The sequence below is a fragment of the Pinus tabuliformis genome, chromosome 7 (genome assembly GCF_031772625.1).
Source record: "Pinus tabuliformis cultivar Carrire ecotype Pingquan chromosome 7, CPIR1, whole genome shotgun sequence".
Taxonomy (NCBI): domain Eukaryota; kingdom Viridiplantae; phylum Streptophyta; class Pinopsida; order Pinales; family Pinaceae; genus Pinus; species Pinus tabuliformis.
The window spans coordinates 1,133,525,430-1,133,813,787 of NC_142293.1; positions in this window are offsets into that span (position 1 = coordinate 1,133,525,430).

Genomic DNA, 288,358 nt, shown 5'->3' on the forward strand with positions numbered 1-288,358 from the left:
CAACCTCATTAAAAAATGAATCAGGTTTGAGGATAGTTCCTGTTACTGAGTCAACCTCGTTAAAAAATGAATCAGGTATGAGGATAGTTCTTTTCTTGTGTCAACCTCTTTAAAAATGAAACAACTCCCTTTTCAAGTTAAATATTGAAAGTAAACCTTCATTTCATCCAGCCGGTTGAATGCAATGAAGCCTGGGGGGCATGTACCTCATTTTGCATCATTAAACTGGGGACATGCGAAATTTTTGAGCATAGTTCCTTGTCTTGTGTCAAGCTCGTTAACAAATGAAACAAGGGTAGGTTAAGTAGGCAGATTGTAGAGTAGTTATGAGCATAGTTCCTTGTCTTGTGTCAAGCTCGTTAAAAAATGAATCAAGGTTTTTAGAGCATAGTTCCTTGTCTTGTGTCAAGCTCATTAAAAAATGAATCAAGGATTTTAGAGCATAGTTCCTTGTCTTGTGTCAAGCTCGTTAAAAAATGAATCAAGGTTTTTAGAGCATAGTTCCTTGTCTTGTGTCAAGCTCGTTAAAAAATGAATCAAGGTTTTTAGAGTAAAGTTTTTGTTAGGTAGATTGTAGAGAATAGTTATGAGCATAGTTCCTTATCTTGTGTCAAGCTCGTTTAAAAAATGAAACAAGGGTTTTGAGGACAGTTCTTTTCCTGTGTCAACCTCACTAAAAAATGAAACAGCTCCCACAAGTCTTTCCAAGATCTTGAAAGTAAAGCTTCATTCCATCCACTTCATTGAATGCAATAAAGCTTGGGGGGCATGTACCTCGTTTTGCGTCATTATGCTGGGGGCATGCGAACTTATAACAAGCATAGTTTTTCGTTTCAAGCTTGCGTAAACATGAAACCGAATCCGAGCATAGTTCTTTTCCTGTGTCAAGCTCGTTTAAAAAAAAAAATGAAACAAATCCTCCTCTACTTGAGTCGAGAGATTGACTAGATCTCATAAATGTTAAGTTGTATATTTAGGTTAGTTATTTCAGTATTTTGCATAATTTTCTTACAGTTTTAGGTCGAGTCTTTCAAACGATCTTGTTCATGAACCTTCATTCCATCCAGCTTGGACTTAGTTGAATGAAATGAATCTAGGGGGGCATGCGCTCTAGCAGTTATGCTTAGGGGGCATCAAGCACAGTTTTCCCTCTGTTTCAAGCTTGTGTAAAAATGAAACTACTCTGAAGCATAGTTTTTCTCTGTTTCAAGCTTCTGTAAAAACGAAACCTATCTTGAGTCAATTTCAGTTATTTTCAAGACTCGTTAAACTCATGAAAATCTCGAGATTATTTTTCTATTTTTCATTCTCGTAAAACAAATGAAAATACCGAGTTCTTTCCGTCTTTTCCTGCTCGTAAATTAAATTGAAAGTCGGCCATATGAGTACATTTTTATCCCTTTTTCTAACTCATTAAAACTTACGAAAAAGTGAAAACCTTGAGTACATTTTTATCCCTTTTTCGAACTCGTTAAAACTTACGAAAAAGTGAAACCTCAGAGTCATCTTTTAAGCCCTTTTCTGACTCCTAAAATATGAAAAGATTGCCGAGCGTTTCTTTTACACTCGTTAAAACAGAATTAAAAGACGGTCCCCTTATAGCTCTTTTCTGACCATAAAATCAGGAAAAGATTGCCGGGTTTTTGTCGTTTCAAAATCGATACGGAAATAAAGCGACGTGTCCTTGATCGTTTTTTACTTTTCAGGTCAGTGGCACTAATTATGAAAGTACTCCTTGGTCGCAAGATCAAGCGGTTCCCCCAGGTATTATTTTATACTTTTTCGGGCTTGAGGGACACAAATCTACGAAAAAGTTCAACTTGGAGTCTTCTTAAGTTTTTCAGACTCTCTAAAATTGAAAAACACCGAGTTTCTCCTATACTGGGCTCGTTAAACTTTTACAGTAGAGGACCTGTTCAATTACAAACAGGAACGAACCACTCCTTCCTAGGGTTCGAATTTAAACTAGGTTGGACTCGTCCGAAGGATGAGCTTATAATCAAGCATATGTTATCCTCCTCAAGCTTGTTAAAAATAAAGAGGTACTTGCCAGAAATGGTGGGGGAAAAGAGAGAAGAATGAACCTGTTTGTTACCTTTTGTCTCAAAAGAAACTTTATTACCACTCTTGAACACGACACTTTTCATTCACCTGGGTTGGGAAATCTTTTACCTCACAGTTGATCAAACCACTTTGAAAGTCTTTAACCGGGTTCCAGGGATTAACTTCGAGTTATTCGTCACCAAGCCATCTGTCGTGTCGTTATGTGTTCAAGAGGTCTGCGAGCAAAACTTTCATCTGCAAAATACTTGTCATCCATTTGACCATCCCTGAGTCAGTCCTTACAGCAACATTTCTTCAACTTGAACAATGATTTCGTGTTGCGGGCTTGCCTGCAACGGGTCGCTTTCTATCGACATCGACACATTATCTAGAAAGATGACTTAGGAATCGACAGTACCTTGAAGTCTGCATGCATCAATGGCAGGTTTCTCGCCTTTGACGTCAGTTTACATCATTGACTTTCGATCAAAGGATTCCGTGAAGTGTTCGACATCAAAACATCTATTCACATTTCACGGGTTGTGCTTGGTACTTTGAGAACCATTGACATTACTGGTGGTCTCTCTCATGCTTGTTAACAGTTTACATCATCGACTGGTAATCAAGTGGTTTCTAACATGTTCGACATCAAATCATTTAAATCACATGGCTAGAATCGTACCAATTCGGGAAGTAGAAGTGAAGACCCTGGATCTAGTTTCTACCATCCAGGCTGCGAGGAGTTTTGTATTCATTATCTATGTAGACTAATCATAAACAGATGGCTGCGTCCATACTGTGTCTACAAAAGTCTATAAAAAATGATGTACTGCAAGATCATTCATGTATCAGAATAGTTAGTCCATTAGTTAAAGTTTTGAATCTGAGTATGGGAATGCCTACCTCAGTGATGATATAATCTTATACATGTATTTTGTGTTGAAAATTGCAGGTTCCAACCAGGTCATCCACAAGACAATCCTTGAAATGATAAAGCGCTTCACCCTTCCTAGAATTACCAAACCCTAATCTATTCCAGGCTTCGCACTTTAGGGGGCAATCTGTTACACTAAAAAATGTCACCATGACTACTTACAGTTAGTATGGCTCAAATCAACAGTCATGCTACCCTCTTAGGCAAGTCTTATGCCTCTGCTATCCATCTCAAACTCAAAGAAGAGAGAAAGTCTTGTAAAAAATGTGTTTATCTCTGGGGTCGCAGGTTCTCTCTAGCCTTACCTGCGGGGACGCTCACAATGTTCACAAAAGCTGCGTCCTTGGACGCTCTGTATGTTAAGGGACAGGTGCGTCCTTCTGTAAAAGGAAAAATGCGCAAGTTTCATCTTAAAAAAGTTACTTGTGGTTACTTCTAGAACTTTCTAGAGGTCGGTTTGATGAAATGGATGCGCCTCCAGTTGGTTCATGTATCCCTATTAAGGAGGAACTTATCCCATCAATAAGGGAGCTATCCCACCCAAAGAGGGGGATTATCCCATTGATGGTGGACCTGAATAACCTCTTTACAACACTATAAATAAAGACATTGAGCCAGAGGGAGAAGAGGTTGAAGCTATACATTTTCTTTGGGTAAATGCTGCAGGAATTAGGACTCCCATTTAGAACCTTGTGAGGAGAGATTGTCTTTGCTTGATTCTACTTGGAAGTGGGTGAGCTTTGTTAAAGTAGAGGAAAACCCTTGATGGACCCTGGGAGGAACTTGCACAACACCAAGGCCAGGTTGTAAGAGTTTCTTTGTTTCGTTATTAATACAAACTGGTTTATTTTTCTCAATAGCTTGTGTTAATGAGTTATTTCATGTGTTCCTTGGTCTGCATGTTGAATATATGTTTTATTATATGAAATGCAAGTGCTTGGTAATTGTTTGATTGTTTGTGGTTGCAGGAATTGATGTGAAGGAGGAGCTCATCCGGATCGGCAAGGACGGACTACAACAACAGCGTTTTGGAATAAGGTAAGCCTAAACACTTGTAGTTTTCATGTTTTAAAAGGTATATTTAGAGAAAGATCACTCCATTTTGTCTTGTTTGTCGCTAGAGAGTTTAGACTCCTAGGGAGGTCAGTTGTGTCCGCACAAACGACTTTTTCCGCCACGACAAATTGCGCTCTAGCAGTTATGCTTAGGGGGCATCAAGCACAGTTTTCCCTCTGTTTCAAGCTTGTGTAAAAATGAAACTACTCTGAAGCATAGTTTTTCTCTGTTTCAAGCTTATGTAAAAATGAAACCTATCTTGAGTCAATTTTAGTTATTTTCAAGACTCGTTAAACTCATGAAAATCTCGAGATTATTTTGCTATTTTTCAAAATGAAAATACCGAGTTCTTTCCGTCTTTTCCTGCTCGTAAATTAAATTGAAAGTCGGCCATATGAGTACATTTTTATCCCTTTTTCTAACTCATTAAAACTTACGAAAAAGTGAAAACCTTGAGTACATTTTTATCCCTTTTTCGAACTCGTTAAAACTTACGAAAAAGTGAAACCTCAGAGTCATCTTTTAAGCCCTTTTCTGACTCCTAAAATATGAAAAGATTGCCGAGCGTTTCTTTTACACTCGTTAAAACGGAATTAAAAGACGGTCCCCTTATAGCTCTTTTCTGACCATAAAATCAGGAAAAGATTGCCGGGTTTTTGTCGTTTCAAACTCGATACGGAAATAAAGCGACGTGTCCTTGATTGCTTTTTACTTTTCAGGTCAGTGGCACTAATTATGAAAGTACTCCTTGGTCGCAAGATCAAGCGGTTCCCCCAGGTATTATTTTATACTTTTTCGGGCTTGAGGGACACAAATCTACGAAAAAGTTCAACTTGGAGTCTTCTTAAGTTTTTCAGACTCTCTAAAATTGAAAAACACCGAGTTTCTCCTATACTGGGCTCGTTAAACTTTTACAGTAGAGGACCTGTTCAATTACAAACAGGAACGAAACACTCCTTCCTAGGGTTCGAATTTAAACTAGGTTGGACTCGTCCGAAGGATGAGCTTATAATCAAGCATATGTTATCCTCCTCAAGCTTGTTAAAAATAAAGAGGTACTTGCCAGAAATGGTGGGGGAAAAGAGAGAAGAATGAACCTGTTTGTTACCTTTTGTCTCAAAAGAAACTTTATTACCACTCTTGAACACGACACTTTTCATTCACCTGGGTTGGGAAATCTTTTACCTCACAGTTGATCAAACCACTTTGAAAGTCTTTAACCGGGTTCCAGGGATTAACTTCGAGTTATTCGTCACCAAGCCATCTGTCGTGTCGTTATGTGTTCAAGAGGTCTGCGAGCAAAACTTTCATCTGCAAAATACTTGTCATCCATTTGACCATCCCTGAGTCAGTCCTTACAACAACATTTCTTCAACTTGAACAATGATTTCGTGTTGCGGGCTTGCCTGCAACGGGTCGCTTTCTATCGACATCGACACATTATCTAGAAAGATGACTTAGGAATCGACAGTACCTTGAAGTCTGCATGTATCAATGGCAGGTTTCTCGCCTTTGACGTCAGTTTACATCATTGACTTTCGATCAAAGGATTCCGTGAAGTGTTCGACATCAAAACATCTATTCACATTTCACGGGTTGTGCTTGGTACTTTGAGAACCATTGACATTACTGGTGGTCTCTCTCACGCTTGTTAACAGTTTACATCATCGACTGGTAATCAAGTGGTTTCTAACATGTTCGACATCAAATCATTTAAATCACATGGCTAGAATCGTACCAATTCGGGAAGTAGAAGTGAAGACCCTGGATCTAGTTTCTACCATCCAGGCTGCGAGGAGTTTTGTATTCATTATCTATGTAGACTAATCATAAACAGATGGCTGCGTCCATACTATGTCTACAAAAGTCTATAAAAAATGATGTACTGCAAGATCATTCCTGTATCAGAATAGTTAGTCCATTAGTTAAAGTTTTGAATCTGAGTATGGGAATGCCTACCTCAGTGATGATATAATCTTATACATGTATTTTGTGTTGAAAATTGCAGGTTCCAACCAGGTCATCCACAAGACAATCCTTGAAATGATAAAGCGCTTCACCCTTCCTAGAATTACAAAACCCTAATCTATTCCAGGCTTCGCACTTTAGGGGGCAATCTGTTACACTAAAAAATGTCACCATGACTACTTACAGTTAGTATGGCTCAAATCAACAGTCATGCTACCCTCTTAGGCAAGTCTTATGCCTCTGCTATCCATCTCAAACTCAAAGAAGAGAGAAAGTCTTGTAAAAAATGTGTTTATCTCTGGGGTCGCAGGTTCTCTCTAGCCTTACCTGCGGGGACGCTCACAATGTTCACAAAAGCTGCGTCCTTGGACGCTCTGTATGTTAAGGGACAGGTGCGTCCTTCTGTAAAAGGCAAAATGCGCAAGTTTCATCTTAAAAAAGTTACTTGTGGTTAATTCTAGAACTTTCTAGAGGTCGGTTTGATGAAATGGATGCGCCTCCAGTTGGTTCATGTATCCCTATTAAGGAGGAACTTATCCCATCAATAAGGGAGCTATCCCACCCAAAGAGGGGGATTATCCCATTGATGGTGGACCTGAATAACCTCTTTACAGCACTATAAATAAAGACATTGAGCCAGAGGGAGGAGAGGTTGAAGCTATACATTTTCTTTGGGTAAATGCTGCAGGAATTAGGACTCCCATTTAGAACCTTGTGAGGAGAGATTGTCTTTGCTTGATTCTACTTGGAAGTGGGTGAGCTTTGTCAAAGTAGAGGAAAACCCTTGATGGACCCTGGGAGGAACTTGCACAACACCAAGGCCAGGTTGTAAGAGTTTCTTTGTTTCGTTATTAATACAAACTGGTTTATTTTTCTCAATAGCTTGTGTTAATGAGTTATTTCATGTGTTCCTTGGTCTGCATGTTGAATATATGTTTTATTATATGAAATGCAAGTGCTTGGTAATTGTTTGATTGTTTGTGGTTGCAGGAATTGATGTGAAGGAGGAGCTCATCTGGATCGGCAAGGACGGACTACAACAACAGCGTTTTGGAATAAGGTAAGCCTAAACACTTGTAGTTTTCATGTTTTAAAAGGTATATTTAGAGAAAGATCACTCCATTTTGTCTTGTTTGTCGCTAGAGAGTTTAGACTCCTAGGGAGGTTAGTTGTGTCCGCACAAACGACTTTTTCCGCCACGACACGGAGGTTCGAGGTAAAGCCAATCCCACTTTGACTGTTTCAACCAATTCCTCCCAAGTGTCTTGCTGTTGGGCAAGACTGTGGCTTATTATTAGCCGAATCAGTCCGTGGTGGCTAACAACCGTCTCTGTGTGCTGAGCTTTCTTCAAACTTCGGGCCGCATCATGTAATAATGAATTTAAAAAGGCAGGGAGATTTACAGAGCATTTCCCTTCAAAACAGCTAGAAGTTTTAAGTGACGAGCCCTTACCACATCTTTTCTCCCTTCGCAGGTGATATAGCTCTGCACTATTTTTGCCAGCTCGGTCCAGGGTTCCCCCAGTGTCGTCGGCAGAACTCCTTTCCCTTTGACTGTCAGACTTTGGCCCTCGCTCTGGAAAGTTTCCATTGCTTTTTGCAGTCTTTCCTTCTTCAGCTCCCATCTGGGTCCAACAGCTGGTAATCCTGAGGTTTCTGCAATAATGTCCTCCGTGACTTCTATCTGCTTTCCTCCGACTATAGAGTGGTTTTCCTGCAGATTTTGCAGGAATTCCAATGCTACAGCCTCGTTCGATTCTTGCAGGCGGTTGAAGTAATTCAACCATCCTACATTTTCCAGAATTTCGCGGGCAGCATCAGACGCGATCAGCTTGTGCGGTTCACTTCGGATTGTTTTCCCGCCCATAGCTTACTCTCAAGAATGAACTCGGGAATGACACAGCAACTGTCCGCGGTATTTACCGAACAGAGAGGGTACTCGATGCTATTTTTAGGAAGGATTTTCGCAGAGCATGCAGCAAAGAGAAAGACCGTGGGTGGCAGTCCGTAAAATGAAATCATCATACCGTTAAATCGTGTTATTATTTTGCCCGAATGGTGTGCAGCCACGTAACCATTGGAGTAATGAGGTCACCTCCCCCCCCGCGATCTGATAGGCTGCCCCCAGCCGTCAAAGAGAGGAGCAGCAGCCAGTTGGGAGTCAAATCATAAAGTTCAGCAAGTGGAAATTATGCCATGTTGTAAAAAGACAATGAAGTACCGAAACCGAGGCAGAAAAATGGATCGCTTTTAAGATAAGCCAGTGTGATATAATGAGGAACCGAGGGTTGGACGTCTGTCAACTGTACCAAGTCTCCAGTAGTCATTGTCAATTCCGTTGCCATGATTGGTGATAATGCTCATGTGATAATTATATCAGGGTGTGACATATGATACATGCGAAGGAAATAAAAGACAAACAGACTTAATATCATACCTGTTGGTGTAAATATTACGACTCCAATGCCATTGACAGAGCTCTGCTGCCAACAGGTGTTCATAACCTTGGCAAAGTTGTTTATCTCACCCTCCGGAACCATTATCCTTTGTGTATCTACTGGAGAGTTCTTTGTCAAAATGTAGGCCATTATGCTGGCTTGGTGACCAGATAACCATAATGCCATTCACAAGGTAGTCACGAAACGTGGTCAGGCCGGCTCGTGATGAGACCTCCTGTTCCAAGGTTTGCTTGTTATTTTACCTTTGGACCATATCCCTGGTGTGGTGGCCGTAATGGGTATGCCACTTCGTTTCCATCCTTATGATCATGGTAGGCTGGCTCTGAATGAGACCCCCTATCCTGCATTTGACAATTTCATATCTTGTTTTTATATATATATATTTTTTTTTTGTTTTTTGTTTTTTTTTTATTGTTCTTTTGCAGCACACTTCCTTTTTCTTTGTTCGATTACACATAAGGGTGGTTCCGCACTCCTTAAGAGCGGGGAATGGTGGAAGAAGTCTTACAATCCCAACAGACAGATATAAATTGTTTGCTCATATTCCTCAGTAATGATCAAGAAAATTTTTAGGGAAATCGACATGATAAAAATTACCAAACCATGGTTCAGGAACAAGATAATGACAGTAAAGACGAAAGTTAATGTCCTTCCTCTTACTTCTTATATATACTGACTGTTAAAATAATAGCGATTTATGATATGCAGGTTTCGGTATATCATGCTTTTATGTTCATTGCATAATGTCATTGCTACATCTGAAGGATTTAGGAGAGTATAATCGCAAAACATCCAAATAGAAGCAGAAAGGTTCTGATGGTGTCTTCTCTGAGCGAAATATGCGAATGACTCCTCTTGCGGAAAAGAAAAACCAAATTCTGCATCTTGAAAAAAAAGAAATATGCGAGTGCTGTTCCTTTTCGCAAAGGAACAGCAAAGCACAAAGAGTGCTGTTCCTTTTCGCAAAGGAACAGCAAAAATCCACACGGGCTGTTCCTTTTCGCAAAGGAACAGCAAAGCCAAAAAGTGCTGTTCCTTTTCGCAAAGGAACAGCAAAACAAAAAGTGTTGTTCCTTTTCGCAAAGGAACAGCAAAACGAAAAGTGATGTTCCTTTTTCCAAAGGAACAGCAAAAAATGCAAAACGTCAAAGTGCTGTTCCTTTTCGCAAGGGAACAACAAAAATTCCAAAACACAAACGTGCTGTTCCTTTTCGCAAAGGAACAGCAAAAATTCCAAAACGCAAAAGTGCTGTTCCTTTTCGCAAAGGAACAGCAAAATAAAAAGTGTTGTTCCTTTTCGAAAAAGAACAGCAAAACAACAAGTGCTGTTCCTTTTTGCAAAGGAACAGCAAAGTACCAAAAGTGCTGTTCCTTTTGAAAAGGAACAGCAGAATCACACGAGTGCTGTTCCTTTTAAAAAAGAACAGCAAAATCAAACGAGTGCTGTGCAAAATAAAGTAACCAGAATACTACAAAACAAAAATGAAAAGAACATATATACAGGATGTTATGTACAAATTATGAAAAACAAATTGCTTAGGTTATGGGTGAGGAAGATTTCACTTCTTCTGCTAGGATCTCCAAATCAGTATCTTGCTGAAGCTGTTGACAAAAGGATTCCCGAGTAAGGGGTCTTCGATAGAGACGAACCCGGTGGCCATTTACTTTGAACGTATGTCCAGAATCGTCAATCGTGATCAGAGTGAGGGTCCCATTGTCGTGCACCTTTTGGATCTCATATGGTCCTAGCCAGCGAGTCTGGAGTTTCCCCGGGAAGTCCTGGAATCGAAAATCGTATAACAGAGCCCAGTCTCCTTCATGGAAGACTTTATTCTTTATAAGTGCATCGTGCCACTTAGCTCGCTGCTGTTGGATTAATGCTGTGTTTTGTAATGCAGAGAGCCTAATCTCATCCAATTCGTTGATTTGTCGTAGTCGATTGATCTGTGCCTCATTCAGATCTAGGCCAACCTCTTGTGCAGTTCGTAGTGTTTGGATCTCGAATTCGATAGGAAAGATTGGTTGTTTCCCAAACACCAATTGATAAGGTGAATAGCCTGTCGTACTTCTCCATGTGGTTCTATAAGCCCACAGTGCTTCAGGTAGCCGAGCAGCCCAATCACGCCTGTGTGATGCGATGGTCTTTGTTAAGATTGACTCAATTATCTTGTTACTGTTTTCTACTTGTCCATTTGCCTGCGGATGGTAGGGGGTAGTAATCTTATGTTGGATATGATAATTGTTAAGTGTTGCGGCTAGTTTGTTTCCAAAAAATTGTGGTCCACCATCTGTAATCACTTCTCTCGGAAGTCCATAACGTACAAACAAATGGAACAAAAATTGTATTACCGAATCTTCTGTAGCCCTAGCTAATGATTCAGCCTCGACCCATTTAGTAACATAGTCTGTTGCTACCAGGATGTATGTCCTTTGGTTTGATGGTGGATTAATGGGTCCGACGAAATCGAGAGCCCATCGTTCAAATGGCTCAATAACCACTTGTGGTCTTAGAGGCATTTCATCAGCTTGACCAGGCTTTCCTGCTCGCTGGCAGCTATCACAGGCCTGCACAAACTTTTTTGCGTCCTTAAAGATTGTAGGCCAATAGTACCCTGCCTGTAGTATTTTATGTGCTGTTCTCTTGTCGGCAAAGTGCCCCCCGCATGGTCCACTATGACAAGCCTTTAAGATGTCTAGGATCTCATCCTCTCGAATACACCTTCTGATTTGCATGTCTGCCCCTGTATGGAATAAATGGTCTCCAATCCACGAAAATCGTGTGCTTTTTTGAACAATTTGTTTTCGTTCTTGAGGGGTTAGGTGCTTTGGTAACTTACCCACTGCAAGGTAATTGGCGACGTCAGCATACCAGGGTGTGCGAACGGCAATGGCAAACAGATGTTCGTCAGGGAATTGATCTTCCACAGCTGCTGCTTCGCTTGATTTGGGTATTCTTGAGAGGAAGTCGGCTACAGGGTTCTCCTTGCCGGGTCGATCCTTAATTGTGATGTCAAACTCCTGCAACAGGATCAACCATCGAGTTACTCTAGCGTTCGTAACAGGTTTGTTTGCTACATATTTAATAGCAGAATGATCTGTATATAACACAACAGGGTAACCTGTAATATAATGCCTAAATTTATTAACAGCATGGATTACAGCGAGAAATTCCTTTTCAGTAACAGTATAATTGAGCTCGGCAGAGGATAAATTTTTGCTAATATAGTAAATAGCGTATGGCTTCTTATCCTCTTCTTGTCCTAGGACTGCACCGATTGCTGTATCCGAGGCATCCGATGAGATCTGGAATGGCAGATTCCAGTTTGGTCCTCGAAGGACTGGAGCTATTGACAGGAGCTTTTTCAATTCTTTAAAAGCTTGGTCGCATTTATCTGTCCACAAAAAATCGACATTACCTGTCAGAGCATATAGAGGTGCTGCAATTCGTGAATAATGTTCTATAAAGCGTCTGTAATATCCAGAAAATCCAAGGAAACTACGTACCTCTGTTTGAGTAGTGGGGGTAGGGATGAGCAAAAGAATCTGAATTTTAGCAGGGTCTACCTGGATACCAGCTGCTGAAATGTAGTGCCCTAGGATGATTCCTTCCGTCATCATCATGTAGCACTTCTCGTGGCTCAGGCAGAGTCTGGTAGCAATGCAGCGTTGTAAAACTTTTTCCAGGGTATCCAGAGCTGGATCAAATTCATCCCCATACGGTGTGAAGTCGTCCATATACACCTCAAGTCCATCGTTCATTAGGTCTGCAAAAATACTGAGAATAGCTCTTTGAAATGTAGCGGGGGCGTTACATAGGCCGAAGGGTAATACACGATAGGCAAATGTTCCCCAAGGGCACGTAAAGGTAGTTTTATCCTGGTCCTCAGGGGCAATTTGGATTTGGTTATATCCACTGAAGGCATCCAAAAAGGAGAAAAATTTCTTCCCTGCTAACGTGTCCAATACTTGATCTATAAATGGAAGGGGAAAGTGATCCTTTTGTGTAGCCTTGTTTAACTCCCTGTAATCGACGCAGATCCTCCATTTTCCGTTTTTCTTTGGTACCACCACAAGGGGAGAGACCCATTTACTGTCAGAGATAGGGTAAATAAAGTTAACATCTAAGAGCTTCTGAAGTTCATCTTTCACTATCTCTTTTAGGTGCAGGTTGAGTCTCCTTTGTGGCTGACGGACAGGTCTTGCGTCTTTCTCTATATAGATGTGATGGGTGCATAATTGAGGATCAATCCCCTTCATGTCGGGGTAATCCCACACAAATGCATCTTTGTACTTTTGTAACAGATTAACAAGTTTTATCTCTTGATCTGGTGTAAGATTGGCGTTAATATTCAGAGTCTTACCAGGTTCAATTTCCACTACTTTAGTATTAGCAACAGCAGTTACTGGTATTGTCTGATCATGCGGATCTTTTAAGGGATCTTCTTCTAGCTCATTGTCAAATGCTGCCTCTATCATAAGACACTGCATATGTTTTCTAGCTTCAGTTTGACTGATAAAATTGTTAATGGCATCGTCTTCTGTTTGATCTTTGAAATCTAACGCCTTCTGTATAGTTAATGGAGATCTAATATTGTTAGCGAGATATGATACAGGATAAGGGTTAGTTTTAATCATTGGCAGGCTTGGCTGAGCTGGAGGGTACAGAATTAAATTTTTAACATCGGGTCCTTTAGCTATAGTCATGTTTCCCTGCCGGCAGCCAATGTAGGCATCGGCAGTAGCAAGCCAGGGTCTGCCTAGGATTAACGGATGTCCATCTAGTCGGGTTTTAGGATTAATTACCAGGAAATCTGTCGGATACTCCCATGAATCTACGGAAACCATGACATCATTCAGAGTACCTTCTGGTCGAACTACAGATCGATCTGCCAATTCTAACAGAGTAGAAGTAGGTTCTACTGACGTAATGCCAAGGTTTTGGCAGGTGGAGGTTGTCAAAATGTTGATTGCAGCTCCCAGGTCGACTAGAGCGTTAGTCAGGGTTTGGCCATAGATTTGAACGGTCGCAATTGGGTTCCCGGGATCTTCATATTTGATAGGTGTCTCCTTTCCTGATAATAGGTCGGATAAAGTACCAACTACTTGGACTCTAGGGTTAGTGTTTGTATTCCTCCTTGATTTTTTGATGCATAATTCTTTTATGGTTTTCGCATATATAGGAATACATTGTATAGCTTTGAGGAATGGAATCATTATATGCAGATTTTGTAATTCTCCCAGAATGTCAAAGTCTGGAGGTTGTATAGGTCGAGATATGACTAATCGTTCTGGGAAAGGAGGAGAGGATGTGCTTGCTTGCTTATTGTTTTGCTCTTTGTTTTCATCCTCCCGTTGTGGAGGTTATTCTACAGGTAACTGATTTTCAATATGAACCATTTTGTCTCCCTCCGTTTCTACTATTCGTCCCGATCTTAACTGAAGATCGTTGCACTCCCTTAGGTCAGACTCAATCTCTGATGTGTCTATGATTTGAATAGATTGGACTGGCCTATTATTAGGGTTGGGATTGGGTTGGGCTGGGAGTTGCGATCTCAGATTAGGCTGGGGATTTTGTGGTAAAGCTGGCAGAGTTGGTTGAGGGAGTGGTATTGATCCTGCTGGCTGATATGTCGGTCTTGGCCAGCTTGTCTGCCAGGATGAGCTTTGCGAAGTGGAAGGGGTCCACTGTGGAGGATAGGAACTATTCGGCCAATATGATGGAGGATAAGGGTAGTTTGGCCAACCAAATTGGGACATCCAAGGATTTGGAGTAGGAAACATTTGAGGTGACCAATTTGAAAATGGGGGTTGGGACTGATTTTGCCACATGTTCTGTTGTTGAGTACTGAACTGCGGGGGTTGAAAAGAAGAGGAGGGGTCTGAAAACATACCTGGTTGCCTAGGCTGCCATTGGCGACGCTGGTTAACAAAATATGCCGGTTCTGACTCCTCTTCTGCTTCTTTGTATACTGCCTTCAAACCAGGCAGTGAAGGGCAGCTTTCGGTCAGGATGTCCTTGGTACAGATAACACATATTTGGACTGTATCCAGCGGGCATTCTTTGTGGTTGTGTTTCTTCCTGCATCGTGGGCAAAAAATGGCTAGATTCTGCTCTGCCTCAGCTTGCTTTTGTTTAGCCTGCACAATGTCAAGTTGTGTAGTTAGTGTTCCCAGGATATCAGTTTTAAAATTTTCTAGCAAATTTCCAAGTTCTACCCGTGTTACTCCCTCTATTAATGTTCTGTTATCTCTGGGGAAGCGATCGTATTCTGCTGGTTTTATCCTCGTGCTGCCTCTTGAGCTCCTGATACACAGATCAATGATATCAGCAAAATTTTCCTGATAAATGTCTCCTTTCCCCATGATGTTTAACGTTTCGATCCATTGCTCTCTCATACCTCTAATTAATGCAGTTTTCAACACATTATCAGGCAGAGGTAGTGATGCATAAGGGGATCTCTGCAAGTTATATTGGAAACGTTCCACATATTCTTCTAAGGTTTCGTTTGGTCTGGCTGACATTTGAAAGATTTCATCTTTTAATTCCCTCGATCTATAGTAATCTTGGTATTTCTTTAAAAAGGCTTCTTTCATTTGATCCCAGTTGTTAATAACCCCACCACCTAAGCCCATAAACCATCTCAACGCAGCCCCTTTTAATGTAGAGGGGAACAATTTCAGTTTCTGGGGGTCGGTGGTGTAATCGTATCCTCTACATAATACATCAAATTCGAACAAAAAGGCGTCCGGATCTTCTGATGTGAGGCCATGAAATGTGGGAATATGCTGGAGAGGGATGGCTTTCATGGGCGCATTTGCTGCAGAATCTACTATCGGATATTGCAATGTGGAGGTCTGGGTGTTTGGCTGGTTCTGCGCCATGGGATCGAATATATGCCAGTAATCTTCAGGAATTTCCAAGAGAGTGTTCCTTGGTTGAGGAGGGATAGTCTTAACAGGGATTGTCTTGACACCACTCCCTTGGTCAGGGATGATAATGGCCCCAACTGTTTGCGGTGAATGAATTCCTTCAACAAGGATTTTTACAGCGCTTCCCTTGTCTGGGCTATTCAAAGGCTGGTTCAATTCAATAGGAGATCTAGGTTCCTCAACCTCCCCTGTTTCTCCTTCTCCTTCACAAAGGTTACTTTGGGTCCCTTCGTGCAATGGTCCAGGAGTCAAATTTTCAATTTCTTGAAAATCCTGCTCCTCTGTTCGATTGTGCACCTCAGCAAAGGCTTCGGATGGTGATCCCGAGGCCTGAAGGGAACTAGTAGGCTGTTTAGAATTGACTTTCTTATAACCTACTGATGGCTGAGAGTCGGCTTTCTTATAGATTTCGTCTATGAAGGTTTTTCGTCCAAGGGTCACCGGCCCCTTAGCTTTGGATGGAGGCTTTTGATCTTTTTCTAACTTTTTCTGCTTAGTCATGCACTCCAAGTAAACTGCTAAATCCTATTTAACTAGCAATTCTACTAAGAGAGCGGACGGTGGAGCAGGGCTTTTACATGCTCCGTACGCAGGTTCTTACCTTCCGTTTTTAAAATCCAACTCCCTCCTAGCAGATTTGCGCACTACTCTATAAAGGACAAATGGCTATTACCCCTTCCCCGGCAACGGCGCCAAAATATAGAGCTATAACTAGGGTCTCTCACACCACCAATTATTCCACATTATTAAGTCAATCCGGGATCGTTTTGTTCTTTCAAGGAGTAACTCAATCCGAGGATATTCTGTCCAAGTAGTGCTCGGTAGTATAGCGTTCTAATGACTTGAAAGGAAACAATCACTAAGCTGTAACTAAACCAATTCAGAAAATTAAATCACACAAGGCAAATGATCAGTCAAGGGTACGGAACCAATAACCCTTCCCTTTAGAAACTGATAAAGAAAGAAAACCAAAGCATATAGGTCAGGGAGCTAGGCAGCGTCTTGCTGGGCTCACGACAGCCTTAGGCCTGCTATCACGTGAAAGCAATAAGGGCAGATTAATGAAAGTAAAATGGAACAGCAATTCTTAAAATGGAACAGCAGTAATGAAATGGAACAGCAATAATGAAATGGAACAGCAGTAATAAAATGGAACAGCAGACTATCATAAACAGGAAACGTCAATCATATAAAATGGAACAGCAAACCCAAATGGAACAGCAAACTCAAATGGAACAGCAAACTCAAAATGGAACAGCAACTCCAAATGGAACAACAAACCCAAATGGAACAGCGAACCCAAATGGAACAGCAACTCCAAATGGAACAGCAAATCCCGAAGTATGTACACGATCTGTACTACTGTAGCGATCCGAGAGCAATGTATGATGCGACTATGGTTCTGAACAAAGTGATACTATCTTCAAGTCTCACAAGTAATTATTTCATATGAATCCAATAATGATAACATTCATACCAACAACTTGCTGTAGAAATGGATGCAATTCGAATAGATTCAGTTTGTGTAATACAGAGACGTGAATTACAGAACTTATTCAGATTCAGATATTAATTAAGAAGCATAGTCTATCATATAAGAAATGTATCGGATTACTGCAATGAAAGAAATAAGCAAACCACACAAATCACCGTATGATACAACAGCAAGTGACCGTCGGAGCTGGGCCCTTGGCTACGATGGTACACTGCTTAGAGTTACTTCAAATACAGAAACGAAGTGAACACCAAATCCTTTATATTGATTGCATAACAAAAGTGTACAAAATCAGATCTTACAAAAGCTCAGTGATCAAAATCGTTCTGAGTTTATAATATAATAACAGTCATCCCCCCACGCTCGATGGCGTGGTACCTTTATATAACATAACTGACGGAGATGTCTAGATACAAAAGATAAGCTTTAAAGCAGCGATCCCTCAGGATCGAAGATCCTGAGGGATTCGCTTAATCGTTCAGGTCTCTTGCGTTCTCCGTCACGGTATCCTGCGCTCTTTTCCTGGATTATTCGGCTCCAATTTTACTTGATCTTGTCCGCATCCGGTTCCCTGTCGACGGGGCAGCAGTTACTTTCCTTGCGCTTCTTGTTTTTACTCGATAATCCCCTATTTCCGCATCCTTCTTAGCATAGAAAACATCGATTATTAGTGATTGAGCTTCGTTTGTCCATTTTCACATAATTTACCAAAACCCTTATGTTTTTAGGCTCAATATGCAGAAAAGATTAGAAATAGTATTTGAAAAACCACTAGATTACTTATCAAAAAGCATACCTTCCAGGTGCTCCACAACAGGAGCAACTGACAAGTGAACCAAAACATGCTGATGCAACCCAAGGTCTTCACCGACTGCCGTGGTACATTTCTACACAATGGGAATAAATGATTTGAGGTCGACCATGTGAGAAATCGTTTGATTACCGGTCATTGATGTATAACGTTAACAAACGCGAGCTACTCATCGATAATGATAATGAGAGTCAAGGTACCCAGTACAATCTAACAAGTGTGAATAAATGAGCTGAAGTCGAACAACAGGAAGAATCTATCAATCAAGGGACAATGATGGTTTCCCACTATCGATAGCAAAGGAATCTACCACTGATGACTGCAAACCCCAAGGTACTGCCAAATGGACTCTAGATCTTTGTCCCAGAGCAAATGAGTTGTAGTTGATAGGAAAAGATCCACTAGAAGGATGGCATTAAGGCATCCTTCATCAATCTAGCGCGAGTGTAACCTGTAGGCCAATAATGTGGAAGGAATCAGACGAAAAAGATGTAGTAACCCAATCGAAGCATGTTTCCTGCATACACAAGATGTTGCTAGCACACAATAGAAACCCTCTGAACCAACCAATAGTGAAAGCTGACATAGAGGTGAGGAATCCACCAATAGGGTCAAATGGAAACCAAGGCACTCCACGAATCCCAATGCATGATAATGAAAGTTGATGTCGAACACAAGGGAAACCACTCAGTCAAAGACCGATGATACTGATCGATGCTGAGCACAAGGTGACCTATCAATAATGAAAATAGGGCTAGGGTGCGGCTCTAGGCCCGCCCTTAGAGAAATATGTTGTCGTCAATAAGAACAAGACCTGCTAGCAAGAAGTTAATGGGGACCTTCTCAAACCGACATGAGTAAAGGACCAATATAACTGATGTGATGAAAAACATGACACTGACAACTAGGGATGGCCGACTGAAAAATAGGTCAAGAGACACCGCAGAGAGGCCGACTCAGGCTTACTTCCCTTGAACAAAAGCACGACTCAATGATGACTATATGGCAGCATATGATAACTTTGTATAAGTTCTTCATGCAGGAGGCATGAGAAAAATTTTCATATGATTGGAAGAGGTAACCAATCAGAGGAGTACTGACTCAATAACAAGGTTAAGGCGTACCTAAGTCAAACTAAATCCTGTGCAAAATTGAGGAGATACTTTCTTTTGAGTGCTTTGTTCAAGGGCGACACGACTGACTCTAGCTACCAACAAAATATGTAAATGTTGTCCCATTCTCGCTCTTTTTGGAATATATAATTTTTTTGTCTTTTTCTTTAAGCTGGAAAAAGAATAAAATAATGCTATAGTACTGTGGAAAGAACAAGTGTTAGAGAAACAGATGATCTAGTTCCTGAGAGGGGAACATTCCTATGCTCAATATAGGGAGGCGAAACTGGTCAAGGACACTCAAAGGGATGCTCTTTCCACGGGTAAAAGGATGTGTCAAGTTGCAGAAGCTAAGTGATTGCATGGTTGATTTTGCAGAAGACATGGTCAAATAAGTGGCTCAAACACGAGTCCAAGTGAAGCTGGCTCAAGGACAAAAAGGTGAAAATAGTCAAAATGCAATGCAGCAGTACAAATCAACACAAAGGAGCCTCTAGGGTATAAGGCCATAAATCAGCGCAGAAGAAAGGAGAATGTGTCTTCAACACATAATTCATGGTGGGACTAAAGAGGACTCCCGAGCCTACTCAGTATAATAGCACGGGAAACCAATGTCGACGAGTGAAAATGGTTTGCTAACCAAGATACAATGGGGTCGACCCTATGACTAATGTATCGCTGAATGGAGGCTAGTATGCAAGATGCAGTGGAAAAATGGTTTTCCCTAACCTAAATGCCAGTGAGTGAATGATACCTGCCATGATGGGTCAGCGATCATGGGACCAAAATAACATCTCGAAGAAGTCTCCAAAATATCCTGAAAAAATAACCCACTCTCGACAATCCAAGCCCACAGGTCAAAAAATCCATGAGACAAAAACCAATTTTTGAAAAAATATTTTGCAATTTCAAAGTTATATAATGACTTTTGGACTCACAGTTTTTCCATTTCTGTTTGGAGCAAAGAGTTGTGGAGCAAAAAGGAGCAAGCTTTCCTTGAACAATTGGACCGTTCAAATCACACCAAAGTTATTAGGTAACCCTAAAATCATGCTTGTACTGTTTTGTTATAGTTTTTAGAAGTTTTCTTAAAGTTTTGACTATGGGAATTTATGCCCAAAAATCCAACTCTCCATACACACGGGTTGGATGTGATCAACCTGCATATACGATGGCCCTACACGCGACTGTTTGTAAAGGGAACCTATGTGTACATGAGTTAAAGTTTAAACAAAAAAAGTAACAGTTGAAACTCAATTTTTTTGTAGGATGACCATCACATGGAGGGAAAGAGAGCATACACATTGATAATGAGGTAATGAATGACAAAATGCACTAGATGCTCTGAGAGGCTGTGGCTTATTGAAATTCTTCAAAATTCCAAACATGAAAGCCAATACATGCTTGCTCGAACTATTGATCCACTACTGGAGTGCAGAGGATGATGCCTTCATGATAGACCAGATACCTCTATGGATTGAGGTTGAAGACATCTACTTTATTATAGACCTCTCTCGAAGAGGGGAGGTCGTGCATTCAACTGGTAGGACAAGAAGTAGTCTTTTAGTAGAAGACTATGTACATATATACTCTCCTGGACACCTAGAGAAGATTGGAAGTCAAATTCCAATCAAACATGTGGAAAGGTTGACCTCTGAGGATTATGCTATTTACCATTACAAGGATAAATGGATCAGCTTCACTGCATTAGGCATCACGAGTGTCCATGAGCCTGGCAGTGGAATTCCTTACCACAGTGTTTGACTGGTGCATGCCTCTTCTGACCAACATGAAGAGCCAATTGACCTCTATTCAGAAGGATCAGACGAAGAACTTTGGATATGGGACTATATTATGCTCATTCTTCTTCAAGAAGGTACCTGGGCTATGTCCCAAAGTATCTGTCTCCATCAGCAGCCCTAGAGATCCACGGATGGGCAGATGGGCAGACTTGATGAAATGCCTTGGAGGCGGGGATGTGCCTAGAACGAATTTTGATGATGAGTTTTTCACCTGGTGGGACCAACAAATCATCGCAGTTGATGACTACCCGTATGTTGGCATGGATTTCCAAGGAGATCGAGACTTAGTGTTGCCACCAAACGCAACATGGGGAGACACAGGTAACAACTTTTTAAGTTTTCGTAAAATTTTAAGATTTTTTGGATTTTTTAATATGAAATGAACTTAGAAATATTTTTGATGAGACAAAATACTGACAAAATTACCATGTTCCAGCTGTGGGTCGAGTGAGACCAGATGGATTTCTGAGGCACAGGTGTCATGGAAGAGGCAGTAGCTGAGACAGAGAGAGTCCTATATGCAGTTCATAGAAAATTGGTGAGACTAACTCACCAGGTACCTATGATAGCCATAGAGGATCTACTTGAGGAGATGCAGCGCCGTGTGGTAGGAGTACCACGGGACTAGGTCTGCATACTTCGGTGTGTAGCCAATGTAGTAGTTAACTTTTTAGCCGCTCATCCTGAGCCGGGTCGATAGACAGACCTATGTATGACTGGGCATGATTATGGGCATGAACCCAAATTTTGAGGGCATCTTGTCCCAATTTTGTATATTATTTTTTGAACACTTTATCTATACACAAGCGATTTTATGATATATATACAGATTTGAATTTTGATATTATTTAATTTGATGAATGATTAATGTGCCAATCTAATGCTTGATTAGCAATAGAGTCTGCTAATGAATTCTCAGATTGTGGAATGTGAACATATGTAATATAAAAAAATGATTGTTGCAACATTCTCACTCTAAAAAATTGGCAATATAAATAAGGATCACGAACCCGGTAACTGTTATTTAACTGCGACACTACCAGCTGTGAGTCTAGATAAACTACCAACGAATCAATCCAATAAGAAATTGCTTCAAAGCAGGGCCAATACATACTCCCCTTGACACCATCAACTGGCCAGATAGATAATAAATCACCCAAGCCGCGGAAGCAAGATTCCGAGTGTTCCAACTAGCACCATTGGTGAATCTGAAATATATCGAATCATCCATCAACACTTGCCAAAGCAGATAAAAAAATGTCGATATCACAAAATTCCAGACAAATATGTATAAAGATACAATATATACAAACAAGCAATTGCTCGACCGAAGCCTAAGCAAAATACTTCTTAAGGTAGAGCCCATTTCGGGGCTCCGCCAGCTTGTTCCCTTCAAAATCAATTAATTCATAGGTCCCTTTTCCCAAAACTTGCTTGAGTACAAAGGGACCATACCACATAGACTTGAATTTGCCTGCCCCCAGGGCGTCTTTGTCTTGGTCATAGACTAAGACAAGGTTGCCTTCAGAAAAAGCCCGAGGAAAGACAACTTTATCATACTGAGTTTTAACCCTCTTCTTATGGGCTTCGTTTATTATGGCTGCATCTCGACGCTGCTCATCGAGATGTTCCAAATGAACGAGGCATTCTTCGAGACTAGACGTCTTTAGAAGAAGTTATACAACTAGCTTAAGGGACGAAATTTCACATTCGATAGGAAAAATAGATTCCAGCCCATAAACTAATTGAAAAGGAGTAAAACCGGTGGCAGTATTCACTGAGGTTCGGTATGCCCAGAGTGCCAAGTACAACATGATGTGCCAATTGGATCGATTTTTGTCAGTTGTCCTTTGCAGGATAGTCTTAAGGGACTTATTTACAACTTCAACTTGCCCATTGGCCTGAGGATAATACGAAGACGAATGCTCCTGCCGGAAGCCCAACTTGAGAGCCAATTTAGTCATCAGTTGATTCTAGAAGTGACTGTCATGGTCAGTGATAAAATCTCTTGGCATACCAAATCGTGAAATAAATTGATTGAAGAGAAACAATGCTGTTGTTTCACTATCGTTTTTGTAAGTAGGCATGGCCTCAGCCCACTTCGTAAAGTAGTCTACGGCCACAATGATGTACTTGTGATTCACCGTCGAAGGTAGATTACAAGTAGTAAAATCAATGCCCCACTTCGTAAATGGATCGACAGTGATAGCAAGAAAAAGTGGAGTTGGATGCGCATGCATTTTCCGAGTATAGATTTGACAAGGGTGGCAACATTTGACCGCTTCAATACAGTCTTTGAAAATTGAAGGCCAAAAGTAGCCTGCACGCAAAATTTTCTGGGCTGTTGCAAGCCCTGATAGATGACTGCCACAAGCTCCATTGTGGAAATCATTAAGTAAAGACTTAGCTTCTTCCAAAGTTAAGCAATGCCTAAGGATTGAGTCAACCCCTCTGCGATATAATGTATCACCAATGATAACATAGTTTTTGGCAAGGTGGCGTAACTTTCGACGCTCATCTTTGGAGAAAGAATGTGGGAACTTCGAAGTCTAGAGATATATAATGATATATCTGTACCAGGGATCTTGTGAAGAAATGAGGAATAAATGTTCGTCGGGAAAATTTTCCTCATAAACAATGGCTTCCTAACAAGGAAACTCTGAAATTAATTTCGCAAAAACCCATAACTTCTTAGATTTGGTTGACAAGAAATCGAGATCGAATCCTTGTAAAATAACAATCCATTGATTATACTTTCCCCCAATCACTCGCCTACTGAGGACAAACTGAAAAGGATTGATAACTGCTAAGACGAACGTTTTGCGCAACAAAATGTAATGGCGAAGCCGCTGGATAACATGGACAGCTGCCAAGGCCAATTTCTCGATGGGAGAATAGCATAGTTCAGGTCCTACTAAGCCTTGACTCAAGTAGTAGATTACATGCTCACTGATAGCATCATCCTATTAAACCAGAACCATACCAATGGTTGATTCTGTCGCAACAGGATACAAAAGGAAATCTCTACCATAATCTGGTGGACTCAATAATGGAGTAGAGGTTAATGTCTTTTTCAAAGCATCAAAAGATCATTGCGCAAAGTTGTCCCATAAAAATAGAACTCCTTTCTTAAGCAAACACATAAATCATTTGGTAATCTCGACGTAATTTGCTATAAATCTCCTCAAGAAATTTGCATTTCCTTGGAGACTTTGAAGTTGACAAATGGAATACAGGGGATGCAATTGAATTATTGCCTCAACCTTGAAAGGATCAACTTGAATCCCTTCAGTTGATACGATGAATCCTAACAGCCGATCAGATGTGACCGTGAAAACACATTTATTCGGATTCAACCGGATTTTATAAAAACAACATCTCTAAAAAACTAACTGAAGGTGGCTAGGATGATCAATTCTCTTTCGAGAACGAGCAGCTAAGTCATCCAAGTGTGCTTTGATAACATGTTTGATGTCATGGAAAGCATAAGACATGGCCCGCTGAAAAGTAGCTCCAACATTTTTAAGACCAAAAGGCATCTGCTTGTATGCAAACGTGCCCCAAGGACAAATAAAAGTTGTCTTGTGATGGTCCTCTGGATAGATAGTAATTTGATTGTAACTAGAGAATCCATCCATGAACAAAAAAATTTCATTACCTGCACATTCATCAACAATTTGATCAATAAAAGGTGTAGGGTAATTGTCTTTTGGAAAAGCTTTATTTAAATCCCTAAAGTCAATACACACTCAGATCGTTCCTTGCTTCTTATCTATCAGGATTGGATTGGAAACCTACTCAGTTAGAGGAACAGGGTTTACGAAACCCGCCTTAAGCAGCTTTTCAACTTTAGCTTTAATAGCCCTCACTTTCTGAGGATTGACCGGTCGAAGTTTCTGACGAATAGGTTTGGTGTTTTCGTACGTCTTGATCTCATGCTAGACTATAGATGGATCAATTCCAAGCATTTCCTCATAAGACCAAGCGAAGACATCTCGAAACTCTTTAAAGAGGTTGGTGTAGATTTGAATTTCTTCAAGGGAACAATCGGCTCCGATGAAGACATTTTCTATGACGTTAGGATCCCTAGAGATGTTTATAGGTACAGTTCGTGAGATAACCGACATGTTACCTTTGGCAAAAAATTGTGCTAGAGCCAAAGGGTTTGAAACTGTACAAACATCACTAGTAAGCAGATTGGAGAACCTAGATTCAACTTCATGCAATGGAGGAAGAAAATATGAACGATGATGTAAATCTTCCCATGGTCGATCCACACCCATCATTGCCTCCAAAATTTCTTCTTCAGATGGTAAGATTGTATCCAAGCAATCCAGAGCTGAAGTAGAATCGAGGGTCCAAGCCGGAGCCACATCGCCATCTAACTCCTCTTGTGAAAAAGGAGTGGGATGGTTGTCTGTAGAGTTAACGATAGATTGATAGCTAAGTTCTGTTGTAGACATGGGAAATTCCATTCCACCAACCTGCCCTCCATCTAATGTGGTGGTAGATGAAGGTAAGGTCCAAGGGTCTGAAAAATGATGATTTCGAAAGAACTCTTTCCGTAAAGGTACCCTAGAAGATGAAATTGCAATAATTCTAGCTGTAGGAGCAGGAAGGTCAAATATACCCATTAAGGAAGAGTACATCCCAACTCCTAAATTCTCAATAGGTTGACGGGGATTATCCACCAATGGAACGGTAGAATCCGAAGTTGCGTGGGAGTCACCTGGAGAATAATCCAACTGATGAATTTTAACAATCCTCCCCTCATGAGGAAAACAGAGGATGTGGACTAAAGATGAAACTATGGCATCCATCTCATAAATCCAGTTCCTACCAAAGAGGAGGTTATAATCCAGGATGGAATCAACGATTTCTACCTCAATATTTACGACCTTTCCCCCAACACATATAGGAAAGGCCAGGATAATCCCATGTGGCCTATGAGAATGTCCATCAAATGCTGTCAAGAGGGTCGGTGAAGGAACAACTGAAGGTGAACAAATGGCCTTCCAACATGACATAGACATTACGGATGTGGAAGCTCCCTCATTGATAACTATCCAAAAAATATTGGTCTTTCGGTAAGTGGACTTTATTTGGAAAGCCATATGGTGATGAAGTCTCTTTTTTACATTCAGAATATCGAAAGTGAGCACTAAAGAATTCTTTGGATCTACTGCATTGATTTCCGAAAGCAAAGCACTTCTTTGATCAGGACATGACTAGAGTACCTCCAATGCAGACATAGCACAAGGACTTTGAACCAGATCTTCTATAATCAAGTAGTCCTGGGCTGCCCTAGCATTAGGTTTAATGGTCAAGCACTTTGCAGAACCTTTTGGTATTCGAGGTATAGACTCAATAGAGGGTCGCTCAATATGAAGTGGGTCTGTGGCTTTGGGAATAGAATTAGCCTTAGATGTTTCCTTTTCACCATAATCGCATGCTCGCACAACAACGTCGACATGAGAGTTCATCATATAAACATTTGAGGAATTTAACCCTCCTCGTTGCCCCCGTGGAGGTACCAACATTTGAATTCATGCCAGCAAGTAATTGTTGCCCTTGGGGAAAAGGGTTAGTCAAAACAACGTGGGAGCTAGAGGACCCTTGCTGCACTAATAAGGACTTAGCATCTTGTATCTTAGGGCAGAGGTGAGTTAGATGATCTCCATTGCATAACTTGCATGGAAACTTTACCTTTTTATTGGACTCTTTTCTACCCTCACTGGCACCATTGCTGGGTTTGTTTTCATTGCCTTTCCCTTCTTGGTTCTTCTTCTTACCTCGTCCCTTCCTCTTCCCATCGGATTGTTGATTTCCTTTGCGGTTAGAGGCCTGGACAACATTTATAGAGGTAGGTTGGGAAGGTGTAGGTGTAGACGGTGTTGCATGGTTAGAAGAAGTAGTTTGTAGAGACAACTACTGCAATTTATTCAAAAGGTTCACCGTATTAACGTCAATTGATCCAACTATACCATCGGCATGGGGGCCTAGTTTCGGTTTGACTAAATCTACCTTAGACCTCAGAGCATCAGGTAAAATTTTCTGAAGATTCCCAGACTGAGAGTATATCAATTCTAATTGCTGGGCTCGAAAAATAGCCTGCTCTTCCGAATAAGCATCGAAAAGAGAAACATCCTTTGAGATCTCAGGTTGTAAATATTTGAAAAACCATTCAAGAAGGAACTCTGGTGGAATTTCAGCTTTGATAAGCCTTTTTCTCCTTCTCCATTCCTGGATGTGATTTGAAATGTGAGTTGCGGTGTCTTGCTAAAAGTTAGCCAGAAGTTCAGTTTCGGCTTCATAGCGGACAAGCAACTGAAAATGGTTCAAGAAGATATTAGCCAAATCAGAGAAAGAAGTATAAGTGCCCCCTGGCAACTCTATATACCATTTGGTCACATTTCTGGTTAGGGTGTGTTGAAATAACCTCAACTTGATGGAATCATCTATGAGGGAGTTCGATGAGCACCATAAGTGAAATGTGGTCACATGGTCTCCTAGGTCTTCACCACTCTTCCCTTTGAACTTTGGAATATTCGAGGGAAGTTTAGTTGGGACCGGAGCCAAGCTGGATTATACCAAATTGGATCATTCGTCACTTTAGTTAAGTCTGGCAAGTTAAGCGTGGCCAGAAAAGGAAGTCGTGGGGGACCTTGGGAATTCCATCCAAAGTGGGTGGGGTTCCCAAAGGTCTGAAAAGAATGACTTGGATTTTGAAAGGCACCATGTTGCCCAAAGTAACTTGTAGAGCCTGCTGAACCAAAAGGTGGTCCTTGTGGTCCAGCATAATTCGAAGTTTGACCAACTCCTACTGAAAATCCTCCGTAACCAGTGAAGTTACCCCCTAATGAAGTATTGAAAGGAGCTGACAGCCCCTGATAAGGATTCCATGCATTAGCAAAGGGTGGAAAACTTTGAAACGAATTAACCAAAGAATATGAAAAATTCCCTTGTTGGCCAAAAAATTGATTCCCAACTCCTATCCCACTAACCGCAGGGTTTGTCCAACTCTGGAAGGGGTTACTATCTTGACTTGTAAAAGGAAAAGGCATTGACCCTACTATCGGATTGGAATGTGGTATATGACCACTTCCAAATGGGAAACCCTAAAAAGAAGCCGATCCACTCATCATGGATGTAGAGGTGGTCGATGGTATGTTCAAAGGAACTGAAGGAATCCCTTGAAATGGCATTCCAAAAGGGAAAAATCCAAAATTGGATGCAGTAGCTTGAGAACTTCCACTCGTTGATGGAATGGAAGTAGACTCAAATATAGTTGTGCTAGGAGTAATAGAAGGTATGGAAGTAGTTCCTCCCCCTTGTATAGATATGGGAGTCTGCGTGCTCACAACACTCATTGTAGATGCCATGCTTCCAACAGTGGTCATCGAAGGAATAGATGTATGTAAACCTGGGCTCGAAGGCCTATGATTTGGAGTTTCAACGTATAACAAAATGTAAAGATGATCAAGAGGAAGAAGAGAATTCAGAGCTGCAACTGACTCTGAAAGCTCTTCAACTTCGATATTATCTTCCGACTGGAAGAGTACTCGAGAAAGAATTGGTGTGTTCCTCTCTAGCTCTGTACTAGTGCCAGGTCTATCTTGTGAACTAATGCCCCCAAGTGGAGGATCAATCTCCAATGCGCTTGCTGCCACTGGTTGAAAACCACTTGCATAATCGCTCCTACGCCTTCTAGGACAAGGTTCCAGACTTGTAGGTGACAACCACGAAGTCTCCTAGACCGTCGAGATGGTTGGTCAACCACTTTGAATTATTTAAAATATCTAATTAAAGATTCAAAAAAATTATAAAGCTAGGCTGACTAGGAGCAAAGAACACTCACTAAAATGTCCTTAAAGATATCAGCAATCAAACAACTCTCAAGTATTTCCACTCCGGGTGATTAGGACCGGACACCAAAATACAAGAAAATTAATAAGAAGGGGCCTTCTGAAAATAGACTGGGGTAATTACTCCCTGGGCCTACTAGCGAAGGTACTAGAGGTAGTTACCTCGATCTCCAAACAACGGCCTTTGCCGGTGCAAGCCCCCAAGCTTCGCAAGGGTGCCCTCCAGAAGTACTGCTGAACGTGATACAATGTCAAACTCAGGTGCCACGGGATTCCCCTCTGCAGCCACCTGTGTGGTCCCTAGGATAGGAAACTATGGTCACCAACTCGTATCAGAAGCCAGAAGGAACAATCATGAGGTAAGATCCGACAAGTAAGAGAGGGGGTATCTCTCATCCTTATCTTCACTAACCCTTGTGCTTTACTCCCAGTTACGGAGCTTTCTCGGTCTCCCTAATGCTATTAGATTTCGCTCATTAATCAAACTTCTATGTTTTGTAATTTAGAGCGGCCTTGGAGAGTTAACTCTCCTCTCGCCTAATCCAAGGCCCTAATAAACCTAAACTTGTTGGTGTATTCTGATGACAATACAAAAGTTCTAGTTTATTTTAATTAAGCACTTGATTTTAATGGCTGTTCTTTTAAGTCAAGGGTATAGATGGAAGTGAAACCAATGGTGTTTGTATGACACAAAAGAAATCAATGAAAAACTAACTACATGAATGCAATCATTTGTTCTTCGATGAAAAGAGATCTCTACGTGGGTTCTACGAAACTTCTATAAAGCAAAATACTTTTTCTTTTCTTTTCTTGAAACACACTTCACACACTCAAAAACTAAAATACTACGAATGCTTTAACAATGCAAACTACCCTAATGCAAGATACAATGGAGATGTAAGATCCTAAATTACTCTAAAAAGCGAAAGCAATTATTTATAACTATTAATTAGCCAACTTAAGTATTGAAGAGGATATAAATTTTGAACACAAAATTCTCTCCAAACAAGAAGGACAAATCGTAAAAGATCGCAATTCACTTTCAAAAACCAAAAGAAACCAAAATCAAACTTGGTAAAAGAAAACAAAAACAAAGTTTTTTGAGATATTTTGTTTTTCAAGAAACAACCAAAACAAATTTTTGAAATCACTCAAAATGCTACTAAAAATCAAAGATCTAAAAGAGAGCACAAGGAGTCTTTACAAGTTACAAACTCGAAAATGAATGAAAACTTGAGAAAAAAGGCTTCAACTTGTACTAAATGACCCAAAAAGAAACAAAGAGCTTGACAAATTGACCAAGAAGTTAGGAAAGAAATAATTTCGAATTCTTCAAAATACTTTACAAAAGTAAGCAAAGCTATAAGGCCACAAAAAACGAAGGAAAGCAAAGCAAGTAGATTAAAATTGAGCTTGACACTAAAACTCAAAACAATCTCATGTTCTGGAGGACCAGAACAATCAAGAACTTCTGAACGAAATCTTGTGTGCCAAAACACAAATTAAAAACTCACTCAAAAAGCAAACCTAGGCCAAATCTTTTCAATGAGGAAGAGACTTCGAAATAGTAAGCTTGTAGAATAATGAAATTCTTCAGACAGAAATTGACCACACAGAGACTAAAAAGACCAGGCAACAAATCTATCTGGGTAGAGAGATTTGAAAAAACAATGCAAAAATTGGTATACGTGACTGTGTTCAAGCACAGAGGCATGTACACGCGCTTTTGATATAGGAAACTCACGTATACGTGGGTTCACTTCACAGAAACAAGTGTGTGTATGCTACTGTAAACATAGTAAACAACGTATACAAAGCTTTGCAAGAAAAGTAAAAAACAAAGTCAGATAAAAAAGATTAGACTTAAGGTCTGAGACCCTAGTAGACCAAATAAGACTGTAACAACAAGCAAACCAAAGACTGAGCCCTTATTGACACTGAACAACCCAAACTAGGAATAACAATATTGTTATCCCCAGTGGAGTCGCCAACTCTATTTCGGGAATAAGTACCTTAGGGCTTTGGGTTAGAACCCCAACAGAGTAGAAGCAAACTACAACAAGAAACACTCATTCAACTCAGGCAAAATGCTTATATAATCAAACTATGTAAGAGCAATCTTACCCATATTTCCTTCGTTTGAGTAGGTCCCGCAAGGTTCAAACCCTCTGCAACTCCTGATGTTCGTCAAACCTCAAAATCATTCAATTCGAACATACGTAGCAGTATAGAAGTAAATCATATTCATGAAATCCGACTTTATATCATATAAACAAATGATTGATCATACATCAAAACAACATTCATATATGAATTACAACATAATTTGATGCATAAACAAAGTTAATTTCGGAAACAAGACATCATTTCTTTTATTGTAGTAAGCTATAAATAACATGGAGATAATTCACCTGAGTCTTCTTCTTCCGGCTCCAAGCGAACCGTCCTCCGGATTCGTCCTTTCCCAGCCTTCAACAATCTTCTTCCATAACCAAAACCATGATATCTCAAGCAAGAGGGAGAATATCTATGATCAAGGAAACAAGGGTTTCCTGAAGCTTGGGGAAGTGCATGAGGCACAAGGATTCATCAGAATCAGTCAGGGATAATCTTAGTATAATAACTTTATCTCTTCTCCTCCTTTAGGCCTTCCCATAGAAGTCTATTTATACTTCCCCCAATTATTTTTTTTGTTGTGAAACAGTTGGGCCACAAGAAATAGTAGGTAATCAACAGGTAAAACCCTTGAACTCTGCCCATAATTAAGGAAATTTATTTTTTTAAGTGTTTTAACACATATACGTGGGTTGGGTATTGACTAACCCGCGTGTACATGCTTTTATCTTAGGGAAAAGTAGCGTACAGGGAATAAAACACTGTTTTTAATATATTTGGACCAAGTCTGGAAGGAGGGGTTGCCCTAGGCCATAAACCAAGCATAAAAAATACCAAGGGTGGTAAATGGTGCTATAACAATAGAGAAGTGCAGGAGGTGTGACAAAATACTGTGTAACAATGGGGTCTAATTTTTTTACCCTTTTTCAACTTTATTAAAACTTAAAATAGATGACACTATTGTGTTCATCTCATCAAGATGATTTCGTCGATATTAAATTTGTCTAAATATGGATCGCATATCATCAGATATGGTCGATTGAAGTCATGGCCAGTTGAATAGTGCCACACCATGTGGTTCCCACATGGCCCCCATTTGGTGCCCTTTTGGTTGCCCATGCTATAATCCACCTATCAGATGCCAACACACATGTGTCTTGAGTCACAGACTGACACATTCCCTTTGGCTCATAATCATTGAACATGTTCGGCTGTGGACCACCCTTGCCACCTCACCCCAAGACTTCAATCATGGGAATTCCCTTATAACCTTGATTTAAAATTTTTTGTATCACGAGGGATGAAGTGGCTGCTAGCGGACGTGGACCTGCAGAGCGATGTGTCATGCTTGAACCAACGTCGAGTTATGTGTTTTAAACAATTCCACAGGTCGTTAAAAGATAAATATAGGAACTTTCATGTCCCTTGGGTTTGTCTCTCGGGAGGTTCAAAAATGAGTGACAAAGAAAAGCACCAGGGTGACTCAACACCGAGGGGATGTGGCATATGGGAAGAATTGAGTATGAAAGAGTGGCAAACCAGATGCCAAGTGGGGGTGATCCCGCACACTTAATTGTAGGACTAATGTCAACCTAGAAGGGAGATTCCTGGAGGAAATGAAGAGTGAGTTTGTGAGACAGGTCAGGATGACGGGGCTCCATGATTACGTGGCAGTGGAGAACAATTGCCGTATCAAAACTATAGAGAGAGGGAAATGTGATTGTTTAATTGTCCCAAGTACTTGAGGGATTAGCCAGGTTGGGGTGACGTGTCCTAGTGGACTACAGTCACAAGCCTTGGCCGCAGGCAGGTGGTGTTAAGGTATCGCAAACAATGAATTTAAACCCTAGGATTATATGCCACAGTCGAAAAATGCCATCTAAAGGAAACTTTGTGAAGGGAAAGGGTGAAGTTATAATGTATAATCTAGCGCAATGGCTAACAGGTATGAGGGAATTCCTTTCCCGTGCTCTTATATGAGTGTAATCCCCATCCCACAATCATGGTTTGTTGAATATATGAACGAGATTCAATCCCTTGATTGGGTGAAGGAAGTGCCTACATATAAAACTTATATATGTGTATAAATATGTGTGTATAACCCACATACACAAAAACACTATCCTTCCGTTGTCGCTGCAAAAAAAATCCTCCACAATTTTTCCGATACTTGAATTTTGGAGTCTATTATGGATCTTGCAATTGGTCATTCCATAGTCACTTCATGGTGACCATTATCATCTTATACCATTTGAGCTCCCACTTGAGTTCTATTTTGTTTTGGGGTTTTTTTCCTATTGAGAGAAAGAAACATATCATTGAAGCGTAAGGACATCAAAGGACCCATCCCACGGAGGGGTATTTTGTAACACCCTCCTCCCACATCTACCCAAGTAACTGACCAATTGGGGTAAACATGTGACTAGAAGTTACTATGATATGATTCGACCTCCTAAGTGTTATAGCTCCAAATCTCACTCTTATGGTTTTTTATGCTGCACTTATGGCCTAGGGCAACCCCTCCTTCCAGACCTGGTCCAAAAATTTAAAAAACAGTGTTTTATTCCCTGTACGCGACTTTGCCCTGTGTTAAACGCGTGTACACGCGGGTCTGTCATACCCAACCCGCGTGTATCTATTAAAACACTTAAAAAAATATAATTTCCTCTTTTTCGGGCGGTGATCGCGGGTTTACCTGCTGGATCACCTGTTAGTGCCCGTGGCCCAACTGTTCCCAACCAACTCCTAACTAAAAAACTACTTTGGAGAGGGTATAAAAAGACATCAAAGGGAAGGCCAAGGGGAGAGAGAAAGGAGAGCAAGATTATTATGCTGAGATTTTTCCCTTAGACCAGGTCTGAAGTCCTTGGTGCATCCTGCACTTCCCCCATTTTGCATAGGAAACCCTTGTTTCCATGTGTATTGGTGATCATTCATCCTTGACATCATCATTGAGTAAGACTTGGAAGGAGCTCTTGTTGAAGGCTGGAGGCTGGAACGAATCCGGGAGGAAGCTTGCTTGGAGCCTGCTGAAGGTGTTCAGGTGATATCTTTCCGATATATGTACTTTATTTGCCTTTATATATAAAGAAACACGTCTTTGTTCCTGAATAATCTTTCTTTATGCTTATGAGATTCTTGTGTTGAATTTTTATGAAAGTGGTTACTTAAAGATTTTTTTTATAACTAACTTTATAGCATGAAGATGATTTATACATAAACTTCTATACATGTACTGTTGTGTTCTTTGATTTGTTTGTCTTGCAGGTCAGAGAAAGAAGAAGGGAACTCCAAGAAGGGTTTGCACCCTAACGGTCTTCTCGGACGTAGGACCTTAGGTATGTACCCTAAACATTAGAATTTGCTTAAAAGTAAAAAAGATGGCTGTGTGTGTGTGTTTCTTTGTATAAGCAATTTTCAGTCTGGTAGAGTCTCAGCCCAAAGGACTCTAGGGGTACTTTCCCTTCAACCAGAATTGGCGACTCCGCTGGGGACAACACTCTTGTTGTTCCTAGTTTGGGTAGTCCTCAAGCCAATCAAGGCTCAGTCCCTCTGTTTGTTGGTTCTGACTGTCTGATATTTTCTTGAACTCCAAGCTTTTCCAGTTTTTCAGTTTGTGTTTTTTATTTTTCTTGAAACACTTCATATACGCACTTTTTCTGGATTACAGAAGCGTATATACGCAAGTTTCACTAAGTAAACCCGCGTATACGCAGGTTTCCTTAGTTACAGTCGCGTGTACACGCATTCTGCAAATAATTGCAGGCGCGTATATCACATAATTTTCAAGATTTATAATTTTTCTTTTGCTGAATGTCTGTCTGGTGGTTTGGGTCAGTTTAAAGCAGTCAAGTCCCAGTGACAGTTCTCTGTTTAACAGGGGGCATCTTGTTTCGAACTCTCTCTAGGAGTGCTAGTCTTGTTTTTCGTTGATTGCAAGCGTCATTGATTTTTGACACACAAGGTTTCTGTTTAAGAATCTTGATTGCTCTGTTTCGGCAGAGTGGGAAGATTGTCTTAAAATCTTTGTGTCCATTTTGTTTTCATGACATTTGTGTTTGCTTAACGAAATCATTTTTATGACCATTTGCTCCTTCGTTTCGGGAAAGTTGTTTGTTACCATTTCCTTGAAACTTGTCTTTTGATTTCTTGGACTTTCATTGCTGCTTTTGATTGTCAAAAGCGATTTCGAACACATTTTATTTTTGTTGAGTTCTCATCATTTGGAAGGTGTCAATTCACAAAAGTGTTTGGTGGCTTGTTTATCAATCATTAGTGTCAGTTTTTTTTGAGAGTTTTCCTTTGAAAAAGACTTTTTGGTTTGATTGAAAGAAAATCTTTTGAAAGTTTTTGAGTTTCGCTTTCTTAAACTTGCTTCTCATCTGATTTCCTTTTTTGCGAAGTGAAAGTGCTTTGTTTTTTATCTTAAAACTTGTTTTTATTGTTTGGACGAAATGATTAGTAACAAATCATCTTCTATCTAAGCATTTCAGTGGCAAGACAAAATTTGGTAAAGCAGCAACTTTCCTTCTTTGTTTTTAGAGTAGTCTTTGAATCGTGCATCCACATTTAGTTCTTGCATTAGGGAAAAATTTGCATCTCTTTTTAGGCATATTTAGTTCTGTTAGTTTTTGTGAGTGTGGAGTCTGAAAAGAAAAAGGAAAAAATTTTTGTTACAAGTGCCTTCTGAACCTCATAGAAATTGCTATTCATCGAAAACAAAAGTGCATGTGCATGTAGCTAGGTTTTATTAATTTCTTTTGCGTCCATAAAACACCACAAGTTTCACCTCCATTACCTTTGACTTAAAGAACAGCCTAATAAAATCAAGCGCTTAATTAAAATCCACTAGAACTTTTTGTTTTAGTTATTACACCAACAAGTTTAGGATTTTAGGGCCTTGGATTAGGCGAGTGGAGAGTTAACTCTCCAAGGCCACACAAAACGTCAAACATAAGAGTCTGATTAAAGAGAGTAAATCCAATAGCGTTAGGGAGACCAGGAAAACTCCGGATCTGGGAGTTAAGCACGAGGGTCTGTGAAGACAGGGAAGAGAGATACCCCCTCTCCTACTTGTCCGAACTTACCTCACGACTGTTCCGCCTGGCTTCTGCGACGAGTTGGTACCCATAGTTGCCTCTCCTAGGGATCTGCATAGGTGGCTACGGAGGGGAATCCCGTGGCACCTGAGGTCGACGTTGTATCACTCTCGACAGTACTTCCGGAGGGCACCCTTGCGAAGCTTGGGGGCTTGCACCGGCGCAGACTGTTGTTAGGAGGTCAGCGTAACTTCCTCTGATACCTTCGCTGATAGGACTGGGCCCTCATCATCCCAGACTATCCTCGGAAGGCCCTTTGATTCACTTTCTCGTATTTTGGTGTCCGGTCTCAATCACCCGGAGCGGAAATACTTGAAAGTTGTTTGACTGGCTGTATCTTTAGGAACTTTTTAGTGTGTGCTCTGTGCTCCTAGTTGGCCTAGCTTTTAATTTTTTGAGTCTTTAGATAAGATCATAACAAAAAATTCAAAGTGGCTGACCGGTCTCCAAGACGGTCTCGAAGACTTCGTGGTCTCTCGCCACCTAGTTTAGAGCCTTCTCCTAGAAGGCGCAGAGGGAATACTACCGGTGGGGTCCGTCCCACGCCGGCTGACGCATCGGGGATTGATCCTCCTCTCGGGGATATTAGCGGCCAAGCAAGGCCTGGTACTTTTGAACAAGAGAGGGACGCTCCAGTCTTTTCTCAAGTTCGCTTTCAAGCGGAGGATAACGTAGAGGTAGAAGAACTTTCAGAATCATTAGTGATTCCAAATTCTCCACTACCATCTAGTTACCCAGGCGTATTGCAATACGTTGGGCCTCCATTATATAGACCAGCGAGTCCAGGTTACGCTACGCGCTTACCATTTATGATCACTACTGGAAGCATGGCTTCCACGAGTGCTGCGACTATGCAAACCCCAACATCGGTGCAAGGGGGAGGAACCATTTCCATCCCCTCCGCTTCCTTGTTCGGATCGTTTGCTAGCACATCTTTGGTTGGGTCTACCTCCATTCCGTCGACGAGTGGAAATGCCCAAACCAATGCTTTTAGTACTGGTTCCTTCCTTTTTGGCACCCAATCACAGGGTATTCCGTCAGTTCCGTTCAATGCCGCTACGTCCATGATGGGCGGATCGGCTTCATTTCAGGGTTTTCCTTTTGGAAGTGGTCATATTCCACATTCCAACCCAACGGTAGGATCCATGCCTTTTTCTTCAATAGGACAAAGCAGCAATCCTTTCCAAGGTTGGAATAACCCTGGGGCTAGTAACGCAGGAACTGCGAATCCATTCATTGGCCAACAAGGAAGTAGGCCGTATTCCACGGTTAGCATGTTTCAAAGTATTCCTCCCCTCGCTTCGGCTTGGAACCCATATCAGGGGTTATCGACTCCTTACAATTCTTTAGGAGGAAACTTTGCAAGCTATGGAGCTTATACGGCAGGAGTTGGTCAAACTCCGAATTTTGCTGGACCACAAGGCTTGCCCTTTGGTTCAGCTGGTTCTACTGGTCACTTGGGGCAGCCTGGTGCCTCTCAAATCCCAGGACAATCTTTTCAGAACTTGGGGAGTTCTGCCCAGTCTGGGTGGAATCCCCTAGGTCCTCCTAGGCTTCCATTTCTGGCAACGTTAAACTTGCCAGATCTCACTAAGCTAACGAACGACCCTATCAGATACAATCCAGCCTGGCCTCCGGTCCCAACCAAACTCCCTTCGGACATCCCAAAATTCGAAGGGAAGAGTGGTGAAGATCCGGGCGATCATGTAACCACATTCCATTTGTGGTGCTCATCTAACTCCCTCATCGAAGATTCGGTTAGGTTGAGACTTTTTCAGCGCACCTTGACTGGTAATGCGGCTAAATGGTACATAGAGTTGCCAGGGGGCAGCTTTACATCGTTCGCAGACTTAGCTAATATCTTCTTGAATCACTTTCAGTTGCCTGTCCGCTATGATGCCGGAACTGAACTTCTGGCTACCTTTCGTCAGGATAAGGCAACCCACATTTCTGATCACATACAGGAATGGAGACGGAGAAAAAGGCTCATTAAAGCCGAAATCCCTCCGGAGTACCGTCTAGAGTGGTTTTTGAAGTCTTTGCAACCTGAGATCTCCAAGGATGTCTCCATGTCTGGGGTCTATTCTGAGGAGCAAGCCATTTTCAGGGCCCAGCAGTTAGAACTGATCTACTCTCAGTCTGGGATCCTCCAAAAGTACTTGCCAGATGCTCCTGGATCTAAGGTTGATTTAGCTAAGCCAAAGCCAGGTCCGCATGCGGATGGTATCGTGGGGTCTGTAGACTCGACTACAGTGAACTTGTTGAATCAATTGCAGCAGTTGTCATTACAAACTGCTCCTAACAACCAAGTCACAATGTCTAATCCTCCTGCTTCCCAAAATTCTTCCATTAACGCCGTCCAATCCGATAACCCCAAAGGAAATCAAAATTCCGATGGAAAAAAGAAAGGACGTGGTAAGAAGAAGAACCAGGATGGGAAGCCCGATGCAAATAAATCCGGCAACAACGCTGGTGGTGGTGGAAATGAGTCGAGAAAGAAAGTTAAGTTTCCTTGCAAGTTATGCAAAGGAGACCATCTAACTCATCTCTGCCCTAGAATTGAAGACGCTCAGCGCTTGTTAGGACAGCAAGGGACTTCTAGTTCGCAAGCTGTGTTAACTAACCCGTTTCCCCAAGGGCAGCAACTTCTTGCTGGCGCAAGTTCGAACCTTGGTACCTCCGCAGGGGGCAACCAGGAAGGGGATAAGTCATCAAATGTTTTCATGATGGGTGCTCACGCTAATGTGGCCACACGGTCACGCGATTATGGTGAAGGTGAAAATTCTAAGGGTAAATCAGTTCCCGAAACTAACAACCCACTTCATATTGAGCGACCTTCTGTTGAGACTATACCTCGGGTGCCGAAAGGTTCAGCTAAACGCGCGACTATCAACCCTAATATTAGGGCAGCCCAGAATTACTCCATTGTCGAGGATCTGGCTCAGAGTCCATGTGCTATGTCCGCGTTAGAGGTTCTCCAGACATGTCCTACTCAACGAAGTGCCTTGCTATTGGCAATGGGGGCAGTAGATCCAAGTAATTCCTTAGCTCTCTCTTTTGATATGAGTAATGTCAAAAAGAGACTTCCTCATCACATGGCTTTCCAGATAAAGTCTACCTACCAGAAAACGAATATTTTCCGGACGGTTGTAGATGAGGGAGCTTCCACGTGTGTCATGTCTATGTCATGCTGGAAGGCCATTGGATCACCGACGGTTGTTCCTTCACCCACCCTATTGACAGCATTTGATGGTCACTCTCATAGACCGTACGGGATTATCCCGGCTTTTCCTATATGTGTTGGAGGAAAGGTCGTTAATATTGAAGTGGAAGTCATAGACGCTAACCTAGATTATAATCTCCTATTAGGAAGGAACTGGGTATACGAGATGGAAGCCGTTGTTTCGACTCTATTTCGTGTCATTTGCTTTCCTTATGAGGGGAAAATCGTTAAGGTTGACCAATTGGACTATTGTCCAGCTGATCCTCAAGCAAACTCTGACTCTACCATTCCTTTAGTGGGTAACCCCCGTCCGCCTATTGAGAGTCTAGGAGTCGGGATGTATTCTTCATTGATGGGTACGTTTAACCTTCCCCCTCCTACAGCTGGTATAGATACAATTTCATCCTCCAGGGATCCTTTACGGAGAGAGTTTGTCCAAACTCTTTATTCTTCGAATCCTGGAACCTTAGCTTCATCTGTGACCACATCAGGTGACGACAAGGTGGGTGAAATAGAATCTCTTATGTCTACAGTAGAACCTAGATGTGAATCTATCGATAACTCTGTAGATAACCATTCTACTATTTCCTCTGGGAAAGAAATAGATGGTGATGTGGCTCATTTTCGGACCCCTGATTCCACCTCTGCATCGGATTGCTCGGATATTGTTTTTCCATCGGATGAAGCGATATTCGAAGCAATGACGGCCGTAGATCGACCTTTGGAAGATTTACATCGTCGGTTATACTTTCATTCCCCTGTGCATGAAGTAGAATCTCGGTCCTCCAGTTCGACTAGTGATGTTTGTACGGTCCCTTTGGCTCCGACACATTTATTTGCCGAAGAGAGTATATTGATTGGTTCGATCGTCGTACCTATAAACATCCCTAGGTGTCAGTTGGCGGAGCCCCCTGACGGGCTCTACCTCAGGAAGTGTTTTGCTTAGTTTTACCAGGCAATGGCTTCTTTGTATTTTATGTATATTTGTACATATCTTATCGAGCGTTTTTCTGATATCAGCACTTTTGGTCTGCTTTGGCAGGTGTTGATGGATGATTTGGTTTATTTTAGATTCGCCGATGGTGCTAGTCGGCACACTCGGAATCTTGCTTCCGCAGCTTGGGTACTTTATTACCCAACTGGTCAGTTGATGACATCGAGAGGCGTGTGTATCGGTCCTGCTTCAAACAATATGGCCGAGTATACAGCTGTTATCAATTTATTATCCGAGGCAATCTCTCATGGGATCGACTCGTTGGTAGTGTATCTTGATTCTCAATTGATAGTGTCTCAGTTAAATAACATTTATCGGGTTAGAGATCCATCATTATATCGCCAATATTTAAGGGTGAGGTTGTTGCAAAGATCATTTATTTACATTAATTATTTGCACATTCCAAGATCTCAAAATTGGTTAGCTGATTCTATCGCTAATCAAGCATTAGACTGGCATATCAATCATTCATCATCATAAAATCATGCATCAAAAAGTCAAACTGTATATATATATATATCGCAAAGCGTATCGAGTGTACATATGTGTGTCCAAAAATATACAAAATTGGGACTCAAATGCCCATAATCATGTCAGGCATATCTAATGCCTCGGCTCTGGATGAGCAGCTAAATAACTAACTATAGCATTGGCCACGCGCCGAAAAACGCGAACCCAGTCACGTGGCATCCCAACCACATGACGCTGCATATCTGGAGGAAGGTCCTCTATCTCGGCCATCGGTACTTGATAGCTCAATCTCGCCAAGTGTCGCTGGACGTTGGCGAGGGTCCTTTCCGCATCCGCAGCCGCCTCTTCGGCTCCTCGGCCGCGCCGTCCGTGCCGTGGGAATCCATCTGGTCGCACAGGCCCAATGTCTGGAACATGATCATCATATCAGTCATTTGAATCTCATCAAAAAAAAATATATTTTTCAAAGTTCATCATTATGCTTGAAAAATCCTAAAAATCATAAAATCATAAAAATCAAAAAAATCTTACCGATCTCGCCCCATGCTGCATCTGGTGGCAGCACTAGGTCAGGATCTCCTCGGAAATCCAGTCCAGCATAGGGGTAGTCGTCTATGGCGATGATCTGTTGCTCCCACCAAGCAAAAAAGTCATCGTCGAATGCATTCCTGGGCACTTCCCCACCCCCCAGACGTTTCATCAAGTCAGCCCACCGGCCCATACGTGGATCACGTGGACTACTGATGGGAACAGCTACCCTGGGGCGGAGTGCAGGAACCTTCTCGAAGAAAAACGTGCATAAAATGGTTCCGTACCCAAAGTTCTTGGTCTGTCCCTTCCTGATAGAAGCAAGCTGCTCCTTCATGTTGGCAAGTAGAGGAGTACACCAGTCAAACACCGTGGTGAGACAGTCCACTGCTACGCTCATGTTTACCCGTGATGCCTGATGTAGCGAAGATGACCCGTTCACTCGAGCTATGGTGAACAGGATTATCCGCAGTGACAAACTCGCCACTTGTGGGATCGAGATCTGACTCCCGACCTTCCGATGACCTGGGCAGTAAAGTTGTACATAGTCGTCTACGCTGAGACTATTCCGGGTCCTGCCCCGAGAGTGGACTACCTCTCCCCTTCGGGAAAGGCCCGTGATGAAATATATATCTTCCACTTCTATCCTGAGTGGCATTTGATCAATCATAAAAGCTTCTTCCTCGACATCCCAATAATCAATAAGTCTCTCGAGCAGACGCACATTTGCTTTCATATTCGGCAACTTGAAGAATTTTAACAATCCGCACCCCCGTAAGGCATCTAATGCCTCATCATTCTCTATAACTTCATTATCTACAGCTGAGTGCTCTCTTTCACGCCATGTGAGAGTCATCCTGGAAGAAAAAATCAATTTCATCCATTAGTTTTTTGTATAAAAATTTTTCGCTGCGCACACGCGGTTTACCCTATACACAGTCGCGTGTAGGGCCGTCGTATACGCGATTTATATACATCCAACCCGCGTGTACGCCGCAGAGCAATTTTTTGCAAAAATCTAACGGTGAAACATTAATTAAACTTCCTAAAAACTATCACAATTGATTGCAAGACAAGTTTAGTGCTTACCTGGAAGTTTTCGGCAAGTTTGAACGGTTGAATAAGTCACGGGGAAAGTTTGCTCCTTTTGCTCCACAATTTGCTCTCCAAGTCAAACGGTGAAAATGGTAAGTCCAAAATTTCTTTTTATAAGTTTTGAAAATGCAAAATTTTTTCAAAATTTTATTTTGTTTGGTTTCATGTCACTTTTAACTTGGGAGCTTGGAATGTCGAGATTGAGTTGTTTTTCAGGACATTTTGGACATTTTTCGACGGTTCGAGACGGTTCCATGACTGCTGACCCGTCATGGCAGGTATCGTGTTCTCACTGGCATATAGGTTAGGGACACCATTTTTCCGTTGCATTATGCATACTAGCCTCCATTTGACCGATACATCTGCCGTAGGGTCGACCCCATCATGTTATGGTTCGCAAGCCATTTTCACTCGCCGATTCTTTAAATCATGACATGATGGTAGAGCCATCCTTTTACATGGGCATCCTAGTTAGCACCTCACTGACATTTGTTGCCCATGCTGCTTCGTTTTGAGTAGGCTCGGGAGTCCTCTGTAGTCCCGCCATGACTTATGCGTTGAAGACTCATTCTTCTTTGCTTCTTCGTTTCGTTCTGGCCTTATACCCTAGAGGCTCCTATGTGTGTTGAGTTGTACTTCTGCATTGCATGTTGACCATTTGCACCTTTTGGCCTATAGCCGGCTTCACTTGGACTCGTGTTTAAGCCCACTTTTGACCATGACGTCTGCAAAAATCAACCTTGCATACCCTTGACCTCTGCAGCTTGACATACCCAGATCCGTGGAAGGGACATACCTCTGAGTGTCACTGACCAGTTTTTTCACCTCCCTGCATTGAGCATAGGAACGTTCCTTTCCCAGGAACTAGAGCATCTGTTTCACCGACACTCGTTCTTTCCACTGTACCATAGCATTCTTTTATTCTTTTTCCGGCTTATCAGAAAAAGACAAAAAAATTAAATATTCCAAAAAGAGCGGGAACAGGGACATTACTTCCATTTATTGTTGGCAGCTAGAGTCAGTCATGTCGCCCTTGAACAAAGCACTCAAAACAAAGTCTCCTCCGCATGGGTGGGATTTAGTTTGACTTAGGTAAGCCATAACCTTGTCATCGAGTCAGTTCTCCCCCGATTGGTTATCTCTTCCAATCATATGGAGGGTTCGTTCGTGCCTCCTGCATGACGAACTTATACAGATTCATTATATGCTGCCACATAGTCACATTGAGTCGTGCTTTTGTTCAAGGGAAGTTAGCCTTAGTCGGCCTTTCTGCGGTGTCTCTTGACTCATTTTTCAGTCGGCCATCCCTGGTTGTCAGTGTCATGTCTATCATCACATCAGTTATATTGGTCCTTCACTCGTGCCGGTTTGAGAAGGTCCCCATTGACTTCTTGCTGGCGGGTCTTGTCCTTATCGACGACGACACATTGCTCTGAGGGCAGACCTAGAGACCGCACCCTGGCCCTATTTTCATTATTGATAGGTCACCTTGTGCTCAGCATCGATCAGTATCATGGGTCTTTGACTGAGTGGTTTCCCTTGTGTTCGACATCAGCATACATTATCACACATTGGGATTCGTGCAGTACCTTGGTTTCCATTTGATCCTATTGGTGGATACCTCGCCTCTGTGTCAGCTTTCATTATTGGTTGGTTCAGAGGGTTTCTGCCGTGCGCTAGCCACATCTTGTGTACGCCGGAAACGTACTTCGGTTGGGTTACTACATCTTTTTCGTCCGATTCCTTCCACATTATTGGCCTACGGGTTACACTCGCGCTAGATTGATGGAGGATGCCTTAATGCCTTCCTTCTAGCGGATCTTTCCCTATCGACTCCGACTCATTGCTCTGGGGCAAAGATCTAGAGTCCATTTGGCAGTACCTTGGGGTTTGCAGTCATTAGTGGCAGATTCCTCGCTATCGACAGTGGGAAACCATCATTGTCTCCTGATTGATAGATTCTTACAGGTGTTCGACTTCAGCTCATCTATTCACACTTGTTAGATTGTACTAGGTACCTTGACGCTCATTATCATTATCGGTGGGTAGTCTCGCGTTTGTTAACGGTATACATCAATGACCGGTAATCAAACGATTTCTCACATGGTCGACTTCAGATCATTTATTCCCATGGTGTAGAAATGTACCACGGCGGTCGGTGAAGACCTCAGGTTGTATCAGCATTCATTGGTTCACTTGACAGTTGCTCCTGTTGCTGCTAGTTGATACCATTCCACCTTATATGTGGCAGTCAGTCATGGCAACATTCTATATGCTGGCACCTGAGTTTGCAGTGTAGTGCCATCCTATTCCATCATGTTCAGTTGGTACCTTATGGGATCAGTCTTTGATTTCAGTGATCCGTTGCATCTTTCAGCATCATTGACAGTTTTATATGTGATATTCAGACATGTACTTACTCATTATGATCAGATGATCCATTATGTATTTTTACAGTCATTTATACTTGTATACTTAGTGGATCCGCTTGTACTTGATATGCGGACATGCTTTACTTTTCCTGAGCATGGGTATGCCCGCCTCAGACAGTGTTTCTTTCTGATCTCCTTTCGGTGGCTTGGCAGGCTGAATTCTGGTGAAGTCCTCCTCGGTTTTTCGGCAGAGTTCCTTTCCTTGTACTTACTTAATGTATTTCGGCCATCATGTTCCCCTTCTGACCTCATACATTAGGGGGCATCTGTTATAGCTCCAAATCTCACTCTTATGGTTTGTGATGCTGCACTTATGGCCTAGGGCAACCCCTCCTTCCAGACCTGGTCCAAAAATTTAAAAAACAGTGTTTTATTCCCTGTACGCGACTTTGCCCTGTGTTAAACGCGTGTACACGCGGGTCTGTCATACCCAACCCGCGTGTATCTATTAAAACACTTAAAAAAATATAATTTCCTCTTTTTCGGGCGGTGATCGCGGGTTTACCTGCTGGATCACCTGTTAGTGCCCGTGGCCCAACTGTTCCCAACCAACTCCTAACTAAAAAACTACTTTGGAGAGGGTATAAAAAGACATCAAAGGGAAGGCCAAGGGGAGAGAGAAAGGAGAGAAAGATTATTATGCTGAGATTTTTCCCTTAGACCAGGTCTGAAGTCCTTGGTGCATCCTGCACTTCCCCCATTTTGCATAGGAAACCCTTGTTTCCATGTGTATTGGTGATCATTCATCCTTGACATCATCATTGAGTAAGACTTGGAAGGAGCTCTTGTTGAAGGCTGGAGGCTGGAACGAATCCGGGAGGAAGCTTGCTTGGAGCCTGCTGAAGGTGTTCAGGTGATATCTTTCCGATATATGTACTTTATTTGCCTTTATATATAAAGAAACACGTCTTTGTTCCTGAATAATCTTTCTTTATGCTTATGAGATTCTTGTGTTGAATTTTTATGAAAGTGGTTACTTAAAGATTTTTTTTATAACTAACTTTATAGCATGAAGATGATTTATACATAAACTTCTATACATGTACTGTTGTGTTCTTTGATTTGTTTGTCTTGCAGGTCAGAGAAAGAAGAAGGGAACTCCAAGAAGGGTTTGCACCCTAACGGTCTTCTCGGACGTAGGACCTTAGGTATGTACCCTAAACATTAGAATTTGCTTAAAAGTAAAAAAGATGGCTGTGTGTGTGTGTTTCTTTGTATAAGCAATTTTCAGTCTGGTAGAGTCTCAGCCCAAAGGACTCTAGGGGTACTTTCCCTTCAACCACTAAGTCACCTTAAGGAAGTGGAACCAATAGAAACACACCATACAAACCTTCCACATCAGCAACAAGACTCTCATGAACCATCCCAACCTCTTAGGTAACCAACCCTTGGGTCCCATTGAGATTTTAGACCAATTAACCTTTGGAAGCTACCATAATGTGGGCATGCCAACATCTAGAAGGATTTGGACGCTCCCACAGCGTGGCATGCCAGCGTCTAGGGATTATTTTTCTCAGTCCTGTTCCAGCATCCCCTGGATTTGAGCAACTTTTTCAGGCCCAGAGCCTAGGTCGCTACGTAGAATTCAATGACACTTTCAAAATACATGATTTACATAATAAAAAGTCTTACGAATCAAAAAATTACACCAGGACAATCCCTGACCATCCCCAACCGGGAAAAACATTTTGTAAAACACTTGGCATCAATGCAACCTACAGGAAATGAATACAAGACAGAGCATAATGACTGATAAATCATATGAGACTTGATAAGAAGGATCAACACCCTCTTGCCTTAACTGTTTTGACATCAATTATGTCTTGCATCCATTATCCTTTCAGTTACAAGTACATATATGAAATAACCATGACAATAACTAATCATATAACCATGCTTATAACTAGCATTAAACCATGAAAATAACAATGAGTTAAAAACCATGAAATCCACATATTAACAAGTAAAAAAGCAAGAGAACTTAAATTTTATTAAAAATAGGCAAATCTGACCAGGTTTGGGATTTCCACGTACCACCCAACAGTCGACATGGCTAAACCAAATCATTTTTTCAGCTAGTCACCCCCGTGCCATATTCCAAGCATGAATGCGTGATCTCATGGATAAACCAATCCAAAAACAATCAAGGGAATCTAGAGGTTAAACCACCTCCACCCTCACCAAACCATGATCTCACCAAAACCGACGGCGAGATCACAAAACCAAACTGAGCTAGGAATGCCTTCAGACTCCATCACTATTCTTGAGGAATTTTCCACTCCATATCTCATAGGCTTTACCACAATCCACATCATATCACTAGGACCTAAACTGAGACACCAGTATCTCATGCTTTATCGCAATCTACACTGGATCACTGGGCCCTAAACCAAGACTCCACCCTCAGCCTTTACCATGTATCCCACCAAAATCGGTCAAGGGATTCCTAGGCCTTTGGGATTTTTATGAGACCACCTCCACCCTGGATCTTGAAACCATTCGAAAATTCCAAATCTCAAAATCGAGAAGACAATATCATCACACCATGACTATCCAGAAAAAAGGAAAGGCTAAGCTGAAAACCACTGCCATAACCCGACAAAACAATGCCACTGAAAAAAGAGAACCATACACCAGCATGCATAGCCATGCATGTCAAAACTGGCTAGGAAATCACACATGAAATATGTTACTTGCAAGTATTCCTATTCAAGTTGCTTGATCTTTCTCCTCCTTGCTTGATCCTTTCTTTCCTTCCTTTCCTTTTGCTTGCTTTTCCTTCCTTGCTCCAAGGCTAGAGTGCTCCAATAAAATCTAAGTGTCCAAGAGTGAGAGTGAAAGAGAGAGAATAATGAGAGAGCTCCAAAACTGAACTAAAAAAGGGTTACAAATTGATCCTTAGAATCCTTTTTTATAAATGAGGCCTATATTTTCTTCATTTTCCATAATTTTCCTTCATTTTCCTCCTCACATGCAACTTGTTACCTTCACCTCCCTTTTCTCCTATTTTCCTTTATTTTCATAAATAAATGTGCTAAAAATGCATTTTTTCCTTTTTAATTCCTTTTCCAATTTCCTTTAGCCATAAACACATCCATTGATGCCCACTATGATATCTTTGCCCAACAGTCAGCTTGGAATAAGTGTCCCTTAACTGTGGTCTTATTTTTCCTTTATTAACTTTTATTACATGGAATTTTCACCATGGTTGTTACATAACCCTCCCCATTGAGGAACACCATCCTCAGCATTAAATCACACCAAGACCTCAACAAAATTACTAAAAAACAAACATACTTCCCATGGAGTTTATAGCTTTTCTCATTACAATATTTATAATGAATTACCTGCTCAAAAGAAAAACATCTTGACAACATGATAAGATAACAACCATACCACCTATTGGAGCTTTATAACTTATCTCATGGTGGTATTTACATCCATATACATATATACCAAAACATCAGCAAAACATATGCCAAACATATACCAAACATCAAACCAAAATGGCTTTACCTCCACTGGCAAGCAGAGAAGGATACATGGTCCGCATTTGATCCACCATCTCCCATGTAGCTTCTTTGGGCCCAAATTACTCCCACTGCACTTTAACTTGCTCTATGGCTCTATTCTTGAGCATGAGATGCTTCCACTGCAATATGCACCGAGGCTCTAAATCAAATTCTCCTTCTTGCTCCACTTGCAATATAGACCAATCAATAACATGATCAACATCCTTTATATACCTCTTAAGCAATGAAACATGGAAAACATCATGGAATTTCATTGTTGGGGGCAGTGCAAGTCGATAGGCCACCGGTCCAATCCTCTCAAGGATCTCAAAAGGTCCTCAATACGTGGTGCCAACTTGGCACATGATCCAATCTTAAAAGAACTCTTCTTGGGCTTGATGCACAAATAGACATGACCTCCAACCCAAAAATCCCTGAATACCTTGTGCTAATTTGCATAACTATTTTGCCTATCTTGTGTTGCCTTTAGATTCTTCTTTATAACTTGCATTTCATGTTCCATGTCTGCTAACATATCCGGTCCAATAAGTACCCTGTTCACTGGATCACTCCAGCTGATGGGAGTATTGAGACTCCGCCCATATAAAACCTCGAAGGGACCCATCCTCAATAACTCCTAATAACCATTGTTTTATGCAAACTCAAGCAATGGAAGATACTCCTCCCATCTCCTCTGCTGGTGCATCATGTACATCCTCAACATATCCTCCAACATCCTATTGACCCTCTCTGTCTGTCCATCTGTCTACGGATGATGAGATGTACTGAAGGCTAAATATGTGCCCAAACCTACAAATAGCTCCTTCTAAAACTTGGAAGTGAACTTCGTATCCCGGTCTGACACAATATTCTTCAGAACACCATATAATCTCACTATCTCCCTAATGAAAACCTGTGCCACATCACTAGCTGAATAAGTAGTCTCCACTGGAATGAAGTGAGCTACCTTGCTCAACATGTCAACCATGATCATAATAGAATCATGATGTCTCGCTGTCCTTAGAAGACATGTAATGAAATCCAAGGAAATGACCTTCCATTTCCATTCCGGAATCACAATAGGATGTAGCAGTCCACTTGGATTCTTACACTCCGCCTTCACCTGCTGACAATCCCAACACATAGCCACAAACTCTGCCACTTCCATTTTAAATTCGGCCAATAGTAGAATTTCTTCACCGTCATCAGCACCTTCTGATATCCTGAGTGACCTGAGTATGGATTCACGTGAAACTCCATCACTATAAGCTTCTTGAGTTCACTGCAATTTGACACAGATAATGTCCCTGAATCTCACCAAACCATATGCCGTGAGATGGTAAGATGCATCCCGATCACCTATACCTATATATGTACCTAAACCTATACATGTACTTGTACTCTACTATAACCTATGCATATACCTATCATCCCGCTGTCCTGCTTGGAAAATCCTATCCTGTAACTCTGTCCCATAAGAGCTCATAGCTACTATATGATTTACCTATACCTTCCTCCTAAGAGCATTCGTAACCAGTTCTCCTTTCCCTTAGTGTATCTAATCTCGAAGTCTAACTCAATAAGGGTGGCTAACCATCTACCTTTCCTAGAATTTAAATTCGGCTGGTCAAACAAGTATCTCAACCTACTGTGATCACTCATCAATAGGAACCTCCTGCCAATAAGATAGTGCCTCCAAATTTTTGAAGCATGTATGATCACTTCTAGCTCAAGATCATGCATTGGATAGTTTTGCTCGTGTTCATTCAGTTTCCATTACTCATAGAAAAATACATGTCTTTCCTCCATAAAGACTTCCCAAGTCCTCTCTTGCAAGCATTTGTACACGCTACAAATTCCTTGTCCGGATCTACAATTTTTAATACTGGTGCATGTGCCAACAATTGCTTGAGCTGCTCAAAAATAGTTGCACATTCTTCTGTCCATTCGAACTTGTTACCTTTCCTCTGCAATGATGTGATATGATATGCAATACGTGAGAAGTTCCTAATGAACCTCCTGTAGTAACCTATGAATCCCATGAATGATCTCACCTCATCCACATTATTAGGAGCTGCCCACTCCATGATGGCCCTTATCTTTTATGGATCTATTTCTATTCCTTCCTCGGAAACAACATGTCCCAAGTAATGCACCTTTGTCTTAAAGAAACTACACTTGCTAAGATTATCATACAACATATGCTCTCTTAGCAATCTCAACAGCATTGCTAAGTGCTCGACATGCTCTTATTCATTCTTAAAGTATATCAAGATGTCACCAATGAATACAATAACAAACTTGTACAAATAAGGATGCAAACACTATTCGTCAAACACATAAATGTAGTTTGGGCATTAGTCAAACTAAATGGAACTACAACAAACTCATAATGGCCATACCTGGTCCTGAATGCAATCTTGTATATATCCTCTTCCTTGACGTGTCCTGATGGTATCCTGATATCAAGTCAATCTTAGAGAAAACTGTTGCTCCCTTTAGTTGATCAAACAAATCATCAATCCTTGGCAATGGGTACCTGTCTTGATCATTATCTTGTTCAACTGCATGTAGTCAATGCACAAATTGAGAGTACCATCTTTATTCTTTATGAACAAAATTGGTGTACCCCAAGGTGATACACTTGGCCCAATGTACCCCTTGTCAAGCATCTCCTTTAACTGCAATTTCAACTCTACTTGGTCTGGAGTACTCATCGTGTAAGGTGCCTTCAATGCCAGTGTTGCCCATGGCACCAACTCAATAGAGAAATCTACTTCCTTGTGAGGAGGCAACTTTGGAATCTCTATTGGAAACACATCTTGATATTGTTGCAATACAAGGCACCTCATGAAGATTTATGCATCCTTAACATCTTTACCCTTGTCAGTAGATATATGTGCTGAAACCATCACACAACCTTTTCTGCAGCTATGCTTAGCCTGCGTAGTGATAACTATCCTCATTGATGTAGGCTTTTTCTTTCCCTGCAAAATTCTGTTTTCCCCACTATCATCCACACACTCAATGGATTTGCTGAAGAAATCCACTTTGGTCCTGTGAAGGTACATCCAATCCATACCCAAAAGAATATTATATGATCCCAATGGTAGTAGATTCAAATGTGCTTCTGTAGGCATACCATTTAACTCAAATACAGAAGCCCGTACCCAATGGTGAACTCTCTTCTTTGTACCTGTAGCCAACTGTACCAACAAAGATTCTACATGCACTTCTTTTCTCAAACCACACATGCCCACCAGCTCATGGTTAATATAACTATAATTAGATCCAAGATCACTCAAAATAGAAACAACTTGATCACAAAGATTGCAGTTCATCTCAATGATAGATGTATGATGGTCTGCCTGCCCATTGTCCACAATTGCATAGATCCGAGGAATGCTATGACCAACATCACCAACTCTATGTGCCTCATGAGCACTATAGATCTGGGGTCTACCACCATGATATTGCAGACAATCTCCTCTCACAATGATCCTTGCCACATATCCAACATTGCAACGGTGCTCTACCATTGCCTCTAGTCTGCTGCTCTCCATGTCCCTTCTTAGCAGTATTGAACTTATTATAAGGGACTATATTTTCTTTCTCACATGCATCTTGAGGTATTCCTTGCTTTGGTTGCCATTTTACTTTAAATTTCTCCTTTCCTTTCAAGTCACGCTTATGCTCAACTTTGCGCTTCAACTGCTCATAACAATGTTTCATCTTTCAGATGGCCCCTCCAACGATCTCGGCTCATCGAACTCGGTCTGATCTATGTATGCTACTAGTAGTCCACTAATGAATCTCTGAACCTTGTCCTTCTCCTCCTTGAGTTAAGGGACATACCTCAACAACTCCAAGGACCTGCTAGTATACTCATCATCTGTCATGGAACCCATCTGCAACTCCTAAAACTCCTTAGCTCTGTCATCATAGTACCTTTCCAACAAATACCTCTTCTTGAAGAGCCTCTCAAACTCATTCCAAGTAAATTCATATTCCTGGATTCCTTTAACATTCTTCACATCTTCCCACCAGATATACACTTTCCCTTTGAGACTAAAAGTGGCTATGTTTGCTTTCATGTTTTCATAATAGTCATGCAATTTGAAGAACTTCCCCATACCAAGAAACCATGCCTCTACATCCTAAGATTTCTTCATCTCTCCATTGAATGCAGGTGGATTTTGTTTCTTAAACTCATCTAATAAATATCCCATGTCACTCCTTATGTAAGGATAATGACGATGACGATCATAATGCCTGTCAGAACTAGAACTAGAATAATACCTGTGTCTATCACATCTCCTATCTGGATTATCCAAGGACCTACCATCTTTGATCGTGTTCTCTCCATCCAACCTATATTCACCATGAGACCTGTTGTCGTATGCCCCATTAGTTCTGTCCTCCTGCTCATGGCTGATCCGAAGTGGTTCTTGTCACTGCAATTCTGATAAACTCTGAAGTATCACTACATTTACCTCTACTTGTTTCTCCTCTGCTTGTATGATTTTGTCATTGTCTTCTTTACAACTCCCTATTTCTACCTTTAAGCTTCTTAGTGTCTCTGCCAAATCATAAGAGTTCCAAACACCACACCGCTCATCTGATCCATAGGGAGAGTCTCAGGAACTGTAGTCTACCATCTTGCTAGTCATCTTTTTTATTCTTCCTGCAAGGTATATCATGTCAGCTGACCCAAATTACAATAAACCAACGTACCTTAATATACTTCAGGGAGGATACCTTGTCTACAAGATCAACAAATCAACATGATATATGTGCAACATAATCATGACATCATGTAGAAGTATGACACATAACCATAGTCCAGCTATCAATGCATGACCATACCAGCTACACATACAATTACCTCATGCATGACAACAACAACCATATCATTGTACATTGACAATACACAAGCATAAACAACATGTAAACAATCATACACCCATGATGACACACTTCACACAACAACATCTTCCTTCACATGCCGACATCACTACAACCATGAACAACACCATGCATATGCAACAAATATTCAAGGATGATTGAAACATGTGCAACCAACATGAATGCATGACCAACACACAACCCATCCTATCAGAGAGGTGAACCATGCTCTAATACCACTCTATAACACCCTCCTCCCACATCTACCCAAGTAACCATCCAACCGAGGTAAACATGTGATGAGAAGTTACTGTGATATGATTCAACCTCCTAAGTCACCTTAAGGAAGTGTAACTGATGAAAATAGACCATAGATACCTTCCACATCAGCAACAAGACTCCAAGGAACCATCCCAACCTCTCAGGGAACCATCCCCTGGGTCCCACTAATATTTTAGACTAATTAACCTCTGGACACTCCCATGATATGGGCATGCCAACCTCTAGAAGGCTTTGGACACTCCCATAGCATGGCATGCCAGTGTCTAGGGATTATTTTTCTAAGTGTTGTGCCAGTGTCTCTGGGATTTGAGCCACTGTTTTAGGCCAAGAGGGCTAGGTCATTGCCCAAAATTCAATGACACTTTCAGAATCCATGATTTACATAATAACAAGTCTTACAAATCAAAAACTAACTCTAGGACTAGGCCTGCCCATTCCCAACAGGGATTGACATTTTGTCAAACACTTGGAATCAATGCAGCCTACAGGAAATGAATACAATACAAAACATAATGGCTAGTAAATCATATGAGACTTGACAAGAAGGAACACCACCATCTTCCCTTAATTGTTTTGACATCAATTAGGTCCTGCATCCATTATCCTTTCAGTTACAAGTACATACATGAAATAACCATGACAATAGCCAATCATATAACCATTCTTATAACAACATTAAATAATGAAAATAAAAAACTATGAAATAACAACCATTAAAGCCACATATTAACAAGTACAAAAACAAGAGAACTTAGCTTTTACTAAACATAGGCAAATTTGACCAGGTTCGAGACTTTCACGTACTACCTGACTGTAGACATGGCTGAACCAAATCTTTCTTTAAGCCAGACACCCTCGTGCCATATTCTAAGCATGAGTGTGGGTTCTCATGGATAAACCAATACAAAAACAATAAAGGGAATCCAGAGGTTAAACCACCTCCACCCTCACCAAACCGTGATATCACCAAATCCGACACCAAGATCATAAAATCGAACTGAGCTAGAAATTCCTTCAGGCTCCATCACTATTCTTGAGGAATTTTCTGTCTCCTTGCCTCTCAGGATTTTCCATAATCCACACTGGATCACTAGGCCCTATAAAAAGACACCAGTCTCTCAGGCTTTACCGCAATCCACACAGGATCACTAGGCCCTAAACTGAGACTTCACCCTCAAGATTTACGGTGTATCCCACCAAAACCAGTCAAGGGATTCCTAAGCCTTTGGGATTTTCCGGAGACCACCTCCACCCTGGATTTTGAAACCATCCAGTAATTCCAAATCTCAAAACCGAGAAAACAATCCTATCACACCATGGCTATCCGAAAAAAGGAAAGGCTAGGCTGAAAACCACTATCATAACTCGACACAACCATGCCACCTACAACAAGAGAACCATACACCATCATGCAAATCTGTTGGGTTGTGTTATATTCTTTCCACATAGTTAACAGGGGGTTTGAGGGGCACCCGTAACCCCACTTTATGGGGTCCAGGGTAGCGCCCCAGAAAATTTTGGTTTTGGACCCTATGTTAGGTTGGGCGGACCCACCTATGGTTTTGTGCATGATTTTCACACATGTTTTTTGGACGTGATGGTTTTTGGTCCATGGTATTGGACGTGATGGTTTTCGGTTCATGGTATTGGATGCTTCGGCATGTATAAATATGTATTATAACATTGAAAGGAACATAATGAAAAATCAAGCTGGTAGTCCCGGTTTTGGGATCCAGGGGAAAATCTCTGTGTATATGTGTTTTATGTGTTCTGCTCTCGCATTATTTATTTTCTGTGTTTTAGAATTCGTATGCAGGTAATTTCTGTATGGGATTAAAACCTACATTTGGTATCAGAGCTGTTTTGGCTTCAAGGGGACACCTTTGTTGCTGAGGGGTTTTGCTCGGGCCTGTGGTAGACCCTGTTCAGTGGGAGATCTGCGAGATCGATTATGGTGGTGAAAGAAGATGGCGAGCGGTGGAAAGATAGAGATCAAGAAATTTAATGGTCAGAGTTTTGAGTTATGGAAACTCAATATGGAGGATCTGTTGGTGGATAAAGATCAGTGGATTACGGTAGATCTGGGTACTAAACCAACGGGAGTGTCCAATGAAGAATGGAAGAAGTTGGACTAGAAGGCAAAGATCACAATACGATTGTGTGTCTCAGATTCAGTATTGCTGAATGTATCAGGGGAAGCTACAACAAAGGCTTTGTGGGACAAGTTAAGGACTTTGTACCAATCTAAGTCTCTGGTGAATAAACTGTTCCTGCGGAAAAAGCTATATAACCTGAGGATGAAAGATGGAGACTCGGTGACAGAGCATCTAAATGCATTTAATACTGTGGTAAGTTAGTTAGCATCTGTTGATATTAAAATTTCAGATGAAGATAGGTGCATTAGTTTGTTGTGTTCTCTACCAAAATCATGGGATAGTCTGGTTATTGCAATAGGTAGCAATGCAACTACCTTGCAGCTTGATGAAATAGTCTCAGCCTTGCTGACAGAGGAGATGAGATGGAAAAATATGGAGAGCCAAAATGGTGATCCCTTGTTTGTATGAGGATGGTACCAGAATAGAAACAAAAATAAGTCATCGAATGGGAGATCTAAATCTCCAGGAAAACCTGTAAAGGTGGTGTGCTGGAAATGTGAAAAGGAAGGTCACTTCAAAAGGGACTGTAAATATAAAGCTCCTGAAAAAGGAAAGGGATCTGATGAGGCTCCTTCTGCAAAAGCAAAAACCACCTCAGATGAAGGTGGGGATGTGTACTTGCCTTCTTCAAGTACACATGTAGATCATGAGGCATGGTTGATTGACTCAGGTGCATCCTTTCACTTCAATCCCCATAGAGAGTCGTTCTGCGAGTATGAGAAATATGATGGTGGTGATGTCTTATTGGGGGATGACAGGAAGGCTAGAATCATTAGCCGTGGAAAAGTAAAGTTGAAGTTGCAAGGTGGAAGGGTTAGAAAACTTCCAGGTGTTCTGCATATTCTTGCATTAGCCAGATATCTGATTTCTGTTAGTAAGTTGGATGATGCAGGTGTAAAAAATAGTGTTCGAGAAGAATACCTGCAAGATGGTTCAGGGAGCACTAGGATTGATGCGAGGAGTTCGGATTGGAATTCTGTACAAGTTGCAAGGTGGCACTGTTGTTGATGGGAGCAATAGTTCCGTGGTTCCTGAAAGTGGAGCAGAAAATCTAGTGGTCTCTAGAGAGAAGACCATGTTGTGGCATCAAATGCTTGGAAATATTGGAGAAAAGGGCCTTCAGATACTTCATGGTAAAGGTATGGTAGAAGGTATGAGTAATAGCTCTCTGGATTTTGATTTATGGGAAAATTGTGTATATGGAAAGTAGAATCGGGTGAGTTTCCCCTTTGGTAGTAAGAGGGCGAAACAGATATTAGAACTTGTGCACAGTGATGTGTTTGGACCTGTGAAGGTTCCATCGCTGGGTAAGCCTGTGTAATATGTATCATTTATAGATTACTTCTCAAGGAATACATGGATATATTTCCTTAAGAAGAAATTTGAAGTCTTTGACAGGTTTAAAGAATTTAAGGCTCTGGTGGAAAACCAGACAGAGAAGAAGATAAAGGTGCTGAGGACAAATAACGGTGGAGAGTTTTCCAGTAAGGAATTTGAAGAATTCTGTAAGAAGTGTGGTATAGCACGGCATAAGACTACTGCATATACATCTCAACAAAATGGAGTTGCAGAAAGAATGAATAAGACGTTGATGGAAAGGGCAAGAAGCATGATCAGTGGTGCCAAATTAGGACAAGAATTCTGGGCAGAGGCAGCGGATACTGCATGTTACCTGGTCAATAGGTCACATTTATCAGCGTTGGAAGATAAGACTCCACAAGAGGTATGGACTGGTAAGAAACCCTCTCTTTCACATCTGAGGGTATTTGGATGTGATGCATATGTACATGTTCCAAAGGAGAAACGAACCAAGTTGGATAGTAAATCTGAAAAGTGCATCTTTATTGGGTATAAGGATGGTTTAAAGGGTTATAAGCTTTGGAACCCAGTCACATGGAAGGTTGTGTACAGCCGAGATGTGGTGTTTAGAGAGGTGAAAGATGTTATTAAACATGAAGTCCAATGAAAGGAACCTGAGAAGATAGAGTTTGAGCTAAAGGAGGAAGAATCAGACTCTACAACAAAGGAGGAATCAGAAGATGAAGAGCCACAAACTCCGGCTGTGAGAAGATCAGTTCGAGAAAGAAGGCATCCAGAAAGGTATAGTCCATCTGATTTCTGTTTAAATTTTGCTTTGTCTGTTACTGACGATGATCCTAGAACTGTGAAGGAAGCAGTGGATTCAGAGGATGGAACACTCTGGAAAGAGGCCATGGTTGATGAAATGGCATCTTTGCACAAAAATGAGGCTTGGGATCTGGTGGAGTTGTTAGCTGGAGGGAAACCCATTGGCGGCAAATGGGTGTTAAAAAAGAAGACAAATGCAGAAGGAAAAGTGGAGAAAGACAAAGCTCGATTGGTAGCAAAAGGTTATTCCCAGGTGCTGGGAATTGATTTTGGTGATATTTTTTCTCCTGTTGCCAAGGTAACTTCTATTAGATTACTTTTATCTGTTGCTGCTGCTTTTGATTTTGAGGTAGAATAGATGGATGTGAAGACAACATTTCTTCATGGGGATCTAGAAGAGGAGATCTACATGAAGCAACCTGAAGGCTTTGCGGTGAAGGGTAAGAAAGAACTGGTATGTAAGTTAAAGAAGTCTCTATATGAGTTAAAACAGTCACCAAGGATGTGGTATCAGAAATTTGATATATTTATACAGGGACTTGGGTTCACCAGAAGCAAAGCAGATCATTGTGTGTATTTTAAATTAATTGGTGACCGTGTTATTTATTTGGTCTTGTATGTGGATGATATGTTGCTGGTTGGAAATGACAAAGAAATTATCCAGGATTTGAAGACCCAATTATACTCTAAATTCGACATGACAGATCTTGGTGTTGCAAACTATATTTTGGGCATGAAAATTAAAAGAGATCAGGAAAAGAGGAAGCTTTGGTTAAACCAGAGGAATTATGTCGAGACAATACTGTAGAGGTTTAATATGCAGGATAGTAAACCGGTGAAGGTTCCTATTCCTGTAGGTGTGAGGTTATCTGCTGAACAGTGTCCCAAGACACAAGAAGAGGAAGAGGGCATGTCCTGTGTTCCATATGCAAGTGCAGTCGGTAGCCTGATGTATGCAATGGTCTGTATTAGACTAGACATTGCACACGCAGTGGGAGTATTGAGCAGGTTTATGTCAAAACCAGGAAAGGAGCATTGGACAACAGTGAAGGGGGTTTTCAGGTATTTGCGTGGAACTAGTGATTATGGTCTGTGCTACCAAGGAAGACTAGGATTGGACAGAGTGTTGGATATTCGTGGCTTTGTTGATGCAGACTGGGCTGGAGATCTGGATCAGAGAAGATCTACAAGTGGGTATGTGTTTAACCTATTTTGAGGTGCATTCAGTTGGATGAGTAAGAAACAATATGTAGTGGCACTATCAACTACAGAGGCAGAATACATGGCAGCCACTCATGCAAGCAAGGAAGCAGTTTGGTTGCAGAGATTGTGTTCAAGTATGGGGTTATTACAGGAAGCTATAAGGATAGACTGTGACAGCCAAAGTGCAATTTTCTTGGCAAAGAACCCTGCATATCATTCAAAGATAAAGCACATTGATGTTCAGTATCACTTTGTGAGGGATATGATAGAAGACAAAAAGGTGTTGTTGGTAAAGGTGGACACTTTGAAGAATACTGCGGATGCATTGACAAAATCTGTGAGCTCTGAGAAGTTCTCTTGGTGTAGAGAGAAAATGGGCATTTCAGGGTTGGGAAAATGACTAATCTCTCTTGTAGCCCCTTGTGGAAAGAAAACAACAAGTGGGAGAATGTTGGTTTGTGTTATATTCTTTCCACATAGTTAACAGGGGGTTTGAGGGGCACCCATAACCCCACTTTATGGGGTCCACGGCAGCGCCCCGGAAAATTTTGGTTTTGGACCCTATGTTACGTTGGGCGGACCCACCTATGGTTTTGTGCATGATTTTCACACATGTTTTTTGGACGCAATGGTTTTCAGTCCATGGTATTGGACGTGATGGTTTTCGGTCCATGGTATTGGATGATTCGACATGTATAAATATGTATTATAACATTGAAAGGAAGCTCTTAGAAGAAGCTTTTTAACTGATGGATGGAAGCTAACTCAGAGGAAGCTAATCTACTTGCAGAAAGAAACTAAAAGCCAAAAAGTAACATAAACCCTAGCAAACCCTAATTCTACTAGCTAGTCCTACTAATGCAGAGGAGAGAATGAAAACTATTAGAAGAGATGCCATTACTTCTATGAAGGTAAAATGCACATGCCTAGGCTATCTCTATCTGAAGGAAACATCTTTTTGTGTTTTCAAATAAGTTATCAGAATTATCATGCATGTGTTTTAACTGGCTTTTTACTGTGCAGGGGTGGATCAAGGAAGGGGAATGCTTGGAAAAGGTTGGGAAGGCTCAGAGAAGGTCTAAGGAGTCCCTAACACCCTTCCAGAGAGTTTCACAAAGTTTGGCTATCCAGCAACCTCACTTGTGAGCTTCTACAGGAAGTCTGCAGGGGTTCTACAGGATGTTTCAGGGATTTCTACAGGATGTTCAGGAATTTCTACAGGATGTTCTAAAATTGGATTTTGGAGGATGGGTGAGTGAAAGAGGATGCATGAATGGATAGACAGGTAGGGTAGGGGTCTGAAATGACCCAGTGACTGATGGATGAAGTGATGAGAGGATGTGGAAAGCTAACTTGACTTAAGGAAGGCTAAGGCAATGGAAGAGCAGAGGTAGGGTTACATGGGCAGAAGAGTAGTTGTGAGACGAGGAAGCTAACTAGGAGATGGAGCAGCTGGCTTGGACGAAGCTTAGGTGGATGAGAGAGAGATGGATATGCCCTGCGCAATGTGTACTTAACTGAATCAACCAAATCCTGCACACAATTAAAATCTTAGCTATACCATCCTAACTATCAACGAAACAAATGAACAACAGCTTTATTTCCAAAGAGAACCATGTACAACACTTAATCAAAGAAACATCCACAAAGGTCTGAACGCATGACTAACTTCTACAAATGAAGACATTACACCAAAGATTGCATGGTCAAGCAAACTAGTGTTTTTGTTGGGCAGCACTGTTTCTGCAATTCCAGCCCCTGATCCAATAAGGGAGAGGTGAAACTGAGAGTGTAGGCAACCCTTTTTCTGGAGCTTTATCAATTATTATCCTATCAATCTATTCTACACATCTGAAGCAATTCTATTCCTCAACAATGACCTATTTAACCAACACAACTAAATCTTGCTCAACAAAACCACGTTTCAAATGCATAAAAGGAAAATCACAGTGCTTAAAGGAAAGATAACAATACAAAGAAGGAGGCCCTAGGCTCTCAGGTTGGGCCCAACCCCGAGAGCTATGGCTCCTATAGAAAACTCAGAGCTGATATCAAATCTGACTGCTTCCCATTATCAAAAAATAATCATAAGTCAAGAGTTATGCCAACAATGGCTACAAAAGAACAAAACAGAGCTAGCAGCACTGTAGTACAGAATATGCAAGATTTTTTCAAAAAGTCCTTTTCGAAGGCTGAGGCCTTAACATTTATACACCACGAGGCCCTAGCTGGCCTCCTAAATCTATGGGACTTGGCTGCCCAAACTGTGAGTGAACAACTCCTTCCAAGAAATCTGTTTGGCTGCCTTCTAGATCCGGTTTTGGTGGCCTTTGGAGCTCGGAGTTGGGGGTGAAGATCCCGAGGGAGGCTATTTAATGCCATAGACAACCCCCCTACGAATCCTCAACCCAAGCTTGGCTATCTCCTAGCCCATGTCTTCTCGGTTTTGCTCCAACATGTGTCAAAAAAATCCTGAAATGAGCACGTGTTAGCCACCTAGGAATAATGACTACCCTTATTCGTACAAATGACATAAACATACTAAAAAATAATGCATAAGTTATGAAAAATGAAGGATTGAACAAGGGTAATTAGGCCAAATGAGCCCAAAATGTTACCAAATTTGGGGCTCATCATCACCCCCCTGCTAAAATGATTGCTCATCCCTGAGCAACTAGTCCAGCTCCTCGTCTTTCATTGCTTTAATTGCCACTCTCACATCCCAGGCTTCTGAAGTAGTATCCTCCTCACTGTCATGGAACCCGACCTTCTTTTCCACCTCCTCCCACTGCTTATGCTCTTCTTTTTCTGTGCTTCCTTCAACCAATCCCAAAAGCAAAGGTGGGCTTAGCTTGAGGCCGATCCAACTGGCCTGGAGGTTCTGCATGGACTTCTTGTAGAGAGGTACCCGTACTAGGCCCTCCCTCATTCTAGTTGGAGTGTGATACTCCCTGATTTTGAGGTTGTGGGACAATGTGTTCCACCTTCGGGTGCAAGCATGAACACAATTGTCCCCTAATAATCGCTCCATATCCTCGAAATGTGCTATAGCCTGAGCCTGCTGATCCATGTATTTTAATAAAGCCTGAGGGTTGGTTGCTAGGTGTTGGTGGGCGGATATCAATGCAGTGGGGTCCCCTGGCTCTGCTCTAATTAACAGTGGTTCATGTAACTCTCGGTTCATAACATCTTTGACCTCTGTCGCTCTCTTTTCTTCGTGGTTTAACCATGAGGTAAATGCCATCAGCTGCATATCTCCCACGACTGTGTTGGGGTCCCATGAAGTTACGTTAGGAAGGGCCAAATTATGGAGGTAGAACTCTGATAGCTTGGCCTTGTCCTCTGTGGAGCTGCTGTTGCATAAATCTGTGAACTGTTGGGGGTTTTGGATCTGGGAGATACCCCTCTATGCTAATGCATTAATTTGGAATTGCAGCCACTGGTCCCGTAGGTATAGGCCATAAGATTTGGCTGGTTGCCTACATTGTAGAGCATCCATAGCCCAACTGGCCATGAAGGCCAGTTGTGCCTCTTTTTCTTGCAACTGTTGTTTGAGAGCTTGTATCTCTATATTTGCTTGCAATTCCCTTTCCTGTAGTTGCTGGATTAGTTCCTCAAGATCAGCTTGCATTCCTTCTTTGCCTTGAGGTTCTGCTGTAGTGTCCTCTAATGCTGTGCCCCTTTCTTTCCTCTGTTCCTGTAGCTGCAGTTTGAGCTTCTCATTCTCTTCCTGTAGAAATACTCGCTGGTAGTTTCCCACGTGTTTTGCCATAGCTAATTCCCTTCTTGCCTCCTTGAGTTGTTCCTCCAAGGGGCCTATATCTACTACTCCTTTAGATTTAGCTATCCTCATCCATGTGTGGGTCCTCACTCTTTCTTCCTCCAGCGCAAAGAAAAGCGGCACTGTGAATTTTTGTGGAATAATTTTCCCAGCCTCCAAAAAGTTATAATAAGAGCTCAAGCTGGGCTAGGGTCTAGGCTCCATAATGTGTTCTACCTCTTCTTCCCTTTGTGGTGATGTGGCCGCCTCCCCCTCCATTCTTTCGGTCTCCTTGAGCTTGGCTAATGTTTCCTGTAGAACTGCTTCAGCATCCTGTAGAGGGGTTTATGAAGCTGACCTCTCCATTCTCTCCCTCCAGGTAGTTGTCTTCAGGCTCCCCCACTCATAAGTGACTGATACTTTGGAGGGGGACTTCTCCTTTGGCGAGGTAGGGGTGTCTTCAATGGTAATGGGGTCTTTGGATGGAGGTTGGGGCCTGCCGATTTTAATTCTTACACTTCTCCTCACTTTGAAATACAGAGGAGTCTCCCTCTTTCATTTCTACTTTGGCTTGGGAGAGGTACTTAGGGTGGCTAGCACAGCTGCTGCCTCCCTAGCAAGAATTTTGGCCGTTTTCTCCTTCTGTTTTCCTTTCTCAGGACTTCTTGTAGAAAGCCCTATAGTGGCTGATTTCTGGCTTCCTGTAGAAGCCGTTTTTAATTTTCCTGTAGAAACAGACAGCACTGTTTTAGCCTGCTTGGCTGAGGGTGCTTTTTCTTTCAATTTTGCTGAGGCTGCCTTAGAGGTGCCCTCACTGACATGAAATTTTTCAGTCCTTTCCACCCTGCTCTGTAGTCGTTTCTCCCTGGGTGTTAGTGTGGTTTTGTCACCCTCTGTTTTGGCAACTTGGTCTTTCTCTTGTTTTCCCTTGTGTTCTTTCTTTGGTGTTTTGGCCATGGTTTCTTGGCCTTTACCTTTCTTCTCTGCTTGAATGGGTTCCTTCTCCTCGCTGCTGGAGGAGGTGAGCTCCTCAGCCAACACTCGGATGTCATCATCCTTAGTCAAATTTTGAAAGGTTTCCTAGGAGAGAGGGACGGTGTACGTGTGGAGTGCATCTTCCACGAGGAGCTTAATGAGCCCATGATGGGCTATCTAGTCTGGCGTTCCCTCTCTCAATTTGGTGGCACACTCAGTCATGGACTGCAGGAGGAAGTAAGGAATGCTCAACTTTTTCTCTGAGGGTAGGTCCATTTGGTGCCTAAGTTCTATGAGCAGCTGGAAATGATATCCATACACGATGCTGAATCGCCCCTCGCACGTGATATACTTCATAATTTGGAGGCTGACCTCACTCCAGAACGGCTGTAGGCTTGTTTTTCGAACTCCATTCTTGTCTTCTGAGAATTGTTCCTCTGGCAAAAAGAACTCCTTCTTAGCTTTCTGACCCAGTTTTCTCTCCTCCTTATCCCAAGGTACCCCCATCGGTAGATCAGTGACTCTGCTAATGAACTGTGGGGTGAGTTTGAGGGTCAAACCTCTAAAGTTGACAACGGCCAACGTCTTTGACTTTGGTTGCAAGGATCGCAGGAATTCTTCTGCAACCTCGTCATCGTGACCTTGAAGCTTGTCACAGAATGACATCCATCGTGCACAAGAAAACAGGTCCACCACCTCAGGGGTTTCCCGTAACTTCTTTGAATCTGTAGGCTCTTTTCTAATGAACCCTCCCAGCATGGTAAACACTTGTTGTGTTGGCCTGAGCCTGCCTGCTCGTATACGAAAGTGGGTCTTTGGGATTTCCTTAGACAGAGCGCAGAGCTATGCCTCTGTTATGCACACAGTTTATAAAATTCACGACTGTCTACGAGTGAGCCTTGACAGTGTCTCAATTATGAATGAAACCTTGGAGAAAATCCTACATAGACACTACGACGACAATTCTCATGCAGCAATAAGAAGACGCTTGCAAATTCATGCACAGACTGTAATTCACGGTTTCCTACCCCTTTAACACGTCGACTTCACCACCTTTCGAACCAATTGCATGGGAGGACTATGTTCAGGCTTACCTCGTTCCAGAATTGCTACCTTCGATGTGAAAAGTTCAATTTCCTCTGTAACGTTGAGCTTCATGTAGCACAGCTTCCTGTAGAAGTCGTGCACGGGTGCTGGGGAGCGCTTCAGTGGTTATGGGCCTTCTGTGCAGCAGCAGGATGTTGGAATAGGCCGAGAACTCGAAGTAACAACCTTCAGAAAATTTAGGATGCGTACTCAGCTGTAAAGCGGTTGATAATAACTGAGTGCAATGCGCCATACGTGATCTAGCCGGCGGATTTGAATTTCTGCGGAATTCGTGGCGCGGGGGTGAGCTGTCCCTGTCGGCCCGTTGGCCGACGTCACCTGCTATCATTCCGCTGCATGTCTGCCTAACCGCCGAATCATTCCCTGTATATCTACCGCCGCCACTCCTATTAGATCGCTGCTTCTCTCCGACTGGACGCTTCCCACGTGTCCATTTCCTGTCTCGTCGACACAACCAAAGCTTTTCGGATTGGACGAGGCTGTCGGGCTGGTTGTGGTGGCCAGTTGAATGGCTACCCGACTTGTTCAATCCATTCATTTTCATATTTACACACATTTTAGAGCATCGTTCATGTAATTTGACGAAACAGGGTGAGGCACTTACCTGTGCAGCCGTGGACGTGATTTTTCTCATGCTTCAGGACGAAGGGTGACGGATCCGCTTGCTGCCGCTTCGTGCACAGGTAGGGGAGCTCCTTTTCGTTGACTATTGTTGGTTACGAGACTGGTTTCTTGGCTGTGGATGGTGCATGCGCCGGCTTCATGAGTTGCAGGTATCTTCATGGTGTGTGCTCTAGCCGGATCAACTGCTACAGGATTCCTGTAGGACATCCTGTAGCCGTTTCTCCTCCTAGGGTGCATGCCGAAATGGTGGAGTCACGTTCACAGGTGCAGGGTCCTCGGATCACCTTGACAGGTAGCGCATTGGGCCTCTGCATGCTTTATTTTCCATTTGAAAATTATTTCTTCTGAGAGTCCAACGTTCTGGTATGACTGTGCAGGTATTTCAATCGTATGGCAGCAATGGTGGTGGAAGGAGGCGACAGCAGTGGGTGATGGAGAAAAACATTGGTTGCATGCCTACTTATTGGGCTTTGAGCTTCAAATTCTTCTACATAGTTGGTCCTGGCCCGTCCAAAGATTCAACAGGAAGTTTCCTGTAGAAATATAGAACTTCCCATAGAAAGTCCTGTAGCTTCCTGTAGAAGGCTAAACTATGACCAGATTGTGCCCAAACCTTGGAAGAGATGAGTGTTTATGGAGGGAATGCTGGTGAGGTCACCTGGTAGCATGGTAGGGACCCTTGTTCTTGAGTTGAGAGGCCTCCTTTTTGCATGGAATACCTGCAACCTGCATTAATTTCCAAAGATTGAGCCTGTTTTTCTGTTTCTGCCTCCTTCTTTTTTCCTTTTTTTTTTTTTTTTTTTTTTTTTTAGGAGACAGCAGGGGCACCTCAAGGAGGTTTTCACCCCTACTATCTGCCTTGGGTGCCTCAGAGAGGTTTTCACCCAAGGGTCTTTTTTATTCCAATTTTTTCAGAGAGACAGCAGGGGCGCCTCAATGAGGTTTTCACCCCTACCATCTACCTTGGGAGCCTTAGAAAGGTTTTCACCCAAGGATCTTTTTATTATGATTTTTTATTTTTATTTTTATTTATTTATTTTTATTTTTTTATTTTTTATGATGCTCAGGGTATTCCCAAAACAGAGGCAGAACCCTTCTCTATGACCAGCATTGATTTTTCCATAGTTTTGATGAACTCTTGCCTCAAAAGAGGTTTCATATAGATCTTTAGTCGATGGCCATTGACGAGCATGGGGATGGCTTCCTCATCAATGGTCTGAATAAGAACATACCCATTATCATTACACTTCTCCACTGCATATGGTCCTAGCCATCTTGTCCTCAGCTTCCCCTTGAAATCTTTATGTCTGGAATCATACAGCAGCGCCCAATCTCCCGGTTGGAATTGCTTGTCATTGAGGTGCCGGTCATGCCATATCTTCCTCTGGAGTTGAACCACTTCTGAGTGGAGAAGGGCCTGCATTTGGTGTTCATCTAGCCCATTCAGCTGCAATAACCTTTCTTGTTGGGCATGGCTGAGATCTAGGTCCAGCTGAGCTGCCATCCTCAATGTGTTGTACTTGAACTCAATTGATAGCAAAGCTCTCTTCCCATAGACCAGTTCATAAGGTGTGAAGCTGGTTGTGGTCTTCCAAGTGGTGTTGTAAGCCCAAGTTGCCTCAACCAGGCGAGCTGCCCAATCCTTTCTGCTGCTGCTCACCACCTTAGTCAAAATCCCTTCTAATGCTCTATTGGTGACTTCCACCTACCCATTTGCTTGAGGATGATAGGGGGTGGAAGTCCTATGCTTGATCTTGTGATGAGCAAGCAAGTCTTCAATTAAGTTGGAGGTGAACTGGATTCCTTGATCGGTGACTAGCTCTCTTGGGTAGCCAAATTTGTAGAAGATGTTTTCTCTTAAAAACTCAGCCACCTTCTCTTCTGTCGCTGCTTTGATTGCCTTGGTTTCTGCCCACTTTGTCAGATAGTCTGTGCACACAATGATGTAATAAATTTGCCTTGAAGGAGGATTGATAGGACCCACAAAATCCATACCCCACTTCTCAAATGGTTCAAGAGTCACTTGAGGTTGGAGAGGCATTTCGTCCCTTGGGGTCGGCTTCCCCATCCTTTGGCATCGGTCACATTGGCTGATATATCTCTTGACATCTTGATGAAGCATGGGCCAATAGTAGCCTGTCTGTAGAACTTTGAAGGTAGTCCTCTTAGCTGCAAAATTTCCTCCACAAGGCCCATCATGACAGGTTAGGAGGATGTCAAAGACTTCCTCCTCCCTGACGCAACGCCTTAAGATCTGATCGGGGCCAAGTTTGAACAAGTTTCCCCCGATCCAAGTGAATGAGGCACTCTTCCTTACAATTCTGCTTTTCTCTTTTGAAGATAGATGCAGAGGGCACTGTGCTGAGACCAGGTAGTTTGCTATATCAGCAAACCATGGAGAGAGTACTGAGATAGCAAACAGATGTTCATCTGGCATCTGGTCGTCCACTGTTCCATCTTCACTTGCAGGTAAATCCAGTCTAGACAAGAAGTCAGCAACAACATTTTCTTTACCTGGTTTGTCAACGATAGTCAAATCAAACTGCTGCAACAGAAGTAACCATCTAATAATACGAGCATTCACATCTGGTTTATTCATTAAATATCTAATTGCAACATGATCAATATATAAAAATGTTTGATAGCCAGTGATGTAGTGGCGGAACTTGTTCAGGGCATGGACCACAGCCAAGAACTCTTTCTCAGTTACAGTATAATTCAGTTCTGCCTTGGATAAGTTTTTGCTGAAAAAGTATATGGCATATGGGAGTTTTTGTTCAACCTGTCCTAAGACTTCCCCTATGGCTTTGTTCGAGGCATCAGCATGGATGTGGAAAGGTAGGGCCCAGTTTGGACCTCTCAATATCGGGGCGGACACCAACTTATCCTTTAATTCATTCAGAGCCCTTTGACAGTCGTCCGTCCATTTGAACTCAACATCCTTTGCTAAGAGGCCAAACAGTGGCGAGGCTAGCTTACTGAAGTCTTTAATAAATCTTCTATAATATCTTGCTAAGCCTAAGAAACTCCGAACATCTCTTACCTTCTGAGGAGGTGGAACCTTTTTGATGAGAGCAATTTTATTAGGATCCACCTGCAATCCTTGGCGAGAAATGGTATGTCCTAGCACGGTCCCTTCAGTCATCAAGAATTCACATTTTTCAGGACTAAGGGACAGGTTCATCTCAATGCACTTGGTTAGAACTTTTCCCAGATTGGACAATGCTTCCTGGAAGTTGGACCCATAAGGGGTGAAGTCATCCATATAGATTTCCACCAAATCATGGACCGGCTCAGAAAAGATGCTCAATACTACTCTTTGGAAAGTGGCAGGAGCGTTGCATAGCCCAAAGGGAAGGACTCGGTAAGCAAAGGTACCCCAAGGACAAGTGAAGGTGGTCTTATCTTGGTATTCCGGGCTGATTTGGATCTGGTTATACCCACTGAACCCATCTAGGAAAGAGAAAAACTTCTTCCCCTCTAGTCCATCCAACACTTGATTTATGAAAGGGAGAGGAAAGTGGTCTTTCTTGGTGGCTTTGTTCAGTTCTTGGTAGTCCACACTGATTCTCCACTTTCCATTTTTCTTGGGTACCAACACCAGAGGGGACACCCACTCGCTATCGGAGATGGGGTAGATGAATCCTGCATCCAACAGTTTTTGCAACTCTTCTTTGACAATGTCCTTAAGGGCTGGATTCATTCTCCTCTGAGGTTGCCTGGCCGGTTTACAATCTTCTTTGATGTAGATGTGATGGGTACAAACCGAAGGATGGACTCCTTTCATCTCCTTATAGTTCCAAGCGAAAGCATCTAGATGACTGGCCAATAGACTATACAGCTCCTTTTCCTGGGAAGGAGATAGGGAGGAGCTGATCTTTAACGTTCTCTCGGGGCCAAAATCCACATTTTTTACTCTAGGAGAGAGTGGATTGGTCACAAAAAGGTCCACTAAGGTGCTGGCTTGAGTATCTTCTACCAATTTCTCTGAGGACAATGCACTGGGAGGCGGATTCTGAATCAAGGTCTTAATCAAATCATCCTCGGTTTGAGGACCTCCCCTGGTGGTTTCTAAGGTGCACAAGGGTGCAGAGTACACCTCATCCTCTTCTCCTTCTTCCAACCAAAGTGGTAAGTCATGCTCTAATAGAGGTTGGGCAGGAGGGTATAGGACCATTTTTGATGGTCATGTTTCCTGCTCGGCAGCTTATGTAAGCATCCATAGTGGCTAACCAAGGTCTTCCCAAAATAAGGGGGTATCCAGTAAGCTTTGTCTTTGGTTGAAGAACCAAGAAGTCCGCAGGATACTCCCAAGAGTCAACAGAGACCAAGACATCCTCCACAATCCCTTCGGGAGTCACGGTGGAGCGATCTGCCAACTGCAGGACCGTCGAGGTATTCCTTAAGGAACCTTGAAGGTTGAGTTTGAGCATGGTATCCCTGGTCATCACATTAATGGCAGCCCCTAAATCAATCAAAGTGTGGGGTATGATGGTGCCATTGATGTGGACATCAACTACAGGACTCCCAGGATCCAAATACTTTGGACAGATTACTTGCCCCAACATAAGATCAAACAGTTGTCCTATGAAATTGATGGTTGAGGCATCTCTTTTTCGCTTGCCTGGGTGCCTGAAACACTTTTCCTTAACCAATTTGTTGTATATCGGTACATATTTTATGGCATGGAGAAGTGGTATTCTCACACACAACTGTTTGAGTTCTCCCAGAAGCTCATTCTCCTCTGGGTCGGGTTGTGTGGTGACTGTTAGTCTTTCAGGAAAGGGTGGAGTGGCCTTGGGTTCACTTTCCTGTTTATCTTCCTCGTCCTCTGGGGGAGGAGGTTGGCGATCCAGAAGAGTCTTCCCAGATCGCAGGTTGATCTCCTGGATCTCCACAACATAAGTAGGGCATGTTGTTTCCCCGGTATATACCTGCTGGGTCTGTCGGTTGTTAGGGTTTGGGTTCAGTTGAGCAGGCATTTGGGGTTATCTTGGAGGAGCAGGAGGTAATGGTTGTGGTTGAACTGGTGGTGGAGGCAAAATGGCGAGAGGAGTGTTGTACTGGGGCCTCCACCCCGGTTGAGGTGCATTCCACTGAGGCTGTGGCTAGACATGGGAGTGAAATGAATGAGTAGTGGGCTAAGTATGGTATTGAAGTGGGTAAGACCATGGAGGAGGCACAGACCAGGAAGGATGAGCAAGGGGACCCCAAGATGACATAGGAGCAGATTGGTTGGGGCTATAATAAGCTTGGGATGTCCCTTGCATCCCCTGCTGGTAAGGTCTAGGTCCATGCAGCCTCCTTTGGTTGAGGAAGTAGAGAGGTTCAGTGGGTGCCTCGGTTACTTAGTACATGGCCTTGAACCCAGGTAAGGTTGGGCATTGCTTTGTGGGGTGATCCTCCTCACAAACGAAACATACCTCTACTGAGTGTAATGGACACTCGTTCTTAGGGTGCTTCCTTGTACACCTAGGATAGAAGATGGCCAAAGACCTCTCAGATTCCTCTTTCTTTTGCTGGATTCGAAATGTATCAAGTTGCATGGCAATGGTCTCTCTCACCTCACTTTTGAGGTCCTCCAGCTGATTAACAAACTCATGCTTGGAGAAAGTAGCACTAGCTGAAAGGGGGTTTCCCCTACCTCTTTTCCGGGCTGCCCTAGAGTGGTTTCTAAACACTGTCTTTATATCCTCATAAGGTAGTTGGTAAATATCTGCTCCAGCTAACATGTGAAGGGTATCTAGAAGGTCTTTAGGGACTCCTCGGAGCAAGACCAACTTGAGAGATTCAGGGTCAAGTGTGCACCTAGACCTTTTATAGCTAAGTTGGAACCTTTCCTCATAATCTTCTAAGGACTCATCATTTCCCATGGTCATCTGAAAGATCTCTCCCTTGGCTTCCTTGGACCTACAGTAGTCCCGGTATTTGGTATTGAAATCTTTCTGCATCTGAGCCCAAGTGGTGATACTGTTTCCAGGTAAGCCCATGAACCAGCGTAATGCTGCATCCTTGAGGGTAGAGGGAAAGAGTTTCAGTTTTTTCTCATCTTCTGTATAGTCATAGGTTCGACAAAGGACAACAAACTCAAATAGGAAGTTATCAGGGTCTTCAGTAGTCAATCCATGGAAGTGAGGTAAAGCGGAGGGGCTTATGTTTTTCATTTTCATGTCTCCATTGGTCTCTCGGATGGGAAAGGAACCTTCTATTCTCTCATCTTCTCTTCCATTCTCAGCCATGGCTTCAGGTGGAGTGGTTTCTAACTCTTCTTCTGGTACAGGATCTTCGTATATCTCAGGAGGCTCGCCTATAGGTTCTTCTGTATCACTGTCACCAAAGAAGAGAGAAGGGTGACTCAGTGAAGTGGTGGGGGTGTTGGGTAAGAATTTTCCGGTTTTATCTTTGTTCCTACGAGGCATGAAATGGAAAGGCTTTTGATTGCTTTTTGCTTTTTCTGCTTGTACCTGCAAAACTGAAATAGATTGAACTGCAACTAGCTATCTTGCTGAAATGAAAATGCAGAATTGAAATGAAAGTAGGAAATGGCTAATCTATTTTGCTCAAATGAAATTGCAGGAATGAAATGCCAGTCTACGCTTGCAGAATTGAAATTGCTAATCTACGCTTGCAGAATTGAAATGCTAATCTATGAAAGCAGGAAATGCTAATCTACTTTTGCATAAACGAAATTGCATAATGGAAATGAAATAAACTACTTAGCAGAAGATTGTAGTGGAAAATAGAAGAAAAGCAGCAATCACCAATACTCTGACGCTTCCCCGGTAACGACGCCAAAAAGATGGTGGGCCCCAGTATTGCAGCAATAATGCTGCAACTCCTAGAACTCCCTTCTTTAATTTTATCAACCCGGTAGTTCATAACAAACTTGGAAGCGACGGTGCTGTATGCACAAGTACTAGCTCTTGCCGCAGCTGTCACTTGGTCAGCTGGCACAAGTCCGCTAGGGCTCAAGCCAACTTCTATGAGCTCTTAGAAGAAGCTTTTTAACTGATGGATGGAAGCTAACTCAGAGGAAGCTGATCTACTTGCAGAAAGAAACTGAAAGCCAAAAAGTAACATAAACCCTAGCAAACCCTAATTCTACCAGCTAGTCCTACTAATGCAGAGGAGAGAATGCAAACTATTAGAAGAGATGCCATTACTTCTATGAAGGTAAAATGCACATGCCTAGGCTATCTCTATCTGAAGGAAACATCTTTTTGTGTTTTCAAATAAGTTATCAGAATTATCATGCATGTGTTTTAACTGGCTTTTTACTGTGCAGGGGTGGATCAAGGAAGGGGAATGCTTGGAAAAGGTTGGGAAGGCTCAGAGAAGGTCTAAGGAGTCCCTAACACCCTTCCAGAGAGTTTCACAAAGTTTGGCTATCCAGCAACCTCACTTGTGAGCTTCTACAGGAAGTCTGCAGGGGTTCTACAGGATGTTTCAGGGATTTCTACAGGATGTTCAGGAATTTCTACAGGATGTTCTAAAATTGGATTTTGGAGGATGGGTGAGTGAAAGAGGATGCATGAATGGATAGAGAGGTAGGGTAGGGGTCTGAAATGACCCAGTGACTGATGGATGAAGTGATGAGAGGATGTGGAAAGCTAACTTGACTTAAGGAAGGCTAAGGCAATGGAAGAGCAAGAAGGTAGGGTTACGTGGGCAGAAGAGTAGTTGTGAGACGAGGAAGCTAACTAGGAGATGGAGCAGCTGGCCTGGACGAAGCTTAGGTGGATGAGAGAGAGATGGATATGCCCTGCACGGTGTGTACTTAACCGAATCAACCAAATCCTGCACACAATCAAAATCTTAGCTAATCTATCCTAACTATCAACGAAACAAATGAACAACAGCTTTATTTCCAAAGAGAACCATGTACAACACTTAATCAAAGAAACATCCACAAAGGTCTGAACGCATGACTAACTTCTACAAATGAAGACATTACACCAAAGATTGCATGGTCAAGCAAACTAGTGTTTTTGTTGGGCAGCACTATTTCTGCAATTCCAGCCCCTGATCCAATAAGGGAGAGGTGAAACTGAGAGTGCAGGCAACCCTTTTTCTGGAGCTTTATCAATTATTATCCTATCAATCTATTCTACACATCTGAAGCAATTCTATTCCTCAACAATGACCTATTTAACCAACACAACTAAATCTTGCTCAACAAAACCACGTTTCAAATGCATAAAAGGAAAATCACAGTGCTTAAAGGAAAGATAACAATACAAAGAAGGAGGCCCTAGGCTCTCAGGTTGGGCCCAACCCCGAGAGCTATGGCTCCTATAGAAAACTCAGAGCTGATATCAAATCTGACTGCTTCCCATTATCAAAAAATAATCATAAGTCAAGAGTTATGCCAACAATGGCTACAAAAGAACAAAACAGAGCTAGCAGCACTGTAGTACAGAATATGCAAGAGTTTTTCAAAAGTCCTTTTCGAAGGCTGAGGCCTTAACATTTATACACCACGAGGCCCTAGCTGGCCTCCTAAATCTATGGGACTTGGCTGCCCAAACTGTGAGTGAACAACTCCTTCCAAAAAATCTATTTGGCTGCTTTCTAGATCCAGTTTTGGTGGCCTTTGGAGCTCGGAGTTGGGGGTGAAGATCCCGAGGGAGGCTATTTAATGCCATAGACAACCCCCCTATGAATCCTCAACCCAAGCTTGGCTGTCTCCTAGCCCATGTCTGCTCGTTTTTGCTCCAACATGTGTCAAAAAATCCTGAAATGAGCACGTGTTAGCCACCTAGGAATAGTGACTACCCTTATTCGTACAAATGACATAAACATACTAAAAAATAATGCATAAGTTATGAAAAATGAAGGATTGAACAAGGGTAATTAGGCCAAATGAGCCCAAAATGTTACCAAATTTGGGGCTCATCACTTATGCTACAATATGCACTGAGGCTCCGGCTGGAACTCCCCTTCTTACTCCACCAGCAATACATACCAATCAATATCATGATCAACATCCTTTATATACCTCTTAAGTAATGAAACATGGAAAACATTATGGACTTTCATTGTTGGGGGCAGTGCAAGTCAATAGGCCATCGATCCAATCCTCTCAAGGAACTCAAAAGGCCTGCAATACAGTGGTGTTAACTTGGCACATGATCCAATCCTCAAAGATCTCTTCATGGGTATTGATGCGAAAATAGAAATTCTCTCCAACCTGAAACTCCTTGAATACCCTCTGTTGATCCGCATAACTCTTTTACCTATCCTGTGATGCATTTAGATTATTCTTTATAGCCTACATTTCCTATTCCATGTCTACAACATATCTGGTCCAATAAGCACCCTGTTCATTGGATCACACTAGCTAATGGGAATATTACAACTCCGCCCATACAATGCCTCGAAAGGACTCATCCTCAATGACTTTTGCTAACCATTGTTGTATGTGAGCTCAACCAATGGAACATACTCCTCCCATCTCCTATGTTGGTGCATCACATACATCCTCAACATATCCTCTAAGATCTTGTTGACCCTGTAACACATGTTTCATTAAATTTGGAATTAAATAGTGGATCTAGAATTTCAAAATAACAAAAATTGTCAATCCTAGTGATGTCCTCATAATAAAATTTTTCCAATTTTAATGAAATATGTGTTCTCTGTGTCTATCCATCTGTCTATAGATGCTAAGTTGTACTGAAGGCCAACTCTATACCCAAACCTGCAAATAAATCCTTCCAAAACTTGGAAGTGAACTTCACATCCCTGTCCAACACAATCTTCTTTAGAACACCATGTAATCTCACTATCTCCCTGATGAGAACCTGTGCCACCTCACTAGATGAATATGTAGTCTTCACTAGAATGAAGTGAGCTACCTTGATCAACCTGTATACCATGACCATAATAGAATCATGTTGTCTCGATGTCCTCAGAAGACCTGTAATGAAATCCATGGAAATGATATCCCATTTCCATTTTGGAATTGTAATAGTTGTAGCAGTCCACCTGGATGCTTACACTCTGCTTTCACCTGTTGAGAATCCTAGCAACTAGCCACAAAATCTGCCACTTCTGTTTTAAATTCGGCCAATAGTAGAATTTATTCACCACCATCAACATATTTTGATATCTTGGGTGATCTGAGTATGGCTTCACGTGAAACTCCCTCAAGATAAGCTTCTTGAGTTCACTACAATTTGGCACATAGACTGTGTCCCTGAATCTCACCAAAATTTCTGCCATGAGACATTAATCTACATCCCGATTGCCTCAACTTGTATCTGTACCTGTACCTACACTTGTACCTATACCTGTACTCTGTTGTAACCTGTGCATAATCTCCATGTACCTGTCATCTCGTTGTCCTGCCTAGAAAATCCTATCTTGTAATTTTGTCCCATAAGAACTCATGGCTGCTATATGATTTACATGTACATTCCTACTAAGAGCATCTACAACCTGGTTCTCCTTTTCCTTAATGTGTCTAATATCGAAGTAGAACTCACTAAGGGTTTCCAACCATCTAGCTTGCCTGTAATTTAGATTCAACTAGTCAAACAAGTATCTCAACCCACTGTGATCACTCATCAATACAAACCTTATGCTAAGAAGATAGTGCCTCCACATCTTCAAATCATGTATGACTGTTGCTAGCTCAAGACCATGCGTCAAATAGTTGTGCTGATGCTCATTCAGTTTCCGTGACTCATAGCTCACTACCTTTCCTTCCTGCATAAGGACTCTACCAATTTCTCTCTTATAAGAATTTGTACACACTACAAATTCATTGTCTAGATATGCAATCTTTAACACTGGTGCATGTGTCAACAACGACTTGAGCTGCTCAAAACTAGCTGCACATTCTTTTGTCCATTTGAACTTCTTACCATTCCTCTGCAACGATGTGATAGGATATGCAATGTGTGAGAAGTTCCTAATGAACCTCCTGTAGTAACCTCTGAATCCCATGAATGATCTAACCTCATCCAAATTCTTAGGAGTTGCCAACTCCATGATGGCCCTTATCTTTTCTGGATCTATTGCTATGATTTCCTCGGAAAAAAACATGTAACAAGTAATGAACCTCTGTCTGAAAGAAACTACACTTGCTAAGCTCAACATACAATGAATGTTGTCTTAGCAATATCAAAACTGTTGCTGAATTCTCATGATGCTCTTCTTCGTTCTTGGAGAATATCAAGATATCATCAATGAATACAATAAAAAATTTGTCCAAATCAGGATGCAACCCACTATTCATCAAACACATAAATGTAGTTGGGGCATCAATAAGACCGAATGGAACTACAAAAAACTCCTAATGCCCATACTTGGTTCTGAACATGGTCTTGTAGATATCCTCTTCCTTAATGCATACATGATGGTATCCTGATCTCAAGTCGATCTTAGAGAACATTGTTGCTCCCTTCAGTTGATAAAAAAAATCATCAATCCTCGGCAATGGGTACATGTTCTTGATCATTACCTTGTTCAACTGCTTGTAGTTAATGCACAAACTGAGAGCACCATCTTTCTTCTTTACGAACAACACTGGTGTACCCCAAGGCGATACACTTGGCCTAATTTACGCCTTTTCAAGCATCTCCTTTAACTACAATTTCAACTCTACTTGCTCTAGGGCACTCATCCTGTAAGGTGCCTTCGATGTTGGTGCTGCCCCTAGCACCAACTCAATAGAGAAATCTACTTCCCTGTGAGGAGGTAACTCTCGAATCTCTGCTCGGAACACATCTTGATATTATTTCAATACATGGTACCTATGGAATATTTCTACATCCTCAGCATCTTTACCCTTGTCATTAGATATATGTACTACAAAAATCACAAAACCTTTTCTGTAGCTATGCTTAGCCTGCATAGCAGTAACTATCCTCACTGATGTAGGCTTCTTCTTTCCTTGCAAAATTCCCTTTTCCCCACTATCATCCAACACTAAATGGCCTTGTCGAAGAAATCCACTTTGGTCCTGTGAAGGTAAATCCAATCCATACCTAAAAAAATACTATACGATCCCAATGGCAGTACATTAAAATGTGTTGCTGTAGGCATACCATTTAACTTGAATGCACAAGCTCTTACCCAATGGTGATCTCTCTTCTTTGTACATGTAGCCAACTATACCAACTAAGAGTCTGCATGCACTTCTTTTTCTCAAACCGCACTTGTCCACTAGGTCATCATTAATATAACTATAATTATATCCAGGATCAATCAAAATAGAAACAACTTGATCACAAAGCTTACCATATATCTCAATGATAGATGCCTGATGGTCTGCCTGCTTTTTGTTGATAGTTTCATAAATACGAGGAATACTATGACCAAAATCACCAACTGTATGTGCCTCTTGAGCATTATATATCTGGGGTCTACCACCCTGATATTACGGAAATCCCTCTTACGATGATCGCCACATATCCAATACTGCAACAATGTTCTACCATCACCTCTAGTATAGTACTTTCGATGTCCCTTCTCAACAGTATTGAACTTCTTGTAAGGGACTACATTTTCTTTCACACTTTCTTCTTGAGGTATTCCTCGCTTTGGTGGCCATTTTCCTTTAACTTTCTCATTTCCTTTCAAGTCACACTTATGCTCAACTTTTCACTTCAACTGCTCATAACAATGTTTAAGCTTTCAGATGGTCTCCTCCAACGATATAGGCTCATCCAACTTAATCTAGTCTCTATATGCTACTGGAAGTCCATTAATGAATTTATGAACCTTGGTCTTCTCCTCCTTGAGGTAAGGCACATATATCAACAACTCCAAGAACCTACTAGTATACTCATCATCTATCATGGAACCCATCTACAACTCATAAAGCTCCTTAGCTCTATCATCATAGTATCTTTTCTACAAATAATTATTCTTGAAGATCCTCTCAACCTTGTTCTAAGTCAAGTCATCTTCTTGAGTTCCTTTAACATTCTTCACATCTTCCCACCAGATATCTGCTTTCCCTTTGAGACTGAAAGTGGCAATCTTTTCTTTCATGTTTTCTAAATAGTCATGTAATCTAAAGAACTTCCTCATACCAAGCAACCATGCCTTTGCATCTTGTGATTTATTCATCTCTCCATCGAATGTAGGTGGATTTTCTTTCTTAAAATGATCCGGTAAACATCCCTTGTCACTCCTCTTATAAGGATGATGATGACGACGATCATAATTCCTATCAGAACTAGAACTAGAATAATACTTGTGTCTATCACCCCTCCTATTTAGAGTATCCAAGGACCTGTCATCTCTAATAGTGTCCTCTCCATCCAACATATACTCACCATGAAACCTGTTTTCATATGCCCCATTAATTTTGTCCTCCTGATCATGGCTGATCCGAAGTGGTCCCTGGCGTTGCAATTCTGACAAACTCTGAAACATCACTGCATTTACCTCTGCTTGTTTCTCCTGTGCTTGTACAATTATGTCATCGTGTGCCTTACAACTCCTTATTTATGCCTTTAAGATTCTTCGAGTTTCTACCAAATCAAAAGAGTGCCCAACACAACACTTCTCATTTGATCCATAGGGAGAGTCTAAGGAAATGCAGTCTACTATCTTGCTATTCATCTTTGTTATTCTTGCTGCAAGGTATATCATGTGAGCTAAACCAATTCAAAATAAACCAACGTACCTTAATATACTTTAGGGAGTATACCTTGTCTGCAATATCAACAAATCAACGTGATATATGTACAACGTAATCATGACATCGTATAGAAGTATGACACTTAAGCATGTAATTGAGTCCAGTCATCAATGCATGAACATACCAACTACACATACCATTTCCTCATGCATGAAAACAAAAACAATATCATTTTACACTGACAATACGCAAGCATAAACAACATATACCCAATCATACACCCATGACAACAAACTTCACACAACAACATCTTCCTTCACATGGCGACATCACTACAACCATGACCAACACAAAGCATATGCAACAAGCATTCAATGATGATTGACCCACATGCAATTGATATGAATGCATGACCAACACACAACCCATCTAGGCTGAGGGGTGAACCATGCTCTAATATCACTTTGTAAAACCCTCCTCCCACATCCACCCAATAATTTCCCATCCAGGGTAAACATGTGACGAGAAGTTACTATGATATGATTCGACCATCTAAGTCACCTTAAGGAAGTGGAAATGACGGAAACACACCATAAAAACCTTTCACATCAACAAAAAGACTCCCAGGAACCATCCCAACCTCTCAGGTAACCAACCCCATTGTCCCATTGAGATTTTAAACCAATTAACCTTTGGATGCTCCCAAAATATGGGCATGTCAGTGTTCAGAAGGCTCTAGACACTCCCACAACATGACATGTCAGCGTCCAGGGACTATTTTTCTCAATGTTGTGCCAACATCCCTTGGATTTGAACCACTTTTTTGGGCACAGAGCCTAGGTAACTCCTAAAAATTCAATGACACTTTTAGAATCCATGATTTACATAATAACAAGTCTTAAAAATCAAAAACTAAATCCAGGACTAGGCCTGACCATCCCTAACTGGGAAAACATTTTGTCAAACACTTGGCATCAATGTATCCTACATGAAATCAATACAAGACATAGCATAATTACTGATAAATCATATGAGACTTTGCAAGAAGGATCACCACCTTCTTCCCTTAACTATTTTGACATCAATTAGGTCTTGCATCCATTATCCTTTTAGTTACAAGTACATACATGAAATAATGATAACAATAACCAATAATATAACCATGCTTATAACCAACACTAAACCATGAAAATAAAAATGAGATAATAGCCATTAAAGCCACATATTATCAAGTACAAAATAAAGAGAACTTAGCTTTTATTAAACATAGGAAAATTTGACCACATTCGGGACTTCCACGTACCACCTGACTGTAGACATGGTTGAACCAAATCTTTCTTTCTGTTAGTCACCATTTGCCATATTCCAAGCATGAATGTGGGATCTCATGGATAAACCAATCCAAAAATAACTAAGGGAATCCAGAGGTTAAACCACCTCCACCCTCACCAAACCATGATCTCACCAAAACCGGCACCGAGATGACAAAACCAAACCAAGCTAGCAATACCTTCAGACTCCATCACTATTCTTGAGGAATTTTCTATCTCCTTGTCTTTCAATATTTACTGCAATCTACACTGGATCACTAGGCCCTAAATCGAGATACTAGTCTCTTAGGCTTTGCTGCAATCCACACCGGATCACTAGGCCCTAAACGGAGACTCCACCCTCAGGCTGTATCATGTATCCCACCAAAACTAGTCAAGGGATTCCTATGCCTTTGGGATTTTCCTGAGACCACCTCCACCTCGTATTTTGAAACCATCCAACAATTCCAAATCTCAAAACCGAGAACAAAATCCCATCAAACCACGACTATCCCTAAAAAGGAAAGGTTAGGTTGGAAACCATTGTCATAACCCGGAAAAACCATGCCACCAACAACATGAGAACCATACATCAACATGCAAATCCATGCATGTCAAAACCGGATAGGAAATAACACATTCAATATGTTACCTACAAGTATTCCTGCTGAAGCTGCTTGATCCTGCTCCTCCTTGCTTTCCTTCCTTTCCTTTTGCTTGCTTTTCCTTCCTTGCTCCAAGGCTAGTGTGCTCCAAGAAGTTCTAAGTGTCCAAGAGAGAGAGAGATAGTGTGTGTTAGGTGTGGAGCCTGATTATCTTTTGTATTCAAAGGTATCGCCGCATTGGACCCCAGTTTGTAATGAGACGGAAATGCTTCCCGTAAAATATTTGTTGCAGGGGGGTCCAGCTGGGGCAGCTGTGACCTTCTAAGATATTCGCTGGACCTTCAGGAGCTCCCCTGCTGGTGGGGGGATCAGAGGGAGCGCCCCCGAAGCTAAAAATAGATGTAAAATTGCCTTGTAAAATGTTGTAATTTCGTAGTCAATCTGGGTCGTTCATTAGGCGGAGATCTGACGGTAGAAGTTATGTTTAATTTAGGTTTTTTTTCCCTAGAAGGCAACCCCTCACTATATATGAAGAAATTGTATTGTGTTAGGCCCCTACAATACTAGTGATTCCCCCATTACTATTGTCATTATATCCCTTATTGTTATTATTATGCCACTATTGTCCCCATATTGTTATTAGTATTCCCCATAGAAACCCACTATTGTTATTTGTATGACCTTATGTTATTACTGTTATGTCGGTTTGATTATATTGTGACCCCTTAGACTCCTATATATAGAAGGGAGGTTTAGTCATTTGTATGATCCAAGAATTGTTCATTTGTGTAATGTAAAGGAGGTTCGAGGCTGAATTCTAAGGCATTGATCTATCTTTTCTATCTTTTTATGAGCTGGTTTCCTAACATTTGGTATCAGATCTTTGGATTCTAGGGTTTCACTGCTCCAAATAGGTCATTGTGGAATTTTTGCTATAAATTTTTTCCTGCGACGTTTCAGAATCTACAAAAAAACACATTTGAGCCGAAATCGTTCTGAATTCGGGTCCGAATTTTAGAGCTTGTCTCTCTATATTTGCAAAGATATGATCTGAGGAAGTTAGGGTTTTTGCAGAATCCCGAATTACATTCCAAACAGGCGACTTGGGGAAAATCGTCACAACGTTTGTTTTGAGCATTAGATTGAAATTTCATAAGAATTTTTAGAAAGAGGATGACCTATAGTTTTTTGTGTATCACTGTCAGGTACTAAGGTTGAAACAGTGACACATGGCACATCGTACAAGTTCGCTCTACTGAACTAGTATATGATCAGGTCACCGTGGGATATTTGGCATATCTCTTCCTTTGAGAATCCAATATTGATCAGACTTGTGATGTTAGAGAGAGGACTCAAAGGGCTACCGCAAGATGAGATTTAAGATATTTGAGATCCGTAGTTACAGAGATACAATAGATTCAATATCGAGCTATTACAAAGTGAAAAAAAAAGCTGTGTAGTTTTTTTTTAAATTTTGCATAAGATTGGTTTGAAAAATTAGTTTGAAGGAATTCAAAGGGAATAGTGAAGAATTATTAGCATTAATTAATGCCCTGAAGAAAGAAAATGGAAACACCTAGTAAGAAACCTGAAAGCTCTAGCATGACTCGTGAAGAAGAGGAAGAAATGCAACATGATATATCAAAATTACAAGACCAAGTACAACAAATTTCACTCTCACTAAAGGTAAATGAAGCCAAGATGAATGGCATGGAAGCTAATATGAATGGCATGCAAGTTAAGATGGATGGCGTGGAAGCTAAGATGAATGGAATGGATGCTAAGATGAATGGCATGGATGATAAGATGGAAGAATTGAAGATAAATTTGAATAAGTTGCTATAAGAAATGGCCACTAATGGTGAAACGGTAGTAAAGGAAACTCATGGTGAGAACAAAAGAAATGTTAATCATGATTTCATAGACTCTAATGTTGGATTGAAGACCCACCATGTTCCAAAAATCGATATGAGGAAGTTTGATGGCAAGGATCCTGGAACATGGATATGACAGATGGAGAAATTTTTCAATCTCCATAATGTGCAAAACACACAAAAGGTACACATTGCAACTTTATATTTGGAACCAAATCAGTTTGTATGGTATCAATAGCTTTGCTCTTGTAAACAAATTTTCACTTGGGCATTTTTTCCAGAAGAAATGATAGCACATTATGAGGATACAAAAAGCAACACCTTTTTTAGCCAATTGATAAATCTCAAGCAAAAAGGTTCAATGATGGAGCACATTGAGGACTTCCAAAAATTGAACATAAAGGTAAAAGATATTCCAGAGGAGCATAGGATTGATGTGTTCATAGGGACTTTAAAGGATAATATCCAACATGAGGTTCACCTTTGGGAATCTGATTCATTGGATAAGGCATTTAGGTTAACAAGAAAAGTGGAAAGCAAAATTATGGCAACCAGGAAGCCTACCACTCACAACTATAAAGATGGAAGTGTTGTTGCCCCGAGCCTTCCACAACCTACAAGGTTGACACCACAACAATTGGAAGTAAAAAGAGCAAAAGGGCTTCGTTACAGTTGTGATAGCAAATACACTAAAGGTCATAAGTGTGCTGAGAAGAAATTATTCTACATAGATTGTGAAGAGGAGGAAGAAAAGGAACAAGAAATGTTAAAAGAAGAGGATATACTCCAGGAACAAACCCTAGGTAAAGAAGAAATGAATCCGACCATATCTTGTAATTCATTGGTTGGAATTACCACTCCTCAAACTATCAAGATAGAAGAACATATCAAGAAGAAAAAGGTAATAGTGTTGATTGATTCGGGAAGTACCCATAATTTTATTCATTGTAAGATTGCAAAGGAATTGAATTGCTTCCTATATCCAGCACTAGAGTGTCAAGTGATGGTTGCAAGTGGAGGAACCATAAATTGCTATGGAAACTGCCATAATATCAAGCTATCCATGGGAGAATATGTATTGAATAGCCTAATGCTTTCCATTCCAATGGGTGGTGTTGATGTTGTACTAGGAGTCCAATGGCTACAATCCTTGGGTACAATAGCTTTTAATTTTCAAGAACTTTTCATGAAATTTTGTGTGGAAGGAAAGGAAGTTGAATTAAGGGGTATTGCAGGGAGATCGAGAAATATAATCAGCTCTAATGGTATGAAAAAGCTTCTAAAGAAAGAACAACGAGGTGTAACTGCACAATTATGTTTGCTAGAGGTTCCCACATCGAAATCATCTATTTCTCCAGATCTCAAAAAAGTCTTGGACAATCATGGTTTCCTAACATATTGCGTCTAGGTATATCTGTATTCTGAGTGAGGAAGAGAGAGGAGATTGAGAGCGAAGAGGGAATTACAATGGATCTGCTGTAGGTTGTAACTCTTCAGTTTGTTGGATAATATAAAAGGAAGGATTGACTATTTTTCCATGGACGTAACCCAAACTGGATGAACCACGTATATTTGTGTCTCTCTTGTTTTATGTGTTTTATGTGTTTATATTTCTGCAAGATTTTATGTGTTCCATTGCTCTGTAATATATAATTTTCTAACACACAGAGAGAGAGAGAGAGAGAGAGAGAGAGAGAGAGAGAGCTCCAAAACTAAACTGACAAAAGATTACAAACTGATCCTCAGAAGCCTTTTTATCAATGAGGACTCTATTTTCTTCATTTTCCATTGTTTTCCTTAAATTTCCTCCTGACATGCAGCCTCTGACCTTTCACCTCCCTTTTCTCCTATTTTCCTTTATTTTCATAAATAACTGTGCCAAAAATGTAATTTTTTTCTTTTTAATGCCTTTTCCTTTTCCTTTTCCAATTTCCTTTAGCCATAAACACATCCAGTGATTCCCACTAGGATATCTTTTCCCAACATTCAACTTGGAATAAGTGTCCCTTAACCGTGGTCTTATTTTGCCTTTATTAACTTTTATTACATGGAATTTTCACTAGGGATGTTACATATTTACAAACCCATGTTGTAAATCTTCTTCACCAGGCGCTATTAATAAAAATATTGTTCATTTAAAGTCTTCTTCTATTGGTTTATTAGTTATTTCTTGATAGTTTTGCTACAGGGTTTTCTTATTTTGTTATTGCATATCTGAAGTGTAAACAACCACATCTTGTTGTTAGAGTCACTTGTCACTAGTGACTTAATTGAAGTATTTTTTGTACACTTGCTAAAAAATTTCATACTAACATCCTTATTTTTGTAAGTTTGAAAGGCTTTGAAGAATCATTACATTGGCTTCAACTTGATTTTTTTAAGCCCTTGTAAGGCTTTCCTATGCCTCAATCAACCCATTATTATATGTCTTGCAACTTCAAATCTTTGCCCTCAGACTCCTTAGTGTATTTGCTAGATATGGAGAATATTCTTCTCCTTACTGCTCAACTAACTTCTCCCATTCCATTGAATTCACATCAATCCTGTACGAGGAATCATGTGAACTGTAATCCACCATTCTGCTCTTCATATTTGGCCTCATATTTCCCGCAACATGCCACTATTAGCTAAATAAAAAACTAATTAAAATCATACCTCAATGTATCTCAAGGGAGGTTATTGCATCTGCACATGCCAATCCAGATTAGCATGATATAGATATATTAATAGTAACAAATATCAACATCATGATTCATGCATGAAAATAATACAAGGAACAAAATTGCTTTGATACCAACCTGTAACCAAGGAACAAAACTGCTCTGATACCACCCTGTAACCACCACATCCCAAATTTACCTGCTTTTACAAGATCTCCAAGATAAACATGAGCTGAGAGTTACTATGACATGACCCGACCTCTAAGTTCCAGTTGTGGAAGTGGATTCTACTAACTGGAAACATATTGAAACCTCTCAGGGACACCAGATCACCTAGGTCTCATAAAACAACCATTAATGAAAAAACCCTGAGCTGTAACTTTCTTTTTCCCAAACCTTACATCCCAACCGCACGCATGAAACACTGTGCATGTGGTAGAACTGCATGCACATGCCTTCCTCTATGTGGTTGCAATAGAAATTTCCCATTTTTGTGCCCACTGTTGCAAAATCAATGCCACTTTTTTAGACCAACCTATATGCCACTACCTAGAACTGCCCATAAATCTCTAGAACCAGGTCTAGGATGATCATAAGTCTATACAAACTATTCTAGGCTTAGATATTATCCAAACATGCTAGCCACATGAAAATATTTTGTCAAACATATAGTAAACATAGTAGCTATAGGTAATGAATTCATATCTGATCACGATCATATTAACTTCAATAGAGAATCATTAAGAAGACTCAATGTCCTCTCAAGCTAGCCCCAACAACACTTCTTAGCCCATGCATTCATTATCCACTCAATAAATTATCAAATCATGAACAAGATCCATAACAAGAGAACATCATTTAACCATGCCTATAACTAACATATAACCAGAATAAATCCATAACAAACCAGTCATAAATTAACACAATAACCAGTACATGTGCTCATTGATCACAATAAGAAAATAGATCATATTAACATATGCAAATGCCGACCAATTCAGGGACTTCCATGTACCACTCGACCTTAAATTGGGTTGAACCAAATCTCTCTTTCAACCAGTCACCCCCATGCCATATTCCAAGCATGAATGTGGGATCTCATGGGATAAACCAAAACAAAACCAACCAAGCCATCTAGAGGCTAAACCACCTAAACCCTCAACTAAAATGATTTCACCTAAACTAGTCCAAAAATCACCAAACCCACAAAAGCTTGGACACCTCAAAATTTCTTCACCATACCAGAGGAATTTCCCTGTCTCCACCCACTTGTTAAGGAATTCCCCGAGAAAACCATCTCCACCCTAGACCCATGGGATTTCTTGAGACCACCTCACTTGGATCCAAAATATTTTGGCAATCCAAAGCTCAGCCAAGGATGAATCCCATCACACCATGGTTATCCAGGAAAGAAAAAGGCAAGGCTAAAACCACTTTCATTCTAAGAAATTCCCATTCCAATGATAACAAAATAACCAACTGCATGTGCCATGCATTCAAATCTCAGCAAGGAAATCACACATGCAACCAGTTACTGCAATTTACTCCTGTTGTAGTTGCTTTCCCAACCTTTCTTGTGCTCCCTTGCTTCCCTTTGTTTGTCCTTTTCTTGCTTTCTTGCTTGTGTCCAAGTGCTTGTTCTCTCTTCTCTTAGAGCTCTATTTTTGAAAAATGATCAAAAGTTGAGCCAAAAGATGAAAATCAATCAAAATCTATCAAATGTTTCTCATATGCCTTTTTATCATTAATGTTTCATGTATCTTCCTTTCCTTTTCCCTTTTCTTTCATTTTCCTTATTTGTGTCTCTTCATCTTCCTTTTCTCCTATTTTCCTTTATTTCTTTAATGAATGCCATTTATTACTTTTTTCCTTTTCCAATGCCAATGTTAATTTCCATATCCAACTATAAACCACACGTGATGCCCACTATAATGTTTTGCCCCTCTATTCAGCTTGGAATATGCGTACCATGACCTTGGCCTTATTTTATTTACATGGAAAATCAACTCGAGGTTGTTACCATTATTTGTGCAAAATCACATGTCACCAAATATTTCCCATCATTACTAGGGTTGAAGGTAGCTTATTAGGAGAACACTGGAGCAAATCAAACACTGGGGCAACTTTATTATGTAGCTCCAAGGAAACCATGCCTCGTCAACATTGTATGATGCAAGATCTTAATTCATAATTTCAAGGTTATGGAAAACAATCTCAAAGTAATTGGAACACACCCTTGCCTTGGAAACCTTGGCCATCTCAATCCCAACCTCAAAACCAATCTTGGCAACAAAGTTAGCAAGGGACTTACATAAAAAATCCACCATATCCATAATCTTTTCCTCCCTATCCAAAATACCAATCTCAATGTTATCCATACCATTCACCTCCACCACAACCACATTTTCACCCTTTGTTGACCTCAATTCAACCTTTCCCATTACCACCTACACAAGAACTCCAAAGACCCATTCCCACTCAACTACCTGCACAACCATTTCTAATTTCCAATAATAAAATACCTCAATTCACTTACAATGCTGAGGTACAAAATCTTCAAACAAATCCTCTGGATCTAAATCATATTCATCTTAGATCAGGAAGAGTATTGCAAACCAGTTGTCATTGAGGAACAACATCAAGAAGAAGAAGATCCAGAGAAGAATAAATAATCATGGGCCACATCTGATGGATAGCAGTAATTGGAACTTGAGATCGAGGAATTTTTATTATGCCTATCATTAGATCCTTTAGGCATCCAAGAGATCAACTATCCCATATTAGAAGATATGAAAAACATGGTAGAAGAAGGGATACAAAATTATCCAAATGAGCAAGCGAACCAAGGAGATCACAATTATATTGAACTTTGGTTCTAGACAATCATACTAAAATGGATCACCACTCTCTTCTTCAACAGTGCTTGAAATCATCTCAATCAAAGTAGTTGGTTTCTCTTATTTTGGTATATATCAAAGCATATCTTTCAAACTTGCATATGTGTTTATTTGTCATCCTGTTACATACATGGCTCCATTGGAAGTATTCCTATACTTGAAAGAGATTTTATTTTTCAAGTAGAGTAGGATAGAAAAAAACTTAATAAAGAGAAAAAACAAGTCCTATTGTGAAAACCAATTTACTGGCGCGATTGGACATAAGCTTTGCTTGAAAACCAAGCAACTGGCGAGAAAAGTTCACAATAAGTTAAGTAATTTTATGTTGGTTTCAATCTTCCATTATGGTTCTTGAAATCAATTTTGGTTCTATGCTCAAGTTAGTTGATGTGGGATTCCTTAGAGCCCACCTTCCAGTGGATCTTGTCCCATTGAATTCAACACATTATCTAGGGCCAATATTAGATATTCTTTTGAGGGCCTTGGAACTTGCATACATTAATGGAAAGCCTCCTCGCTAACAAAAATGGGAATACAACAATATCTATTGATTGTTAGATCTTGCAGGTGACTTGTCAACACAATCATTCGTACTTTTCAAGATGCACTCGGTTACCTTGATACTCATTTATATTATTAGTGAGTTGTCTTACACCGATTAACGATTGCCATTAGTTATTGGTAATCCAACTATTTCTTTCCATACTCAACTTCGGCACATTCATTCACATGGTAAGAATTATACTATGGATTTTAGTTTTGATGAAGCCTATATGGTTTAATGGAATCAACAACAATTTGCAACAATTCATTTTCTTGTTGCAACATGTTTGTCTTTTGTTCCAATAAATATTGTCATTCAACATAAGCATCATGAGCAGTACGACAACTCTTCTCCATTCATTTCCTTTTCTATCAAATAAAAAATCTAGATCAATTTCAGTCAACATAGATAATATTTCATGGTCTCTACTTCAATACTCAACACACAATCAAAATCAACAAATCAAACTCAAAGAAGCCAATTTTTAGAAGAAAAGAGAATTGAAATAGCTATGAAAGGTAACATTTCCTGCAACTATTGTTGTAGCAACCTGTTTTATGGATCTTACAACCTATTCTAGGGTAGTGTTTGCACATATATTACAAGAAAATGGATCATAAATAAAAAAATAAGACGTAGGTTTTTTCAGAGTATGGTAAATTGAGTAACACATGGGCATAATTCCAAGAAATGCAATTTTGAAGGATATTTCATTAGGTTTTTAAGGCATATTTTCACTTTTCATCACTGTGCACAAATTAGGATATATTTTGGTATTTTTGCACAACAACCTCGTCTTTGTCAAAAATGGATTATGAAGGTGTTTTATGGTAAGAGAATTAAAATTACATTGTTTCCCTTTTGAAGCACTCAACTTGGCATTAAAATGAGTTCGTGGCATAAGTTTTTGTGCAACATTGGATATTGTGAAAATCATCAACAACTCAAGATTTGAGAATTGGTTCATTAGTAAAATGGTTCTATTATGATGCTTACAATTGCTACTTCAACATTATGATCTTCTACAAAGATAAACTTGAGGTAAAACCAACTTTTAAACTTTTTGATTTATTGAAAATTTTGGAAATTGTAATAAGAAAACTATTTGTAAACATGTTATCTTTGTGTTTCACCCTTTCATATCCACATTCCTCAACCTTATAAACCTTAATTCATGTTCTATCTTCCCCACATAATTGTTTTCATCCCTCATACCTTATTGGATACTCTACAAATCTTGTTATGGTTAAGCCCCATACTATGATTGCATAATCTTTTCCTCCATGAGATCTTATGTTTTCCTTGGTATTAATGTTGTCTTTCACCACTCTCTTGTTCAACTTTCCCTTCTTGATGCCATATAAATTGATTCATAATTCCTTGATGAACAATTTGACCCCTTGGCCTTCATATGAGATTAATTCATAATATGGAAGTGCTTTCCTTAATGAACCATCAACATGATGATCTTGAGAAAAAGAAACTCTTTTACACATAGAACAACTTGACTTCATGTTTGTAGCACATTATCAAAAGGTACATGTGGAAATTCTTGGATTATGTGTCATAAACAATTGCTCATCTTCAAATCACTCATGGAAGCCAACAAATAATGGGTACAAGGATACAAGAAGAAAAAGGCTGCAACAAGCATTTGTCGACACATTCTTGGAATTGTTTGGAAGAGTATTTGTTCTCTTTGGTAAATTATGTGCAACCCTCACCTATAACTTTTATTTTTTGTTATGTGAAATTCATCTTATTAGTGGGAAGTATGCTTGAATTAACTAGAAATAATTCATGTTGCACATGAATATCATTCATTATTTGGTGAGTTCTTGAAAATTTTATTTGACAACATCGTTGAAGTAAGGTTGGATGTTGTAGAATATCTTTTTACATGGTTCTTTACATTTCACTCAATATGCATGAATGCTATGGAGACAAGTTTTATGGGTTATAACTTATCATCATTTCCAATCATGCTTATGGGATATTTCATAAATATACATTTGTTCAACTTGGCTTAAAAACTCATTTCACAGGGTTGGAAAGCACATGGATGTAGTAAGAGTCTTATTGATGCATTCTTCACAATATGGCATGTTGGATATTCTACCAAGGATTGAATACTTTGAGTACAATTAAGTAGTGGCAAGAACCTCATAAGTTGTTTCCAACTTATTGAAAGATATATATTTTAAAAAGCATGAATTTGTAAAGGATTTAACAACAGTGAAAAGACTCAGATGTGCTACTTTGTGTACACTCTTTCCTTTTGTACAAGTTGTATATGATAATCTTTAAGGGACTAATAAGTAATGTAAGGTTTTTCTTTTTAGAAAAAACAAGCATCAATTCTACCTCCATATCATTCATGAGTAGCATAGTATGGCATGAAGCTTTTAACAAGAGGATGGATAACTCTTCTTTCTCATTCTGCAACTATTAATTGTATATGACACAACAAGCAAGAATGGAAATAAAGAGTTGTGCTACTAGATATGTAATTTTTGAGAACAAATTCATTGGTTCATTGACCAAGGGAGAAAAGCGCATCTTACCAAGATAGATGACCTACACTAATCCCTTGGAGTTGTGGTGAAGAAATCAGTTGAAATGTTAGAATAAAGGAAGGTCAGGAATCGATTGTTTTATGAAAAATTTGCAAAAAATTATTTGCATGAGGACATGCAAAGACTTATGTGAGGGGGAGATGTTGGGCCTCTGAATTGTCATGATCTTACTATTTAAACCATTCATTTTCATATCACTCCACTTACCCATTAGTACCATTTTTACCATCTTTCTCCATAAATACACCAAAAATCCATCGTGCATGTTTACATAGTTTGTTATTATTGTTTTCTCTATTTTTAATTAATTAAGAAGAATTATGCTTAGTTTTACTAATGACAATTTTCTAGTTCAATTTTTGTAGCTTCATTCAAGTTTTTATAGCCATTTCCGTGATCGAGATATTAACACTATTATAGAAGGAAATTGGGCACATGGATTTTGTTTCTAAAAGCTCCAATATGGATTTGTGTTGGTAAAAGTTGACCTAGCTTGCATGTGTGAACCTCTAGCATGAGATCAAAGGAGAAACGCAATAGTTTTTACCAGTCAACTTCAGATGCAGTTTATGAGCAAATGAAAAAGAATTTCAAAAAATCAAAACATGATTTTTTTGCATAATGAGCCAATTTAGGCTCCATGTGGGCAATTTCCTCAAAATCATTATGGTTTGGGATATTTTCGTGGTTCTTTGAACCCCTATTTTCTAAATTGCATGGAAAATGGTTTGTTAATGTGTCATTCAACACAATAAAGAAAAAAAAAATGTAATGAGCTACGCTTTAGCAAATTCATGGAAAGGAAATAAATTTGATAAGATCTTATCTCATCCTTGATCCTAAAATTCATCAAAATATTTTATTCTCAAGATCTCATGGCCAGATTCAAGCAATTAAATTCTAAATTTGTTGTTTCTTTAAATCTCTATAAAATTATTGTAATCTCTTTGATGGACGAGGACAAAGGTAGATGGAGATAGATATTTGAGACCATTAAGTTCATTACTATTGTTTATATTTCTTTGATGTTGGCATCCTTGTGATCAGGTATGTACTATTTTGATTATATTAGTGTTTTGCTATTGTTACTGATGCACTTCCATGAGAAGAGTATGCATATGATCATCGAAGCTCTATGAATAATCATATCTCATGCACTACAGGAGGGCCCCCATTCGAGTACGAGTGCAATTTAATTTCATTTTAATTCATTTTGTGCATGATTTCAATACTATGTTTTTTGCTTTGTTCTTGTCATTTTGTTTTGAAGGATTTATGCTCACTTGTTTCTTGTTTCCTATGGACATCAAGTGCTTGAATAAACCTTTGAAAACCACAATAACATTTACTAATTGTCTTTTCTATCAGTTCTTTAGTTCTTACAATCATTTGTAGTCTCAGGCTCATAAATAGACTAAGCATTTTTGCATAGCATCACCACATGGATGGATTATAAAGTTAGCATGCACACACTAGATTGGTTTTATTGATTTTTTTCCAATTTCTTGTAATTAGTTACAACATGCCTTTACATTCCATATATTAAGAATTGAAACATTCTCATAGTGTATGTTTTTTTTTCATTGCTTTCTATTTCATAGTATAGATTGTTTTCTATTTCCTAGTGTAGATTGTCTTCCTCTCCATAGCATAGAATTGCATTTTCATTTTTATAGAATATAAAATATTTCTTTTATAGTTTATATTGCTTTCATAGTTATTAGATTAAAATTTAGAGCTTTCATAGAAATCATGATTTCAAGCTTTGACAAGTTAAGCCTCTTTCTTTCTATAAATTAGTTAAGCTAGAATTATTGCTTTCATAGAATAAGAATTTCAATTGATTTCAAGTTAGTTGCTCTCATGTGTGTGTGCCTCACTTTAGAATTCATTTCATAAGCACTTCATTTCCATTTCTTTAAAATTTATCTCCATTGCTTTAGAATCTCATTGCATCTTCTGAGATAAAATTTGCATCATTTGATTGTGTAAAAGCACTTTTAGAATTGAAATTGAAGTTTGAATTCCTAGCATATATTGTGAAAGTGTACTTCGCAAGTATACGAACCTAGATTGATGATTAAATGCAAGTAATTTAATTAACAATTAAATTACCCAACAAAAAGTGCCCTAAAATAATTCCCCCATTCATGAAAAACAAGCACTTCTCATGGCTTAGGGGAAGATTCATCTCTTTACACCTATGAAAAAATTTGCATAGGTTGGTGTTGGCCGGATAAATCGATCTTGAGGACAAGGCTGATCTTCCTAGTATCAGAAGATAGTCTAGCAACAAACGGACAAACAAATCTATCTTTCTCTAGACATATGCGATTTATAAGTAAATACTACAAAGGTGTTAAGATCCTACCTTAGATGCAATGCTTGTTCGTAGTAGTCATCCTTCAATCGTTCGAAAGAGTTACCTTTAAAGACCTACAATCACAAACAAGCAAACATTAAATAGCACCTGCATAGCAAATATCATAAATCATGTCTATTATGGTGATCAAGGAATCCATAAAATAAACCATCAATCAACAACTTATTGAGAAAAACAAACTTATTTGTATTAACTTTGAAGTAGAAGAACCTTACAACCTTTTCAGCCTTGATGTTAAACAAGCTCTTCCTGGGGCCCGAAATAGGAATTTCCTTTAATTTGACAAGCCTTGCACTCTTCCAAATGAGATCTTAGAGGTATGTAATCACTCCTCATAAAAAACTCAACTAAAGAAGACTAAGTTCTAGTAGCATTTCACCTCAAAATATTCAGCTTCTAACCTCTAAGGTAACCAGCCCAATGCTTCTTTTTATAGTGCAGATGAGGAGGTTACATGTCCACCTATGAAGGGATAGAATCCTCCTTCAAAGGGATAAGCTCCTCACATCAAGGGGTTAGCTCCTTAAGGTATGGGATACATGAACCTTAAAAAAGTGAACTTGCCACCTCAAGATTCCTTCAAGAAGCTTCTAGAAATGACTAAAAGTGAATTTTTCAGAATATACTTGCGCCTTTTTAACATTTACAGGGGTCTGCACCTTTAACACAGAGACAAAGTGGTTAGGTGCGCAGGAGACTTGACCATTAGGTGCGGGACTGCAGGTAAGACAAAGATAAAGTGCGAAACCAGAGTTTTAAAGACTTTTGAGGGCTTTTCTCTTGTTTTCCAGGCTTAATATGAGGAACTGATGCTTTAGACTTGCAGAGGGGGAAAGTATGAGTGGTAATGAACTCACACAGATAGCAAAATGTCAAGGTGACAATTTTTAGTGCAACAGATTGCCCCCTAAAGTGCGAAGCCTGTAATAGATGAAGATAGAGTCTGTCATTTATGAAGAGTGAAGTACTTTATCATTTCAAGGATCATCCTATGGACACCCCAGTTGGAACCTGTAAAAACATTCAATGCAAAATATATATGTAGACATATCATCACTGAGGTAGGAATTCCCATACTCAGATCAAAACTGACTAAACTGTTCTGATACAGAAATGATTTTGTAATACATCAAGAGTATAGACATGTGTAGACACAGTATGGATGTAGCCATCTGTTTATGAATAGTCCATTATATAATGAATAACAAAATTCCTCGCAGCTTGGATGGTAGAAACTAGATCCAGGGTCTTGATTTATGCTTCTTGAACTAGTACGATTCTATCCATGTGAATGAATGTGTGGAAGTCGAACATGGTAGAAACCAATTGATTACCAGTCAATGATGTGAACTGTTAAAAAGTGTGAGAGAAACCACCAGTAATGTCAATGGCTCTCAAAGTACCCAGTACAATCCATGAAATGTGAATAAATGAGCTGAAGTAGAACATGTTATAGAATCATTCGATCGAAGGTCAATGATGCAACCTATCGTCTAAGGCAAGAAAATTGCCATTAGGGCATGCAGTTTTCAAGGTACTGACGATTTCTAGATCAACTTCCTAGATAATGAGCTGAAGTCGATAGTAAGTGATTCGTCGTAGGCAAGCCCACAACACGAAATCATAGATCAAGTTTTGAAGAAATACATTGGCAAGGACTGACTCAGGGATGGTCAAAATGGATGACAGATATTTTGCAGATGAATGGTTTGTTTAAACTGATCTCTTGAACACATAATGACACTGCAGATGGCTTGGTGACAATTGACCCAAAGCTAATACCCAGAAACTGGCTGAAGAATTTCAATCATGTGGTTTGATTAACTGTTAGACAAAGGATTTTCCCAACCCAGGTGAACAAAAAGTGTCGTGTTTAAGAGTGGTTGACGACTTTTTTACAAAAAAAAGTGTAACAAACAGGTTCATTTTTCTCTCTTTTCCCCCACCATTTCTGGAAAGTACCTCTTTATTTTTGACAAGCTTGAGGAGGATAACATTTGCTTGTTTATAAGCTCAAACTTAGTTTAAAATTGCGAACCCTAAGAAGGAGTGGTTCGTTCCTGTTTAAAATTGAACAGGTCCTTTACTGTTAAATTTTAACGAGTCCAGTATAGGAAAAACTCGGTGTTTTTCAATTTTAGGGAGTCAGAAGAAAAGCTTAAGAAAACTCCATGGGGGTACTTTCTCATAAAATAATCCCTCAGGTCCGAAAAATGATAAAATAATATAGGAGGGATGACATTTCCAATACTGCAACGAGTTGGAAAAGACAAGCGCTCGACAATCTTTTCATATTTAATGAGTCTAAAAAGGGTTTAAAGAGGACTCTATTGACCGTAATTAGTCAATGTGTACCTTTTTCGTAAATAGTCCATTTCAGTCCGTAAAAGGGGTAAACTTATATTGAAGGGACGATTATTCATTTATTTTAACGAGTTCGAACAATCAAGTGCTCGGCAATCTTTTCAATTTTCGAGAGTCTGAAAAGAGCTTAAAGAGGACTCCAATGTTTCGCTTTTTCGTAAATTTTTGAAAGAGTCCGAAAAAGTGATAAAAGTATGCTCTTTGTTGAAAAATGATCAATTTTCCTGAAAAATCCAATATTCTGCACAAAAACTCAAAACATTACACATACCTATTTAAGATAAATAAAAATGTTTTAAAAAATTACCTTTTTAAAGTGAAAAATAAATAAATTAAAAATTCATTTATTCGAAAAAACTTATAAAAAGGGATTTTCTAACTTCATTTTTACCATTTGAGTTTAGAGTGAAAAGTGAGAGCTTTTGGGTAAGAAAGTTCCTGTGAAGATTCTGAAAAATCCGTCTGTCGGAATCGAAAACCGTCATCTCCAGGTAATCCACGTCCTCCTTAACTTGCATTTCATCCATTTAGATTTCGTTTTTAGTCTTTAAATTTGATTTTTTGAAGGAAAAATAGGTTTAGAAAGTTGCTCGCAGGGGTTCGCAGGTGCAACACGCGGCCCCTGCAGACCCCGACTTTTTTCTATAAAGAAAAAAGTCATGGGTCCGCACCTATTGCTCACAACTCGTGCGGACCTACGCACTGTTTGTAAGCAGCGGGTGTGGACCCTGTGAAATGAATTTTAAAAACTTAAATTTCTCCATTTTTGCCCAAAATTTTTCGAACTAACTTGTTCTAATATGTCTTTTTATGCATTGTAGGACATTCAAAATGCTTATTTGGCGAGAACGCGAGCACGAGGATGTAGATTTTTCCGCACTAAATCATATGCCCACATTGCAGGCATTGAGAGCATGCAGATTGTTAAAGTTCTGGGGCATACAGGGTATGTGTTATGAAACCAGCTCAAGAAAAGATAGAAAAGATAGATCAACGCCTTAGAATTCAGCCTCTTCGAGGGGGCAACCTCCTTTACATTACATAAATGAAGAATTCTTCGATGATACAAATGACAAAACCTCCTTTCTATATATAGGAGTCTAAGGAGTCACAATATAATCCAGCCGACCTAACAATAATAATATAAAGCCACAAAAATAACAATAGAGGGATTCTATGGGGCACAGAAATAACAATATGGGGGTAATAGGGGCACAACAATGTAAATAAGGGGTATAACTACAATAGTAATGGGGTAATCACTAGTATTATAGGGACCCAACATGCCCCTCTCCTTCAAAAAAAGTGTTGTCCTCAACGCTTGAGTAGTTCTGGATACTTCTGCATAAAATTCTCATCCTCCCATGTGGAATCTTCAGCGGATAAGTTCTTCCACTTGATAAGATACTCTGAAATTGATCGATTTCGTAGCTTTCGAGTTCTTGTTTCTGTGACTGCTTCCGGTTCCAATATAATTTTTCCTTCCTCGTCAAGTTCTGGCAATATTGTTTGAATTGGGATCTTGTCACCTATAACCTTCTTTAAACATGAAACATGGAAAACTGGGTGCAATCGAGAAGCTGCAGGAAGCTCCAATTTGTATGCCATAGTACCAATTTTTTGCAACACCTTGTACGGACCATAATACTTTGGTGATAATTTATTATCCTTCTTAGCTTGCTTTAAGGACATTTGCTTATATGGTTGTAGCCGTAGGAATACCCAATCACCTACATCAAAACTTCTTTCACTGCGATGTTGATCTGCCTGTTGTTTCATTCTATTTTGTGCCAACACGAGGTTATCCTTTAAGAGTTGGAGGACTTGTTGTTGATGTTCGATGTGATGTTCCACTGCCTAAACCTTAGAATTTTCTCTTAAATATGATGTGATGGATGGTGGTTGATACCCATAAAGTGCCATAAATGGGGTCATTTTTGTTGTTGTATGGAAGGAAGTGTTATACCACCATTCAGCCAGAGGCAACCATTTGACCCATTGTGTCTGTTTATCAGATACAAAGCAACGAAGATATCCTTCCAAACATTTGTTTACTATCTCAGTTTGCCCATCAGATTGAGGATGATAAGATGAGCTATGAGCTAACTGAGTACCAAGACAAGAAAATAATTCTGTCCAAAAATTTCCAGTGAAAATGGGATCTCTGTCACTTACAATAATCTTTGGGTTTCCATGTAGCTTTTGAACTGTTTCCATAAATGCAGTAGAAACTGTACTGGATTTAAATGGATGTGATAATGCACAAAAGTGTGCATACTTGGTAAGTCTGTCAACTACCACCATGATGACACTCTTTCCCTCAGACTTGGGTAAACCTGTGATAAAATCCATTGAAACCTCCTCCCAACGTTGGCTTGGAATGGATAAAGGTTGTAATAGACCCGGTGTCTTAATTGTTTCAACTTTATTTTGTTGGCAAACCAAACATTCCGCCACAAACTTTTGAATATCTGATTTAAGGCCATCCCAAAAAAATTCCTTCTTAACCCTGTGGTAAGTTTTTAAAAATCCTGAGTGCCCTCCTAAGGGAGAAGTGTGCAATTCCATAAGAATCTTTTGTTTTAGCTGGGAATTCTTACAGAGGTATAAGCGATCTTTGTACCATAACGAATCATTTTTCCAGCTAAATGTATCAGAAGTACTGGAATCTTGTTGTAGCTTTCGAATAAGTGCCCACACTTCTTCGTCATTCTTCCATTCCTCCCTTGCTTCATTTATCCAATCTAGTTGGATAATAGAAATGGCACACAACAATGCTTCCACATCCTCATCCTTTCTTGAGAGTGCATCTGCCACCACATTTTGCTTCCCTTTTTTGTAGATGATTTCAAAGTCATAACCCAACATCTTTGTGACCCACTTTTGTTGCTCTTCAGAGGATAATCTTTGTTCTAAAAAGTATTTAAGGCTATCATGATCCGTTTTTACCTTGAAGTGTCTTCCCATTAGGTAGGGTCGCCATTTCTTAAGTGCATGGAGTATTGCCAACATTTCCTTCTCATAAATAGCTTTTTTTAAAAACTTTCCCTCGATTGGACGACTTTCAAAAGCAATGGGTCTTTCATCTTGCATTAGAACAGCACCAATTCCATTTCCTGAAGCATCACATTCCACAATAAAGGTTTTTGTGAAGTCCGGTGTAGCTAAGACCGGTGCTTGGCACATTGCCTCTTTAAGATGTTCAAAGGCCTTTGTTGCTTCCGGAGTCCATGAATATGAATGAATCTTCAATAATGTTGTTAGAGGTGCTGCTATTCTCCCATAATTCTTAACAAACTTGCGATAATACCCTGTCAACCAAGAAATCCTCGCAGATGCTTTATGGATGTGGGGATTTTCCATTCCTTAATGGCTTTAATTTTGCTAGGGTCTACCTTAACTCCTTCATGAGATACAATATGACCCAAATATTCCACCTCCTGGACTCCAAAGAAACATTTGGATCTTTTTGCATATAATTGTTTCTCCTCCAATAGTTGTAGCACCCTGTCAACATGTTCAACATGATCCTTCCAAGACTTGTTGTAGATTAGTATATCATCAAAAAATACTAACACAAATTTTCTAAGGAATGGTTTGAAAATTGAATTCATCAAACCTTGAAATGTTGAAGGTGCATTGGTAAGGCCAAAAGGCATGACCAAAAATTCATAATGACCCTCATGAGTTCTAAATGCCATTTTCGGAATGTCTTCAATCTTCATTCTGATTTGATGATATCCCGAACGAAGATCCAACTTGGTGAAGTAAATTGATCCATGCAATTCATCCAGTAATTCATCAATGACAGGAATGGGGAACTTATCTTTAATAGTGAGCTTGTTGAGCTCCCTATAATTCAGACACATGCGCCATGATCCATCCTTCTTGTGCACCAATACTACTGGAGCTGAGAAAGAACTTTGACTCGGTTGAATTATACCAGCCTCTAGCATTTCTGCAACCATACGTTCAATTTCACTTTTTTGGACATAGGGATATCTGTACGGCCTGATGTTTGGAGGAACACTTCCTGGAATCAGATGAATAGCATGATCATGATCACGCATAGGTGGGAGACCTTTTGGAGTCTCAAATACCTTGGAATGATTGTCCAGGACTTTTTGGAGATCTGGAGAAATAGATGATTCCAATGTGGAAACATCTAGCGAACATAATTGTGCAATTACACCTCTTTGCTCCTTTTTTAGAAGCTTTGTCATGCCATTAGAGCTGATTATCTTTCCTGGTTTCCCTGCAATACCCCTTAATTCAACTTCCTTTCCTTCCGTAGAAAATTTGATGAAAAGTTCTTGAAAATTAAAAGCTATTGTACCCAAGGATTGTAGCCATTGGACTCCTAGTACAACATCATCACCTCCCATTGGAATGGAAAGCATTGGGCTAGTCAATACATATTCTCCCATGGATAGCTTGATATTATGGCACTTTCCAGAGCAATTTATTGTTCCTCCATTTGCAATCATCACTTGACACTCTGGTGCTGGATATAGGAAGCAATTCAATTCTTTTGCTACCCTACAATGAATAAAATTGTGGTTGCTTCCTGAATCAATCAACACTATTACCTTTTTCTTCTTGATTTGTCCTTCTATCTTGATGGTTTGAGGAGTGGTAATTCCCGCCAATGCATTACAAGATATGGTCGGATTTATTTGTTCTTCATCTAGGCTTTGTTCTTGGAGTATATCCTCTTCTTTTGACCTTTCTTGCTCCTTTTCTTCTTCCTCTTCACAATCTATGTAGAATAATTTCTTCTCAGCACACTTATGACCTTTTGTGTATTTGCTATCACAATTGTAACAAAGCCCTTTTGCTCTTTTTTCTTCCAATTGTTGTGGTGCCAACCTTGTAGGTTGATGAAGACTAGGGGCAACAACACTTCTGTTTTATAGTTGTGAATGGTATGCTTCCTAGTTGCCATAATTTTGCTTTCCATTTTTCTTGCTAACCTGAATGCCTTCTCTAATGAATCAGGTTCCCAAAGGCGAACATCATGTTGGATATTATCCTTTAAAGACCCTATGAACACATCAATCCTATGCTCCTCTGGAATATCTTTTACCCTTATGTTCAATTTTTGGAACTCCTCAATGTGCTCCATTATTGAACCCTTTTGTTTGAGACTTATCAATTGGCTAAAAAAAGTGTTGCTTTTTGTATCCTCATAATGTGCTATCAATTCTTCTGTAAAAATTTCCCAAGTGATAAATTGTTTACGAGAACAAAGCCATTGATACCATACAAACTGATTTGGTTCCAAATATACAGTTGTCATACGTACCTTTTGTGCGTTTTGCACATTATTGAGATCGAAGAATTGCTCCATCTGTAATATCCATGTGGCGGGATCCTTGCCATCAAACTTCCTCATATCGATTTTTGGAATATGGTGATTCTTTGATCCAACATTAGCATCTATGATATCATGATTAACATTTCTTTTGTTCGCATCATGAGTTTCCTTTACTACCTTTTCACCATTAGTAAGTATTTCTTGTAGAAAATTTGTCAAATTTGTCTTCATATCTGTCATGCATGTCTTCAGGTTTGTGTTCAAACCTATCTTCAATTCTTCCATGTCTGTCTTCAAATCTGTCTTCCAATCATCCATCTTAGCTTCCACGCCCTTTATCTTAGATTCCATGCCATTTATCTTAGCTTCTGTTAGCTTTTGTGAGCGTGACATTTGTTGCACTTGTTCTTGTAATTTTGATATATCATGTAGCATTTCTTCTTCTTATTCATGAGTCATGCTAGAGCTTTCAAGTTCCTTACTAGTTGTTTGCATTTTCTTTCCTCGAGGCATCAGTTACCGATAATAATTCTTTACTATGCCCTTTGAATTCCTTCAAACCCAGCTTACACAAAAATTTAAAAAAACTACACACCTTTTTTCACTTTGTAGAATCCTGATATTGAATTTGATGTATCTCTATAATTCCAGATCCTCAAATTCTGAAATTGAAACCTGTAGTAGCCTTCTGCGTTCTCTTTCCAATGCCACAAGTCTGACCCAAATTGGATTCTCCAAGGAAGAGTTATGTGAAATCTCCCACAGTGACTTGATTATAGACTAGTTCAGTAGAGCGAACTTGTACAACGTGCCACGAGTCACTGTTTCAACCTATGGATCTGAAAAATGCATACAAGAAACTACAGTCTGTCCTCTTTCTGTACCTTCTTACGAAATTTCAATCCGATCCCCAGAGAGAACGTTATGACGATTTTCCCCAGGTCACCTGTTTTGAATGTAATTCAGCAGTCTGCAAAAAGACCAACTTCCTCAGATCATATCTCCGCAAATATCACGCAAAAAGCTCTGAAATTCGGACCCAAGGTTTAGCGCGATTTCTTCTCAAATGGGTTTTTTTTTCGACTTCTGAAATGTCACAAAAAAAAAATTATAGCAAAAATTCCACGATGACCTGTTTGGAGCAGAGAAACCCTAGAATCAAAGCTCTGATACCAAATGTTATGAAACCAGCTCAAGAAAAGATAGAAAAGATAGATCAACGCCTTAGAATTCAGCCTTTTCGAGGGGGCAACCTCCTTTACATTACATAAATGAAGAATTCTTCGATGATACAAATGACAAAACCTCCTTTCTATATATAGGAGTCTAAGGAGTCACAATATAATCCAGCCGACCTAACAATAATAATATAAAGCCACAAAAATAACAATAGAGGGATCCTATGGGGCACAGAAATAACAATATGGGGGTAATAGGGGCACAACAATATAAATAAGGGGTATAAATAGAATAGTAATGGGGTAATCACTAGTATTATAGGGACCCAACAGTATGAGGGCCCAAGTAGACCTCTTGCAATGGCTGGTAGACAGATGGAACACACAGGACCAGTGCTTCGTGATTGGTGGCCACTGGCTCGAAATCGAGCTGGAGGACATATACTTCTTGACTGGTTTTTCCAAGAGGGGTGAACAATTATCTCTTTTCAGGACTAGGCTAGGTGGCCAGTCTGTCGCTAGTCTCCGATTGTAGTTTTGCGATGATCAATCAAAGGACAAACAGATTGATATTAGAACTATCAGCCGTCCTAAACTTAAGTTTATTTCATTCACTGTTACCAGACTATGCGGGAGTGTAGCATTGCATGTGGCTATTGGATCCCAGATGCAGATGGTTGTAGACTGTTTTCGAGGCACCATATTCAATTGGTGCGAGGCTGTGTTGGCAAATGTGAAAGGCCAACTAACCAGAGCAAAGAATGGACAGCCGAAAAACTTTGGATATGGATTTATCTCAGTCAGGATTTGCTCTAGAGAGGATCCCCATGTTAGTCCCACAGCATATTCTTGTTGATGTTGGTCTTCCTCGAGAGGCTAGGATAGTTCGCTGGGTTGCTTTGATGGCCCGACACCCTGAGGAGGGTATAGAGGTTGTTCGATTTCTGCCTGAGTATTTTCGTTGGTTGAACAACCAACTTTTTGTGATTCAGGATTTTCCATATGCCAGGATGGATTATCACGGTGACCCAGACATGATTCTTCCACTAGGAGAGCAATGGGATGATTCAGGTAAAATCATTTTCAACACTTTCTAAGTTTTAATTTTTTTGTTTTTTGTTTTTTATTTATTTAATTTTTATTTTTTTAAATCGTCCAAAACTGATAATAAAAAGTTTAAATGCAGATGTGGGTCCATGATGACCAGCCAATTTCTAGCCTTATGAGAGGAGACAACCAGCTGCAGCAGCACCAGCCCCACAGGACCAATCAACAGAGATCCTAACTGACTTGGAGCATCATCTAGAGCACTTGACACTATATATTCCAGAGACTGATATAGATGATATTCCACTTAGGTTATAGAGATATGTGATTGGGGTCCTAGGACGTTTTAGGAGGTTCCTATGTACGGTGGCCCAAGAAGTGGTTTCTTATCGTGATCATCGACAGGGATAGGATGATCAATTTGTAGACTCACGACATTTTTGTCTTTTTGTATTATCATTTTTGCTGATCATAAGGTGTTTTTCAACCTATGATCGAAGACGATGTATATTTTGAAACACACTTCTATGCTATGATATATCATTATTACCAGCTATCTCGTGTAACATGTTATCAAATGTTTTTAAATTTACTGTTTTGATTATTGCAAATGTCTATTTATCATAATAGAAGCAACTGCATCTGCTAATGTATTTAAATGTCTTGGAATATGATGATATTCAATGTAATCAAATTCACATTCCAAGAGACGAACTCTTAAAAATAACCTTAATAACACTGGATTTCTAATGGCATAAACCCTGTTAGGTTGTAATACAACAAGTTTAGAATCCAACCTAACAATGAAACTCTGAATCCCAAATGAGATGGATTCAGATAATAACTCAATCACTGCACTATACTCTGCAATCTTATTCGTTGTTTGACCGAGGCTTACCCCATGCATAGACACTAACTCATCAGAGAGTGAATAGATAACCCAAGCTGTGGAAGAAATGTTCTGTGTACTACGACAAGCACCATCAGCAAAACCAATGTATGTTTGAAGAGACGTCGACATATGCAATATCAAGAGTAAAATCGAGATAAGCAAGAATAATGATAAGAGCACTCTCTAAACTAGGCACACTTTTCTAATCTAAAACACACCAACTATAAAGAAACTAATCTAACAAAAAATCTCCACACAAAATTTAAGCATAATATCTCTTCAGATAAAGTCCATTTCTAGGTTTACCCAAAGAGACACCGTCAAAATCTATCAATTCATAAGCCCCTTTTGCCAGCTTTCGCTTAACAATGTAAGGACCATGCCACATAGGTACAAATTTTCTAGCCCCTAGCTTATCGTTCGCTTGATCATATAGTAAAACTAGGTCTCCTTCTGAAAAATTACGAGGTGTAACATTTCTGTCGTACTGAGCTTTCACTTGTTTCGCATGAGTCTCGTTTGCTATTGCAGCAGTGCGTCAATTCTCATCTAGTTGAGCTAAGTACAAAAAATGTTTCTCTTCTTCAGAAGTAGCTGGGAGTAATTCTATGGCTAATTGTAATGACAGAATTTCACATTCAATAGGTAACACTACTTCTAAACCATAGACCAATTGAAAAGGAGTGAAACCAGTCGATGTTTTCACTGAGGTCCGATATGCCCAAAGTGCTGAAAATAGCATGGTATGCCAATTCGACTTATGAATACCAATGATTCGTTTGATCATAGTGACTAAAACTTTATTGATAGCTTCAACCAGACCATTAGCCTGCGGGTAATATGGAGTAGAACTATCGTGGCGCAGGCCAAGTTGATCTGTCAGTTCAGTCATCATGATATTTTGAAAGTGACTTCCATGATTAGTAATAATAGCTTGAGGAACACCGAATCTAGCAATTATATGATTGAATACGAAAGTTGCAGCAGTCTTGTCGTCTGTCGAAAATGTAGGCATCGCCTTCGCTCACTTAGTAAAATAATCTGCTACTAGGATAATATACGCATGCCCCCTGGCCAAGTGAGGGTTACATGAATACCCCACTTTGCGAAAGGACCGACAACAATTATAGGGTGAAGAGGAGCGGGTGGAGCGCACATTTTACGATCAAAGATTTGACAATTGTGGCATTTCTGGACTGCATAGATACAATCTTTGAATAAGGATGGCCAGAAATAACCAGCGCGCAATATCTTTTGGGTTGTGGCATACCCAGACATATGACTGCCACATGCTCCAGAGTGACAGTCATTCAGAACCTTTTTAACTTCTTCATGAGTTAAACAACATCGGAAAACAAAATCCGCTCCACGACAATAAAGTGTATCACCAATAATATTGTATTGCTAGGATTGGAAACGTATTTTCCGTCGCTGAGATCATGAGATTTCAGGCCAAAAAGATTGGGTTTGGAGATAAACAATAATATCTCCATACCAAGGATCAAGAGCATTGATAAGAAACAAGGATTCATCCGCAATGGTCTCTTCTGCCACATTTTCAGTATCAGTACACGGGAAATCACACATCAGTTCAACAAAAACCAAAGATTTCTTTGCCTTGTATTTTTCAAACTCCAAGTCAAATTCCTGTAGGATAAATATCCATTTGGAATACATGGCCCCTAGCAATTGTTTGGTCAAGATATACATCATAGGGTTGTAGTCAGAAATTACTATGGTTTTGTGTAATAAGATTTAGTGACGAAATCTTTGGACAGCTTGAACAGCTGCCAAGGCCAATTTCTCCACATGCGAATATTTATTCTCAGTCGGATGCAGAGTTCGACTAAGATAGTAAATCACATGTTCATTGCTGAATTCATCTTCCTAAACTAAAACCATCCCAATGGTGGAATGAGAAGCGACGAGGTACAAAAAGTAATCCTAATTGTAATTGGGATGATGCAGTAACAGTGCATGGGTCAATGCGTGTTTGAGTGCATCAAAAGATCAATCAGCGATTTCATCCCAAAAGAATGGAACGTTTTGTTTTAACAACCTGGTAAAACCATTCTTTATCTCGGCGTAGTTAGGAATGAAACGACGTAAAAAGTTTTCTTTCCTTTGCAAACTTTGGAGTTGGCAAAGAGTCGGAGGAGGAGGTAGATTGACGATAGCTTCAACTTTTGACGAGTCGACACGAATGCCTGCCTTTGATACGACAAATCCCAGTAAGAGACCCATTTCTAGAATACACATTTGTGTGGATTCAGCCGAATTCGATAATGTTTACATCTCATAAAGATAACTTGTAAATGAGTGACATGATCAGCTCCACACAATGAATGGTAGGTAAATCATTAAGATAAGGTTGCACAATGTGCTTGATGTCATGAAATGCGTAAGACATAGCCCTTTGAAAAGTTGCTCCAACGTTCTTCAATCCAAAGGGTAATTTGTAATAAGAAAATGTCCCCCATGGGCAAATGAAAGTTGTTTTAGCTTGATCAGTAGGGAGTATGTTGATTTGATTGTAACCGGAAAAACCATCCATAAAGGAGAACATTTCACTGCCGACACAATCATCAATAATTTGATCGATATAGGGGGTTGGATAATTGTCTTTAGGACAAGCTCGATTAATATCTCTATATTTGATACATACTCTTATCGTTCCCTTTTTTTTGTTGATAGGAACAATATTTGATACCCAATCGGTTAAAGGAATTGGATAAATGAAACCTGCGTGAAGTAGTTTCTCAACTTCAGCTTTGATAGCAGCAGCTTTTCACGGATGTATCTGACATAAGCGTTGTCGGACAGGTTTAGCATCCGGGTATGTTTTAATTTCATGGACAACAATTGATAGATCGATTCCTGGCATTTCTTCATATGACCAGGAAAAAACTTCAAGGGATTCTTGAAATAGGGTTTTATAAGCTTGGATTTCATTGTCCGTACAGGAAGCACCTATATGAATGTTTTCAATAATTCCAGGCTTAACTGAAATGTCAATAGGAACCGTTCAAGAAATATTTTCCAAATTTAACTCAGAATTAGAATTTTGCAATGGATTATGCGGGTCTTTGACATAATCAGTAGTAAAAATAGAGGAAAAATCATTTTCAAAATGATCAAGCTCAGGTAAAAACGAAGATCGGTGATGAAGATCTTCCCATGGTAAATTATCAACAGACAAAAGTTCACGAATTTTCTCATCAGTATGAACAGGATCAGAAAGTATTGATGTAGCTGAGGTTGATATTGAAAGTGATTCCCCATAAACCACATTCATTGGATCAGTTTCAGTTGAATAGGAATCAAAAAACGATTGTACAACCTGATATGCAATTTCAAAGGGACTCAAAGGCATTGCGTCACCAAATGAATCCACCTCAAAATTGGAAGGTACGATCCAAGGATCTTAAAAAATAACAGTATTCGATGAAATCATATGAATAGTTGCAATAGAAGGTGATACGTTAGTAGGAGGGAAAGAAAAATTTCCCAGTAAACCAGAATCTTTAATCAAACCTACACCAACATCCTTGTAAGGGATAGTCGTTTTACCGATGTGATGAATACTATCTATGGAGGCTGGGTCAGATGAGAAATAAGTCAGCTGGTCTATCGTAACGATCTTTCTGTTATGAGGAAACTTAATACGCCGAAAAACTGATGAAACAATAGTAGTCATAGCATAAGACCAATTGCAACCCAGGAGAAGGTTGTAATCTAGAGGGGCATAAACCACTTCCACATCGAGATTTACAGTTTTTCCTTCGACCCCTATAGGTAAATCCTGCAAAATACTAAAAGGATGGAACCCTCAGCCATCAAAAGCCTTTAGAATTGTCGGAGACTGATTGAGTGTGGGAGAACCAAGCGATTTCCAACACTGGATCGACATAATACATATAGAAGCCCCTTCATCAATCACAGTCCGAAAGCAAGGTCTGTTTTTGACTAAAACTAGAATCTGGAAAGCCATTTGATGAGGTAGGCGGGGTGTACTATTCTCTAAATCGAAGATTATTAGGTTCGAATCCTCAATATTGACAGCTTCTATAGCAGACAATAGTAATTTACGCTATGCTGGGCATGATTGCGGCACTTCCAAAGCTGATATTGCTGAAGGGGAAATAGCTAAGTCTTCAACAATGTTGTAATTCTTAGTAGCTCTCGCATGTGGATTGAAAGCTGATTTCCGAATTACACCTTTAGCAGGTGGTTTGATTACTAAGTCAGGGTTGGGTTTCTCAATTTGTAGTGGACCGGAACCAGGAGGAGGTGTAGTTGATGTGTTTGAATTAGAAGATTCTGCTTCTTTACCACCAACAGGATTTTTACTACCATAGTCTTGCGATCGCGTCACAATCCTGACATGAGACGTCATCATAATGGGTTCTTCTAAGGCATTCGAGGAAGAACCAATCATCTTACTATCTTGAGTAGGAAAAGGATCCTTCAAGAGAGCAGGCATTTGAGAACCTTTAACGAATTTTGAAACCTCTGTTCGATGTGGGTAGTCTTTTGTAAAATAATCCTCATCACAAATGAAACAAGGATAGCAAGGTTTCTGTTTTTCGTTAGTAGATTCATTTTTATCTATTTTATCTTTTGAATTTTGTTTGTTTTTCTTCTTCCCCTTCTTTTTACTACCGTATTTTGATTTGGTCGTAGATGATTCTAGGACATGGATGTCGGCAGAAATTTCAGTGGAAGAATCTCCTGTTGGGTAATCAGGTAAAGTTATTATAGGAGAAGAATTCTTTGAAGATTTCTTCTTACTTTTAGTACTAACTGAACCAATCATACCATCAGTAGCATGAGACCTTGAAGGAGATGCAGTTATTTGATCGTGTTTTGGAAGATCAGGGATTTTTTCATGTAAAGTACCTGACTGCGTATAGAGGAGGTCAAGCACTGAGCCTGAGCAATGACTTGCTCTTTAGTAACAACTCCCCCCTTAGCTACATCTTCTTTGATTTTGGGTAACAATGATTTAATGAACCATTCTGATAAAATTTGATCTGGAATGAAAACTTTCACTAAACACCTTCTACATCGCCATTCATGAATATGATTAGAAATATATATGGATGTGGATTGTTTCAGTGAAGTTAACAGTTCCGTGCCATTGTCATATTTGACAGACAATTGAAAATGAGTTAAGAAAGCAGTGGCTAACTGATTGAAATTAAAAAAATAGGCTCGTGGTAACTCAATGTACCATTTGGTGGAAAGACCAATAAGAGTTCATTGAAAAAGATGCAATCGAATTGAATCATCAATGATGGAATTAGATGCACACCAGAGGTTATAAGTCATAATATGATTTGACAGATCCTCTCCTGACTTACTCTCGAATTTCGGGATATCACTAGGCAATTTACTAGGCATTGGCGACCAATACGGAGGATAGTAAATCAGATCGTTCGTAAGGCGCGAAAAATCAGGTAAATCCAAAGTTGCAATAAATGGTAACTAACGGTTAGGGTCGCGAAAACCTTGAGTAATGAGACCAGTTCTAGGAGGAGGATATCCAGGATAACCTGGAATCGGATTTGCATTAGGAATGTTATAACCTCCTGGAAAACCAGGATTAACTGGACCAAACTGGGGTTGTTGAGGCTATTGATAAGTATAGCCAGGATACGGTTGATACTGATAAACTGGGTTTTGTACAGTAGGCCTGAATTGATACTGTCCCTGGTATGGTTGATATGTGAATTGTGGTTGACTTGTGGCAATTGTAGCAATCGTACTTGTACCATCTTGTCCTGCAGGCATCTGGACCGAAGTCTGAACTGTAGGTCCTGACTGTGGCACAGAGACTTGAGGAATTTGCACTGATGCAGGGGTAGTAGAAACTAGAGCTGTAGATACTCCAGAAACAGGTGTTGTAGGTTGAACAAAAGTTGTAGTAGTTGCAGCAGTTTGAGGCAGAGTACGAGGTGAGCTAGGCCCAGGCTGCTGAACTGTACCAAATGCAGGGGTTTGAACAGTAGGTTGGACAGGTTGCTGGGTTGGACCAGAAACCAAAGGCTGTCCAGGTTGATTAAGTAACTGCACATTAGGTTGCAAAGTTTGTTGAGTTTGAGACGGATCCCACACCATGTTCATTCCGGAGTATGGACCCATAAAAGGTTGTGCATATGGAGGACCATAACCTAGTTGGATGTAGGGCTGATAATTAAGTCATACATTTCCAAATCCTTGAAAAAATGATTGACCAGAAGGTGGTTGGAAACCTTGATTCGGGTACTGAACTTGAGGTTGATAACCCTGAGGCACATACTAAAACTAGGGTTGACCTTGAGGTATGTACTGAAACTGGGGTTGACCTTGAGGTATGTACTGAGTCTGAGGTTGACCTTGTGGTATGTACTATCCTGAAGGTTGAAAAACTTGAGGTAGCCCTTCAGGTAGTAACTGACTATGTTGGGGTTTCCCCCCAGGAGGTAACTGACTACCATGGGTTTGCCCCCCAGGCGGTAATTGACTACCTTGAGGTTGCCCCCCAGGCAGTAACTGACTACATTCAAGTTGAGGATTTGGAATACTACCAGACCTCATAAGGGTTTGTTTTGCATTCAACGTTTGAGTTGCATTACTACCAAATGATAACACTTGTTCAATCAGTCGAGGAGTTGCTCCTGAAAAAGTACCAGAGAGTGACTGGTACCCCGAAGGAACAAAAGGACCACCAGATAAAAATGTTTCCGGTGATTGGGAAAACATAGATGACTGTCTTGACATGATCGATGAAGGATAATAATCTCTTGGTGTAGGATGAAAAGGAATTCGAGGTGGTGAAAAAATAAGACCCGGGTTTTCTAAAAAATTTGTCAATGATACATACCAAGCGTCACTCCTAAAAGGACTATAGAATATTGATTCATGCTCCCTAAGATTTAAAATCTGTTGGTTTTCAAGAAGAGTTACGACTTCGTCTGGACTAACAAGTTCTTTAATAGAAATGAGGCCAGAAGGAAGATTTTGAGTAATAATATTTCTTACCCTAGGTGAACCAGGGCCACTAGAAGTTGGAGTAATAGCAGGTTCAGTGTCAGGCTCATAAATTTCAGGTTCTTCAGCTAATTCACTAGAATGAGAAATACTACCGGTAACTTCCGAAAATGAAATTGGCTCTTGAATAGACTCTGTTGTTTGTATTTGATAATCAGGATGAACAATTAAAGATGGTTCTCTGGCTTCTGGTGATCCAACTCTACTGTCACTAGGTGATACAAGAGCTCGTAGCCCTTCAAGCTGGCTTGGTGTATACTCAAGAGGTTTCCCTTGAAGTCTACGAGATTGTCTCGGTAATTCGGCCACGATTAAATATTAATTAATCACACGTAAATAAAGAAAATTTCAATAAAAACACCTAAAGTCTCTATAGAAACAAACAGTTGAGTCACACGCTTAAAAAATCTAAGAGTTCAAACCACACACAAACAGTAACTTCCCGTTCTAAAAACACTAGTTGGTGATGAAATCCAACTTAGTAGAAGTTTAATACAGAAAGGGCGGTTGGAACAGTTACCCCGACAACTTGCTTAATGAAACAGACTGACACAAGTTTCTTGACAAAAGCATCTCGAGTGAAGAGAACCCCCAAGAGAGTCCAAGTGCGTCTAGTCAACGTCTGCTCCAGGTACAGTGAGATCCTTCCTCACCATCACCTTAGGAAATAATCTTAAGTTTATGGACACTAAGGTTACCAACAACAACAAATACAGTTGGGGGAACAGTCTATGATCCGATATACACGCAAGGGCAGAGTAACAAAGCTCAATCCCCTTGAAGGCTCCTCAACATGGTCAATCCAAGGTTTACCAACAAGTGACCCCAGGCTCCTCGAAAATGGCTAATCTGCGGTTTACCATTTATAATACACGCAAATCTTCTATCTTTCCCAATGAAATAGAATTGATTGTCTCAAAGGTTCGGACATGATCTCGTGATTGAATCCTTTAAGAGAAGCTTCCCAGAATGTATCAATTACAATTGAATTTATTTCCTACCTCAAGATGTATCTACTTCTTTGTTTTAACTATCTTGGAGAGTTAATTACTCCCTACTCCAAGATACTAGCCTAAGCTATATTGGTGATTAAAGCCTTAGAAATAGAAAAGATTACTAGATCAATTTTAATTAAGCGTTTCTTTTGTGAGTTGTTCTTTAAGTCAATAGGTATGGAAATGAAACTTTGATGGTGTGAAGACTCGACTCCGAACACTAAAAAAAATGCACCTAAAATGATAAGTAATTCGTTTTTCTTTCAATGAAATTCTAGCTAAAAGAAAGAGTTCGAGAATGCAATTTTTTAAGAAACAATTCTTTCTTTCAACATGGAAATGAAAAGAAAATCTTTTTTTCTTTTTCAATAAGAACTCATAACGAGACTAATAATTAATTCTCACAATAAATCCCTTTCCCTTTTCAAAACTTGAAACTACAAGAAAAAAAATTTGATTCAAAAGAGATCTACAAGTTCTAGAAAAACACTCAAAACTACAAAAACTAATTTTGAGATCTAAAAACTTTAAAAATCTATTTGAATAAAAGCTTCAATTCTTTTTGAGGACGTTTTACTTAGTTGTTCAGTAAACTAAGGATTCATTTGTTCAGAATAACAAATCAATCAAAAAAAATCCAGATATGTTTTCTTTTGTAAAAATGAAATTCAGAACTTATAACAAAGTTTGTTCAAAGATTTGCAAGGAGAAAACTAAATCTATTTCTCACAAAGGATAGATTTCACAACCAAGTCAGACTCATCAAGAAGACAAAAAGACACTAGGGTGATCTAAGGTTTCTCAAGCTTCTGATCTTTGAGTCACTACAGAGACAAAGTGAAAACCACTCCAAGCATGCAAAACTTCTAGAAAATCATCCAAAACAAAAATACTATCGGAACTCACTCACAAGAGATTTTTGACAGGAAAAATATAGATTTGGGTAGACACTAAAAATCCTAAATCAAACCTAAACCTAACTGGAAGAAGATATTTTAGGTTTTTCAAAAAAATTTAACAGGGTTCGCAGGCTCCAGAAGTAACAGGTGCGGTTCCGCTCTGTTTACTAAAGGAAAAGTGTGGAGATGCCCACACTGTCTATAAAGAGAAAGTGTGGTCCCCTAAAAACTTCAAAAAAAACAAAAAATATTTCCAGATTTTAAAAACTACCCAAGCCAGTATACATCAATCAAAAACTAGAAAACAAAACAATTTTCTCAAGTCAAAACAAAGGAAAACCAAAAACCATCCCCAGTATGGTCTCCAATTTGTTGGTCGGATAAATCGACCTTGCGAACAAGGCCGATCTCCCTAGTATCAGAAGATAGTCTAGTAAAAAACGGACAAACAAATCTATCTTTCTCTAGACATATGCGATTTATAAGTAAATACTACAAAGGTGTTAAGATCCTACCTTAGATCCAATGCTTGTTCGTAGTAGTCATCCTTCAATCGTTCGAAAGAGTTACCTTTAAAGACCTGCAATCACAAACAAGAAAACATTAAATAGCACCTGCATAGAAAATATCATAAATCATGTCTATTATGGTGATCAAGGAATCCATAAAATAAACCATCAATCAACAACTTATTGAGAAAAACAAACTTATTTGTATTAACTTTGAAGTAGAAGAACCTTACAACCTTTTCAACCTTGACGTTGAACAAGCTCTTCCTGGGGTCCGAAATAGGAATTTCCTTTACTTTGACAAGCCTTGCACCCTTCCAAATGAGATCTTAGAGGTATGTAATCTCTCCTCATAAAAAATCAACTAAAGAAGACTAAGTTCTAGCAGCATTTCGCCTCAAAAATATTCAGCTTCTACCTCTAAGGTAACTAGCCCAATGCTTCTTTTTATAGTGCAGAGGAGGAGGTTGCAAGTCCACCTATGAAGGGATAGAATCCTCCGTCAAAGGGATAAGCTCTCACATCAAGTGGTTAGCTCCTTAAGGTATGGGATACATGAACCTTAAAAGAGCGAAAATGCGACCTCAAGATTCCTTCTAGAAGCTTCTAGAAATGACTGAAAGTGAATTTTTTAGAATATACTTGAACCTTTTTAACTTTTATAGGGGTCCACACCTTTAACATAGAGACAAAGTGGTAAGGTGTGTAGGAGACTTGACCATTAGGTGCGGGACCGCAGGTAAGACAAAGATAAAGTGCGAAACTAGAGTTTTAAAGACTTTTGAGGGCTTTTCTCTTGTTTTCCAGGCTTGATATGAGGAACTAATGCTTTTGACTTATAGAGGGGGAAGTATGAGTGGTAATGAACTCACACGGATAGGAGAATGTCAAGGTGACAATTTTTAGTGCAACAGTTGGAAAAAGTCTCTTAGAAATCATCCTCATAGGGTGTAAAATCATGCATGTAGATTTCCCCTAAATCATGCACAAGGTCAAAGAAAATACTCAACACAACCCTTTGGAAGGTAGCAGGGGCATTGCATAGACCAAAGGGGAAATTTTTTTAAGCAAAGGTTCCCCATAGAAATTCGAAATTAGGATTATCCTGATCCTTAGGGATGGTCTAGATTTGATTATATCCATTGAATCCATCAAAAAATGAGAAGAACTCCTGCAAGGACAACCAAAAATTGTCCAATAAAGGGTAAGGGAAAATAGTCATTTCTAGTGGCTTTGTTTAGTTATCTATAATCAACATAGATTCTCCATTTTCCATTCTTTTTAGGAACAATGAATAAGGGAGACACTCCTTCACTATCTACGATTGGATAGATGAATCTTGCATCCAAGAGTTTTTGCAATTCGTCCTTAACAATGTGTTTTAATGGAGGGTTCATTTGCCTCTTTGGCTAGAGAATAGGTTTATGGACTTCCTTGATGTATATATGATGAGTGCATATAGAAGGATGGACTCCCTTCATTTCCTTATAGCCCCATGCAAATGCATTGACAAGTTGTCTAAAAAAAGTGAGCAGTTTATCTTCTTGTTCAATTGAAAGAAAGGGGTTGATTTTCAAGGTTTTGAAGGGTTGATTTCTATAGTTTTTACATTATTTTGTTTAGAACTAGTAGTTAACATATATTCCCATGGGATATCTTGAGAAAAACCAAGTTGTCCTGTAGATTCATCTTTCAAGTCATCAACATTAATGGAAACATGGTATTTATTTTGCGTGAATTTGTCAATTAGATTATCTTCATCTAATTGCTTGCTCCGAATGGTGGTTTATAATGTACAAATAAGGTAGGGTGATGATAGATAAAGTTCTTCTTCTTATTCTTCTAAAAAAACAGGAAAAATATGCTCAATGAAGGGTTGAGCAAGTGGATATAATACAAGTTGTTTTTTAGATTTCACATTAGTGATAGTCATATTTCCATCCCTAGACCTAATGTAGGCATCAGCAGTGGTCAAACAAGGTATTCCTAAGATAAAAGGGTATCCATTAAACTTGGTATTAGGCTGAAGGATGAGGAAATATGTGGGATATTCCCAAGAATCAATGGAGACCATAACATCTTCAATAATGCCTTCAAGTGCCACTATGGATCTATCAACAAGTGTTAGAACTGCAGTGATATTCCTTAGAGACCCTTGGAGATTAATTTTAATCCTATTCTCCTTAGTCGTGACATTTATTGCAACTCCCAAGTCAATGAGAGTGTTAGGAACTACAATATCATTGATGCCGACATTTATTAATGAGCTCCCAAGATCTAAGTACTTGGGGATGATGACTCTCCTAAGCATAATATTAGCTAGCTACCATATTACATGATAGTAGGGGCATCTCTTTTCACCCCCGTGGACTTCTAAGGCATTCCTCTTTGATGAAATTATGGTATATGGGAACATCCTTGATGTCCCGAAGGAGAGGAATCTTAACTCACATATTTTTCAATTCTCTTGAAATTTCAACTTCTTTGAGGGTGTGTGCTTTATGAGTGGTGAAACTTTTAGAATATGCATGCTTAGTGAATTGAGGTGTAGGATATTCCTTCCCTTCTTAAATTTTTTTTATCATAGAAGGTGACTGAGCATCCAGAAGGACCTTCCCAAACCTAAGGTTGATCACTTGAATTTATACAACATAAGTTGGATAAGTGGTTTCTCCATTGTAGACTGGTTGAGCCTTCTTGTTCTTACGATTTTGGTTTGATTGGGTAGGCATCTGAGGTTTTTTTGGATGAGTATTTTGGGGTAATTGTGGTTAAGGAAGAGGAGGAATCAAGGTAGGTCATTGGGATGCCTGAGGCCTCCATCCAGAAGATGAATTATCCCATTGAGGAGGTTGGTGTGGATATGGCTAAAAAGGAGGAATGGAGAGGATAAGACCATGGAGTGGGCATAGACCAGGATGAAGTGTTAGGAGTAAACCAAGGTTGAAATTTGCATTGTAGCTTGTATTTAAAGAAGAGGGGTGATACATACCTTGTTGGTACCACCTAAGGCCTTGTGGCCTATTTTGATTAACTAAGAAGAGTTTCTACATGCTCCCTTCTGCTCCTTGGTATACAACTTTCAAACCTAGCAAAAATTAACATTTGTCAATGGAGTGATTTTATTCACATACAAAACACATCTCTATGACATCTAAAGGACACTCATTCCTAGGATGTCTAGTGCATCTAGGGAAAAATATATATAATGCCCTTTTTGCTTCTTCTTGTTCTCTCTTGATCTATAGTGTACCTATTTGCATAGAAAAGATGTGTAATATCTTAGTTTGTAGGTCCTCTAGCATACCTCCTATCTCATTCTTAGTAATTGTAGAGGAGGAAGACGAAATTAGCTTTGTTTGTTCTACCTCTTTTTCTAGCAAATGTATAATGTCTTTTTAATACCATTTTGATGTCATCATGGTTGAGATGATAAATGTATCCATTAGCTATAAGGTTGAGTGACTCCCAGTAGTAAGACTAATGTCAATGAATTTGGCTCTAGAGTGCATTTGTATGCTCTTCTATAACTAATCTGAAATATTTCCTCGAAATATTCTAGAGATTCAATTATTCCTTGAAACATTCTAAATATCTTCATCTCTAGTATCTCTTGCTTTGCAATAATCCCAGTACTTGGTATTGAAAGCTTGTTAGATTTTCTCCAATGAAGTGATGTTGTCCCCTTCTAGGCTCATAAAATAGAAAAGGGTTGCATCCTTAAGAGTGGAAGGGAACAATTTGATATTTGGCTCATTTGTTGTGTAATCATATGTTGTACAAATTATAACAAAATCAAACATTAAAGTATCAGGATCTTAAATTGTTAGTCCATAGAAGTGTGGAAGGACATATAGATTGATGTTCTTCATTTTGGCTTCTCCGTCAATTTCTCTAATGGGCAATGCAAACACTTAAGGTTTCCTATTTTCAACCATGTTATCAATGGGGTGTGAACGTTTTTCTCCTTCTACAAGCTCCTTAGTGATCCTCACTTGTTCACCTAAGAAGGCCTCAATATCCCCTGTGGATAGGGTGGGAGGCTCACAATCAACAAAAGAACACTAGTTTCTTGTGGAAGTAGGGGTTTTTGATAAAAAATTTCCTTTTTTATGCCTAACCCTTTGAGGCGTAAATAATGCACATTTTTATTTTTTTCAAAATTTTTGAATGAGCAATGCTATTGCAATGTAATTTTGTTTTTTGGAATGAAGAAACCCTAATGCATATTTTGTTGTTTTTACAGAAAATTAAATGAGTGAAAGATTAAATCAACTACGGAAGAAGAAAGTGCATATTTTGATGCCTTCCCAACAACAGTTCCAAAAAGTGATGGCCCTCAGTATTGCAGCAAGAATACTGCAACTCCCAAGGGTCTCAACTATAATTATCAACTGGGGGTTCATAAAAACTTAAGAGGGGTCGGCACTATGTGTGCATCATGTACTTTTATTTTTCCTTTTCTAACCTTTATGAAAACACTTAAGATGGTATCCAGTTATTGAGATACCACTCTAGTTGTCCTATGCTACAAGCAAATTCAAAATTGCATGAATTGAAAAGAAATCATCAAATCTATCCTATCTTCTTGTAAAGGAAACAAACCATATTAACTTTGAGGACAAAAAATCATGTATATTGTGTTATATATAGAAATAAAACTCACAACTGAAATAAAGCATGTAAACATCAAACCTGAATTTTGCAGGAAAACGACAATTTCTACAACAACTGGGTCAAAGGATATACTTGGTCTCTTGGCTTCAAAATTCCATTTTTAAGTTTCCAAGGATGATGTAACTCATAAAATAATATTAACCATGAGTTGGATGCAAGTTTAGATGAGTTTTAGATTCCAAATGCAAATTGCTACACGAGTCCCTATTGTGTTATAGGAGACAATTCAGTAAGCATGAAAATGCAATAAGGATGTGATTTGAAGGAAAAATGAGCTAAGGGGAGCCAAGAAATGATCAATAATGCATTCCCATGTACTCATGTCAATGAAATAAGTATTTATTCAACAAATAGGTGACAATGGGGTCTCTTGTAGCTCTAAAAAACAAGGATTGTACAGTCATGACACACAAAAATGATAGGAAACAATTAAAAATAATAAACTAAGGTGAACTTAATGCATAAAAAGATATTCTAGATATGTAAGATAACCACTGCGCAAACTATCATCTAGTGCTCAAAGTATTGTGCAATAAAACATTGTAAACAAGATGACTAATTAACTTTTCATAAAAAAATACTCAGGAATAAAAATTGAAGAAAAGAAGAAGTGCATGAAAGATAATAATAAATAAGGGGTCTTGAGCACTTGGGGTGGGCACCAACCCAAGGAATCTCAAATCTCTGAAGGAACAATAGTATAAGAATCAAATATTTCTTTCATTAATTGGAAAAAATGCTTGTACATAAAAATTTTCAAAACTAAGAAACGCTTAAGCTCTTTCTTCCTCTGACTTGACTACAACTAGATTATTTTGATTTTTTCTAATGGGTTACTTGAGCCCTCTTATTTATAAAGTATGAATGATGGGAAGCCTCCTTGAAAGAGGATTTATTTCCCACCAAAACTCCTAAAAAGTAGGATCATGTTCCCTCAATGATCTTGCACCTACTGGGAGGAGTAATTAGTGCTTTAGGCCAGCCAACTTTTAATCTTCCCGCAGTAGGGGATAGGTCTTATAAAACTCTCTGACTGGATTTCCTCATGATCTGTTCCAAGTATTCTTAATATCCTACATCATAATCACATTAGGCACATAAAGTATGATAAATATCTCAAACCTTCCTAAGAACTCATAAAAGCTATGAAAACATTATTGAGTGAAAAAGGAAAGGTTTAATATAGACTTTATGTGCCTAGGGAAGGTTAGATTGACCTTATGTGTCACCTAATTGGAAGGCCCATAATTTATTTCATATTCCCTAATCCTATTGTTTGTCCCTTTTCCATTATCTAAACTGATGTTTGTTGAAATTCAATTGTAAGATAAAAATTTCTAGTCATGATAACTACTTGTGAAGATGTTTAGTGTTATTTTTAGTTTTTATTTATTATTCATCAAGAAATTACCATTGAAATACAAGAAAATAGATATCATAATGCATAAGAGACAAGAGACACCAAAGATTAGGCCAGAGGCTAGGGCAAAACCCACAAGGGGAAAACTCGTCAATCCTTTCCTTATAGATTATCTGTCAATAAGAGAAATCCAAGTCAAACTAGCTAGTGATCTAAGTGCTAAGTCGACCCTCCAAACATATTCCATGTTTTTTCCATAAGATAATCAACCAATATACATATACATGTTTGCCTCATCACAAGGATATAGGTGCCATTGAAAGGTTGCTGCAATATAGGAAATGTTCCACATGAACTTGCATTAGTATAGAGAAATATATCCATATGAACTCACATCTTCATATAGAGTTATGTCACAAAAACTCACATCATTGTCATAGAAACTTGCATTATATATATCACAGAAACTTGTGTCATTATTATAGAAACTTGTATCATAATCACAAAACCTCACATTAGATACGTCACAAAAACTTCACATCACATAGATCCTTGGATCTTTGTGTGTTGCAGACAAAGGGAGGCTCAAAATCTTCATTGATGTGTGTTCAGATGATCTTCCCTTAGAGGAGGATGAGTATCATTTATTTATAGTCACTTCATGTGGTCGAATGGGTGTGAGTACCGGTTGAGCCAACCTACTCCTTGGAGGGCTAACTTGGAAACTTGGAGAGACAAATAACAGTTACAAAAATTCATTTTTTTCTTATTTTCATAGGGTCATGAAGAACATTCCCTTTTACTTTTTATTTTGACCAAAATAAAGCATGAAAAACATGCTTGACAATAAAAATAATAATAGCATTTTTGTCTTCTTCTTGTGTTTACATAAAATACATATTGACACAAGTACAATGAAAATTATGAAGACTGACCATAGCTACACACTTCAACACTCCCCCTTAGATAGGGAGGTATTCATAATGACTCATTGGGACATTATCAAGTTGAAGAATTATATAAGAAAGGATCGAGATTAATAAGCATCAATGATGATAAAATCATCATATCCATCATTGTCAAAATACCTGGGCATTGACAAATAAGCTATATCTCTCCACTAGATCAGAGCAAAATGTTGGGAGGCATTCAATAGGACACCACAACATCTCAAGACACATACCCCACCTAGGTTCACCAAGATATTTCCACACAGGACCATTTCCTCCTAATCCCAGTGAAAATTTCGCCCACTAGACCATTCTTTAACCAAGTCCATGTACTTGACTTACACCTGTTAGTCCTGGTTAGAGTACATGACTCAAGAATGTTCATCCAATATGTTTATCCAATCCACCATCCACCCTATTTGTGTTCATGCACTACACTTATGGGTGTTACTCTTGGCCATCGTAAATGACACATGGAGAACAAGGTTTCCATCCTCACTCCTTCTTAACATGGGAGGAGATAAATACAAGACAAATTTTGTGTTTGAAGTACTTATACTTCCCTTACATCAACTACATATTCTTCCATGGGGATTTGTTGTAACATCTCTGCTCCTATCTGCATCATAATCTCGAATCATAAAGCTCTTCGAACTTCCATGAAAAACCAAGTACTTTGTCAATCTTCAAATTATCATTGTCGAATTCCATCACATTTTTAGAGCCAAAACTATCATATCTTCCTTCATTTCCCATCTTCAACAGTGTTAGCCTAGTAATCGAATCAAATACATCAGAGGACTAATCAATTTTCATCATCCAAATTCCATGAGGATCTTGATCATATGTTATTTCTTTAACTAGGTTTCTACCAGATCTCAAGTAATAGTGTATCAATCTAATATCCTTCGTGTCAAGTTCTGCTTTTTGCTCCCTTTGAAGGAAACATATTTTCCTCTGACTTAAGAGTCCTTCTATAGTCAGAAAACAAATCATCAGGATCATTCTTAATCAATCAATGTTAAGATACGAAGTCTTCTTCAATAATGGGGTGATCTCAAAATCCATGGGTAACTCTTCCAACTGAGACATACATTTTATAATTAACCTCTACCTCTTACTTGGAGAACCTTCTCAAATTTTTCTTCCATACTGCCATCTTGGTGTAACTAGATCTTTTACTTTTCTATATTTCAAACTTCTCTCTCTTTCTACATTTACGTTCTCCCACCTTTGTGCTTTGCTATGTTCTTCCCATTCTTTCATTTGTTGTCAAATATTGAGTAGTTCTCATAATCATCCCGCAAACTTTATTAGGAGTTTATGAAATAAAAAATATAATTAAGAAAAGTATAAAGACAATAGCAACAATAGTAAACTAGGAAAGGAGATGTAGAGTACTTACCTTTTGAGAAAAGTCAGCTCCTACTTAATCTTAGTCCTTTTGTAATTTTTACCATCCTTGTCCTCAAATCAACAAGATGTCATATATGTTATTTCCAAGAGCTAGGGCTTCTTCTTGTTAGTGGAAAAGATCATTCCTAGGGTTTGTCCCCATGGTTTTCTAATTAAAATCTTCACTAGAGTTTGAAAACCCTAGATTCTTAAATATCTAAAGCCTTAAAGACTTGACATACTTCAAATTTGCAAATTATACAAATATACAAATTTGTTAGTTACAAACCCTAGAAATGTTATTGACAAGCCTTTTGTACGAGAGGTGGATTCTACTGATATTTAGATCACTTATTCACAAAAATTTAGTTGTTATGTGCAGGGAAAGGGTTCAAGCACAGAGAATACATGACTCCTTATTCAAAGACCCTTTCACAACACAATATGTGTCAAAAATTTCTTTCATAAAACTACTAGTTCATACTTCATGTTGATTTTCATCTAAAGTGATTCCTTCATAACATATTAGATCTAGCAATGTGATAGATGAGTTCTAGATGCATACATCTTAGATTCAATAGAAATTTAACATAAATCTATGCCTAGTTCTTGGGAAACAAAAATGAAATTTATACATACCTCTTGAGAAAATTTACATGTCTTCCTTGAATATAGTGCCAATTCAAAATTTATTGAGACTAATTTCAATGCTACTAGGATGCCATACACTAGAAAAAAACACACTTTAGGAACTTATGTTGTCAAAAAGGAGTAGTTCTTCAATTTTAGTTATCTTCCATAGAGATGTTGATTAAGCTTATGCTTAGAACCTTTAGATTTTTCTTTAGCTTGTCTCCATAGGTATAGTAGAATTTTTGTCTTGAACTGATCTTTCTTCCATAACAATTAACTTGGACTTGTTTTAAACTTTTCACTGTTGTACCACTCAATTCATATTTTTGATCTAGCTTCACATAGGCTTCAATTACTCCTTTCTGCACAAAGATGTATCATAGGAGATGCAGCCCAAAATCACAAAGGTAAATCATAGATAACCTTCCATTTTCCATAGAGAGATACCTCAGGGATCTCGGCCATATATACAGGGATTAGTCTCAAGGATCTCGACCCTAAAGTACAAATAATTTTCCTTAGTCCTTCAACCACACTTTTCTATAGATTTCTAACTTCATATTTGGTTATTTTTACATAACATAGTTTTGTGTAATAATTTGAATTCCAAGGATGTTATGTCATAGTGTTATTGGATTTGACCATTCTATAGGATTTTAGAGAAAGCTCAGCTTTTTGCTTGGTATCATCTATAGATATGTAGATATTATTTCTAGGCTTTACACACAGGGGCCATAATCATATAGAATTGGCTTTGATTCGAGCAGTGACATAGTTATGTCACAAAGAGATAATGCAATTATGAGCTTATTTCAAATTGAATACTTATCTTGATCACCACATAGACTCTCAAATCACACTTCAGATCATATATACAATTGAAAACTAGAATCAATGAATTTTCATAAAAATGATGCCAGAGGACTTTCATAAATGGTGCCATATAGTTTGCATAAGGTGCCACAAAGATCAGTTTTGGATAGTGCATGAATCCTAGATTATAGAGGAAACTTGGATGCCACACAAATTTGTTTTTAATGAATGATCATTCACATAATTCTACAGTCATATATGCCCTCAGGTTTGCAATTTTCCATAGGAGGTAAATGCCACAGGTTCGTAGAGGATAAGTTCCATAGAGAAACTTTGCGTTGAATTTGGTGATTGTATCTTAAATTCGACCTTCCAGATTTTTACTTAAGATAATTTCAATGCAAGTACTACGTCCAGAACCTCAACAAGAAACTTGGATCAGTATTTCCTATAACACTCCTTGTAAACTCGATCAACAACTCCAACTTGGTATAGATATTTTAAGAGAGATATAAAACTTGCCTTCTATCCAACTCGAACTAGGTTTCTCTTGGATCGTAACTAGCTTTGACACCATGTTGAAGTTTAGTTGCAAGATATAATTTATAGTTATGATAAGTACTTGTGAATATGTTTAGTTTTATTCTTAGTTTTTTTTATTATTCATCAAGAAATTACCATTCAAATATAAGAAAATAGATATCATAGTGCACAAGAGACAAGAGTCACCAGAGATTAGGCCAGAGGCTAGGGAAAAAACCACAAGGGGAAACCCATCAATCCTTTCCTTATATATTCTTCATCAGCAAGAGAAATTCAATTCAAACTAGCCAATGATCCAAGTACCAGGTCATCCATCCAAACTTTTTGCCATGCTTTTTCCACAAGATAATAATCCAATCTACTTATGCATTCCTACCTCATCACAGTGATATAGGTGTAATCGAAAGCTTGCTTCATTATAGGAAATGTGCCATAGGAACCTGCATTAGTATAGAGAAATATATCCATGGGAACTCACATCTTCGTGGAGAGGTATGACACAAAAAATTGCATCGCCATCACATAAACTCCAATTATATATACCACAGAAACTTGTGTCATTATCATAGAAACTTGCATCATATATGTCATAGAAATGTGCATTACATATGTAACGAAAACTTCACATAACATAGAGCCTTGGATATTTGTGCATTGCAGATAAATGGAGCCTTAGAATCTTCATTAATGTATGTTTAGATGATATACCCTTAGAGGAGGATGAGTAGCAATTATTTATAGTCACTTCATGTGTTCGAATGGGTGTGAGTATTGGCTGAGGCAACCTGTTCCTTGGAGGGCCGACTTGGAAACTTGGAGGGACAAATAACACTTACAAAAATTCTTTTCATAGGGTCACAAAGAACATGCCCTTTTATCTTTTCTTTTGACTAAAATAAAGCATGAAGAACATGCTTGATATTAAAAATAATAATAGTAATTTTTTTCTTCTTCTTTTTTTAACATGAAATAAATATTGACACAAGTACATTGACAATTATAAAGACCAACCATATCTACACACTTCAAAAATGTTTAACCTCCTAACCATCTAGGAGCAACCTCGTTGGCTCCCTAGCTCCAAGAAAACATTCAAGTTTCATGGCCCTCCATGTCCAAACCCCTAGAACCATAGCTTTAGTGTGTCCAAGGTACTATATCCAAATATTAAGGTCTCACAACACATTTTTTTAGATTTTGTTTTAGCTCCTTTATAAACCAAAGGCCCTTCCTTGAAATCTCCGCAATCCCTCCATTTCAAGGACATATCCCTCAAACTTTGATTCTAATGGACTCCCATTATGTATGGTTGAATAACCTTTACATACCACATATCTCCAAGGAGTTGTAATCACTTGCTCCCTTAAAGTAACCTTTAAGAGAACCAAGAAGAATATTTATGGTCTTTTACTCGGGCATTGACCACCATGTTCTCCTTAATATTTACGTACAAAATTTCAAAATCATACTCATGAATTCACTTCATCATCTCTGATTGGCGTTTATATCCCTTTGAGTGAAAAGATGCTTTAGGATTTTGTGATTTATTTTGTGCTCAGTGATTTTCCCTATGAGATAATTCCTCCAAAGCTTTAGATCTTGTATCACATCTACCAATTCTAAATCATGTGTGACATAAATATTTGTGTGTTGCTTCAAATTTGTAGATGCATACACTATCACTCCTCAGCCTTTAATCAATACAACACCCAAAACTTTCTTCAAGGAATCCGTGCATATTATGTAGTCTTTATGCATATTAGGCATTCATAGGATTGGTGCACTGGTTAGTTATCTCTTAAGCTAAAAAAATGTAGCATCAAATTCATTTTTCCACTCATACTTAATTCCCTTGTGCTACAATGTAGTGATGGGTTTCACAATATTTGAAAACCCTTTACAAATGTTCAACAATATCTAGCTAACCGCATGAAGCTTCATACCTCATGAGGGATGGTAAATCCATTATAGCCATCACCTTTTCTGATTTTACCAAAATTCATTCTCTTGAAATAATATGACCAAGAAAGTGAATATATTTCTAAAAGAGAGAGCATTTTGACAACTTTCCATATAAATTTATTTCCCTTAAGCATGATAGCACAATCTACAAGTGCTCATCATGTCCCTCTCACTCTTTGAGGTGATGAGAATATTATCTAGAAAGGCCTACACAAAGTGGTTTATGTACTTATGAAATAAATGTTCATGAGGCATTGGTCAAAGGAAATGGCATCAAAATGGACACATAGTGATCCAGATTTATGCAGGAACAAAATGAAATACAAAATATATATATAATAAAAAAACACAGAGATATAGAAATACTAAACTTCAATTAATAAATAGCGAAGATTGAAAATTGTTTACAAGCAAAATGAAAATAAACTAGCTTGGGTGATGCTATCTTATCTTTGAGAAGAGACGTGAAGGCTACATGCCTTCTGAACTCTGTTACAATGAGGATCAAAGACATTTTTATTATTGAGAAATATTAGAAAACTATAAACATCCAAGATCCTAACCCTAGGAGATGAAGTGCCAAAAGTTTGTGGACCATGTTGGGATTAGTTGGAACACCAACTTCATGGGGTCATAATTTTGGCATATGATCTTCGTTTGGTGTGTACAATACCTCATTAGAAATATCTATCTAAGGAAAACAAAATTTCCAAGCAATTCCTTGGCCATAAGCTAATGGGCTTAGCGTGTTTGAAAAAAAAATGTCTTTTAGGGCCTCAAAACAACTTTAGAAGTTTAGGAACCAAAAAAATACCAAAAATAGAAACTTGTGCTAGAATTAAGGAAACGGAAAGGAAACAGTGTTGGGGGTCGAACTATAATAGGCTTGTAGCCACCAATATCCACCTGGATCAGTTCTTCCCCTTTAGGAAGCAATGATCCCCATTGTTTTAAGTGCCTTCATGAGATGATGAAACTTCTACTAAATTTAGTCCCTAGTGAACCACTTGCCTCGATGTAGGAGCTTCTCAACTTTGAAAACTTGATAAAGTTGGATCCTCTATTGGTGAGTGTTCTTAATATGTGTTTCCATGATTTAGTAAGTCATGGCCTGTTGAATGTAATATGGGTTGAGGTTTTTTGGTGTCAACTTCTCAATAATGTCTGATGTGGCCTTCAATGGTGGAAAGTATGGTTGAAGGTGGTCCACATTAAATATTGGATGCAAGCCAAGGAATGGGGGAGTTTTGAGCTCAAAATTTGTTGAAATGTGGCAACAAGAATATTCCAATTTTAATTTGTCCTTGAATTAAAATTTGAATTTAGTCTCACCAGCTGCTTGAAAAATAATTAAATAATTCATCTTGAGTTAATTAGTTGGAGAAATTCAAGCTAGAAGTCTTTCTGAAGTCATGCAACAGTTATCCCTTAAATTAAGGAGATTATCCCTTAATTAAGGAGATAAGGATTGAGTTGTATTTGAGTTGTAATTAGTTAGCTCAGTTAACTGAGTTAAGTCTAGTTAAATTAGTTCCAAACTGTTTGAGGAACTAATTGTGAGTTTAGTCAGTTAAATGCATGCATGCATCCAACTAGTGTACTACAGATAACTGAAGATTCTCTCATCAATAACTCATGCATGTCTATTCAGAGAAAGATCCCGTTGCAATTAAAGACATGGACAATGTACTATCAGTGGCATGAGTTTTCCTATAAACAAAACTCATCCATGTAGAAGGAATTCATTCCTAGAGATTTGCGCAGTTTTACAGGGTGTAAGATTAGTGTGAGTGATCAGTGTTACAATTGGTAATAGCTGGATCACCCAGGAGAAATTGCGCAAGGAAATAGGAGCTTGGAGGACAGAGGAGAAGGCATATGAGCAATCTATTTTGTCTCTGAGCATCAATGAGGGATTGTACTGAGAGTTGGCTAACTGTGAGAGCTAAAGCTTTGTGTAATCTTGATATATTGCCACTTGTATGATAATACAGATAGCGGGGTTTTTAGCTGAGGCTTTCCCCAGATTATTCTTCTCTGTTTCATGTGCATTGATTCTTCTTTTGGTTATATGTGTTCATCTTGATCTTGCTCAAATTTATTAAGCTTCCGCAAGTTTGATTATAGAAGTAGATTAAAGTATCTTGTTTTATTTATATTGCATTATCAGGTTAATCTACATTCAGAATTTCTACATGGTATCAGAGAAAAGGTTATCAAAGCTATGAACAATATACTTAGGAGAAGAGAATTCAAAGTTTGAAGTTCAGGGTTGTAGGTACAAAATCGAAGTCTTTTCATACTTCAAGGTTGGCCAATGGCATTCAGTGGCTTAAGACTTGAGTATGCCTTGGATGGTAGCTCGAATTACATAGCATGGAAAGATCGCATGGAGGTTGTATTAGAAGACAACGGCTTAAAGGAATTCATTGATCAAGAAATCCAAAAGCCAGCTTCAACTAATGGACAAGAGTTAGCTGAATGGAAGAAGTGTGTGGCGAAGGCAAGACGGATCATCCTGGAGGGAGTTCAAGACCATATTGTCTCGTGTCTCCATGGGGAGGATACTCCATTTTCAATGTGGAAGACATTGAAGGACCTCTACTAGAACAGTAACGACCAGAGGAAATTGGTGCTCAAGGATAAGCTTCGAAGAATCAATATGGAGAAGGGCGATACTATTTCCACATATCTGAACAAGGTCACCACCTGCAAATATGAGCTTAGCAGTGTGGGAATAACTACTACTGATGGCGATATGGTGAGCCTCACTCTCCTTGGCCTTCCAAAGAGTTGGAATAGCTACCAAGATTTTGTGAATGGAAGGGAGAAACTACCAGATTGGGAACGACTGTGATCAGATCTGATGCAGGAGGAGATCAGGAGGAGCATACGAGATGGTTCTTCATCAAAGAATGATGATGAAGAAAACCTGGCCTTAGCAAGTAAGGCAAGGAAAGGGAAGGGGAAGGCTTCCCATTCCAAATCAAATTCTTCCCATGGAGGGAAGAAGGTTGACAAGTATAAAGTGAGATGATTTAATTGTCATGATATGGGACATTATGCGACTAATTTCCCATCGAAGAAGTCGAAGAAGGGATCCTCAAAAGGATCGTAAGGTGAGGCATTAGCCTCTCAGTTCAAAATGGAATTTACCTTCATTGCATGCATGGTGTCATCAATGGTGGGTTGTGTTTGGTATCTTGACAGTGAAGCCTCATTCCACATGATCAACGATAAAATTTTATTCAGTACCTTGGAGGAGAAATACCTCAAGATGCGCATAGAGATGGGTGACAACAGAAAGTACAGTGTTTTAGGAGTGGGCACGGTTGCTTTTCAGAGGGAGCATGGAGCTCCTCTCACCTTGACAAATGTAAAGTATGTGCCTGGATTGAAGAAGAACTTGGTGTCAGTCATGATGTTGGAGGAAAAAGGCTATGATGTTGTCTTCAGTAAAGGAAAGGCGTTCCTAAGACACATAGCCACGTGTCAGACCAAGAGGATTGGGATTTTGGTGAAGAATCTCTATAAACTAGAGGTAGATGATTGTGCAACATTGAGTTCGAAAGCAAAATTGGTGCAAAGCCAAGACATTAACGAGTTATGGCACAGGCGGTTGGGCCATTTGCATCATGGGGCCCTGAAGATAATGCAGCAGATATCTACCGGACTTCCCAAAGTTAAACTTGAGCAAGTTGACACATGCAAAGGTTGTACCTTGGGAAAGTATGCCAAGTCTTCCTTTCATGATAGAGACAGTCGAGCGGAAGCAATCTTAGAGTGAGTTCATACTGATTTGTGTGGACCATTCTCGACAGCATCCACATCGAAGCAAAGGTATTATGTGATTTTCATTGATGATTAATCTTGTAAATGCTGAATTTATTTCGTGCAGAAGAAGGACCAAACCTTCTCAAAGTTTTGTGAGTTCAAAGCTTTGGTTGAGAAAGAATCAGGGAAGAAGATCAAGGCCTTGAGAAGTGACAACGGTGGAGAAATATGTCTCTCAAGAGTTTAAGGACTTCTATGCAGCAGAAGGAATTAAACGAGAGTTGACGACACCTCATAACCCATAGCAGAATGGGGTAGCCAAGAGGAAGAACAAAACTATTGTAGGGGTAGCATGGGTGATGCTGCATGACCAAGGCCTACCACTTCATTTGTGGGCTGAGGCATGCAATACAGTGGTCTATTTGCATAATAGAAGCTCGCATCACATACTTGGGATGAAGATGTTGGCATTATGATACAAGTGTTGTCCTTGATGGAAACTCACTCATAGGTCAATTCAATTTTGGTAAAAGGCAACTCACAGTACAACAGGTATATTCAGAGGTAACAGGACAGTGGTACAGAAGAACAGGAAGATGGAACTGAGGTCTACTGATCAGAATAAAGAAGGTAAAGGAAAAGGCTGATGAAAAGAAATTTAAGAAGTATACGTAGGTCCACTTAGTCAAAACATCATATACACACTAGTCCATAGAACAAAAAGATCGTATACGTATAACACACTCCCATAGGAAGAAAAGCGTGTACATGTTGGAAAACCAAGGTTTTGGTCCAAGGTATTTGATCTGTGGTATTGACCCTAGGCATTTGGTCTTAGGTATTTGGTCCGTGGTATTGACCCTAGGTATTTGGTCTGAGGTATTTGGTTCATGGTATTGACCCTAGGTATTTGGTCCAAGGTATTGACAAAGGATCTAAGTATATAAGAAGGAGAAGATCAAGGGCTAAGTACCGAAGTAATGAATATCTTATGAAGGGTTATGTGCAAGTGTATGGGTTTCTAAGGAATACTTCTATCTGAAGTATATTTTATGTTGCAGGGGCTATGTTTGTTATTTGATTTGAAATACTTTGTGCACCTTGAATTCAATATTGTATCAAGATCATGAGGCCTGAAATGACTTATTATTGAATGATCTGATATTGGGCTAGATCTGATTATGTACACCTATTTTATTCTTTAAATATCATGATTTGGGTTTGTTTGAAGTCCGGAGGTGCAGCGAAGTTATGAAGTAAGTATTTGCAGATCTATACACTGGTTTCCTTTGGTGAAGGTGCATATGCACACTGGTTCAGCTCTTCCAAGTAGCGTATGCAAAAGAAAAGCTTTATGTTCAAGGATGACTTATCTATTAGATCAATGTTGTTGTTTTACTGTTGTCTATCAATGAAGTCTTCTTAGATCTGAATGTAAAACTGAATGAATAAGGAGTTTGATATTTGATTGATTGATTGTAGAAGTGATCTCTGTTGCTACCTGTGTAAAGCTCTGTAAGTTGACAGTAGATGTTCAGTATATTTTTGGTTGGTACAGACTTGATTCAAAAGTTTATGTTTGGAGTAGATTTGGAGGTATACACAAGTTTGATTAATGGAAGTAGCGTATACACGCAGTTTGGGTTCAGCCAAGTAGCATATATAGTATGATGCATGGTTTCTGAGGTTACAGCTGGTTCTGAATGATGATGCAGGTTTCTGGGTTTAGCATAGTGTTCTGGTGTCAATGATCTGATTTTTCAAATTAAATGAATGTTGGTTGATGTAGTTTAAGTTTAAAAGTTGCTGATGGGTCCAGTATGAAAATTGGATGAAACGTGGCCTTCAGATTGTGGTGTTGTGTTCCAAGAGTATCCAGTCTGAAAATTCATGAAATATGGTCCCTGGAGGAAGAAAGAAGGTCGTAGACTTCTGTAGGTCGGCACCTACGTACTAGTAAACAAATTGGATAGTACAAGAGCTAGGGGTTGTAGCTCCCTTCCAGTAGAAGCTGGAAAACGGGAGAAGGTTGTAGCCTTCTGCAGGTGGGTGCCTACGTACTAGTATGATTTTGCACCAATACAAGATTGTAAACAAATTGTCTTATTATTAAAAGAAGACAGAGACGACAGTAGTAGGTGGTTTTCACCCACATTGGGTTTCCACCTTAAATCTTGGTGTTCATGTGTGTTGCTTATGTGTGATGCTTTATTCTATTTTTACTGCATTGTCTAATGTGTTACCAATGCACTGGTTTAAGATCAACACATGGTAAATTGTCTAAATCACAAGTTGTCTGGATATACACCGGTTTCTCTAATCACAGTTGCGTGTACACACTAGTTCACTTCACTGAAGTAGCGTATATAAATATTTTTGGGAAATAAAATTATTGATCTGATAATACTGATTCACCCCCCCTCACAATATTATTTCCAACAATTGGTATCAGAGCATATCCTTCAGAAGAAGCTTGATCGCTTGAAGGTAGATCTCTCAAGATGAACAATCACGAAGGCATGGGATCCATCAGACCACCAATCTTCAATGGGAGCAACTTAGTATATTGGAAAATAAGAATGAAGGCCTATCTACAATCGCTTGGAACCAATGTTTGGGAAATTGTGGAAGGAGGATATCAATTTCCAGTAGAAATTCCTACAGACGCTGCAAGTAAGAAGTTATTTGAAATTAATGCCAAAGCTGTCAATACATTACTAGGAAGTTTGTCTGAATCAGAATTTGTCAAGGTCATGCAGCTCAAGATAGCTAAAGAAATATGGGACAAAATCATTCAGAGCTATGAAGGAGACTCTCAGGTAAAACGTGCTAAGCTTCAAACTCTCAGAATTCAGTATGAAACTCTTAAAATGCATAATGATGAGAGTGTAGCCAGTTACTTTTTACGTATAGATGAGATTGTTAATTGTATGAAGAATCTGGGTGAAGAAATAAAGGAAGTTACTTTAGTTGAGAAAATTTTGAGATCTTTGTCTTCTAAATTTGAGTCAAAGGTGTCTGCCATAGAAGAAAAACAGGATCTTCAGACTATCACTGTGACTCAACTTCATGGAATCCTAACTGCCTTTGAAATGAGAAAAGGAGGTCCATCAGATATGAGAGAAGCCGCATTTAAAGCATTAGCAAAGGGAAAATAAAAAGAAGAGAACAATGAATTAGGACACATTTCTGAAGAAGAAGATGAGGTAAATTTTGTTAAGAAGCTTCAACGAGGTTCTGGAAGGTTCAGAGGTAAGTTACCTTTCAAATGCTTTGCTTGTGGTAGAGTCGGTCATTATGCTGCCAAATGTCCTCATAAAGATAAATATGAAAAAGGGAAGGAATATGCAAAAGGCAATAGGAAACAGGTTGTGAATAGAAGGAGTTACTATACGCATGAAGATAGTGATGGTTTATCTAATAGTGATGAAGATGAAACTGAGCAAGATTATAGACTTCTCATGGCTTATGACAATGATGATTTTTTGGATGCATTAGAAAAGGAAGAATTTCATGAAGAAATAACTAAACTCAAAATTTGTTTAGAAGAAAAGAATATGATCATAAATACTTTGACACACCAACTTGCTGAAAGAGAAAAACACAATGAAAGTCTAGAATGTGAAATTGTGGGTATAAGAAAAGATCTTGAGAAGACAAAATTTCTCAATCTTAGATTTGCTAAAGGATCAGAAATTTTAAATGAAATTATCAAAGTTCAGTGTTCTCCTCTAATAAAGGCCGGCCTTGGATATACTGCAGAACCATCTCAATCACAAAAGTCGTCAACCTCCGCCAGAAGCTATCTTGATGCAACAAATACTAGTGAACAGTATGTCAATCATCAGCAAAGGCCTAAAAATAATTATTGGGTCAATCATACTCAATTTACTCCAAAGATGAATATCAATAGAGGCCACAACCAACAGGTAAAAAATGTCAAATATTTTTTGGTCGCAGAAACTTCTTTAATAGGAAATGTTTTTCCTGTCATAACTTTGAGCACAAGGCTACTCAATGTGTTGCTTACAAAACCATCATGACTAGAGAAGCATGAAATAAAAGAAGTGTAACAGGAATCAAGAAAAGTTCCTATAATAACTTTTCTCCTCTTTGAAAATGAAATAGAATGCTCGATTTATAACAACTTTGGTCATGAAGAATCTGAATGCAGGAGAAAATTTCGGCCAGCACTTCAAAGGGAGAAAATGCCATCAAATCCCAAGATATGGAGAAGGAAGGAATCTCAATCAGAAAGATGTGGTATAGCCTTGTATGCAGAAGGACAATAAAATCAGTGGTACATCAACAATGGATGCTCCAAACACATGACATGTGATAAAGAAAATTTTCACTCATATAATGCTTTAGAAAAAGAAAAGAATGTCTCATTTGGAAATGACACTCCAACTATCATTAAAGGTAAAGGTTCTATTTTCTTGAAAGAAAAGGCTAAAGCTGGAAATGTTATGTATGTAGATGGTTTAAATCATAACCTGTTGAGTGTTAGTCAAATGTGTGATCAAGGAAATGAAGTGGTGTTTCGATCAAACAGATGTGTTGTTCGTGAGCTTGATACAAGAAAGACCGTGATCAAAGGTACAAGAACTCCAAAAAACTTATACATACTAAAAGGAGGACAACAACAATGATATCTAAGCAAAACAGATGAAAACTGGCTGTGGCATAGAATATTGGGACATCTAAACTTTTTTCAAATAAGAAAAGCATGCAGGCTCAAGGCAGTTCGTGATCTTCCAGATATCAGCATCCCAGAAAATACCATATGCAAACCATGTCAAATCGGTAAGAAAACCAAAGTTCACTTCATTGAAAAGGAAGGGTCAGCAAGTAAGCCTCTTGAACTTATCCATACATATTTATGTGGACCAACAACGAAAAAGTCACCTCGTGGAGAAGAATACTTTATTTTGTTTATTGATGATTTTTACAGAATGTGTTGGATAGGTCTTCTAAAGCATAAAGATGAAGCATTTGAAAAGTTTAAATCCTTCAAAGCTTTGGTTGAAAATGAATCAAATCGAAAAATAAAATGTCTCAGATTTGATCGAGGGGGAGAATTCATATCAGATGAATTCTTTGACTTTTGTGAGCAACATGGAATAAAAAGGCAATTCTCCACCACAAGAACTCCTCAGCAAAATGGTGTAGTAGAAAGGATGAACATAACAGTTCAACAAATGGCTCGAGCTATGCTGCTACAACCTTCTGGGGAAAAGCTGCATTTGCAGCCGTGACTATTCTCAACAAAGCAAATGTTTGGGTAAATAGCACTCAAACTCCACATGAACTTGGGTATGGTAAGCCTCCTAATATAAAATACCTTAAAGTTTTTGGAAGAAAATGTTTTATCAAAGGACTAATGAAAAACTTGGTAAGTTTGAACCCAGAGCAGATGAAGGTATTCTTCTTGGTTATTCTTCTAGAAGTAAAGGATACAAATGTTATAATAAAAGACTTCGAAAAATTGTTGAAAGCATTGACGTTGTAGTTGATGAAGCATGCATAAATATAGAACAAATAAAATCAATAGAGGAATGTGACAATGGGGAAGATGGGTATTACTTTCCCGAATCAAATCAAAATGTTATTGAAGAAGAAACCAATGAAGCACCAGAAGAAGATACATCAGATAGCGAAAAGACTCCATCCAAGTATGTTCAGAAAAATCATCCAGAATCTCAAATTCTAGGACAAAAAGGGTCTAGAGTACAGACAAGAAGAAATCTTATAGGAAACTCAAGTTATCTAGCATTACTATCCTCCACAAAACCTCAGAATGTAAATGAAGCCTGCAAAGATGAATGTTGGGTCAAGGCCATGGATGAAGAATTAGATCAAATTGAAAAGAATGATACTTGGGAGTTAGTTCCTAGACCTCATGATAAAAATATTATAGGAACAAAATGGATATTTAAGAATAAGCTGAATGAAAATGGAGAAGTTATTAGAAACAAGGCAAGACTTGTTTGCAAAGGGTATGCCCAACAAGAAGGTATAGATTTTGAAGAAACTTTTGCACTTGTTTCTAGACTTGAAGCCATAAGGATGTTTCTTGCTCTTTCTAGTTTTCGAAAATTCAAAGTATATCAAATGGATGTAAAATCAACCTTTCTTAATGGAGATTTAGAAGAAGAAGTTTATATTGAACAACCAGAAGGATTCATTCTTGGAAATGATGCAAAACTTGTATGCAGACTCAAAAAGGCTCTCTATGGTCTAAAACAGGCTCCAAGGGCTTGGTATTACCACCTTGAAAAATATCTACAACAAGGCTTTACAAAAGGTTATGTATATAACAATTTATACACAAAGATTGAAAATTATAAATTGCTAATTATTGTTGTTTATGTTGATGATATCATTTTTGGTAGCAATGAAGAATCCATGAGTTAGAATTTTGCTTCAGTAATGCAGAAAGAATTTGAAATGTCCTTACTTGGTGAACTTACTTATTTTCTTGATCTACAAGTTCAACAAACAAAAGATGGTACCTTTATCTCACAAACCAAATATCTCAAGCAGATCTTGAAAAAGTATGGAATGGAAGATTCTAAACCAGTATGTACTCCAATGGTAACAGGATGCAGCCTCAGCTCTAATGATGAATCACCAACAGTAAGCCAACCAACTTATAGATCTATGATTGGAAGTCTGCTTTATCTAACAGGTACCAGACCTGACATCATGCATGCAGTAGGAATTGCTGGAAGATTCCAAGCAAATCCAAAGGAATCACATCTCCAGGCAGTCAAAAGAATTTTCAAATATCTTCAAGGAACTTAGGACTTTTGACTATGGTATCCTAAATATATAGACCTTACTCTTCATGCATATATATATGTAGATTGGGTAGGAAGTGTTGATGATCGAAAGAGCACTAGTGGAGGTGCATTCTATATGGGTTCCTGGCTAGTATCTTGGCTCAACAAGAAACAAATTTCGGTTGCTTTATCTACAGCTGAAGCATAATATGTGGTTGTTGCATCTTGCTGCACACAACTACTTTGGATGATGCAAACCTTGCAAGACATTCAAATCACATATACTCCACCCATCTCCATTCTATGTGATAATACAAGTGCCATCAGTATTTCAAAAAATCTAGTCATGCACTCCAATACCAAGCACATACCCATCAAGTACCATTTTTTACGAGAACAAGTGCTTGAACAAAAGGTCAAATTGGAGTATGTTCCCTCCAAAGAATAGGTTGTTGATATATTCACTAAACCATTGCCCAGAGAAACATTTGAATATCTCAGACAAAAGCTGGGAGTAGTTGTTGCATCATCCTGTTGTTAAATCCAATTTTTCAGAGGAAGGTTATTATACGCAGGTTTCATGAAGTATAGTCGCGTATACACGCGAGTTTCTATGGCTGAAGAAGCGTATATGTTTTTCTAACAGGAAAAATAGTGGGTCAAACTTTTATATGGGCGCTCTGTCTGATGTTGATGATTACAGTCTGACGATATGTTTTTGTTCATTACTTTTTATCTGACTGACAAAGATGCCTTGATGAATGACTTGTTGACAATGCACAGGTAGCACAAGTTCAGGGGGAGCATTAGCCTTCACTCACATTCTGCATTGTTGGCATTATGGTTGCTGAGTCCAGCTATGGCTTCAGATATTTATACCATTTGTTGCTTAAGTCATGTAAAAGTCTAGGGTGTGATATGACTTCTCATACATTTGAATGAGTCCTATTGGACAAGTGATGTAATTTGTATCCCCACTTTGCATGGGATGGATGATGTAATATTTATTGTATTTCTGTCATGTATAAATAATTGGTATATCCCTACTTGGTTGGGTGGATGGGGCAAATTTGGTATATCCCAATTTGATTGGGATATTGATGTATGTATGAGTCATTGGTGATAGGAAGGTAAAATTGACATAGTTGAGTTATAGAGCCATGTTATTCTTTTGATTCATATCTCTGCAAAATCGGCATGTACTCAAGGGGAGCATGAACAACATAATGTATATCAGAGGAGGAAAGTTACTTGGTTCGCCCTTTGCCCTTGATGTCAAAGGGGGAGAGTATTTTGGTGTTAGTATTTTGGTGTTGCATGTTATCTCTAACAGTTTCTACAGCTTGTAGTAATCAACACCATCATGGTTGCCATCAAGTCCAAACGGGGAGATTTTTGGCATTATGATACAAGTGTTGTCCTTGATGGAAACTCACTCACAGGTCAATCCAATTTTGGTAAGAGGCAACTAAAAGTACAACAGGTATATTCAGAGGTAACAGGACAGTGGTACAGAAGAATAGGAAGATGGAACTGAGGTCTACTGATCAGAATAAAGAAGGTAAAGGAAAAGGCTGATGAAAAGAAATTTAAGAAGTATACACAGGTCCACTTAGTCAAAACAGCATATACATGCTGGTCCACAAAACAAAAAGAGCGTATACGTATAACGCACTCCCACAGGAAGAAAAGCGCGTACATGTTGGAAAACCAAGGTTTTGGTCCGAGGTATTTGATCTGTGGTATTGACCCTAGGTATTTGGTCTGAGGTATTTGGTCCATGGTATTGACCCTAGGTATTTGGTCCAAGGTATTGGTCCTAAGTGGTTTTGGTCCAAGGTATTGAAAAAGGATCTAAGTATATAAGAAGGAGAAGATCAAGGGCTAAGTACCGAAGTAATGAATATCTTATGAAGGGTTATGTGCAAGTGTATGGGTTTCTAAGGAATACTTATATTTGAAGTATATTTTATGTTGTAGGGGATATGTTTATAATTTGATCTGAAACACTTTGTGCACCTTGAATTCAATATTGGATCAGGATCATGAGACCTGAAATGAATTACTATTGAATGATCTCATATTGGGATAGATCTAATTATGTACACCTATTTTATTCTTTAAATATCGTGATCTGGGTTTGTCTGAAGTCCGGAGGTGCAGTGAAGTTATGAAGTAAGTAGTTGCAGATCTATACGTTGGTTCGCTTTGGTGAAGGTGCGTATACACGCTGGTTCGGCTCTTCCAAGTAGCGTATGCAAAATAAAATCTTGTTGTTCAAGGATGACTGATCTATCAGATCAACGCTGCTGTTTTACTACTGTTTTTCAATGAAGTCTTCTTAGATCTGAATGTAAAACTGAATGAATAATAAGTTTGATATTTGATAGATTGATTGTATAAGTGAGAAGAAGTGACCTTTGTTGCTACCTGTGTAAAGCTCTATAAGTTCCCATTAGATGTTCAGTATATTGTTGGTTGGTACAGACTTGATTCAAAAGTTTATGTTTGCAGTAGCTTTGGAGGTATACGCAAGTTTGATTAACGGAAGTACCGTATGCAGTCTAATGCATGGTTTCTGAGGTTACAGCTGGTTCTGAATGATGATGCAGGTTTCTAGGTTCAACATAGTGTTCTGGTGTCATTGATCTGATTGTTCAGATTAACTGAATGTTGGTTGATGCAGTTTAAGTTTAAAAGTTGTTGATGGGTCCAGTATGAAAATTGGATGAAACATGGCCTTCATATTGTGGTGTTGTGTTCCAGGAGTATCCAGTCTGAAAATTCATGAAACATGGTCCCTGGAGGAAGAAAGAAGGTCGTAGCCTTCTGTAGGTCGGTGCCTACGTACTAGTAAATAAATTGGCTAGTACAAGAGCTAGGGGGTTGCAGCTCCCTTCCAGTAGAAGATGGAAAACGAGAGAAGGTTGTAGCCTTTTGCAGGTGGGTGCCTATGTACTAGTATGAGTCTGCACCAGTACAAGATTGTAAACATATTTTATTATTATTAAAAGAAGACAGAGATGACAACAACAGGTGGTTTTCACCCACATTGGGTTTCCACCTTAAATCTTGGTGTTCATGTGTGTTGCTTATGTGTGATGCTTTATTCTATTTTTACTGCACTGTCTAATATGTTATTGATGCATTGGTTTAAGATCAACACATGATAAATTGTCTAAATCACAAGTTCTCTGGATATACATTGGTTTCTCTAATCACAGTTGTGTGTACATGATAGTTCAGTTCACTGAAGTAGCGTATATAAATCTGTTTGGGAAATAAAATTATTGATCTGATAATACTGATTCACCCCCCTTCATAGTATTATTTCCAACAGAAGACACTAGAGGAAGCTTTCTCCGGTAAGAGACCAGATGTGGGTCACTTCAGGATCTTTGGCTCATCGGTATATTTCCATGTGACAAAGGATGCATGGAAGAAGCTTGAGCCGACAGCCGAGTTGGAGATACTTGTGGGGTACACTGATACACCCCACAACTATCGGGTGTAATTGCCTACCAGTCAAAGGACAGTGGTTCGCAGATATCTCAAGGTTGGTGAGCAGAAGGCCATGTGAGTTTCCCTTGAGAGGGAGCTCCAACTACATGCTGTGGAGGAACTGTTGGTTCCTAAGGAAGAGGAGCCTCAGACTGATGTGGAGTAGCCTCATGCAGAGGTTCTAGGAGTGGAGACATCCACTCAAGCAGAGTCTTCCAGAGATGGACAGAAGCGCATAAGAGAAGCTGACAGATTGTTGTCGGATGCGAGAGAGAATGTGGGAGAACCATCTTCTCAACTCAAATAGAGGAGGTCACCTGAGAGGTACATTAGATACATGGCCCTTGTTGGGGAATGTGTTGAGATCGAGCCATCTTCCTTTGAGGAAGCAGTGCAGCAACCGATTTGGGTTGATGATATGGTGGAAGAGTATGACTCCATAGTTCGTAACAATGTTTGGGATGTGGTTCCAAGACCGGAGAACAAGTCAGCTGTGAGTTCCCGTTGGCTTTACAAGATAAAACAAGCTATCGATGGTAGTGTGGAGAAGCATATCCGTGATTTCTCACAGGTTGAGGGGATCAACTATGATGAGACTTTTGCTCCTGTAGCAAGGTACTCATCTATCAGATCAATGTTGGCACTATCAGCACAGATGGGTTGTAAAATCCATCAGATGGATATGAAGACTGCATTCCTCAATGACAATATTGAGGAAGAGGTGTACATAGAGAAACCTGAAGGTTTTGAGACCTTCGATCATGAGTCACATTGTGTTGACTCAAGAGAGCTTTATACGGGTTGAAGCAAGCACCTCATGCTTGGTACACCAGGATCGACAACTACTTCACGGGGTTGGGCTTCACAAAGAGTGAAGTGAATGCGAACCTGTACCACATCATGGTGAAAGGTAAGCAGTTGATCATTGTACTTTATGTTGATGATCTCATATTGACAGGTGATGATCAGTTGACCATGTCTTGCAAGGAATACCTTGCAAGAGAATTCGAGATGAAAGACATCCGTCTCATGCATTACTTCCTTGGCATGGAAGTATGGCAGAAGGATGGGGAGTTGTTTGTGTCTTAGGGAAAGTATGCCAACGATATGCTCAGGAGATTCCACATGGAGAAGTGCAAGCCCATGCAGACTCCTCTAGCAGGTAACTGGAGGAAGGAGGATGCTACTTCAGGAGAAGTAATAGAGACTATTGTGTACAGGCAGCTTGTGGGTTCACTGATGTACTTGGTGAACACACGAAGATATTTGTGCTATGCGGTGAACCAGCTAAGTCAACTGATGGTTTAACCTACCAAGATGTTTTGGAAGGTGGAAAAGCATGTACTGGGATACCTCTGAGGCACATCTCAGTTGGATTATGGTACATTCAGACAGAGGGATGAAGCTACAGGGCTTCACTGATGTAGATTGGGAAGGGAGTCCATTAGATCGGAAGAGCACATCAAGAGGAATTTTCAACCTTGGTTCAGCTATAGTTTCTTGGTACAACAGGAAACAGAGGTCAGTTGCACTTAGCTCAGTAAAGGCTGAATACATGGCTGCAAGTCAGGCAGCATGTGAGGCCATCTGGATGCAGAAAATTCTCATTGGTTTGTTTGATCAGAGGATGGATCCAACTATGATTTATTGCGATAATCAGAGTTATATCAAACTCTCTGAGAATCCAGTATTTCATGATAGGTCCAAGCACATCGACATCCAGTATCATCATCTCAGAGAATGTGTGGTGAAGAGGATCATGTTGTTGCAGTATATTTTGACCGAGGAGCAAGATGCTGACATTTTGACAAAGGCATTGTCAAAGTGTAAATTCAAGTTCCATAGAGACAGGAACAGGGTGGCAGATAATCCCTTTCTTGTTGAGCGGGAGTTTTGAAATGTGGCAACAAGAATATTCCAATTTTAATTTGTCCTTGAATTAAAATTAAAATTTATTCTCACCAACTGCTTGAAAAATAATTAATTAATTCATCTTGAGTTAATTAGTTAGAGAAATTCAAGCTAGAAGTCTTCCTGAAGTCATGCAACAGTTATCCCTTAAATTAAGGAGATTATCCCTTAATTAAGGAGATAAGGAATGAGTTGTATTAAAGTTGTAATTAGTTAGCTCAGTTAACTAAGTTAAGTCCAGTTAAATTAGTTCCAAACTGTTTGGGGAACTAATTGTGAGTTCAGTCAGTTAAATGCATGCATGCATCCAACTAGTGTATTCTAGATAACTGAAGATTATCTCATCAGTAACTCATGCATGTCTATTCAGAGAAAGACCTAGTTGAGATTAAAGATAGGGACAATGTACTATCAGTTGCATGAGTTTTCCTATAAACAAAACTCATCCATGCAGAAGGAATTCATTCCTTGAGATTTGCGTAGTTTTACAGGGTGTAAGATTAGTGTGAGTGATCAGTGTTACACTTGGTAACAGCTGGATCACCCAGGAGAAACTACACAAGGAAATAGGAGCTTGGAGGACAGAGGAGAAGGCATATGATCAGTCTATTTCTTTTGTGAGCATCAGTGAGGGATTGTACTGAGAGCTGGCTAGCTATGAGAGCTAAAGCTTTGTGTAATCCTGATATATTTCCACTTGTATGATAATACGGATAGCGGAGTTTTTAGCCAAGGCTTTCCCCATAGTATTCTTCTGTGTTTCATGTGCATTGATTCTTCTTCTGGTTATATGTGTTCAACTTGATCTTGCTCAAATTTATTAAGCTTCCGCAAGTTTGATTGTAGAAGTAGATTAAAGTATTTTGCTTTAGTTATATTGCATTATCAGGTTAATCTACAGCCAGAATTTCTACAAAATTATTGTCACCCATAGCCTTGGTGATGGTCTAAGGCCCATATCGTAGTGGTTGAAGCTTTTGATGGGCTCTAGCAACACGTTCCTTCTGCAAATGTAACCAAACTTTGTCTCCCAATTGAAACTTATGTGGCACCCGATGCTGATCATGACATTGTTTGTACTTGAAATGAGCTTGATCCAAGATATCATGGACCTACTAGAATATGTGCTATATGTGTTCAATAAAATTGGTGGCTTTATCATCTTCAGACTAACTATGTGCAAATTATTCCTGTGTAGTCACAAGAGGCATTGTGATGTCAATGGGACACAATGGTTGAAATCCCATGCCCACTTGAAAGGGGTTGTGGTAAGTCGAGCTATGGAGAGATTTTTTATAGTTGTGTTGCACATAAGGAAGACTCTCATCCTATGTTCGGGGATGCTTGGAGTTGTACATGCGTAGTATGTGCACTATCATCCTGTTGACAACCTCTATCTATCCATTAGCCTTACGATGGAACGAAATCGACTTAGGGAGCTTAATGTCCAATAACGATCAAAGGCTTGAAAAAAATATACTCAAGAACTTGGTATCATGATTTGATATAATGGTCCATAGAACCCAAAATGTACCCACACTTGTTCGAAGAAGGGTATGGTAGTGTCTTCTATTTTGATGCTCTTCTTGCAAGCCATCAAAATAGCCATATTGGAAAATATATCAACAAATACAAATACACAGTCATTACCATGCTTGGTAGAAGGAAGGAAAACCATATAGTCCATGGATATGGATTCCCAAGGTCGGCTAGGAGTAGGCAGAGGAGTGTAAAGGCATTACTTCTTAATGGTTCATTTGACGATGGCATAGGTGGCACAAGATTTGATATATTTTCCAACATCCTGTTAGAATTTTAGCCAATAAAAATATTTATGCAGTATTTCCACTATCTTCTTGACACCAAAGTGTCCCGCGACCCAGAGGTCTTGTGCCTGCAGGAGTTTAGAATTGTGCTCATTGCCACAAGAGCCATTGAACATTTTGGACAATGTTCCCCAAAAAAATCATATTCCCATACCTCATATGAAATACAGTCTTGTAGATGTCCTCTTCTTTGATGCACACATGATGATATCCTGATCTCAGATTAATATTTAAAAACATTATTACTCCCTTTAACTGATCAAAGAATTCATCAATCTGTAGTAGTGGATACCTGTTCTTGATTGTCACCATGTTCAAATGCATGTAATTAATGCATAATCTGAGAGTACCATCTTTCTTCCTCACAAAAAACATTGGTGCACCCCAAGGCGATACACTTGGCCTTGTTTATCCCTTATCGAGCATTTCCTTAAGCTGCAACTTCAATTCCACCAAATCTATAGTGCTCATCCTGTAAGGTTCCTTTGACATTGGTGTTGCACTTAACATCAACTCAGTATAGAATTTCACTTCCCTATGAGGTGGTAATTATGGAATCTCTACTAGAAACACATCTTGAAATTGCTACAAAACATGATACTTCTTCATAACTTCCTCATCCTCAACATCCTTCCCTTTGTCGCTAGAAATATGTAATGCAAATAACAAACATACTTTCTTGTAGCTGCTCTTGGCCTGCATAGTTGTAACCATTCTTACCGATGTAGGTTTCTCTTTTCCCAACAAGACTCTCTTTTCTCCATCATCATCTAGGCACTCAATAGCCTTGTCATAACAATCCACTTTAGTCATGTGAATAAATAACCAGTCCATGCCCAAAAGCATACTATATGAACCCAAAGAAAGAACATTTAAATGTGTTGATATAGACATATCATTCAACTCAAATGCGCAAAATCTCACCCAATGATGACACTTGGTCCATGTAGCCAACTGCACCAACCAAGATTCTGCATGCACTTCTTTAGTCCACCAACACTTATCCACCAGGTCAAGACTAATATAACTATAATTAGATCTATAGTCAATCAAAAGAGAAACAATTTAATCATGAATATTACGTTCCATCTTGATAATAGATTTATGATGGTCTGCTTGCCTATTATCCACTGTTGCATAAAGTTGAATAATACTATGACCAATGTCTCCAACTATTTGTACCTCTTGAGCACTATAAATATGAGGTCTACCACCATGATGTTGTGGATAATCTCTCTTTTGATTCTCTCCACCACAATTCCAACACCTCAAAGGTTTCCTACCATCGCCCCTGTCCTGCTCCTTAAACTGAAACTCATGTCCTTTGTCAACTACATTGAAATTCTTGTGTGGCGCTACATTCTCCTTGTCACATGCATCTGGAATTTTTTGTTTCTTCTTATCCCACTTTCCTTTATTATTCTCATTCCCTTTCCAATCCTGCTTAGATTCATACTTGCACTTTGATTGTTCATAACAATGCTTCAACTTTTTTATGGCTTCCTCCAACGATCTAGGCTCATCAAACTCAATCTTGTCTCTAAATTCTATTGGCAACCTACTGATACAATTTGAATCTTTGCTTTATCCTCGTTCAAGTAAGGCACATACCTCAACAACTCCAATAATTTACTAGTATACTCATCATCAGTCATAGATCCCATCTTCAACTCATAGAAATCCTTTGCCCTGTCATCATAGTACCTCTCTGACAAGTGCTTCTTCTTGAAATGTCTCTTGAACTCACTCCAAATCAACTCCTTTTATGAAATACCTCTGGCATCCTTCACATCTTCCTACAAGATGTTTGATTTCCCTTTAAGACTAAAGATAGCTATATTTATTTGATGTTATATGAATACTCATGCAATCTAAAGAGTTTCTTCATCCCAAGTAACCATGATTCTGCATCCTCTGATCTCTTCATTTCTCCATCAAATGTAGGAGTCTTAGCTTTCTTGAACTCTTTTAGAAAATACTGCTTCTCGCTCCTCCTATAAGGATGATGGTGGTGATGGCGATGATGTCTCTTGGAACCGAAACTAAAATGAGATCCATAAGTACTACCCCTCTTGTCAGGTATATCCAAAAATATGCCATCTCTGACTGTGTCCTCTCTATCCAGCATGTATCTTGATCGCGACCTACCGCCATATGCCCCATTAGTCTTTTCCTCCTATCCATGACTGATCCTCAACTGTCCCTGTCTCTAAAAATATAAAATTCTATGAAGAATGACTGCATTAACTTCCACTTCTTTTTCCTATGCTTTAGAAATCCTTTCTTATGCCTCAACCAACCTACTACTGTCTGCCTTACAACTTCTGATTTTTTCCTTGAAACTTCTCATTGTATCTGCTATGTCAAGGAAATACTCATCTCCTCACTTCTCATCTGGTCTATAAGGAGAGTTACATGAAATAAAATTCACCATTCTTCCAGTCATCTTGGGCCTTCTATCTCCTGCAAACATGCCATATTAGATAAACTAATAGAAACATAATCAAATCACACCTCAGCGAAGTTCAGGGGAGTTTATCACATCTGCATAAACCAGTCTGGATTAGACTAATACATACATATATATATATATATATATATATATATATATATATATATATATATATATATATATATATATATATATATATATATATATATATATATATATATAGACACACATCAACATATCAACATTATGCATGACAACACAAAATTTTAACATTGATCGCATACATAATAACCATAATAATGACAATTAACACATAACAAACACATACACAACTGACATGCATGTATAACAACCACATATATCACGAGGCCTAGTGTTGCAACCTCGCTCTAATACTACCCTGGTATCAGATATCACCCAAAGAGAATGGAAACCTACTATGATACCACCCTATAATGCCTCATCCCATATTTACCCGCTTTAACCTACTCACCAGGGTAAATATGAGATGAGAGTTATTATGCGTGACCCAGTTTCCAAGATGCATTTATGGAAAATGGGGTTAACATGTCCAAAACTAACTGCAAACACTCAGTGACACATGATCACACTGTTATCAGCCTAACTTGACCCAACACTATTTCTTTTCAGTTTTGTTACCTTAAATTTAACACAACTTTCAACTTTTGGTAGTTTTTCGGGTTCTAAACTTCCGAGGTCATTTTGAGGGCCTAGAATGTTTTAGGGAAAATGGAGAGACCGGAAAAGTTCCAAATTATTTTTTATAGATTTTATTTTTAGCCTCATCATTTATATCTTCGAAACGAGGTATTATGAGAGACAAACAAGGATCGTATGCCAAATTTATGACCTTGGGAACTTGGAGGTCCAAATTACTCATTTATAGAAACACTTTGTGTACATAGTACCTATAGGTCATAAATACATATTTGTTCATTGTTTCAATAATATCACCAGAGAATCATCAAGAAGGCTCTATACCCTCTAAAGATAGTTGCAATAACACTAGTTATCCCATGCATTCGTCAACCATTCAATAACTTATCAAAACATGGCGAGATCCATAGATAGAATATATCATTTAACCAGATATATAACTAGCAAATAACCAGAATAGAAACCATGACCAATCAACCATCGGATTTCCATAATAATCAATAAAAATGCTCATAGATCACAATAGGAAAATAACTCATATTTGTTGAAGGAAATGTAACTAGGTTCAGTCTTCATAAATGTACTTTTGATATTTGTATTTATTCAAGAAAAGAAATATAATTTTTATAATATATTTCAATGAGTTTCTTGCTCATTTTAATAGGTCTAACACATGTTAAAGTGCTATAGGTGAGTCAAATAGTCAAAATAAAATGTTGAAGACCTTAAGGGAATGCTGCACCATGTATATGTTTGTAGAAGAGTCAAGAATAACCCTCCAAGCAAAGTCAAGTCTTTTTGAAAGAAAAGGCACCATAAAAGAAGTTATCTGAAGCAAAGACATCAAGTCAGCCTACAATCTTCTATTCGGCCTTCAGGTCAACCTAAAAGGAGGGACAATCCTCTATATATAGAGGTTGTCCACTCCTCCAACATCAAGCATCCATTCCTCTAAAATAAGTGAGTATATAAGATGAGTTAAAGTTGAAGGAAGAGCAAATAAAACAGAGCCTCTAGTGCAGTGAAGGAGGAAGACAAATACCGAGACTTGGAAGTCTGTTCTAGGGCTGAATACAGTCACACGTGTGAAAAAGAGGTGGTCTCCCTGTGGTCATAAAAAGCCTTTATCACAGTCACATAAACCTCATTGTTTGGGCTAGATAATTAGGCCTACAAGGCATCTCACTCAAGCGAAGAAGGAGCTCACTCAAGCGAAAAAGGAAGAGGTCAATCTCACAATAAATCCCCTCAGACGTGCAAAGAAATAGGGTTGCACTACTGTAATAACATGTTTGTAACTATATCTCAATTAAGAGCTCGGTTGGGAAAGAGAGAAACGCCTCCTTGTGTGTACTAAGGATCAAGGATAAAACCTCTATTCTAGAGCAAGTGAAACAAGGACTACCAATAGTTGAAATAAGAGTGAAGTTTCAGAAGAAGAAGGAGGACAAAGTGCCAAAAGAAGGAAGACTAAGTGCCAAGGAACTAAGTGCACAAAGGAGAAATGACTTAACTTGTTCTTGGAGGATATTCTAGTAAATGGTCTAGGGTTTGGCATTGATCAATAAGAGGCTACAATGACAAAAATTTACCGAAGGGTTTTCCTCTCAAGAGAAGAGAGGTTTTGGCCCTGATAGAGAGCCAATATCTTGTGTTCTTGTTCTTATGTTTTTGGTAGCAATTTGATGAAGTACATAAACATGCATTAATAATAATAAGAAGAAGATTAAGCTAGCAAGAAAAATTAAAAAGACTCCACAAATTGTTATCAAGTCAAGAAGAATCACACTACACCTAATTGCCCTTGATTCTTCAACATGGTATCAAAGGTAAGGTGACACATCAAGGAAGGGGCATCTCAAAAACACTCATCAAGGAAGGACATCTACAAAGTTGAAGCATCAAGACAAGAAGTCTCTATCACATCAAAGGACAAGAAGGTCTACCATACATCACTCATCAAGGAAGACTACCAAGCAAGAAGAAGAGCCTTACATAAAGGCACCTACAAGAAGAGAAAATCAAAGGAGGACCTACATCAAGCTACAAGTCATCAGGAAAATGTAGAAATTCTCACTGTAGATTAAATTGATTATGCAATGTACTAAAGAAAAATATTTAATCTACTTCTACAATCAAACGTGTGGAAGCTTAATCGATTTTGAGCAAGATCAAACAGAACACATATAATAGAGAAGAAGAATCAATCATACATGAAACACAGAATAATACTCTGGGGAAAGCCTTAGCTAAAAACCCCGCTATCTGTGTTATCATATAAGTGGAAATATCTTAGGATTACGCAAAGCTTTAGCTCTCAAGCTATCCAGCTCTAAGTACAATCCCTCTCTGCTTCTCATAGACAGACTGGACAACTCATATGTCTTTCCCTCTGTCCTCCAAGCCTCCTATTTCCTTGCATTGTTTTCCCTGGGTGCTCCTGATATAACCTTGTGTAACATTGGTCTCACACACTGCTCCAACACACTATAAAACTGCGCAATCCTCAAGGAATGAATTCCTTCTGCATGCAAGAGATATTCACATGGGAATATTCTAGAAACTGATAGTACATTGTCCCTGCCTTTAATCTCAACTGGGTCTTTGTCTGAATTGACATGCATGAGTTATTTATGAGAGAATATTCAGTTATCTGGAGAACACTAGTTGCATGCATGCATGCATTAACTGACTGAACTCACAATTAGTTCCACAAATTGTTTGGAACTAATTTAACTAGACTTAACTTAGTTAACTGAGCTAACTAATTTCAACTCAAATACAACTCATCCTTATCTCCTTAATTAAGGGATAACTTCCTCAATCAAAGGGATAACTATTGCATGTCTTCACAAAGACTTCATGTTTGAATTTCACCAACAAATTAACTCAAGATGGATTAATTAATTATTTTTCAAACAGCTGGTGAGACTAAATTCGAATTTTAATTCAAGGACAAATTAAAATTGGAATATATCCCGAAATGCTATCTATAGAAATGAAATTTTTAGCATTTCTTGTTGTTATTTTCAACACTCCCTCTCAACAAGAAAGGGATTATCTGCCACCCCGATCCTGTCTCCATGGAACTTGAATTTACACTTTGACAATGCCTTAGTCAAAATGTCAGCATCTTGCTCCTCGGTCAAAATATACTGCAACAACATGATCCTCCTCGCCACACAGTCTCTGAGATGATGATACCGAATGTTGATATGCTTGGAACTGTCATGAAATACTGGATTCTTAGAGAGTTTGATATAACTCTGATTATCACAATAGATCACAGTTGGATCCATCCTCTTATCAAACAAACCAACTAGAATTTTCCACATCCAAATGGCCTCACATGTTGCCTGACTTGCAGCGATGTATTCAGCCTCTGCTGAGCTGAGTGCAACTGACCTCTGTTTCCTGCTATACCAAGAAACTTCAGCTGAACCAAGGTTGAAAATTCCTTCTGATGTTCTCTTCCGATCTGATGGACTCCCTGCCCAATCTACATCTATGGAGCCCTGTGGCTTCACTCCCTCTGACCATTTGTACCATAATCCATACTGAGATGTGCCTCTGAGGTATCTCAAAACATCCTTCGCTTCCTTCCAAAATAGCTTGGTAGGTTGAACCATAGCTTGACTCAGATGGTTCACCGTATAACACAAACCTGGCCATGTGTTCACTATGTACATCAGTGAACTCACAAGTTTTTGATACACAATAGCTTCTACTACTTCACCTAAAGTAGCATCCTCCTTCCTCCATTTACCTGCTAGAGGAGTCTGAATGGACTTGCACTTCTCCATGTGGAATCTCTTACGTATCTCATTGGCATACTTGCCTTGAGACACAAATAACTCCCCATCCTTCTGCCACACTTCCATGCCTAGAAAGTAGTGCATGAGACCCATGTCTTTCATCTCGAACTCTCTTGTAAGGTCCTCCTTGCAAGACATGATCAACTGATCATCACCTGTCAATATCAAATCGTCAACATAAAGAACAATGATCAACTGCTTACCTTCCACCATGATGTGGTACAAGTTCACATTCGATTCACTCTTTGTGAAGCCCAACCTGGTGAAGTAGTTGTCAGTGTACCAAGCACAAGGTGCTTGCTTCAGCCCGTAAAAAGCTCTCTTGAGTTGGCACACATGCGACTCATGATCGAAGGTCTCAAAACCTTCTAGCTCCTCTATGTACACCTCTTCCTCAATCTTTCCATTGAGGAATGCAGTCTTCAAATCCATCTGATGGATCTTCCAACCCATCTACACTGATAGTGCCAACATCAATCTGATAGATGAGTACCTTGCTACAAGAGCAAAAGTCTCATCATAGTCGATCCCCTCGACCTGTGAGAAACCACGGGCAATAAACCTTGCCTTATGTTTCTCCACACTACCATCAGCAGCATGCTTTACCTTGTAAAGCCAACGGGAACTCACAAATGACTTGTTCTCCAGTCTTGGAACCACATCCCAAACACTGTTCCAAACTATGGAGTCATACTCCTCCACCATAGCATCAACCCAAATTGGTTGCTGCACTGCTTCCTCAAATGAAGATGGTTCGGTCTCTACACATTCCCCAACAAGGTCCATGTAACCAGTGTACTGGTCAGTTGACCTCCTTTGTATGCGCTGAGAATATGGCTTTCCCACATTCTCTCTCACATCCATCAACAATCTGTCAGCCTCCCCTATGCGTTTCCACCCCTCTATGGAAGACTCTGCATGAGTGTATGTCTCCACTACAGAAACCTCTGCATGCAGCTGCTCCGCATCAGTCTGAGGCTCCTCCTCCTTAGGAACCAAAAGTTCCTCCTCTGCCTACAACTTGAGCACCCTCTCAAGGGAAACTCGCATGGCCTTCAGCTCATCAAACTTAAGATATTTGCCAACCAGTGTCCTCTGACTGGTAGGCAAATACACCCGATAGTTTTGGGGAGTATCAGTGTACCCCAAAAGTATCCCCAACTCTGCTATTGGCTCTAGATTCTTTCGGGCATCCTTGGTCACATGGCAATAAACCGATGGGCCAAAGATCCTGAAGTGACCCACATCTAGTCTCTTGCCAAAGAAAGCTTCCTCTAGTGTCTTCATCCCACGTATGTTATGTGGGCTTCTATTCTACAAGTAAATTGTTGTATTGCATGCCTCAACCCACAAATGAATTGGTAGGCCTTGGTCATGTAGCATTGCTCGAGTTTCCCCCACAATCATTTTGTTCTTCCTCTCAGCCACCCCATTCTTCTATGGGTTATGAGGTGCCATCAACTCCCGTTTAATTCCTTCTTCTGCACCGTAGTCCTTAAACTCTTGAGAGACATACTCTCCACCATTGTCGCTTCGCAAGTTCCTGATCTTATTTCCTTATTCTTTCTCAACCAAGGCTTTGAACTCACAAAACCTTGAGAAGGTTTGATCCTTCTTCTGCATGAAATAGATCCAGCATCTACGAGAAAAATCATCAATGAAAATGACATAGTACCTTTGTTTAGTGGTGGAGGCTGTCGAGAATGGTCCACACGCATCTATATGAACTCGCTCCAAGATTGCTTCAGCACGACTGTCTTGAGCATGAAAGGAAGATTTTTCATACTTACCCAAGGTACAACCTTTGCATGTGTCCACTTGCTCAAGTTTACCTTTGGGAAGTCTGATAGAAATCTGTTGCATTATCTTCAAGGCCCCATGATGCAAGTGGCCCAACCTTCTATGCCATAACTTGCCAATATCTTGGCTTTGCACCAATTCTACTTTGGAACTCAATGCAACACAATCATCTACTTCTAGCTTGTAGAGATTATTCACTTGAATCCCAATCCTCTTGGTCTGACTCGTGGCTATGTGTCTCAGGAACGCCTTTCCTTTACTAAAGACTACATCATAACCAGAGTCTTCCAACGTCGTGACCGATACCAAGTTTTTCTTCAGTCTAGGCACATACTTTACATCAGTCAGGGTGAGAGGAGCTCCATGCTCCCTCTAAAACACAACCGTACCTTCACCTAAAACACAGTACTTTCCATCATTGCCCATCTCTATGTGCATCTGGAGGTCTTTCTCCTCCAAGGTACTGAATAAACTCTTATTGTCAGTCATGTGGAATGAGGCTCCATTGTCCAGGTACCAAACACAACCCACCATCGATGAAACCATGCATGCAATGAGGGTAAAATCCCATTCAAACTATGAAGCCAGTGCCTCACCATCTGATCCTTTCGAGGATCCCTTCTTGGATTTCTTCAATGGACAATTAGTTACATAATGGCCCACCTCATGACAATTAAAGCATCTCACTTTAGATTTGTCAATCTTCTTCCCTACATGGGAAGAACTCGATTTGGACTGGGAAGCCTTCCCTTTCCCTTTCCTCACCTTACTTGCCAAGCCTAGATTTTCTTCATCATCTTGCTTAGATGAATAACCATCTCTGGTGCTTCTACTGATCTCCTCCTGCATCAGATCCGACCACGGTCATTCCCAATCTGGCAGTTCCTCTCTTCCTTTCATTGGGTCTTGTTAGCTATGCCAGCTCTTAGGAAGACCAAGGAGAGCAAGACTCACCATATCATCATCATCTGTCGTGATTCATACACTTCCAAGCTCATCTCTGTAGGTTGTGAGCTTGTTCAGATATGTAGAGATCGTGTTGCCCTTTTCACACTTGATTTTCCGAAGCTTGTTCTTCAGCGCCAGCTTCCTCCAGTTGTTGTTGTTCTAATATAGATCCTTCAATGTCTTCCACATTGAAAATGGAGTCTCCTTCCCACGGAGACTCGAGACAATATGGTCTCGAACTCCCTCCAGAAGAATCCTCCTCGCTCTAGCCACACATTTCTTCCATTCTGCCAATTCTTGGGCATTAGCTGCTGCTGGCTTGGGGACTTCTTGATCAATGAAGTCCTTCAAACCAGTGTCCTCTAATACCGCTTCCATGCGATCCTTCCATGCTATGTAATTCGAGCTTCCATCCAGGGCATACTCAAGTCTCAAGCCATTCAACACCATTGGTGAACTTTGAGATGTGATAAGAAATTGATTTTGTACCTATAATCAAGAACTTCGAACTTCGAACTTTTCCCTTCTCAATATGTTGTTCTCAGCTATGATCACCTTTGCTTTGATACCATATAGAAATTCTCACTGTAGATTAAACTGATTATGCAATGTACTAAAGCAAAATACTTAATCTACTTCTACAATAAAACTTGCGGAAGCTTAATCGATTTTGAGCAAGATCAAACAAAACACATATAACAAAGAAGAAGAATCAATCACACATGAAACACAGAAGAATACTCTGGGGAAAGCCTCAGCTAAAAACCCTGCTATCTATATTATCATACAAGTGGAAATATCTTATGATTACGCAAAGCTTTAACTCTCAAGCTATCCAGCTCTCAGTAGGCTAGACAACTCATATGCCTTTCCCTCTGTCCTCCAAGCCTCCTATTTCCTTGCACTGTTTTCCCTGGGTGCTCCTGCTGTAACCTTGTGTGACATTGGTCTCACACACTGCTCCAACACACTGTAAAACTACGCAATCCTCAAGGAATGAATTCCTTCTGCATGCAAGAGATATTCACATGGGAATATTCTAGCAACTAATAGTACAATGTCCCTGCCTTTAATCTCAACTGGGTCTTTGTCTGAAATGACATGCATGAGATATTTATGAGAGAATATTCAGTTATCTTGAGAACACTAGTTGCATGCATGCATGCATTAACTGACTGAACTCACAATTTGTTCCACAAACTTTTTGGAACTAATTTAACTGGACTTAACTCAGTTAACTGAGCTAACTAATTTCAACTCAAATACAACTCCTTATCTCCTTAATTAAGGGATAACTTCGTCAATCAAAGGGATAATTGTTGCATGTCCTCACAAAGACTTCATGTTTGAATTTCACCAACTAATTAACTCAAGATGAATTAATTAATAATTTTTCAAACAACTGGTGAGACTAAATTCGAATTTTAATTCTCAATTTTAATTCAAGGACAAATCAAAATTGGAATATATCTTGAAATGCTATCTATAGCAATGTTATTTTTAGCATTTCTTGTTACTATTTTCAATAGAAAATCTCATCATCAAGCAAGTCCTCTTGGAGAAAGGAACTTGAAGAACATCAAGATCTAAGGAAGGCAAGCCATAAAGTCTTCAAGGAGAAAGAAAGTTTACTACATCTCAAAATCTATTAAGTATATGTCCCCTTTTGAATATACATCAATGTCTTTTTGCAAGGAAATCGATAAACTGGTAGGTACCAATAACTTTCTTGCATGGAAGAAGAGGACTGATTTACTTCTCAAGGAGAATGAACTCCTAGAACACATCAAATGGAATGTTACTATTCCCTCTAAGGAAAAAAATCGAGCCTTATCCAAGTATAATCAGGATGAGAGAATATCTCAAAGGATTCTAATATAATCCATCAAAGAATCTATCATTCCTTATGTCTCCAAACTCAGAACATCAAAAGAAACCTATGATGAACTAGTATAGCTATTATCGGTAACCACAATTGAAATGAATTGTACAAGATGAATATATCAAAGGAAGGAATAGCTCCCCACTTCATGAAGATGTCTGAGATGAAGGATCAACTTCAAGAGCTAGGGGAAGTCATGTCTGATAGAGAAATGACACTGTAGTACCCAATGCTTTACCTGAGGATCGGGGCAACTTCACATCAAGTGTATATGCCAAGAAGGAAGACACCCCACTAAGTGAAATGTCGTCTCTATGCAAGATAGAGGAAACAAGACTCAAAGAAAAGGAATATGAGGGATCAAAGGAGCAAGAATTTGCTACCATGGCCAAGAGCAAGGGGAAATTTGGCAAAATTGGTCCACAAAGAACAAACAACAAAGATATGTCCAAAATCCAATGCTATGGATGCCAAGAATATGGAGCTACAAAAGGAATTGTCCTAAACTAAAGAAGGACAACAACAACAAAAGAAAAAGGGAAGAATCTCATGTGACTCAAAAAATGAAAGAAGCAGACAAGAAGCAAAAGAAGGAAGATCCTCCAGATATCTACTATGACTAAGTCTCCTTCTTTACTTAAGGCCTTCTTTCAAAGTTTTGAGTAGTATAGGAGCATGTAGGAATAGAATAAGATTGCATGGTGAGAAACATCTTCTAGAATCTAGAAGCATGATGTACATAGAGTTCAAAATACTCATGTAGAAAGAGCATTAATAAATGAGAACAAAATACATGGTTAGAAATATCTTCTAGAAAATAGGAGCATGGTAGATATAGCTCAAGATATTCATGTAGAAGGATCATACCTAGAATAGGACCTGATCCACAATGAAAGAAAATTGATCATGATTAAGAATATTAGAAGACCTCCATCATCAAAAAGAAAGAAACATTTGTAGGATAAGGGTCTTCAAGATCCTATTATGGAATCTTCAAAAGAAGATTCATAAGCAAAAGCAGATTTCTCATTGGGAATCCCATTCATAGGATTCAATAAAATGATGATATGCAGGCAAGCTAAGATGAAGCAAGAAGGGCCACACCAAGGACAACCAAATGAAGCCAATATTATCAAAGGAGAATCAAGATGAGGTATGCATGCATCAAAGTTTAGTCATGTTATTATATGTATATTATTGAGTCATGGGAATAGTTCTATGACATGATCAAGTATGAAAGAATACCTTTCACCAATGACATGCTCAAAGGCATGTATTAAAATGTAATGAAGGTCAACAAAAGGAAATAATTACATAAGGAGTATAAGATTTTTGACTAAGAAGCAAGTGAAAAAGGAATGCTGACTAGTACTAGAAGGAAGCAATGGAGAAGTACTCCCACAAGGAGCATCAGGTGGTTGACTAATCTATCCAAGAAGAAGCAAGTGAAGAAAGAGATCAAGCATGTGAAGAACACCATGATCACAAAGAATCAATATCTGACAAAGATCCAAAGAATACATCTCCCAAAAGAAGGCAGGACAACTCTAACTAAGAAAGGAAAAGATCAAAGGACCCTTGACACCTATGAAGGCCTTGGAGATATGAAAGGTGAAAATAAATGATTCTACTCTACAAAGATGTCATGATGAATAAGCCATCCAAAAAAAGCACCAGTTAATGTTGAAGCAATATCAAGATGAAGTCATTAAGGACTACTAGATCAAAGAATGGGAACAAGCAAGTAAAAAGAAGCATCCATGTGAAGAGTAGTCTGAAGCATAGACAAGATGACAACGAATAACTAGCTGACAAGAGAACCTGATGTATGACAAGAAGGGCACTTTCCACTAAGGAAGCAATGACATGACAAACCAGGAAGGAAAGTGATCAATGGATTGTGCCCTACCAAGAAAAAGTTCAAACAAAGACTTCATGACATCAAAGGAAGAAAGGAGATCAAGCAGCTGGAGGACCCACAAAGAAGAAGTTTTTGATGAATGGACAAGTCCCTAGCTAAAAGGGAGTTATAAAAAGTTCCCAATTACAAAGGAAGTTAGACAAGTACCTTGTCAGAGGATACTTGGGCATGTATTTCTCAATTGTACCTATTAGAGGATACTTGGGCATGTATTTCTCAATTGAGAGAAAGTGATAGACACAACATTCTTGTCTTCAATTGGGAAGAAAGCATGGGAGGATTGAGTAATCATCTGACATCCCATACTCTTTGAGGATGTGTAGGCCATCCAAGACAATAGTAGGCAAGAGGACCGTCATTCTTTAAGGTCTGGGAACCCAATATAAGAATATTCCTAGAAGGTCATACTGAGTGAACACCTGAGTGGTATGTGCCTTGAGAGACAATGACTAAGGTGTCTATAAGCCATTGGTCTCGCCAACATTGTGCTCTGATCTATTGAGAGATAGAGTTGTCATTCAAGCCCTTGTCGTAGAAAACAATGTTGGTAACTATGATGCTATAACATATGGATTACCAATCTAGTTTCTCTTATGTGAATTCTTCAAGATTGAAACATAGATAAACACCTTGTAATGTTGTATGAATACCTCCCTAGTTAAGAGGGAGTGTTGAAGGAAATGTAACTAGGTTTGGTATTCATAAATGTACTTTTGCTATTTGTATTTATTCAAGAAAAGAAATATTATTTTTATAATATATGTCAATGAGTTTCTTGCTCATTGTAATAGGTCTAGCACATGTTAAAGTGCTATAGGTGAGTCAAATAGTCAAAAGAAAATGTTGAAGACCTTAAGGACATGTTGCACCATGTATATGTTTGTATAAGAGTCAAAGAATAACCCTCCAAGCAAAGTCAAGTCTCCTCCAAAGCAAAGGCACCATAAAAGAATCTATCCAAAGTAGAGAAATCAAGTCGTCCTACAGTCTTCTAGTCAGCCTTCAAGTCGGACTAAAAGGAGGGACAATCCTCTATATATAGAGGTTGTCCACTCCTCCAACATCAAACATCCATTCCTTTGAAATCAAAGATTATAGAAGATGAGTTAAAGGTGAATGAAGAGCGAAGAAAAAGGAGCCTCTAGTGCAGTGAAGGAGGAAGACAAAATATTGAGCCTTGGAAGTCTGTTCTAGGGACGAATATAGTCACACATGCGAAAAAAAATAAGGTCTCCCTGCGATCATAACAACCCTCTATCATAGTCACATAAACCTCATTGTTTTGGATAGATAATTAGGCCTATAAGGCCTCTCACTCAAGCGAAGAAGGAAGAGGTCAATTTCATAAGAAATTCCCTCACACGTACGAGGGTTGCACTACTATAATAACAAGTCTGCAACTATATCTCAATTAAGAGGTTGGTTGGGAAAGAGAGAAAAGCCTCCTTATGTGTTCTAAGTATCAAGGATAAAACATATCTTCTAGAGTAAGTGCAACAAGGATTACCAATAGTTGAAAGAAGAGTGAAGTGTTGGAAGAAGAAGGAGGATGAAGTGCTAGGAGAAGGAAGAATAAGTGTCGAGGAACTAAGTGAAGAAAGGAGAAAGGACTTGACTTTTTCTTGGAGGAAATTCTAGTCAAGGGTCTAGGATTTGTCATTGATCAATAAGAAGCTTCGATAAGAGATATTTACCGAAGGGTTTTCCTCTCAAGAGAAGAGAGGTTTTGGCCCTGACAAAGAGCCAATATCTTGTGTTCTTGTTCTTATGCTTTTGGTAGCAATTTTATGAAGTACACACATGCATTAACAACAACAACAAGAAGATTAAGCTAACAAGAAAAAGTAAAAAGACTCCACAAATTGTTATCAACTCAAGAAGAATCACACTACACCTAATTGCCCTTGATTCTTCAAAAATATTAACATATGAAAATGCCAACCAAGTCAGGGACTTTCACTTACCACCTGAACATAGATTGGGCTGAACAAAATATTTATTTCAGTCAATCACCCCTGCACCATATTCCATGCATGAATGTGGGAACTCATGGAATAATCCAAGACAAAACCAACTAGTGCTTCCAGAGGCCAAACCACCTCAACCCTCAACCATAGTGATTCCACCTCTATGGTCTGAAAATCATTAACATCAACCAGATTGGTCTCTACCCAAGTTTTCCAGGACTCCAAGAACTAGTAAATCAACCCACAACCTTCCAGGGCTCCAAAGCATTTGTTCCAACCGCACCTCCAGGGACTAGTAACACAACCCACTAAGGGCTCCAAAGCGTTTGTCCCAACCTATGGCTCCACGAACTAATGACTCAGCCCACTAAGGGCTCCAAATCATTTGTCCCAACCTATGGCTCCAAGAACCAGTAACTCATCCCAAGTTGTTTCAGGGCTCCAGAGCATTTGTTCCAACCCATAGCCATAAGGAACCTGAGAACCAATAATAAAAAAACAAGTGGGAAACCAACAACACCATGGCTATCTAGGAAATGGCAAGGCAAGGCTAAAACCACTATCAATCCAGGAAAATATCCATGCCAATGAAAACACATAATGATAGAATCACATGCATGTACCATGCATCAAAAACCCAACAAGGAAATCATACATGCAACCTATTACCTATAAAGCAAACCATATGTAGTTTCTGATCTAATTGTCATCTTGCGCTTCCTTTCTTTCCTTTGCTTGATTTATCCAAATCCAAGTGAATACTTTTGTGCTCCAAGAATGCTCTGAGAATGATCTAAGTGTGCAAGAGCGTGTAAGAGAGAGAGATAGAATGCAGAAGAGCTCAATCGAAAAATCGTCAAAAGGCTAAACTGACAAAAGATAAACCAACAAAATATGTGAATTGTTTCTGTGAAACCTTTTTATCATTCATGTCTCTATTTTCTTCATTTTCCTTTGATTTTCTTCTAATTTCCCTTGCATGAATATTTATGACTCTTCACCTTCCTTTTATCCTATTTTCCTTTATTTTCATATTTAAATACCAATTATTGCCTCTTTTCCTTTGCCAATTTCCATAGCCATTAATAAACCATAAGTGATGCACACTATAATGTTTTCCCAACATTCATCTTGGAATACAAGTCCCATGACCTTGGTCTTATTTTATTTACATGGTAAATCAACTAGGGGCTATTAAAAACCCCTCCCCCTTGGGGGAACACCATCCACGGTGTTCATTGATGCTTATGACCAACAAAATATGTTTCCCATGGAGCTTTATAACATAGCTTAATGCATTATTTACATCATACGAAATTGTTGAAACCATGAACACGATATTGTTGATTATATCTTTATAACACAGGTCGATGCAGTATTTACAATACATAAATGCATAAACATAAACCTAAACAAATGTACCAACACAATTGTTCAACAAGCAAATAAAGAATAATACATAGCCCACATCTACACAACCATCTCCCATGTATCTTCATTGGGCCCAAAGTGGTTCTACTGCACTTCAACCTGCTCTATTTCTTGGTTCTGAAGCATGAGTTGTTTCCACTACAAAATGCACTAAGATTCTAGCTAGAAGTCTCCTTTTGGTTCCACTTGCAATATAGACCATCCAATCGCATTATCAACATCCTTCACATATCTCTTAATAAATGAAACATGGAAAACATCATGGACTTTCATTGTGGGCGGTTGTACAAGTATGTAGGCCACTAGTCTAATCCTCTCAAGGATCTCAAACGGCCCACAATACCAATTTTCCATCTTAGAACATGATCCAATCCTTAAGGAAATCCTCTTGGGCTTGATGCACTAGTACACATACTCCCCAGCTAAAACTCCTTGAAAGATTTATGTTGATCTACACAACTCTTTTGCATGTCTTGTGTTGCCTTTAAATTCATTTTAATAACTTGCATCTCTTATTCCATCTCAACCAACATATTCAGTCCAATCAAAAACCTATCCACATGATCACTCCGACTGATGGGAGTATTACAACTCTGTATGTAAAAAGCCTCAAAGGGACTCATCCTCGGGGATTCTTTATACCCATTATTGCATGCAAACTTTACCAATGGAAGATACTCCTCCCACTTCCTCTGCTGATGCATAACATACATCCTCAACATGTCCTTAAGAATCTTGTTAACCCTCTTTGTCTATCCATCTATCCATGGATTACAAATTGTATTGAAATCTAGGTATGACCCAAAGCCCGCAAACAACTCCTTCCAAAACTTCAAAGTGAACTTGACATCTCTATCTCATATGATATTCTTGGGAACTCCATGCAACCTCACTATCTCTCTAATGAATATCTAATCTATGTCAGTAGATGAATTTGTAGACTTTATTGTGATGAAGTGAGCTACCTTGCTCAACCTGTCAACTACAACCATGATGGAATCATGCTTCTTTGATGTTCACGACAAACTTGTAATGAAGTCTATGGAAATGACCTCCCATTTCCATTTTGGAATCAGAATAGGTTGCAATAAATTAGTTGGATGCTTACACTCAACTTTCACCTGCTGACAATCAAAAAATCTAGAAACAAACTTAGCCACCTCTTTCCTCAAATTTTACCAATAGTATAACTTCTTAACTGCTTTCAATGTCTTCTGATATCCTAGGTGACTTGAATATGGCTTGACATGAAGCTCCCTCAAGATAAGATTCTTGAGTTCATTGTTGTATGACACATAAATCTTGTTCTTGAATCTAACAAAGCCATCTTTCATGAGTGATACTTCTCATCCCTATCACCTTCATCCTTATATTGCAACTTGTGCTTTAGCTATTGGTAGCTGTCATCATGTTGCCATGCATGCAAGATTTGCTCCTGTAAATTTGTCCCATATGAACTCATAGCTGAAATATGATTGACCTAAACTCTACTACTAAGAGAATCTGCAACCTTGTCATCCTTGAGCTTAATTGATCTAATCTCAAATTCAAACTCACTAAGGGTAGCTAACCATCTAGCTTGTCTGGCATTCAAATTGGGTTGGTCAAATAAGTACCTCATACCATTATGATCACTCATCAGAAAAAACCTCTAACCAAGAAGATGTCTCCACATCTTTAATGCATGAATAATAGTTGTCAACTCAAGATCATGAGTCACATAGTCCTGCTCATGCTCATTCAAATTCTTTGACTCATATCATACCACATGCACTTCCTAGATGGGGAATCTACCAAGTCCTTCCTTACATGCATCTGTACACTCCACAAGATCCTTTTCAAGATCCACAATCTTCAAGGCTAGAGCATCTGTGAGGAAATGCTTCAATTTCTCAAAGGTGGTTGCATACTCCTTAGTCCATTCAAACTTATTCCTTTTTCTTTCTAATGATGTGATAGGATAATCAAACCTTGAGAATTTCCTGATGAACTATCTGTAATAGTATGCTAATCCCATGAATTCTCTGACTTCATCCACATTCTGAGGAGTTGGCCACTCCATGATGGCCTTAATCTTTTCCAGTTCCACTGTTATCCCTTCCTTGGAAATAACATGTCCCAAGTAATGTACCTGAGTCTGAAATAAGTTTCACTTGTTGAGCTTGGCATAGAACTGACATTCTCTCAAAAATATCAATATTGTTGCCAGGTGTTCTGCATGCTCCTCCTCATTCTTAGAATATATCAATAGGACATCAATAAACACTATCACAAACTTGTCTAGATAAGGATGCAACACATTGTTCATCAAGAAAATGAAGGTTGTTGAAGCATTAGTAAGACCAAAAGGATCCACCACAAACTCATAATTCCCATACCTCATATGAAATGTAGTCTTGTAGATGTCCTCTTCTTTGATGATCAATTCATGATATCCTGATCTGAAATCAATCTTTGAAAAAATTGTTGCTCCCTTTAACTGATCAAACAAGTCATCAATCTGTGACAATGGATACTTATTCTTCATCGTTGCCTTGTTCAATTACATGTAATCAATGCACAATTTGAGAGTACCATCTTTCTTCCTCACAAATACCATTGGTGCACCCCAAGGTGATACACTTGGCCTTAAGTATCCCTTCACAAGCATTTCCTTAAGTTGCAAATTCAATTCCACCTACTCCGAAGTGCTCATCCTATAAGGTGTATTTGATGCTAGTGTTGCTCCTGGCATCAACTCAATAGAGAATTCCACTTCCCTATGAGATGGTAACTATGGAATATCTTCCAAAAACATATCCCAAAACTGTTGCAAAACATGATACTTCTTCAAAACTTCCTCACCCTCAACATCCTTACCTTTGACACTTGAAATATGTACTACAGATAACAAACATCCTTTCCTGCAACTGTGCTTGGTCTGCATAGTTGTAACCAATCTTACCAATGTAGGATTTTTCTTTCCTTGCAAGACTCTCTTTTCTCCATCATCATCTAAGCACTCAATAGCCTTTCCATATCAATCCACTTTAGTCCAATGAATGAATATCCAGTCCATGCTGAAACACATACTATATGAACCCAAAGGAAGCACATTTAAATGTGTTGACGTAGACATACCATTCAGCTCAAATGCACAATATCTCACCCAATGATAAACTCATCCCTTGGTCCATGTAGCCAACTGCACCAACCAAGATTATGCATGCACTTCTTTACTCAAACAACACTTATCTACTAGTTTAGGAATGATATAAATATAATTAGATCCACAGTCAATAAAAATAGAAAAAAATTGACCATGAAACTTACCTTCCATCTCAATAATAGATGCTTGATGCTCTGCCTACCTATTATCCACTACTGCATAAATTTGAGGAATACTATGACCAATGTCTCCAAATATTTGTGCCTGCTAAGCATGGTAAATTTGAGGTCTTCCACCTTGATGTTGTGAACAATCTCTCACATGATGCTCTCCACCACAAGTCCAACACCTCAAAGGATGACTACCATCTCCCTTTTCCTGCTCCTTAAACTGAGACCCATTTCCTTTGTCAACTGCATTGAACTTTTTTTTGGTGCTACATTCTCCTTGTCACCTACATTTGGAAGTCTTCCTCACTTCTTAAGCCACTTCCTTCATTCTTCTCATTCCCTTTCCAATCGTTCTTAGACTCGTACTTATGCTTTGACTATTCATAATAGTGCTTCAACCTTCTGATGTCTTCCTCCAATGATCTAGGCTTATCAAACTCAATCCTGTCTCTAAATGTTATTTTAAACCCATTGATGACCATTTAAATCTTTGCTTTCTCCTCCTTGAGGTAAGGCATCTACCTCAACAACTCCAAGAATCTTCTAGTATACTCATCATTGGTCATAGATCCCATCTTCAACTCATAAAACTCATTTTCCCCATCATCATAGTACCTCTTCGACAAGTATTTCTTCTTGAAAAGTCTCTCGAACTCACTCTAAGTCAACTATTCTTCTCAAATACCTCTGAAATTCTTCACATATTCCCAGCATATGTATGCTTTCCTTTTAAGACTAGAGGTAGCTATATTTTCTTTCATGTTCTTTGAATTCTCATGCAATATGAAGAATTTATTCATCCCAAGTAACCATGATTATGCATCCTCTGATCTCTTCATTTCTCCATCAAATGTAGGAATCTTGGCTTTCTTGAGCTCTTCTGGAAAATACTACTCGTCACTCCTCCTATAACGATTATGGCGGTGATGGAAATGATGTCTCTCAGAACCAAAACTAGAATGAGATCCATAAGTACTACCCCTTCTGTCATGTGTATCCAAAAGTCTACCATATCTGACTGTGTCCTCTCTATTCAACTTGTATCCTGATCAAGACCTGATGCCATATGCCCCATTAGTCTTTTCCTCTTATCCATGGTTGATCCCTAGTTTTCCATGTCTTTGTAAATCTGAAAGACTCTGAAGGATAACTACATTAACTTCCCCTTGTTTTTCCTATGCTCTGGCAAGCCTCTCTTGTGCCTCAATCATCCTACTATTGTTTGCCTTGCAACTTCTGATTTTTGCCTTCAAACTTCTTAGTATATCCGCTATGTTAGGGCAATAATCATCTCCTTGTTTCTTGTTTGATCTATAAGGAGAGTCACATGAACTGTAGTCCACCATTCTGCTAGCCATCTTGTGCATTCTATCTCCTACAAACATGCCATGTTAGATAAACTAATAGAAACATAATCAAATCATACCTTAGCGAAGTTCAGGGGAGGCTATCACATATGAAAAAATCAGTCTATATTAGCATGATACATATATATACATCAAAGTATTAGCATTATGCATGGCAACACAAAACTGTAACATTTACTACATACATGATAACCATAACAATGACAATGCATGCATAACAAACACATAGACAATTGAAATACATGCATAAAAACCACATCTATCCCAAGGTCCAGTGCTACAACCTCACTCTGATGCCACCCCGTGGTATCATATATCACCCAAAGAGAATGGAAACCCACTCTGATACCACCCTATAATGACTCACCCCATATTTACCCGCTTTAACCTACTCACTAGTATAAACATGAGATGAGAGTTACTATGTGTGACCCGATTTGCAGGATGCACTTATGGAAAATGGAGTCCATACGTCCAAAAATGACTGGAAACACCCAATGACACATGATCACATTGTTATCATCCTAACTTCACTCAAAATTATTTCTTTTCAGTTTTGTTTCCTTAAATTTAACACAACTTTCTATTTTTGGTAGTTTTTCACGTTCTAAATTTCTGAGGCTGATTTTAGGACCTAGATGACATTTATAGGGAAAATAGAGGGACTGGAAAAGTGCAAAAACTTATTCCATAATTTTTTTTCGGCTTGTGGAGATATTTGAAATGAGGTATTATGATAATCAAACGAAGATTGTATGCCAAAGTTATGACCCCGAGAAATTGGAGGTCTAAATTACTCATTTATACAAACACTTTATATACATAGGACTTGTAGGCCGTAAATACATATCAGTTCATTGATTCAATAAGCTCACCATTTAATCATCAAGAAGGCTCTATGCCCTCTCAAGATAGCTGTAATAACATGTTTACAGTGTTGGACCCACCAAAATTCAAGGGATCACCCAGGTATGAAGTCCAAACTAGACCTCACATCATTTGATGTGGGAGTCCCATCCGGTATGATGGCCCAGTTTCCATTATCTTAAAGATTTGCCTAAGCTCTTGCTTGTCAGCATAGGAGAGTGGTCTGCTTTGTCTTCGAGTAGTGAGGTTCGTGTGCCTGGTGATTTCTAGTGTTACTTGTGTCAATGGTTCTTTCACTACAACGGGAGAAGGTGGGAGTGAGTCCCAAGTCAGATGGGAGGAAGTCCCAACTCTGTTAGGAACACACAACACAACAGGACGTGCACAGCTTCAAGAGGAGTAGTCCACACATATGATGCAGTCACGACACACAAGGAAATATAACACGTACAACACACAACGGATGAGTCCACGCGAGTGCGACGATCGTTATAGCAAGTTTACATGAAAGGTTTCTCTAATATCTGGGGAGGTAACCAACACAAGAAGGACAACATTAACAACTCATACAACACATTTTCATTAATATATATGTATTACAACAATTGAATGAGTTCAAGTGTTAAACACATGTTAAAGCAACATGTATTACAAGTGTTCAAGATTAGTCTTACAACAATTACAACACGTGTGAAAACGTGTTCGCATGTTAGTAGGCTTTTGAATTAAGTGAAAGTTCCAAGACACATCGTTACACCATACATCACTAACCCCATGTGTGGGGCATTGGAGCCACTACTTACTCCTCAAAGAAAAGATTACAGACTCTCAAGGCTATGTGGGAGGAGCCGAGGTGAAAATTCCTTTGCATGTACAAATGAGGGGGTATTTATAGCCAAGGGTGAAACTGACCCTTGTGGCTGTTCGACTTCCCTCATGACTATTTGACTTCTATGACATTTCAAATTCACATGAATCTTCATGTGACAATTGGATCTCTTGGACTTCCATGTAACATTACATTGACTGACAACATGGCCCATAATAGAGATGTGGATGACATGACTCATGACAAGACTCGACATGACATTGCTGGTACATTCATGCTTCTGTTGGTGTGCATGTTGAGTTGCAGTGTTGTTGGATTATGGATGTCCTCATGGTGTGTCACAGATTCACCTCCACATTCCAAAGTGTGCAGAGTCTTCGATGGTCGTTGGGTTTTCTTGATGCTGCATTCACACGTTGCTCCTTGCTTGTATGTTGGCATGCTTGATAGGTTCTTCTGTTCACAAAAAGTGCATGTTCTTTCATCCGTCCATATGCGAACACATCCTCGCATGTTCGTCTATTCGTTCGTCCGCAAACGCATCTTTGCATGCATCGTTTGTTCATCCATTGGTGAACATGTCCTTCTGCATGTACTCCTTTTGTTCATCCCATCGGTCGTTGTGCCATGTTTGTTTGTGTACCTATATCTGTAGTGACTCATGACAAGACGACATCAAATCCATAAACCTCCTAGTCTACCATGATGCATGATCATTTCGGATGCAGGTGATCGGGAGAGAAGACAAGGTTGTGAGCTTCGAGTTAGGATGGAGGCTCCAGGCACTGCTGGTGAAAACGGCACATAAGTCACTGGGAGGTGGTGACGGGCAATCCGGATCAACAGTGACTGTCTGTGGGGTCTGGCTTAGCTGGAGGACAAAACTACGCAATTTTTGGGAGGAGTAGCTCTAGAAGTGGGAAGGCTAGGCAGACAAAATTTGCTCTATTTTTGGAAGGAGCGGGGAGCGGGAGCCTGGCAGCCAAAACTACGCAATTCCTGGAGGGAATCGATAGCCATTCGCTGGAGCTTGGCAGCAAAAACTACACAATTCTTGGAGGGAACTAGCAATTAGCTGCTGGAAGCTGCTGGCAAGAAAAATTACGCTAATGCTGGGAGGTTGGCCTATTGATCACCTATGCACAGTTTCTGAGCTAAGCGGACTGATGAGCAGCAGAGGGCTTACTCATGAAATTTGCGTATTTTTCCGGGTGAGTAGCCGGTAGGCTGACTGGCTCGCTGGCTGGAAAAACTGCGCAATTTTCTGAGGGAGACAGGGACGAGCATTGGGTGTCTATTTGACCTGTCTACGCAATTTTCTCAATCATCAGAGCTGGAAAAGTCTGCAGCCTCTGCGCAATTTTTTAGGGTAGTCAGTCCCGGGTGACTACTGGGTCAAACTCTCTAGTTGACCAACAGGAAGGTCGATTGATCACACCATGGTTATCTAGGAAACAGAAAGACAAGGCTAAAGCCACTGTCATTCTAAGAAATTCCCATTCCAATGATAACAAAATAACCAAATAACCAACTACATAAACCATGCATTCAAATCTCATGAATGAAATCACACATGCAACCTGTTACTGCAATTTACTTTTGTTGTAGTTGCTTTTCCAACCTTTCTTTTGCTCCCTTTCTTCCCTTTGTTTGTCCTTTTCTTTCTTTCTTGCTTGTGTCCAAGTGCTTGTTCTCTCTTCTCTTAGAGCTCTATTTTTGAAAAATGATCAAAAGTTGAGCCAAAAGCTAAAAATCAATCAAAATCTATCAAATGTTTCTCATATGCCTTTTTATCATTGGTGTCTCATGTATCTTCCTTTCCTTTTCCCTTTTCTTTCATTTTCCTTATTTGTGTCTCTTCATCTTCCTTTTCTCCTATTTTCCTTTATTTCTTTAATGAATGCCATTTATTACTTTTTTCCTTTTCTAATGCCAATGTCAATTTCCATAGCCAATAATAAACCACACGTGACGCCCACTATAATGTTTTTCCCCTCTATTCAGCTTGGAATATGTGTCCCATGACCTTGGCCTTATTTATTTACATGGAAAATCAACCCGAGGTTATTACCATTATTTGTGAAAAATCACATGTCACCAAATATTTCGCATCATTACCAGGGTTGAAGGTAGCTTATCAGGAGAACAATGGAGCAAATCAAACACTGGGGCAACTCTATTATGTAGCTCCAAGGAGACCATGCCTCGTCAACATGGTATGATACAAGATCTTAATTCACAATTTCAAGTTTATGCAAAACAATATCAAACTAATTGGAACACACCCTTGCCTTGGAAACCTTGGCCATCTCAATCCCAACCTCAAAACCAATCTTGGCAACAAAGTTAGCAAGGGAATTACATAACAAATCCACCATATCCTTAATCTTTTCCTCCCTATCCTAAATCCCAATCTCAACGTTATCATACCATTCACCTCCACCACAACCATATTTTCACCCTTTGTTGACCTCAATTCAACATTTCCAATTACCACCTACACAAGCACTCCAAAGACCCATTCCCATTCAACTACCTGCACAACCATTTCTGATTTCGAACAATAAAATACCTCAATCCACTTACGACGTTGAGGTACAAAATCTTCAAAAAACTCCTCTTGATCTAAATCATATTAATCTTATATCAGGAAGAGTATTGCAAACCAGTTGTCATTGAGGAACAACATCAAGAAGAAGAATATCTAGAGAAGAATAAATAATCATGGGCCACATCTGATGGAGAGCAGTAATTGGAACTTGAGATCGAGGAACTTATTATGCCTATCATCAGATCCTTTAGGCATCCAAGAGATCAACTATCCCATATTAGAAGATATGAAAAACATGGTAGAAGAAGGGATACAAAATTATCCAAATGAGCAAGTGAACCAAGGAGATCACAACTATATTGAACTTTGGTTCTAGACAATCATATTAAGATGGATCACCACCCTCTTCTTCAACATTGCTTGAAATCATCTCAATCAAAGCAGTTGGTTTCTCTTATTATGGTATATACCAAATCATATCTTTCAAACTTGCATATGCGTTTATTTGTCATCCTGTTACGCACATGGCTCCATTGGAAGTATTCCTATACTTGAAATAGATTTCAAGTAGAGTAGGATAGAAAAAAAACTTAATAAAGAGAAAAAATAAGTCCTATTGTGAAAACCAATTTACTAGCACGATTGGACACAAGCTTTGCTTGAAAACCAAGCAACTGGCGAGAAAAGTTCACAATAAGTTATGTAATTTTATGTTGGTTTCAATCTTCCATTATGGTTCTTGAAATCAATTTTGGTTCTATGCTCAAGTTAGTTGATGTGGGATTCCTTAAGGCCCACCTTCCAGCGGATCTTGTCCCATTGACTTCAACACCTTATCTAGGGCCAAGATTAGATATTCTTTTGAGGGCCTTGGAACTTGCATACATTAATGGAAAGCCTCCTCACTGACAAAAATGGGAATACAACAATATCTATTGATTGTTAGATCTTGCAAGTGACTCGTCAACACAATCATTCGTACTTGTCAAGATGCACTCGGTTACCTTGACACTCGTTTACATTATTAGTGAGTTGTCTTGCACCGATTAACGATTGTGATTAGTTATTGGTAATCCAACTATTTCTTTCCATACTCAACTTCGGCATATTCATTCACATGGTAAGAATTATACTATGGGATTTTATTTTTGATGAAGACTATATGGTTTAATGGAATCAACAACAGTTTGCAACAATTCATTTTCTTGTTGCAACATGTTTATCTTTTGTTCCAATAAAGATTATCATTCAACAGAAGCATCATGGGCAGTACGACAACTCTTCTCCATTCATTTCCTTTTCTGTCAAATAAAAAATCTAGATCGATTTCAGTCAACATAGATAATATTTCATGGTCTCCACTTCAACACTCAACACACAGTCAAAATCAGCAAATCAAACTCAAAGAAGCCAACTTTTAGAAGAAAAAAAATTGAAATAGCTATGAAAAGTAACACTTTCTGCAGCTATTGTCGTAGCAACCTGTTTTATGGATCTTACAACCTATTCTAGGGTAGTGTTTGCACATATATTACAAAAAAATGGATCATAAATAAATAAAAATAAGACGTGGTTTTTTCAAAGTATATGGTAAATTGAGTAACACATGGGCATAATTCCAAAGAAATGCAATTTTGAAGGATATTTCATCAGGTTTTTAAGGCAGATTTTCACTTTTCATCACTGTGCACAAATTAGGATATATTTTGGTATTTTTTCACAACAACCTCTTGTCTTTGTCAAAAATGGATTATGAAGGTGTGCTATGGTAAGATAATTAAAAGTACATTGTTTCCCTTTGAAGCATTCAATTTGGCATTAAAATGAGTTCGTGGCATATGTTTTTGTGCAACATTGGATATTGTGAGTTCATGGCATATGTTTTTGTGCAACATTGGATATTGTGAAAATCGTCAACAACTCAAGATTCGAGAACTGGTTCGTTAGTAAAATGGTTCTATTATGATGCTTACAATTGCTACTTCAACATTATGATCTTCCACAAAGATGAACTTGAGGTAAACCAACTTTTAAACTTTTTTATTTATTGAAAAGTTTGGAAATTGTAACAAGAAAACTACTTGTAAACATGTTATCTTTGTGTTTCGCCCTTTCATATCCACATTCCTCAACCTTATAAACTTTAATTCATGTTCGATCTTCCCCACATAATTGTTTTCATCCCTCATACCTTATTGGATACTCTACAAATCTTGTTATGGTTAAGCCCCATACTATGATTGCATAATCTTTTCCTCCATGAGATCTTATGTTTTCCTTGGTATTAATGTTGTCTTTCACAGCTCTCTTGTTCAACTTTCTCTTCTTGATGCCATATAAATTGATTCATAATTCATTGATGAACAATTTGACTCCTTGGCCTTCATATGAGATTAATTCATAATATGGAAGTGCTTTCCTTAATGAACCATCATCATGACGATCTTGAGAAAAAGAAACTCTTTTACACATAGAACAACTTGATTTCGTGTTTGTAGCACATTATCAAAAGGTACATGTGGAAATTCTTGGATTATGTGTCATAAACAATTTCTCATCTTCAAATTACTAATGGAAGCCAACAAATAATGGGTACAAGGATACAAGAAGAAAAAGGTTGCAACAAGTATTTGTTCACACATTCTTGGAACTGTTTGGAAGAGCATTTGTTCTCTTTGGTAAACTATGTGCAACCCTCACCTATAACTTTTATTTTTTTTATGTGAAACTCATCTTATTAGTGGGAAGTATGCTTGCATTAACTAGAAATCATTCATGTTGCGCATGAATATCATTCATTATTTGGTGAGTTCTTGAAAATTTTATTTGACAACACCGCTGAAGTAAGGTTGGATGTTGTAGAATATCTTTTTACATGGTTCTTTACATTTCACTCAATATGCATGAATGCTAAGGAGACAAGTTTTATGGGTTATAACTTATCATCATTTCCAATCATGCTCATGGGATATTTCATAAAGGTACATTTGTTCAACTTGGCTGAAAAACTCATTTCACAGGGTTGGAAAGCACATGGATGTAGTAAGAGTCTATTGATGCATTCTTCACAATATGGAATGTTGGATATTCTACCAAGGATTGAATACTTTGAGTACAATTAAGTAGTGACAAGAACCTCATAAGCTGTTTCCAAGTTATTGAAAGAGCTATATTTTAAAAATCATGAACTTGTAAAGGATTTAACAACAGTGACAAGTACTCAGATGTGCTACTTTGTGGACACTCTTTCCTTTTGTACAAGTTGCATATGATAATATTTAAGGGACCAATAAGTAATGTATGGTTTTTCTTTTTAGAAACAACAAGCATCAATTCTACCTCCATATCATCCATGAGTATCATAGTATGGCATGAAGCTTTTAACAAGAGGATGGATAACTCTTCTTTCTCATTCTGCAACTATTAATTGTATATGACACAACAAGCAAGTACAGAAACAAAGAGGTGTGCTACTAGATGTGTAACTTTTTAGAACAAATTCATTGGTTCATTGACCAAGGGAGAGAAGCGCATCTTACCAAGATAGATGACCTACACTAATCCCTTGGAGTTGTGGTGAAGAAATCAGTTGAAATGTTAGAATAAAGGAATGTCAGGAACCGATTGTGTTCTGGAAAATTTGAAAAAAATTGTTTGCATGAGGACATGCAAAGACTTAGGTGTGGGGGAGATGTTGGGCCTCTAAATTTTCATTATCTTAGTATTTAAACCATTCATTTTCACATCACTCCACTTACCCATTAGTACCATTTTTACCATATTTCTCCATAAATACACCGAAAATCCCTCGTACATGTTTACATAGTTTGTTATTATTATTTTCTCTGTTTTTAATGAATTAAGAAGAATTATGCTTAGTTTTACTAATGATAGTTTTCAAGTTCAGTTTTCGTAGCTTCGTTCAAGTTTTTATAGCCATTTACGTGATCGAGGTATTAGCACTATTCTAGAAGGAAACTGGGCACATGGATTTTGTTTCTAAAAGCTCCAATATGGATTTGTGTTGGTAAAAGTTGACCCAACTTGCATGTGTAAACCTCCAACATGAGATCAAAGGAGAAATGCAATAGTTTTTTCCAGTCAACTTCAAATGCAGTTTATGAGCAAATGAAAAAGAATTTCAAAAAATCAAAACATGATTTTTTTGCATAATGAGCAAATTTAGGCTCCATGTGGGAAGTTTCCTCAAATTCATTATGGTTTTGGATATTTTCGTGGTTCTTTGAACCCCTATTTTCTACATTGCGTGGACAAATGGTTTGTTAATGTGTCATTCAACACACAATCAAGAAAAAATAAGTTGGAATGAGCTATGCTTTAGCAAATTCATGGAAAGGAAATAAATTTGATAAGATCTTATCTCCTTGATCCTAAAATTCATCAAAATATTTTATTCTCAAGATCTCATGGCCACATTCAAGCAATGAAATTCTAAATTTGTTGTTTCTTTAAATCTCTATAAAATTATTGTAATCTCTTTGATGGACGAGGACAAAGGTAGGTGGAGATAGATATTTGAGACCATTGAGCTCATTACTATTGTTTATGTTTCTTTCATGTTGGCATCCTTGTGATCATGTATGTACTATTTTGATTATATTAGTGTTTTGCTATTGTTACTGATGCGCCTCCATGAGAAGAGTATACATATGATCATCGAAGCTTTATGAATCGTCATATCTCATGCACCACAGGAGGGCCCCCATTTGAGTACGAGTGTAATTTAATTTCCTTTTAATTCATTTTGTGCATGATTTCAATACTATGTTTTTATGCTCTGTTCTTGTCATTTCAGTTTGAAGGATTTATGCTCACTTGTTTCTTGTTTCCTATGGACATCAAGTGCTTGAATAAACATTTGAAAACCACAATAACATTTACTAATTGTCTTTTCTATTAGTTCTTTAGTTCTTACAATCATTTGTAGCCTTAGACTCATAAATGGACTAAGAATTTTTGCATAGCATCACCACTTGGATGGATTCTAAAGTTAGCATGCACACTCTAGATTGGTTTTATTGATTTTTTGCCAATTTCTTGTAATTAGTTACAACATGCCTTTACATTCCATATATTAAGAATTGAAACATTCTCATAGTGTAGTTTTTTTTTCATTGCCTTCTATTTCATAGTATAGATTGTTTTCTATTTCCTAGTGTAGATTGTCTTCCTCTCCATAGCATAGAATTGCATTTTCATTTTTATAGAATATAAAAGATTGCTTTTATAGTTTATATTGCTTTCATAGTTATTAGATTAAAATTTCAAGCTTTCATAGAAATCATGATTTCAAGCTTTGACAAGTTAAGCCTCTTTCTTTCTATAAATTAGTTAAGCTAGAATTATTGCTTTCATAGAATAAGAATTTCAATTGATTTCAAGTTAGTTGCTCTCATGTGTGTGTGCCTCACTTTAGAATTCATTTCATAAGCACTTCATTTCCATTTCTTTAGAATTTCATGGCATCTTTTGAGATAAAATTTGCATCATTTGATTGTGTAAAAGCACTTTTAGAATTGAAATTGAAGTTTGAATTCCTAGCATATATTGTGCAAGTGTACTTCACAAGTATACAAACCTAGATTGATGATTAAATGCAAGTAATTTAACTAACAATTAAATTACCCAACAAAAAGTGCCCTAAATAATCCCTTCATTCATTAAAAACAACCACTTCTCATGGATTAGGGGAAGGTTCATATCTTTACACCTATGGAAAAATTTGCATAGGTTGGAAAGAGTCTCTTAGAAATCATCCCCATAGGGTGCAAAATCATCCATGTAGATTTCCACTAAATCATGCACAAGGTCAAAGAAAATACTCAACACAACCCTTTGGAAGGTAACAGGGGCAGTGCATAGACCAAAGGGGAATTTTTTTTAAGCAAAGGTTCCCCATAGAAATGTGAAATTAGGATTATCTTGATCCTTAGGGATGATCTAGATTTGATTATATCCATTTAATCCATCAAAAAATGAGAAGAACTCTTGCAAGGACAACCAAAACTTGTCCAATAAAGGGCAAGGGAAAATAGTAATTTCCAGTGGCTTTGTTGAGTTCTCTATAATCAACACAGATCCTCCATTTTCCATTCTTTTTAGGGACAATGACTAAGGGAGACACTTCTTCACTATCCACGATTGGATAGATGAATCCTGCACCCAAGAGTTTCTGCAATTCGTCCTTAACAATGTGTTTTAATGGAGGGTTCATTTGCCTCTTTGGCTGGCAAATAGGTTTATGGACTTCCTTGATGTATATATGATGAGTACATATAGAAGGATGGACTCCCTTCATTTCCTTATAGTCCATGGAAATGCATTGACAATTTGTCTAAAAAAAAGTGAGCAGTTTATCCTCTTGTTCAATTGAAAGGAAAGGGGATGATTTTCAAGGTTTTGAAGGGTTAATTTCTATAGTTCTTACATTATTTTGTTTAGAACTATTACTTAACATATATTCCCATGATATATCTTGAGAAAAACCAAGTTGTCCCATAGATTCATCTTTCAAGCCATCAACATTAATGGCAACATGGTATTTATTTTGCAGAAATTTGTTAATTAGATTATCTTCATCTAATTGCTTGCTCCCAATGGTGGTTTATAATGTACAAATAAGGTAGGGTGATGATATATAAAGTTATTTTCTTATTCTTCTACCAAAATAGGAAAAATATGCTCAATGAATGGTTGAGCAAGTGGATATAATACAAGTTGTTTTTTAGATTTCACATTAGTGATATTCATATTTCCATCCCTAGACCTAATGTAGGCATCAACAGTGGCCAAACAAGGTATTCCTAAGATAAAATGGTATCCATTAAACTTGGTATTAGGCTGAAGGATAAGGAAATATGTGGGATATTCCCAAGAATCAATGGAGACCATAACATCTTCAATAATTCCTTCAAGTGCTACTGTGGATCTATCAAGAATTTGTAGAACTGCAGTGGTATTCCTTAGAGACTCTTGGAGATTAAGTTTAAGCATATTCTCCTTATTCATGATATTTATTACGACTCCCAAGTCAATGAGAGTGTTAGGAACTACAATATCATTGATGCCGACATTTATTAATGAGCTCCCAAGATCTAAGTACTTAGGGATGATGACTGTCCTAAGCATAATATTAGTTAGTTGCTGTATTACATGATAGTAGGGGCATCTCTTTTCACCCCCCTGGACTTCTAAGGCATTCCTCTTTGATGAAATTATTGTATATGGGAACATCCTTGATGTCCTGAAGGATAGGAATCTTAACACATATATTTTTCAATTCTCCCGAAATTTCAACTTCTTTGAGGGTGTGTGCTTTATGAGTGGTCAAACTTTTAGGATGTGCATGCTTAGTGAATTGAGGTGTGGGATATTCCTTCCCTTCTTACAATTTTTCTATCATAGAAGGTGGCTGAGCATCCAAGAGGACCTTCCCAAAACAAAGGTTGGTCACTTGAATTTATACAACATAAGTTGGATAAGTGGTTTCTCCATTGTAGACTGGTGGAGCCTTCTTGTTCTTAGGATTTGGGTTCGGTTAGGTAGGCATCTGAGGTTTTTTTGGATGAGTATTTTGGGGTACTTGTGGTTAAGGAAGAGGAGAAATCAAGGTAGGTCATTGAGATTCCTGAGGCCTCCATCCAAAAGATGAATTATCCCATTGAGAAGGTTGGTGTGGATATGGCTAAAAAGGAGGAATGACATTTTGGAGAGGATAAGACCATGGAGTGAGCATAGACCAGGATGAAGTGTTAGGAGTAAACCAAGGTTGAAAATGTGCATTGTAATTTGTATTTAAAGAAGAGGGGTGATTCATACCTTGTTGGTACCACATAAGGCCTTGTGGCCTATTTTGATTAACCAAGAAGAGTTGCTACATGCTCCCTTCTGCTCCTTGGTATACAACTCTCAAACATAGTAAAAATTAACATTTGTCAATGGAGTGATTTTATTCACATATAAAACACATCCCTGTGACATCTAAAGGGCACTCATTCCTAGGATATCTTTTAGTGCATCTAGGGAAAATATCTATATAATGTTATGAAACCAGATCACAAAAAGATAGAAAAGATAGATCAACACCTTAGAAATCAGCGTCTTCGAGGGGGCAACCTCCTTTACATTACACAAATGAACAATTCTTGGATGATACAAATGACAAGACCTCCTTTCTATACATAGGAGTCTAAGGGGTCATAATATAATCAGAGCTGACATAACAATAATAATGTAAGGGCATAATAATAACAATAGTGAGCTTCTATGGGGCACAATAATAACAATATGGGGACTACATGGGCACGACAATATAATAAGGGGATTGTACTAATAATAATAAGGGGTTACACTAGTAGTATAGGGACCTAACATGCCCCTCTCCTTCAAAAAGTGTTGTCCTCAACGCTTGAGTAGTTCTTGATGCTTCTGTATAAATTATTGTCCTCCCATGTGGAATCTTCAGCGGGTAAGTTCTTCCACTTGATGAGATACTCTGAAATTGATCTATTTCATAGCTATCGATTTCTCGATTCTGTGATTGCTTCAGGTTCCAATATGATTTTTCCTTCCTTGTCAAGTTCTCGCAATACTGTTTGAACTGAGATCTTCTGCAACTTTTGAATGAGTTCCCACTCCTTTAAGCATATGGATATCTGTAAGGCCTGATGTTTAGAGGAACACTTCTTGGAATCAAATGAATAGCATGATCATGATCACAAATAGGTGGAAGACCTTTGGGAGTCTCAAATACCTTGGAATGATTGTCCAAAATGTTTTGGAGATCTGAATAAATACATGATTTCGATGTGGGATCCTCTAGTGAACATAATTGTGTAATTACACCCTGTTGTTCTTTATTTAGAAGCTTTATCATGCTGTTAGAGTTGATTATCTTTCCGGTTTCCCTTTGATACCCCTCAATTCAACTTCCTTTCCTTCCAAAAAAATTTCAAGAAAAGTTCTTGAAAATTAAAAGCTATCGTACCCAAAGATTTTAGCCATTGGACTCCTAGTAAAACATCAGCACCACCCATTGGAATGGAAAGCATTGGGCTATTAAATACATATTCTCCCATGGATAGCTTGATATTATGACACTTTCCAGATAAATTTATGGTTCCTCCACTTGCAACCATCACTTGACACTCTGGTGCTGGATATAGGAAGCAATTCAATTCCTTGGCTATCTTACAATGAAAAAAATATGGGTACTTCCCAAATCAATCAACACTATTACCTTTTTCTTGTTGATATGTCCTTCTATCTTGATAGTTTGAGGAGTGGTAATTTCTTCCAGTGCATTACAAGATATGGTCGGATTCATTACTTGATGCTCGATGTGATCTTTCACTTCTTGAACATTTTTCTTCTTGATATGTCCTTCTATATTGATAGTTTGAGGAGTGGTAATTCCAGCCAATGCATTACAAGATATGGTCGGCTTCATTTCTTCTTTCTCGATATGATCTTTCACTTCTTGAATCTTCTTCTTCTTGATATGTCCTTCTATCTTGAGAGTTTGAGGAGTGGTAATTCTTTCCAATTCTTTACAAGATATGGTAAGATTCATATCTTCTTTCTCTGGGTTTGGTTTGTGGTGTATATCCTCTTCTTTTAATGTTTCTTGAACCTTTTCTTCCTCCTCTTCATAATCTATGTAAAATAATTTCTTCTCATCACACTTATGGCCTTTAATGTATTTGTTATCACAATTGTAACAAAGTCCTTTTGCTCTTTTTTCTTCCAATTGTTGTGGTGTCAACCTTGTAGGTTGTGGAAGGCTAGGAGAAACAACACTTCCATCTTTATAGTTGTGAGAGGTAGACTTCCTTGTTTCCATAATTTTTCTTTCCACTTTTCTTGGAAACCTGAATGCCTTCTCTAATGAATCAGGTTCCAAAAGACAAACCTCATGTTGAATGTTATCCTTTAAAGTCCCAATGGAGACATCAATCCATGGGTAACTCTTCCAACTGAGACATACATCTTATAATTAACCTCTACCTCTTACTCGGAGAACCTTCTCAAATTTTGTTTCCATGCTGCCATATTGGTGTATACTAGATCTTTGACTTTTCTATATTTCAAACTTCTCTCTCTTTCTGCATTTAAGTTCTTCCACATTTGTGCTTTGTTATGTTCTTCCCATTCCTTCATTTGTTGTCGAATATTGAGTAGTTCTTATAATCATCCTTCAAACTTTATTAGGAGCCTATGAAATAAAAAATATAATTAAGAAAAGTATAAAGACAATAGCAGCAATAGTAAACAAGGAAATGAGATGTAGAGTACTTACCTTTTGAGAAAATTCAGCTCCTACTTAATCTTAGTCCTTTTGTAATTTTTACCATCCTTGTCCTCAAATCAACAAGATGTCATATATGTTATCTCCAAGAGCTAGGGCTTATTCTTGTCAACGAAAACGATCATTCCTAGGGTTTGTCCCTATGGTTTTCTAATTCAAATCTTCACTAGAGTTTGCAAACCCTAGATTCTTCAATATCTAAAGCCTTAAAGACTTGCCATACTTCAAATTTGAAAATTATACAAATATACAAATGTGTTAGCTACAAACCCTAGAAATGTTATTGACAAGAATTTTGTACGAGAGGTGGATTCTCCAGATATTTCGTTCACTTATTCACAAAAAATTATTTTATATGTGTAGGGAAAGGGTTCAAGAACCTATCATATTGATTGTACCTTTCTCCCCAATAGAGAATACATGACTCCTTATTCAAAGACCCTTTCATAGCACAATATGTGTCAACAATTTCTTTCATAAAATTGCTAGTTCATACTTCATGTTGATTTTCATCTAAAGTGATTCCTTCATAACATATTAGATCTAGCAATGTGATAGATGAGTTCTAGATGCATACATATTAGGTTCAATAGAAATTTAACATAAATATATGCCTATTTCTTGGGAAACGAAAATGAGATTTATACATACCTCTTGAGAAATTAAATGTCTTCCTTGAATATAGTGCCAAGTCAAAAATTATTGAGACTGATTTCAATGCTACTAGGATGCCATATACTAGAAAAAATACACTTTAGGAACTTCTGTTGTCACAAAGGAGTAGTTCTTCAATTTTAGCTATCTTCCATAGAGATGTTGCTTAAGCTTATGCTTAGAACCTTTAGATTTTTCTTCAACTTGTCTCCATGGGTATAGTAGAATTTTTCTCTTGAACTGATATTTCTTCCATAACAATTAACTTGGACTTGTTTTAAAATTTTCACTATTGTGCCACTCAGTTCATAATTTTGATATAGCTTCACATAGGCTTCAATTACTCCTTTCTGCACAAAGATGTATCACAGGAGATGCAACCCAAAATCACAAAGATAAATCATAGATAACCTTCCCTTTTCCAGATACAGATACCTCAGGGATCTCAACCATATATACAGAGATTAGTCTCAAGGATATCGACCCTAAAGCACAAATAATTTGCCTCAGTCCTTCAACCACACTTTTCTATAAATTTCTAACTTCATATTTGGTTGTTTTTACATAACATAGTTTTGTGTAATAATTTGAATTCCAAGGATGTTATGTCATAGTGTTATTGGATTTGACCATTCTATAGGATTTTAGAGAAATCTCAGCTTTTTTCTTGGTATCATCTATAGACCTGTAGATATTGTTTCTAGGCTTTTGATCTGCCACATGAAATTTGGCTTTACACACAGGGGCCATAATCATATACACTTGGCTTTGATTCGAGCAGTGACATAGTCATGTCACAAAGAGATAATGCAATTATGAGATTCTTTCAAATTGAATGCTTATCTTGATCACCACATAGAACTCAAATCGCACTTCAGATCAGATATACAATTGAAAACTCGAATCAATGAATTTTCATAAAAATGATGCCAGAGGACTTTCCTAAGTGGTGCCATATAGTTTGCATAAGGTGCCACAAAGATCAATTTTGGATAGTGCATGAATCCTAGATTATAAAGGAAGCTTGGATGCTACACAATTTTTTTTTTAATCACAATGATCATCCACATAATTCTACAGTCATATATGCCCTTAGGTTTGCAATTTTCCATAGGAGGTAAATGCCACAGGTCTGTAGAGGATAAGTTCCACAGAGAAACTTTGCATTGAATTTAGTGATTGTATCTTAAATTCAGCCTTCTATATTTTTCCTTAAGATAATTTCAATGAAAGTACTACTTTCGAAACCTCAACAAGAAACTTGGATCAGTATTTCCTATAACACTCTTTGTAAACTCGATCAACAACTCCAACTTAGTTTAGATATTTTAAGAGAGATACAAAACTTGTCTTCTATCCAACTCAAACTAGGTTTCTCTTGGACTGTAACTAGCTCTGACACCATGTTGAAATTCAGTTGCAAGATATAATTTATAGTCATGATAAGTACTTGTGAATATGTTTAGTGTTATTCTTAGTTTTTCTTTATTATTCATCAAGAAATTACCATTCAAATATAAGAAAATAGATATCATAGTGCACAAGAGACAAGAGCCACCAGAGATTAGGCTAGAGGCTAGGGAAAAAACCACAAGGGGAAAACACGTCAATCCTTTCCTTATATATTCTTCATCAGCAAGAGAAATTCAAGTCAAACTAGCCAATGATCCAAGTACCAGGTCATCCCTCTAACTTTCTGCCATATTTTTTCCACAAGATAATAATCCAATATGCTTATGCATTCCTACCTCATCACAATGATATAGGTGTAATCGAAAGCTTGCTTCATTATAGGAAATGTGCCTTAGGAACTCGCATTAGTACAGAGAAATATATCCATGGGAACTCGCATATTCATGGAGAGGTATGCCACAAAAGCTTACATCATCATCACATAAACTCCAATTATATATATCATAGAAACTTGTGTCATTATCATAGAAACTCGCATCATATATGTCATAGAAACATGCATTAAATGTAACAAAAACTTCACATAACATAGCGCCTTGGATATTTGTGCATTACAGATAAATGGAGCCTTATAATCTTCATTAATGTATGTTTATATGATCTATCCTTAGAGGAGGATGAGTAGTATTTATTTATAATCACTTCATGTGTTCGAATGGGTGTGAGTATTGGCTGAGCCAACCTGTTCCTTGGAGGGCCGACTTGGAAACTTGGAGGGACAAATAACACTTACAGAAATTCAATTTTTTTATTCTTTTCATAGGGTCACAAAGAGAATTCCCTTTTATCTTTTCTTTTGACCAAAATAAAGCATGAATAACATGCTTGATATTAAAAATAATAGTAGTAATTTTTTTCTTCTTTTTGTTTTTACATAAAATACATATTGACACAACTACATTGACAATTATGAAGACCAACCATAGCTAGATCTGTGTTCGAATGGGTGTGAGTATTGGCTGAGCCAACCTGTTCCTTGGAGGGCCGACTTGGAAACTTGGAGGGACAAATAACACTTACAAAAATTCAATTTTTTTATTCTTTTCATAGGGTCACAAAGAGCATTCCATTTTATCTTTTCTTTTGACCAAAATAAAGCATGAAGAACATGCTTGATATTAAAAATAATAATAGTAATTTTTTTCTTCTTTTTTTTTACATAAAATACATATTGACACAAGTACATTGACAATTATGAATACCAACCATAGCTACACACTTCAACAATGTTTAACCTCCTAACCATCTAGGAGCAACCTCGTTGTCTCCCTAGCTCCAAGAGAACATTTGGGTTTCATGGCCCTCCATGTCCAAACCCCTAGAACCATACCTTTAGTATGTCCAAGGTACTAGATCCAAATATTAAGGTCTCACAACACATTTTTTTAGATTTTTTTTTAGCTCCTTTCTAAACCAAAGGAACTTCCTTGAAATCTCCACAATCCCTCCATTTCAAGGACATGTCCCTCAAACTTTGATTCTAATGGACTCTCATTACGGATGGTTGAATAACCTTTACATACCACCTATCTCCAAGGAGTTGTAATCGCTTTCTCCCCTAAATTAACCTTTAAGAGAACCAAGAAGAATATTTATGGTCTTTTACTCAGGCATTGACCACCACGTTCTCCTTAATATTTACGTACAAAATTTCAAAATCATACTCATGAATTTACTTCATCATCTCTAATCGGTGTTTATATCCCTTTGAGTGAAGAGATGCTTTAGGATTTTGTGATCTGTTTTATGCTCAGGGCTTTGCCCTATGAGATAATTCCTCCAAAGCTTTAGAGCTGGTATCACATCTACCAATTCTAAATCATGTGTGGCATAAATATTTGTGTGTTGCTTCAACTTTGTAGATGCATACACTATCACTCCTCAGCCTTTAATCAATACAACACCCAAAACTTTATTCAAGGAATCCATGCATATTGTGAAGTCTTTATGCATATTAGGCACTCATAGGATTGGTGCACTAGTTAGTAATCTATTAAGCTCAAAAAATGTAGCATCAAATTCATTTTTCCACTCATACTTAATTCCCTTGTGCTACAATGTAGTGATGGGTTTCACAATATTTGAAAATCCTTTTACAAATGTTCAACAATATCTAGCTAACCGCATGAAGCTTCAGACCTCATGAGGGATGGAAAATCCATTATAGCCATCACCTTTTCTGAGTTCACCAAAATTCATTCTCTTGAAATAATATGACCAAGAAAGTGAATCTATTTTTGAAAGAGAAAGAATTTTGACAACTTTCCATATAAATTTATTTCCCGTAAGCATGATAGCACAATCTACAAGTGCTCATCATGTCCCTCTCACTCTTTGAGGTGATGAGAATATTATCTAGAAAGGCCTACACAAAGTGGTTTATGTACTTATGAAATAAACGTTCATGAGGCATTGGTCAAACCAAATGGCATCAAAATGGACACATAGTGATCCAAATTTATGCAGGAACAAAATGAAATACAAAATATATATAATAAAAAAAACATAGATATATAGAAATACTGAACTTCAATTAATAAATAACGAAGGTTGAAAATTTTTTACAAGCAAAATGAAAATAAACTAGCCCGGGTGATGGTAGCTTATCTTTGAGAAGAGACGTGAAGAATACATGCCTTCTGAACTTTGTTACAATGAGGATTAAAGATATTTTTACTATTGAGAAATAATGGAAAACTATAAACATCCAAGATCCTAACCCTAGGAGATGAAGTGCCAAAAGTTTGTGGACCATGTTGGGATTAGTTGGAACACCAACTTCATGGGGTCATAATTTTGGCATATGATCTTCGTTTGGTGTGCACAATACCTCGTTAGAAATATCTATCTAAGGAAAACAAAATTTCCAAGCAATTCCTTCTCCATAAGCTAATGAGCTTAGCGTGTTTAAAAAAAAATGACTTTTAGGGCCTCAAAACAACTCTAGAAGTTTAGGAACCAAAAAACTGCCAAAAATAGAAACTTGTGCTAGAATTAAGGAAATGGAAAGGAAACAGTGTTGGGGGTCGAACTATAATAGGCTTGCAGCCACCAATATCCACCTGGATCAGTTCTTCCCCTTTAGGAAGCAATGGTCCCAATTTCCTTAAGTGCCTCCATGAGATGATGAAACTTCTACTAAATTTAGTCCCTAGTGAGCCACTTACCTCGATGCAAGAGCTTCCCAACTTTGAAAACCTGATAAAGTTGGATCCTCTATTGGCGAGTGTTCTTAATATGTGTTTCCATGATCTGGTAAGTCATGAATTGTTGAATGCAATCTATGTTGAGATTTTTTGGTGTCAACTTCTCAATAATGTCTGGTGTGGCCTTCAATGGTGGAAAGTATGGTTGAAGGCAGTCCACATTAAATATTGGATGCAAGCCAAGGAATGGGGGAGTTTTGAGCTCGAAATTATTGTCACCCATAACCTTGGTGATGGTGTAAGTCCCATATCGTAGTGCTCGAAGCTTTCGATGGGCTCCAATAAGATGTTCCTTCTGCAAACGTAACCAAACTTTGTCACCCAATTGAAACTTATGTGGCACCGATGCTGATCATGACATTGTTTGTACTTGGAATTAGCTTGATCCAAGATATCATGGACATACTGGAAGATGTGCTATATGTGTTCAATAAAACTGGTGGCTTTATCAACTTTAGACTAACTATGTGCAGATTATGCCTATGTAGTCACAAGAGGCATTGTGATGTCAATGGGACACAATGGTTGAAATCCCATGCCCACTTGAAAGGGTTTGTGGTAAGTTGAGCTATGGAGAGCTTTTTTATAGCTGTGTTGTACATAAGGAAGACTCTCATCTATGTTCGGGGATGCTTTGGGTTGTACATGCGTAGTATGTGCACTATCATCCTGTTGACAACCTCTATCTATCTATTAGCCCTAGGATGGAATGAAATCGACTTAGAGAGCTTAGTGTCCAATCATGATCAAAGGCTTGACCAAAATCTACTCAAGAACTTGCTATCATGATCTGATATAATGGTCTATGGAACCCAATATGTACCCACACTTGTTCGAAGAAGAGTATGGTAGTGTCTTCTGTTGTGATGCTCTTCTTGCGGGCCATCAAAATAGCCATCTTGGAAAATATATCAACAACTACAAATACACAGTCATTACCATGCTTGGTAGAAGGAAGGAAAGCCATATAGTCCATGGATATGGATTCCCAAGGTCAGTTAGGAGTAGCCAGAGGAGTGTAAAGGCATTACTTCTTAATGGTTCACTTGACGATGGCATAGTTGGTGCAAGATTTGATATATTTTCCAACATCCTGTCAGAATTTTGGCCAATAAAAATATGTATGCAGTATTTCCACTATCTTCTCGACACCAAAGTGTCCCGTGGCCCTATTGTAATGTGCTTCTTAAATCAGCTTGGCATGCTTGCTTGAAGGAAAAAAATATGTCCCAGATAGCACAACAGTCCATCCTGAAGGTGGAAGTCTGCAATTGGATTTCCATCCATCAATATCTTGTAGGTGGCAGTGAAATCTTAGTCATTTTCATATAGTTGTTGCCATCCAGAGGTCTCGTGCCTGCAGGAGTTGAGAATTATGCTCATTGCCACAAGAGCCATTGAACATTGTGGATGATGTTCCCTCAAAAAATCATAATGCCCATACCTCGTACGAAATGCAGTCTTGTAGATGTCCTCTTCTTTGATGCACACATGATGATATCCTAATCTCACATTATTCTTTGAAAACATTGTTGCTCCCTTTAACTAATCAAAGAATTCATCAATCTGTGGCAATGGATACCTGCTCTTGATTGTCACCATGTTCAAATGCATGTAATTAATGCAAAATTTGAGAGTACCATCTTTCTTCCTCACAAACAATGTTGGTGCACCCCAAGGTGATACACTTGGCCTTATTTATCCCTTATCGAGAATTTCCTTAAGCTGCAACTTCAATTCCACCAAATCTATAGTGCTCATCCTGTAAGGTTCCTTTGATGGTGGTGTTTCACTTAGCATCAACTCAATAGAGAATGTCACTTCCCTATGAGGTAGTAATTATGGAATCTCTACCAGAAACACATCTTGAAATTTCTACAAAACATGATACTTCTTCATAACTTCCTCATCCTCAACATCCTTCCCTTTGTCACTAGAAATATGTACTGCAAATAACAAACATAATTTCTTGCAACTGCTCTTGGCCTACATAGTTGTAACCATTCTTACCGATGTATGTTTCTCTTTTTCCAACAAGACTCTCTTTTCTCCATCATCATCTAGGCACTCAATAGCCTTGTCATAACAATCCACTTTAGTCATGTGAATAAATAACCAGTCCATGCCCAAAATCATACTATATGAACCCAAAGAAAGAACATTTAAATGTGTTGATGTAGACATATCATTCAGCTCAAATGCGCAAAATCTCACCCAGTGATGACACTTGGTCCATGTAGCCAACTGCACCAACCAAGATTCTGCATGCACTTCTTTAGTCAACCAACACTTATCCACTAGGTCGAGACTAATATAACTATAATTAGATCTAAAGTCAATCAAAATAGAAACAATTTAATCATGAATATTACTTTCCATCTCAATAATAGATTTCTGATGGTCTGCTTGCCTATTATCCACTACTGCATAAATTTGAATAATACTATGACCAATGTCTCCAACCGTTTGTACCTCCTAAGCACTATAAATATGAGGTCTACCACCATTATGTTGTGGACAATCTCTCTTGTGATGCTGTCCACCACAATTGCAACACCTCAAAGGTTTCTACCATCGCCCTTGTCCTGCTCCTTAGACTGAAACTCGTGTCCTTTGTCAACTACATTGAAATTCTTGTGTGGTACTACATTCTCCTTTTCACATGCATCTAGAATTCTTCGTTTCTTCTTATCCCACTTTCCTTTATTCTTCTAATTCCCTTTCCAATCCTGCTTAGGCTTAGACTTGCACTTTGATTGTTCATAACAATGCTTCAACTTTCTGATGGATTCCTCCAAATCTAGGCTCATCAAACTCAATCTTGTCTCTAAATGCTATTGGCAACCTATTGATACAATTTGAATCTTTTCTTTATCCTCGTTCAGGTAAGGAACTTACCTCAATAGCTCCAATAGTTGACTAGTATACTCATCATTAGTCATAGATCCCATCTTCAACTCATAGAAATCCTTTGCCGTGTCATCATAGTACCTCTATGACAAGTACTTATTCTTGAAAGGTCTCTCAAACTCACTCCAAATCAAGTCCTTTTATCAAATACCTCTGGCATCCTTCACGGTCTCCCACCAGATGTCTGATTTACCTTTGAGACTGAAGAGAGCTATATTTTATTTGAATTTATTTAATACTCATGCAATCTGAAGAAATTTTTCATCCCAAGTAATCATGATTCTGCATGCTCTAATCTCTTCATTTCTCCATCAAATGTAGGAGGCCTATGTTTCTTGAACTCTTTTAGAAAATATTGCTTCTCGCTCCTCCTATAAGGATGATGGTAGTGATGGTGATGATGTCTCTTGGAATCGAAACTAAAATGAGATCCATAAGTACTACCACTCTTGTCAGGTATATCCAAAAATATGCCATCTCTGATTATGTCTTCTCTATCCAACATGTATCTTGATCGCGACCTGCCGCCATATGCCCCATTAGTATTTTCCTCCTATCCATCACTGATCCTCAATTTTCCTTGTCTCTGCAAATATAAAAGGCTATGAAGGATGAATGCATTAACTTTCACTTGTTTTTCCTATGCTTTGGAAATCCTTTCTTATGCCTCAATCAACCTGCTGTTTTCTGCCTTGCAACTTCTAATTTTTTCCTTGAAACTTCTCATTGTATCTGCTATGTCGAGGAAATACTCATCTCCTCGCTTCTCATCTAGTCTATAAGGAGAGTCACATGAAATATAGTTCACCATTCTGTCAGTCATCTTGGGCCTTCTATCTCCTGCAAACATGCCATATTAGATAAAATAATACAAACATAATCAAATCATACCTCAATGAAGTTCAGTGGAGGTTATCACATCTACATAAATCAGTCCGGACTAGAAAGATACATATATATACACATCAACATATCAGCATTATGCACGACAACACAAAATTTTAACATTGACTGCATACATGATAACCATAATAATGACAATTAATGCATAAAAAACACATACACAACTGACATGCATGTATAACAACCACATATATCACGAGGCCTAGTGTTGCAACCTCGCTCTAATACTACCCTAGTCTTAGATATGACCCAAAGAGAATGGAAACCTACTATGATACCACCCTATAATGCCTCATCCCATATTTACCCGCTTTAACCTACTCACCAGGGTAAACATGAGATGAGAGTTACTATGCGCGACCCAATTTCCAAGATGAAATTATGGAAAATGGGGTTCACATGTCCAAAACTAACTGCAAACACTCAGTGACACATGATCACACTGTTATTAGCCTAAATTGACCCAACACTATTTCTTTTCAGTTTTGTTACCTTAAATTTAACACAATTTTCAATTTTTGGTAGTTTTTTAGGTTCTAAACTTTCGAGGTCGTTTTGAGGGCCTAGAATGTTTTAGGGAAAATGGAGAGACCGGAAAAGTTCCTAAGTATTTTTCATAGATTTTATTTTATCCTCATCATGTATATCTTTGAAACGAGGTATTATGATAGACAAACAAGGATCATATGCCAAAGTTACAACCGCAGGAAGTTGGAGGTCCAAATTACTCATTTATAGAAACACTTTGTGTACATAGTACCTGTAGGTCATAAATACATATTTGTTCATTGTTTCAATAATATCACCAGGGAATCATCAAGAAGGATCTATACCCTCTCAAGATAGTTGCAATAACACTAGTTATCCCATGCATTCGTCAACCATTCAATAATTTATCAAAACATGGCGAGATCCATAGATAGAATATATCATTTAACCAGATATATAACTAGAAAATAACCAGAATAGAAACCATGACCAATCAACCATCGAATTGCCATAATAATCAATAAAAATGCTCATAGATCACAATAGGAAAATATCTCATATTTGTTGAAGGAAATGTAACTAGGTTCATTCAAGAAAAGAAATATTATTTTTATAATATATGTTAATGAGTTTCTTGCTCATTGTAATAGGTCTAGCACATGTTAAAGTACTATAGGTGAGCCAAATAGTGAAAACAAAACGTTGAAGACCTTAAGGGAATGTTGCACCATGTATTTGTTTGTATAAGAGTCAAATAATAACCCTCCAAGCAAATTCAAGTGTTCTCCAAAGAAAAGGCACCATAAAAGAAGTTATCTAAAGCAAAGACATCAGTCAGCCTACAGTCTTCTAGTCGGTCTTCAGGTCAACCTAAAATGAGGGACAATTCTCTATATATAGAGGTTGTCCACTCCTCCAACATCAAGCATCCATTCCTCTAAAATCAACGAGTATAGAAGATGAGTTAAAGTTGAAGGAAGAGCGAAGAAAAAGGAGCCTCTAGCGCAGGGGAGGAGGAAGAAAAAATACCGAGCCTTGGAAGTCTGTTCTAGGGACAAATACAGTCACACATGAAAAAAAGAGAAGGTCTCCCTGTGGTCAAAACAACCCTCTATCACAGTCACATAAACCTCATTGTTTGGGCTAGATAATTAGGCATATAAGGCCTCTCACTCAAGCGAAGAAGGAAGAGGTCAATCTCACAAGAAATCCCCTCACACGTGCGAGGGTTACACCACTGTAATAACAGGTCTGCAACTATATCTCAATTAAGAGCTCGGTTGGGCAAGAGAGAAAGGCCTCCTTATGTGTACTAAGTATCAAGGATAAAACATCTCTTCTAGAGCAAGTGCAACAAGGATTACCAATAGTTGAAAGAAGAGTGAAGTGTCGGAAGAAGAAGGAGGACGAAGTGCTAGAAGAAGGAAGAATAAGTGTTGGGGAACTAAGTGAAGAAAGGAGAAAGAACTTGACTTTTTCTTGGAGGACATTCTGGTCAAGGGTCTAGGGTTTGTCATTGATCAATAAGAAGCTTCAATAAGAGAAATTACCGAAGGGTTTTCCTCTCAAGAGAAGAGAGGTTTTGGCCCTGACAGAGAGCCAATATCTTGTTTTCTTGTTCTTATGTTTTTGGTAGCAATTTGATGAAGTACACAGACATGCATTAACAACAAGAAAAAGAATATTAAGATAAAAAATAAAAAATAAAAAAAGACTCTATAAATTGTTATCAATTCTAGAAGAATCACACTACACCTAATTGCCCTTAATTCTTCAAAAATATTAACATATGAAAATGCCAACCAAGTCAAGGACTTTCACTTACCACCCAAACATAGAATGGGCTGACAAAAATATTTCTTTCAGTCAATCACCCCTGCGCCATATTCCAAGCATGAATGTGGGATCTCATGGAATAATCCAAGACAAAACCAACTAGTGCTTCTAGAGGCCAAACCACCTCAACCCTCAACCATAGTGATTCCACCTCTATGGTCTGAAAATCACTAACATCAACCAGATTAGTCTCTACAAAAGTTGACCAGGACTCCAAGAACTAGTAACTCAACCCACAACCTTCCAAGGTTTCAAAGCATTTGTTCCAACCACAACTCCAGGGACTAGTAACACAACCCACTAAGGGCTCCAAAGTGTTTGTCCCAACCTATGGCTCCACGAACCAATGACTCAACCCATTAAGGGCTCCAAATCATTTGTCCCAACCTATGGCTCCAGGAACTAGTAACTCATCCCAAGTTATTTCAGGGCTCCAGAGCATTTGTTCCAACCCATAGCCACAAGAAACCTAAGAACCAATAATAAAAAAACAAGTGGGAAATCCACAACACCATGGCTATCTAGGAAATGGAAAGGCAAGGCTGAAACCACTATCAATCCAGGAAAATATCCATGCCAATGAAAACACATAATGATAGAATCGCATTCATGTACCATGCATCTAAAACCCAACAAGGAAATAATACATGCCACCTGTTGCCTATAAAGCAATCCATATGCAGTTTATGATCTAACTGTTGTCTTGCACTTCCTTCATTTCCTTTGCTTGATTTATCCAAATCCAAGTGAATACTTGTGTGCTCCAAGAATGCTCTAAGAATGATCTAAGTGTGCAAAGGTGTATGAGAGAGGGAGAGAGAATGTAGAAGAAATCAATCCAAAAACTGTCAAAAGGCTAAACTGACAAAATATAAACCAACAAAAGATGTGAATTGTTTCTCTAAAACCTTTCTATCATTCATGTCTCTATTTTCTTCATTTTCCTTTGGTTTTCCTCTAATTTCCCTTGCATGAAAATTTGTGACTCTTCACCTTCCTTTTCTCCTATTTTCCTTTATTTTCATAATTAAATACCAATTATTGCCTCTTTTCCTTTGCCAATTTCCATATCCATTAATAAACCATAAGTGATGCACACTATAATGTTTTCCCAACAATCATCTTGGAATACAAGTCCCATGACCTTGGTCTTATTTTATTTACATGGTAAGTCAACCAGGGGCTATTAAAAACTCCTCCCCCTTCGGGGAAAACCATCCACGGTGTTCATTGATGCTTATGACCAACAAAATATGTTTCCCATGGAGCTTTATAACATAGATTAATGCATTATTTACATCATACGAAACTATTGAAACCATGAGCACGATATTTCTGATTAGATATTTATAACACAGGTCGATGCAGTATTTACAATACATAAATGCATAAACATAAACCTAAACAAGTGTACCAACACAATTTTTCAACAAGAAAATAAGGAATAATACATAGCCCGCCTCTACTCAACCATCTCCCATGTAGCTTCATTAGGCTCAAAGTGGTTCTACTGCACTTTAACCTGCACGATTTCTTGGTTCTGAAGCATGAGTTGTTTCAACTACAAAATGCACTAAGATTCCAACTAGAAGTCTCCTTCTGGTTCCACTTGTAATATAAACCATCCAATCTCATTATCAACATCCTTCACATATCTCTTAAGAAATGAAACATGGAAAACATCATGGAATTTCATTCTTGGTGGTTGTACAAGTATGTAGGCCACTAGTCTAATCCTCTCAAGGATCTCAAAAGGCCCACAATACCAAGTTTCCATCTTAGCACATGATCCAATCCTTAAGAAAATCCTCTTGGGCTTGATGCACTAGTACACATTCTCCCCAACTAAAACTCCTTGAAAGATTTATGTTGATCTACATAACTCTTTTTCATGTCTTGTGTTGCCTTTAAATTCATTCTAATAACCTACATCTCTTATTCCATCTCAGCCAGCATATTCGGTCCAATCAACACCCTATTCACATGATCACTCTGACTGATGGGAGTATTACAACTCTGTATCAAAGGGACTCATCCTCGGGGATTCTTTATACCCATTATTGCATGTAAACTCTACCAGTGGAAGATACTCCTCCCACTTCCTCTGCTGATGCATAACATACATCCTCAATATGTCCTTAAGAATCTTGTTAGCCCTCTCTGTCTATCCATCTATCTGTGGATTATAAATTGTATTGAAATCTAGGTATGACCCAAAGCCTGCAAACAACTCCTTCCAAAACTTCAAAGTGAACTTGACATCTCTATCTGATATGATCTTCTTGGGAACTCCATGCAACCTCACTATCTCCCTAATGAATATCTAATCTATGTCACTAGATGAATTTGTAGACTTTACTCTGATGAAGTGAGCTACCTTGCTCAACTTGTCAACCACAACCATGATGGAATCATGCTTCTTTGATGTTCACGACAAACTTGAAATGAAGTCTATGGAAATGACCTCCCATTTCCATTTTGGAATCAGAATAGGTTGCAATAAATTAGTTGGATGCTTACACTCAACTTTCACCTGCTGACAATCAAAACATCTAGAAACAAACTTAGCCACCTCTTTCTTCAAATTTGACCAATAGTGTAACTTCTTAACTACTTTCAATGTCTTATGATATCCTGGGTGACTTGAATATGGCTTGACATGAAGCTCCCTCAAGATAAGATTCTCGAGTTCATTATTGTATGACACATAAATCTTGTTCCTGAATCTCACAAAGCCATCTTTCATGAGTGATACTCCTCATCCCTATCACCTTCATCCTTCTACTGCAACCTGTGCTTCAGCTGTCTGTACCTATCATCATGTTGCCATGCATGCAAGATTTGCTCCTGTAAATCTCTCCCATATGAACTCATAGCTGAAATATGATTCACCTGCACTCTCCTACTAAGAGAGTCTACAACCATGTCATCCTTGCCCTTAATATATCTAATCTCAAATTCAAACTCCGTGAGGGTAGCTAACCATCTATCTTGTCTGGCATTCAGATTAGGTTGGTCAAACAAGTACCTCATACCATTATGATCGCTCATTAGAAAAAACCTCTAACCAAGAAGATGTCTCCACATCTTCAATGCATGAATAATAGTTGTCAACTCAAGATCATGAGTCACATAGTCCTGCTCATGCTAATTCAAATTCCTTGACTCATATCATACCACATGCAATTCCTGCATCGGGGCTCTACCAAGTCCTTCCTCACATACATCTATACACTCCACAAGATCCTTGTCACGATCCGCAATATTCAGGACTAGAGAATCTGTAAGGAAATGCTTTAATTTCTCAAAGGTAGTTGCATACTCCTCAGTCCATTCAAACTTATTCCCTTTTCTTTACAATGATGTGATAGATAATCAATCCTTGAGAATTTCCTGATGAACTGTCTATAATAGTATGCTAATCCCGTGAATGCTCTAACTTCATCCACATTCCTAGGAGTTGGCCACTCCATGAAATAAGCTACACTTACTGAGCTTGGCATAGAACTGACACTCTCTCAAAAATATCAATATTGTTGTCAGGTGTTCTACATGCTCCTCCTCATTCTTATAATATATCAATATGTCATCAATAAACACTATCACAAACTTGTCCAGATAAGGATGCAACACATTGTTCATCAAGAAAATGAAGGTATCTGAAGCATTAGTAAGACCAAAAGAAACCACCACAAACTCATAATTCCCATACCTCGTATGAAATGTAGTATTGAAGATGTCCTCTTCTTTGATGATCACTTCATGATATCCTGATCTCAGATCAATCTTTGAAAACATTGTTGCTCCCTTCAACTGATCAAACAAGTCATCAATCTGTGACAATGGATACTTGTTCTTCATCGTCACCTTGTTCAACTAGATGTAATCAATGCACAATTTGAGAGTACCATCTTTCTTACTCACAAATACCACTGGTGCACCCCAAGGTGATACACCTGGCCTTAAGTATCCCTTAACAAGCATTTCCTTAAGTTGCAACTTCAATTCCACCAACTCCAAAGTTCTCATCCTATAAGGTGTCTTTGATGCTAGTGCTACTCCTGACATCAACTCAATAGAGAATTCCACTTCCCTATGAGACGGTAACTGTGGAATCTCTGCCAAAAACATATCCCGAAACTGCTGCAAAACATGATACTTCTACAAAACTTCCTCATCCTCAACATCCTTCCCTTTGACACTTGAAATATTTACTACAAATAACAAACATCCTTTCCTACAGTTGTGCTTGGTCTGCATAGTTGTAACCAATATTACCGATGTAGGATTTTTCTTTCCTTGCAAAACTCTCTTTTCTCCATCATCATCCAGGCACTCAATAGCCTTGTCATATCAATCCACTTTAGTCCAATGAATGAATGGCCAGTCCATGCCGAAACACATACTATATGAACCCAAAGGAAGCACATTTAAATGGGTTGATGTAGACATACCATTCAGCTCAAATGCACAATATCTCACCCAATGATAAACTCGTCTCTTGGTCCATGTAGCCAACTGCACCAACCAAGATTATGCATGCACTTCTCTACTAAAACAACACTTATCTGCCAGTTTAGGAATGATATAAATATAATTAGATCCACAGTCAATCAAAATAGAAAAAAATTGATCATGAAACTTACCTTCCATCTCAATAATAGATGCTTGATGCTCTACCTACCTATTATCCACTACTACATAAATCTGAGGAATACTATGACCAATGTCTCCAAATATATGTGCCTACTAAGCATGGTAAATTTGAGGTCTTCCACCCTGATGTTGTGAACAATCTCTCACATGATTCTCTCCACCACAAGTCCAACACCTCAAAGGATGACTACCATCCCTTGTCCTGCTCCTTAGACTAAGACCCATTTCCTTTTTCAACTGCATTGAACTTTTTTTGTGGTGCTACATTCTCCTTGTCACCTGCATCTGGAAGTCTTCCTCACTTCTTAGGCCACTTTTCTTTATTCTTTTCATTCCCTTTCCAATCGTTCTTAGACTCTTACTTGTGCTTTGACTATTCATAACAGTGCTTCAACTTTCTGATGTCTTCCTCCAGTGATCTAGGCTTATCAAACTCAATCTCATCTCTAAATGTTATCTTAAACCCATTGATGACCATTTAAAGCTTTGTTTTCTCCTCCTTGAGGTAAGGCACATACCTCAACAACTCCAAGAATCTGTTAGTATACTCATCATTGGTCATAGAACCCATCTTTAACTCATAGAACTATTTTCCCCATCATCATAGTACCTCTTCGACAAGTATTTCTTCTTGAAAATTCTCTTGAACTCACTCTAAGTCAACTCTTCTTCTCAAATACCTCTGAAATTCTTCACATATTCCCACCATATGTATGCTTTCCCTTTAAGACTGGAGGTAGCTATATTTTCTTTCATGTTATTTGAATACTCATGCAATATGAAGAATTTATTCATCCCAAGTAACCATGATTATGCATCCTCTGATCTCTTCATTTATCCACCAGATGTAGGAATCTTGGATTTCTCGAACTCTTTTGGAAAATACTACTCGTCACTCCTCCTATAACGATTATGGCGGTGACAAAAATGATGTCTCTCAGAACCAAAACTAGAATGAGATCCATAAGTACTACCCCTTCTATCATGTGTATCCAAAAATATGCCATATCTGACTGTGTCTTCTCTATCCAACTTGTATCCTGATCGAGACCTGATGCCATATGCCCCATTAGTATTTTCCTTTTATCCATGGTTGATCCCTAGTTTTCCATGTCTTTGTAAATCTAAAAGACTCTGAAGGATAACTACATTAACTCCCCCTTGTTTTTCTTGTGCTCTGGCAAGCCTCTCTTGTGCCTCAATCATCCTACTATTGTCTACCTTGCAACTTCTTATTTTTGCCTTCAAACTTCTTAGTATATCCACTATGTTAGGGGAATAATCATCTCCTTGTTGCTCATTTTATATATAAGGAGAGTCACATGAACTGTAGTCCACCATTTTGCTAGTCATCTTGGGCATTCTATCTCCTACAAACATGCCATGTTAGATAAACTAGTAGAAACATAATCAAATCATACCTTAGTGAAGTTCACGGGAGGCTTTCACATATGCAAAAATCAGTCTAGATTAGCATGATACATATATATATACATCAACATATCAGAATTATGCATGACAACACAAAACTATAACATTGACTGCATACATGATAACCATAACAATTACAATGCATGCATAACAAACACATAGACAATTGACATGCATGCATAGCAACCACATCTATCCCAAGGTCCACTGTTGCAACCTCACTTTGATGCCACCTTGTGGTATCATATATCACCCAAAGAGAATGGAAACCTGCTCTGATACCACCCTATAATGCATCACCCCATATTTACCCGCTTTAACCTACTCACTAGGATAAACATGAGATGCGAGTTACTATGCGTGACCCGATTTCCAAGATGCACTTATGGAAAATGGGGTCCACACATCCAAAAATTACTAGAAACACCCAATGACACATGATCACATTGTTATCATCCTAACTTCACTCAAAATTATTTCTTTTCAGTTTTGTTTCCTTAAATTTAACATAACTTTCTATTTTTGGAAGTTTTTCATGTTCTAAATTTCTGAGGCTGATTTTAGGACCTAGATGACATTTATTGGGAAAACAAAGGGACTGGAAAAGTGCAAAATTTTATTCCATAATTTTTTTCAGCCTCGTGGAGATCTTCGAAACGAGGTATTATGATAATCAAACGAAGATCATATGCCAAAATTATGACCCCGAGAAATTGGAGGTCCAAATTACTCATTTATTATACAAACACTTTATATACATAGGACTTGTAGGCCATAAATACATATTTGTTCATTGATTCAATAAGCTCACTAGAGAATCATCAAGAAGGCTCTATGCCCTCTCAAGGTAGTTGCAATAACATGTTTATAGTGTTGGACCCACCAACATTTAGGGGATCACCCAAGTATGAAGTCCCAACTAGACCTCACATCGTTTGATGTGGGAGTCCCATCCGGTATGATGTCCCGCTTTCCATTATCTTAATGATTTTCCTCAGCTCTTACTTGTCAGCACAGGAGAGTGGTCTACTTTGTCTTCGAGTAGTGAGATTCGCGTGCCTGGTGATTGATAGTGTTACTTGTGCCAATGGTTCTTTCACTGCAATGGGAGAAGGTGGGCGTGAGTCCCAAGTTAGATGGGAGGAAGTCCCAACTCTGTTAGGAACACACAACACAATAGGACGTACACAGCTTCCAGAGGAGCAGTCCACACAGATGCGGCAGTCACAACACACAAGGAAAGATAACATGTACAACACACAGCAGAGGAGTCCACGCGAGTGTGACAGTCATTATAGCAAGTTTACATGAAAGGTTTGTCTGATGTTCGAGGAGGTAACTAACACGGGTAGGACAACGTTAACAATTCATACAACACATTTTCATTAATATATATGTATTACAACAATTGAATGAGTTCAAGTGTGAAACACATGTTAAAGCAACATGTATTACAAGTGTTCAAGATTAGTCTTACAACAATTACAACACATATGTGAAAACATGTTGGCCTGTTAGTAGGCTTTTGAATTAAGCGAAAGTTCCAAGACACATCGTTACACCATACATCACTAACCACGTGTGTGGGGCATTGGAGCCACTACTTACTCCTCAAAAAAAATATTACAAACTCTCAACGCTATCTGGGAGGATCCAAGGTGAAAATTCCTTCGCATGTACACATGAGGGGGCATTTATAGCCAAGGGTGAAACTGACCCTTGTGGTTGTTCGACTTCCCTCATGACTGTTTGACTTCTATGACATTTTGAATTCACATGCATCTTCATATGACAATTGTATCTCTTGGACTTCCACGTTACATTACATTGATTGACAACATGGCCCATAGTAGAGATGTGGACGACATGACTCATGAAAAGACTCGACATGACAGTGCTGGTACATTCGTGTTGCTTCTGGTGTGCATGTTGATCTGCAGTGTTACTGGATGATGGATGTCCTCATGGTATGTTATAGATTCACCTCCACATGCCAAAATGTGTAGAGTCTTCGATGGTCGTTGGTTTCGCTTGATGCTACATTCGCACATTGTTCCTTGCTTGTATGTTTGCATGCTTGACAGGTTCATCTGTTCGCAAAAAGTGCATGTTCTTTTGTCCATCCGTATGCAAACACATCCTCGCATGTTTGTCTATTCGTTCGTCCATGAACACATCTTTTCATGATCGTCCGTTCACGAGCACATGTCTTTGCATGCATCATTTGTTTGTTCATTAGTGAACATGCCCTTCTGCATGTACTCCCTTTGTTCATCCCATCTGTCGTCGCGCCATGTGCGTTTATGTACCTGTATCTGTAGTGACTCATGACAAGATGACATCAAATCCATAAACCTCCTAGTCTACCATGATGCATGATCGTTTCGGATGCAGGTGATTAGGAGAGAACACAAGGTTGCAAGCTTCGAGTTGGGATGGAGGCTCCAGGAACTACTGGTGAAAACTGTGTAGAAATCACTGGGAGATGGTGATGGGCAATCCGGATTGACAGTGACTGTGTGCGGGTTCTGTCTTAGCTGGAGGATAAAAATACGTAATTTTTGGGAGGAGAAAATTTGGCAATGGGAAGGCTAGGCAGACAAAATCTACAAAATTTTTGGAAGGAGCGGGCAGCGGGAGCCTGGTAGCCAAAACTATGCAATTCCTAGAGGGAATCGGCAGTCATCTGCTGGAGCTTGGCAACAAAAACTGCGCAATTCGGGAGGGAACTGGTAGTCAGATGCTAGGAGCTACTAGCAAGAAAAATTGCGCTAATTCTGGGAGGCTGGCCTACTGATCACCTCTACACAGTTTCTGAGTTGAGCATACTAATGGGCAGCAGAGGGCTTGCTCATGAAATCTGCACATTTTTCTGGGTGAGTAGCCAATCAGCTAACTGGTTCGCTGGCTGGAAAAATTACGCAATTTTCTGAGGGGGACAGGGACGAGCACTGGGTGTCTGTTTGACCTATCTATGCAATTTTCTTGGTCATCAGAGCTGGAAAGGTCTACAGCCTCTGCACAATTTTTTAGGGGAGTCAGTCCCAGGGTGACTGCTGGGTAAAACTCTCTGGTTGACCAATAGGAAGATTGATTGATTAACTTGCGGGCAGTTCAACTTGAAAATGGATTGCTTAGTGCTCCTATGTTGTTCTAGGTGACATTCGATCGAGTCGATGGCATGGTGAAGGTCCTGCTGTCATATGGTGATATAGTCGTCAAAGATTCAGCAAAACAACTAAGTGTGTGAGCGAGTGAAAAGTTGCATACGTGAACTTGAAAACACACACTTACATGACTTAACGATGAGATGACTCAAACCATCTAGACACACATGCTCAACATGACCGGCAGACGGTGTAAGCGACAAGGGCGACGCTTGTGATTGATCATTGGATGACCACGGCGACACTTGCGTGACAATGTATATGACTCTGTGTGTGATCGTGACAGATGTTTTCATAGCGAACACAACATGTACACATGAAGCGAAGACCTTGTTTGTGACCAAAAGATGGTCACAAACATGGCATTGCTATCAACATGCAAAAGATGTCGTTCAAACGATCAAGCAAGGTGGGTGCGAAGACTCACACGAGCTCACATGGTGAACCCGAGTGTGTGCAAACATCAAGTTAACTCTCAAAGGAGGCTCTGAAATTGGATGCAGACCAAAATTTTGGAGGGTGTTGAAGCCGTTACAACATAACACTAGTTAGCCCATGCATTCACCGACCATTCAATAACTTATCGAAACATGGCAAGAGCCATTGTAACAGCCTTGGTAAAAAATCTATGTAAAGAATTATATATGTAAAATAAGACCTTGGTCATAGGACACGTATTCCAAGCTAAATACTGGGAAAAAACATAGTGACGGGATCTCTTGTTGTTAATTAATGGCTAAGGAAATTGACAAAGGCAATGGAAAAGGCTTTGGAAAGACATGAGGCATTTATTGGAATTTTTGTTAATGAAAGTAATGGAAATTAGGAGAAAAGGGAGGTGAAAGTTCATAGGTTGCATGTGAGGAGGAAAACGAAGGAAAATAATGGAAAATGAAGAAAATTGAGGCCTCATTAATAAAAATGCTTCTGAGGATCACTTCACAGACTTTCTTGAGTTTAGTTTTGGATCTCTCTCTCTCATACTCTTGGACACTTAGAGTTTTCTTGGAGCACTCTTGGAGGAGTGTGACATACTTGGATTTTTGGAGTAAGAAGGAAAAGGAAGAGCAGAAAAGTGCAAGAGGACATTAAGATAAACAACTACAATGGGTTTTTCTTATAGGTATCGAGTTGCATGTATGTTTTCCTCACTAGTTTTGTAATGCATGGCATGTGCATGTTGTTTCTTGGTTATGATTTGTCATTGGCATGGAAGATTGCCTGGATTGACAAGGGATTTGCCTATCCTTGCCATTTCCTGGATTTCCATGGTTTTTTGGGTTCATTTCCTTTTTTTTCTAGCTGGTTCTCATGTTCCTTTAGTTGTGGATTGAGTTACCAGTTCCTGGAGCCTTGGTTAGAAAAATGCTCTGGAGCTCTGTAACAACTTGGGTTGAGTTATTAGTCCTGGAGCCTTGGTTAGAAAAATTCTCCGGAGCCCTTGGTGGGCTGAGTTACTAGCCTTGGAGCCTTGGTTGGACAAACAATCTGGATCCTGGAAGCAGTTATGGGTTGAGTTACTAGTCTCGAAGCCTTGGTTGGAACAAACACTTTGGATCCCTAGACAACTTGGGTAGAGACCAATTTGGTGATGGTTTGTGATGTCTAAATGTGAGGTTCAATCACTGGTTGAGGGTTGAGGTGGTTTAGCCTCTCGAAGCCCTAGATGGTTTTGATTGATTTGTTTTATGAGATCCCACATTCATGCTTGGAATATGGCATGGGGTTGATTGGCTGAAACAAAGATTTGGTTCAGCCTAATCTACGGTCGGGTGGTTTGTGGAAGTCCCATACTTGGTCGAATTATGCAATCATCAATAAGAGATCTCTTTCTCCTTGGTATTTTATCGGTAAATATACTTGTTTATATGTGGCTTATATGCCTGTCATATCCCTGATATTTTTGTTGGTTATATGTTGGTTATGAATGAGTTTTATGACAGTGAAAATGTATGGCTCTCATCATGTTTTGATTAATCACTAAATGTACAATAAATATGTGACTTAATATATGGTAATGCAGTTATTGTGATAAGGCATGAATTATTCTTAGTGATTCTCAGATAAGTATAAGACCCCTATGCTCAGATATAATGTTTAAACCTATACAATGCATATTCGTGGCATGTTTGACAAAATGCCTATCATGGCTAGTAGGGCTCCAGTCAAGTCCTTTTTCAATTAATTACATGTGTATCATTATTTCGTTGTTATCTTTCATTTCTAGAAGTGTCATGGAGTTCTGAGCAGTGACCTAAGCCCTAGGCCTAAAAAGGTGGCACATAATTCGAATTTTCAAGCACAGAACTGCTTGGGAAATTCCCTAATCATAGTCATACCCATGCTATGGGAGCGACTGGAGGGTCCCAGTCACAATCATGCCCATGTCATGGGAGCGACTGGGGGATCAACATAGTAAATAGTTATTTTTTCTCAAGGGCTAGACACCTAGATCCTCGGGGTTTTGTAGTAGGTCTGGAAGGTTGTGTTGTTGTGTTATGTCAGTTCCACTTCCTTAACTGACACATAGGGAGTTGAATCACATCATAGTAACTCTTCATCACGTGTTTACCCCAGTTGGACGGTTACTTGGGTAGATGTGGGAGGAGGGTGTTACAACCATAAATATAATATATCATTTAACCAAATATATAACCAGAAAATAACCAGATTAGAAACCATGACCAATCAACCACCAAAACGCCATAATAATCAATAAAAATTCTCATATATCAAAATAGGATATCTCATATTAGATATGAAAATGCCAACCAAGTCAGAGACTACCATGTACCACTCGACCATAGGTTGGGCTGAACCAAATATTTATGTTAGCCAATCATCCCCACACCATATTCCAGGCATGAATGTGGGATCTAATCGAATAAACCAAGACAAAACCAACTAGGGCTTCCAGAGGCCAAAGCACCTCAACCAAAGTGATTCCACCTCTACGGTCTGATAATCACTAACATCAACCAGATCGGTCTCTACCCAAGCTATCCAAGGATTTAGGAACTAGTAACTCAACCCACAACCTTCTAGGTATCCAGAGGATTTGTTCAAATCGTGGCTCCAGGGACCAGTAACTCAACCCACCAAGGGCTCTAAAGCATTTGTACCAACCTATGGCTCTAGGAACTAGTAACTCAACCCAAGTTATTTCAAGGATCCAAAGCATTTTCCAACCCATAGCCATAGGGAACCTCATAACCAATCAAAAAAACATGTGGGAAACCCACAACACCATAGCTATCCAGGAAATCGCAAGGAAAGGCTTAAACTACTATCAATCCAAGCAAATTCCCATGCCAATGATAACAAATAACCATAGGATCACATGCATGTACCATGCATCCAAAACCCAACAAGGAAATCATATATGCAACCTGTTACCTGCAAACCAATCCAGTTGTAGTTGTTGATCTAATTGTCTCCTTCCACTTCCTTGCTTTCCTTTTCTTTCTTTCTCTAAATCCAAGTGAATACTTGTGTGCTCCAAGAATGATCTAAGTGTACAAGAGTGTATGAGGGAGAGAGAATGAACAAGAACTCATTCCCAAAAATGTCAAAAGGTTAAACTGACAAAATATAAACTGGAAAAAGATATGAACTATTTATCTACAACCTTTTTATCATTCATGTCTCTATTTTCTTCATTTTTCCTCTAATTTCCCTTGCATGAAAATTTGTGACTCTTCACCTTCCTTTTCTCCTAATTTCCTTTATTTTCATAATTGCCAATTATTGCCTCTTTGCCTTTGCCAATGCCTTTTCCAATTTCCATAGTCATTAATAAACCACAAGTGATTCCCACTATAATGTTTTCCCAACATTCAGCCTGGAATACGTGTCCCATGACCTTGGACTTATTTTATTTACATGGAAAATTAACCAATGGTTGTTACATTAGACATCGGGGTAAAGGTAGATGGTTATGGTTATCATGCATGCAATTATTGTTATAGTTTTGTTTTACCATATTGATTCATGCACGATGTTGATATGTAGTTGTTATTATTGTGCTAATCTGGACTGACTTGTGAAGATGCAATAGCCTCCCCTGAGATACATTAAGGGATGATTTTGATTATGCCTCATATTTGGTTTATCTAACATGGTATGTTTGCAAGAAATATAAGGCCAAAAGATGAAAAGTAGAATGGTGGATTACAGTTCACATGACTCCCTCTACATGCTTGAAGTGAAATTAGTTGAATGGGAGAAGTCAGTTGAGCAGCAAGGAGAGGAATATTCTCTCTATTTAGCAGATACATTGAGGAGTCTGAGGGCATATATTAGAAGTTGTAATACATATAATAACAAGTTGATTGAAGCACATGAAATAATTATAAAATCCCAAGAAAAACAAGCAGAAGTCAATGCAATTATCCTTCATAGCCTTTCAAACTTGCAGAATCAGGGGCAACTAGGGATGAGCCATGGAGATAGGAAGGAGGAAAATAATAGTGGGGAAGATGGTAGCAGGTCTTAGAAAAGGCATGGGATGGAAAGGGATGATACATTAAAAGGTGGCAGATCCTTGAGTACACCGGAGAGGAGGGCTAGTATGCATGGATTTTATTCTATCTCTTCTTCCAGGAGACATCATCATCATCACTACCAACATCATAGGAGGAGCGAGTACTTGCTAGAGGAATTCAAGAAAACTAAGCCTCTTACTTTTGATGGGGAAATGAAGAAATCAGAAGATGTAGAAGCATCGTTCCTTGGGATGAAGAAATTTTTCAGATTACATGACTACTCAGAGAACAGGAAAGCCAAGATAGTCACCTTCAATCTCAAAGGAAAAGCAGATATCTGGTGGGAATATGTTAAGAATGTCATAGGCATCAAAGAAGAGAAGCTAAATTCTGATGAATTTGAAAGAGTCTTCAAGAAAAAGCACTTGTCTGAGAGGTATTATGATGGAAAGGCCAAAGAATTCGATGAGCTCAGGATGGGTTCCATGGAAGATGAAGAATACACAACCAAATTTCTAGAGTTGTTGAGATATTTTCCCTATCTCAAGGATGAAAAAGTCATGATACAAAGGTGCATCGGTGGATTTCCATTTTTATTCAAAGATCAGATTGAATTTTATGAGCCTTAGTTATTTGAGGAAGCCATCAGGAAGTTAAAGCATTGTTACTATCAATCTAAGTGTAAGCCTAAGTTCAAGCGTGACTATAAGGGTGATGAGAAGACTAAATGAAAATGACCCAAGAAATGAGGAAGATCTCAGGATGCAAGTGAGAAAGAAAATACGGCTCCTTATAAGAAGTTTAATGCAACTGAGAAAGGACATGGGTCTCAGCCTAGAGAGCAGTAGAATAAAGGCAGTGGCAGAGAACCATTGAAGTGTTGGATTTGTGGTAAAGACCATCGCAAGAAGGATTATCACTTGTACCATAGTGGAATACCTCATATCTACAATTCTCAGGAGGTGTAAATATTTGGGGATGTAGTTTAGAGAATTCCCCATATCTATGCAACCTTTGATAATAGGCAGGCATACCATCAAACATCTATTATTGATATGGAACATAAGTGGTGTGATCAAGTTGTTTCCATTTTGATTTATCTTGGATATAATTATAGCAATGTTAGTCCTCACCTGGTGGTTCAGTGTTGTTTGAGTAATGAAGTGCATGCAGAATCATGGTTGGTACAGTTGGATACAGGGACTAAGAGAAGAGTTCATCACTGGGTAAGATCATGTGCATTTGAGCTTAATGGTATGCCTACAACAACACACCTAAATGTGCTTCCTTTGGGTGCATATAACATGCTTTGGGAATGGATTGGTTATTTATTCATAGGACCAAGGTAGATTGTTATGAAAAGTCCATTTAGTGCATGGATGGTGATGGAGAAATGAGAATCTTGGAGGGAAAGAAGAAGCCTACATCGGTGAGAATGGTTACAACTATGCAAGCTAAGCATAGTTGTAGAAAAGGATGTGTATTGTTTGCAGTACATGTTTCCAGTGACAAAGGGAAGGAAGATGAGGATGGTGAAGTCTTGAGGAGGTATCCTGTTTTAAAAGAATTTTAGGATGTGTTTCTTGCATATATTCTAGAGTTGTCGCCTCATAGAGAGATGGATTTATCTATTGAATTGGTACTAGGAGAAACACCAACATCTAAGGAACCATACAAGATGAGCACTCCGGAGTTGGTGGAATTCAAGTTGCATCTTAAAGAGATGCTTAATAAGGGATACATAAGACCAAGTGTGTCTCCTTAGGGTGCACCAATATTGTTTGTAAAGAAGAAGGATGGTACTCTTAGATTGTGCATTGATTATAGGAAACTAAACAAGGTAACTATCAAGAACAGTGTAACAACCTTGATTAAAAATCCATGTAATAAAGTTAATAAAGGAAAAATAAGACCAAGTTCATGGGACACATATTCCAAGCTGAATGTTGGGAAAAAACATAGTGATGGGGATCACTTGCGATTAATAAATGGCTATGGAAATTGGAAAATGAAATGGCAAAGACAAAGAGGCATTAATTGTCATTTTATTTATGAAAATAATGGAAAATAGGAGAAACGGAAGGTGAAAGCTCACAGGTTTCATGTGAGGATTAAATTGAAGGAAAATAGACAAAAATGAAGAGGTCTTAATGATAAAAAAATATTCTAAGGAACAGTTCACAACCTTTTGTCAGTTTTAGCTTGGAGCTCTCTATTCTATTTTCTCTCTCTCATACTCTTGCACACCTATAGTTTTCTTGGAGAACGCTTGGACCGTTGTGGCATACCCTGGATTTAGAGAAAGAAGGCAAAGGAAAAGAAAGAAAGCGCAATAGGACAATGAGATTAGTAGCTACAATGGGATTTCTTTGTAGGTATCTAGTTGCATGTATGATTTCCTTGCTAGTTTTGGCACGCATGGGTATGCATGTGGTTGTTTGGTTATGATCTGTCACTGACATGGATGATAGACTGAATTGGCAGTGGCTTTTCCTAAGCCTTACCATTTCCTGGATAACCATGGTGTTGTGGGTTTTTCATTTTGTTTTCTGGTTGGTGCTCATGTTCTTTATGGTTGTGGGTTGAATTATTACTTCATGTCGCCTTGGTTGGAAAAACACCCCTCGGAATAATGTGGGTTGAGTTACTAGTCTTAGAAGCCTTGGTTTGACAAATGCTCTGGAGCCCTTGGTGGTCTGAGTTACTAGTCCTAGAGCCTTGATTGGAAAAACGCTCTGGAGCCCTGCGAAAACTATGGGTTGAGTTACTAGTCCTAGAGTTGGGTTAGAACAAACACTATGGAGCTCTATAAAACTTGGTTAGAGACCGATCTGGTGAGGGTTAGTGCTATCCAACCATTAGGTGGAATCACTGGTTGAGGGTTGATGTGTTTTGGCCTCTGGAAGCACTGGTTTGGTTTTGATTGGTTAATTCCATGATATCCCACATTCATGCTTGGAATATGGCCTAGGGGTGATTAGATGAAAGAGAGATTTGGTTCAAACCAACTACGGTTGGGTGTTACGTGGAAGTGCCTAACTTGGTTGGCTTTTGCATATGTTAATAAGAGCTCTTTTTCCCTTGTATTTCATAAATAAATGTATTTGTTATCATGTGGATTTGATGGTTGTTCTATCATTGTTATGATTCTGGTTATATGTTGGTTGTAAGCATGGTTTTATGATAGACTTGAGTTATGTCTCTCATCATGTTTTCATTAGTAAATAAAATGTTAATGGATTTATGATCTAATAGATGATAATGCAACTATTATGAGAGGGAATTAGACCTTCTTGACAATTCTTAGGTAAGTATGAGACCCCTATAATCATATTTGTAATTATGACCTGTAGATTACATGTTCATGATGTGTTTGACGAAATGAATCTCATGGTTAGGATGAGTCAGGTTAAGTCTTTGACGAAGTTGAATTAAAGGATTTTTCTTTGCATTATTTATCATTCTTGAGTGTTTTATTAAGTTCTGGGCAGAGGTATGAGTCCTAGCCTTGAAACATTTCCCCAGATCTCGCAGTCACAGGCACAGAACTGGGTGAAAAAGGCCAGAGTCACTGGGATGCAGGCTTATGGGAGCGACTGATAGGTCTCATCTGCTTGCTTGCCTTGTTGTGGGAGTGAATAAGAGCCGAGGTTAGTGAAAAAGAAATTTAACCAAGGGGTTAGGCACCTGGAGTGGTTGGTTAGCTCTTGGGGTTCCTGTAGCTCTTGAGGAAGGCCAGTTTGGTTTTTTATTGTCGATTCCACTTCCTTAACTGTAATTAGGGAATTGAATCATATCATAGTAACTCTTTGTCACATATTTACCTCGATGGACTGGTAAGCTCAAGTAAGTGTGGGAGGAGGGTCTTTCAAATTGGTATTAGAGTGGGTTGTGTTCTCTTTGGGTGATATCTAATACCACAGAGTGGTATCAGAGCATGGTTCAACCCTTGGACTAGATGGGCGGAATGTGTTTGTCATACATGTAGGTAGGTCGTATATGTGATTATTATGAATGCATGGTGGTAGTGATTGTTACATTTTTGTTATCATGTAGAAGTTAATGAAGTGTTGTTGGGATGTGTTTTTCATCAATGCATGTTAGTTGTATATGTATTTGTTACGCATGTCGATGTATATATGTTTTTATAAATGTCAATGTATATATGCTATTATGCATGCATTTTATGGGCATGTTTATCATGCAAGAGGTCATGGTATTAATTTGGTGTTGTCATGCATGATGTTGGCATATTGATACAAATATGTTTATACATGTATTATGCTAATTTGGATTGATCTGGCAGACGAGATAGCCTCCCCTGAACTTCAGTGAGGTACGTTTGATTATGTTTATTTTTGCCTTAGCTGACATAGTATGTTTGTAGGAAGAAGATCAAAGATGACAAGAAAAATGGTGGACTACAGTTCACGTGACTCTCCCTACAGGTCAGATGAGCAGCATGGTGATGAGTACCCCCCTGACATAGTAGAAACTTTGAGAAGTTTGAACTCATAGATAAGAATTTGTAAAGAAGATGACAATAGAATAATCAGTCACAAGAGAGACTTTCTAGGGCACATGAGAAACAAGCAGAGGTTGTTGCAGTTATCCTTCAGAGTTTTTCAGACTTGCAGAGACAAGGACCGCTTAGGATCAGTCACGGACAGGAGGAGAGGACTGATGGAGCATATGGTAGCAAGTCTTATGGTGGGCACATTTCAAATAGAGATGATACCATTAGAGATGGCAGGTTCTTGGATACATCTGATAGATGAGGTAGTGGACATGGGCTTTACTCTAGTTCTAGTTCAGACAGGTACCATGGTCATCATTGGTATCATCCTTATAGGAGGAGTGGCAGGGGATATTTGTCTGAAGAGTTCAAGAAATAAAATATACCTACGTTTGATGAGAAATGAAGAAGTCAAAAGATGTAGAAACATGGTTTCTTGGGATGAATAATTTATTTCAGTTGCATGATTACTCAGATAACATGAAGGTCAGAATAACTATTTTTAGTCTTAAAGGCAAAGCAGACATTTGGTGGGAAGATGTAAAGAATTTCAGAGGCATTCAGGAAGAGGAGTTGACTTGAAGTGAGTTCAAGAAACTTTTCAGGAAGAAGTATATATCTAAGAGATACCATGATGACAGGACAAAGGAGTTCAGCGAGTTGAAGATGGAACCCATGACCGATGAGGAGTATACTAGTAGATTCTTGGATTTGTTGAGGTATGTGCCTTATTTGGAGGAGAAAGCAAAGATTCAAAGATTCATTAGATCATAGCCAGTAGCATTAAAAGACAGGATTGAGTTTGATGAGATTAGATCAATGGAGGAAGCCATCAAAAAGTTGAAGCATTGTTATGAGCAATCAAAATGCATGTCTGAATCTAAACAAGATTGGAAAGGTGATGATAAGAATAAGAGAAAGTGGGGTAATAACAGAACAAGACCTTAGGACACAAATAACAAAGAGAATGCAACATTGCACAATAATTTAAATGCATTTGACAGAGGACAGGGATTTCAATATGAGGAGTAGAACAAGGGTGATGGTAGGAAACCTTTATAGTGTTGGACTTGTGGTGGAAAGCATCATAGGAAACATTGTCCACAACATCAAGGTGGAAGACCATAGATCTAAAGTGCTCGGGAGGCATAGACAGTGGGGGCTGTTAGATAGAGTATTCCTTGGATTTATGAACCGTTAGATAACAAGAAGGCAGATCATCATGCATCTATTATCGAGATGGACGATAAGCTTTGTGATCAAGTTATTTCTATTTTGATTGACCCTAGATCTAATTATAGTTATGTTAATCTTGACCTAGTGGAAAGTGTGGTTTGAATAAAAAATGCATGCAAAATCTTGGTTAGTGTAGATGGATACATGTACTAAGAAAATAGTCCATCGTTGGGTAAGAGCTTGTCCATTTGAGTTGAATGGTATGCCTCCATCAACACATATGAATGTGATTCCATTGGAATCATACAATATGTTGTTGGGTATGGATGGGTTGTATCTTCACAAGCCTAAGGTGGATTTTTATGACAAGGCCATTGAGTGTCTGGATGACAATGGAGAACAAAGAATATTGCAAGGTAAGAAGAAGGCAACATTAGTGAGGATGGTTACAACTGTGCAAGCCAAGTGTAGTCATAGAAAAGGATGTGTATTGTTTGCAGTACATATTTCTAGTGACAAAGGTAAGGAAGTTGATGATGCAGATGTCTTGAAGAAGTGTCAGGTATTGCAATAGTTCCAGGATGTATTCTTAGCAGAGATTTCAGATTCTCCGCCTCACAGGGAAGTGGAATTTTCTATTGAGTTGGTACCAGGGGCAACAACAACATCAAAGGCATAGTACAGAATAAGCACTCAAGAGTTAGTACAATTGAAGTTGTAGTTGAAGGAAATTCTTGACTAGGGATACGTAAGGCCAAGTGTTTCGCCTTGGGGTGCACCAATGTTGTTTGTGAAGAAGAAGGATGGTACTCTTAGATTGTGAATTGATTACAGGCGGTTGAACAACGTAACCGTCAAGAACATGTATTTGTTGTTAAGGATTGATGACTTGTTTGACTAGTTGAAGCGAGAAATGATGTTCTCGAAGATTGATCTGAGATCAAGATACCATTAGGTATGAATCAAAGAAGAGTATATTAACAAGACCAATTTCTAGACCAAGTATGGGCATTATGAGTTTGTTGTAGTTCCTTTTAGTTTGACTAATGCTCCAACTACTTTTATGTGCTTGATGAATAGTGTATTGCGTCCTTATCTAGACAAGTTTTTTATTGTATTCATTATGATATATTGATATATTCTAAGAATGAGTAAGAGCTTATCAAACATTTAGCAGCAATGTTGAAATTGCTAAGAGAGCACCAATTGTATTCCTAGCTTAGTAAGTGCAGTTTCTTTCAAACATAGGTACATTACTTGGGGCATGTGGTTTCCAAGGAAGCCATAATAGTGGATCTGGAAAAGATAAGAGCTATCATGGAATGGGAAACTCCTGGCAATGTGGACAAGGTCAGATCATTCAAGGGATTAGCAGGCTATTGCAAGAGGTTCATCGTGAACTTCTCACAGATTACATATCCTATTACATCCTCACTGTGAAAAGGTAAGAAATTTGGATGGACAGAAGAAGGTGCAGCTAGTTTTAAGAAGTTGAAGAAATTGCTTAAAATGCTCCAGTTCTCAATATTGCAGACCCAGATAAGGAGTTTGTGGTGTGTACAGATTCTTATAAGAGAGGACTTGGTGGAGACTTGAAGCAGGAGGGATAGGTGGTATGTTATCAATCAAGGAAATTGAATGAGCACAAGCGTAATTATGTGACGCATGATCTTGAGTTGGCAGTTGATCATACATGCATTGAAGATGTGGAGACATTGTTTTCTTGGCACGATCTTTGTATTGATGAGCAACCACAGTGGATTGAGATACCTATTCGGCCAACTAAATCTGAATTTCAGGCAAGCTAGATGGTTGGACACAATTAGTGAGTTTGACTTTGAGATCAGGCACATCAAGGGTAAAGAGGGTTGCAGATGCTCATAGCAGAAGAGTACAAGTAAACCATGTAGCAGCTATGAGCTCATATGGGGCAGACTTACAGGATAAAATCTTGCAGGCAAGACAACACAATGACAGGTATAGGGATCTTAGGCATAGGTTACAACAACATGGTCCCTGTGAGAAGAATGTGGATTATCATCTCACAACTGATGGCTTGGTCAGATTTAGGGACAATATATATGTGTCAAACAATAGTAGGCTCAAGAAGCTTATCTTGAGGGAATTTTGTGATAAGACATATTAAGGTCACCCAGGATATTAGAAGACATTACAAAAATGGAGAAGTTCTACTACTGGCTGAATTTTAAGAAAGAAGTGGTAGATTTTATGGCTAGATGTTTGGATTGTGACTAAGTAAAAGCAGAGTGTACGAATCCAGGTGGATTACTACAGTCAATTCTGATACCAGAGTGGAAATGGGAGGTCATTTCCATGGATTCCATTACAAGTTTGTCGAGGACCTCTATAACACAAGAATCTATTATGGTTGTGGTTGACAGGTTGACTAAGGTAGCTCACTTCATTCCAGTGAAGTTTACGAATTCAGGTAGTGAGGTAGCACAAGTATTCATCAGAAATATAGTGACGTTTCATGGTGTACCAAAGAAGATTGTATCAGATAGGGATGCTAAGTTCACTTCTAAGTTCTAGAAAGAATTATTTGCAGGTTTGGGGATAAAGTTGGCCTGTAACACAAATTTGCATCCACAAATAGATGGATAGACAGAGAGGGTAAACATGATTTTGGAGGACATATTGAAAATTTACACCATGCATCAACAACAAAAGTGGGAAGAGTATCTTCCACTGGTGGAGTTTGCATATAAAAATGGGTACCGGGAATCTTTGCATATGAGTTTATTTGAGGAAATTTACAGGTAAAGTTGTAACACTCCTATCAGTTGGAGTGATCTAGTGAATAGGGTATTGATTGGACCATACATGTTGGCAAAGACAGAACAAGAAGTTTAGGTAATCAAGAAGAATCTAAAGACAACATAGGGCAAGCAAAAGAGCTATGGATATCAGAATAGGGTGTTTAAGGAGTTTCAGGTTAGGGAACAAGTGTACTTGCACATCAAGCCCAAAAAGAGCTCCTTGAGGATTAGATCATGTGCCAAGTTGGCACCTCGTTATTGTGGGCCTTTCAATATTTGTGAAAGGATTGCTCCAGTAACCTACCAACTTGCACTGCCTCCGACAATGAAATTCCATGATGTTTTCCATGTCCCATTTCCTAAGAAATATGTGAAAAATGTTGATCATGTTATTGATTGGTATGTATTTCAGGTGGAGCCAGAAGGAGAATTTCAGTCAGAACCTCAATGCATTTTGCAGTGAAAGATGTTCATGCTTTAGATTCGAGTAATCGAGCAAGTTAAAGTGCATTGGAAGCACTTTGAGCCCGATGAAACTACATGGGAGATGGTTAATCAGATGCGGGCTATGTATCCTTACCTATTCACTAGTTGAGCTAATGTATTTTGGCATATGTTTGATGTTGTGTTTGGTTATGTCTATATATGCACATGTATGTTTTAAATACTGTATCGAGTTGTGTTATAAATCTCCAATAAGTGGTATGGTGTTCATGATATGTTGGTTATGTTTTTAGTAGGTGGATATGGTGTAAATGATTCATCAAGTTGATTCATAAAGCTCCATAGGAAACATTAGGTTTTATGGTTTATAAGTGTCATTCGAAGCTGAGGACGATGTTCCCCCAAAGGGGAGGGTTTCGTAACAGCCCTGGTTAAAATATCCATGTAATAAAGTTAATAAAGGAAAAATAAGACCAAGGTCATGGGACACATATTCCAAGCTAAATGTTGGGAAAAAAACATAGTGATGGGGATCACTTTTGATTAATAAATGGCTATGGAAATTGGAAAAGGAAATGGCAAAGGAAAAGAGGCATTAATTGTCATTTTATTTATGAAAATAATGAAAAATAGGAGAAAAGGAAGGTGAAAGCTCACAGGTTGCACGTGAGGAGGAAATTAAAGGTAAATAGGAAAAAATGAAGAAAATATAGGCTTCAATGATAAAAAAAAATATTCTAAGGATCTCTCATACTCTTGAATACCTAGAGTTTCCTTGGAGCACTCTTGGAGAATTGTGGCATATCCTAGATTTGGAGCAAGAAGGAAAAGAAAGAGCAAGAAAGCACAAGAGGACAGTGAGATCAACAACTACAATGGATTTTATTTGTAGGTATCGAGTTAAATGTATGATTTCCTTGCTAGTTTTGGCATGCATGGATATGCATGTGGTTAGTTGGTTATGATTTATCATTGGCATGGAGGATTTCCCAGATTGACAATGATTTTCCCTAAGCCTTTACATTTCCTGGATAGCCATGGTTTTGTGGGTTTTTCATTTTGTTTTCCTGGTTGGTTCTCATGTTCTTTATGGTTGTGGGTTGAGTTATTATTTCCTAGAGCCTTTGTTGGACAAACCCTCCGGAAGACCTGGAACAACTTGGGTTGAGTTACTAGTCCTGGAAGCCTTGGTTGGACAAACACTCTGGAGCCTTTGGTGGGTTGAGTTACTAGTCCTAGAGCCTTGGTTGGACAAACACTCTTGAGCCCTCGGACAACTGTGGGTTGAGTTACTAGTCTTGGAGTCGGGTTGGAACAAATTCTTTAGAGCTTTGGATAGCTTAGTTAGAGACCGATTTGGTGATGGTTAGTGATGTCCGATCGTGAGGTGGAATCATAGGTTGAGGATTGATGTGGTTTGGCCTATGAAATCCCTGGTTTGGTTTTGATTGGTTTATTCCATGAGATCTCGCATTCATTCTTGGAATATCGTGTGAGGGTGATTGGTTGAAAGAGAGATTTGGTTCAGCCCAATCTACAGTCGGGTGGTACATGGAAGTCCCTGACTTAGTTGGATTTTGAATATGTTAAAAATATATATTTTCCAATTTTATTTCATGAGTAAATGTATTTTTTATCATGTGGCTTTGATGGTTTTTCTATCATTGTTATGATCCTAGCTATATGTTGGTTGTAAGCATGGTTTTATGACAGACTTGAGTTATGGCTATCATCATGTATTTATTATTAAATGAAATGTTAATGGATGTATGATCTAATAGATGATAATGCAACTATTATTAGAGGGCATCGGACCTTCTTGATGATTCTCAGATAAGTATGAGGCCCCTACGTTCAGATGTATAATTATGACCTGTAGATTACATGTTCATGATGTGTTTGACGAAATGATTGTCATGGTTAGGATGAGTCAAGTTAAGCAGTTGATGAAGTTTTAAGTTAAAGGCTTTGTATCTGTGTTATTTATCATTCTTGATTGTTTCATTAAGTTTGGGCAGAGGTTTGAGTCCTAGCCCTGAAAAGTGCCTCTAATCTCGTTGTCGCAGGCACATAATTGGGTAAAAAATGCCACAATCTTTGGGATGAAGGCTTATGGGAGTGACTGAAGGGTCTCATTCTCTTGCTTGCCTTGTCATGGGAGTGACTGAGAGCCTAGGTCAGTGAAAAAGCAAGTTAACGCATGGGTTGGGCACCTGGAGTGGTTGTTTAGCTCATGGGGGTCTTGTAGCTCTTGAGGAAGGTCATTTTGGTTTCGGTTCGTTGATTCCACTTCCTTAACTGTACTTATGGAATTGAATCATATCATTGTAACTCTTCATCAAATATTTACCCTGGTGGACCAGTAAGCTCAGGTAAGTGTGGGAGGAGGGGATTACAAACAAGTATCCATTTCATCAGAATGATGATTTGTTTAAGCATCTTAAGGGAGTATAGTATTTTCAAAGATTGATCTGAGATTAGGATATATTTAGGTGCACATCAAAGAATAATACATCTACAAGACTACATTTTGTACAAGGTATGGGCACTATGAGTTTGTGGTGGTTCCTTTTGGTCTTACTAATGCTCCAACCACCTTCATGTGTTTGATGAACAATGTGTTGTGCCCTTACCTAGATAATTTTTTTATAGTATTTGTTGATGATATATTGGTATATTTAAAGAATGAGGAGGAGAATTTAGAGAACTTGGAAGTAGTGTTGATATTGATGAGAGAGCATAAGTTGTATGCCAATTTCAACAAGTGCAATTTCTTTCAGTCTTAGATTCATTACTTGGGACATGTTGTTTCCAAGGAAGGGATAGTAGTGGATCCAGAAAATATTAAAGATATCATGGAGTGGCCAAATCCAAGGAATGTGGATGAAGTCAAATGATTCAAGGGAATAGTAGGTTATTACAAGTGGTTCATTGAGAAATTTTCAAAGATTGGCTATCCTGTCACATCTTTGGAGAGGAAAGGAAATAAGTTTGAATGGACTGTTGAGTGTGCAGCTAACTTTGATCAGTTGAAGAATTTTCTTACAAATGCTCTGGTTTTGAAGATTGTAGATCCTAATAAGTAGTTTGCGGTTTGTACAAATGCATGTAAGGAAGGACTTGGTGGAGTCTTGATGTAGGAAGGGCAGGTGGTTTGTTATGAATCAAGGAAGCTAAATGACATGAGTATAACTATGTAACTCATGATATTGAGTTTGAAGCTACCATTCATGCATTAAAGGTATGGAGACATTATCTCATTGGTAGGCAGTTCGTCTTGATGAGTGATCACATAGGACTAAGGTACTTGTTTGACAAACCCAATTTGAATGCAAGGCAAGCTAGATGGATGGCTACTCTCAGTGAGTTTGATTTTGAGATGAGGTACATCAAAGACAAAGAGAATCGGGTTGTGGATGCTATCGTAGGAGAGTACATGTAAATCATATTTTAGTTGTGAGCACTTATGGGATATATTTGAAAGAGCATCTCTAACATGCAAGGAAACATGATGGAAAGTACGAGCAACTGAAGCAGCGATTTCAGCAGTAGGGTGAGGGTGATTAGGATGAGGAGTATCACCTCACAATAGATGGCTTGTTCAGATTCAAGGGCAGGATCTATGCAGAAGATAGAAGCAATTTGAAGAAGCTTATTTTGAGAGAGCTTCACGTCATGCCATGTTAAGGCCACCCAAGATACCAGAAGACTTTGAAATCTGTTAAGAAGTTCTACTATTGGCCGAATTCAAACAAAGAGGTGGCTGAGTTTTTGGCTAAGTGCTTTGATTGTCAACAAGTAAAAGCTGAATGAAAGCATCCAACTCGTCTATTGTAGCCAATTTCAATTCCAGAATGGAAATGGGAGGTAATTTCCATGGACTTCATTATATGTTTACAAAGGACATCAAGGCAACCCTATTCCATAATGGTTGTGTGCAACAGCCCTGGTGGAAATTTCATGTAATAAAAGTTAGTAAAGGCAAAATAATAACCATGGTTGATCAGGCACTTATTCCAAGTTGAATGTTGCGAAAAACATCCTAGTGTGGGTTTTCATTTGGTTTATTATGGCTAAGGAAATTGGCAAAGGCAATGAATAAGGCTTTGGAAACGCAAAATGGCATTTTTGGCACATTTATTTATGAAAATAATGGAAATTAGGAGAAAAGGGAGGTGAAAGGTCACATGTTGCATGTGAGGAGGAAATTGAAGGAAAATAATGGAAAATTAAGAAAATAGAGGCCTAATTGATAAAAATGATTATGAGGATCAGTTTGTGGCCTTTTGTCAGTTCAGGTTTGGGCTCTCTCATTATTCTCTCTCTCTCACTCCTAGACACTTAGATTTTTCTTGGAGCACTCTTGGAGGGTGTGGCATACTTCGAGTTTTGGAGCAAGAAGGCAAAGGAAGAGTAGGAAAGCGCAAGAGGACATCGGGATCAATAACTACACTAGGTTTTGCTTGCAGGTACCGAGTTGCATATATGTTTTCCTCACTAGTTTTGGCATGTGTGGAATATGCATGTGGTTTATTGGTCATGATCTATCATTTGCATGGAGGATTTCCTAGATTGATAGTGGATTTGTCTAGCCTTGTCATTTCCTAGATAACCATGGTGTTGTGGGTTTATTTCTTTTTTTTTCTTGTTCCTCATGTTTCCTTAACTTGGGTTCAGTTACTAGTTATTGGAAGCCCTGGTTGGACAAACGCTCTGGAAGCCCTGTAACAGCTTGGGTTGAGTTACTAATCCTGGAAGAATTGGTTGGAAAAATACTCTAGAAGCCCTAGGTGGGTTGAGTCACTAATCCTGGAAACCTTGGTTGGACAAACACTCTGGAATCTCAGAATAAGTTGTGGATTGAGGTACTAGTCCTGGAAGCCTTGGTTGGAACAAACGCTCTATAGCCCCGGAATGCTCAAGTAGAGAGCAATCTGATGATGGTTTTTTGATGTCCGTCCATGAGGTGGAATCATAATTTGATGGGTTGAGGTAGTTTACCTCTGGAAGCCCTGGATGGTTTTGGATTGATGTGTGTTATAAGATCCCACATTCATGCTTTTAATATGGCACAGGGGTGACTTGTTGAAGATATTTTTGGCTCAGCCATGTCTACGGTTGGGTGGTTTGTGGAAGTCCCACAACTGGTTGGCCTTTGCATCATTAATATGAGATTATTTCTCATTGTTATTTTATGAGTATTGTACTAGTTTATATGTGAATTTTATGGTTGTTTCTTCCTTGGTATTTATGTCCCTATTATGTTGGTTATGAATATGCATTATGATAATGGCTATGTATGGATCTCATCATGTTTTCACTTATAAATGAATGAAAAATATATCTATGATCTGATGGATGAAATGGAAGCTAATGTGTTAAGGTATCAATGCTTCTAAGTGATTCTCAGATGAGTATGAGACCCCTATGCTTAGATCTGTTATTTACACATGTAGATTACATAATTGTGATATGTTTGACGAAATTCCTACCATGGCTAGTAGGGATCCAGTCAAGGGCTTGTTCAAGTAATTGAAATTGTGTCACCATTTCTTTGTTATCTTTCTATTTTGAAGATTGCATTGAATTCTGGGTAGTAACCTGGTCTCTCGACCTGAAAAAGTGGCTCAAATCCCGTGGATGATGGCACAACACTAAGAAAAATAGTCCCTGGACGCTGACATGCCATGTCATGAGAGTGTCCAAAGCCTCCTGGACGTTGTCATGCCCATACAATGGGAGAATCCGGGGTGTTGTCCTCTGAGATGACTCTAGGGTCAGTTAGTCATGCCAAAGCATCTAAAATATTTTGTTGGTTTTGAATTTTATGGATGACCAATGACATGAATTATTTAAAACAGGTGCTTAAGCCTTAACAATTACTAAACTAAATGAAAGCGTTGTTATTTGTCTAACTATAGTTAATTTATTTAAAGTGAATGAATAGCAGAATATGTGATGATATAACTTGCTAACTATTCAAATAGAATATTTTATTGGTTATAAGCTAAGAATACAGGCAAACAACATTTCCTGTAGAACAAAATATATTCCAATGAATGTAGATTTGTGTGACAATTAATTGATATAGGGGAGTTTATAATAACAAATAGTCTTATAAGCTAGTCCCTAGTTATTGTTGATAACTTCATAGGGGATTTATGACTGACTGTTACTCAATATGATCTTACTCGGTTCTCTACATAAATAATTGAATATATATTTCAATACATAATGAAATAAGCACATGTGAAAACTTACAATAAGACAGAACTATAGTAGGCAAATTCAGAATCCTTTCATTAGCTTTGCAATTCTCCAGCTTGGTTACAATTCATACAAGGGTTCAACCCACAATAACTTGAATTAGGAGTTATTTATACAAAACCTAATATCTGCTAGAGATATTTCTTACAAAATCTTACAAAAATAGTACAAAATAATAGGAAATTTAAAACTGCTAAGTGGTGGCACTGTTCTTTAGGAATCTATTGATGAATGGTCCCAAAAAGTGCTGCCCAGTTGTCTATCTGTTGAATATGAAAGTTACTCAATTACTTCACAGAAGTGATCCCATATTTCTTCACTTGGTATGGTGAGATTTACCAACTTCCTATAAACTTCATCTACTTTTGTGTATTTCTCAAAAGTGGGCTTATTTATAAAAAGATGTTTTATTTCATGCTTAATGGTCAAATCAAAATCTAAAGCTTCCAATGCTTGCTTCCCTGTAATGTGCCCTTTTATGCCTGCAAAACTTGATTTATCAGTTGCTTTGTTGTAAAGTTTTTGGCAGTAATCTTCCAAACTGATAAGCCTATCATTTGGAGCCACTAATCCTAGCAATCCTCTCTGATTAAGTAAATTAAACTTAAAGTGAAACCTTTGAACAGAGGTCCTTAATGCTTGACATTTAGTTTCTAGTTGTGTCATAAAGTTCTTCTTTTGGAGAACCTTCTTGATCTCCAAAATGGTTTATGTTCTGTCTAAAATCTATATTTTCTCCAACTCTATCCTGCTCTTTGAATTAAGAACTCTGATCATATCAGTAGCCTCACTTGGTTTATCTTTAAGCAACTGTTTCACTTCATCAATGGCTACTTGACATTTGTTGATGAGTTCCTCCTACTCGAAAATGATCTGAATGGATGGCCATATTTTAGTTATGGCTTGACTAATGTCTAACCAAATGCTTTCCTTGGCTTGGGCCAAGGTTTGTGCCATCAGTGACTGACTCTGCAATTCTTCGATCCTTCTGTTCAACCTATGTGTTTTCTGCATTTCCTCAACATACAAACTGTCATTTTTTATTTTTTGTGCTTCCAAAGTCTGGAATTTCTTATGGAGCCTCTCATTCTCTTGCTTTTTATGAATGAGTTCCTATGAAGTTTGTTCAAATCCTCTGTTGTCGATGTAGATTCCCCTGTGGTTGATGAAGATGTAATAGGAATAACTGTGATGGGGGGTGATAGATAATTGAGTAAATTGCTCCTTTCCTTTAAGCAACTTCTCAATCTATTCCTCGATAGCTTTAATATGTACATTTTGCTCAATTATCAGTTTGAGAATTTCTTCCTTATGTTGTTTATTCTCTGCTATTTCCTTAGTTTGGGGGTCCTCTGTAGAAGGCATTTTCAACTATTTTCTCAATGCTGCAATATCTTTGTTCTTTCTTTTGATTATATCTTCTGCTTCTTTTACATCAGTAGGGTCATATCCTATTTTAATGACTAAGTCCTCCAATGACTTAACCCTATTATCCTTAGCCAGAGATGATATTTTCTCAATTTTCAATTGAGACTGCACATTTGATAGAGCAGTTTTAAGCTTAGACAATGCCATAGCAGTGTTGGTCATGGTTGAGAACAAAATCTCACTAGACTGCCTATGCATGTCCATTTGGTCAATTGGATGAATCTGATTGGCATCAAATGAGAATATAGTTTTCTTATAATCAGCAGAACCTTTGGGAAAAGGTACTTGAGCCTGCAGAAAGGCCATCTGCATTCTTCCCTTCTCGCTGTCAAATGTTGTCAGTAACCTATGTTGTGAAGTGGAAGTCTGCTTCCAGAGCTGTGTATAGGCATTAGCCTTTAAAGCTTCATTCTTTTGCTTGATCTCAAGAAAGTCAGTGAAAACATTTGACTCCTCTGTTTCACTTGGTCTAGCAAAATGAGTAATTTCTAGCAAATTTTGTGAAGTGGAAGAGGAAGAAGGGGTAGTAATTACACGCTTCTCAATGCCTATAGATACCTTTGAATCATCCAGATTAATGAAAATATGCTCCTTTTGACCTTGAGTTGTAGTAGTAGTAGTGGCCTTTGATTCAATCCTTGGTTTCTTTCGGTAGTGGATGAACTCCTTTTCTTCCATTGTTGATGATGATGATCCTTCACTAGGCCTTTTGTTTAGCTTAAATTGAGAAACTAGAGTCTGCTGAGTAGGAGGTAAGACTTGTTCCTCTGCTTCTTGAAGAGTATTCTCTTCCCATTGTTCCTGATTTCTAAATTTCTCAATTTCAAGGCTAGGTGTGTGATTATGAGTAGTCTTAAGCTCCACCCTTAAATTTGAAATAATGTTGAATGGATCATAGGACCAACTGAAGCTGGGTTGAAAACCCATCTGTTTGAGTATGAAATCTACCTCTAAGCCAGCTAATCTAGTGTTGCAAATGAATGACCCAACCTATGCTTTAATCATAAACTGTGATTTTCTCTTTCCTTAGATTAAATGTAGCTCATCCATATTCATCATTCGCTTGATATATTCCAAAGAAAAAATTCTCATTGGAATATACTTTGGAAACTTGTATGGAGCCAACTCACACCCATATACTATGATCTTTGTGTAGTTCTGGTAAAGATAACAGTCTCTTGTTCTGACTTGATCACTAAGGTGCAAGATCCTCTTGATTTCGGGACTGGTTATTGGTTCACTTTGATTGTTGAAAAGTTGTGCTATTGGGTGAATGAAACAGTCTATGAAATATGCAAATTTAAACTCAGTCGAGCTCTTTTTTATCAACGAGGTCCATTGAATAGCTGATTGAACTTCTTTCCGATCATCCTACTTGTGTAAAACAATGGGTAATTTGTCTCCATGCTGAAAAACAAACATGTGAAATAAGACAGAAGAGTATTTGAATACTCCTTCAGTTGTGATATTCATAAGCTGCTCATGCATAGCATCATTCAAAAATTGACTGTAGTTATACATGAAGGTAGGTTTGTTTTCATTTGAAAAGATAGACAAATAACCTAAGATAGTCTTGTCTACCCATTGATCTGATGGGTAGCCTAATAGGCAGGAAATGAGGGAAATAATTTGCATGGCTCTCTCTCGAAACATGGATGCTGAGTAAGGAGGATTTTTCTTTGGAAGCTCAACATCTTTATGGAGAAAAATATCAAAGATATAGGGTCTTTGAGGGAATGTAAGTTTATGATATAGGTCAATCAGAGTTGCAGGGGAGAAAAAGCTAAGGGAATCATTCTCAGGTATCAAAAGCATTTTTTCTATGGCTTCAACAGTGATGGTTATCAGAATGTCACCATTCTGAGCCACTATTGTTCTTTGCAAGGGATTATACTTGGATTGACACCAAATAACCAAATCAAGGAAAGAATGAGCTTGGGGAAACATGTACAGAGGAAGGTTTGATTCCTAGAGGTTTATTTCATCCTCTGAATCAAGGTATGTTTGTCTGAGCCAATTATGCAATTCAAGCATGTCAAATTCACACTCAGTATCTGTGATTTTGAAGTATTGGTCGGCTAATGGGATATGGTCCAGGTCAAGAGGATCAGAAGTTTGTGGGTTTTCCTGTGCTGAAGAAGAACCAGTAGAAGATTTTTCCTTCTTCTTAGGAGCCATAATATTTGACAGAAACGGTAATATGACAAAACAACAGAGATAGCTTGAGAGATGATTCAGGTTGCAGAGTTGGCTCAATAGCAAATGTGCTGGAAACTAAATAAGTTAGGAGCAATGGAACAGTAAGAAAAGCATATGTAACGAAGCTAATAAGTATTTATAGGGAAATTTAATCTACCGTTGCAACAGTAGTCATTAATAACGGGCTAATCAGAAAATTAATGACTTAACGTGAAAGGATGGTAGCAATGGATAAGTATTTACAGTAGAACGGGAAAGCATTTATTAGGCAACGGATAGCGGGAACAGTTAATGGGAACAACTATGAATATATGGAGGACACGTGACACAGAAAGATTGGATGAAGGTGGCAGGGAAGGATCGGACATTGAGGTGGTATTGGAAGACGCAGGAGTGGGAATAGCGTATTTCAGAGGGGGGTAGTGGTAAGTAGTGGTGGGGGTGGGGGGGGGGGGGGGGGGGGGGGGGGCGGCGGGGTGTGAAATTTTGAGAGGAGACATGTAGGTGGGGTTCCCGCGCGGGCAGAAACCACTTTTCTCACACCCCCCTCACCATTAACTCGTTTCATAGCTGGGGGGTGCGAAGCACTTCCCCACCATTGATCTGGGTGGGAAGGGCAACAACCATTGATTTCGGTTCAATCATTAACACTTGTCAACAAACGTCTTTATCGTATATGAGCTTAATTTAAAGAGTATTTACATATAAACCTTTACAAAAATTAATCACCACTTAAGTGGGGTAATTAACAATAAAAATAATTAATACAATCACAGGCGCATTTAGACTAGCTTCCCTTAAATAATATAATGAACTATTCCAAAACTAATCTATGTGACTTTATGCCAATTTTTTAAGTATGTTAGGCCTTTTATTTTCCTAATCTAACCTAATTTCTAATTTTCAACCAAGATTAAACTGTTTGGTTGAATTTATTCTCTAGTCTAGAACAAAAATTTAAATGATCTGATCAAGATTAAATAGTTTGATTCAGATCAGAAGAAAAGGTTGTGGCATAAAAACAAACTACACACAAACCTTTATTATTACAAATGGAATTTTTTCATGAAGTGGCACTTTAAACAAGCACACTTATTCAAATCTTTTTGACTTTCTTTTGATGGGGTTCTATTTCATCTCTTTTTATTTTTCTATTTTTTCATATTTCATTTTTTTCTTTATTTTTTTATACCCTCTTTTATAAAATAACAACTAACTTATAAAAAATAAAGTATGTTACAACAAGAGGTTTAAGTGGTCTTAAATCTTAGTGGGACATAGGGGCTGGTTACCAAAAAGTTATAGTTGGTTCCTAGGGTTCCTATTGTTGATGTTGAAGGTCTGTATGGTGTGTTTCCACCAGTTACACTTCCTTAACATGACTTAGGAGGTCAAATCATATCATAGTAACTTCTCATCACATGTTTACCCCGATTGGTCGGTTACTTGGATAGATGTGTGAGGAGGGGGTTAGAGAGTGGTATCAGAGCGTGATTCACCCCTCAGACTAGATGAGCGGTGTGTTGGTCACGCATTCATGTCATTTGCATGTGTGTTAATCATCCTTGTGGTCTATGTTCTTGTTGCACGTGCATGGTGTCAGTCATGGTTGTAGTGATGTCGCCATGTGAAAGAGGATGTTGTTGTTATGAAGCATGTCATCATAAGTGTATGATTAGTTACATGTTATTTATCCTTGTGTATTGCCAGTGTACATTGGTATGGTTGTTTTTTTCATGCATGAGGTCATGGTATGTGTAGTTCATATGTCCATGCATTGATGAGTAGACTCTAGCTAGACTGATGGTTATAAGGTTATATACTTATGTGTTATATTTCTATATGATGTCATGATTATGTTATACATGTATCACGCTGATTTTTTGATCTGTAGAAAAGGTATCCTCCCTGAATTATGCTAAGGTACATTGATTTATTGTGCTTTGGTTTAGCTAACATGATATACCTTGCAAGAAGAATATCAAAGATGACTAGCAATATGGTAGACTACAGTTCCCCAAAATTTCCCTATCGATCAAATGAGTAGCATGGTGTTGGAAATTCTTCTGATTTGGAAAATACATTGAGAATATTAAAGGAAGAAATAAGGAGTTTTAAGGCAAAAAATGACCGAATCATATAAGCATAAGAGAAACTAGCAGAGGTAAATGCAACAACACTTCAGATTTTATCAAAATTGCAGAGACAAGGGCCACTTCATATCAACCATGAGCAGGTAGAAAAAACTAATGGGGAATATGGCAGTAGCTCACATGGTGGTCACAACTCAGATAAATATGACATGGTTAGAGATGGAAGATTGTTGGATACTTCAGATAGGAGAGGTGATAGAAACAGGTATTATTCTAGTTCTGGTTCTGACGATCATGATGATCAACATTGTTATCATCCCTATAGGAGGAGTGATAGGGGGTATTTTTCGGATGATTTTAAGAAAGCAAAGGCATCTACATTTGATGGAGAGATGAAGAAATCGCAGGATGTAGAGGCATGCTTGCTTAGCATAAGGAAGTTCTTTAGGTTGCATGATTACTCAGACAACATGAAAGTCATAATAGTTACATTCAGTCTCAGAGGTAAAGCAAACATTTGGTGGGAAGACGTGAAGAATGTCAGAGCTATATATGAGTAGGACTTGAATTGGAATGAGTTTGAGAAGCTATTCAAGAAGAATTACCTATCATAGAGATACTTTGATGACAGGGCAAAGGAATTCTAAGAGCTAAAGATGGGATCTATGACAGAGGACGAGTACACTAGCAAGTTCTTGGAGCTACTGAGGTTTGTGCCTTAGCTCAAGGAGGAGAAGGCCAAGATTCAGAGATTCACTAGTGGGTTACCCATGGAATTCAAAGACAAGATTGAGTTCGATGAGCCTAGATCATTGAAGGAGGCCATCCGAAAGCTAAAGCACTACTATGACAATCATAGTGTAGGTACGACACTAAGCCAAACTGGAAATGTAATGGAAGGAACAAAGGAAAATGGGACAAGAAGCGAGAAATACCTCAAGATTTAGGTAATAAAGAGAACGTAGTGCCACCTAATAAGTTCAATGTGTTTGACAGTGGACATGGACATCGATCGGAGGAGCAGAATAAGGATGCAGGATGGAAGCCTATAGAGTGTTGGACTTGTGGCAAATATCATCGTAGGAGAGATTGTCTGCAGAATCAAGGTGGTAGGCCTCAGATATATAATGCACAAGAGGCACAAACTATTGGGGATGTTGGTCAAAGTGTTCCTATTATTTATGCAGCATGGGATGGAAAATAGGCAGACCATCAAGCATCTATCATTGAGATCGATGGTAAATTTTTGATCAAGTTATTTCTATTTTGATTGACCCTGGATCTAATTATAGCTATGTTAGTCTTGACTTGGTGGATAAGTGTGGTTTGAGTAAGGAATTGCATGCAAAATCTTGGTTAGTGCAGTTGGCTACAGGTACAAAGAAGCAAGTTCATCATTGGGTAAGAGCTTGTGCATTTGATTTGAATGGTATGCCTACCGCAACACATTTGAATGTATTACCGTTGGGATCATACAATATGTTGTTGGGCATGGATTGGTTGTACCTTCATAGAACTAAGGTGGATTTTTATGACAAATCCATTGAGTGTGTGGATGATAATGGGGAACCAAGAGTATTACAGGGAAAGAAGAAAGCCACATCAGTTAGGATGGTGACAACTATGAACGCCAAGTGTAGTCATAGGAAAGGGTGTGTGTTATTTATAGTGCACATTTATAGTGACAAAGGTAAGGAGGTTAAGGATGCAAATTTTCTGAGAAAGTACCCAAATCTACAACAGTTCCAGGATGTATTTCCTGAGGATATTTCATAATTGCCACCTCACAGGGAGGAAACATTTTCTATTGAATTGATGCCAGGGGCATCTCTGGCATCAAAGGCACCTTACAAGATGAGTACAACTGAGTTGGTAGAATTGAATCTATAGTTGAAGGAAATGTTGGATAAGGGATACATTAGACCAAGTGTATCACCTTAGGGTACAATGGTACTATTTGTGAAGAAGAAAGATGGTACTCTCAGATTATGCTTTGACTAAAGGCAGTTGAACAAAGTGACCATCAAGAACAAGTATCCATTGTCGGGGATTGATGACTTGTTCAATCACTTGAAGGGAGCATCAGTGTTCTCAAAGATTGATCTGAGATCTAGATACCACCAGGTACACATCAATGAAGAGGACATTCTACAAGACCACATTTAGGACCAAGTATGGGCATTATGAGTTTGTTGTAGTTCCATTCGGTTTGACTAATTCCCCAGCTACATGATCTGAATGGAAAATGACATCCACCCATGGTATTCATCCATCCATTGTATTTATCCACTCATGGAATTTACCTACGATATTGTAAGTGGAATCCACCCTTGGTATTCATTCACCCATGGTATTTTCCCATGGTATTATAAGTGGCATCGACCCTTGGTATTCATCCTCCCATGGTATTATAACTGGCATCGACCCTTGGTATTCATCCTCCCATGGTATTTATCCACTCATGGAATTTACCCCTGGTATTGTAAGTGACATCCACTCATGGTATTGTGACCAAAAAAAGTTATAATTAACAAGTCACGTTTTGTAAAAGGACATATTGTCCACCACAATGTAGCCTTTACACTTATTATTTGTTTTAATAAAAGAAATTATTTGTGGTTTTGTTATTGTGTGTTCTCCTCTTTTCTTCTATCATTTTAATTTTTCAAATCTTGGGGGCCTCCCCCCAAGATCCAGATCAATGGTATCGGAGCAGTTTACTCTTTCTCTGTTTTTCTTTGCATGTCCCCAACGAGGTCGAGATATAAGGAGTTAGGGCTCAATCTGGTTGAAACTTTGGAAGATTAGCCTCGCAAACCCTGACAGTCACCCATGGGGGAAGAAAAGAAAGACGAGGGGAGAGGAGATACTATCAAAATATTGCTCGAGGAGGCCCTCAAGAAACAAAGGAACATGATGATGGATAACTTTGCCAAGATATTTCAACGGTTTCCCAAAGGCAACGCATCCACATCCAGCAGCCACTCTGGAGGCTCCACTCCTTTTAAGGTACAAGTAAACTTTGACATTCTCATATTTGACGGCCAAATAGATGCAGAAGCCATAGATAAATGGTTAAATCTTCTAAAAGGATATTTTTTGTTCATGATTTTTCCAACCAAGAAAAGATTACTTTTTCTCTTCTCAAAGCCACCCCCCACATCAAGGACTAGTGGGAAACCTACTATGAGCAGAAGGATGAAAGTACGACCTCACTGTTTTTCGCCGCTACAACTTGGAATTCGTTCTAGGATGCCATCAAGGAACAGTACTACCCTGTCGAGAGTTATGAGGATAAATACATAAAGTGGACAACGCTGCGGCAGGGAAGGGACCAAGATGTGCCAAAGTTTACCAATGTTTTTCATACCCTTCGCACGAACTTGGGTATCAAGGATTCTGAGAAACGTTTGGTACTCAAGTATTGCAACTGCCTACACAGGTACATCCAGGACGGGATGGAGTTTTTGTACATCTCATAGCTCGACACGGCATACCGATATATTGTCAATATCGAGCAGAAGTTTAAACAAAAGAATCGAGACTTTGGATCTACAAATCTGAAGTAAGGGAAAGGTGCACCCAAATCGCAGAATAAAGGACAAAGCCAAGGCGGGGCAGCCTAGGACAACCTGCCAAAGTCGCAAGCAAAGAATAACACCACAAGGCCAAAGAAGGACATGGGAAAGTGGTATGAGTTCCATAAGAGCTCCACTCACAACGCAAGTGAGTGTCGAGCCAAGCAGTCATCGGTGGTCGAGCTGAAGGCTTCGGAATCAGATGCATGTTCCGACTCTTAGTTAGAACCTGAAAATGGGAATGAAAAAAGGAAGTAGATTATCGATGCAGAGCCCAATGACATTGTTGCCGCCATGAAGATCCAAAAGGAGGAACCTGAACATCTAGAGGAGGAGGAGTTCCTTTTCCACTCCTAGATGTGGGTAAAGGGTTACCCGCAATGGGAATCATTGCTTCTTAAGGAGGGAGGAATGATTTGAATGGAAAATGACATCCACCCATGGTATTCATCCATCCATTATAGTTATCCACTCATGGAATTTACCTATGATATTGTAAGTGGAATCCACCCTTGGTATTCATTCACCCATGGTATTGTAAGTGGCATCAACCCTTGGTATTCATCCTCCCATGGTATTTATCCACTCATGGAATTTACCCATGGTATTGTAAGTGACATCCACCCATGGTATTAATTCATCCAGGGTATTTACCCACCCATGGAATTTACCTACGGTATTGTGACAAAAAAAGCTATAAGTAACAAGTCACATTTTGTGAAAGGAGAGATTTTCCACCACAATGTAGCCTTTACACTTATTATTTGTTTAAAAAAAAAAAAAATCTTTGCGGTTTTGTTATTTTGTGTTCTCCTTTTTTCTTCTGGAATTTTAATTTTTCAAATCTTCGGGGCCTCCCCCCAAGATCTAGATCACTACATTTATGTTTTTGATGAATAGTGTGTTGCGTCCGTATTTGGATAAGTTTGTTATTGTGTTCATTGATGACATACTAGTATATTTTAAGAATCAGGAAGAGCATGCCAAGCATTTAGAAACAATGTTGAGGTTGTTGAGAGAGCATTATTTGTATGTTAAGCTCAACAAGTGCAATTTATTTCAGACTGAGGTACATTGCTTGGGACATGTTGTTTCCAAGGAGGGCATAATAGTGGATCCAGAAAATATAAGGGCCATCATGGAGTGGGTAGCTCCAAGGAATGTGGATGAGGTGAGATCTTTCATGCGGTTAGCAAGCTATTACAGGAGGTTCATCAGGAACTTCTCGCAAATTTCTTATCCTATTACATCATTGTAGAGGAAAGGTAAGAATTTTGAATGGATAGAGGAGTGTGAGGCTAGTTTTGAGCAGCTTATGCAATTGTTGACACATGCAGTAGTGTTACATATTGCAGATCCGGACAAAGAATTTGTAGTATGTACAAATGCTTGCAAAAGAGGACTTGGTGGATTCCTTGTGCAGGATGGACAGGTGGTATGCTACGAGTCACGAAAACTAAACGAGCATGAGCAAAACTACCCGACACATGATCTTGAGTTATCAACGATCATACATGCATTGAAGATGTGGAGGCACTATCTTCTTGGCAGGAGGTTTGTGCTAATGAATGATCACATTGGGTTGAGATATTTGTTTGACTAACCAAATCTGAATGCCTGTTAGGGTAGATGGTTGGCCACGATCAGTGAGTTTGACTTCAAGATCATATACATCAAAGCAAAGGAGAACAAGGTGGAAGATGCTCTTAACAGGTGGGTATAGGTAAATCACTTAGCATCTACGAGATCCTATGGGATAAACTTACAGGATAAGATCTAGTAGGAAGGTCATCAAGATGCCAGGTATATGGAGATTGTGCACAGGTTATAATAAAGTATAGGTACATGTACATGTAGCAGTACAGGTACATGTATAGGTAGTAGTACAGGTACAGGTGTAGGTGCATAGGATGTGGACTATTATCTTACAGCAGATGGATTGGTCAGATTTGGAGACCAGATATATGTGCCAGACAATAGTGAGCTCAAGAAGATGACCTTAAGGGAGTTTCATGCAAAACCATATTCAGGTCACCCAGGCTATCAGAAGATATTGACTGTAGTGAAGAGATTTTATTATTGGTTGAATCTGAAAAAGGGTGTAGCAGAGTTCGTGGTTAGGTGTTTCGAAATTCAGCTTGTGAAGGTAGAGTGTAAGCATCCAAGTGGACTGCTACAGCCGATTGCGATTCCATAATGGAAATGGAAGGTCATTTCCATGGAATTTATCACAGGTTTGTCGAGGACAGTGAGACAACATGATTCCATCATGGTTGTTGTGTACATGTTGACGAATGTTGCGCACTTCATTCCAGTGAAGTATACATTCTCAGCTAGCAATGTAGCACATGTATTCATCATAGAAGTGTTCATATTGCATGGTGTTCCAAAGAATATTGTGTCAGACAGGGATGCAAAGTTCACTTCCAAGTTTTGGAACAAGTTGTTTGTAGGTTTGGGCACAGAGTTGGCCTTCAGTAAAACTTAACATCTGCAGATATATGGACAGACAGAGCGGGTCACCGAGATATTGGAGGACATGTTGAGGATGTACGTGATGCATCAACAATGAAAGTGGGAAGAGTATCTTCCACTGGTAGATTTCGCTTACAACAATGGGTATCAGGAATCCTTGAATATGAGTTTGTTTAAGGCATTGTACAGGTGGAGTTGCAATACTCCCATCATTTGGAGCGATCTGGTGAATAGGATGTTGATTGGACCAGACATATTGGCAGAATTGGAACAAGAAATGTAGGTAATCAAGAAGAATTTGAAAGTAGCACAGGATAGGTAGAAGAGCTATGCAAATCGGAACAGGTTGTTCACGGAGTTCAAGTTGGGGAGCAGGTGTACTTTCCATTAAGTCGAAGAAGAGCTCCTTACGGATTGGATCATATGCCAAGATGGCACCGAGGTTTTCTGGACCCTTTAGTATTATTGAGAGGATTGGCCAGTAGCCTATCGACTTGCACTACCTCTAACAATGAAAGTCCATGATGTTTTCCATGTGTCATTGCTTAAGAAGTATGTTAAAGGCATTGATCATGTAATTGATTGGTCTGTATTGTAGGTGGAACCAGATGGACAATTCCATAAGGTGCTCATGCTCCAAAACCAAACAATCGAGTAGGTTAAGGTGCAATGGAAGCATCTGGGGCCAATGAAGCTTCATGGTAGATGGTAGATCAGATGCATGCTATGTATCCTTCATTGTTTGTCGGTTGAGGCAAAGCAATTTTGGTATGGTGTTTGGGTATATGTCTTGGTATATGTTTTAGTACATGTTTTGGTGATGTTTGGTATATGTACTTATCTGTAAAGATGTAAATACCGCCATGATCTATGTTATAAATATCCAATAAGTGGTATGGGTGTCATGCCATTTTGATGTTATGTTTGTTATGTTTTCATGTTGGTTTGCTTCTCAACAGGTTAATCATTGTAAATACTACAACGAGCTAAGTTATAAAGCTCCATTGGCAATATGTTTTTCTTACAACAATATTGTTGTTATAGGTGTTGTTGAAAACCGAGGACGGTGTTCCCTCAAGGGGGAGGGTTCTGTAACAACCCTCGTGGAAATTTCATGTAATAAAAGTTAATAAAGGCAAAATAATAACCACGGTTAGTGGGACACTTATTCCAAGCTGAATGTTGGGAAAAACATCCTAGTGTGGGTGTTTATTTGGTTTATTATGGCTAAGGAAATTGGCAAAGGCTAAGGCTAAGGCTTTGGAAAGGAAAAATGACGTTTTTGGCACATTTATTTATGAAAATAATGGAAATTAGGAGAAAAGGGAGGTGAAAGGTCACAGGTTGCATGTGAGGAGGAAATTGAATGAAAATAATGGAAAATGAAGAAAATAGAGGCCTAATTGATAAAAATGCTTACGAGGATCAGTTTGTAACCTTTTGTCAGTTCAATTTTGGAGCTTTCTCATTATTCTCTCTCTCTCTCACTCTTGGACACTTAGAGTTTTCTTGGAGCACTCTTGTAGGGTGTGGCATTGTTGTGAAGATAAATCCCTTCTGCAAACAGAAGCAATCTCTCTAGCCCAATGAGTGGATCTAGCAACAAACTAAACAAACTAATGTAGACTTTTCTAGTTTATGTTTAAAAAATACAGAGAGAGAGAGAAACCTACCTCGCTCTGATGCTAAGCGCTCAATCCTTTGATGATGACCTCGATCCCTTTGCTTCCAAGCTTGCTCCTTGATATTCCTTGCGTATGAATACATGTAAGATAGATCAAAAGACAACAAGAGATACAAGATCATGCATAGTATATATCAAACATAAACTACTTGAAAAATCAAGAAGTATCAAGCTAAATGCATAAGTATTTAAAAATTTATGGAAAGTGAACATCATATGTATATATTAATGAATCAAAAATGGAAGCATACAACCATTGCCTTGATATTGGAGACCTCCTTTTGGGTGGAATTCCAAATCCAATCCAAGACTCTTCAAGCACTCTTTCTTCAAGTTAGATGGGAAACATTTGGGCACAATCGCAACATAGGAATGCAAGCAACCAATGACCAACCATTTGGGGATGGAGGGGATTTGATTTATAGGAAGGGAAAGGGAGTTAGGGATTCAGAAAATAGGGAGGAGGATGCACATCTCAAGGGGACAACCCTAAATATAGGATAAAGAGCTCTAAATGGGAGAGAGCAACCATATCTCTACCCAACAACATCCAACTCTCTATTCTTGAAGTTTCTAGCATGCGAAGCTTCTCCTCCATTTTGGGAAAACTTGTCAGAAGAGGTTCAACGCGAGATTTCATATCAAAATTTGCACTGGCAGCGCTAGGTCAAAGAACTGCAACTTTCTATCAGCACAGGAAAGTAATGTAGAAAAAAGTGTTGGCCCTGAAATTTAGGGTTTCAATCAACCTTCTCCATAATTGACTAAAGGCAGTTTTCCTTCCATTCTTCAGGGATGTTTTAGTAAGTGTTTCATGATGAGTGCAATTCATAGTTGTTAACATTTTGGCACTTTGGGATTTGGAATAGGAAGTGTGAAAAAATAATTTGTAACAGATGCCCCCTAAAGCACAAAGGCAGAACAAGGAGTGATGGGTGAAATTCTTTACAAGTCAAGGCAAGGACCGGAAAAACACTGTCAAGAGACCTACAAATCAAGCATATACATATACATATCTGACATCTCTGATATAAACATGCCTAGTGATATATCTTTGGATAAGCATCTAATAATACATGAATCCACGACATTAACACAACCATCTGAATAGAAGGGATCATGTGCATGGATCCACGGCATAGACGTAGCCATTCGAATAAAAAGGATCATATATATGGACCCACGGTATGGTTGCAACCATCCACATAGAGGGAAACATGTGTACAATCATGAATAACTCATAACTCCACGCAACTTGGAATTTATCAGATGGAATCTAGGGTCTTCATCTCCTTCCTGATCCGATCAATGTATGAATTCCAGCATGTGATTAGATGTGTCAAAGTCAAAAATGATAGAAAACCACCTGATTATCGATCAATGGTGTAAACCATTAACAGGCATGAGACAAACCACCAATAATGACAATTGATCTCAAGGTACAATCAATACAATCCAAAAGTGTGAATAATGAATATGAAGTCGAACACTTGTAGAATCATTCGATGGAAGGCCAATGGTGTGAACTTGTCATCGAATACGAAGAACTTGTCATTGAGGCATGCAAGCTCCAAGGTACTAGAATGAATTTTCTAGATCATCTTCATGTATAATGAGTTCAAGTCAACAAGAAGTGATCCATCAAAGGAGGGCCATAATGTATCCCACACCATCAACACAAAACAAAAAATCTAGTAGAGTAGATAAGTTTGATTCAGGATTGTGGTAGAAACGTCAGACACTGTATAAGCGGTAAAAAACTACAGATGAGACTTATCTTGAACATATCGCTGACAAGACTCCGGAGTTTGGCAACATTTGACTCATCATAGGATTAGAGGTCATGATGATAATACAATATAATTAGATGAGAGGAAAAATGGATTCCTAAAACCCAGGAAGGAAAGTGATGAAGTGAGGATAACCCAAAACCTGACACGAGCAAATAAGTGTCATTTTCAAGAGCAACATGCCGCCTTTACAAAAAATCCAAGAGATGTTTGCTTTCATTTTTCCCCCACTATTTCTAGTGAGTACCCCATTATTTTTTATTGCAAGATTGAAGGGGATATCATATGCTTGTCGTATAAGTTCATCCTTCGAATGGGTCCATCCTAGTAAGTTTAACAATCTCTAGGAAGGAGTAGCTCGTTCTCGTCAGGGTGAAAAGTCTTGCATCTTTTAAGTTTTACAAGTCCAACGAAGGGGTAACTCAACATCATTTTAAGTTTAGAGAGTTTGAAAAAGAGGTGAAAAACAAAACTCCATAGATCCCTTTTTGTAGATAGTCTCTTGAATCTGAAAAGGTAGAAAAGAATTCAAGAGAACCTCTTAGCCATGTTCGACTAAGGTATTCCTTTTCCGTAGCTAGTCTATCTTAGTTAAACTTATACTGTGTAGACGTCATTTAATTTACTTGAACGAGTTCGAAATGAAAAGTGCTCAATAATATTTTCATATTTTTGGAGTCTGAAAAGAGCTGAAAGAGGACTCCACCTAGAGGAACGAGTGGTATAAAAGGCTAGCAATTGGTTCTGGTTATGATCGAACTGCTCAAAAACATGTAAAGGTCAAGAGGTTGGCTAATAAGACCACTCATCGCAGGTGTTTCTGAGGCAAGGTTAAAACAACCATGTGAAAGCATATGATCGGCCAAAGAGATGGTGACAATGGAATGAAAAAACCAAGGCTCATCCAACAAAACAAGCTGATGAAAATGGAAATCACGAGAGGTAAAGTGGGAATGGTTTCATTTTTGCACAATATTGAAATATAGGAAACTCTACTTGCATATACTTGAATATGGTTTCATTTTTTCACAAGCTTGAAACCTGAGAACAAACTATGCTTGAATTTGATTTCATTTTTACAGAAGCTTAAACAAAGATAAAATATGTTCGATATGAGTTTGCATGCCCTCAACATAATGACTCAATTCGAGGTACATGCCCCCCAATCTTCATTCCATTCACCTATGTAGACTATTGGCTACTAATAGGTGGATGGAATGAAGATTCACTTACGAGATCAAGTGAAAGACTAGACTGGGAATTTACAGGATCTAATCAAAGACTTGAATTGGAAGGGGATTTATTTCATTTTTTAACGAACTTGACACAGGAAAAGAACCATGCTCATGACACCTTGTTTTATTTTTTAACGAGCTTGACACAGGAAAAGAACCATGCTTGTGACACCTTGTTTCATTATTTAACGAGCTTGACACAAGTAAAATAACTCTACTCAGAGACCTATTTCATTTTTTAACGAGGTTAACATAGTAAAAGAACTATCCTCATGGGAACCTATTTCATTTTTTAATGAGGTTGGCATAGTAAAATAACTATCCTCATGGGGACCTATTTAATTTTTTAACGAGGTTGACATAGTAAAAGAATTATCCTCATGACATTGATCATGGACTATAAGAGACCATGGCTTCCATGAGTTTCTCATCAGATGGGAGAACAACACTATGGAAGCTTGATACATGTCAAGGAATCTAATGGAAAGATCAGGTTCCAATGTCCCCAGTACCTGATGCACTATATCACTGACTAGATCATCAGTAGACGTGGGCATGGAATAGGTGGCCACATAATTAACATATGGCAGAGGTGATACCACTTGCATATAAGGACCATTTAGGGAAGATGGTTGATCGTGAGTCAAATTAGGACCGAAGAACGAAAGTTAATCAATGGCCACAATTCTTCCTTCATGCGGGAAGCATATGACACGAAAGAGAGAAGAGACAAGAGCTCCCACGACATAAACATAGTCACAACCGAGGAGTAAATTAAAATCCAAAGGGCCTTGGACAACCATCACGTTGAGATAGACGATTTTTCCTCCCAAAGTAATAGGCAACTTTAGAAGGATCCCTAAGGGTTGACTGGTTCCTCTGTTAAAAGCTAACAGATTCTGGGTAATGGGTACAAGCTATGGAAAACCTATAGCTTGCCAAGTAGTTGAGGACAAAATACTAACGGATATGCCTTCATCTATGATTTTTCCAGGTATGGACACATTATAAGCCTATATGGTAATCTGAAAAGGCACATGAAAAGGAATATGATATCCTACCAGTCGACTCCAATCAAAGAAAGTGACTAAACTACTTAGAGGGGGTGCCATCGGAATGGGAGAAATTCCCCCTTGTGTCATGGAAATAGGAGGATCGTCCCCATGTACTATGGGAATAGGAGTATTGGCCCCCTATACCATGGGAACATGAGGATTTCCCCCTAATTATTTGGAATCTGAAGAAACCAGAAGAACTTGAGCAATATGAACTTCACTCTCTACAGGATAGGTATGATCACATGAAGGTGGAATTGGGTCAACCATTTCCTCAACCAATGGTTGGTTGGAAATGGACTTATGAGATTCATTTTCAGAGAGAGTGGGATTGACCGAAGATGAGTTCTGATCAATCACTTGATCAACTAGTTGAGGATCAAAGGATAGCTTTCCATAACCAGTCGTAAGACGAGGTTGAGAAGCGGTAAGGTTATCCAAAACTTTTGAGGCTCCATCCGTAAAAGGACAAAGGTGAATAGGATGATTCCCTTCACATAACCTATAGAGAAATTTTACTTTTCCCTTTTTTCCCATGGGTTTTACTATAACTAGTTGAAGTTTTATCACCAACATGATCTCTAGAGGCTAACGACAAAGGTCGAGATGAACCGGTGGACCACAATTCTAATATCTTAGGAATACCAGGACATTCTCGAAGAAGGTGGTCACCCTTACAAATATTGAAACAAAATTTCACTTAACGATGTTGATTGGAAGATTTTTAAACATCAATTGCATCTGTAGCAATGGTCGCTTAATTGGCCCTTTTCTTATTTTTCTTATTTTTAATCTTCCTTTTCTTCTTCTTCTTATCTACCTGGTTACTAGCTTACAAGCTTTCACCATACGAAGAGGAAGAAGATCGAGCATGCGAAGAAGGAAAAGAGTCAAATTTAGGCTCAACCAGAGATTGATACTGTTCAGATGGAGGAGAGCCTTGTTGAGGAGTAGTTTGGACATTCAGAACCATAAGGGTCAAAAATAACCAAACCTGCAAACCAATGGTAAATCCCGGAAGGGACAACGTTGCCATATAGGAAGCACCAACTTTTCCAAAAGATGGAAAAGGCTAGGATTCCCATCAGAGGGGTTTCCTTGGTTGGTAGACTCATGAATTGTTGCCTTTAGTCCAACCTAATATCTATTAAGGAGTATTTCCATAGGAAGGATATTATTCCGCGGTCAATTAATTGACTTTAGAAATTAAAAAACAAAATAAAAGAGGGGTAAGCTAGGCAATAAGGTTTACCAAGTATCCGTGAACCGCAATATACACCTTGGTGGAACCAATGACTTAACATACAGTGGCCAATCTCCCCAAATGTTGTCTTTGGTGTATCATGTTTACAAGGCAGCTGACTCGGTTACCTGTGGCTAAAGGATAACAACCTAGTGGGATCTCCCAATACATACGTGACAGTACGGGGAACACAAGTTCGTGTTAACATTGTCTAATTCATAACTGTTCGATGAGATCTTTCCCATAAACTTGCCATACTTGGAGCACTTCCGCTATACCCGAAAGTACTGGAGAACGATCCTATATAATTTTGTACGTGGAACAAGATTTCACCCCAAGGATACAATGTTGGCAGATAACGACATCTGCAAGTTTATAGACATTAGAACACGTCTCTAGCTTAGACCTCTAAATTTTTTCGTTAAGTTCCAAATGCTCCTTAGGTTAATTTAGTAAATTTTAATGTTTATCTTGAATTATGTTTCAGTTTTGAGGCTCAAAACGATGTCACCTGAACGCTTAAGATGCAACTATATGAGAAAAGAGAAACTTTCCATTTCGATGAAAGTTAGACTAATCAAAGGAAGAAGTTTCAATCAGTAATGCATTAAACAAAATGCCTTCTACTAACTTTCACTTTCGTTTTCCAAATGCAATGCCAAAAAGAAAAAATGATTTTCACTTTTCACTATCCTAAATGCAACTTTTCGAAAGTAAAATGATTTTCACTTTTACTAAGATGCACTTATATAAATGATGTTTTTTCTTTGATTTTTGAATGCTCTAATGCAACCTAAGCATCAACTAAAGAAAAATTAAGATTTGATTTAAATGCTCTAATGCAACTAATGCATCAACCAAAGCAACACCAAATCCAATTCAAAAGCACCTAAATGAAAATATCTTTCATTTTCTTTTGAACAAATAAAGAATGCACTTTTTCCATCTTGAAAATCAAACAATGTAATCTATGCTTGATTAAAAACAAAGATGATTTCCAAATGCAAATTACCTAATGCAACTTGAAAAGAGACTTTGTGAAAGACAAGGTATAAAAAATACAAACTGATGTTTTCAATGATTTCCACAGAAAACAAGACTCAATTAATCAACAAACTAGTATATCAGTGATGTTATCGGGAAATCTAGTGTCCATACAGAGCTCCTAGTCCCACTAAGACTGGTAGCTATCTTAGAAACAAACAAACTAAAACTACTTTCGTTTTCCTTTATGAGAAGTAGATAAGAGGGGAACAAAGGAGACCAACCTCTGTCTTGTGCTTGGTTCCTTGCTTGATTCCTCTCCCTTCTGATAGATCTTTGCCACTCGCCTCCTCGTCTACCCAGCTTCAAAGAGCACCTGTGGAATCAAAGAAGCATAACACTATCCAAGAACAGAGATCTACTATCACAAACAATATAGGACTAGATATATATTGACCACACAAATGCATATATCATCAATCATACAAGAATGTGGAGGAAAACTTGAATAGCTTTATTAATATCAAGAATAGCAAAGAGGATTACAACCAATTGTTCTAACCCAGCTTCATCCTCTCAGAAAGAAAGCCCTTCTTCACCTCATGAAAATCTTAGATCACCCAACACTATGATGTTACACCAAGAAACCAGCAGCACTTCCTTACAAGATACCAAATTCCAGCCTCCGGATCTTTGGGATGGGGGATCCATATATAGATGACTGCAGGGAGGTGAGTCAGCTTCTAAGATTTGATTAGTGTCCTCTCTCTGATAGTTCTTGATTCCACTTGGAGATTGATGATCTCTTACTCATCCCTGGGCGAATGCAGAGAGGCAAGTGTCACAGGAGAAGTTTCTGGAAGATTCCATGATCATCCACCTCGCAAATTGACTCTACCATTTGTCCACTCTCGCCCATTGCACCCAATAGAAGGGCTTTTTAGTATGCATCGCACCTCCCGTGTGCATTTAGGTGGGATGCATCACACTTTGACCATGGAGCAGGTGAGATGGTCCAACTTTGACCAGTTCTGAGTAGTTTTTCATGGAGAACTTCTAGGAGATGATGCAATCAACTGACCTTGTTCTTTTAGTGGATGGAACAACACTTTTAGGGACTTAGGAGTCCTTGGTTTATGGACATTTATGATTGGTGTCGCAGTGCCCAAAAATGTCTATAACAGTTGCCCCCTAAAGCATGAGGTTGTTAATCTTTTGATGTCGGGTGAAATGCTTTATCATGAGGATCCAAAGTTTTTTCGAGCTGGAAGGCGACCTGTAATAAGATACAATACAATACATTATCTTCATAATATTTTCATGATCTAGCTGAGGCGGGCATTCCCATGCTCAGCTTTATAAATTCATTTTCATGTACATAAGACAGACAATCGTCTGTGTGCAGACTGATGATTTTGGTAGAGCCATCATCCCTTAGATTGGATGATTATCTGTGCAGCAATGATGTACATTTGATGTCTTTATTTTCCTGAATATATATCGCAGCCCGGATGGATGAAACTAGATCCGAGGTCTTCAATCTCGTTCGATCTTCACTCAAAGTACAAGTCGATCCATGTGAGAGATGTTCTGGAGTCGAACATGGAAAGACATCGCCTGATTACCAACCAGTGATGTAAGTTGTTAATAGGCGCAAGAGGAATCACCGATAATGATGATGACCCTCAAGGTACGACAGTACAATTCACATGGTGTGAAAAAGGGACTTGGTGTCGAGCACCATGCAAAATCTTTCGGTCGAAGGCCATTGATGTAAACCTGTCGCCGGAAGTGAGAAACTTGCCATTGAGGCATGAAAGCTTCAAAGTACTGAAAGGGTTGTTCCTAGATCGACTTCCTAAATAATGAGCTGATGTCGACAAGAATCGATCCGTCATAGGAGGGCCTTAATGAATCCCACATCTGTGACACGGAATGGAGCAAATGATTTTAATGGAGGTGAAAACGATCTAATGATATAAGGTTCAGGGTGGCGGTCATGAAAGAATGGAGCGTAAATGTATTGCAGTGGATGAGACACAGGTGAATTCTCTGAGCGACTTCTCTTGAACATATCGGCGACACTGACATGATGGATTGGTAGCGTTAACCCCAAATGTGGATGGTGTGATGGACCAATGGTGATATGACCAGTGAACGGAACAACCCAACCCGACTCGGATGCGGAGTGAAAGTGTCATGTTCAAGAGCGACTTGCTACCAATAAAGTTTCTTCAAGTTTTCTTCCCAATTTTTCCCCAGTCATTGCTAACCAGTACCTCTTTATTTTTGTCAAGCTTGAGGAGGATAACATATGCTTGTTCTATAATCTGCCCTTCGGCAAACCCATCGCTATGTTTTAACGAGCCTAGCGATAGTGAAACTCATTCTTATCTGTATGGACAAGTTTGTCGCTATTCAGTTTTAACGAGTTTAACGACAAAGATAACTCAGTCCTTTTCAATTTTAGAGAGTCTGAAAGGGACGTAAATAAAACTCCAATAATCCTTTTTCATCTTATAATCCCTTAAGTTCAAAAAAGTATAAAATAATACAAAAGGGATGAATTTTCGGTAATTTTAACAAGCCGAACAAAACAAGCGCTCGATCTTTTTGTGTAATAATTCCTCAGGTCCAAAAAGATTAAAATCTAGAGGAGGGATAGCACTTCCGGTCACTTTAACGAGCTGGAGAGGACAATTACTCAGCAATCTTTTCATATTTTACGAGTCAGATGAAAGAGATTAAAGGAGACTCGTTTTTCGAGGAACGAGTGATAAATTCGGGTAACAGCTAATTCTAGGTAAGGTTTGGAATTTTCCAATCACGACAGTGTCACAAGGATGGCTAACAGGATCACTCTTCGCAGCTGTTCCTCAAAAAAGGGTAAACAATCAAATGGAGGTGAATGATCGGCCAATACAGAGTGGAGGTGATGATGAGAACATGACCAAGGCTTCAAAGGCTGATGATAATGCATTCACGATAGTTATTTACCGGAATTTTGTTCATTTTTTAATGAATGAGCTTAAACTATGGGGGAAACATTTGCTCACTGCTTATGTTTAATTTTTAACGAGCTTGAACTCCACATAAAAACTGCTCGATCCAGTTGTATAATAAGGATGTCTCATCTAAGATGCCATTTTTTATGGAGCTTTCACCTTACAAAGCTTTGCCCCGTATCCTTTGTTTATGCAAGTTTTGAAACGACCAATCCTACGAGTTTAAAGGGTTAGAGGACCTACAAATTTAAAAAATAAATGGTCGCTCTTCGCTTGCATGCCAAAAGGTTTGCATGCCCTCAGGTATAGTGAAGTAGAGTTTCCCAGGTTACCCCTCAATTTGCAGACAAAACATTTGTTTTATCGGGAAAGGCCTACCTTTTCCAGGTTACCCCTCAATTTGCAGATAAAACATTTGTTCTATCCGGAAAGGCCTACCTTTTGACAGAGGTATCTTATTCTGGTCTAATCCCATATCAAACCAGTCATATATCCTTCGCGGGAACCTACCCTATGCCCAAGGTTTTCCTGCCGAAACAGACCAGGGTGCATCCCCCCTGGGTTTCAGTCATGTCCTCCTGAATCACTCACGCTCATCAGGTGGACGGATAGGGGATTGATGAGACATTCCTTGCGTGAAAAGACCATTCAGGGATGGTATTTGACTCTTTTCTATGTGTGAGTCGGGGAATGAAAGCTGGTCTATGAGCTTGACCACTCTTCCTTCATGCGGAAAACACACTACTCTAAAGAGCGAGGAGACAATGGCTCCCATGCAATATATATAGTCGCGTCCAAGGAGTAGATTATAATCTAGGGGTCCTTGGACTACCATTACGTTCATGTGAACAGTTTTCCTTCTCAATGTTATCGGCACATTGGGAAGGATCCCTAACGGTCGACTCGTTCCTTTATCAAAGCCTGTTGGATTTCTCATTTCAGGTAAAAGCGATGGCGGACCAAGCGCTTTCCAAGCAGTTGAGGAAAGGATACTCACAGAAGCCCCTTCATCTATGATGGTATCGGCCATGACCATTCTATATATTTGTGCAATGATTCGAAATGGTACACTAGCCGGTAAACGAGGTCTGCCTAGTAGATTCCAATCGAAGGAAACAACTAGGTTGCTTGGAGGTGGGACCGAATAGATGGCTGGATATGACTCTGACGAACTTCCTTCCTGCGGTAAAGGAATGGGTAGACTGCCCCCATGTTCATCAGAGTTTGTGTTTACGAAGAGAATTTGAACGGTGTCATTCTTGTTCTCTCCGGTGACTATATCAACTGAAGATGGACCTTCTAAAGGCAAGACCGGGTCAACTGCCGCCTCGACCTTTTGACTTTCGTTTGGTGTGAATTTAGATGGTTTATCTTCAATGATAGATGCTTCGACTGACCACAATGGCGTGTCAGTCGGATTTTCAACTAGTGATGGACTTGGCAAGAGTTTCTTATATCCAGGAGGAAGCTGTAACGATGAAATCGGATGATCGTCCAAAACTCTTTTAGCCTCTTCTAGGAAGGGACAACGGTGGACGGCGTGATTGCCTTCACACAGTTTACAAGGGAATTTACTTTTCCTTTTGTGTCCTGACGTTTCGCTTTCACTAGTTGACGGTGAACTTTCAACATGATCATCAGAGGTTGTTTACACCAGATTGTGCAAACGAGGAGACCAGTCCCTTAAGATCCGAGGGATGCAGGGACAATCTCGATGATAGTGATCTCCTTTGCAAATGACACATGGAGATTTAGGCTTTAACAGTGCAGTGTGTGGATTTTCACTAGATGATGCCTAGTTGCCCCTTTTCGCCTTCGGCTCCTTCTTCTTCTTCTCTTTCTTCTCCTTCCCCTTATTTTCCTTCTTAGTTACTTGATTTTTGGCTTTACCAGCTTCATCAAGCGAAGAGGAAGGAGGAGAGGGAGAATCGGATGAAGTAGCAGGTTAGGGGGTAGCTTTGGTATCGTCTAGTTTCTTACTTGATTGCTCAGGAATCACGGTGTTCTGAACGACAGAGGTCGAGAAGAGCCATACGGGCAGGCTGATTGTCAATCCTGGAAGCAACAATGTGGCCATATGGGGTGCACCAACATCTCCCTAAGAGGAGAAAGGACTAGGATTTCCTCCAAGGGGAAATCCTTGGTTGGTGGACTCCATTTTTCTCAACCTAAAACCAACATAGGAAAGGTGATGTTTATTCCAATTAAAATAAATTTTAGACGCTTTGACACAACTTGTTTTTTCAATTTTTAAGAGTCAATAAAAAACAAAAGATGACTCTAGTCGCCTTCAATTTTAATGAGCTTGAAGTGACAAGTGCTCAGATCGACCTTTTCCTTTAAGGAGTCTGAAAAGGAACGAAAGTGACTACTCTGGGAATCTAGACAGAGGGATTACCAAACCAATCGAAAAACTGTAGAATACTTTTTACGGTACGGCAGTCAATCTTCCAGAATGTTGTGTTCAGTGCATTGTAATCGATAGGGCGGCAGACACGTCTTCCTACGGATAAAGGATATAGCCTATTGTGGTCTCCCAATATATACTCGACGGGACATGGGAGCACAAGTCCGTACTGGCACTTGTCGTCTCAAAGTGGAGGAATCACCCAACCAGCAATGAAAACAACAGTTACCAGGCTTTATGACGCCGGAATACGTCTCTAGCCTAGACTTCTAAATGTTGTGCGTTAGGTTCCAAAGCGTTTTTAGATTCATTAAATTTATTTTACAGTTGATCTTGCTTAAGAAATTTGCCTTTCAGGTTCACCGCGTGATTTAGATATACAATTCCTAAAATGCAATCTAAGATGATAAACAATCATTTAATCTTGTTTCTGCAATGAGAATCGTAGCTACTAAAGAAAGAGAGATGATATTCTTTCAACATAGAGCAGAGAGCACACACTATATGCATTATCCTAAATCAAACCAACAAACAGTCTAAATGCAAATGCACATGCATGTATTTTTTTTTTAGCCTTCTTAATGTGTGAATGATAAAAAGAAAGCTAAGCGCAAATCTGAATTATTTTTCAAAGCGAAATTACTAACAAGCTTCTTTTCAAGACAAAATGAACACAATGATGACACTTTGCGATTTGGAATGGAAAACTTGCTTTTGACACTTGAAAAACTACTAATTCAAATCAAATACAAGAGTAATAGTGTAATCGACTATCAAGAACAATCGGATTCTCTTCTATGACTGAAAACGACACTTGTGACACTTCCAAATCAGGAAAAGACAATTCAATTACACTACTTCTTTGTAAAAGAGAAATGAAAATGGCTCACAATACATAAAAATGTTTACAGTTATTTGCACAATGGAGGTGGAATAATGGCAAGGAAGGGGGTTTCCACAGAGGTATACTGACTACAGATAGCAAAACTCCTGAATAGAGCTGAAAAAAGTGAATAAAAACCAAAGTCTGGAGGCAAAATTAGCCTTTTCTGACCATCGCACCTGTTACATGGGCATTCCAGTATGCATCCCACCTACAGCACACGGGAAGTGCGATGCATACTGATATCCTTGAAGAGAGGGTGTGATGGTACAGTGCGAGACTTTTGATCCAGTTCTTGATCACAGTTTGCAGCACAGTTCAGGGATTTAGGCCGAGCAAGTGATAATCAGTAAATAAATCACAGGGGTAGATCTAAGGAGGTTACAAGAGCCACCACAAGGGCCATTAGAGAGTTTGTAAATCGATTGTTCAGTTCATAAACAAAACCCGGAGATAGACTGAAGCAACATTGATCTACTTTGCACTTGCATAGCAAATGCAATTCGCAGGCTAGCTGGCTTGACTTCAGGTTCCATCTGTAAGTTTATAAAGCAAACAAATATAGACAAACAAACAATCTATTCGCTCCCCAGCGGAGTCGCCATTTTGTTATCGGGAAATCTAGTGTCCATATAGAGCTACTAGTCCCACTAAGACTGGTAGCTATCTTAGAAACAAACAAACTAAAACTACTTTCGTTTTCCTTTATGAGAAGTAGATAAGAGGGGAACAAAGGAGACCAACCTCTGTCTTGCACTTGGTTCCTTGCTTGATTCCTCTCCCTTCTGATAGATCTTTGCCACTCGCTTCCTCGTCTACCCAGCTTCAAAGAGCACCTGTGGAATCAAAGCAGCATAACACTATCCAAGAACAGAGATCTACTATCACAAACAATATAGGACCAGATATATATTGACCACACAAATGCATATATCATCAATCATACAAGAATGTGGAGGAAAACTTGAATAGATTTATTAATATCAAGAATAGCAAAGAGGATTACAACCAATTTTTCTGACCCAGCGTCATCCTCTTAGCAAGAAAGCCCTTCTTCACCTCATGAAAAGCTTAGATCACCCAACACTATGATGTTACACCAAGAAACCAGCAGCACTTCCTTACAAGATACCAAATTCCAGTCTCCGGATCTCTGGGATGAGGGATCCATATATAGATGATTGCAGGGAGGTGAGTCAGCTTCTGAGGTTTCAATAGTGTCCTCTCTCTGTTAGTTCTTGATTCCACTTGGAGATTGATGATCTCTTACTCATCCCTGGGCGAATGCAAAGAGGCAAGTGTCACAGGAGAAGTTTCTAGAAGATTCCAAGATCATCCACCTCGCAAATTAACTCTGCCATTTGTCCACTCTCGCCCATCGCACCCCATAGAAGGGCTTTTCAGTATGCATCACACCTCCTGTGTGCATTTAGGTGGGATGCATCTCACTTTGACCATGGAGCAGGTGAGATGGTCCAGCTTTGACCAGTTCTAAGTAGTTTTTCATGGAGAACTTCTAGGAGATTGTTGTGGGGAAAAGTATCCGATGCGGATGACACTAACCCTTCTAAAGGTGACAGTCTTTAGCAACAACTGAATGATAAAGTTTTCATGTTCCACTTTATGAAAGTACAGAGAGAATAGTAAGAAGGTCAACCAACCTGGTGTCTTGCACTTAGTCGATCCTTGTCCTTCTCTCTTTGTATCCTGCTCCCAGCTCTTTGCTCCCCTAGCCGATCCAGCTACATACAGATCCTGCACAAAACAAGAGAGCGAACTACAAGATACATGTACTCATAACTGAAGCATGGATTAGGGTGCATCAAATATACATGTAAACACAAAGCATCTATGTAAAACAAGTATATAGGAGAACATGCAAACTTTATTGATAGAAAGTAACAGGGTTCCAGAGGAAGTTACAACCAATGATGTTGGATCCAATCCAGCAGCACTTCCTCGGCAGCAAGAACTCTCCTCTTCACCTCTAGTAAAACAATCACCCAATAATCCTGGCGGTATACCAACAGCACCTCCTTGCTTATACAAAATTCCAGCCTCCCTAGACCTCATAGAAGAGCTCTATATATAGGAGGGAAGAGGAAAGGATGAGTCAGCTGGAGGCTGGCATATAGCTGACTAGTGTCCTCTCCATCTTCAGTTAATCTTCAGTTCGTGTGTCCACTTGGAGATCCTTGCTTACACATGGTGATCAAGTACCTCTTACTCATCACAGGGCGAATCTCATGAACCAAGTGTCATTTTGGAAGCTTCCTGGGCAATTGACACCTTGCAGGATGACTGTGCCACTTGGCCAATCTCGCCCAGCGCAGGTAGCCTTCATTGTTTTTGACTTCCAGCGCAGGTACAGAGTGGGACAGTTGCAATACAGCGCAGATGCTCAGTTAAGCAGCTGACATGATCCAAAATAAGCCTGTTTTGAAGTGTTTTCAGGTGGAGAACTGATTGGAAGTGCTGTTGTTTGATGACCTTGTTCTTTTAGGGGTAAGAACAACATATTTAGGGACTGAGGATCCCTGTAATTATTGACATTCCATGCTCCTTGACGCGAGGCACAAAAATGTCTATAACAGAGATGATGTAATCAGCTAACCTTGTTCTTTTAGGGGATGGAACAACACTTTTAGGGACTTAGGAGTCCTTGGTTTATGGACATATATGATTGGGTTCGCTGTGCCCAAAAATTTCTATAACAAGTGACACGAACAAAGAGAAAGTGATGACTAAATGACCTAGAAACCCTATAACTCAATGAAATTTCCACTTCAAGCACTTCAAAGCCAAAGATATTAATTTACTATTTAACCAAGACAACCAAACAAAACACTAGAAAATCTAGACACAAAGGACAGGAAAAGACCTTCAGAGTTCATGACACACTGGATTCTAGGGTAGAGACCCTATTTTTTCTCAAATCTCTAAGATTAGCATGACTATCATAACCAAACCCATGCTGAAAGTGGTTTCAATGTGAATGTTTTAAATGAAAGCGCGCTGGCAGCATGAATGTTCAAGGCAAAAACACATTGGGCGAGAAGGTTGGGAAAAAATAAAAAGAATTTCAACAAGCAATCCATACCTAATACTCTAAAGTAGTGATCATTCAATGTGCAGACCTATACAGGCTCAAACTAACTGATAATTTAATGGTCGGTCAGACTGATCAAAAGAATAGATTGAAAAATTTGATTAAAGAGGCTATAGCTTCCCACGTAGAGTCGCCATTTTTTTGTGAAGATAAATCCCTTCTACGGACAAAAGCGATCTCTCTAGCCCAATGAGTGGGTCTAGAAATAAACTGAACAAACTAATGCAAACTTACCTAGTTTATGTTTAAAAAATACACAGAGAGAGAGAAACATATCTCACTCCGATGCTAAGCACTCAATCCTTTGATGATGACCTCAATCCCTTTGTTTCTAGGCTCACCTCGCTATTCCTTACATCTGAATACCTGTAACAAAGATCAAAAGGAAACAATAGATAAAAAAGCATGCATCGTATATATCAAACATAAACTACTTGACAGATCAAGGGAGTATCAAGTTAAATGCATAAATATTTAGACATTTATGGAAAGTGAACATTAGATGTATATATTAATGAATAAAAAAGGGAATCATACAACCATTGCCTTGATGTTGGAGACCTCCTTTTGGGTGGAATTCCAAGTCCAAGCCAATACTCTTCAAGCACTCTTTCTTCAAGTTAGATGGGTAGCATTTGGGCATAATCTTAGCATAGGAATGTAGGCAATAAATGACCAACCATTTGGGGATGGAGGGGATTGATTTACAGGAAGGGAGAGGGAGTTAGGGATCCACAAAAGAGGGAGGAAGGTCCACATCTCAAGGGGAAGGTACACATCTCAATGGGAAGTCCCTTAAAGGTAGGGTCAAGAGCTCCAAATGGGATATCTTGACCATATCTCTGCCCAACAACATCCAGCTCCTTGTTCTCGAAGTTTCTAGCATGTGAAGCTTCTCCTCCATTTTGGGAAAACCTACCGAAAGAGGTTCAACGCGGTATTATATATCAAATCATGCACTGACAACGCTAGATCAAAGAACTGCAACCTTATATTAGCATAGGCAAGCAGTGGAGCAAAGATCGTTGGTCCTGAAATTTAGGGTTTCAGTCAACCTTCTCCAAATTGACTCAGGGAAGTTTTCCTTCCATTCTTCAGGGATGTTTTAGTATGTGTTTCATGATGAGTACACTTCATAGTTGTCAACATTTTGGCACTTCGGGATGTGGAACAAAAATTGAACAGGAAATGTGAAAAAATACTTTGAAACAGGAATACTTGGATTTATAGAGAAATAAGGAAAAGGAAGAGAAGGAAAGTGCAAGAGGACATCGGGATCAGCAACTACAATGGGTTTTTCTTGTAGGTACCGAGTTTCATGTATGTTTTCCTCACTATTTTTGGAATGCATGGCATGTGCATGTGGTTTATTGGTCATGATCTATCACTTGCATGGAGGATTGCTTGGATTGACAATGGATTTGCCTAGCCTTTCCATTTCCTGGAGAGCCATGGTGTTGTGGGTTTATTTCTTTGTTTTTTTTGTTGGTTCTCATGTTTCCTTAGCTTGGGTTGAGTTACTAGTTCTTGAAAGCCCTGGTTGGATAAACGTTTTGGAAGCCCTGTAACAACTTTGGTTGAGTTTCTAGTCTTGGAAGCCTTGGGTCGACAAATGCTCTAGAAGTCCTAGGTGGGTTGAGTTACTAGTCCTGGAAGCCTTGGTTGGAAAAATGCTCTAGAAGTCTGGAATAAGTTGTGGGTTGAGTTACTAGTTCTAGAAGCCTTGGTTGGAACAAACGCTCTGGAGCCCTGGAAGGATTAGGTAGATACCAATCCGATGACGGTTTTGTGATGTCTGATCATGAGGTGGAATCATTGTTTGATGGGTTGAGGTGGTTTGCCTCTAGAAGCCCTAGATGGTTTTGGATTTATGTGTGTCATGGGATCCCACATTCATGCCTTGAATATGTATGAGGATGACTGGCTAAAGATAGTTTTGGCTTAGCCATGTCTATGGTCAGGTGGTCCGTGGAAGTCCCACAACTGGTTGGATTTTGCATCATTGATATGGAGTTATTTCTCTTTATTATTATATGAGTATTGTACTAGTTTATCTTTGGATTTTATGGTTGTTGCTTCTTTGGTATTTTTGTCCCTATTATGTTGGTTATCAATATGTATTATGATAATGGCTATGTATGGCTCTCATCATGTTTTCACCTGTAAATGAATGAATAATGTATCTATGATCTAATGGATGAAATGAAATCTAATGTGTTGAGGTATCAATGCTTCTTAGCGATTATCAAATGAGTATGAGACCCCAATGCTTAGATATATTATTTACACCTGTAGATTACATATTCGTGATATGTTTGATGAAATGCCAGTCATGGCTAGTAGGGGTCAAATCAAGGGCTTGTTCAACTAATTGAAATTGTGTCATCATTTCTTTGTTATCTTTTTGTTCTGAAGGTTGAATTGAATTATGGGCAGTGACCTGGACTCTAGGCCTGAAAAAGTGACTCAAATCTTGGGGAAGCTGGCACAACACTGAGAAAAATAGTCCCTGGATGTTGGCATGCCATGTTATGAGAGCGTCCAAAGCCTCCTAGACGTTGTCATGCCCATATCATGGGAGCGGCTAGGGGTTAAGTGGACTAAAATCTTAGTGGGACCCAGGGGATGGTTAGCAGAAAGGTTGGGTTGGTTCCTAGGGGTCCTATTGCTGATGTTGAAGGTTTGTGTGGTGTGTTTTTGTTGGTTCCACTTCCTTAATGTAACTTAGGAGGTCGAATCATATCATAGCAAATTCTTGTCACATGTTTACCCTGATCGATCGGTTACTTGGGTAAATGTGGGAGGAGGATGTTACATTATGGTTGATAGGTTGAGCAAGGTAGCTCACTTCATTGTGGTGAAGTCTACTAATCCAGTTAGTGAAGTGGCTCAGATCTTCATTAAGGAGATAGTGAAATTGCATGGATTTCCCAAAAAGATTATATAAGACAGAGATTCCAAGTTCACTTGGAAGTTTTGGAAGGAGTTATTTGCAGGCTTGGGGATAGAGTTAGGTTTCTATATAGCTTATCATCCGCATATAGATGGGAAGATAGATAGGGTTAATAGGATCCTTAAAGATATGTTGAGGATTTATGTCATGCATTATCAAAGGAATTAGGAGGAGTATCTTCCACTGGTGGAGTTTTCTTATAATAATGAGTATCATGCATCCTTAAAGATGAGTCCATTTGAGGCTCTCTATGGGCGGAGTTGTAATACTCCTATCAGCTGGAGTGGTCTAGTGAAAAGGGTATTTACTAGACTGGATATGTCGGCAAATATGGAGTAGGATATGCAGGTTATTAAAAGGAATTTAAAGGCATCACATGATAGATAGAAGAGTTGTGTGAATCGAAATAGAGCATTCAAGGAGTTTTAGGTTGCAGAGCATGTGTACTTGCGCATCAAGCCCAATAATAGCTCCTTGAGAATTGGGTCTTGTGCCAAGTTGGCACCTTGGTATTGTGGGCCTTTTGAGATACTTGATAGGATTGGACCAGTGGCATATAGACTTGCATTGCCTCCATCAGTGAAATTGCATGATGTTTTCCATGTTTCATTACTTAAAAGATATGTACAATATGTTGATCATGTGATTGGTTGGTTTGTATTGCATGTGGAACCAAAGGGAGAGATCCAGTGAGAGCCACAATGCATATTGCAGCAAAAACATCTCATGCTTTGGAACCAAGTAATAGATCAAGTTAAAGTACAGAGGAAACACTTTGGGCCCGATGAAGCCACATGAGAGATGGTTGATTAGATGCGGGTATTATATCCTTTCTTATTTTCTAGTTGAAATTAAAGTGTTTGGTGTATGTGCTTTTGGTTTATATGTGTGTGTGTGTGTGTTGTAAATACTGCAACAAGTTGTGTTATACAACTCTAATAAGTATTATTTTGTAAATATTATATCAAGTTGGGTTATAAAGCTCCAATAAGCAGTACGATAGTCATGTTTTCAGCAGTTGGTCATTGTAAATATTGCATCGAGTTGTATTATAAAGCTCCATAAGTAGTAGTGTGCATCACTTGTGGTTAATTATTGGCAATGGAAATTGGCATTGACAAAAGGAAAAGGGTGATAAATGGCAATTAATTCAAGGAATAAAGGAAAATAGGAGAAAAGGAAGGTGAAGAGATGCAAATATGAATGCAAGGGAAAATGAAGGATATTGAAGGAAAAAGAAAAGGAAAATAAAATAAAATAGGAGAGAGAACATTTTATGATCTCTTAGTCACTCTTTGGACACTCTTGGCACTTTTGGAGGAGGAGGAGAGAAATAGCTACAAAAAGATAAAAGAGAACTTGGGCACAAGTAAGCAGGCAAGTAAAGGACCAGCAAGGAAAAGCAAGGGAGTGCAAGAAGAAGATGTAACAATAGCTACAACAGGAGGACATTGTGGGTAACTTTTTGCATCTGTTATTTCCTTGATAGGATTTGAATGCATGGTGCATTCATTTGGTTATTTGTTTATTTTTTTGTCATTCGCATGGATTTTCCTAGATTGATAGTGGCTATTGTCTTGCCTTTTCCATTTCCAGAGAGCCATGGTGTGTTGGGATTCATTCTTGGTTGAGCTTTCGGTTGCCGGAATGTTTTGGATCTCTATGAGGTGGTCTCTGGAAAATCCTAAGGGTTGGGGGTGGAGATAGTTTTCTTTGGGAAGCCCTTGACAGGTGGGTGGGCATAAGAAAATTCCTCTAGATATGGTGAAGAATTTCTAAGTCATCCAAGCTTGTTTTTTTTAGTGATCTTTGGACTGGTTTAGGTGAGATCACGGTGGCTTGAGGGTGGAGGTGGTTTAACATTTTGATCCTTGTTTGGTTATAGTTGGTTTATCCCATGAGATCCCGCATTCATGCTTAGAATATGGTACAGGGGTGATTGGCTAAAAAAAAGATTTGGTTCAACCCAATCTATGGTTGGGTGCAACATGGAAGTCCCTGACTTGGTTAGCATTTGCATATGTTATTATGTGTTGATTCTTATTGATATTAATGAGTGTGGTGAAGGTAAATTCTTAGTACGGACTCAAAAAATTCCTCTAGCCCGAGACAGCGGGTCTAGCCACAAACAAACAATCTATGTAATATCTCCTTAGGCTAGAATGAAATAAGAGGGCCTACCTCTTAGTATGCTATTCCGCTTGGTGACGATCTTACTTCCTTGCTCTAGCTATCTTCCGTTTCCTTCCTTCAAACACCTGAAACAAGTAAACAACAACAAACAACAAACATGATAACTATTATGAAACCAGCTCACAAGAAGATAGAAAAGATAGATCAACGACTTATAAGTTATAAACCAGCCTCTTCGAGAGGTCAACCTCCTTTACATTACACAAATGAACAATTCTTGGATGATACAAATGACAAAACCTCCTTTCTATATATAGGAGTCTAAGGGGTCACAATATAACCAAAGCCGACCTAACAATAATAATATAAGCGCACAAAAATAACAATAGTGTGATTCTATGGGGCACAATAATAACAATATGGGACAATAGGGGCACAACAATAAAAATAAGAGATATAATGAAAATAGTAATGGGGGAATCACTACTATTATAGGGACCTAACATGCCCCTCTCCTTAAAAAAGTGTTGTCCCTAACGCTTGAGTAGTTCTAGATGCTTATGTATAAAATTATCACCCTCCCATGTGGAATCTTCAATTGGTAAGTTCTTCCACTTGATGAGAAACTTTGAAATTGATCGATTTCATAGTGGTTGAGTTCTTGTTTCTTTGACTGCTTCAGGTTCCAATATGATTTTTCCTTCCTCATCAAGTTCTGGAAATATTGTTTGAACTGGGAGCTTATCACCTATAACCTTCTTTAAGCATGACACATGGAAAAATGCGTGCACTCGGGAAGCTACAGGAAGTTTGAATTTGTATGCCATAGTACCTATCTTTTGCAACACCTTGTACGGACCATAATACTTTGGTGATAATTTATTATCCTTCTCAGCTTGCTTGAGGGACATTTGTTTATATGGTCGTAGTTATAGGAATACCCAATCACCTACATCAAAACTTCTTTCACTGTGATGTTGATCTTCCTGTTGTTTCATTCTATTTTGCACCAAGGTGACGTTATCCTTTAAGAGCTATAGAACTTGTTGTTGATGCTTGATGTGATCTTCCACTGCTTGAACCTTAGAAATTTCTCTTAAATATGATGTGATGGATGGTGGATGATATCCATAAAGTGCCATAAATGAGGTCATTTCTGTTGCAGTATGGAAGGAAGTGTTATACCACCGTTCATCCCAAGGCAACCATTTGACCCATTGTGTATGTTTATCAAATACAAAGCAATGAAGATATCCTTCCAAACATTTTTTTGCTATCTCAATTTGCCCATCAGATTGAGGATGATAAAATGAGCTATGAGCTAACTGAGTACCAAGACAAGAAAATAATTATGTCCAAAAAATTCCAGTGAAAGTGGGATCTCTATCGCTTACAATAATATTTGGGTTTCCATGTAGCTTTTGAATTGTTTCCATAAATGCAACAAAAATTATACTCACTTTAAATGGATGAGATAATGTAAAAAAGTGTGCATACTTGGTAAGTCTGCCAAATACCACCATGATAACACTCTTTCCTTCAGACTTTGGTAAACCTATGATAAAATCCATTGAAACCACTTCCCAATGTTGGCTTGGAATGGATAAAGGTTGTAATAGACTTGGGGTCTTAATTGTTTCAAATTTATTTTGTTCACAAACCAAAAATTTTGCCACAAACTTTTGAATATCCGATTTAAGGCCATCCCAAAAAAAATCCTTCTTAACCCTGTGGTAAGTTTTTAGAAATCCAGAGTGCCCTCCTAAGGGAGAGTTGTGCAATTCCCTAAGAATATTTTGTTTCAGTTGGGAATTCTTACATAGGTATAACCGATCTTTGTACCATAATGAATCATTTTTCCAGCTAAATGTATCAATTGTACTGAAATCTTGTTGTAACTTTTGAATGAGTACCCACACTTATTCATTCTTCCATTCATCTCTTGCTCCGTTTATCCAATATGGTTGGATAATAGAAATGGCGCAAAGAAATGCTTCCAAATCCTCATCCTTTCTTAAGAGTGCATTTGCCACAACATTTTGCTTCCCTTCTCTGTAGATGATTTAAAGTCATAACCCAACATCTTTGTGACCCATTTTTGCTGCTCTTCTAAAGATAATATTTGTTCTAAAAAGTATTTAAGACTACCATGATTTTTTTTTACCTTGAAGTGTCTTCCCATTAGGTAGGGTCTCCATTTCTTAAGTGCATGTAGTATTGCCAACATTTCTTTGTCATAAATGGCTTTGTGTAAATATTTTCCTTTGATTGGATGACTTTCGAAAGCAATGGGTCTTTCTTCTTGCATTAAAACAACACCAATTCCATTTCCTGAGGCATCACATTCCACAATAAAGGTTTTTGTGAAGTCCAGTGTAGCTAAGACCGATGCTTGGCACATTTCCTCTTTAATATGTTCAAAGGCCTTCGTTGCTTCTGGAATCCATGAAAATGCATCTTTCTTCAATAATGTTGTTAGAGGTGTTGCTATTCTCCCACAATTCTTAAAAAACTTGCGATAAAACCCTATCAACCCGAGACATCCTCGTAGATTCTTTATGGATGTGGGGATTTTCCATTCCTTAATGGTTTTAATTTTGCTAGGGTCTACCTTAACACCTTCATGACATACAATATGACCCAGATATTCCACCTCTTTTACTCCAAAGAAACATTTGGAGATTTTTGCATATAATTGTTTCTCCTCCAATAGTTTGAGCACCCTATCAACATGTTGAACATGATCCTTCCAAGACTTCTTGTAGATTAGTATATCATCAAAAAATACTAACACAAATTTTCTAAGGAAGGGTTTGAAAATGGAATTCATCAAACCTTGAAATGTAGAAGGTGCATTGGTAAGGCCAAAAGGCATGACCGAAAATTCATAATGACCCTCATGAGTTCTAAATGTTGTTTTTGGAATGTCTTCAGTCTTCATTCTGATTTGATGATATCCTAAATGAAGATCCAATTTGGCGAAGTAAATTGATCCATGTAATTCATCCAATAATTCATCAATGACAGGAATGGGAAATTTATCTTTAATAATGAGCTTGTTGAGCTCCCTATAATCTGGACACATGCGCCATGATCCATCCTTCTTGTGAACCAATACTACAGGAGCAGAGAAAGAACTTTGACTAGGTTGAATTATACCAGCCTCTAGCATTTCTGCAACCATGCGTTCAATTTCACTCTTTTGGGCATAGGGATATCTGTAAGTCTCGATGTTTGGAGCAACACTTCCTGGAATCAAATGAATAGCATGATCATGATCATGAATAGGTGGGAGGCCTTTGGGAGTCTCAAATACCTTGGAATGATTGTTCAAGACTTTTTGGAGATCTGGAGAAATAGAAGATTTCGATGTGGGAACATCTAATGAGCATAATTGTGAAATTATGCCTCGTTGTTCTTTCTTTAGAAGCTTTGTTATTCCATTAGATCTGATTATCCTTCCCAGTTTCCCTGTGATACCCCTTAATTCAACTTCCTTTCCTTCTGAAGAAAAATTCATGAAAAGTTCTTGAAAATTAAAAGCTATTGTACCCAAGGATTGTATCCATTGGACTCCTAGTACAACATCAACACCACCCATTGGAATGGAAAGCATTGGACTATTTAATACATATTCTCCCATGGATAGCTTGATATTATGGCACTTTCTTAAGCAAGTTATGGTTCCTCCACTTTCAACCATCACTTGACACTCTGGTGCTGGATATAGGAAGCAATTCAATTCCTTGGCTATATTACAATGAATAAAATTATGGGTACTGCCCGAATCAATCAACACTATTATCTTTTTCTTCTTGATATGCCCTTCTATCTTAATAGTTTGAGGAGTGGTAATTCCAGCTAATGCATTACAAGATATGGTCGGATTCATTTCTTCTTTCTCTAGGGTTTGTCCCTGGTGTATATCCTCTTCTTTTGATGTTTCTTGTTCCTTTTCTTCCTCCTTTTCACAATCTATGTAAAATAATTTCTTCTCAACACACTTATGACCTTTAGTGTATTTGCTATCACAACTGTAAAAAAGCCCTGTTGCTCTTTTTTCTTCCAATTGTTGTGGTATCAACCTTGTAGGTTGTGGATGGCTAGGGGAAACAACACTTCCATCTTTATGATTGTGAGTGGTAGGCTTCCTTGTTGCCATAATTTTTCTTTCCATTTTTATTTCCAACCTGAACGCCTTCTCCAATGAATTAGGTTCCCAAAGGTGAACCTCATGTTGGATGTTATCCTTTAAAGTCCCTATGAACACATCAATCCTATGCTCCTTTGGAATATATTTTACCCTTATATTCAATTTTTGGAAGTCCTCAATGTGCTCCATCATTGAAACCTTTTGTTTGTGGTTTATCAATTGGCTTAAAAAAGTGTTTCTTTTTGTATCCTCATATTGAGCTATCGTTTCATCCATAAAAATATCCCAAGTGACAATTTGTTTACGAGAGAAAAGCCATCAATACCATACAAACTGATTTGGTTCCAAATATAAAGTTACAATGCGTACCTTTTTTGTGTTTTGGACATTATGGAGATCGGAAAATTGCTCCATCTGTAGTATCCGTGTTGCAGGATCCTTGCCATCGAAATTTCTCATATCGATCTTTGGAACATGGTGGTTCTTCGATCCAACGTTAAATTCTATGAAATAATTATTACCATTTATTTTGTTCTCATCATGAGTTTCATTTACTAATCTTTCGCCATTCGTAAGCATTTCTTGTAGAATTTTTTTCAAATCTTCCATCTTAGCTTCCACGCCTTTCTTTAAATGATCCATCTTAGCTTCCACGCCATCCATCTTAGCTTCCACGTCATTCATCTTAGATTCTACGCCTTTCTTTAAACCATCCATATTAGCTTCTGCACCATATATCTTAGCTTCTACGTCTTTCTTTAAACCATCCATCTTAGCTTCTATCACTTTTTGTGTGAGTGAAATTTGTTGCACTTGTTCTCGTAATTTTGATATATCATGTTGCATTTCTTCCTCTTCTTCATGAGTCATGCTAGAGCTTTCAAGTTGCTTACTATGTGTTTCCATTTTCTTTCTTCAGGGCATCAATTACTAATAATAATGCTTCACTATCCCCTTTGAATTCCTTCAAACTAATTTTTCAAACCAAACTTATGCAAAAATTTAAAAAAAACTACACACCTTTTTTCACTTTGTAGGAGCTCGATATTGAACGACTGTAACTCTGTAATTTCAGATCTCCAAGGTCTGAAATTGCGACCTGCAGTATCCCTTTGTGCCCTCTTTCTAATTCCACCAGTCTGATCGAAATTGGATTCTCCAAGAAAGAGTTATGTCCCACCTCCCAAGATGACCTGCTTATATACTTGTTTAGTAGAGCGAACTTGTACGAAGTGCCACGTGTTACTATTTCGACCTTCGGACCTAAAAACAATACACAGAAATGTACAGTCCGTCCTCTTTTTGTATCTTCTTATGAAATTTCAATATGATGCTTAGAGAGAAAGTTATGACAATTTTCCCAAGGTCACCTGTTTAGAATGTAATTCGAGAGTCTGCAAAAACCCTAACTTCCTCAGATTATATCTCCGAACATATAGCAAGACAAGATCTGAAATTCGGACCCGAGTGTCACCAAGATTTTGGCTCAAATGGGTTTTAATTTCAGAGTCTGAACCTTTGTAGAAAAAAATTATAGTGAAACTTCCACGATGACCTATTTGAGATGAAATTCTGGAGCTTCCAAAAACCCTAACTTCCTCAGATCATAGCTCTGAAAATATAGCGAGAAAAGATCTGAAATTCGGACCCAAGGTTCAGACCGTTTTCTTCTCAAATGGGTTTTTTTTAAGCTTCTGAAACTTTGTAGCAAAAAATTTACAGTGAAAATACCACGATGACCTTTTTGGAGCAGCAAAACCCTAGAATCCAAAGCTCTGATACCAAATGTTATGAAAGCATCTCACAAAAATATAGAAAAGATAGATCAACGACTTAGAAACTAGCCTCTTCGAGGGGGCAACCTCCTTTACATTACATAAATGAACAATTCTTGGACGATACAAATGACAAAACCTCCTTTCTATATAGGAGTTTAAGGGGTCACAATATAACCAAAGCCGACCTAACAATAATAATATAAGGACACAAAATAACAATAGTGGGCTTCTATGGGGCACAATAATAACAATATGGGGACAATAGAGGCACAACAATAAAAATAAGGGATACAATGACAATAGTAATGGGGGAATCACTAGCATTATACGGACTTAACAATAACATACAAATTGCTTTTAGCCTACTTAACAGGTCAAGAAACATTAAGCCATAAATATGTGAGATGGCATTTCATATAGGAAATCAATCGATAGTTGCATCTATATTAGTTCAAGAAGAGATTACAACTGATGTCTTGACGTTGTTGTTCTCCTCCGACATATCTAGGTTCCCACACACTTCTACTAGCATCTCATGGATAGCCCCAACAATGGTAGTCTCAAGATTCTTCCCTTTAGTCTTCACACCAAACCAAACTCACAATTCTCCCTTAAACACAAGCTATAAAGCTCCAAACTATGGGTAGCTTGCTGACTACTCCAAAATCAAAATTTCAGCCAGAACTTAATTAGGACTAAAAGCTAACTTGTGCTTGGGAGAAAGATAGGTTTATATAGCTTGGATGGGGGGGAGATGGTTCCTCTTCTCATGGGAGAAGGCCTTATCTCTTGGATTAGTTCCATCCTAATAGGGGAAAGGAGCCCAAACTGACCTCCTCGACTCCATCCAGCCTAACCATTTACCAGACTTTCGTTACGAAGCTTCTAGAGCTGGAAGCTTCAGCTCCATATTTAAAAAACTTTCCAAAAGAGGATCGGCACAACTGAGAAAGGGCTCAGTCGATCCGATCGACACTAGGGACAATTGTAATACATGCATATCGACACAAGGAGGACACATGTCATTAGTGTCAGTCTTGTAAACTAGGATAAACAGAAGATTTTTGGGAAATGATGCAAAAGGGAATTGTTTTTCTCATGAAGAGGGACACAATGGGAGTTTCTTCATGATAGGAAATCATGTTAGGTACACTATAGAGGTCCTCCAGGATCGTGGATGGGGAGTACAGGGATAGTGACAAAATGTTGTGTAACAGATTCCCCCTAAAGCATGAAGGTCGAGCTAGAGTGAGGGGTGAAATGCTTTACAAGTGGAAGTAGGGAACCGGAATCTATCATCGTAAAACCTGTAAACAAGCATAGATACATATACATCACTAAAAACTCTAAATAATAATACATGAATCATGCTATGGATGTGGCCATCCAGAGAATGATCATGTAAATGGATCCTAGGCATGGACACAACCATCGAGCAGAAAGGATCATAACGAAACCAAGGTATGGTCGCAACCACCCAATAATGAGAAGCATCACATATAACAACTCATGGTATGGTCATAGCCATCCATCTGAAAGAGACATGTATATCAACATGACCATGTCACATCACCTCGCAACCTGGACTTGTGTAATCTTAGCCCAAGGTATTGCGCTCCAAACAACCCGATCAAAGTACAAATCTTAACATGAAAATAAATGTGTTGAAGTCGAACATGCTAGGAAGTCGCTTGATTACCGTTTAACGATGTGAATCATCAACAAGCGCAAGAGAAACCACCAATAATGATAATGGCTCTCAAGGTATTGACAGCGCATTTCACAATATGTGAATAAAGGAACTAATGTTGAACACTCGTGAAATCACCCGATCGAAATCGAATGATGTGAACTTGTCGTCGAGTGCGAAGAACTTTCCATTAGGGCATGCAAGCTATAAGGTACTGGGAAGGAGTCTCTTGGCCAGCTTCCTAGATAATGAGCTGGAGTCGACATGAAGCGACCATGTTGAAAGAGGTCCATGATGTAACCCATATCATCGACACAAGACAAAGGGATGTGAATGATTTCAGATGAAACAGAAGATCAGGAGTAAGTGTAACTGTAGAGGGACTAAATCTTGAACATATTGACAACGCGATTCTGGAGTTTGGAATTTTTTAGATCCATAGGATTGGTGGTCATGATGACATGGTAGAGATCAGATGGAAGGAAAAAATGAATGGCCCAACCCAGGAAGGTCATTGATGAAAGGAGGATATCCCAACCTGACACGAAATAGAAAGTGTCATGTTCAAGAGTGATTTGTCGACACAACTGATAAAATTTCCAATTTTCCCCCACCATGTCTGGCAGGTACGCCAATTATTTTTATCGCAAGCTTGAAGGGGATAGCATGTGCTCGCACTGTAAGTTCATCCTTCGGACGAATCCGACCTAGTAAGTTTAACGAACAGTAGGAAGGAGAAGCTCACATTCGTCATGGCGACGAATCAAATGTCGTTTGATGTTTTAACGAGTCCGACAAAGGGGTAACTCAATATCTTTTTCATGTTTAGAGAGTTTGAAAAAGACACGGAAAAGAAAACTCCACATGGTCCCTTTTTGTACATTTGTGTCTCTCGAGCCCGAAAAGGTAGAAAATGATACTTGAGAGAACCACTTGACCATTTCAGTTAAGGAGTACCTTTTTCGTAAATAGTGCATCCCAACCTGAAAAAGGGGTAAACATATATTGGGTGCACGACATTCCGTAGCCTTTAACAAGTTCAAAACGACAAGAGCTTGGCAATATTTTCGTGTTTAAAGAGTCAGAAAAGAGCTTGAAAGCAGACCCCCCATTTTATTCTCTTTTACAAGTCAAAAAGGGAAAAATACTCAGTGATCTTTTCATTGGAGATTTACGAGTCGAGAAAAGAGCTGAAACACGACTCTAATACCATCGTTGACAATACATCACTTGTCACTGCACAAGAAAGGTAAAGGCATTATCCAGTTTTGAGGCAAAATAGGTCAAAAATACTCAAAAACTCTAAATATTTCATGAAAAAATGAATAAAATGGGGCAAAAGTAATTATTTTTTACCATTTACCCTTTTTTACCTTTGTGTGAAGAGTTTTTACCCACTTGTGCCCTAATTCTTCCGGAGGAGATTGCAGGAGATCCGGGAGGTCATTCGTTGAGCCGTTAATTGCAGGTAAGAGCCAAGACCTTAAGCTCCATTTTCATATTTTTTTCCTTGTTTTTATCCATTTTTTGTGTTTCATGGGGAGCTTTTGGCAAAAAAAAATCACCCTCAGTTGACGTGATTTCCAGGCACGAAATCGCGCCGATTGGGGGTCACGGTTAACACTGCCAATTGCGTCATTGGCACCACTGTTTTTAAAATAGTCACACTGATGCTGTGAGCAAAAATTTACATTTTTCTTGCTTAATTCAACCGTTCGAACCTAAATTTTCCCGGCCAAGGATGATCATTGACTTGATTACATGGTTTCTACAGGAGGAAATCGTGAAAAAATGGTAGATTGGAAAGAACGTGAGCACGAGGATATCGATACTCAAGAAATAGCTGATCCAAATTGTTTGGAGGCTTTGAGGAACTGTGGTTTCCTCAAATTATTTCTTACACCAGGTATGAGGGCCCAAACTAAGCTGCTACAATACCTGATTAGTCTCTGGGACATAAATCGAAAAATTTTCATCATCGGTGACCAAGAGCTGGAGTTGGAGACTTCAGACATTTATTTCATCACATGACTATCCCGAAGAGGCAAACCAGTCAACCTATATGGGTTGAGGCCAATTAGGGAAAGCATGACTATGCCTCTTGCCGAACATTTCCCAAAAGTTCTTAAATCCAAAAGTGGTAAGAATGAGATCATGATGATTCAGGATCTTGTGTTGAGAGTGCTACTGTTGACCATTAACAGAGTGGTTGGGTCCCAAGCACTGCATGAGACCAACAAGTCAAAGTTCCAGTATGATATTGACTGCACGGTGCTCACCATATTTAACTGGGAGGAAGCAATGAAAATCAACATGAAGCGCTAGCTTTCAAAAGCTAAGGCAAGACACCTAAAGCAGTTTTGCTTTGGATTTGTGCTAGTGACCTTCTTCCTAGAATGAGTTCCGTTGTTCAAATAATAGCTGACTGAGGTAGATCCAACGATGCCTCAAGACCCACAGATGGTCTGTTGGAGTGATTTGATGCCCAGGGTCACGGGGGGCCAATATATGTCCTACAAGCCCGCCTTTTTCTCATGGCTACGATGACAGCTGATCGTAGTGGAGGATTGACCTTACAGTGGTACCGACTTCCGCAGAGATCCAGATATGCCACTCCCAGAAGGGGAAGATTTTGATGATGGAGGTAAAAACAATAAATTTTAGTTTTTTTTATGTTTTTAATTTTTTTAAAATATACGTGTCCATGACACTTCGATTTTATGAATGCAGATGTTGGACTAGAACGCCCTCTCAGGATGTCCCCAATTGCCAAGTGTGTTGCTCGGCAGTTTGAGGTCGCTCTTTATTAGGAGGGAATGACAATGAGGAGGAGATTACGCAGAATCTCTAGGGTTTGACCCATAGGATCCCAGAGTATTCTCGGATGGGTGATGTCCCATGCCAGTACCAGAGGCATACGGTGGGGGTATCATATTAGATCCACTGACTGCTGACTTGCGTAGTCCGAGCAGTTACATGATATCATGAGAAACATGTCGTTAAGTGCATAGGTCTAGCATTCCATATTTTTGAGGACTGCGAGCCACCGATGTATTTCAAACACACATATTATTATTTTTATTTTTCTGAGGTTTTGATGTATGACAAACATTACCAGCACACACAAACACACACACACACATATATATGATGTACTTCTTTGCTTAATATGGTACAAATGTTTTTATTTTTGAGTTGTTACATGTTTCGCAAATGTCTATCTAGCACATAATTAGCTAATGCATCTGTTAATGTATTCATGTGTCGAGGAATATGATGATATGTAATGTAATCAAAATTTCTATCTAGTAGAATAATACGTAAATACATTCTCAAGATCTAAGTTGAATAACAACAAGTTGTGAATCAAGATTGACAACCAATTCCCAGATGCCAAGCGCAATAGCTTTTGACAATAATTTGATAATGCGCTATACTCAGTGATGTTATTAGTTGTTTGACCTAGGCAGATACCTTGAAGATCAATTAACGCACCATGGGGGTCATATATGGCCCATGTTGCGGATGATAGATTCTGGGTACTACGGAAAGCACCATCAGTGAAACCAACATGAGGGGACACTGACATCTGCAAAGTAGGCAAAAACATAATAAGCAGAGAAGTTGCTTGCAAAATAACACACCAAACCACATTGTACAAAAATGAATGACACACTAGTGTACAAAAGTAACCATGCAAGATGACCTAAGCATAGTACTTTGTGAGAGAGTCCATGCTCGGACTCAGGTAATCAATCAACACAGATGACCACCGGAGTTTTACCATTGACATGATGGGTAACCATCGACTTGGAAAAATAATAGAGTACAACTCATATAAGGCCTTTCCCCCATGCCCCTTGTGTGAGGGAGGGTTACGAGTCAGATGACAACCCCAGTGCAATAATGGGAAATTGGTAAGAACTCAGGGAGGGAGAAAAAACTTGAATCCATGAGGGGATAAAGGGGCCCTCAGTTGAAATATCTTGACAATGGTAGGCAAAACCGACATGTCAATAGGCAGCAGAGAAGAGAACTTATCAAGACACATAGACATGACCATCGGGCCAGGCAGGAATGAGGAACAATGATGAGTGTCGTTCCAAGGTTTTTCCTCTAGAGACATTACTTCCATGATACTCTCGTCAAAAAGGAAAGTCCCAACTAAGGGATCAAGAGATTCTGAACCACCAAGCCACGAGGATTGAGAATACGCATCGAGAGGTGTTCTCAACACAGGATGATCAGAGGATACGAAATGTGAGGCTGGAACAATATCCAAATAATTGATTTTGGCCGGACTTAGTGGCATAACCTCACCCCATGTATCAACAAGATCTGGTGAACGTATGACCCAAGGATCATATTTGACCGAGATCATGTTGATAGAGGTAACCTCAGGAGGTGGGAGTGGAAAAATTCCCATCAAGGCAAGATCTTTAAAAATCCTTGCCCCCACACTCTCATAAGGAGCACCGGTGTGCTTGACATACAGAACATTGCCATCTAAGGAGGAAGAGGAAAAGAAGGATAGTTGGTCAACTGTGACTATCTTCCCTTGATGGGGGAAACGAATCACGCAGAACAGGGAGGAGGCTACAGCATGCATGGCATGGGTCCAACTCCGTCTGAGTAGAAGATTATAATTGAGATTAGCGTCAACAATTTCTACTTCAACGTGTACTGTCTTTCCCTCCAAAGTAATGGCAAGGTTGGGTAAGACACTGAATGGTCGCGAATCGCGCCCGTCGAAACCTTCTAGAGTATTAGGGGACTGGTTCAAAGTAGGACAACCAATTGCCTTCCAACAAGCAACTCACATGGTGCAAGTAGAAGCATCTTCATCGATGATGGTCCTATGAATGGTTTTCTCATTGATGATGACTTGAATGAGAAAGGAAATATGGTGAGGAGGGCACAGAACGTGTTTTTCTAGATCAAAACATATAAGACTAGAATCAGTAGGCTCAATACCCCCAATAGCCGACAATAATGATTTCCGTTGAGACGGACAGCTTTGAAGTACCTCGAGGGTAGACATAGACGATGGCGCCTAAGCCAAATCCTCAACAATATTATAGTGTTGAGCGGTGCAAGCATTGGGATTGTACGAGGAATTTTGCAACACACCTCGAGAAGGTGGTCAAACGGCAGAATCAGGGTTAGGTCGCTCGATATGAAGAGGACCAGAACTTGATAGGGTAGAAGAAGAAGGGGTAGCTTATTTTTCTTTCCCTACTGTCGGGGTAGGAGTTTAATAATTATTTGATCTAGTAGCCACATTGATGGGCGTACTCATCATGAACACTTGTGAACCTGAGGAAGTAGATGATTGAGGTTGGTCTACCATTTGGATTTGTTGGGATGGAAACGACTCTTTTAGGACAGTTGGGGTCCCTTTGGGCAAACAAATAACTTTGGATCATCTAGGATAATCCTTAGTATAGTGATCCTCCTCACAAATGAGGCATGGATACTTAGGCTTCCGTTGAGAAGCATCACCAACAGATGACTTAGGAGGACCCTATTTTGGGGCATCGGCTTTACCCTTGCCTTTGCCTTTCTTCTTACCTTCCAAGGATTTGTCCACTATGGTAGACTGAATAGCGTGCACCTCTAAGGTTGTACCAGGGCTAGGCAAATTATGAGAAGACTCATTGGTAGCAATGTTGGAGACCGACTTCTGTTTGGAAGAAGATTTTGTAGGGGTCTATGTCACTGAACCAATTACTCCATCAATAGGAGGTGTAGCAAGATACTTAGATGACGACAGATTAGATAATGGTCTGGGTGCACCAGGTAACACATTATATAATGTGCCAGATTGTGAATAAACAAGGTCTAGATACTGGGCACGTGCGATAGCTTGTTCCTCGGTGACGCATCCTCCCATAGCTATGTCCTCAGCAATTTTGTTAACGAAGGATTTGGTGAACCATTAGGTCAACAACTGATCAACAATATTGAACTTAATCAGGCGATGCCAATGCCTCCATTCATGGATATGATCAAAGATGTGGGCCAAAATATCTTTCTTGAGTGACGTTAGTAGGTGGGTGTCAGTTTCATAGCGAACTGGCAATTAGAAACGTGTGAGAAAGGCCATGGCGAGAGTGTTAAAGTCATGATAGTATTTCGAGGTAGCTCGATATACCATTTAACTGCAGCACCTATAAGAGTTCATTGGAAAAGACGAAGATGAATGGAATCATCAACGTAAGAATTCGAGGAGCACCAAAGGTGATATGTCATCACATGGGCTTGTGGATCCTCTTTGGCTTTTCCTTCAAACTTTGGACAATCACTTAGAATCTTGGAAGGGACCAGATTCCAGTATGACGAATGAAGAATTGGATCATTCATGAGTTGAGACACATCTGACAACTCTAGTGTAGCCAAGAATGGCAATTGGGTGTTAAAAGGCATGGGAGGTCAATAAACAGGTCCAACCGGAGGAGCCCATCCCTGCTGGTAATGATTTTGTCCCCATAGTGGATGGTTTTGTCCATAAGGCATTTGATTGTGCCCCCACTATGGGTTACCTCACCTATAGGGTGGATTTTGACCTTGAAAGCCTTGCAACTGTCCAGCCATAGGTTGCTGATAAGAAACATACGGGTTAAAAGGTTGTTGAGCCTGTTGACCTTGGACATATGGATGTTGCACTTGTTGTCCTTGGACATACGGGTTCTGAACCTGTTGCCCTTGGACATAAGGATTTAAGACCTGTTGCCCTTGGACAAAAGGATTCTGAACCTGTTGCCCTTGGACATTAGGATTTTGGGCTTGCTACTACATGACTTGACCCTGACCTTGTCCTTGCAAGGGTTGCCCCTGTTGATATGAGTACAAGAGTTGTTATTGCATGGGTTGGCCTTGTTACTGCAAGGGTTGACCTTGTGGCTGCAAAGATTGTCCCTGTGGCTGTAGAGGTTGGCCTTGGGAACACATAGGCTAGGAGGTTTGTTGAACATACTGCATCTGTGGCTGCACAGTTTGCTGCAACTATTGCAAGGGTTTACCTTGCAGCTATTGTAGTTTCCCTTGCTGTGGCAACCCTTGCTGCTACATGGATGGCCCTTGCTGCAACAAAGGTCTGCCTTGTTGTTGGAGAGGTCGTCTTTGTTGTTGCAAAGGTACTTGAACAGTTCCCAGATTGATACCTTGAAAATTTCTGAAGTGTATCTAGCCATAGCTGCCAAGAATGGTGGACGGACCAGGCTGAACATACTGTCCAGGGTGCGGGACATAAGGCAGATTGACCATTCCTTGAGAACCATATGCAGCATAAGGAGTTTGGTATTGAACTTAAGCATCATAAGGTTACTGATACTGGAAATTTCTTGACCCAAATGGACCAACGGGATTTTGGACCTATTGGTACTGGACATTGCTTGATCTAGCAGGACTGGCAGGGTGTTGAACAGCACTAGAGGAAGGCTGGTTCATCCCAACCGTGTGAGCTTGGGAGCCACTCACGTTGGTTGTGCCTGACACCATAGAAACATTCAAATGCTGCCCCCCAAGTGGCACAGCCTATCCACTTACTGGAGGGATTGACGAACTAAGAGAGATATGACTTGAGACCATCGGTTGAATCAAACAGGTTACTTGAACCGACGAGACAAGAAGATTCGGAACAGTGGGTTGCACCAGGACTGAAGTGACTGTAGAAAACACCATCTGTTGGGAGGTTGGGTTCTAAATGAACGGACCTGTGGTAGGCATAGCACCAGATGCCCAAACAGGGTTATGATAAAGCGATGAGGCACTACGTGTACCTGAGACTAATTGTTCTAAAGTCACATAATTATGTGGAAAATCTCAATAAACACTGATGGGAATGCTTCCCGTGTAGGGGAAACCTTCAGGTGGAAAAGGACCCGGAGAAGATACTTGAATTTTGCCTTCGGATTCCATAAGTGGAAACAAGTGACGATGAACGACCAAAGATGTTTGGGGGATAATTCCAAAGGAATACTCGGCTGATCGTACGGACTGTATGGATGCTGCGGTGATATCACAACAGGATCGAACAAAGGATTCAGAGGATAAACGACCAGTCCAAGCTGACCTTCAGGAGTCAGCGAACTCTCAGGAGTCTGGACAAGATTGTCTGGAGATTCCAGGCCAATATCAGAAAGTGACCCAGTATCTGAGGGAGGTGGAGGACAAGATGACAAAGGTTGAATTCTCATAACAATTTTGAGTTCAACACCTTGGTCCTCAAGTTACTGCGGTAATTCAAAAAATGGCTCCTCTTACAATCTTTCAGACGGAGGATAGGAAGAGGAGCTAGGTGAACCGGATGGTTCAGCCACGATGACTTTGTCTCAAATAACAGGAAAAGAGAGATAAATTTCAAGGCTTTAAAATGCACTTTAAGGAATACTCACGATTTAGTCTAGAAAATACTAACAAGGATGTTATGAGATCGTCATCAACAATTTTTTAAGATGCATAAACAAACTGGTGCTCTTTCATGTTTTAAGAGTCAAGAAAGAATCAAAGATGACTCTATCACTTTCGATTTGAAACAAGCTCGAAAGCACAAGCACTCGAACGATCTTTTAAATTTAATGAGTCAAAAATATCAAATGAATACTCAAGATGATCTAGGTAAAAAAGGATTACCAGGTAACCGTGAACTGCAGAATACCTCCCAGTGAACCGAGAAGTATGGGTAGGAAATCTCCCCAAATGTTGTGTTTGGTGTATCACGTTTACAAGGTGACAGACTTGACTTCCAATGGATAAAGGATTGTAACCTAATGTGGTCTCCCTTTATATACGCGACAGTACATGGAGCACAAGTCCGTACTAGCGTTGTCTAGTGCCAAAGCTAATGACAGTTGCTAGGTTTAAAGATGGTGGAACACGTCTCTAGCCTAGACCCTCTAGATGTAATCGTTAGGTTTCAAATGCACCTCAGGTTAATTGAGTTCATTTTAAAGTTTATCTTGAATTATGTCTTGGTTTTTCAAGCCCTAGTAATGTGACTCAAAAGATCCTATATGCAGCAAAATGAGACAAGACTCTTTCAATTTGATGAATTGTTTATACTAGAGAGAGTAGAAAACACAATCAAATGCAAACAATCAAGCAACTAAAAGCAACATGATTTTCTCACTACTTTACTTTTTGAAAATAAACTAATGAAAAACTCTTTCCAATTCCTATTTTCCTAATAAGTGCACTTCAAGCAATCCTTTCACAAGTAAGGAGAATTCTTTTTTCTTTTCAAATGCAAATGCAACTCTAGTCTTCAATGATTGTAACTAACATAACACATTGATGCAACAAACTAGAATTATGTACTTTTCATGAAATGACAAAATGAATCTTTCATAAAACATTTCAATGGAAAAGTTATCGAGAGAATCAATCCTCAAGCAAATGAAAAGTCACAAAAGAGATCTTCTTCTAAACCAATGATGCAATGACTCTATCAAAAACAAGACAAGCAATGTGATCTACGCTAGAAAAGAGATGCTTAACCAAACGAGATCTTTCAAACTTGTGTGATGGAGATCAAAGCAACAATGGGACTAAAATGAAATGCAAGGAGTAAATTCACCAACCACTCGACCCACTAAGTTCACAATCAGTTGCATGGATGACAACCTAGATGCCCTAGGGCCACCAACCATCCAAGGATTCAAGAAATCAAGTAATAGGAAGACAAATCAACAAGCACATAAACCAAACCAAATGAAGCTCTCCAATCAGGGAGAACACGGCCTAAACAAGCTTAGAGGCAAAAATCAAGAGAGCAATACACATTGGTCAAGATCTAGGGCAAACCCTAATCTTTACCTACAGGCATCGGCATGACTTCCAAACTAACAACAAGTGCCAGAAGGGGGTCGGCACGACTGTTTCTCAACAATTTGTGCTGATCGATGCAACTGTTAAGAAACTAAGTGCGCTGACCGAGCATGCAAGGAAAAAAAAAATTAAAATCTTAGACCAAACTTGCTACTGTAAATTTCAAATCTAGATCAGTAAACTAGGCAAAGCAGACAGGACTAAAGGGAAATGGTGATACTAGAAAAGTTCACACAAAACCATGAAATTACAAACAAGCAAACATAAGGATTGGTTCCCTAGTGGAGTCACCAATTTGTGGTGCAGGTAAATTCTAAGTGCGGACACAAACAATTCCTCTAGCTTGAGAGAGCGGGTCTAGCCACAAACAAACAATCTATGGAAGATCTCCTTAGGCTAGAATCAAATAAGAGGGCCTACCTCTTAGTACGCTATTCCGCTTGGTGATGATCTTGCTTCCTCGCTCCAGCTATCTTCTGTTTCCTTCCTTCGAACACCTGAAACAAGTAAACAACAACAAACAACAAACGTGATAACATACAAATTGCATTCAACCTACTTAACAAGTCAAGAAACATTAAGCCATAAATATGTGAGATGACATTTCATGTAGGAAATCAATCGATAGTTGCATCTATATTAGTTCAAGAAGAGATTACAACTAATGTCTTGACATTGTTGTTCTCCTCCGACATATCCAGGTTCCCACACACTTCTGCTAGCATCTCATGGATAGCCCCAACAATGGTAGTCTCAAGGCTCTTCCCTTTAGTCTTCACACCAAACCAAACTCACAATTCTCCCTTAAACACAAGCTAGAAAGCTACAAACTATGGGTAGCTTGCTGACTACTCCAAAATCAAAACTTCAGCCAGAACTTAATTAGGACTAAAAGCTAACTTGTGCTTGGGAAAAAGAGAGGTTTATATAGCTTGGATGGAGGGGAGATGGTTCCTCTTCTCATGGGAGAAGGCCTTATCTCTTGGATTAGTTCCATCCTAATAGGGGAAAGGAGCCCAAACTGACCTCCTCGACTCCATCCGGCCTAACCATTTACCAGAATTTCGTTACTAAACTTCTAGAGCTAGAAGCTTCGCTCCATATTTAAAAAACTTTCCAAAAGAGGATCAACGCGACTGAGAAATGGCTCAGTCGATATGATCAGTGCTAGGGATAGTTGTAATCCCTGCATATCGGCATGAGGAGGACATGAGTCATGAGTCGATCTTGTAAACTGCGATAAACAAAATATTTTTTTTGAAATGATGTAAAAGGGAATTAATCTCCTCATGAAGAGGGACACAATGAGAGTTTCTTCATGATAGGAAAGCATGTTAGGTACACTGTAGAGGTCCTCTAGGATCGTGGACAGGGAGTACAGGGACAATGAAAAAATGTTGTGTAACAATGAGCATAAGTTCTGATTTTATGTATGATTTTATGACTCGGATGGCATGGTTCTATTCTAGTTAATGGTTGGTTACATGCATGGTATATTTCTAATTTATGATGTTCTATTGTTATGGATCCATTCCATGGTTTAGTAGTTTCTTGGTTACTTGATATGAATGCATGGACTAATGTGTATTGATGCAGCTGGTAAGAGAGGGAAGCAAGCCTTCTTGATGATTCTCTGATGAACTTAATAAGTTATTGTACAATTATATATTCATGACCTATAAATTTTAATCTTACAAAGTGTGTTTCTAATTTTTTTTCATGTATTTAATAAGTTTGAGTAGGAATAAGGCCAAGAACAATGATTCCATACTTCTACGAATGATTAAAGGGATTTTGGGAAGTTTTGGGTAGTTCTGGGAAGTTTTCCTGGAACTAGCCCTAAAAATCTAAAATAGAGTCCCTCGTCACACCCATAGAACTAGAGAATTTTGGTTGTAACCGTATGGTAGATACCTTGTGCGTGCGGCTAGAGCCTTCTGGCCACATGCACATGGTTGGGTTGTGAAGTGGGTGGAAGAGAAAGTTCCAGCTCAAGGTAAGAACTCTATTGGGTGTTGTCTGACACCTGGGTGATCAGGTGTCCATCAGATGTTACAGTAAGGTTCAGGATTGCAAGCCCCACTTCCATAATTGGAACTTAGTTATTGGGTCATGCATGGTAACTCTTAGCTCATGTTTACCCTGGAGAGATTGTAAAAGAAGGTAAATGTGAGGTGGGGTGTTACACTTTGATGCCCAAATTTGTGCATAGAGTATGAAAAATATCCGTGAACTTGTGCACATCTTGGTCCCTTTGTTGTTGTAGTGTGGTCATTTTTATGTACTTGTCTTCATAGCTACCAACAAGGTAATATTGTTCCTTGAAATCATATTGGAAAGAGTTCCAAGAGGGTGTGGTTGAAAACAAAGAGAGTTCCTCTACCTTTTTCTCACAGTAGGCTTCCCACTAGTCCTTGACATGGGGGGTGACTTTAAGCAATGAAAAAGTAATATTTTCCCTATTGGAGAAATTATGGACCGAAAAATAACCTTCCAGCAAAGTTAACCATTTATCTACAAAATTTTCATCTATCTAACCTTCGAATATATGGATACCAAAGTTAACTTGTATCTTGAAGGGAGCGAGGCCTCGAAGTGGCTATTGGACAAAGATGTGTCGCCTGTTTGCATCCGATGAAGGATTTGGGAAAAAATTTCCATCATTTCATTCCTCTGTCACTCAAGATCTTCTTCAAGAAACCATTTGATAGGATCTCTTGCTCCTTCTTCTTTATTTTCTTTTCCCATGGGAGGTCATCAATGCCGATGAGGCCGGTCTTGCAAGGGCTCAACCAATTCAAGTTCCAACACCTTATACCCTGACCTCGTTGGGGACATGCACAAAAAACCAAAGAAAGAGAAAAACTCTCTAGTATCACTAATCCAGATTATGTAGGAATGAAATGAGATTCAAAATTAAACAAAACATAGAGATAACACAATACTAAACTTCAATTAATAAATAGCGAATGTTCAAAACTGTTTACAAGCAGAATGAAAATAAACTAGCCCGAGCGATGGTAGTTTATTTCTAAGAAGAGATGTGACTGCTACATGCCTTCTGAACTATGTTACAATGAGGCTCAGAGGCCTTTTTATTATTGAGAAATAATGTAAAACCCTAAACATCCAAAATCCTAACCCTAGGAGATGAAGCGCCAAAAATTTGTGGGCCCCATTGGGATTAGTTGGAACCCCAACTTCCCGATGTCATAATTTAAGCATATGATCTTTGTTTGGTGTGCATAATACATTGTTATAAAAATATATCCAAGGACAATAAAATTTCCAAACAAGCCTCTAGTGGTGCGTTTTTCAAAAAAATGTTAGAGCCTCAAAATCGCTCCAGAAGTTTAGGACCCGAAAAACTGCCAAAAATATAAAGTTGTGCTAGAATTAAGGAAATAGAAATGAAACAATGATAGGGGTCCAAGTGGAATAGGCGGGTGGCCACCAATATCCACCTGGATCATGTAGTGTTCAAATCTAGTTCAGAAGGAAGTTTTACGAATTTCACTTTTGTTAATCCTCAACTAGTGATATAGCGTAATCAGATATCCATTTTTGAGAAAATTGTTGTTCCTTTCATCTGATCAAAGAGATCATTTATCTTAGGTAATGAGTATATATCATTTACCATGGATTGATTCAAATCCATATAATCTATGAACAATCACAAGTAATCACACTTCTTCTTAAGAAATACCCTAAGGTGAAAAATTGGGCTTCATACATCCCAGAGTCAAATGGTTCCTTCAACTACATTTCCAACACAAATTTATAGATCCATCATCCTATAAAACGTCCTAGATATTGATTTCATGTTGAATTTTAGCTCAAACATGAAAATAAGTTTTTGCTCAAGATGTAACATTAGCAACTCTTTAAGGAAAACATCCTTGAATTTTGAAAAAACCAAGTGTTGATCTAAAGAGGGTCCCTTTCCATCATGTATTACCTTTATTACATACGACTTAAATCCTTGATATAGGCAGATATTTGTGTCCACCCACATATTCCATTGGCTCATGGTAAAATTTTTCTATTTTGGCAGTTTTAGGCCCTGAATTTCGAGAGCCATTTTGAGTCCCTAAATGATGTTTTTTGGGGGAAAAGGGCTAAGATACAATGTGGTAGTCAAAAGTTTTTCTCCTCAGATGGACCTTTCTAACAATATATCATGCACACCAAACGGATATCGTATGTGAAAGTTATGACCCCGAGAAGTTGAAATTCCAACTTACCCCATCGAGGCCCATAAGCCTTTTGCGCTTCATCTCTTAGCGTTAGGGTTTTGGATGTTTATGGTTTCTCATTATTTCTTCATGATAAAAAGGCCTTGGAGCGTCATTTTAACATAGTTCATAAGGTGTGTAGCTATTAGATATCTTCTCAGAGATAAGCTATCACCATTCAAGCTAGTTTTCTTTCATTCTACATGTAAACAATTTTTACATTTCTATTTATCAATTGAAGTTCAGTTTCACTGTATCTCTCTATTTTGATATTAAATATGTATTTCATTTTGTTCCCTCCTTAAATCTAGATCAATCCTTTCCTCGAGCAACATTTAACTTTCAAAATTGATATAAATCATAGAGACACTTCCCTCTTGATACCATGGATCTCAATTGACCTTCCCTCATCATCTAAACAAAGCACTTTCCTTTTGAAGAAATCTAAAAAGCTTGATGAGATTCTAGCCAATCCATACCAATAATTGCATTGTACATCCCCAACATAGTGATATACACCTTTAACATATTTACACACCCCTAACACTGCAACAACATTGGTCAATACTAAGTCCTACAACTTACTTACCCTAGAAGCCATCTCGACCTTTTTAAAGGAATCATGCTCATAGGTAGTGTGCCCACATTTTTCTAGTGCATATGGTGAAATGAAGTTATCTTTTATGCTAAAATCAGATAAAATATTAACTTTGAAATGATTTAGCATACTCTATGTCTCCACCATAATCAATTGATGTTCTTCTTAATGATAATCAACCATTATATAGATCTGATGGTTACTATTATCTCTTCCCAACGTGGCCTTTCCTTCTCTATGCATGGTGCTATATTGTGATTCAAAGAATTCATGTTGGTCATGAGGTTCCCTACACACCCAATAATTAATGCAATGTGGATTATACATAGATTTCTATGGAGATTTATAAAATGATTTCCTTCCCAAAGAATCTCCACCTGAGCTAACATCTCCAAGTGGTTGTCTTAGAGTTGCATGAGTCCTTAATGATTCCTAAGATGTTGCACTAGATGTATTTGAAACACCAATTTCAACCACTATAAGTGAAACTATGTTTCCATATAAAGGTGGCCTAGGACTTCCTCCCCCAGACAAGGTCCAAGGGGCATGCCCCACAAATCCTAGTTATTGTGAAAAAAAACAACCCTCATGTAACCCATTAACTCTAAAAATTCTTCTACATAATGGGCACTTTCATTTATTCCACAACTAAATATAGTTTCCACATCCATATCATTTCTCTTATCGTAGGATTCAATCCATACACAAATTTTCTACCTATCATTAACTAGTGTCCATGTAAGAGAGATACTTGACTAGCTCCATGAAACTTATTTCATGCTCCTCCATTGTTTAGTTTCCTTGAACTAAAGCAACATAATAATCTACCTATTGTTCTTCTCAGTACATGGATGCATAATTTTCGTTGAATATCTCCTCAAACAACTCCCATGAGATGTTGTTTAGAGTGAGGTGAAATTTCCTTTCCACATTACCCAACCAATTCAAAGCATTATCCCTAGAATGAAAGATTGTTATTTTGACTTTCAAAGTGGAAGCATGATAATTCAATGTAAAAGATCGTTATTATTCCTTCTAACCATGCCTCTCCATGTTCACTTGCATAAATCTTATCACACTTTGGGAACTTGATTTTCTAAAGCTCTCTAGTAATGTGCTCAAGTGGAGGCACTCATTCTAAGCTCCTCGGACCTTATGAATTTACCACCCTAGATGGAGGGGGCTCCACTTCCACATTTACAATTATTTTCCCTTTTAATGTCTCATTTATTACCTCCAGGGTGTGCATGATAAGGGATATTTCAGATGATGGTGGTGGTAGTATAAGTGTTAGTGGTCCTTGCAACAACATTCCAGGACCTAAATTACCAATACCCTAACCATACTAAATCAAAAATTATGCTTCACAACTGAATGTTTATTAGTACATTGTAGGGAATTCCAAGATTTATTCAAACTCACACAGACATACATAGGGGTAGGCGTAATTTTCCCTTATTCCTGCTTAATTGTTACTCACTTAAGACAAAGTGGTTGTAGATCAAGGGTCAAAAGCATCTAAGATTAGTGACTTCATCTAGGTATCCTACTATCTCTCGCACTCTACTAGCTATGTTAGCACTATGATTTACCCATAAATTTCCCTAAGTTATTTTACATGAGGCCCACATGCCTCTCCCCATGACCCTAAAAAATTAAACAAATTATAAACAAAACCCTAGATACAAGTTTCTCTTGCTCACTTTCACTCAACATGATCTCTCTATTAGTGGTTAGGTTTGCTCAAGTTGAAAGGCATTACCCTTCCCTCTCTATTCAACTCTTTATACACATTGAGTGGGCCTAATAGTTAAGAATATGTGCTTTCTCATAAGAGGGCATGGGTTCAAATCCAAAGGGAAGTAGTGCGTGTATGTCTCAGTAAACTTTATTAGTCAAATCGATGCATGGAGGCAGGTACCTTGTCCCACAAACAAAGAGTCTCATAAACCAAATTTGATGTGTTGCTTGGTTGTGACCTTAAAATTAGATTATTATTATTATTATTATTATTATTAGAACATGATTTAAGTCCCCTCGTAGGATGATCAAGTGGTTGGCACAATGGGATACTCTTGGTATTATAGTGACAGCCTCTAGCTTTGATCTTGAGCATAGCCTAGAAATTACTCCAATGAGTTATTGATTCATGATTGTAAAAACAAAAAACAAAAATAAGTTGAAGGCATTTTTTTAGGGGATGACTCCCCACTTACCATTTTTTTTTTAAACTACCATTTGTCATATCTACAACCTTTAGGAATCTTCCAGTTTTATAATTGTAATTTGATCAATCCTTTGTTTTCATTGCTCTAGATTTGCCACTGCTTCTGAAGTTATGAGAGTGGAGTGACCTGGCACCCATATAAGATGTTGAGAAATGGCAACAAGAAATTCCTGTTTAATTTGTCCTTGAATTAAACTGAGAAATAAAATTGAATTATATTCTCATAGCAACTTGTAAATAGTTAATTAAGTTTAATTAACTTAATTAGATTAGGAATTTTGAGTTGGAAGTCTTTTTAAAGTCATGTATATGTTCTTCCTAAGTTTTAGGGGTCCACTATGAGTTTAAATTGAGTTGAGAGTTAGATCACTCAGTTTACTGAGTTAAGTTCAGTTAAATTAGTTCCAAATTGTTTGTGGAACTAATAGAGAGTTAACAATCAGTTGGTGCACTAGTGAATCCACAAGTGTCACTCTAGTTAACTGAATATTCCTTCATCAAAAACTCATGCATGTCAATTCTGAGAAAGAGCCAGTTGAGACTAAAGTGCAGAGACAATGTACTATCAGTTGTATTATTTACTGGAGTGTAAATATCATGCATGCATCAAAGATTGATCCTATTTTTGGATTGCACGGTTTTGAAGCATGAATTCCCTTTAAATACAAGCTATTCATCCTAGGAATTACCAAGAGATTAGGGACTTGGAGAGCTGCAGAATTGGCTAAGTGTTGGCCAAGAGCTAACTTGTGAGTTGAGAGAGTTGAGCATACTTGTGCGGAATTGTTCTAGTGAGAACAAGCTTTGTATCTTCACTCATATTCCTGATATATGCAATACAGATACGGGGTTTTGAGCAGTGGCTTTCCCCAGATACATCTTGTGTTATGAGCCATTGATTTATCTTCTTCTTATTCATATTGTTTTCATCGATCTATTGCCTTCCGCTGGTTGAAAGTAGAAGTAGATTCTTGTCCTGTGCTTTAGTACATTACATGAGCTTGTGAATCTATAGGATTTTCTACATGGTATCGGAGCTGAGGACAATATACTAGAGGAGATTTCAAAGTCTCTAGTTTTGGGTTACAAGTTAAATTAGAATTTGCAATACATACTTCAGGATCGGCATACGGTGTTCTATGGTTTGCGGCTCGAGTATGCCTTGGAAGGCAGCTCGAATTTTATAGCCTGGAGGGATAGAATGGAGGTTTTCCTAAAGGATAATGACTTGAAGGAATTCCTTGATCAAGAAATTCCTAAGCCAACAACATCGGATGCACAAAATTTTCCCGAATGGAAGAAGTGTGTGGGGAAGGCGAGGCGGAAAATCCTTGAGGGAAAGGCAAAATGCCATTTTTGGCACAATTATTTATGGAAACAATGGAAAGGAAGTTGAAAGGTCACAAATTGCATGTGAGGAGGAAATTGAAGAAAAATGATGGAAAATGAAGAAAATAGAGGCCTCATTGATAAAAATGCTTCTAAGGATCAGTGGGCAAGGCTTGATCAATTTAGTTTTGGATCTCTCTCATTATTCTCTATCTCTCATTCACTCTTGGACACTTAGAGTTTCTTGGAACAATTTTGGCATTGGAGCAAGAAAGGAAAAGAAGGCAAGAGGAATCAAAGATCAAGCAGGGAAATGCAGGATCAAGCAACTACAACATGCTTCATTGCAGGTATGGACTTGCATATGTATTTTCCTTTCTAGATTTGGCATGCATGGTATTGCATGTGGCTTTTTTGTTGTTGTGGCATGGGTTTTTCCATGTGTAACAGTGTTTTCAGCCTACCCTTTTCATTTCTGGATAGCCATATTGTGATGGGGTTCTCATGTTTTGGTTGAGATGGATTACCAAATGGATTTGACACTGATTTGGGTGGATCTCCGAATGATAGAGCACATGGCCTAGTGGTCCCTAAACCAGACTTTGGATCATGGTAAAGCCACTGGCATAGTGACCCCTAAGCCAGACTATGGGTTGCGGTAAAGCCAGGATTGTGTTGCTTCAGTGGGCTTAGGAATAATTTCCAGTGAATGGCAGGATATACAGTAAAGCCAATAGGTGGTTTTCTCTCTGTTGGGCCTAGTAATCCCACATTTGGGATATACAATAAAGCCTAGACAGTGGCTCTCGATTTAGGGCCTAGTGATCTGAGTTTGGATTGCGGTAAAGCATGAGAGATAAGGAGACAAGAAAATTCTGCATGGTGTAGGTGGAGAAATCCGGTGGCATCCATGCTTGTTTTCCCTAGTGATCAGGTGGAGATCACGGTAAGGTATGTTAATATGTGTTCATTGTGTTGGCCTAGTGATCCGGGATGGATTACGGTAAAGCCTAGTTTCTATTGATGAGGGTGAGGTGGTTTAGCCTGGGTATGCCCTGGTTGGTTCTTTTGGTTTGAGTTCCACGTTCATGCTTGGAATATGGCACGGAGGTGAAAGACTGAAGAAAGATTTGGCTCAGCCATTCTATGGTCGGGCGGAACGTGGTAGTCCCATCTTCGATTGGTTTGCTGCATTAATTAATGAGAAAATTCATTCCCTTGATTTTCATGTGTAAATGTATTGATGTATATGTGGATTTTGATATCTGATATGTTTATGGTAATTTTGTTCCTATTATTTTGGTTATATATATATATATATTTTATGACAGTAGCGATGTATGGCTCTTAGCATGTTTTTACTTGTACATGAATGAATAATGTGTATATGACCTAATAGATTGTAATGAAGGAAATGACATGAGGGAACAATGGTTCATAGTTATTTTTAGATAAGTATGAGATCCCTACACTTAATTATGTTGTTTACACTTGCAGGTTAGATGTTGATGATATGTTTGACGAAATGTCTGTCATGGCTAGTACGGGTCTAGTTATCGTCTTGTTCAAATTATTGTTGTTGCATCATTGTTTCCATATACTTTTACTAAATTTAAGCTATCACTCCATTCTACGCAGTGACCTGGCCTCTGGGCCCGAAAAAACTGGCTTAAATCCTGGGTCGCTAGCACATAACTAACAATTTTGGTCTCTGGTCACTGGCAAGCAAGCCTGTGAGAGTGACTTTGGGTTTATGGTTGCTCCATTTCTTATAACATGAGAGAGACTGAGGGCTAAGATGTCCAGAACATCAATGGGACCCAGGGATAGGTTGTCTGAGTGGATGACATGTCTCCCGAGGGTTCTGAAGTTGATTTTGGATGATTGTGTGTGATTCTTTTGTTGATTCCACTTCCTTAAGGTCACAAAGGAGGTTGAATCCAATCATAGTGGCCTCGTGTCTCATGTTTACTTCGATTGGCTAGTTACTTGGTTATATGTGGGAAGAGGGTGTTAATGTGAAAATTTCTGAATCTACATATCAGAAATCCTACTGCAATCACTGGTTTATCATCTCCTACTTGTTTTTACATTCAACAATTTATTTAATTATTTAAACACTGGTGAAAAACACTACTGCAGACTACACTGACATACAGATCATACACTAAAATAGATATGAGACAAACACACAAAGGACAATGTTATTTTTGGACAAACGTCCATGGAAAAACCCAATTCAAGAAAACCGGTGCAACAGCTCTAAGGGTTTTCTATTATTAAGCAGTAGTTCTGAACACAACTCCATATGCCCTCTTGGCTATCCAGTTACAAAGATAAAATATATTGGCATAAACCTAAGTGATATTACCTCACTTCAGCCAACAAAATCCCTCTGATCCGGCAACTGGACTGATTATCCCCGGCTAAAACTGTGGTGCCCCTTTAAAGTAGCTGTGTGGGCTTGCATGGAGCACTCTGAGACACTGTGTCAGCTCTATGCTGCCTCCTCTACCTCCTGGAGCTCTGACATCAGCGTTCTCAGTTGATCCTGCTGCTCCCTGGCTGAATTCAGACTTTTGCAGGAGGGAAACTCTTCCCCTGCGTTGGCACTGCGTCAATTAATGTGTGGGCCCTCCTGGACCAGCGTCATCCTCCCTTGGTATGCGCTACCTCCTCTAGTGTATCTATGCCTCTCTCTACTGATTATTCAGGGTCCCAGGGAATATCCTCCAACCCCAACTATCCCTACCCCTCTGCTGCAACTCAAATCACTAGTTTGATTTTCTTAGCAAACCACACCCCAGAAAAATTGAACTGATTTGGTCAACTTGGTGTATGTCCAACTGACCCTCAAGCCTCCTAATATACTTTTCCTGTTTATGAATCAATGACTGAGACTAAGTCCTAATCAATAGCTAAGATTAAAACAGACTTAATCCTCGTCTCTTAGAAGCTTCTCACCCAAATTTTTATTAATACCCATTAATATTTTTATTTTCCTAAGTTTAGACTTAGAAACCCCATTAAAAATATTAATTTTTTTCATAACCCACAATCTGAGTGGAATTTCTCCAAACAATTTTTGGGTCTTGGAGATATTATGTATTCTAGCCCTTACACAAAATTTTGAGGCTAGATCACATCTGATGCTACCTAAAATCAGCACTCCCTCTTAGCGAGGAATGTGCTCTAGCAATACTTCCCAACAGAAGTATCACACTAATCCACGACATCGGTCCTCTGTGTTGTTGATGCTTAGTCTACTTCCCTTCGTCCAATGAACTGTTGCATCCTGTACTACTTCCCATGACACTGCCAATGTCACTGCTACATCCATACTGCAGCTCCCTCTCAATATATGTTGCATCATGCTGCCCATAACATTGCCACTGCTAACTGTTGCACTACATCTCAGATGCTGAGAAGTAAGCAATTGAAAATCTACCCAAAAGCTGACATACAGGTCAGTATGGATACCTCATGATGTTGAAGCTACCTATGTTGTTAATCTGTGCTATCCCTTTGATGCTACTGCACTGTTGCAGACTGCTTTGTGCCTCTCGCACTGCCACAACCTCCACTGCGTTGCTTCATACTCTGGCACTCTAGCTCTACCACTATTGCTCCATCATCCCTTGCACCAAATGACTCCTACCATTCTGCTACTGTCATTAAGGGCTCTCGTAGCCGTATGTGATCCAAGAGTTTGGGCACCTCAAGGATCCTGCTCCTTGTGTAGTCCTCCTAAGTACAGCTCAATGTCACCACACCTCTTCTCAAGAGGTGCATGAGCACTCATGGCATAATCCTCATAATCATCCTCCTTTTCAGCTTTCGTTGGAGCAACCTTCGAGTTAAAGCCTCTTCCTTGCCCTTCTTTGGGGGCATTGAGTGGCGAAATGTCTCAACTCCCCACACCTGAAGCATCTGACTTTGGTTATATCCTTTTTCTTCCTTTTTTGTTGCCCATGATGTCCTGATGATGCAAGAGTTGCATCCTCCTCCTCCTCCTTCTTGACTCGAACTCCTCTATCGCTACTTCCTGCCTTGGTCAGCCTCTTGATCTCTTCATGTCGAAGAGTTGCCCATGTTTCCTCCCAACTGGGGATAGAAGCTCTGCCCAAGATACTTTGGACAAATGTCTCCCAATCTTTGGTGACAGCATTGAGGGAAATCTTGACCATAAACTCAGGATCTGGTGTAGACCCCACAGAAGTCAGCAGGTCTCGAATCCCTTGCAACTTGAGAAAGAAGGGACTGATCTCCTCTCCCTTCTGCATCTGGTACTATCTCAATTGATTCTTCAATAACATATTTCATTGAATAGGAAGGCCCCTGGTACAAGATGGTCAATGTATCCCACTTCTCCCTTGTTGTTTCCTTCTCAGCAATATCTAGGACCACATAATCTTTGACCCTGAGAATCATTCATTTAACCTTCGCCTAGGCCTCCTCGTACTTCTTCAGTAGATTAGTGTCGACCGGAACAACAACTACCTTCAAGGAATAGTCCTTGATGCGATTCTTGTCAAGGACTGTCAAGATCCTAGCCTTCTAGATGACAAAATTGGATGCTCCATCCAATCTCTCCTAATCCCTAAGTCCATTGACTACCATCTATGCTCAACAGATATAGGATTCGTTCTCTTCTCCCTCTCTTGTTGTTAATCCAACAAGACTCGGATCTGGATGTCTTCGGTGCTAGAAATCCTCTTAGGAACAAGATCCTCTAAACTCCCTCTGAGTCTTGATTTCCTTCATGGAAATCATCTGGCCAAATGTCGAATCACTCCTCTCCAATCCTCCTTTGCTGTTGAAATCTGGATCTCAATTTATTTGGCTAGAAATTTATCAAGGAAGTGACTCCCTCTACCTCGGCTTTGTCTCCACAGACATTGTTCTACACCAACAACAACAACGTCCCACCAGCTCCACTAATTGAATCTTCTTTACTCCTCCAGCCCCGAAAACTGACTGATTTGAGCCTCTCAAGCTTTGCACTGGCCCAGAAAGTTGATGTAGTCACTGCGTGAGCTCCTCTCAGGTATTGTGTCACCCTCAACAAGCTCGAAATGCTGACACAAGCCCTGCGTGAACCTCTGTGTCACTTCTCTGGCTCTGTGTCACTCCTTCAGCTGCTCACCTACCTCTGAAACATCATTGTCACTCGGGACAACTGCTTCTCTTGTAACAAATTCACTATATCTCCCGGTTGATGTCTTCAGTGTCCTATAATATACAATGCTCTGATACCATGTGAAAATTTATGAATCTACACATCAGAAATCCTACTGCAATCATTGGTTTATCATCTCCTATTTGTTTTTACATTCAACAAGTTATTTAATTATTTAAACACTGATGAAGAACACTACTGTAGACTACACTGGCATACAGATCATAAATTGAAATAGATATGAGACAAACACATAAGGGACACCGCTATTTTTTGACAAACGTCCCAAGAAAAACCAAATGCAGGAAAATCAGTTCAACAACTTTGAGGGTTTTCTATTATTAAGAAGTAGTTCTAAATACATCTCTGGATGCCCTCTTGGCTATCCAGTTACAAAGATAAAATATATTGGCAGAAACCTAAGTGAGATTACCTCACTTCACCCGGAAAAATCCCTCTGATCTGGCAACTGGACTGACTATCCCTGGCTACAACTGTGTTGCCCCTTCGCAGTAGTTGTGTGGGCTTGCGTGGAGCACTTTGAGACACTGTGTCAGCTCTGCATTGTCTGCTCTACCTCCTGGAGCTCTGACGTCAGCCTTCTCAATTGATCCTGCTGCTCCCCGACTGAATTCAGACTTCTAGAGGAGGGCAGCTCTTCCCCTGCGCTGGCATTGCGTCAAGCAATGTGTGGGCCCTCCTAGCCCAGAGTCAGCCTCCCTTGACCTGTGTTGCCTCCTCTACTATATCTCTACCTCTCTTTTCTGAGTATTCGGGGTCCCAAAGAAGATCATCCAACCTCAATTATCCCTGCCCCTCAGCTGCAACTCAGGTCACTAGTTTTTTTTCTCAACAAACCACGCCCCTAAAAAATCAAATTGATTTAATTAACTTGTTGTATCTCCAATTGACCCTCAAGCCTCCTCTTATAATTTTCTTGTTGATGAATCAACGGTCAAGATTAAGTCCCTAATCAATGGCTAAGATTAAAACAGACTTGATCCTCATCTCTTAGAAGCTTCTCACCCATAGCCCTTTCCTATAGCCCCACTGCTGGTTATGTAGGTGGTGGTGCCATGCGCCCAACCCCCACTCTATACGTCATCGATCCCGTAACAAATGAAAACCATGGGTCAAGTCGGTTGGACGCACCTGCCGGCCCGCTCATTACCCCCAACCGCCAACTCAAACCATAATAAATACAATGTTGAGGTCATTAGTTAATAAGAACCACCCTTGGAGCATTGGTAGGGCACCTGTTTCACAACTAATAGGTTGTGTGTTCAATTCCTGCGGGGCTTTTCAATCGACTTAACAAATTTTTGGTGTCAACTCCAAGGCCACTTGGTGGCCTCTCATAGGGCCGCATGGCGCCCTATGATTGGCCCATGTGGTAGCCTGTGATTGTCCGAACAAAATGATCGTACACCCAGTCAATTGATGACTTCAGCACCACTTTCGTTCATATGATTGGTCCACATGCCATCCGTACAACCTAGTCAACAGATGACGTCAACATTCATACATGCATAGTCAACTTTGACTTTTTTTATTGTTTGGCCAAAACTTCAGAATGTGATAACTTGCTCATACTGTGTTGGATTGAGGTGATTCAAGTTTCGTTAGAATCATAATGTCGAGCTCTATGATTTGGCATTGGTTGCAAGAGAACTTGAACCCTTTTATTTTTGTGCATTTTCTGGATCCCCTAGATCACTACTCTCTGCTAGAAGCTTTTGGACCACCAAAAGTTTGTTTTTACTCAACAAGTGAGGGTACAAATCCCTTACTCTCCTGATATCTATCCACATTGGTTTACTTGGATTGGTACCTTTGAGCCCCACAGAAAGATACTCCATGCTGCCTCTGTGTGAAGTTCTTATTCTTCTGTCACGTATAGTATCTTCCTACAGCTCATTCAAATATTCAAGAGAAAAATGTTTGCTAGATGGAATCTGAACATTCTCTTCTTGATCAACAATTATAAGATGTTCATACAATCTCAAGTTTTCCACATTGATAACAGGATAAATTTGCAAGTAAGATGAAAAATATATTCAGAAAGCTTTGTTACCAATCTTTTCCATAATCTTGAAAGGACCATATTTGATTGGTTTGATATTTTTACCTTGACCTTGCAATCTTTCCTTGCTAACATATAACCAAAACCGATCTCCCACTTGGAAATCAACCTGATGCTTATCAAGTTTTTCTTTGTACTTGGCTTTTCTCCAGGTGTTCGTGTACCCTTTAATGCACTAACTAGATTTTTTCAATGACATGCTTTGCTTTGTTCATGCCACTATGTCCATCTACTGCAATATCTTTACCAAAGATAAAATTCAAAGGAGACTTTGACAAATAACTCAAACAAGCTTCAAATGGAGATACTTGTGTAGTTGAATGCTTGGCATGATTGTAGGCATGCTGGATGTAATGCAAATTCTCATCCCAAAGATTAGGATGCTTACCACAATATCCTTGAAGGAGATGCACTAATTTTTTTTTTCACTACCTCTATCTAACCGTCAGTTTGTGGAAGAAATGTTGTGCTCTTACTTAACTTTGTGTCCATGAATTCCCATAAACTTGACCAAAACTTCCCGATAAATCAAGAATCTTAATCAGAAACATTAGAAGTAGGTAACCC